The sequence below is a fragment of the Antedon bifida genome, chromosome 11 (genome assembly GCF_963402885.1).
Source record: "Antedon bifida chromosome 11, ecAntBifi1.1, whole genome shotgun sequence".
Lineage (NCBI taxonomy): Eukaryota > Metazoa > Echinodermata > Crinoidea > Comatulida > Antedonidae > Antedon > Antedon bifida.
Genome location: NC_136236.1, coordinates 17,691,804 through 17,972,836, shown reverse-complemented (window position 1 = coordinate 17,972,836; position 281,033 = coordinate 17,691,804). Strand labels below are relative to the sequence as shown.

General features: G+C 32.9%; 13 protein-coding genes across 15 annotated transcripts; 7 read left to right on the top strand and 6 right to left on the bottom strand.

The window, feature by feature from the left end:
- Positions 1–378: 378 nt before the first annotated feature.
- LOC144855242 (uncharacterized) lies at positions 379–2,846 on the bottom strand. The gene is made up of 4 exons (XM_078713048.1): positions 2,787–2,846; positions 2,530–2,688; positions 1,959–2,199; positions 379–953 (listed from the first exon to the last, which is right to left on the bottom strand). Exons 1-4 carry the CDS (start codon positions 2,844–2,846, stop codon positions 379–381), a joined length of 1,035 nt encoding a protein of 344 aa, XP_078569174.1.
- Positions 2,847–4,462: 1,616 nt separating this feature from the next.
- Positions 4,463–6,725, bottom strand: LOC144855850 (protein rolling stone-like). Its single transcript, XM_078713795.1, has 3 exons — positions 6,457–6,725; positions 5,756–5,975; positions 4,463–5,225 (listed from the first exon to the last, which is right to left on the bottom strand). Exons 1-3 carry the CDS (start codon positions 6,616–6,618, stop codon positions 4,696–4,698), a joined length of 912 nt encoding a protein of 303 aa, XP_078569921.1. The 5' UTR covers positions 6,619–6,725; the 3' UTR covers positions 4,463–4,695.
- Positions 6,726–7,208: 483 nt separating this feature from the next.
- Positions 7,209–12,858, bottom strand: LOC144855367 (protein rolling stone-like). Its single transcript, XM_078713204.1, has 3 exons — positions 12,659–12,858; positions 9,275–9,500; positions 7,209–8,732 (listed from the first exon to the last, which is right to left on the bottom strand). The coding sequence occupies exons 1-3, from the start codon at positions 12,737–12,739 to the stop codon at positions 8,167–8,169; spliced, it is 873 nt and encodes a 290-aa protein (XP_078569330.1). The 5' UTR covers positions 12,740–12,858; the 3' UTR covers positions 7,209–8,166.
- A 7,991-nt stretch (positions 12,859–20,849) lies between these two features.
- On the top strand, positions 20,850–23,651 carry LOC144855413 (spondin-1-like). The gene is made up of 2 exons (XM_078713262.1): positions 20,850–21,880; positions 22,585–23,651. The coding sequence occupies exons 1-2, from the start codon at positions 20,946–20,948 to the stop codon at positions 22,685–22,687; spliced, it is 1,038 nt and encodes a 345-aa protein (XP_078569388.1). The 5' UTR covers positions 20,850–20,945; the 3' UTR covers positions 22,688–23,651.
- Positions 23,652–29,354: 5,703 nt separating this feature from the next.
- Positions 29,355–33,823, top strand: LOC144855515 (spondin-1-like). Its single transcript, XM_078713401.1, has 2 exons — positions 29,355–30,585; positions 33,634–33,823. Exon 1 carries the CDS (start codon positions 29,458–29,460, stop codon positions 30,181–30,183), a length of 726 nt encoding a protein of 241 aa, XP_078569527.1. The 5' UTR covers positions 29,355–29,457; the 3' UTR covers positions 30,184–30,585; positions 33,634–33,823.
- Positions 33,824–35,307: 1,484 nt separating this feature from the next.
- Positions 35,308–37,399, top strand: LOC144855764 (spondin-1-like). The gene is made up of 2 exons (XM_078713687.1): positions 35,308–36,341; positions 36,429–37,399. Exons 1-2 carry the CDS (start codon positions 35,359–35,361, stop codon positions 36,460–36,462), a joined length of 1,017 nt encoding a protein of 338 aa, XP_078569813.1. The 5' UTR covers positions 35,308–35,358; the 3' UTR covers positions 36,463–37,399.
- Positions 37,400–37,568: 169 nt separating this feature from the next.
- LOC144855408 (protein FAM185A-like) lies at positions 37,569–49,855 on the top strand. Its single transcript, XM_078713257.1, has 7 exons — positions 37,569–38,312; positions 38,725–38,834; positions 39,657–39,749; positions 40,351–40,531; positions 41,290–41,385; positions 41,686–41,820; positions 48,770–49,855. The coding sequence occupies exons 1-7, from the start codon at positions 37,679–37,681 to the stop codon at positions 48,892–48,894; spliced, it is 1,374 nt and encodes a 457-aa protein (XP_078569383.1). The 5' UTR covers positions 37,569–37,678; the 3' UTR covers positions 48,895–49,855.
- A 47-nt stretch (positions 49,856–49,902) lies between these two features.
- On the bottom strand, positions 49,903–54,199 carry LOC144855423 (uncharacterized). 2 transcript variants are annotated; one of them, XM_078713277.1, is made up of 5 exons: positions 54,054–54,199; positions 53,507–53,627; positions 53,009–53,131; positions 52,360–52,441; positions 49,903–51,844 (listed from the first exon to the last, which is right to left on the bottom strand). In XM_078713277.1, the coding sequence occupies exons 1-5, from the start codon at positions 54,054–54,056 to the stop codon at positions 51,643–51,645; spliced, it is 531 nt and encodes a 176-aa protein (XP_078569403.1). In that variant the 5' UTR covers positions 54,057–54,199; the 3' UTR covers positions 49,903–51,642. The 2 variants fall into 2 exon arrangements, with proteins under 2 accessions (XP_078569403.1, XP_078569404.1); XM_078713278.1 differs by having other exon boundaries at positions 52,360–52,420.
- A 30,292-nt stretch (positions 54,200–84,491) lies between these two features.
- On the top strand, positions 84,492–90,042 carry LOC144855241 (uncharacterized). Its single transcript, XM_078713047.1, has 7 exons — positions 84,492–85,026; positions 85,381–85,488; positions 86,221–87,910; positions 88,154–88,271; positions 88,635–88,788; positions 89,275–89,789; positions 90,034–90,042. Exons 1-7 carry the CDS (start codon positions 84,492–84,494, stop codon positions 90,040–90,042), a joined length of 3,129 nt encoding a protein of 1,042 aa, XP_078569173.1.
- Positions 90,043–99,181: 9,139 nt separating this feature from the next.
- On the top strand, positions 99,182–105,697 carry LOC144856143 (uncharacterized). The gene is made up of 6 exons (XM_078714107.1): positions 99,182–99,264; positions 99,324–99,413; positions 100,212–100,744; positions 102,235–102,342; positions 102,898–105,564; positions 105,681–105,697. Exons 2-6 carry the CDS (start codon positions 99,379–99,381, stop codon positions 105,695–105,697), a joined length of 3,360 nt encoding a protein of 1,119 aa, XP_078570233.1. The 5' UTR covers positions 99,182–99,264; positions 99,324–99,378.
- A 7,184-nt stretch (positions 105,698–112,881) lies between these two features.
- LOC144855401 (E3 ubiquitin-protein ligase PDZRN3-like) lies at positions 112,882–256,340 on the bottom strand. 2 transcript variants are annotated; one of them, XM_078713249.1, is made up of 10 exons: positions 255,392–256,340; positions 250,676–250,759; positions 239,317–239,415; positions 149,611–149,855; positions 148,960–149,095; positions 147,301–147,393; positions 136,707–136,769; positions 133,693–133,791; positions 118,565–118,678; positions 112,882–117,103 (listed from the first exon to the last, which is right to left on the bottom strand). In XM_078713249.1, exons 1-10 carry the CDS (start codon positions 256,094–256,096, stop codon positions 115,481–115,483), a joined length of 3,261 nt encoding a protein of 1,086 aa, XP_078569375.1. In that variant the 5' UTR covers positions 256,097–256,340; the 3' UTR covers positions 112,882–115,480. The 2 variants fall into 2 exon arrangements, with proteins under 2 accessions (XP_078569375.1, XP_078569376.1); XM_078713250.1 differs by having other exon boundaries at positions 255,382–255,575.
- On the bottom strand, positions 215,291–218,222 carry LOC144856142 (uncharacterized). The gene is made up of 3 exons (XM_078714106.1): positions 218,160–218,222; positions 216,740–217,006; positions 215,291–216,709 (listed from the first exon to the last, which is right to left on the bottom strand). The coding sequence occupies exons 1-3, from the start codon at positions 218,220–218,222 to the stop codon at positions 216,530–216,532; spliced, it is 510 nt and encodes a 169-aa protein (XP_078570232.1). The 3' UTR covers positions 215,291–216,529.
- Positions 256,341–264,475: 8,135 nt separating the features above from the next.
- On the top strand, positions 264,476–280,237 carry LOC144855402 (contactin-4-like). The gene is made up of 20 exons (XM_078713251.1): positions 264,476–264,592; positions 265,200–265,259; positions 268,867–269,166; positions 269,801–269,899; positions 270,443–270,655; positions 270,877–270,979; positions 271,288–271,475; positions 271,798–272,070; positions 272,267–272,560; positions 272,984–273,180; positions 273,632–273,755; positions 274,331–274,495; positions 275,408–275,560; positions 276,114–276,184; positions 276,583–276,814; positions 277,127–277,242; positions 277,418–277,604; positions 277,882–278,000; positions 278,363–278,543; positions 278,756–280,237. The coding sequence occupies exons 2-20, from the start codon at positions 265,211–265,213 to the stop codon at positions 278,854–278,856; spliced, it is 3,165 nt and encodes a 1,054-aa protein (XP_078569377.1). The 5' UTR covers positions 264,476–264,592; positions 265,200–265,210; the 3' UTR covers positions 278,857–280,237.
- Positions 280,238–281,033: the final 796 nt, after the last annotated feature.

The following is a 281,033-nucleotide window of genomic DNA, read 5'->3' as shown; positions in this document are numbered from 1 at the left end:
CACACGACTGCACATGGTAAAGACATACATGGTAAAATGTATAATTTAATATTCTATAGATTAACGCAATTTTTAATTTCCGAAGGTTTCCGGAACAATATGGTAATTCAAATATAAAAGAGTAAGTGTACTTTTCGTAGTCCGATTTCGATGAAATTAAAACTAATTGTTAAGCAATATCTTGTTGAATAGAACAATCAGACTGCGCATACGATTTATACATGGCCACGTTTTGTTCTAAAAAATGTAACAGTTGATTCGCAGCGTTCTATAGAGGGCCGCGGTTAGAGATATGGTGTTCAAAGAACGTATTTGTTTGATTGGCAGAAGTGCTTAGTGTTGCAAAATCGTTTGATCACACCGTCGATACGTATCCATCTATTCATTAATCCATTGTTGAATAATGTTTTCCTTGATCTTGATCAACAGCCAGAAGAAACTATTTGAAATTGGTGCTATTATGAAAGTAATAAAAAACGTGAAAAGAAGAGAATCGCTAATGTTGTTTTCCCAATCGAGATGATTTTTATAGATGTATCTATACCCCTTATGATTTAGGCCTCCGAATGTCCAAAATATCACTGTAAATAAGATATAACTCAGGCAGAAAAGAGAGGCGTAGATGACGTGGCAAAACCTATACGGATTGGCAATAACTATGGCGTCTATGCTACAAAGAACGGTGTTGATGCCATGGACATGGGCTCCAAAGATGTGATTAGGACGTTCTTGAAGCCAATAGACAATGGTGGCCCCGATCGATGTACTGTAAGCTATCACTTGCAAGAACCACATGAATGAAAAGTAGTTTGGTAGTTCCCGTTTGTCTGTTAGTCCTTTTATCATATTGTTCTTATTTCGATCGCCTTTTTCAACAACATTCAGTGTTATAACTTCGTCTACTGTAATAGTTTTTTCAGACTCGTCTGGGGAAAAATTAGATAGTAAAGATCATTATGTCTAAACCATTGAACCTTACATTTAATATACATTTATTTACATTTACTTTATTGACTCTCATCGTAAGTTACAGTATTGTCATGTTAAAACACATAGAAAACAAATAAAACACAGAACAAAAGCGATTCAAATTTTGAATCTTGATACAGTAGACATAAATTTCAAAATTGACAATCTATGTATGTTCAAGTCTAATTTGATAAATTCCCACGTCCGCGTACAAGTAAGTTGACCAATCACAATCGGTAGTTCGGATGGTGACCGTCACTTTGATTTCTACGTCCGTTGCATAAGGCAGGGAAAGTTCCCATAAAATCGGCACAGGTTTAAGTGTCTTCTCGACCTTAGTTCTGATCGTAGAACAGGTTTTTATCGGATAAGTATGTATACAGTGTACACATCTGATTCGTCGTGTGCACTTTAAAGAACCCATCTTTCGGAAGAGTAGGGGTTACCTCGGTGTAATGCATTATTATAACCCCTGCCATTCATTAGGCGCTGTACTACTATGGCTGTCAGGCATTAAGGCCCATTTACACTAGGACGATAACGATCGACGATAAATAGATAAATGTGCATTTTTCATACATAACACAAAAGAAATATAAAAACTTTTCATTCTAGAACTATAGAAAATGATGAAAATGATATTTTCACACGTCCAATCAAATGACGTCATGATTAGTAAGACCAATAATATCGTGACAATACAACGATTTAATTGTTTTTATTTATCATGACGTCATTTGATTGGAATTTAAAAAATATTATTTTTATCAAAGACCGCATAGGGGCCTAAATGATTGCCCTATAGTTCTAGAACGAAAACCTTTCTAATTTATTTTGTTTTAGGCCTATGTAAACAAAATGCATGCTTATGTTATATTTATATCGTCCATCGTTATCGTCCTAGTGTAAATAGGCCTTTAGGCTTAATCCAAATTTCTTCAATTGAGGATGAATGCTATCATACAAATAAAACAAATGTGTAGGCCTACCTGCATTATGACGTGTATAGTGGTACACGGAGACGGCGATAGCTGCGAACATGAAGTAGCCTGTCAGTCCAAAATAACTCCAATATGAAAGAAAAAGAAGCATTTTCCATTTTTGATCAGAGGGAGTGTAGTGTGGTTCATTTCCCCATTCTCTGACAATTAATACTGTCCATACAAATTGGTACAACGCTATCATACACCGGTACAGAATGTATAGTCCAGGAAATCCGTCACAATTAAACTGTAAAATAAATTAAGATTGAATTGAAACCGTTGAAATGTGTTAATGAATCTAAAACATGAAATAACATCTTGATGATTGAGGATATCTTGAAATAATTTCAATTGGATCGTAATAATATAGGAGTGAATTTTTCCAATACATCGAAAAGTACGAAATATATACTTACTACGACGTTTCGCAAACGCTCAGTTTGCTTTTCGATCTAATGGAAAAACAAAAAAGACAATTCAGTCCTTTTCTTCTGAGGCAATAATTTATCTCGGCTTCCATGCATGGAAGCATCACTTCAAGCAAAAGAAAACACTCGTGTAGGTAGGTAATACTTACAGCTGAAAAAGCAAATCTTTCAGGTGTTACCCCTCCAAATCCACAAACCGATAGGAAGTACGTTCCGCATTCTGACCAATGTTTTTGACTAAAGCCAAATTTCTTGGCCGCACAACACCCATTCCTTCGAACTGTTCTGACTGTGTTTACAGCACTTATCTTCACCAAAAAATAGGAAGGAATTAAAATAACTTTAATACCAAGCCTATGTATTGAACTAGATGGAAGGTCGTCCATTGCATGGCCTTCCAACTCACTCGCAGTGTAACACTGTTTTTTTTATCTGGGATATAATTAACAGACAACACTATTGTCATTTTACAATGGAGGTGCAAATCCATCCATTCAAATTATGTTCTTCTACTGGTGTAGGCCTACTGTGTCGTTCATTGCGTGCCTTTCCAGTAGCGTAACACTTTTTTTTAATTAATCCGCTATTGTAGTTTTCAATAGAGGTTCAAACCTTACTTAATATTACCATGAACATATAGGTCCATGCTATTACAATTTGACTTATGCATTCAAATTGTGTTGAGTCAATAATTAAAAGTATTTTTCTAAATCTGATAAACAAATCATGTTTGCAACTGTTCACAATTACGCTGAGGCTGCATTATAGGAGTATGACATTTTCATTCGTGTTTGATGCAGTCATTCAGGCGAATTGCCTGACTTTATTAACTTTATAGGCCTCAGTGGCTTTATTCACCATTCACACTAAGGAACACGCTTTCCCTTAAAATTAAAAAAAATCTCCTATCCGTAAATGAATACAATTTAAGTGAAATACTTAATATTTAAGGGAAATATCTCGCTTTAGTATGATTGGTGAATACAGCCACTGGTCTCTAGTTTTTGATAAAACATTACATTACTTAATTTTGAAAAAATATTAATTAACAAAAAGCAAATTAATTAATGTCGTTCTCTAAGCAAAACATAAATCTGAAATTACAAGCATGATCATTTATTTGGATACATTATTAATGGTTCTCGGCCCCGTGACGACAACATTTTTAAGTATTATAGAATTAGGGTTTAGAGATTCAACAAGGCCATAATACATGGCTGTAGTCGCGTGCTCAAGTTAGTGTTTACCGACCAACCGACCGACATAGTGAGCTGTAGAGTCGCTAAAAATGACCTGAATAATAATGTGAAGCGCTTAGATGCTCTGTGCATGAAGCGTTATATAAAAATGACATTATTATTAGTAATGTAATCTAAAAACATCACAGGCACATAATAAATAAACCGCCCGGTGACATACCGAAATTAAGTTAATTAATTTGAAACGATAAAGATGAGGACATCAATCGAGATTCGAACCCGATCGGTCTGCATTTTGCACCCAGCAACGGAGATGGTCATGTGCTATATAAAAAGTTCGTAAACCATATATTTACTGAATTATGACTTGATTAAAATAATTTTAAAAATACCCCTGGATCAAAAGGCTATCAAATGTGGAATTTCCAGAGGGCGTCTTTCAAAATTATAAAAGTTGAAACCGTGAAAACGGCATCATTACCGTATGGAGAGATGAGTCGATAGATCGAAAAAAGTGTCGAATTTTCAGTCTTATGTTGTGGTGTTTTGTGTATCAAAGTAGACGCGATGTATTATAGTAATATGCGCCTACTACAAGGAAACATTTGTTGCACTGTGGTAATATTAATTTAATATAAAATATTTTATCTAATAATACCACCGTTTTCAGAACTATTTTCAATATGTTCTAGTAATACTTTAAAAAAGTTTTTAACTGTCGAATTCGTAAATAACAGTGGACTTGAGGTTACGGACGGTATACCTAACTTGCAAGTGTATATAAAAAATATAAAACTGTATAATGTTCGGTATTTATTTTTGTTTCCAAAAAAATGACATCATACATTGCATACATCATAAGCATTTAGCCTACCAGACGTATGTTACGTTCAACTTTCTTTCAATCCTTTGCGTATCAATGGATTTAAAACATAGAAAATTAAATTAAAATTGCAACTCTTACTTTACATGTTATTTTACAAGTTTTCTAGGTTCAAATCTGTTAATCAGCAGGTAATGCTAGTTAATGTATAAACGTCTTTAATTTTTGGAACAATAAATTTACATATAACGTATAAAAAAATGAAATGAATAAGTTTTGAGAAAGAAAATACTTCAATATGGTTTAAAGACGATCTCTTTCATTTTGAAGAGAATCCAAAATAAACAATGTAAAAACGGAGCGCCAACACAAACAGTGAGAGCAGCTATAGATAACGATGTTTGAGAGTTGTTCTCCCAGTCAAGATGACCTTTATAAATATATACATGTCCACTCGAATCAAGACCACCTTTTGCCCAGTAGATCACCGTAAATCCAAAATAAACTAAAGCATATAAAGATGGGTATATAAAATGAATAAATCTATATGGATTAGCAACGATTAAAGAATCGATAACAACAAGCAGTGCATTGACCCCGTGTACGTGAACTCCATAAACGTTAATGATATCTTCTGCAGGATCGTAGTCTAAAGTCCAGTAAAGAATTGTCACTGCGACGGCTGTACTGTAGGCTATAACTTGTAAAAACCACGATAGTGAAAAGTAAATTGGTAGGCGTTGTTTTCTTGTACCCCTTGTGTTGCATTGCCCATCTTCAATGCGTTCTACGTCACCCACTGTATCTGATGCATCTGTAGGCCCTATAAATGGAAACGCAACAGTATTGTTAAGTAGTGAGACCTAGTATAGGTTTTTATTTATGATAACCGATGACGAAAGGTGTGTCGTCGCCTGGAGCATAAACCGCCAAAAATAAGGCGAAGAGGCACGTCCCACTTTCCCCACATGACCTAACTTGTTCATAGGTCATCGGTCGTCGCAACGCAAAACAACGTAAGCACAAAGCAAGTGAGTTGACCAATCACAAGCGACAGTTTAATCGTGGTTCCCACTAGATACGCAACGCAAGGACGTACGAGTAACTCAAGCGAGTTGACCAATGACAAGACATCACTGTTCGAATACTCCGTCGCTTGTGATTGGTCAAATCACTTGCGCTGCGTTACGTCCTTGCGTTGCGTCGACAGGAAACCAGCCTTTAAACGACTATAACGCAGTCATTAGATGATCCATCGCGTACGTCGTTGATTGATTATTTACGGCGCGCTTAGTGTTGCTTAAGTGGGAACCAAGCAATAAACCCATTTTTAATCTTTATCTATTTGTTTACCTTTGTGATATGCAATTACTGCAAACGCAGCAACAATGAAATACACGGTTAGCCACAGGTAACTTAAGTTAGATACGTAGATGAACCATTTCCATCTGGTATCGAAATCTTCGTAACGAGGCTTGGTTACCCATTTTATTACGACCAACAACAACCAGAGCAGTTGGTAAAAAGCGATTGCACAACGATAAATAATATACGTTCGTGGCTGCCAATTGAACTGAAAAAGAGGGAAGAATTGGTTTATGTTTTAAAACTGAATAAGTGATGTGTCTAGATTAGTCTAGGTTCTAGATTAAGATTTTGGCACAGATTGCGTGTCACACATTTGGAGGGAGAGAGGCAGGGAGCGGAGAGAGAAGCAATAACTAGAACTTTTATCATATTTTATGTCTACTAAAGTCTAAAATTACAAGACGGATAGATGTGCACGGCTGCAGATGGTCAATTGTATTTATGGGAGAACAACAGCGATTAATATATAAATAATCGGAAACAAACGAGTTTCTTGAAAAAAAATCAGTTAATGCACCGATTGCCTTCCATAGCGAGCGCCCTCAATTGTTGATGACGCTGTAAACAACTAATCACACAACTACGTACTACAGTTTATTATTTTGTTTTTGATAGTTACTGTCTGTATATGCCAATTTATTTACAGCTACATGCTATAAAATCATGCAACAGGCCTGTATACTTACAATAGGGACTGCGAACCTTTTTGCAGACTCTGTACGAAATCCGATTGGCTGGAAAGCGTCTTCTGGCCAAGACTTAAACCTCCGGAAGATCGTACTTAATAGACCTACTACGATCCAGAATCGTCTCCGAACGATTTTTGTTGAAAACATTATACTGTACATTAGTTCTGTAGGCCTATATATCTTGCCAATGTTTTAATGAATTATAAGATAACAATAACATAACGATGGCCATTGTAGGCCCAAGTACAGGACGTGTTTTTATTACTGTAAAGCTCTTAATCGTCTGCAAAACAATGCGCGAGAGGGCGAGGCGGCGACTTACTCTCTATGGAAACTATGGCAAGCAAAAGTCGCATTTCAGAGAGTTTTTTTTTAATCATTGATCAAATATTATTATCAATTATTTTGCTCATTTATTTTATTGTTTTATTTTGGTTGCACAACTAACGACAATGTGTGCCACTGGTAAAAAAAAAGTGATGACCAATAAATAAATCAATAATAAATTAAGTTAGCAATTACACCTCTGGCTCTTGTGTATAATAACAATAGTATTAAGCATGTGTAGAATTACTGCAGGTACCGCTCACTACTAACATAGCGGGTAAATTCTACCGCGGTGTATTCGGTTATCGGTGGACAGGATTAATTTATTAAAATTGTAAAAAATGAACGAACATCAACAATCACCAATCTTACAATATAAAAGCATTTATTATTACACTACAAAACAGTTTTAACGTGTTTCCAATTTTATTTTACCCGTATAAAATTATTTTTCCTTTTTGTTTTAATTTTATATTAACAATAGAAAACACTTATTTGAGGAAATGAACATCGAAATTAAATTTAGAAAATGTCAACATTTTATTACAATTAACGATTAAAATGATTAGAGGGAAAAACACACCATTATAATTAAATTAAATACAATAATATAATAATAAGACAATAAGAAATACTGGCGACAGCAATAATGTATAGCAAATTAGCAACATTGCACCTTTAAATATACAATTTTATGGGTGGTTTCACAGGAAAAACAGAGAGCATTGTGTGATTATATTTCCGTCGAAGTATCTCCCATTTCCCTGGCTTGACGGATATCATTCATATCCATCATCATGGACAACAATATTAGATTAGAAATAATAATTAATACCAGATAAATAAGAAAAAAGTAGATGGCAAGATTTAAAAATAAACACATTGGGGCTCGATAATGGGCCAAGCGTAAGAAGTAGGCCTAGGCTAAAGATGTACGAACAGCTACAAATAGCGACGCTGGTCGAACAAGCTTTCATGTACTTAACTCATAATTAAATTAGCTTCCTTAAATTAAATTTGTAGGCCTACGTAAATGTTTATTGAGCTGCGCTCAAAGTTCAATTGATGCCCATTTGTATACTTACAATTCACTCTAAAAGCTTGCATGTTTACCCATACATTCAATCTTAAATCTATCTATGCAAAGATAGCTTTTTTTAATTTCATATAGGCCTTGTTTCCGACTATACTGTATTATGAATAACTTTGTGAGCGACGATAAAGTTTTAATCCCCCGTATATTTCCCCCCTGATTTCCACTTTTCATAGGCCTAGCTCTTACATTCGTTAATATTAAACCCACAATGCAACATTTTGAATGATGGAACTTCCTCGCTATTTCTCACTTATGACCCTGATTTTAATAATACGTATTATTTCCTAAACAAATTGAGAAGATCCACAACATCGGCTCAATACAGCTTCCCTAATCTTAAAAAGCAACCAAAACAGAAAATGTAAAACAGGGGCTCCTACAACAACCGTCAAGGCGGCGATAACAGCTGACAAGCCTGGTTCATTCTCCCAATCCAATGACCCCTTATAGATCCATGGGTTTCCTACGGGATTGAGACCACCAGCAGCCCAATAGATTGCCGTAAAAATGAAATAAACCAAAGCGTACAGAGCTGGGTAGATCATGTGAAGAAGTCGGTATGGGTTGGCAACGATCAAAGAGTCGATGACCACCAGTAGTACGTTGACGCCGTGGACATGCACGCCGTATGCGTGGATCGAGTCTGTGTCTGGTTCGTACTCTAATATCCAGTAGAGAATTGTTACTGCTACAGCGGCACTGTAAGAAGTCACTTGAAGGAACCACATCATCTTCAGGTACCACGGCATGGTTGCGTCACCTTGGGTGTTGACGTGACTGGATCCTTCTCCTCGTTCAGACATCTCTATGGTTGGATCTTTCGAATGCGAGTCATCATTGCTGCCACCACCTGATAAACACATTTAGGCCTAATTAGTTTAAGAATATGCCTACCCTAATCAGGATTGCAAGATTACACTTAAAGCTGTGTAAAGTCACATTGTTATTATCAGTAACATTATTCAACATTGTGTCAGAAATAATTAGATTCCACAATGAACCCGTTCAGGCTTATCTATTTACCAGCTTCATGACCCCCAAGTAACCACCCCAGTAATAGCACAACGCGCACTAGCTTACGTCAGACTGGCGTGTCAAAGTGTCAAATCGAAACATTAATAATTATACCTGTGGATGAACAAAGTCCACTCAAATCAACAAGTCCCTATATTAGCACAGTTTAAACGGGCTCGCGCCGACACATACGCAAGCTTAAATCCTGATTAGGCCTCTATAGAAACAAAACGCAAGGACGTACTGTAGATGAAACGCAAAGCGAATTAACCAACGACAAGCGACAGTTTGAATAATCCATCGCTTCTAAATTGCGCTTACGTCCTTGCGTTGCATCCTAAAAACCAAGTTTTAGATGTGATGGATAACCATACTTACACGTATAGTAAACAGTTACCGCGACAGCCGCAAAGATGAAATGAGCCGTCAACAACAGATAGCTCCAATTAGATATGTATATCAGCCATTTCCATTTAGTATCAACAAGAGAGTAGTGAGGTTCTGTTCCCCATTCCACTATCACTAGAACGCACCATACCGTCTGATATATAGCGATTAAATACCTGTACAACAAGTAGGAGGTAGGCTGCCATTTCCAATTAAGCTGTAAGGATGAATTCAAAGAAATGCTCAGACTAATAGATGGTCTTAATTGGTTAATATGGCTAGGCAATACTGTACCCCATCCCGTTACCCGTGTGTATCTACTGTATGGGCCATACGTAGGACTGTAACCCTATACGATATGAAACATGTACTACAACAACAACATATTAATCGTCAAATTATTTTATTTTAGGCACATTTGCTAAGCAAATGTATCCATTGTCACCGTGTGTGCAGTGGTGTAACGGCTATAGCGCTCACTGGCTAAACCAAAGGGCCCCAGAGCTAGCTCAAGATCATGAAACAGTCCAATACAACTACCCAGCATTGGCGGGCCACTTAGGAGTGTTACACCAAGGCATTTGCCCACTATGTTACACTTAATAATAGGCTTACTCAGTTTAACTATAACAAGTAGATTTGCTGCTTGTAGTTTCTTATAAATCATAATGTATCTAGACTATAAACTATTGAAAAGTATGGCACCACTACGTACACATGTCAGCCTATACACTCTGGATCCCACTAGGATTAGATACGCGAAACTCAAGCAATTAGACCAATGACAAGCGACAGTTCGGATAATCCATCGCTAGTGATTGGTCAAATTGCTTGAGTTTCGCGTATCGTCCTTGTGCATCCTAGTGGGAACCAAGCATCAATGATTGGTCAGCAACACGTATTTTTAACACATTTACAATAGCCACACCTATACTAAGTAAATGTGATTATATGAAAATTCATCTAACATCTGTGAGTAATAATAGCCTGTTAATGATTATTTTATTGAAATAAGTTTGTCGTTACTTTCCGGAACGTTTCGACCCGCGTTTTGATAGCATTATGTTGTGCTTTCTTGAAAAAAGTTTAAAGGGCGCGCCACTGTAGGTCTAGGCCTACGTCTGAATTAATGTCTGCGCCCATCGCTTCCGGCACTTCCTGTATTCGAGATGTATCTTTGATAGCACAGCCTACGATTTCTAACTTTTATGTTTCTCTTTTTCTTTGAAATGTACTCAACCTGTAGATTAACCTAGGAATGAATCACTGTGACTTGCTATTTTATGATTGTAAAATGAATATATTTTGGCCTTGAAAATACAAATGCTTATTCACATAGGAACTGGTTTTGTGTACGTAGTCATCAATACCCGAATAATATATAAAAATTATTAGAAATCCGTTGATTGACATTGTTTCCGGTTTCCGCAGGCAATCTCCCCCCCCCCCCCCCCGGCCCTGATGTCAAGAAAGTATATTTTCAAATAGTAAATGAAAGTGAAAATGACGTTTGGATAACATACATGACCAAATCTTTGGAAAACAATCAAGTTTAGCAATGACGTTTTGTTTCAGGAATAACTGAAAACTCACCAAAACTAGATCACCCGATTCTCTGTATTGTAGACATATTGTAGACATACAGTAATGGCGATCATATCATCATCATCATCATGTATCATATGTGGCATCTGTTAGGCCTATTACAGGGTTACTAATATGTGACACTGTATCGCAGACTTTGCCTATGATATTGTACAAAACATACAGGAACCGGATAACAATGTAATTTTAGAGACTAATGCAATCTAGAAAAGCAATTAAGGTTATAGAAGTTTCAATTTGTTTAGAAATATACCTCATCGAAATCTAGTTAAAATAATGGTAAATATTCCTCCAAGCTATTGTATACAGTATAACAGAAAAGTATTACAAGGTCATTATTCCTAATTGTATTATTATATTGTATAGTATACGTCTTTAGTTGAATTTATGAATTGAAATTACCTTGTCGATAATCTTGACATTGGAAAAGGATTAGCGGTTGTTGTATTGTTTGCCGCGTCGTTAATACTTTCATTTAAATGTAACGTCACGTCAGTTTTGCATTGTGTAACCACAACAAAGTAAAAACAGAATCTTCGTGTGGGGTTGAAATATAGAAGAGGCGAATGTGTATCATAAATAGTTCCGTTTCAGATAAATATCACATTCAATTCAATTATTGAAAACTTTACAATAAACAATATAAACAAATATGTCATTAATTTGGATCAAACTTAGACGCCAAGGCCTGTCTCAGAAAGACCCAACTGCAAAACATAAACACTAAATAACAAAATAAGATTTGATATAAACAGGTAAAGGTGGCAAGATATTAATACATTTATGAATGATAATACAGTAAAATGTTTTTCCCATCTCTGATGTAAATTAAATTACGTCAGAGTAGGGCAAACATCTGACCAATTATATGTACATATTCATTGTTCTACAATCACCATCACGGAGCTATGTATTGTTGAGTAAAATATGTGACGTAAGTTGTTATTGCGTCTTGGGAATGTGTATTGTGGGTCAACAATATACATTTGAATGGTTGTTGTAGGGGTGACAATTAATCTATTGTGGTTTGAAGCGTGACACTTTACCATTGTTATTGTACAATCTGCAGACCTACTTACTCGAGTTTGGCGAAATACCTGACCATTCTAAACTAATTTTCCTAGGCCAGACTGAAAATTGCTACCGAATTGATAATCACTCACTCGCCTAGTATTCCAGTTTTGTGATACTTTCATGAGTCGCGTTTATAGGCTTAGCTAATGATAGGTCCTCCTAAATACCAAAACTTGCCAATTTAAAGTGTTAATTTAACGAAATATGATATGATGATCGGTCCATGAAGCCAACATACACGCCGGGAACGCGACGTGGAGAATCGGTATAAAGTATTTATTTGAAGAAGTATGAAATATGATAACCGTTCTCAAGTTCATAAAATCGTTTGTTGATATTACTATCTACAACAACGCAACGTTTTCAGTACTGTACTGAATTTATATATGATCAATAAATCTTTTTCGTATAGGCCATGCCATGATAATAAATAATTCAATAAAGATTTATCGTTTGGTACTTATACAGGAACAAGAGAAAGTTGGACAGGAAATAGGCCTTCTTAACCATACCCATGTATATGCACACACATAAGCCTGGGCCTACATTATACATACGGTACATTATATAATACATTTATATAGGCCTACATATATTTCTTACAAAAAAAATATAACATCTTTATTGAGAGTGATAATATAGGCCTACATTATATTTATATTGATAAAATATTACATGGAATGATAGGCTACTTACAGAAGGTATTGTAAATCTTCTGGCCGACTCCCCTCCAAACCCTAACTGTGTGAAATGACATTCGGTGCCTGGACCACACATTGTAAACGATGCTATCCCCAATCTATCAGTTAGTCTATGACACAGGAGTTCTGTTCAAATTCTCAAGTAATAGCAATGCCTTTATCGCTGTCCTTTTATTATTCGCTTGAACAACCAGTTGTGACGTCAGGTGTGGCGTTTTCAATTACTCACACACTGACCTTGGCGATCGACGTCATCATTGACCGGTGCCTGCTGAAGTGAAACACACTGAAACAGTGTGAACGCGGATCTACTAAATATTGTCACGACATTTGGCGAATATTCTGTGATTTGAAAAATACTGAGCTAATTTAAACTCAATTAATTAGCGCAGGTGTGAACGTGATTTTTAATCAACTGGAACGCTTGCGTAGTTTTATAACAGTTTTGCCAACAGCGTACACCAGCGCAATTATACTTGCCCCAAGTCTGTATTGGCTTTTTTTATTTTATTTTTTTTATTTCGATTTTTGTCTGAAAATATCCAAGTATGAAACGCCATATTATGTGCAAAACTATTTATCTTTTTACTAATATTAAGACAAAACTCCGTCTGAAACCCAGACTACAGCGCAATGTATCAGTGTGGTGATTCTACGACGTCTGAACAGGCGTTAAATATAAAAACATCGCGTTTACGTTCTGAAGTACTCGTTCAGGTTTCGTTGTGCTGTTTATAATATTGCTGCGTTTATTTATAATTTCAGTTTTCATAGAATATATAATGGTGGCATAAAAAACATTTATAACGTAAATAATATGCAAAAACCTGAATCGATAATGGATTGTTTACAACATTAAGCTCTGTTTACACTATCAAAGTAGTTTGAAAAAAAAATGTAATGTTTCCAAATATGGTTGTGATATGCTCAAGTATGATTGATATGAAATATCATGTCCTTATATGGCACATCACATTGTTTTTGTCACACATAAAGTTTGATAGTGTAGACAGAGCATCTGTATCTGTATATAAAGTTTAAAATAAAATAATATTAATAATATATATAAATTAGGATGAACTAAAAAATAATTAGAGTAACAAATTTCAATATAAACTATAATTTATTAACTTAATTGGCTTTGCGTCTTGAAAAATGTAGGGGACAAAAATAGTACTGTATAATAAAAGAGGGCGTTATAACAATTTTCAAATTCATTAAGCATGCCACCAAATATTCTCCACCAACCACTAAATAGATAGAGGGCGATATGAAAATGAATCTCGCATATCAACCTTTAAAAAAAAATTGTACGCTCAGGCACTTGGGCTTGACATAGTTCTGGTTTACTATTGACAAAGCAGTTGGTTATTTTGAGGGAAAAAATACGAAGCAAAACAATGAAGCAACTCAACCGGGATAGGAAACTTGGTGAAGCCTGATCATCACTACCAGTGACATAATGTCATCGCTAACTGCGCATTGTTCTCGTTTTTATGTGCCACTTTACTCTTTCGCCTTTGTTATCGTCCCTATCATTATTGTCATCGTTGTCATTTTATATCGATCAGACCGTATTGTCTATTTCATTCTTTCCATTTATTTATCCAAATGGCCGAGCGGTTAAGGGAGGGGCGCCGTTTACCGTACCTAAAGAGCCAACAACATCAGCAAGGGTTCGAGGCCGACTCGCTCCTAGTTTTGGTGTAGGAACAAGTCTTCTCGGATAAGGACTATAAACCGTAGGTCCAGTGTACACAGTTATAACCTGTGTGCACTTTAAAGAACCCAGTTCATTATTCGAAAAGAGTAGGGGGTTACCCCGGTGAACTGGTTCACAAAATAGCCCCTGTATCAGGGGGATTACCACCTATCTGATAGGACAGTGATTAATTCACTATTGGTAATCCTTGGCCACATTGCCTAAAGACATAAAATAAAAATAAAATAAATAAAAATAAAATCTCATCGTCATTTTAATCTTCCTGTCAAACAAACAGTGATGCATCATTGATGAACCATGACGAGCTACTGGTACTAATGTGTTTATTTTCTTTGGCGCCCACGCGTAAATAATAAGTATAAGAAACTCGCTCTAATTTATCATATGTCGGTCTTACAAAAGAATAATTACCTTTACACGTGGACAAGGTTCCATAGCATAGTACAATACAAAACTAGACTTTTGAGTCAATATCTTAATACACCATATTACCATATTTGTTTTTTCTCATATTGATGTCATCGTGATAGATTGAACGAAATTAAGAGGTCTGGAATAGATGCCACCTTCTACAATATGTATAGTATTGGTACATTTTGAAAATGATTATTAAATACTGTAAAATCTCTCTTTATTCTATAGCAGTAAACGCCACTCTGCTTTAAAACACTGTAGGCCTACTGTGCATTTTAAAGTAAAATATATTAAGTTAATCTTTACTTTTTAAATTTTTAACGAAATAGAGGTATCACGTGTAAAAGCTTCTTTAACCGACAGAGGGCGTTCTATTAACTATTTCAACTTATAATAAAGATAGAGATAGCTCGAGATTTGAATAAGATTCTATGACGTCACCAAAATATCGATTTTCCTGAAAATCAATATTATTATCTCTTAGTATACATTTTTTTTTTAAAGGAGAATAACTTGAAAAAATGCGTGCAAACAAACGTTAATATCTTTTGAAACAATTCCCTTAATTTATACGTTGCGTATTATTTATTACGTCATTGAATTGCATCTTAAGTGGATTGGAAAATATTTATAATCAAAACTTAACTCTTTTTGCCAAAGTGCATGCTTATGCGTCACACACTGTGTGTGCCAGTCCTGAAATTCTTTCAGAAAAATAATTTATGCGTAAAAGGGAAACTATCAGTTACGGTACACGAATTTATCAGTGTTTTTGTATTATTATACTTCAAGTTTCATAAGACTTTCTGTAATGAAGACCAAAATAAATATTGAAATGCGAAGATATTTGTTACAATAGTGGGTTAAGAATGTTGTTGCAAAAGTCTCGGCATTGTAGTGCTAGCCTATGTTCACAGAATGTAGGATTGCTTCTTTTAATATTTTTTTAAGAAAATCGATATATGCCCTGGTGATATGTGTAGACTTAAATCAAGTGAAAATGTTTAGTCCTCAACGATTATAGCCAACGTATTATCAGTCAAAGTTGCTCTCCAGGCGGAGTAATATCCTCATGTCATGGAGGTATAAACATATTTGTATACCTCCCTGCTCAGATGAGAGCGCATCGTCTTCTAGTAATTAGTCAGTATATTTTTTTCAATTTATACGTAATTTTACTTTCTATGGACCAGAGATTGCGAAATAAAAGATTGAATGAATGTTACTATTATAAATGCTCATAGAACTAAACCCACAAAAATACCCCAGAAACCCTTCCTTTTCCAAGAAACTTGTAGACTTATCCGGTTTAAAATAATTGCAAACAGTAATTATAGCTACTTTCTGTCTATATAGTTATTGACAGACACGGGTAACCTTTGACCCGTGTTTAAAGTAGTTTGTTGTGTTCAGTCGCCTGTATATTGTACCGAAAACAACAATCGGACTAAAATCAGCAGACCATTTCACTGCAAAGAATTGTATTGTCCTTATTTCCAATTCAGTAAACATTCAATAAGCTGGAAACTGCCTTGCTATTTGTTATCATGATTTGGAAATTGAAGCCTGTTACCGTGCTTAGCATTATGCAGCTGATAATGCAACATAGGCCTGTGTAGTGACTTTCCCCAGTTAAAAACCTGATCGTTTATTATGGAATCCAGGCCTACATGTTTAGGCCTACACACGCTGACATTCTTTTTTGTAGTAGTAGGCCTACTATTTTCTGTTCCTCGGTGCTCTTCAAGTTCTTCAATACTCATTGGACCCCAGTCGTTGTCAGCTTTTGAGAAAAGTTTTGTTCCTCTGTATTGCCTAGCGTCTATAGATGACAGGTATACAGGGGAGATAGTCTGGTTGAAAGAGATTGAAGTTATAGCAGACGGCAATGGTGTCGTTAATGGAAGCTCTATCGATAATTATGTTGTTGAGTCAACGTTTAAGAACCAAATAATTGAAAGCGAGTTGAATATCACAGATGTAACACGGGAACACAATGGAAAATATGTTTGTCAGGTTAAAGTGTACGACGCAGGCCGGGTCATTGAAGCTCCGACTGCTGAATGTAATCTAAAAGTCTTCTATTTGCCAACACCTGTATGTCAGGAGGAATCGTCTTTCATCTTGGGAGACATGGTGAGTATACTATGCTCTTCTGATCCTGGAGAAAAGACAGCTGATCTGAAATGGGTGTCGAATGGACAAACTATTGCACGTCGAACGTTTAACCATTTAGAAACTATACATACGTTGTATTATCCGTTTACCGTCGAGGTCAATGACCATGGCAAATCATTGGAATGTAGAACCAGTAGCGAATCTTTCCGTAACACAGTAAGAACATGCACATTTGGACCTATGCACATAACATTAAAAATGTCTCTTGAAATTATATCTATTGTCGGCGACACTATTGTTCTAGAATGCACTACCAATGGAAACGGTGACATCCAATATACATTTTATCAGGAAGGAGTTCGTGCCACGGATTCAATTACTGGAAATCAATTTCAGATTAACATCAATGAAAATGATGTGAATGTTACGTGCCAAGCAGTCGACTCTGATTCCTTATCAGGTTCTATTAATATAACAATACCGGGGAAGACCGACTCAGGGTCTACTGTTGACATTGGAATTTCAACATCTGTTGTTACCGAGATCACCACACAAATGAGAACTACTCTAACACCTCTGCCAGTCATGCAAGATATGAATGATAGCGTGGTTGGCATTGCCATTGGTTCAGGAGTTGCATTACTTATCCTGATAGTCTGTTTACTGGTCATCGTTTGCTTGGTTCTGCGTAGAAAGAAACAGCGAACTCCTAAACCACAAGCTAATGACGATCTGTTTCTGGAAGAAGCGTTTGGACGAAAGAAATCTTTGAATGTTAGTTTTCGTAAAATCCAAAAACGTCAAAGCAAGGTAAATAACAACGAAGAAACAATCACAGAAGACAACGAAAATAATGGCATACAGTTTATTTCTGAGCGTAATCTTGGACCCGCTGGCGATGATAATGTTAGGCCCATGCCAGACGTTGTAATGTCTACAGATCAAGCCAACATGGCGTTTGATGATGAAGAAGAAGAAGCAAGAGAAGCAGTGAATGACAATCCAGTTAACGAAGGAGTATAAATGGTTCTGAAAACAGCTACACTTACATGGATTCTTTTTTGGAAAACCCTGCAGATCAGACGTCACAAATCACTGCATTAAAGGTAGCAACAGGCAAGGACAATGTGTTAATAGACAAACCTAGTGTTTCACCAGTAGAACAACGTAGTACGCGTGCATTAACTGTCGAGGATGGTGTTGGAAACGAAGATCCGACAGGCCCAGCTAAGCCTACAATATATCCGGAATATAAAGAGGCGAGGTCAGTGATTCACAGTGAAAATCCAAGCTCAAGTCACAAAATAAATACAATGAGAGATCAAATCCAGCCTAGAAAGAAAGGTGTTGATATGAATACTATTTCAATGCCGTCTGACAGCTTTGATGGAGTACAGTCCAACAAACCACAGAGACAAATTATAGACAGAAATTCTAAGGTACTTGATTCACAGGCCGTTTACTCTGGAAAGTCAGAACAGAACTATTATAGAAGATCAAATTCAATGCCCAGAAGGTCTGCACCTTCTCGACCTGTAGAAGCTAGACCAGTAACAAGGATCCATGATAAGCCAGTCAACAGAATTGATCATACGGCTAGAAGGTCTACCCAAGGTGTAGTTAACCCGGGACATAAACGAACGCCTCAGGGGCCACATTATTCGAATCGCCGAGGGGCTGAACAGAGTGTTATCCGGAATAAAGCTGCCAAATATCCAAATGATCCTAAAATTCAAGGCCAGCCCAAGGTGATTCGCAACGAGCATTCATCTTCCAAGCCATACCGGAATAATGAAAGGCAACCGACTAGGCCTCAAAATCCAAAAGCTCGTGCGATGGTGGATCACAGGAGCAGACCTCCTCCTGGAACTCAAACTCATCGAGAAGCAGAGTTGTATAGTTCTAAACAGTTACCTGGAATATCTGCAGGAGTAGTTGTACGAAACACAGGTGCAAAAAAGAAGCGTTAAACTAAGGAATTCATTGTTATTATTCTAAAGTCTATATAAATAAGCAAAATAGAAACATTACGTATATCACTACGATCGTAATATCATATATACAAATCGTCGAGGGCGTTAATTTTAAATTGGATCTTCTCTTGTGTTGTAAAGCTAGTAATTCCTACGTCATAACTTTAAAATAAGTTAAAATTTCCAAGTGTTTTGATAAATATTGTAACATTGACCACCTACTAATGACAGCTTTGATTTCGAGAAGAAGAAAGGAAACCTGTTGTAATATTTCTAGTACGAAAATGACAAACTCGCCTCTAACAACACTTGGTAGGCCATGTTCAAGTTCTATTACCACTTTGGACCGTTACTGTAGACCAGTAATGTATTTTGCGCACTTCTCTTTAGCTTACATACAACATGTTAAAAGTTTCCAAATGCTATATTTTATAATTAGTAGTAAATTATGAACTCTGTTACATGTCTCTTTTTTGGGACATATGAAAGATTCTTCTATTGATTTCCATTGCCGAACTCTACCCACACTATGAGTCTTAGGACTGTGAAAAAATTTGGAGATTTTGGTTTCACATCACTTCCATATCTAACTAGTCTGCTAAATGCTTAATTGATTCGTCTGCCATCTTTTGATTCTCTTGGATTTTCACCACCTTACGAACGTTTTCAATGTTGCTGCTTACATTTTTTTGTAGATCTTTTTGTATGAAATTGTTTGTTTTAATGTGTTTAATTAGAGTCCTTTTGTAAAAAAATCCTCAATCCAGCTTTTTTTGGCTGCTACGGATTTTTATTTGCCTTAGTGAATGGTTTTTGATGTTTTTTTAAAAAAGTGAAATAAAGAGATATTATATCTATTCAGTGGACATCCATATTAGGAGAAGATTTCTCGTGCAATAAGCAAGCCAAAATATATATTTTTACACTAGGGCCAATCCCTATACGAAGAACCCTCTATTAAGGGGATACTTTGTTGGGTCCTGAGGGTGTCCCTTAATAGGGTTTTACTGTATTTGTTAACCAAATGTCAGAGGGGAAACTCTTGTTAAATATAAAACGTTTTCCTTTCCTTTTCTTTTATTATGCGTAAATGGGTACTTACTGGCTCACAATTTTGAAGTACGTTGTCTAACATTTTAACTATTTGGAATTATATGAATTATATACGTATAGTAATTTATAATGATATAGCATTTTATATATAAAGAAATAAGCTTTGTTTTTAACTATTCATATATTTTGTTAAAAATTGTATTAAAAACTATAAAAGAACAAAATCTCGTTCTTTCTTTCTGCTACATTTCCTCTAAACTTGGTCATTATGACTGGTACCACCCTCTCATTTATGTGGTGTTCATAACTTGGGTTCAAAGGTCACATAGGGTCATTAGGATGAAAATTCCGAAAAATGAACAAAAAAGTACTCCTACAAATAAATTAGTACAGGTTTATCAATTGCACATATTGTTGTGATACAGGGTCTTAGTGGATTTAGGATCAAAGGTCATGAAGGAGTATTTTTGTTGTTGTAGTAGAAGGCGTAACACAAAAATAATGTACTTTTGTTGTTTTATCTAAAAGTTGTCAAAACTAAAAAAAGTAGTTCTTAGGTCAATGACCCATGGACCAATTGGTATATTATTATTTCAAGGTACAAGTGTAAGGGTGTAACTAAAGTAGTGGGATCACAAAAGAGAAAAGATTTTTATTTTATCTTAAAAAGTCTGGACCGATTTACATATAATTTCAGTTTATAACACAAAATGGCTGACTGGGTTCATGTTCTATGAAACATTATCTCTGTTTTCACCATTTCAATATTTCTACCTATACAGGGGGATTAAATATTTCCTATAACTTCATTTATTTACAATAGCAGGATTTTCGGAAATTCCCGAAAACGACGAACAATGAACCACTTTTCACCGATCAAAATGTGTGGGCCGAACTATTATGCTTGATTTACCTGGGCCTATTATGTGTAGTACCATAACTGGGTGTGTACATTTAATATTAAACTGAATGTTTCTTAATATTCCGTACTTCTTTATGCTATGGAGGGTAACACATTTTTAATAGCAGGCGTTGTTTTTTGCTTTGCTGCACTGGGAATTTTTTTTGGAGGAATGGTTTACGGAAATGAAAGAGCATTAAAAAGAGAAAATGACTGTGCATACAGTGAATGGAGTCTTTGGTCACCGTGTCACTCTGAAGAACGTAGAGAAAATGGAACTCGGTATAGAGTTAGGAACGTACTCGAGATAGATGGATGCGGGCCGTTAACATGCTTCCAACCTACCGCCGAAGAACAGTTATGTAATGAAACTTTTAACGACTGTGAGTACAGCAATTGGGGTTTTTGGTCAGCATGTTACTCCCCAGAATGTGGCGAGTCTGGTACACAATTTCGAGTTAGGAACGTACTTGAAGTAAGGGGAATATGTTTCAAGTCTACCACCGAGGAGCGGTCATGTAAGGAGAAATGCAGTGACTGCGAGTACAGTGACTGGGGCCTTTGGTCGGATTGTTCACACGAATGTGGCAACTCTGGAACTAAATTCAGGGCTAGGAACGTACTTAAAGTATGCGGCATATGTTCTGAACCGACCACTGAAGAACACCAGTGCAATCGTTTTTGTTACAATGAAGGGAAGCTCACAAACCAAGGCTTTTGTGAATGTCCAAAGTCCTTTAGTGGTCATTGCTGTGGTTACAAAGATATAGACTGTCACCTAAGTACTTGGACTGAATGGTCATCTTGCAAAAATGCAACGAGTCGTGTAAGATCACGTGATGTTTTACGAGAGTCGGAATGCGCAGGTGCACATTGCGAAGGACCTTATACGGAAGAACAGAATTGCGGTGTTGCTTTGAAGGGAAAGGTGTTAGTGTCGAAACCAGGATTTATAGCCCTTAACATTATTACTGCAATTGTGTTGATATGGTTGATTTGCGTTGCATCCTTAATGTGTAGGCATAGGCATGTGAGGTATGTACCATTTGCTTATTGGTTGACTGATGATCATTTTCATCACTCCCGGTCAAAGTTCATTGATAATGATATCCTAAAATAGGCCTATGGCATTATTATTTACATCTTATCATCATCACTTACCAAATCATCCTAATCATTATTACATCAATCATTATCTTTCTATCCTTGATCTTGATCAACAATATTTAGGCTAATGTAATATTCTCATGTTACGTTAAACAATGAATCTATTCAATTTTTTGGTAGTACCCACATATATAACAATGTTTGTAAGCCTGCACCCATCTTGGATGTTCTAGTAGTTGAGAGAGAGAGAGAGTATTTTAACGGTTAGGTTCAGTTATATTTAAGAAATAGGTCAGCTACCTTGTAATTCTTCAACATGCTCATGCATTATTCATGATTTCTGCCTTAGCATGCTAGGAAAAAAATAATGCAATCAGTCAACAGTCAATCGGGCTGACGTAGGCTCTATGCTATAATTTAGTTGGAAGTCTACTAAATTTATTATATCCATCTATTTTTTTCTATATCCTAAAGTGTACACGCATACATTTATTTTGGCGTGTACCTCCTGCAGGCCTGGCGGATGTTCGACAAATGTAAGCTACACATTCCATCCATAGTATTAATTTAATTGATCAATAAGCTAAAAATCAATTTCTCTCAGTTACAAACATTGTGCGGGTTTTTTTCAGAGTCCAGAAGAAGATCGATGATGGCGCTAGTCAAGAAAAAGAAAGCTTTAACAGTAGTAGTCCGGAATACAGACTGGAAGAACAATGTACTGTTGTTGGATAACTGATTGATGACAACATTATCGAATAAACATTTTCTATTTGTAGTAGAATTTACTGACTGCAAATGATCTACAATTTACAAAGAATTACACAATTTTTACTGTATTTTATTACGTCTTGATAAAATTACGTTTTTTGATAATTTATTTGATATATTATAGGCCTATCAACATTGGAAACAACTTTTAAAAATCTGACAAAGATGTATTTCAACATTCTCTACAAAATTGAAATCGGTATATGGAGTTATTTTCAACGTATTTATAAAATAATGCGGAACTTTTACTAGGCCCATTTAATTAGAGGGAAAAGAATTGGTGTCAAAGAAAAGATTAGTAGCTTATAAAGCGCGCGACTGTTGGAGTTTTTGGCGGGAATGTTAGACTTGCATTACATAAATATCATTACAGTTATCGTAATATAATGCACTACATTATCACTCATTTAAATCTTCATCAACATCGTCATCAGTGGAAAACATTACCGGTATATAAATACAAAAAAGAAAGACAAATTTGAAAAAATTACAGCAGAATCCCTTCCTTCAGACACCCTCTATGTAGGGGACACCATACCAGTGCTCTTAGTGTTTTGTATATGTTTTTCGCAGTTGTTTTAAAGTGTTGATAGAAGTAGGTCTACTAAAAATTAAATTGTTTACCAATGAGTTCCAGAGATTGACAGTTCGAATATTTAAAAAAGATGAACGAAGGGTAGTATTAAATCTTTTCCTGAAGTCTTATCAAAGGCCGCAACCAAGATTCTTCGGTCGTTATTTTCTCCTTTTTCATATTGTCTATAAATATAAGTAAGCCTAACAGGTTTTTCCACTTTTTGACTCAATAGTAAACAATTCATAGCGACAGTCACAGCAATGAGGCTTCTTAAATTAGAACAAATATCACCGCTGGTATTTATTTTTTGATGACGTAATTTGATGTTGCAATAAAGTATAGTAATACCTTTGTATTGTTGTATTAATATGTGGACTATATATGTTGAGGAAGTCCAATAAGTAGGCTTCTTGCTGAGCTGCCTCATCGTCATCATCAGCATTTTGTTATCATATCATCATTATTCACATCGTCATCATTGTCATAATAATTATAATCATCATCATTTCCATTGCCAGATTATTATCAATTCAATCATTACGCTTTCCACGATTTGTTTCTGTACTTTTCTGTTTTTTGCAGGATGGTTTGTTAGTAATTTAAAGCAGAAAATTGTCAAATTGGGTTTTCTTTGTTGATTTGTTTTTTGTGTATGTGCATGGCCCCAGGGAAGAATAACCATGTGTTGATCTGGGCCTCCGGTCTGTGGTTAACAAATTGAATTGAGACTGCCATGTGTATATCGCATGAAATCTGAGCGGGGTTGGTGAAATCTGTCCACAATAGGTTACTTTTCTGTCCATAATAGGTTACTTTCTGTCCACAATAGGGACTAGAGGGCGCTGTTGTTTGTCCATAATAGGTGACTTTCATAATTGGCTGTCCAAAATAGGTGACTTTTTGTCCACAATAGGGGATTTTATTGGAGTAGTGCGCCATCCATTATGTTGTCCATAATAGGTGATTTTTGTAATGTGTAGGAAACTCCATAGCATAGTAGACTAGTAATTAAGTAGCCTGGCCCTAGTATAGGCTAGATAGTGGCCAACCAAGTACTAACTAAACTAGGCCTAGCCTAGGCTAGGCCTATATCCTAGGCCTCCAAGTCTGAGTTAATAGTAGGAAAGTTGTATCGTAAATAATAATTTGCTTTCTGGGAAGAATTATGAATTGCCTTTTGAATTCCAACAAAACCAAAAAAACTATAGTATAACCCTTCAACACCTTAAATCCTAATAAAAGTTTAAATGTAATTCAAACAAGTTTTCAATAGAGTCTTCAAATAGGTTTTGAGAGAAAAAATCCTATTAAAGTGTGATTTTCGGGTTTTTTTTAATTGTTGTATGAAATTTTTATTCTGAAATAAAGTGATCAATCAACCAATAGGTAATATTTCTAGCACTTTCAAACTATAAAAATAAGGTAGGCCCTATGTCCCAAGTGTGTCTAAAATCACTTTCCTTGTTGTTTTCCTTTGTATACTTTTTATTCTCTAAACATAATATTTCTCAAATGGTGCCCACACTACAATCTAACCACTAGGAGTAATAGAGCTTTGTTCAACTTGACCAAGACATATTTTATATAATGCATAATGCAAGAATCAGACAATGTTCACTAAGTTACAGTGTGTATGTAAATAGTTTGAGAGAATATTATGGCACATTGTACAGGATTTAAGGTTTTAAGATTGTTGACATTTGCTCATTTAGCAATTAAATATAATCTATTTGAAGCATTATACAATCATTATTTTTATAGGACGTGATAAGGTGTGATCATCAGCAAATTAAAAAAGAAGAAATATTATTTACAATATCACCAACTTTGACTTGCGCTTTATTTGAAATAAAATCTGTAATCCATTGGTGTTTTCACCAACAGCTACTGAGTTATTAAGTTCTTTTTATTAGACACCGTCCAGTGCAGAAGAAAAGTCAAGAAAACAAAAATTAAAAATCTTTACAGCCTTTAACTGTGCCCATGAATGAAAACCTTAGAAAGTAAAAGTTCAATAATTATACATTTGTTTAATTCCAAACTGAAAAAATGTAATTAGTATATTATTATACTATTCTAGATACATCAAAGCAATTTCTCAACAATATTACAAATTATAGGAGTTAAAGACGCTTGCCAACAGCTTTTCATTTCATCTTTGGGTTTTCCATTCCTTTTGTAAATACTGTATGTAGGCTTACAACATTTGAATCTTCCTATTGTTTTAGTAAAATACGTTTTTATACCTTTATACCTTTAATTCCTGATGATAGTCCACATAGGTTATATAGATATATGATAATGTTTTCTCTTTACCGTTAATTTTTTGTTTTTTTTGTTTTGTTAACAGTAATAATAAAAATCAACTTTATCAATTTAATATTGCAAAAGACATCAGAGTTCAGCACTTCATTTCGTCATTTTAGGTCGTCCCTTGTTTCAAAATCCATGACAAATCATCCCAGTCAGTAGTCAATCAACAGCAGCAGTTCTCATCCATTTATTATATTGTTGTTTAATTAAATGAATCAATTTTAATGTTTAAAGATGTATTGTCCCCCTGAAAAAATAATTCTTAAAAAAAAATTTTCCATTCCATTTTATTGTAACATAATAGTTATCCACATTGACCAAAAATTAGATTGAAAAAAAATGTATTACCTGAAAAAATGTAATTTAAAGCAAAAAATGGTCAAATTGGCTGCTAGCCAATGGATTTTTGGTTGAATTTAACCATTTATTTTGTCATTTTACAAGTGAAAACATTATTTTTTTTTTCGGTTTTTTTTTTCGATTAACTTTATTAAAACTACAAAATAACATATTCAAAGTCTGATTGAATAAATTTTTCATGTTTTTGAGGGACAATACATCTTTAATAATGAAGCAAAATAAATATTATTTTGAATCATTAGGAATACGACAATAAATCCAGTTTACATACACGCAGTGTACAATCAACAATTTTGTTCTGTATTCTAAATTTATTCATAATCTAAATCACATTCAAAAATACTGAATTATATTAATTTTAAAAGTGTAAAAATATGGTTAAACTACAATTTAAAAAATAGCAAAGATAAAAAAAATACACCATAATTATTATGTTTATTACTATAAGTATTGACCGATGATGATATGATCAAAGATATTATGTTGAAATGATGTACCTTTTCATTTCAGCAGGATATATGGGCAGAATATCAAACATCTGTATGCCTATAATAAAAAAAGGAAATAGTTAAACACTATAATAATGTTTAGGTATTGTATAATAAAAGTAACTTCAATCTTAGTAATGCTGAGTCAAATTGTCATGTTGTATGGTGGGACACAGTTATGTTTAAATATTTTATTGCATTTAAAAAAAAGATATGTAGGATTGTTTTACTAAATTTATGTTTATGCCAGTTGTCAGAGTCAATTATTACCATACTCACTATATAAAAACTTATATTAAATGTTTAAAGATAAAGGCTTTATTGAATGAATGCTTTAATAATATAACATTTAATTAAATTTTGAAATATTTTCTGCATGAATTTGTCAGTGGATTTATCTATTCTTTGTATGGTGATTGTAATGTTTATAATGAATGGAAATAAACAAAGAAATATCTACTTTTATTTTCCTAGCAAAGCAAATGAATAGAACATTTCAAATGTATTGTCAGTAAGTTTTTCTACTACGGTACTGATAATATTCAGTTTGTCTCATTTGTATCCTCCTTTTCGAGATTACTTTTGCAAACAAATACTGTTTTGAAATAGGCTTCTTTTTGGGATTTCACAGTATCTTGATCATATTGAAAAATCTCCTAAAAGATGTAGTGGGTTATATGTAAAGTATTTTTCTTCAATTGTAGGTTGGGCCTATCTGTTACTTACCCTAGTTAATAGACATTTCCATGCTACTGTACTATAATATTGATCAGAAGATACACTGTACACAATCTGTAATACACGCAAAAAATATGGGAAAACAATTGTGAGATTTAAATAGATGACATAATTAATAACACAGTAACACTAGCTCTGGTTCTACTATACTGCCAACCTATTAACTGTCCGAACTGTCTGGATAAGACTCGTTCATTCACAAAATAATAAAAAAAACAAAAATTTTAATAGTTCAATCTAGATGTTTGTGATTTGAAGATTTCGGTCTTCAAAGTATAGTAGCGGTGGCAGTAGTAAAAGACCGTATTAAATAGTGACTAGGCCTCTAGTCACTTAGTCCGCCAGTGACCTGCAGAATAGGCAATATAGTTACAAGTAAAATAGTATGTTAGTCTGTATATATATTCATATTATATTAATAAATAATAAAAAAACAAACAAACAAGATAACTGAGGCTAGGCCTAGTTGTTTGTAGTAAAACATATCTACCTAATATGGAGCCCATGTCATTTGTATTCCTGTAAGCAGGGAGGTACCCTGCTGCTGTATCTAAGCTAGGCCTAGCCCTAGGCTAGTAGTAGGCCTAAGTAGGCCTATAGTATAGAGGTAGCCTAACTAACAGGACTAGGCCTAGGCTAGAGAGACCCCTAGGCTAGAGAGACTTAAATAATATACTAATTTATAGGCCTAGGTCGGTAGCCTCAACTCAAAGTCTGAAGAGAAAGCAAATTAGTATTACTTCTACTCGCGAAACAAACTACGTACGTACGTACGTACGAGAGTACGCCAAAAAAATCACCTATTATGGACAACACAATGGATGGCGCACTACTCCAATAAAATCCCCTATTGTGGACAAAAAGTCACCTATTTTGGACAGCCAATTATGAAAGTCACCTATTATGGACAAACAACAGCGCCCTCTAGTCCCTATTGTGGACAGAAAGTAACCTATTATGGACAAACAACAGCGCCCTCTAGTCCCTATTGTGGACAGAAAGTAACCTATTATGGACAGAAAAGTAACCTATTGTGGACAGATTTCACCAACCCTATTGTGAAATCTCGCGCTTATTTATTTTAAACGCATAATTGAAAAACATAGATGATGTACCTCTAGTAAATGTTAATAAAAAGTATTCAAACTGAACAAATATCACCAATCACGTTGTTGTATAGGGCCTATTAATGATGGTATATATTATGTACTGCTCGGTATACAGGTGTTTAGGTAAATTGTTTGAAATTGTTTTGAAATTCTCTGAAATTTATTTTTGTAAAAACCCTAGAGGTCTATTTTATTCCAGTATTATCAAACCATAAGAGAAAAAAATACCGTGACGTCATAGAAAAGTTGCAGAACCTATTTATAAAAAGGTCACGTGATAAAAATCCCAGTGCGATTTGAACAAAACATGCAATGAGTTATAACTCATTTGGGCTACCTTCTCTCTTAAAGATATATTGTTCCCCTGAAAAAAATAAAAATGTTGTGAAGATACGCAGCCATTTTAGTGTGACTAAGTAGTTTGGAAAAATTGGATGGGAAACAACATATTTTTACCTGAAAAAAACTGCAAAATATAGTCAAATTGCCTGTCAGCTAATGGGTTTTCGTTTGAATTTAACTCTTTTTATAAATGCAAACATTATTTTTTGGGTGTTTTATTTTTTACGGAAGTGATTATCTTTATTAAAACTACAAAATGACCTGATGAAAAATCTGATTTTATTAATGTTCATTTCATGTTTTGGGGAGATTATACATCTTTATTGTTTATATAATGTTTGTTGTAGTTGTTCTTGAATTGATATTGATAGAAGTACTAGCAATTAAATTGTTTGGCAGAGTTCAAAAGATTTAACTTAAAAAGGTGACCGAAGTGTATTGTTAAATCTTTTCCTTACGCTTTATCAAAGATAGTAACAAAGATGCTTTGGTCGTAACTTTCTCCTCTTCATTTTGTCTACAAATATGGGTTTTCCACTTTTTAACTTTATAACGGGAATCACAGCCAATGAGGCTTCTTTATTTTTCTTCTTTGTAAACATTTGTATAGCTGATATTTATTTTTTTGATGACTTAATTTGATGTTCCAATAAAGTATTGTAATACTTGTACTATCTTTGTCAAATTTGGAATTTCCACGTAACAATAAACCAGTTGCCACCGTATATTAATCGTTTACTGCTGCTTATGGTACTCGCACATTAATTACGTTACGCTTGAATTTTGTGAATCGAGCTTCTTTACGCCATGGAGGAGTGTAAGAAAAGTCATGTAACAATAACGAAAGCAGGAATATGTTTGTTATTTGTGGCAGGAGCTTTTGTTGGAGGATTTGTTGGAGGAATGTTTTGCGGGAAACCATGGGAAACAAAAGAGGAAAGTGATTGTACGTACAGTGATTGGGGTAACTGGAGCGCATGCCATTCACAAAAAAGTGGAGAAAATGGAACTCAATTTCGAGTTAGGAACATTGTTCAGGAGAATGGATGTAGTAAACATGTCACCGAAGTAGGTATACAGTCATGTAGTAATGAGTTCATTGATTGTCAATACACTGATTGGGGTCCTTGGTCAACGTGTCACTCACAAGAACGTGGAGAAAATGGAACTCAGTTTAGAGATAGGAAAATACTTGATAATGATATAGATGGATGCATATTGCAACCCACCTTCGAAGAACAGTCATGTGAGGTGGAATACAATGACTGTCAGTATAGTGATTGGGGTGATTGGTCTGTATGTACACAAGAATGTGGTCAATTCGGCGCTCAATTTAGGATCAGGAACGTCACAGAAGCCTGCGGATTATGCAAGGAACAAACCGCTGAAGAACGACCCTGTAATCGCCAAGGTACAACATGTAAAGTACCTACGAAGAAACCAGACTGCGATGGTGCATCATCGTCATCATCATTGTCATTTTCATCATGTTATCAGATTATCTTCATCATTATCTACATTATCATCATGTAGATTATTAACTTTTATTATCAGACTTATCTTCAATTCAGACAGGAGTCAGCTTAAATGGAATCTTAGCACTTAAACAAGATCTTTGTGTTAGAATATTCATACACATCACTGGTAGCAACATAGATTTATAATTTGCACTAAAATATGCAAAATCATAGTTTAAAAGACAAAAGAAAATTTAATGAAACACTGTTATTGATTTACAATGCGGTGGTGCATCATCATCATCATCGCCATTTTTATCAGTTTATTATCAGATTATACTCATCATTATACACATCATCATCATGTAGATTATCATCTTTTATTATCAGATGTATTCCCGATGGATTTGGCTGTGAACCAGTCTAGTTATAGAAGCATAACCTTTTACAAATTGGCAAGGCCTACCAAAAAATAAGTGTTTAAATGATAAAGACTTCATATAAACTATATGAAAATGTCTTGCTTAGAAATATATTTACCTTATTTAGATTGACAACTTTAAGTTTACTTACTTCACATCCAATACATTATTATTTTAGTTATAGAATGTGTTTTATGTTGAAATATAAAGGACAATGGTGTTTGAGTCGTTCTGATGCATTTATTGTCAACTAACAATGCTGTAAAGTGTACTGTACGTTGGAATAATAAAGGTTATCATAGAATTATAATTCTCTCTCTTCTCTCTTTTTATTGTAACAATATGCTCTGCCTACACTATCAAACTTTATGTGACAAAAATGTTTTGTGCTCATAATTATATGGACATGATGATGTCATATCACTACCATTTAATGATATCACTTCCATATTTAGGTACATCACACGTTTTTATCAAACTGGTTTGATAGTGCAGACAGAGATTTAAAACTGGAGGCTTTCAAAACACTTCCTCGGTGAGGTTGACGTGTTTGTTAACGTTGACAAGCGCATTTTATGCTCATTTTATGTACAAGTTATTCAAATGATCATGGCCTATAACCTTGTTATTATGGTAATACATCAAAAGAAAATAACAAGAAATTAGAACGTGTTTAGATATAATTATTGCGTAAGTACTGAAAATATGTTGTAAAAACCCAGTGTGTCTTGTATTATATTACACAAATGTCTATTTAATGTCTTTTGTATGCCAACATAATAGAAAAACAAATACCGGTACAGGTGCTGTTGTGCTTATGATAATACGAAACAATATCTTTGGTACCGTGTTCACTTTATTCGACTGTCGACTTTTTTTAACATATTATGATTGACTGACCTGTATAATAACACACTACATGTTATTTGCCACATGCATCTAGCCGATTCTTAGTATTGTAGACCTTTTATATTTGTTTCATGTATCATAAGCAAATTCTTATATATATATCACATGTGACTTTATCATTGGTCATAAACCTCATGATACAATATATGTGGCACTGTAATACAGAATCTACCTATATGGTAATTGACAATTTATAATGTCATATGTTGGAATTCAGTAGTATAGAAAATGGACCGCAGCGTCTTCGAAATTACCCGAACCGTTTACACCGGATTTTTCTTGAAATTTACCTTTAGTGTTGAATATGCCATTTTAATGTCACATAATAGTTATCCACAAAATTAGATCGAAAAAACGTTTTACATGAAAAAACTGTAATTTAAAGCAAAAAAATTTCAAATTGGCTGCTAGCCAATGGGTTTTTTTGTTGTTGAATTTAACAATTTATTTTGTTATTTTATAAGTGAAAACATTTGTTCATGTTTTACATATACATCTTATAAATATAAATAAATATGACTCCTTATTGAATATTCGCCATCAGTAGTAATTACATTAAGGAAGAGTGGAATTTCACTCGTTCAGGGAAGTCCATAATACTGTATGAAATATATTTCCTGTACGGTGATGTCATGTATGAAAAGAGATAAATTATTTTGTTTACAAAAACTGTACATTTAGTGTTGCCTCAGTTACTAAATATTCATCTGTTTTTTTGTCTGTAAGATTGAATAAAACCCCAAACTACCCTGACCAATTACCCCGCAATTTCCATGGATGTAGTTCACACCGAACCCATGTCAATTCGGGTGTCAACCCATTTATAAGTAGGTCGTAGGCTCTTCTCTCCTCTAGTTCAGTGACATTTTTATTACATTTTTCTATTAATAGTTATCAGGTTTTTCCATTTTTTGACTCATAAATAACAACAATTGATAAAGGCTAAATAATGTTCCTTATTGTAAACGTTTGTATAGAAAAAGAATTGCCGCTGACAGGTGATATGGTATTTATTTTTAGATGTTGTCATTTGATCTTGCTAATAATTGTGTAATATCTTTGTCAAACTGGGAATTTCCTTTTAACAATAAACCTGTATCAACCGTTTATATATAATGCTCGTTAATGTTCGTTTATTCGGCTTGTGTTACACACACATTATTAAACTTCATCATTACATTGTGAATTAACCTATACGCACTTCATTGCACCATGGCGATTAATAAAGACGTTGCTACGAAAGTAGGAATAGGAATTTTGTTGGTAATAGCTTTCGTTGTAGGATTTTTTCCGGGAAACCTTTATGGGAAAAAACAAAAAAAGAAAGTAAATGTACGTACAGCAATTGGGGTAAGTGGTCCGCTTGTCACTCACCAGAACGTGGAGAAAATGGAACTCAGTATAAAGTTAGGAACATACTTGAGAATGATATAGATGGATGCATAACATTTGAACCCACCTTCGAAGAACAGTCATGTAGGCAAGACATCAATGATTGCCAATACAGTATTTGGGGTCCTTGGTCACCGTGCTACTCACAAGAACGTGGAGACAATGGAACTCAGTATAGAGTTAGGAACATACTTGAGAATGATGTAGATGAATGCATATTCCAACCCACCTTCGAAGAGCAGTCATGTAGACAAGACATCAATGATTGCCAATACACTGATTGGGGTCCTTGGTCAACGTGTCACTCACCAAAACGTGGAGAAAATGGAACTCAGTTTAGAGATAGGATCATACTTGATAATGATATAAATGGATGCATATTGCAAACCCCTTTCGAAGAACAGTCATGCCAAGTGGAATACAGTGACTGTCAGTATAGTGATTGGGGTGATTGGTCTGTATGTACACAAGAATGTGGCCAAATCGGCGCTCAATTCAGGATCAGGAACGTCACAGAAGCCTGCGGATTATGCAATGAACAACCCGTTGAAGAACGACCCTGTAATCGCCAAGGTACAACATGTAACATACCTACGAAGAAACCAGACTGCGGTGGTACGTCATCATCACCATCATTTTCATCATTTTATTATCAGATTATCCTCATCATTATCTACATCATCATCATGTAGATTATCATCTTTTATTATCAGATTTATATTGAGACAGAGATCAGACAGGGATCAGCTTAACGAAAGTTCCGGATGGATTGCACTGTGAACCAGCCTAGCTATAGTTGGTAGGTTTAAATGATTAATAGATATAAAACAAAAGACTATACACTTTTTGTATAAAAGTGTATTGCTTAGAAATATATTTACCTTATTTAGATTGATAACTTTAAGTTTACTTACTTCAGATCCAATACATTATTATTTTAGTTATAGAATATGTTTTATGTTGAAATATAAAGGACAATGGTGTTTGAGTCGTTCTGATGCATTTATTGTCAGCTAACAATGCTGTAAAGTTGGAATAATAAAGGTTATCATAGAATTATAATTCTCTGTCTTCTCTCTTTTTATTGTAACAAAATGCTCTGCCTACACTATCAAACTTTATGTGACAAAAATGTTTTGTGCTCATAATTATATGGACATGATGATGTCATATCACTACCATTTAATCATATCACTTCCATATTTAGGCACATCACACGTTTTTGTCAAACTGGTTTGATAGTGCAGACGGAGATTTAAAACTTTGGGCTTTCAAAACACTTCCTCGGTGAGGTTGTCGTGTTTGTTAACGTTGACAAACCCATTTTATGCTCATTTTATGTACAAGTCATTCAAATGATCATGGCCTATAACCTTGTTATTATGGTAATACATCAAAAGAAAATAACAAGAAATTAGAACGTGTTTAGATAATCATTGCGTCAGTACTGAAAATATGTTGTAAAAACCCAGTGTGTCTTGTATTATATTTCACAAATGTCTATTTAATGTCTTTTGTATGCCAACATAATAGAAAAAACAAATACCGGTACAGGTGCTGTTGTGCTCATGATAATACGAAACAATATATTTGTACCGTGTTTGTTTATTCGACTGTTGACTTTTTTTAACATATTATGATTGACTGACCTGTATGAATATGGCATTTTAATGTCACATAATAGTTATCCACAAAATTAGATCGAAAAAAAAACGTTTTTACCTGAAAAAACTGTAAGCAAAAAAATGCCAAATTGGCTGATAGCAATGGGATTTTTTTGTGTTGAATATTTTGTCATTTTGTAAGTGAAAAAAATTTTGTTTTACATATACAGCTTTAAAATAAAATAAATATGACTCCATATTGTATAATCACCATCAGTATATTAAGGAAGAGTGGAATTTTACTCTTTCATGGAAGTCCAAAATTGTATGAAATTATTTTTGATGAGACCTGTGTGTGATGTCATGTATGAAAAGAGATCAATTACTTTTAGTGTTGCCTCAGTTACTAATTATTCATCTGTTTTTTTGTCTGTAAGATTGATTAAAACCCCCAACTACCCTGACCAATTATTACCCCGCAATTTCCATGGATGTAATTCACACCGAACCCATGTCAACCCGGGTGTCAACCCATGTATAAGTAGGTCGTAGGCTCCTCTCTCAGTGACATTTTATTACATTTTGTCTATTAATAGTTATCAGGTTTTTCCATTTTTTGACTCATGAATAACAACAATTGATAAAGGCTCCTTATAATATTCCTTAATTGTAAACGTTTGTATAGAAAAAGAATTGCCGCTGGTAGGTGATATGGTATTTATTTTTAGATGTTGTCATTTGATCTTGCTATAGCCTAATTGTGTAATATACTATCTTTGTCAAACTGGGAATTTCCTTTTAACAATAAACCTGTATCAACCGTATATATATAATACTCGTTAATGTTCGTTTACACACACATTATCATTACACCTCATCATTACATTGTGAATTAACCTGTAATTATACGCACTTCATTGCACCATGGCGGATAATAAACAAACCGATAGGCCTAATAAAGACGTTGACACTACTACGAAAGTAGGAATAGGAATTTTTTTGGTAATACTATTGTTAGGACTTGGTTTCCTTGGAGGATTTTTTGCAGGGAACGCTAAAGCATCAAAAACGGAAACTGATTGTACGTACATTGATTGGAGTAATTGGTCTGCGTGTCATTCACAAGAACGTGCAGAAAATGGAACTCGGAGTCGAGTAAGAAACGTTGATAGAAGAGAAAACGAACCGTCTGAATGCTGTCAACCTATCGTTGAATTTCAATCATGTATAGAACAATTCATTGACTGTACGTACACCGAATGGGGGGTTTGGTCCTCCTGTCACTCTGAAGAACTTGGTGAAAATGGAACTCGGTATAGGGTAAGGAACGTGCTTGAGATAGATATTGGATGCAGACCATTGGAACTCACCTTCGAAAACCAGTCATGTGAAGTGGAGTACAGTGACTGTCAGTATAGTGATTGGGGTGATTGGTCTGTATGTACACACGAATGTGGTCTATTCGGCACTCAATTCAGGATCAGGAACGTCACTGAAGCGTGCGGGTTATGCTTCGAAGGAACCAGTGATAAACGACCCTGCAACCGCGTTTGCTACAATGAAGGGACACTCACAGAACAAGGTTGTGAATGTCCAAAGTCCTTTAGTGGTCAGTGTTGTGATTGCAAGAATATTGATTGTCAACTAAGTACATGGACTGAATGGTCATCTTGTGAAAATGCAACTAATCGCGTAAGGTCACGTGATGTGGTACGGGAGTCTGAATGCGCAGGTACGAAATGTAAAGGAAATTATACGACTGAACAAGACTGCGATATCGCTTTGAAAGGAAAAGAACTGGTGTCCACACAAACATTAAAAGCCTATAAAGTGAGTGTCGGAGTTTTGGCGGGGATAACCTTCATTTGTATTGTTGTATTAATATGTGGACTATATATGTTGAGAAAGTCCGATGGAGTTAGGAAGTCCGATGGAGTTAGGAAGTCCGATGGAGTTAGGAAGTCCGATGGACTTAGGAAGTCCGATGGACTTAGGAAGTCCGATGGACTTAGGAAGTCCGATAAGTAGGCTACTTGCTGAGCTGTGCCTCATCGTCATCATCAGCATTTTGTTACCAGATTATCATATCATCATTATTCACATCGTCATCATTATCATAATATAATCATCATCATTTCCATTGTCAGATTATTATCAATTCAATAGTATCTCTCTCTTGAAAATTTCCCGTCATTCGGCATTACGCTTTCCACGATTTGTTTTCGTACTTTTCTGTTTTTGGCAGGATGGTTTATTAGTACAGTAATTAATTAAAGCAGACAATTGTCAAATCGGGTTTTCTTTGTTGAAATGTTTTGTGTGTATGTGAATATGAAAAATAACCATGTGTTGATCTGGGCCTCCGGTCCGTGGTTTTTTGATTGAGACTGCCATGTGTATATCGCATGAAATCTCGCGCTTTTATTTTAAACGCATAATTGAAAAACATAGATGATGTACCTTTAGTAAATGTTAATAAAAAGTATTCAATCTGTAAAAACATCACGTTGTTGTAAGGGCCTATTAATGATGGTAGGCCTACTGTATATATTATGTACGTAATTATGTAAGTAAATCGTTGTAAATTCTCTGAAATATATATTTTTTTGTAAAAACCCTAGAGGTCTATTTTATTCCACTATTATCAAACAACCAAAGAAAAAATACCCTTTCAATGTCTATCGTGACGTCATAGAAATGTGTTTGTAGAACATATTTATAAAAAGATCACGTGATAAAAATCCCAGTGCGATTTTTTATTGTTATTGATATAAGTAACTTCTTGTTACCTTATTGTTTTTCGACTAAAAAGGGTCTCGACTAAAAAGCTTTGTTTATTTTGAGTTCCCTTTTCCATAACTTTTTAATGACATTTGTGTACATATCCTTAGTTTTATGGAATAAATTGATTTTGATTGATTGATATTGGTTGAAATATGAATGTACTGTATTTATTCGAATAATCACCCACGCTTTGAATTAATTTTTTTTCCAATGTTTTAATAAATTGTAATATTTGTATATTCGTTGCCTTTTTCGTGATTTTTTGAATATTTTGCCTTGACACTTATGGGCTACCGTACTATACTGTACTTGCGTTGGATTTTAACCAATCAGATCCGTTAATCACAAATCACAACACTTGACACGTTTTAATTTTACATGCACCACATGTGTGGAAGCGATTGTCAACAATAATAATTATTTTTAACTGTTAATTATATATTTCGACCTAAGATCTATAATGCTTCGTTTGTATCCTGTACTTCGACAATTAAAGTCACCAATTTCGATGAGGAGGTATGTTTGTGATTATAATTCTACAAATACTAAGTGCTTTTTGGCTAGGCCTCGGTTAGACCTATGTACTCGGTCATTGTTTTCAGCCTCCCGCGGCAGGATGGTGGAGCAGCAGTTCCAGATGCCATATGTCAACCATATGCTACGGCCTAGCAGAGTACGTAGTGCGTACTTAGTTAGAACTAGTGTCCGGTCGTTCGCTAGCAGCACTAAATTAGCTAATAATGACCAACAAACTGCTAAAATTCGGTCTTGGGCATTTGAGCTGGATAATCCATTTGGTAAACTTATCAGCAATACAAGTTTTCCGATGCGAGTTGTTCCGCTCAACCCAATTGAGTTCCCGTCAGCAGATAGAATATTTGTACACTTACTTTTACGGTCACCAATAGCTGGTGATAGTCTGCCAGATTTTATCAATCATACATTTCGTGATTCATGTATAACTGATGTTGACTACAAGGGAGAGGATGAAGTTCTTGCGATTAAAGGCGACTTTTTGGACAATGAATGTGCTGAGAAATTTCAGAAACATTCACTTAATCTTGGCTGGTATGTTGAAGTTCCAATGAGCTTCGGTAAGTAATTCATTTTTAAATGTTGTAACATGCAGTTAGCACCCTATTTATTAACAAAACACCTTTGGAACCCAAAAAAGTGTCACCTTTATGTTAGGAGGTTCCCTGAATAGAGGTGGGGGATCGTAGTGTTTCACGAGAGAGTGTCCCCTTAATAGAGGTTTCCCTGAATAAGGGTTGGTAGTAGTGTTAAAACACTTATTTCATGCCCCTTAATAGGGGTTTCCTCTAAACAGGGGTTGATCATATTGTTAAAAAATACATTTCAGCTTGTACATTTCATAGGAAGTGTCACCTTAATAAAGGTGTCCCCTGAATAGACGGAATCTACTTTACAACATCTGATCATTCTTTGAACGATATAATTTCATACCGTAAATATTATATTTCATAATTAATATACTTTTTCAAGATCTCCATCTTCAGTCTACCGGACAAGGACATATTTATGTTGAAAAATTTGAGAACAAAAGTTGTGATTTTGAAACGGAACAGGGCGACTGCATCATGAGGTCACTGAAGGCAAGTATTACTACAATCACAATTTTACAGTTAGGCCTAAGGCTCTGTCTACACTATCAAAAAAAAGTGTGATGTGGCCAAATATGGTATTGATATGCCCAAATATGGTAGTGATATGACAACATCATGTCCATATATACATTTTTGTCACATAAAGTTTGATAGTGTAGACAGAGCTATATGTACTATAAGTACTGCGGAAATTCATTGTCAAAATAATTTTCGAAATAATTACATACTTTTCTATCAGTTTTATATAATAGGTAGTGACAAAAGAATTTTAAATAAAAACTTTTGATTTTCTAAAGTTGGCCATATAATACAGTAGAACTTTTACGGGGACACTTTTGTAACTCAAAAAGTGCCTCCTTAATTGTAGGGGTCTCTTGTTAAAAAACTCTTATTTCTTCTCATTCATTACATGAGAGAGTGTCCTATTAATAGGGGTTTCCCTGAATAAAGGTTGGTGTGTTAATATATATATTTCACCTCATTCCTTTCATGTGAAAATGTCCCTTAATAGGAGTGTTCTCAGAGGAGGTGTTCCACTGTATGTTCTTAGCTATAGACTTTTGACAAAACTAAACTTAAATATTTTTTAGAATGAGAGTGTATTCAATATACACCCCTCCCCAGGGAAGGGCCTGGATAATGAGTGGAGGGGGGGTTTCACTTATATTAATCTGCGATCATGTCACACAAATTAAACTTACTAAGAAAATTCTGTTATTATAACATTAAATTTTGAATGACATTTTTAACAGTATGTTTAGCATACAGTAGGCTTGTATAAATATTTGATTTATTGATTTGTTTTCACAGACAAGCCAGGCTACAGCTGTTAGTCAAGGTGGTAATATTAGCATTGTAAAGTCCCTTCTTGGAAATGTTTCACTGACTGCAAACAATAAGGGAGTAAGTATTGCTAGTACCTGTAGCATAACACAGAGACCTGGTTTATAGACTCTAAGTAGCCCTCCAACGCTGGAGGCCTCTGGCGTTTTTAGCCTGGCCCTTTTTCGTATTTTTATTATACGTATGTACATCCAGAAACTTCTCCACAAGCATTTTCTTAATAGAACACTCATCATAAGTTTGTAGATGATAATGACATTTTAAAACATTTCTTGTTAAAATTAACCAGGGGTGGATTGCTATAAATGGTCTATAAATAGTCTTAGCTGGCTATAATAAATAAAAAACCTAGAATATTATATTTTCTTGCGTAGAAATGTACGTACTGTTATGATTGTGAATTGAGCAAGCATGACGAACATTACCTTATTTGGTATTCTACTCAGAAATTACGCCCTTAATTTATTACTGTACGTGGTCTTAGCTAAGACTATTGCAATGGCAATAGTCTAACAGGTGTGTTTAGTAAGACCGTCTATCTGATAAAGCCGGCTTTTATCATGGAGTTATTAAGACCATCAGTTAAGACTGTTTTATAGCAATCCGCCCTGGTACTACAAATGTGAACAGTATAATTTTTTAGTCTAATTCATTTTTTCAGAATATTAAGACGGACAAGATTCAGGGTCATGTTGTAAAATTAACATCAAAAGAAGGAACAATTACGTGTAGTGATATTTATGGAAAAGCAACGACGATAGAATCACAGGAGGGCGACATAATGACCGGTAATCTGCACGGAGAGTGCAATATAAAGACTGAATCTGGAGACATTCATATTGGTATTTTTATTTTTTTAAACTATTTTCTGATTTATAGTGTGTAGGTGTGATACAGTGTCACATATTCATCACATGTTAGTACTATATCATAGAAATACTTTTTAGGTTAGATTAAAATCAATGTAACATGTGATACTGTATCTAAGAATTTGCCTAATGATTGAACATGTAAACATAGTATTTATTTGGATACTATACTTTTATTATAGTGGCACACCATACCACAAACATTTAAAAACCCTGATATAATTTAAAAGGTTATAGATATATTGTCCCCCTGAAAAAAATTGTTTTTTTGTTGAATATGCCATTTTAATGTCACATAGGCCAAAAGTGTAATAATAATAATATCCTGGATTTATATAGCGCCTAAATGTTGTGAACATTATTACCCCAGTCATTTTTTGGATCAAACACATATGGAAACATACTCCCATAATGCAGCTAGTAATCAGCGCAAGGTTGTGTCTTGATCTAACCGGGTACCCATTTGTACACCTGGGTGGAGTGAGGCAAACGTAAGTATCTTGCATAAAGATACAAGCAATGCGGCGAGAGTTGGATTCGAACTTCGGTCTCACGATCAGTAGTCAAACGTCCAACACACTGCACCATACGAAAAAAGAAATTATTTAGCTGAAAAAAATGTAATTTAAAGCAAAAAATAGTCAAATTAGCTGCCAGCTAAAGCAATAATAAAAATTCAATTTATATTGTCATAGTAAATATAATTTCATTGTCACTTTGTGTGTTGACAGGTAGCTTAGATGGTTCGTTATATTCAGAAGTAACAAGTGGACTCGTTGATGTTTACGCCATCCGACACAAAGATATCTACATTAACAATACCCAAGGTAGAAATAATAACAACAAAGTAAATGTATTGAATTAATCATCCTTGGTTTTACTGGAGACTGAAGACATTTTGATTGGATCGTCACACTTGCATTGTATAGAGGACCAACAGCTTTATGTCTCATCAGAAGGACGAGAGTAAAGTGTCTTGCTTAAAGTCAAAAGCAATATGCCGCAGACCGTTCTCGAACCCATGCCTTTCACATGCTACAGTAGTCTGATACACCTTTCCATTATACCATATAATTCTCAAAAAGATTTTATAGAATACTATATAATACTATGGTTTAACATTTTAGGAGATGTTGTAGTCAAAGTACCGACTGAGCTAAAAACACACCTGCATTTGAATGCAAATGAGGTTATTCTACCAGAAACACCCCAGTTTGCAGATTGTACTCAAGAACATGCTGGGGACATTAAGAAAGTAGAAGGTAAATTGCTCATAATTTTAACCATAAACTCAAAATGTGCAAAGAATATTTGTTTTATATTATGGCTCAGACATTTCCAGTTGTCGAAGGAGGCTAGGCTATGCACTGCAGAGCTCGAGTTTGATTTTGGATACAGGAGTTATAAAGTGGCGCACTCTAGTTGTCAAGTTGTTGAGTTATTTATTGGCAAATAGAATACAAATAATGAGTGCAATAGAACAAATAATTGCATGAGAATAGAAAATGTACAGTACCATTGCACAAATGTAAAACATACGTTTTTAACACACCCACTAGGCCAAGCAATCTAATTTTGAACGCTATTGTAGATGGCGCACACTACACATTGATTTTCGACAGTCGCACATTCTGGTTGTGCTGCACCATCATTGAACTCTGTAACGCTCGTAGCATCGTACGTTAATCGGTATACAAAAAAAAACTTCCAATCAGGTTTCGCATTTCACAATTGATTTATTGTGGTTCAAACTGAAAATGTAACAAAATAATACAATAAAGAACTAAAATGTATTCAGGTTAAATTAACAAAATGTACAAATATGGTATTAAGCCTAAACTAAACTAAAGAGAGTAATCAAAGAAACCAAATAACTTGCATCACTGGCCTGTCTGGTGTATTACAACGACAAGCGCAGCACAATAAAAGGGAATAGAAACAAAAGAACGGGAAATTTACATATTATGTCAGGTGCAGTTTAATATAGCAGAAAGAAAGCGTTGCGTTACTAACACCCTGGCCCAATACATTGTATACATAATGTATTCTTCCTATCAAGTAATAAATAATAAATAACCCAGTGCCATGTTTTTAGCACGAATTCGCAAAATAAAGGATTTATCAATACTATTAATTGTCTGATTTTCTGAATCTAACTACATTTAATTACATACATCATTCTAGTAAGCAAATTTTACCAATTGGCCTATCATATACACCCGTTTGGGTTTTAACTTCAACCGAACGAACCCGTTCGTCGGTGCCGGGGTAAATCTTGGTGATCAATCCTAAAGGCCATTGGTAACGAGGTGTGTTCTCTGCTTTCATTAGAACCAGGTCCCCTTGCCGTAGGTTTCTTCTTGGTTTTAACCATTTCTGACCCTGTTGAGGGCAGGAAGATATTCACTTAACCATCGTTTCCAAAAGATGTCCGCCATATACTGAAATTGACGCCAACGGCGCTTATACGTCTTGGTTAACGAACATGCCAGGAGGTAATGATGGTCCAGCACGCATAAGCAACAGGTGGTTAGGTGTAAGGGGTGAGGGATCATCTGGATCACTGGAAAGTTTAGTTATGGGACGACTGTCCACTATGCTTTCTACTATGCACATCAGTGTTGATAAATCCTTCATCATCTAGTTTCTTCTGACTCAATACGCCATGCAGCACAGAACGCACTGTACGAATTTGCCTCTCCCAGGCTCCACCCATATGTGACACAGTAGGAGTATTAAATATCCACTCGATTTCCTTTTGTTGCAAGAAGTCACCTATCTTATGTTGGTTCCATCCTTTAAGTGCTTGCTTTAATTGCAGTTGAGCACCTACTAAGTTTGTGCCGTTATCTGAGCGAATTTCGGCTGGCTCGCCCCGACGTGCAATAAAGCGTTGTAAGGTGTTAATGAACGAGTCGGTGTCCAAAGTGTGTGAAACCTCTAAGTGAGTGGCGAGGCAAGTGAAGATACATCCGTTTCTTTTCAATTCGCTATGGGCTCTTTTTATTATAAACGGTCCAAAGTAGTCGATACCTACTCTATTGGACGGCGTTTCATTTGATTTAACCCCGGGCTTCAGGAAGATTTCCCATCATTTGTGTTTCTGTTCTTGCTCTCAACGTCCTGCATGTTATACATTTGGACAAGATACCTTTCACAGTGGAGCGACCTCGGACAATCCAATATTTTAGTCTGGTTTTGGCCAAAGTGCGTTCAGCTCCAGCGTGACCCGTTCTCAAGTGGTGATGTTCGACAATTAACTTGGTAACATGGTGATTTGATGGTAGCAATACTTGATGCTTGGTTTGGTATGATACATTGGCCTTTTCTAATCTACCTCCCATACACCACAGACCGTCTTCTGTCAGGATAGGATTCAACCTTTTTAAGCGAATTAATCTGCACAGGGTTCAGGCTATTTGTTTGAATATACCGGATGATGGAATTTCTGCTTTCCTAAGCTCGTTTACCGTTAGTTTCCCAGTAATTGGGCATGCAGGTTTCAACATAGAGGTTTTGAAGCGCATAATCCATGCCACAGCACGCTTCAACCTTTAAGTTCTGCGCATTTGAAAGGTGGTTGAGGTGGCCATGTTTCTTTACCTTTCCATAGGAACGATGGTCCGCTAACCCATCTGCGGTTATTAACCAACTTGCTTGCAGTCAAACCTCGGGATGCTTCATCTCCAGGGTTACTCTTTGTGTCAATGTATCACCATTGGTGCGGGAAACTCTGTTCCCTGATTACTGAAACACGGTTTGCTACGTAAGTCTGGAAGCGAAGCTCATCATTTTGAATATACCATAAGACGATGCTGTCCGACCAAAAGGTGGATTCCAACAGCAGAATTTCTAGCTCACGCAGCAACAACTTGTCTAACTTGGTTGCTTCGACGGCTGCGGTCAGCTCCAACCTTGGGATGGTTGTGGTCTTCAAAGGCGCAAGTCTTGATTTGGACATCAGAATACTACAATGGCTTTAATCTATCATTCTAAGGTACGTTACTACTGGATTTGATGTGAAGCCCAATGGGCTTAAAACAACGTGGTACCTTCAGATCCCTTATAGTAGGGAGGTCAATGAGCCATCGATACGAATACGAATACGAATACGAATAGAACTTTATTGCAATCAAACGAAAGATTGAAGTTTAACAAAAGCGTTTCACTCAGAAAAATAAAATGCAATATACAAATATAAAAGACATTCAGAAATGTAGAACATACAATCAAAAAATTAAAACAAAATTACAATTAAAAATCACTTATTATAAAAACAATAAATATAAAATTCAAATTGTTAAAGACATAGGCCTGCAGGATAAAAATTTAAAAGTATTAAAAATGTTTACAAATTTAAAAAATGTTAAAAACTTCAAAAATTTTCAATAAAATTTACACACAAAGGTACGGAAGGTCGCGGAAACATAACACAAAATGTTTACCATTTTTGGAATAATCCGTGATTAATAATAAACGTTTTTGAACGGTTAGTTTTAACTCTCGGGATACAGAACTCACGGAGTCTTCTAAGATTATAAGCAGCAGAAGGAGCCTCCGGTAACAAATGGTTCAATCTGTGACTGGGGTCTTTGATTTTAACAAAAAAATCCTTGCACAGTCGAACACGGCGGTCTTCTAAGGTAGAAAAACCAAGGAAGCTGCGGGCATCGGAATAAGTAGCATGCGGAAAAATACATTTAAAGGCCCTTCTCTGAATTTGTTCAAGTTGTTGATTCTGTTGCTTCGTAATATTTGATCCCCAAACTGGGGCCGCATATTCTAATATTGGTCTAATGATACTAGTATAAAATTGGACAAGTGCGGGGGCATCCAGGCCTGCCCTCCGCACCTGTTAGAGAAAGTACATTCTAGAATTACATTTACTAATCATTTGATCAATATGAGGTTGCCATGACAAATTATGAGAAATAATTACACCAAGAAGTTTAAATTCGTCAACACGTTCCAGATTACAATCTCCAACATGGAGTGGCTCAAAAGCAGTCTTTGACCTTTTACAACTAATTCTCATCTCTTTCGTTTTCTTAATATTAAGGTACATATTGTTATCCTTAGCCCACTGGACAGTTTCGTCAAGAGTGGTTTGGAGTACAGTTGCCCCATCGTTGCCGACGCGTTCATGGATAGAGGTGTCGTCCATGTATTTCATGCACGGCACCCCATCCAGAAGATCGTCGACAAAGATGATAAACAACATGGGCCCCAACCAGGATCCTTGGGGGATACCACCCTTAACGACTGTCCAAGGGGACAATTCATCGCCTAGTTTAACACGTTGTTTTCTATCACATAGAAAAGCATAGATCCAAGAGATTAGATGGTCTTCGACCCCTAAATTATACAACTTATCAATTAATATATTATGGTCAATTAAATCATAAGCCTTTTTGAAATCAAGCAATAATAATCTCATTTCATCTCCTTGGTCAGTAGCATTAAAGCATTCGGTTAACAAAAGTATAAGAGCATCAGTGGTAGACACACCCTTAGAGCAACCAAATTGATTCAACTTGATTTTATCTTTAATTTGGACCCAAATCATTTCCCCTACGATCCCTTCAATAACTTTCATGGTGGTGGAAGTCAGCGAAATAGGACGCAAGTCATTCTCAAGAACCTTAGGTGGGTTAACCTTTGGAATGGGGATTATATCGGCTGACTTCCAAAGCATGGGGAGAACCCCTTCCCTTAAACTCGAGTTAACTATTGCACTTATTGGCTTGGAAAGGACATTGGCAAAATCACGTAGTACCCACGGAGGGATTCCGTCCGGGCCTGGGGCTTTATTACATTTCACAAGTTTAAGCTTAGACTCAATTGTCTCTGGCGTGATAATTAAATGGGGTGGTACTACAGTGTTACAATCATTGGTTTTTGGTTCAAGAGGTTTGAACTCAGAAGTCAGGGACTGGAAAAAACCACTAATTTTCGTGGTAAGATCGTATACGTTCCCGTTACATAATTCATTAGCCATAGTTTTAAAGTACTTAGTACCCTTTCCGAGATTAAGAAATTGTTTAATACCCCTCCACCAAGATTTAGAATCGGACGAGAATAACTGGGCAATACTATTACGATAAAAATCACCTCTCAAAGATTTAGCCATTCGGTTAGATAAGTTTCTAAGTTTCTTATATTCGGCAGACATGGGGTCAATTGCAAAAGCTGCTTGCCGTCTAGAAACGATACCTTTAAACGCATTATTTACCCATGGCTTATCTTTAAGAAGTCTTTTAATCGTTACTTGGGGGAAGTGTAAATTTAAGAGTTCAGAAATGTTCTTATGATACAGTTCAAACTGGTTACAGCATCCATCCATTCGATATAGATCTTGCCATCTAATGTTATTAATGTCGCGTTCGAAGTTTTCCTTGGCACCCGGTTTACAGCTACGTTTTGTATGGTAAGCGAAGACGTTAGGCGATTTAAATGTTCCTACGATTGGGGTGCATACGATGACGTTGTGATCAGACAGTCCTAAAGGTGATTCTTTAGTAGGTGCATTAAAAACATCGCTCATCGAAATCGATTCCACTGATTTGGTATGGGATCGTCCCAGTCGTATTTGCAGCGGCATAGTTGCTGAAATATCATCTTTGCTCGCAGTACATAGGGTCCTGCATAGAGTTGAGTATACTTAGCACTCCGCGATGTGTCATAGGTTTAACAGCAACTTAAATATCGTATTGAAACTTGTCTTGCTCAATATTCCAAAGCATTCCAAGGACTCTTTCACATGGTAAGCTGTCGAAACTGTTCTTTAATCCTGTGGCCCACTCATCTTGAGGTAGAGAATAGATAACATCCCTGCTATTCGACATCCACTTGTTGAGGTGAAACCCTCCACACTGCAATAGTCTTTTAACTTCATGTACGAGATATATGGCTTCGTCAACAGACGCTACAGATTTTAAGCAATCATCTACGTAAAAGTTACGCTTAATTGTCTGCCTTGCAGCATTGCTGTATTCACTTGCGTTATCCTCGACAGTCAGATGAACAGCATAATTGACGCAACTTGGGCTCCAAACTCCTCCAAATAAATGAACAGTCATTATATACTCTAGAGGCACGTTGTATGGGTCATCATTTTTCCACCATAAGAACCACAGTGCGTCACGATCGGCGGAATTTACAACAACTTGGTGAAACATGCCCTGGATATCGGTTATGAACAGCTTCTTGTCGGAAACGAAGAAGGATGCCGATTAATTTATGGGTAAAATCTGGTCCTTGGTGTGTACTTAACCAGGTGCCATTTGCCCTAGCAGCACAATCAAAGACGATTCTGCATTTGTCTGGCTTCTTGGGGTTAAACACCGGTGATGCAAGAGTATAATACACAACCGTCAGCTCTGCAGAGGTCCTCTTCTGGAACTGCATGCATGTCGATCAGCAAGTAGTTACTTATTAGTAGTAGCAATTTCAGTTACATATTTTTTCTTCAGAACTGGGTCTCGTGTCAATCATTTACCCAACAGGTACAATCTACGGTCTACCATCTGACGATTATCTGGTAGGTTTGGTGGTCTGTGCTTGAATGGAATATTCATGGAATAGTGGCCATCTTGTAGACTAATGGAGCCTTCCCATATGTGCAATACCCTCTGATCATTGATGGATAAGGTAGTTTCGGCGCTAGAACTACTTGTATTCAGCTTCCAACAGCTACCAGACTGTTCATAGGTTGCTTTAAGTTGCACATGGTGACTCGATCGAGGCTGATTAACATCTTTATTTATTGGGCCATTTATTGCCCAGCCCAAAGCTGTCCTTACTCCATACGGATCGCCAGACGACAATCGTTTAATAGTACTTTTTTTCGTGTACAGAAAAAAAAAATCTTTTCGCATTTGAAAATATTTTGTTTTATACTATTGCTTTTGAAATACAACAGCGCCACATATTTTGTACTTTCGTGGCGACTGTTTTTTTTTACGATGGAGTACATTTCTGGAGAGATATATACTAATTTCCATCAAAAAGGCATTTAAATTAGCTTTAGATCGTGTAGGATTTTGATTAATTAATGGGAACATCTCTACAAGACGTGGAATCGTTGGAAAAACCATGCCTCGTTGATATATATATCCTCTTATCATTCACTGCATGCCATTATTTGTACCATTACACTCATAAACATTCATTATTTGTATAATATTATATACCATGGTGCCAATTTTTCAGGTGTGATTGGTGATCATTCAAAAGATAACAAGATTCATGTTAAAGCAGACAATGGACGCATCAAAATAAAGACACTGTCGTGGTTTGATTCGTTATCCTTCAGAAAAATAATGAAAGAAGTCTGAATTATAATTTTAATTGAGAGTGGACATAAAGTTGAGGAAGCACTGTAAGCGTAAACGATTTTTTGAGTGTTGAATAAAGGTAATATTGATAATGCGGTGTAAACCACCGAGCGAGGTGTGTGAGCACTAAGCGGAAGAGCTGGACATTTTTGGACGTGCATGTGTTTATAGGTATAACTGTTTTATTTTACGATAATTTTCTACGTTTTAAGCAGAATTATGACAGTTTTGTCAAAAAAGCATAATCTTGACTTTCCATAATTTATTTTGATGGTGGCATCAATTGATAATTCTTTCCTTTTACAGCATTTCCGGCGCTTATGAGAGTGGGGAAAGAGGGTGTGCAATTTTGCTGGCTGTATCAGGAATACGAGAAAACGATTTATGAATGGGGGTCATGGTGGGTTATATGATAAAATTTGATACATATAGTTAATATCTTTGATACGCAGTAAAGCGTAGTTCTCACTAGAGATGAACGCAAACTGCGCAACATAATAAAATGCCCTTCCAATAATTGTGTTTCCCCGGCCTGCATGAAATCAAACCTGCTTAGTTGCGCGTCAACGTTAGTTGACCTGGTTTAGCCCGCATATTTGACTACGCGCTGTACTATGTTTTCCAGTTTTCTTGCGTTGTTGCGTGAAATCAAACTGATTTTAAATCCCGTAGCGATGTTTACTGCACTGTTGCGTCGTTGGTTCCTACGTCACTGCGCTGCATTCTTTCTATTTATTTAAATGCAAATATATGCTGCACTCCACTCGAAGTCAAAAGCAGAACATTTGAGAATTCTGCATTGAGCAGAACAAATATTTAGGAGCCAACTGCCGGTGTTGACCTTCCACAAGTTATTTTGGGTACTCAATTTACCCCTTGACCTTCGATTCCCGCTCCTGTGATACCAGAGAGGGTATGAAGGATTATATTATTATTACTGTGTAATTGTAATAAATTTTGCCATTTTTATATTGGCTAAACAATAAATAAAATATAAAACAATACATATACATTTCGGCTATTTTTTTTATTACTATATCCACAATAAATATTGTATCTATCAATAAACAAAGTAATATAATATGTTAGAGAAAAAATACTAAACTCAATCCAAATATGACAATGCAGTCACAGCATTGTTTTACAAAAAATCCTGCATTGTACAGGATTTGAACCTAGGGGTTTGGGATTGAAAGGCAAGTTTAATCGCAAGCCAAAAGTGCCATTAAAAAAGATGTGGCTATATAATAAAAAACGAATAATAATTCATCAAACATTGTAAGCATTCTGTTAAAGATGTATTGTCCACCTAAAAAACATGTTTTTGGAATGAAAAAAATATATATGTACCTTAACAAGGCCATATACATGTAGTTGCGTGCTCAAATTTGAGTTAGTGTTTACCGACCGACCGACCGACATAGTGAGCTGTAGAGTCGCGTTTGCACGTGACTAAAAACTGTAATTTAAAGCAAAAAAATATGTGAAAGTGGATGCTAATTGAATTTAAACGTTTATTTTGTCTTTTTAAAAGTACAAATATTTTTTTTCCTATGAAAGCTTTTATTAAAGCTGCAAAATGGACTATTAAAAATCATGTTTTGCGGGGACAATACATCTTTAACTTTAAAATAATTTGTGAAAAACTGAATTTCATATACAGTACAACTAATACCCCTTTTCACATCACCTAGCAAAACTCGGCAGTTTACGCACACAGACTGGGAAGCGCTCAATACAAAACACAGATGTGTGTAAATTCTGAAGTTTTGCTAGGAAATGTGAAAGAGGTATAAATAAATTCATTCGTTTTATAAAAAAACAGTAAAACTAACCTCGTTTTTTAGCCTATTAATATTTTTTTTTAAACAAATATTTTTTACTTGGTACAGTATACGATAAATCAAATACTTTAAAGTAAAGTACATTTTTTATTTATAAAAAAACATTTGCTGTGAAAAATTGGTCCTAAACATATTACATAGAGACTAGACACACAACAGAGTGACCCCTTTCAGGGTTGGTTGATAATGTGTAGTTGTTCCACAGTAAAGTGTCCCTGTATTGGGCGTCTCAAAGAAGGGTTTTCTACTTTCTTTAATAATAATAACAACAAACAAATAACAAACACAAATAAATTGACAAAAAACCTAAAATGTTTCATGCAAATACACACAAATGCTAAGTGTAAATGTTTAGTTTTAGTAGCTACAGTACAGTAAAAAATAATTTAAATTCAACGATGTTTTATAATAATTATTAAACAATATTATGTATTATTATTAATTTAGAATACTTAATTAATATCTTCTCATTGCTATGTAATATAAATTATTAAATGAAACAAGCAAAAATATAACATTACACCACGTTTTTGACTTTATTATTGTGGTATAAAATTATGAATGTAAAAAAAGTAAGTATTCAAAAGATTTGAATGAATAAGCAGTACTAATGGGTGTATTGTACAAATGGGCTAGCTAGTCCCATCATCATTAAGCTTGATTTACAATGCAAGAAATTTGACCAATCACAAGCAATTTGAATCATTCAAACTTTCACCGGATTGGTCAATTTGTGTGTAGGCCTAATGATCGTTTTGCACCCTAGTGGTAACCAAGCCTTAAAAAACTATGGAGCATAACAGGTTTGGCATAAGGGCTTATGCAATTGGTAAGGGTGTACCTGATCACCAAAATCTAGCAGGATTATATTTCAGAGCTTGCACCCATTAATGCAAAAAAACTTTTAGTTTGTAGTAATTTTGGGAGTTGAGCTACCGCTTTCTTCCATATTATACCATATTGCGAAAATTAAAAGCGATAGGATCAATAAGGCAAGACTCTGTACCCATATCGGTACCAATCCTTTGGCTTTACTTGTCTGTTGTGGTGGACTAGTTTGTTGTGGTTGGTTAGACGACTTTTGCGCACTGGGTCTTTGACGTGGCCTAAAAATAGGAATAAAAACATGATCGTTAATATTGAGAAATATACTGCGTTAAACACTACACTGAAAATATTTGTCCAAAGATGAGAATAATGTATGCTCGGTGGTCCAGAGTTATGAACGCCAGTCTAGTGATCTGGAGGTTGTAGGTTCGAATCACACCTGATTTTTTTCTAAATATGTAATTTAATAATTCATTAATAATAATTTTCATAAGGTAGCAATAAGGTATTTTAATTAATTTACAAACAATCACAACAAAAAAACGGCGTGAGGCATGACCACTACCCACTCAGGCATGACTACTAACTGCTGAGGCATGACCACTACCCACTGAAGCACGACTACTAACTACTGAGGCATGACCACTACCCACTGAAGCACGACTACTAACTACTGAGGCATGACCACTACCCACTCAAGGCATAAACATTACCCTCTCAGCATTGATTGCCATACTTCTGTGAAATGGTAAGTCTACAATTTTTACTTTTCATTGCATAAAAAAATATGTACCCTGAATCTCCTCCTGCTTGAACATGACTGTCTTGTTCATCCTCCTCTTGTTCATCCTCATCTTCTTCCTCTTCATCATCATCTAAATATAAAAATATACACAAATACAGTATAAACATTTATGTTTTGAAAGATACACCAACGGCAACCAAGGGCATGTTGCACGCAGTGTTTTATAAAACTTGGGCAAGACACTTTACTTGCGTTCACCCAGATGTACAAATGGGTAGCTGGTGAGGTAACCGCTGTGCAGAGGCTGCATTATGGGAGTATGTTTTCATTCGTGTTTGATTAAAAAATGACCGGAATAATAATGAGAAGCGCTATATAAGAATTCTTCAATTCAATAACCTTTAATTCAATAATCTTTAATTCAATAATCTTCAATTATTATTGAAGAACGTCCAAATATATATATATATTTTAATATTTTTTGCAATGTATCAAAGTAAAACACAGTTTTTATTTTGGTCAAGATAAAATCAAATTTGTATGGAGTGCGGCTAGATACGCTCGTAATCTTTATTGAGGTTCAAAGGATTTTTTTGGGTAAGTATATTCTTAAGATAACGATTTAAAATGCGACTACTATAATATCAATTGTAAATTAGAGAAAACGACCTTTAACCTCATAGTTATAAAAACTTACACCCTAAATCTGAATTGCTATATTGTTCTTCCTCCTCTTCTGCGTACTCCACGTTGCCTCCTAATCTTGTTTCTTCAGCTAACAATCTAGCAAGTTGTCGTTGGTAAACTATAATAGTTGAATCTATGATAACAACGATAATAAATAAAGGTGGTTTATAAATTAAATGTTGAAAGACGGAAGTAAACAGATAGTAAGATGACCCTGACAAAGTGATTAAAAAATATTTGTTATGGTTTGCGTAATTTCATATTTTAAAGGGACAATTTACCAAGAGTCTGACCAACTCTTATTTAATGGGGAGACGTTTCTGGTAAAACAATTGATGTGAAATATATATTTGAACACTACGGTAAACACCTATAGAGTGGACAATCCTATATAATTGAAGACATTTTTGGGGTCATGAAGGTGTCCTCTTAATAGGGGTTCAAATGAAATTGTTCTATTATGAAGGATGGATTGGAACTAGGCTACTTGCCTAGAAGAAAACTTTACCTAGAAGTGGTCCAACAGTTTTACTTCTGTCTTCAAGTTCTGTTCTAAGTTCCTCTAAACTTAGTTCTTCAACCATAATCAATTTGTTTTTAAACAGTTGTGTTTTCATAATTGGTGAACTCTGTGTTGAGAAACAGTAGTGTTTTCAATTACAAAAATTAACATAGGCCTAGGCCAGTAAATTAAAATGAGCAAGACAAATAATAAGATAAGATAAATGCTTGCTAGCCAGCTACAGTAGTCCCCCTGACTGCTGGGCCAGGAATTTAGAATACAAAAATAAGTCGTTAAAAGTCTAGCTAGCTTTCATTGACTGACAGTAGTAGTACGAAAGGCAACTACTAATCTAAGCCTAGCCGAACCTTCTGCCTAGCTAGGCCTTATTATCCGGTTAAGCCTGGCCTCTACGACGCAGGCCTGGCCCGAGCAGCTAGAATTTGTTAGGCTAGTAGAGTAGGCCTAGCCTCCTAGCTAGGCCTCGGATTAGTAGGTGTGCACGTATATTGCAGGCCTAAAAACAATTCCTAATTATAATAAAATTACAAACCATGATTCGATAGTTGTATTTAACTTCACTGAATGAATAATGAATTGAAGTAATAACAATTAAAACGAATTATGTTGGCCTCTAAATTAATAATAATGATGTTTATCAATATCAAATTTAATTTGGGGAAATTCCCTACAACGTTGAGGGCGGCCTGTATTATCGCTATACAGAGCCATATATGGCTCTGTCGCTATATGGCTGTCCGTCAAGGTAGTCGCTTATTGGTCAGATGTTTTGCCATTGTCTGACGTAATTTGTAAGTAGGAAGATCAGGAGCTTTTAAAACTATTATTATTCCTCATTGCAAAAGCAAAAAATAATTCGTTAACTTAATTATTTATTGGATGATACTTTTGTAATATCGAAATTATAAAAAAATAAATAATAAATTACAAGAAAACTACTTTGTTAAAAACGAAGAACTTAAAGTTGTGCCTTAAATTGTTTTTGTTGAATATAATATCAATCAATCGTTCGATTTATATAGCGTTAAAGGTGCTCAATAATGAATTATGCCATTTTATTGTCACGTAATAGTTATTCACTTTGACTAAAAACTGGATCGAAAAAAAAAAATGCTTCCAGACAACATGATTTTTTGGTTAAAATAAATAAAAAATTATAATAAATAAACAAAACAATGGAAAATCGTTTCGAATTGAACATCTGCCTTTCGTGAATGTGTAAAATGTATCTTGTAATATGTATCTTGTAAAGATGTATTGCCCCGGAAAAACATGAAAAATGAAGATCAATTAAATCCGACTTTGAATAGGTTATTTTGAAGTTTTAATCAAGTTAATCACTTCTATAGAAAAATTTAAAAAAAATATAAATAACATAATAAATTGTTAAATTCAACCAAAAATCCATTGGCTGGCTGCCAATTTGACAATTTTTCTCACGTCTGTAGAAAAACTTATTTTACAAAAAGACAAATAAATAAACAAAATTTGAACAAACAAACCCCGTGTCTGACACAATTTGACCATTTTTTTAATTGAATTTACAATTTTCAGTAAATAAAACAGAAATGTGTTAAAATACAATATTGTGTATTATTACGAGGAAATATACAAACGGTACGGGGCGTTATTCGAGGGGCTTTATTCCAATTGATGTTAGGAGGTAGGCATCTATTCGTATAACGGTATGTAGCTTGTAGAGGTCGATCCAGGTGGTGAGTCGCGGCATTGTTTTCGCTCCTTCCGGTATGATAAACAACACGTCACTCACACATACAGGTGGTGTGGTGAGGCGCGGTGTACTGATATCGCTCCTTTCGGTATGATACAACACACGCACGCACGCACGCATCATACAGGTGGTGTGGTGAGGCGCGGTGTGCTGATATCGCTCCTTCCGGTATGTTATACAACACACGCACACATACAGGTGGTGTGGTGAGGCGCGGTGTACTGATATCGCTCCTTTCGGTATGTTATACAACACACGCACGCACGCATACAGGTGGTGTGGTGAGGCGCGGCGTACTGATTTCGCTCCTTCCGGTATGTTATACAACACACGCACACATACAGGTGGTGTGGTGAGGCGCGGTGTACTGATATCGCGCCTTCCATATACAACACGCACACATACAGGTGGTGTGGTGAGGCGCGGTGTACTGATATCGCTCCTTCCGGTATGTTATACAACACACGCACACATACAGGTGGTGTGGTGAGGCGCGGTGTACTGATATCGCTCCTTCCGGTATGTTATACAACACACGCACATACAGGTGGTGTGGTGAGGCGCGGTGTACTGATATCGGTCCTTCCGGTATGTTATACAACACACGCACGCACGCATACAGGTGGTGTGGTGAGGCGCGGTGTACTGATATCGCTCCTTCTGGTATGTTATACAACACACGCACACATACAGGTGGTGTGGTGAGGCGCGGTGTACTGATATCGCGTCTTCCATATACAACACACGCACATACAGGTGGTTCGATTTACCGACCACATATGGACAGAAGACGATGGAAGTGGTGGCCTATATAATTTTGAACTGTAGCCTATAGTATCCTTGTGAGTAGCGCCTGAGAGTATGCCTAGCATCAGAGAGTATCGCCTATTCTGATGTGCATACATAAAGGCTAAACTAATATTACCTAGCAATAATTATATCACTCTGTGGTCTGAGCTCTCAGTGCAGGAGAGGCCTATGCTCACAGGTAGGAGCGCTTGTACTTGGAGAGGTAGGCTACGACGTAGAGGTAGGCTTACAGAAACATGCCTATAATATTGAACTGTGACCTACTAATAAGTAGCGCCGGAGAGTAGCGCCTAGCACCCGACAGTAGTTCGCAGATTATTTTGTTCCTGGCAATACCCCTCATCGATGATGTGGCAACGCAGTCCCATTATTTTCTCGTTCTTCTCGGAGGTGCACTTCAGAGGTAGCGCTTGACGGTACGCGCTCATGCGGTAGGTCCGACTTAGCGGTAGGCATACATCGCTCAGATGGTCACAATTCGTTGGACATCGCTCCAAAAGAAAATATTGCGCCGTGGGACATCGCTCCGAAAATTGCACTAAGGTACATTGCTCGCCATTTAGGCATAATCTTTAAATATACTTTAATTTACCACCTTCCCCTCCCTCCCCCCTTTAGCGTATTCTAATGCTGCTAATGGTTCTCATGTCCTTGCACAAGTATCTTATGCATTTTGTGAGGGTTGGGGACACTTTTGTGCTATGAAAACCCTTGACCTTTTCCTCTGCCAGCTCTTAGGTGGCAGTTATTCGTTTGGTCCACCTGTTGTCCTATCTTCTCGCTAGTTAATTTGCCCATTTTGCCATTGTCTCTTTGACTTGAATAAATTCCTTTCTCGAGCTTTGTCTTTTTGACACGAAGCATTTCTCTTTTTCTTCATGAATTAACAAGTTTTGTTATAAAAATGTGACCAAGCATTTGTCTTTCAATTGTTCTTTGTAAAGTAAAAAGTCTTTGTTCTTGAAAGAAAAGTTTTTAAATGTACTGTAAAACAATGATAATTTTGTTCTTTGTAAAGTAACAATTTTTAGTCTACAGCTCACTATGTCTAACTTGAGCATGCGACTGCAGCCAGGTATATGGCCTTTTTTGTTCTCGTTTTTTAAATGTACTATAAAACAGTTTTTGAATATTATACAAAAATTGATAAATAAATGATCCATACCATCCTGGCAACCATCATTTCCAAATTATGTCGCACAGTCACAAATAATATAGATAGATACTTGCAAAAACTAAAAAGTCAGTTTCTTCTCTCTACTCAACAGCAATCTGCACAATTAATGATCATGTTTACGTATGTACTTCTCCGAAACCTTGAAATACCATAATAGTTTTTACCAACGCCCCCGAAACCAGTTCTAGAAGTACCGGGATGGTGTCCGGCGGGGGATAGTTTCACCATGTAGTTTAAGTTCAATTTATTTGTTTTTAGCCGAAAAGCGTTCATTTACAAATGACAATAAATTTACTTACTTAAAATACAAGAGCAATCAGACAAACACAAAACAAATAAATATCGCAGAAATATCGTTGAAACAATGAAAATCTATAGGGGAAAACACCAATCTTTGATAGAAAATAGAGGTAATCATGTGAAAAACACATATTCAAGTTTGGTTAAAAAAATAAAATGAAAAGAATGATATTATTACTGCACACAGACGCCGTCAAACAAAAAATAAATTGCTCAAATATTCACTACAGCAAAACGTTTTTCTATTAAAACCATGCAATTGGTTTCAAATGTTGGATACATTTTGTCGACAAGGTTTATATGTCACAGTATTCAACTAGAAAGACACTCCAAGAGTGCATACCTCTGCCTACTGTAAAATTCTCTTACACAAGATTTCACTGAAAAAGAAAAAAGTGTTTTAAATTGTTGTCTTAAGGCTGTGTGTGATTTAGGCTATTTTCACTACAAGCATGTGTATCCGAATTTGGTGTAATGGTTATGTAACCAGCCTTTCAATTAACGGCAAAAACAAATGGGTGAATTTGAAAAGAAATAGGTTTTTTAAAACTACTCGTATAAGAAATGTTTTAAAATTACAAATTATAACTCTTGGTAAAGATCTTGCAATTACTTTTTGAGTAATCTTGCTAACAAACACACACAATCGATTACATATAGCTCTTTGGCAGAGGTAAATTAAATATAAACCTATAAAATGTCACAGTTATTAGTAGCCTAACCTACATCATTCGCTGTTGTGCTTTTTGCTTGTGCATTAGCCAATCACCACTTTTCTATGACTGTCCGTGCTTGTGTATTAGCCAATTGCCAATCACCAATATCATTTATTTTCTTAGCCTGTTGTTTATTACAAAGGTTTTAATCCAGTAAATTATTTTGATTCAGTCCTCTACTTTTTGGATTTAGCGCTTGATTTACTTCCCAGACGGTTGTCCATTCCTCCATCATTCTATGTTGGATGTACCCGTTCTTCTCTTCATAACTCTTCTGTAACTATGCTGCTCAAATAGTTATAGGTCTTTCTGTTTTCATATTTTACCTCTCTTTCTTCTTTTGCCGTTGTCATTAATTTTGCTGTTGTCATTAATTTTGCTGTTGTCATTAATTTTGCCTACCTTTTGTCCTCACTTCTTGCTAGGTGACCTGTACAAACATATCAGCATTTCATCTCCAATTTTTTTTTTTTTTTTCGCGTATGTTTTATTCCATGTGCAGTAACAAGTTGTTATCACTTGGAATTAATAAGTAGGGAAATAAATTTCAATGCTTTCTATATTTAGAGCTACATTAGTCGGACCATCAAAATGAATACAGGTGCATGGTCATGAAATGGTTCCTAACACTAACTTTATCACTTAATATACCTAGCTATGAGCATGCTCCTGTCTTTTTGACAATCCGAAAAAATGTCTCTGTCAGCATTGTTTATCTGTATAAATTATTATATAATTATGTAAACTATATAAGCAGAAGCATGTTCCAGATTTTATATATATAAACACCACAGGCATAGAACAAATTCTAAACAGCCTGGTGATATACTGAAATGTATTAATTAATTTGAAACGATAAGATAAGGAAATCTGTGAGAATGAGAAAAAGTCGACTTTTCTCATTCTCACAGATTTCGTCATTTCATCGTTGCAAATTATATATATATCATATACAGTATATTGTTTTATTTTAAGCCTCTTGCCTTCCGTTATAAGGTACATTTTCTTTTAGATAATATGGGAGAAAAAAATCCTGATAGCGTAAAAAGTACTGGCCCCTAGTATGTTAAATAAATTTAAAGAATACATTTTGTTTTCTGCCTTTGCCCTGTCTAGATACTACACCTATGCCAAACATTGTTTTTAATAGCATCATCTTTTAGTATGATGTGTTTTTTTTATAGCACCCTCTATTGTGTGGTTGCTTACAAAAATTATCCCACTAAGAGTAATAACTAATTTTAAAAAGTACTTAAAAAAAGTACTACCCTATGTTTGCTTTCTCAAGTAGTCTGACATCCCCTCAGTGAGGGCACTGTCTTTTACTCAACCAATGGCAACGGTTCCCTCCTGTTTTCATAATCTCTCTAATTTTTCTTATCCAATACTATCAATTATTTCACCCTTTAGTTACTGTATCGGTAACTAAAGTCCTCCAGTTTCCCCCTGGCCTTAATGCCATCATAATGTTCTTTCAATGTTCATTATATCTGTTTTTCTTATCCAATACAATCAATTCAATTGATGACAATGGTCCCTTCCAGTTTCATCATCATGTTCTTTAAATGTTCATTTGCCTTTTTAAAAAGTAACATTTGTCTCCGGTATTAAACTAAAACAAGTTGCTATAACATGTAAAATCAGAGTAGTAAATAGAAACATCAAAAACATTGTTTTTATAAAATAGTAAAATATTTTTGAAAAATGTCTGTGAAATGTTGACACTTTTTAAAGCTTTGAGTTAGTTTAGAAAGAAAGTATTTAATTTGAAAACAAAACATTTTTTGGAAGTTAGAAAAAATATTTGTTGCTCCTACAGTATTGTTATGCTTGAACTTTATTTTAAAAAACACTGCTTTAAAATTGTATTCAATGTTGTATTGAATTCATTAACATCAACACTTTATGAACTTAGAGGTTTGTAAGGAAATATATAAAAAATTAAAATTCAAAGGTAGTGTAATTTGCATTTTACTCAGGTAGTAAACTAAAAAAAGTTGATAGAAGATGCAAAATCATAGATATAAAGGAAAAGAACTTATAAATAAAATATTTTGGAATTTTGTTTTGTTTGTAGAAAAAAAATGCTATACTAAAATATGTTGTAAGAATTTGACTAAATTTGAATAAGGCATGCTTAAGTTATATGGTCCGAAAGTTGAAAGGTAACAATATTTAAATTGTTCAAATATACCAAAATCTAATTTTGTTTACAAATTAGGGAAAAAAATTTTCTTGACAGTAGAATGTGATGATTATTCATGAAATTGAATTTTACCGTTTAAACTCAAAATAAATCAAACTTGAAAACAAATTAAGAAATCTCAGTTAATTTTTTATGCAAAATATATTTGTGTTTATATCTGTAAACATTTAGAAAAACAAAATAATTGTTGGTAAAAGGTTGAATCACTTGCTTTTTATGGTTTAATAAAATTGAACAAATTTAAATTCAAAGGTTGTGTAATATACATTTTTTTCGGGTAATAAACTAAAAAAAGTTGGTAGAAGATGCAAAAAATTAGTTATAAATAAAATATTTTGGACATTTTAAAATTTTATTAGAAATAAAATGCTATACTAAAATATATGTAAACTTACTGTTGTAAGAATTTGAATAAGGCATGCTAATAAGTTATAAGATTTGAAAGATACAATATTTAAATTGTTCAAATGTATCAAAATCTAATTTTGAAAAAAAAATGGAATTTTTGACAGTAGAATGTGATTATTTATAAAAATGGAATTTTGCCTTTTAAACTCAAAATAAAGAAATGGAGATATTTCAGTCAATTGTATTATTTTTATGCAAAATATATTTGTGTTGAATATCTGTAAATGCAGGCATTCTAAGTTAATAGGGTTTGTGGTCAAAAAGTTAAAATATTTATAAAAACAAAAGAATTAATTTTTGGTAAATAGTTGAATATTATAACCTACAATTTACAGTACAGTTGAATTTTTCAAATATACCAAAGTTTTGTTTTTTTTTAATTAAGAAATGCATTTATAATCATTCATAATAACAAAATTCATTTTTAATTCATTTTTTTTACATTTAAAATTGTTTTCCAAGCAGGAAGTTTATTTAATTAATACAGTAGTTGAATATTATCATTTATATTTTAATTTGTAAAAATTTAATTTTCTTACATACAGTACTTTGTACTACTTTATCCAGGCAGTATAATAATTACATTTTTCAAATATACTGAGTACTAAAACTAATTTGTTTTTTTGCATTTCTATTGAATATTATTTCATTTAAAATAATTTTATCCTGCATAATAAACATTTCATTTTTTTACATTTACAATTGTCTCATGCAGGTAGTTTAATTGGTTAAATATACAGAAATCTAAATTTGTACAAATTTTTATATATTTATATTTTGACATTTTTTTTAATACATACTTATAAATCTTTTTCAGGCAGGTTTAATCATTTTGATTAATATAGCAAAATACCATTTAAATATTTTTGTTACATATTCTTTAGGCATGTACAGTAGTATTACATTTTTAAAATATCAAAATCTCTTTTTTTTTTTCTAAATATATAATTTTTTTTTCAGGTAAATTATTCATGATATACCAAAATCTTAATAACAAAAATGTGAATGTAAAAATTAAGGTAAAAGATTGAATATCATATCATTATTCAATTTAATTTATTTCCACAATATAATAATATACAGGATAATAAATACAATGAAGTAATCATGTGGGGAGTCATATATATAACAATTTTTACAAATATTGAAGAAACAATGTGCTATTCTATGAAATGTAGTTGAATATTTATATTCATTTTCTTAATGTTTTTCTTACATACTAACATTTTTTTTCAGGCATGCTAATAGTTTTATAGGCTAATGTTACATACTTAAAATGTTTACAATTTTTAAAAAAATACAATAGTTGAATATTATATTTATTTTTTTTAAACAGCTATGCATTATTTCTGTAGGCTTCTATTGAGTATTATATCATTTATATTCATTTTTTTCAGGCAGGCCAAGTAATTAAGTAGTTAAATCATTCAAATCTCATTTATTAACACATTTTGAAAACAAATACCAAAATCTTGCTTGAAATACATGCATTTTTATAAACTTTTGTGAATTTTATATCATTTATATTCATTTTTTTAAACATTTTTCCTACATATTACTTACAAGTGCTTATTCAGTATTGTTCAAACTTACTTTACCAAAATCTTTCCAATTTTAATCTGTTGTTTTTTATATTCTTATTTAATTCATTGTTGTTATAGCACTTGTATTTTTGTATGACTTACCTTTTTATTCTTACATAATTACATTTTCTTCAGACAGTATAACAGTTAAATTATTTTAATATACCAATATCTTAATATTTTGAAAAAAAATGCAATTCCATAAAATGTTATTAGTTAAATATTATATCATTTATTAATAATTTTTTTAATGTTTTTATAACATACTTACAACTTCTTTTTCAGGTAGGCTAAGTTAAATTTACTGTACCAAAATCTCATTTTATTTTACTTTTTTAGAAAAACAATATGCATTTCCATAGGCTTCTGTAGAATATTATATAATTTGTTCTTATTTTTAAAATGTTTTTCTAACATGCTTACATTTTTTCAGGCAGGTAGTATAATAGTTGAACAAAAATCTGACTTGTTTTACAAATTTTTTTATCATTTTGTTAAAAATGTTTTGCTAAACATTCTTATTCTTTTTTTAGCTAAAAATATTAATTAAATTTACTACCAAAATTTCAATTAATTTTCCAAATTTTTGTTTAGGGATCGTCTCCTGGTGTGCTAATCTGGTAGGTGTAGTGGAAGGCCTAATTCGAATTTTCTCAGTGGCCAGGATAAATACCTTTTACCTTTTGAAAACAAATATGCATTTCTATTCTATAGAAAAATATATTTATGTATTTCTAATATTCTTATTTCATTCGTATTTTAAATGTTATAACTTACTTTATTTTTTAACTGTTTTTTCAAGCAAACAAATTTCCTTCTTGGACCATACATAATAATAAAATAATATTTATAATAATAAATAGTATTATTTCCAGCAGGTTTCCAATTGTTCAAATATACCAAAATCTTAATATTTATAAAGAAATGTGCAATTCTTATTGAATATTGTATCATTTACTGTATATTAATTTTTTTCATGTTTTTCTTGCATACAAATTTTTTTCAGAAATGCTAAATTGTTCAAATATACTTAAATCTCATTTATTAACACATTTTGAATACTTTATGTATTTCTATAGGCTTCTTTTGAATATTTATATCATGTTTAATTTTTTTTAATGTTTTTCTTACAGAATTACTTTTGTTTTTTTTTGTTTTGTTTGTAGTACAATAGTTAAATTGTTCAAAATTTACTGTACCAAAATCTCACTTGTTTTACAAAGTATCCATTTCTATATTCATTTTTAAAAATATTTTCCACACATACTTATATTTTCTTTTTTCAGGCAAACTTAATTACTTTAATAGTTAAATTGTTCAAATTTACTGAACTAAAATCTCATTTTTTTACAAATTTCACTTGTATTTGTGTATACCAATGACTTATTTTATATTTTTCTAACTGTTCGTTCAAGCCTGTCAACAAACAAATTTCCTTGTTGGACCAATAAAGTTTCTGTATTTATATTCATTTTTAACATACATTTTTTTCAGGCAATTTAATTTTTCTAATATATTGTAAATCTTAATTTTGGAAACAAAAATGAATTTCTACAGAAATTGGTTAATTTTTGTTGTTTTTTAAATTTTTTTCTTACATAGTCACATTACAGAATTTTTTTTTCTTACATATTTTTAACTTGTTCAATTATACTGTACCAAAATCTCAATTTTCAAAACAAATACTCATTTCTAAAGAAATTGGTTATTTTTTTAATGTTTTTTTTTTTACATTTACACTTTTTTTCAGGTTAATAGTTAATATGTCCAAATATAATAAAATCATACAGATTTTTATTTTTTAACATACACTTTTTTCAGGTTTAATTGTTCATATACCAAAATCTTATTTTTTCACAAATTAAAAAATGCATTTTTCAGCTGTAGTTGAATAGTATATCATTTTCATTTTTTTTTATAATTAATATAAAGTCATTTCTAGGCGGTATAAACTAGCCTACAAAATAACACAAATGTTCGTGTAAAAGTTGTAGTAAAAGATTGACTATATATATACATTTTTTAATGTTTTTCTTACATACTTACAATTTTCTTTTATTAGTTTAATGAAATTTAAATATACCAAAATTTTATTTTTTTTAATTTTATGTACAAATGCATTTCTAGGAGGTAGAATCTAGCCTAAATAATAACACAAATTTGCATGTAAAAATTTATGAAAAAAATTTAATATTATGTTTTCTTAAATACTGTACTTATATTTTTCAGGTCAGTAGTATACAAATTAGGTAAAAATTGAAGATTATATTATTTATATTAATTTTCTGATGTAGAACAATCTAAACACAGTTGCCAAACAACCAAATCTGTAAAGATTCATGGAATAATAGTAGTTTGGATTGGAACAGTCCATAGTATTTGAAATTATAATTACATTCGCACCATTCATTTTTATGTAGTAGGCTGAAAAGGCAAATTTTTTTTTAACATTTGGTAACATAATTGTAGTATGCATCATATGAATGTGAAATGAATTAGCATCAAGTTTGATCACTTGAGCAAAACAATTAATTGTAGTAAACATGTAAAATAGAAATTTCTTTACAATTTGTAATTAATTTATGGTTTTGATCTTCTCTTTTAATAAATGTTATTGTTACATTTTATTAGCTTGTATTGAGTTTTACATATAATGACCGACCACATATTATAACAAAATTACAGCTAGCAACGTGATATAAAATTAAAAATGTAAAAGTGTACAATATATGTGGGAAAAAACCAAAATTGTAGAGTTCAGTATCTGTACTTACAAACAAATAGTACAACCAGGGAAGAGTAACATTACATGTATACAAAAAACAAACTTTAGGGAAAGTTACAAATATTCACACTGTCAGACTCGAAACTTTTTATTTTTAAGAAATTCCAAACCGCCCGGTGATATACTTAAAAGTAATTAAATAATTTTAAAACAATAAAGATGAGAAATCTGAAGTTTACAAAAAATATTGTAAGAGATACCTCATTAATTGCAATAAAATGTCTGCCTAAAATAAATATTAATTTATTATCAGTAGTATTATATAAAAATCCATCTGTCATAATGATTAATTATAAGATCATTTTGGAGACTAAGGGTTAATTCTTTTATTAGTATTCTTGTCCTATGTTTTACAATACAAACCAATTTAGATGAAAAACAAAATGTAAAAACTATTTTAATGATGAAAATATAGATTGGGTAACATGGAAAAGAAATATAAAAAATCATACATTTTTTCCAAATAGAAATCGTACATAATGGAAAGAAAAATATTTTCATAGAAGATTTGTAATGCGAATTAATTTTCTAGAGCATTAGTACAGTAATGCGAATCAATTCTTTTATAATTGTACTGCAGAAAATATTTTATGGGATCATGTAAAACAACATTATTTTTAACAAATATGGTATTGAAGATATTTATATTTATAGTGTTTATTATTGCCAGTGTTTATTATCGCCAGTGTTTATTATCGCCAGTGTTTATTATCGACAGTGTTTATTATCGCAAATGATTAATTTTTACAAGTGTTTATTATCGCCAGTGTTTAATTTGTACAAGTATTTATTATCGCAAGTATTTATTATCGCCAGTGCTTATTATACCCAGTATTTATTATCACAAGTGTTTATTATCGCAAGTGTTTATTATCGCAAGTGTTTATTAGGCAAGTGTTTAATTTTTACAAGTATTTATTATTGCCGGTGTTTATTATCACTGGTGTTTGTTATCGCAAGTGTTTATTGTTTATTTTTATTAAGTGTAATAATACTGTGAATGACATATTGTGGTCTTTCTATAAGAAAATTAAGTATAAATAATATTGGGTAACTTTAATTAGTTCGTTTATCAATATGTGTGGTTTAATGGAAAATTGCTTCACAATTAAGACAAATAAATAATCTACAGTAATAATCAACGCAGGATTTTCAAAAAATATTGAATTAATTTTTCATATCAAGGTTTACTACTTATTAGTGTTACTCATCAGAAATTTAAAAACATGATATATCTTTTACATTCTAAGAGTGTCTTTATCTTAGTTTGATTTTCAGACTGACTTTTGAGTAATAAAACTTTTTTGACAATTGAAAATTAAAATCCATTTCTTGTGCGCATCGATAAAAACTAGCCTTCATACAGTAATAACAAAAATGTGCATGTAAAATATTAATTTTTATTGTCGCAAATATTTATTATCGCAACTTTAATATAGCAAATGATTATTATTCAAAGTGTTTTTTATTTCAAGTGTTTATTGAAAGTGTTTGTTATTGCAAACATTTGTTATCGCAACTTTATTATAGCAAGTGATTATTATTCAAAGTGTTTTTTATTTCAAGCGTTTATTATATTTCAAGCGTTTAGTATATTACAAGCGTTTAGTATATTACAAGCGTTTAGTATATTACAAGCGTTTAGTATATTACAAGCGTTTAGTATATTACAAGCGTTTATTATATTACAAGCGTTTATTATATTACAAGCGTTTATTATATTACAAGCGTTTATTATATTACAAGCGTTTATTATATTACAAGCGTTTATTATATTACAAGCGTCTATATCACAAGTGTGATCGAAACAGTACTGTCTGCAGATTGGATAATGGGTGTGTATGTCCTGCATAACTGGCTCATCCTATATATTGTGCCAGTTCTACGGTACATATCATTTCAAAACCTGAGCTGCACTGATGAGATCTAATAAGATCGAAACAATACTGTCTGCAGATAGAATATATATATATATTTATTATATACTACAAAAAAAAAATCAGATAAAATTTGTTTTTAACAAGATCACTACTTTTGGTAAGAATGGGTTTAGACTGGTAACCGTATGTCGATGGGCTAAATAGTAGTATTTAATCTTTATCCTGAAGCAGCAGCAGTGATTATGATTGCATTCAATTATTTTTCAAATGATATTCAGTGATTGCAAAATAATGAATGTTTTAATAATACTGTTGACTCATCTCTTGGTTTGGTGTTAATGTTATAATGTCAGAAGAAATTGCTAAGTGGTGGTATATACTGCGTAATTATTTTTAAAAAGTAGTGTAAGCGTTTAAAGTAACGCGTACCAGTGTAAGCATTTCAATGTATTGCTTCTCAGGGGAAATGTATCCGTGGTAGCATCTTGGTCTGACTGGGTATTATTAGTCATTTTATGTGTTCCATATTTTTAAAATAGGCAGTGTTTATTATTGTAAATATATTTATTATTACAAGTGTTTATTATCGTGAGTGTCTGCTATCGTCTCCAGTGTCTGCTATCGTCGCCAGTGTCTGCTATCGTCGCCAGCACTTATCGCCGCCATTCTTTATTATCAGTGCTTATCGTCGCCAGTCTTTATTATCATCGCTTATAGTCGCCAGCACTGATCGTTGCCAGTGTTTATTATCAGCGCTTATCGTCGCCAGTCTTTATCGTCGCCATTCTTTATTATCAGTGCTTATCGTCGCCATTCTTTATTATCAGTGCTTATCGTCGCCAGTCTTTATTATCATCGCTTATAGTCGCCAGCACTGATCGTTGCCAGTGTTTATTATCAGCGCTTATCGTCGCCAGTCTTTATCGTCGCCAGTCTTTATTATCAGTGCTTATCGTCGCCAGTCTTTATTATCATCGCTTATCGTCGCCAGTCTTTATCATCACCAGTGTTTATTATCAACGCTTATCGTCGCCAGTCTTTATCGTCGCCATTCTTTATTATCAGTGCTTATCGTCACCAGTGTTTATTATCAGCGCTTATCGTCGCCAGCACTGATCGTTGCCAGTGTTTATTATCAGTGCTTATCGTCGCCAGTGTTTATTATCAGCGCTTATCGTCACCAGTGTTTATTATCAGCGCTTATCGTCGCCAGCACTTATCGTCACCAGTGTTTATTATCAGTGCTTATCGTCGCCAGTGTTTATTATCAGCGCTTATCGTCACCAGTGTTTATTATCAGCGCTTATCGTCGCCAGCACTTATCGTTGCCAGTGTTTATTATCAGCGCTTATCGTCGCCAGCACTTGTCGTCGCCAATGTTTATTATCAGCGCTTGTCGTCGGCACCACTTATCGTCGCCAGTCTTAATTATCATCGCTTATAGTCGCCAGCACTGATCGTTGCCAGTGTTTATTATCAGCGCTTATCGTCGCCATTCTTTATCGTCGCCATTCTTTATTATCAGTGCTTATCGTAACCAGTGTTTATTATCAGCGCTTATCGTCGCCAGCACTTATCGTTGCCAGTGTTTATTATCAGTGCTTATCGTCGCCAGTGTTTATTATCAGCGCTTATCGTCACCAGTGTTTATTATCAGCGCTTATCGTCGCCAGCACTTATCGTTGCCAGTGTTTATTATCAGCGCTTATCGTCGCCAGCACTGATCGTTGCCAGTGTTTATTATCAGTGCTTATTGTCGCCAGTGTTTATTATCAGCGCTTATCGTCACCAGTGTTTATTATCAGCGCTTATCGTCGCCAGCACTTATCGTCACCAGTGTTTATTATCAGTGCTTATCGTCGCCAGTGTTTATTATCAGCGCTTATCGTCACCAGTGTTTATTATCAGCGCTTATCGTCGCCAGCACTTATCGTTGCCAGTGTTTATTATCAGCGCTTATCGTCGCCAGCACTTGTCGTCGCCTATGTTTATTATCAGCGCTTGTCGTCGGCACCACTTATCGCCGCCAGTGTTTATTATCAGTGCTTATCGTCGCCAGTCTTTATTATCATCGCTTATAGTCGCCAGCACTGATCGTTGCCAGTGTTTATTATCAGCGCTTATCGTCGCCATTCTTTATCGTCGCCATTCTTTATTATCAGTGCTTATCGTAACCAGTGTTTATTATCAGCGCTTATCGTCGCCAGCACTTATCGTTGCCAGTGTTTATTATCAGTGCTTATCGTCGCCAGTGTTTATTATCAGCGCTTATCGTCACCAGTGTTTATTATCAGCGCTTATCGTCGCCAGCACTTATCGTTGCCAGTGTTTATTATCAGCGCTTGTCGTCGCCAGCACTTGTCATCGCCAATGTTTATTATCAGCGCTTGTCGTCGGCACCACTTATCGTCGCCAGTGTTTATTATCAGTGCTTATCGTCGGCAACATTTATCGTTGCCAGCACTTATTATTATTATACTTCAAGCGTTTATACTTCAAGCGTTTACTTATATACTTCAAGCGTTTACTTATATACTTCAAGCGTTTACTTATATACTTCAAGCGTTTACTTATATACTTCAAGCGTTTACTTATATACTTCAAGCGTTTACTTATATACTTCAAGCGTTTACTTATATACTTCAAGCGTTTACTTATATACTTCAAGCGTTTACTTATATACTTCAAGCGTTTACTTATATACTTCAAGCGTTTACTTATATACTTCAAGCGTTTACTTATATACTTCAAGCGTTTACTTATATACTTCAAGCGTTTACTTATATACTTCAAGCGTTTACTTATATACTTCAAGCGTTTACTTATATACTTCAAGCGTTTACTTATATACTTCAAGCGTTTACTTATATACTTCAAGCGTTTACTTATATACTTCAAGCGTTTACTTATATACTTCAAGCGTTTACTTATATACTTCAAGCGTTTACTTATATACTTCAAGCGTTTACTTATATACTTCAAGCGTTTACTTATATACTTCAAGCGTTTACTTATATACTTCAAGCGTTTACTTATATACTTCAAGCGTTTACTTATATACTTCAAGCGTTTACTTATATACTTCAAGCGTTTACTTATATACTTCAAGCGTTTACTTATATACTTCAAGCGTTTACTTATATACTTCAAGCGTTTACTTATATACTTCAAGCGTTTACTTATATACTTCAAGCGTTTACTTATATACTTCAAGCGTTTACTTATATACTTCAAGCGTTTACTTATATACTTCAAGCGTTTACTTATATACTTCAAGCGTTTACTTATATACTTCAAGCGTTTACTTATATACTTCAAGCGTTTACTTATATACTTCAAGCGTTTACTTATATACTTCAAGCGTTTACTTATATACTTCAAGCGTTTACTTATATACTTCAAGCGTTTACTTATATACTTCAAGCGTTTACTTATATACTTCAAGCGTTACTTATATACTTCAAGCGTTTACTTATATACTTCAAGCGTTTACTTATATACTTCAAGCGTTTACTTATATACTTCAAGCGTTTACTTATATACTTCAAGCGTTTACTTATATACTTCAAGCGTTTACTTATATACTTCAAGCGTTTACTTATATACTTCAAGCGTTTACTTATATACTTCAAGCGTTTACTTATATACTTCAAGCGTTTACTTATATACTTCAAGCGTTTACTTATATACTTCAAGCGTTTACTTATATACTTCAAGCGTTTACTTATATACTTCAAGCGTTTACTTATATACTTCAAGCGTTTACTTATATACTTCAAGCGTTTACTTATATACTTCAAGCGTTTACTTATATACTTCAAGCGTTTACTTATATACTTCAAGCGTTTACTTATATACTTCAAGCGTTTACTTATATACTTCAAGCGTTTACTTATATACTTCAAGCGTTTACTTATATACTTCAAGCGTTTACTTATATACTTCAAGCGTTTACTTATATACTTCAAGCGTTTACTTATATACTTCAAGCGTTTACTTATATACTTCAAGCGTTTACTTATATACTTCAAGCGTTTACTTATATACTTCAAGCGTTTACTTATATACTTCAAGCGTTTACTTATATACTTCAAGCGTTTACTTATATACTTCAAGCTTTAATTTACTTTTTGCTTTTCAAATGCTAAAAAATCCCAATTAAGTGGATTTCGATATAATATTAAGTGGATTAGGTTAATCCACTTAATTTTGATATAATATTAAGTGGATTAGGTTAATCCATTTAATTTTTTTTGCTTTTCAAATGCTAAAAAACTCACAATTAAGTGGATTAAGTTAATTTGGATATAATATTAAGTGAATTAAGTTAATCCACTTAATTTGATATAATATTACGTGGATTAAGTTAATCCACTTAATTTGATATAATATTACGTGGATTAAGTTAATCCACTTAATTTTTTTTGCTTTTCAAATGCTAAAAAATCACAATTAAGTGGATTAAGTTAATCCACTTAATTTTGATATAATATTAAGTGGATTAGGTTAATCCATTTAATTTTTTTTGCTTTTCAAATGCTAAAAAACTCACAATTAAGTGGATTAAGTTAATCCACTTAATTTGGATATAATATTAAGTGGATTAAGTTAATCCACTTAATTTTTTTGCTTTTCAAAAGCTAAAAAATCACAATTAAGTGGATTAAGTTAATCCACTTAATTTGGATATAATATTAAGTGGATTAAGTTAATCCACTTAATTTTTTTGCTTTTCAAAAGTTAAAAAATCACAATTAAGTGGATTAAGTTAATCCACTTAATTTGGATATATTATTAAGTGGATTAAGTTAATCCACTTAATTTGATATAATATTAAGTGGATTAAGTTAATCCACTTAATTTTTTTTGCTTTTTTTAAATGCTAAAAAATCACAATTAAGTGGATTAAGTTAATCCACTTAATTTGGATATAATATTAAGTGGATTAACTTAATCCACTTAATTTGATATAATATTACTTAATTCGATATAATATTAAGTGGATTAAGTTAATCCACTTAAATTTTTTTGCTTTTTTTAAATGCTAAAAAATCACAATTAAGTGGATTAAGTTAATCCACTTAATTTGGATATAATATTAAATGGATTAACTTAATCCACTTAATTTGATATAATATTACTTAATTTGATATAATATTAAGTGGATTAAGTTAATCCACTTAATTTTTTTGCTTTTCAAATGCTAAAAAATCACAATTACCACTTAATTTTAACATAAATTAAGTGGATTAAGTTAATCCACTTTATTTTGACATAATATTAATGTTATTTTTCTGTAGGTAGCGCAAGTCCGTCTTGAGGTAGCGCACGTCCAATTTTAAGTAGCGCAAGTCCACTTTTAGGTAGCGCAAGTCCAATTTTAGGTAGCGCAAGTCCACTTTTAGGTAGCGCAAGTCCACTTTTAGGTAGCGCACGTCCACTTTTAGGTAGCGCACATCCAGTTTTAGGTAGCGCACGTCCAATTGTAGACACTTGCGGCGAAATAATTACAATAACAGACACTTGCGACGTAATAATAACAATAAAAGACACTTGCGACGTAATAATAACATTAACAGACACTTGCGACGTAATAATAACAATAACAGACACTTGCGGCGAAATAATAACAACAGACACTTGCGGCGATATGATAATAGACACTTGCGGCGATATAATAATAGACACTTGCGGCGATATAATAATAGACACTTGCGGTGATATTAATAGACACTTGCGGCGATATAATAATAGAAACGTGCAATAATACTTGCGAGAATAAACACGGGTGACATAATAAACACAGGCGACATAACAGACACTGGCAACATAATAAGAAAATGCTTGTGATAATAAATGCTTGCGATAATAAACGCTTGCAGTAATAAACATGGGCGACAATAAACACTTGCGACAATAAACACTTGCGATAATAAACACTGGCGATAATAAACACTTGCAACAATAAACACTAGCTATTATAAACATATGCGATAATAAACAAATAAATATACAGTCAATATATTGTGATAATAAACACTTGCGATAATAAACACTTTTAATATTGAATACTTGCAATTATAAACATTTGCCATAATAGATAGATTGAAGAATAAACTCTTGGAACACATAAAATAACTAATAATACCCAGACAGTCATACCAAGAGGCTTACACGGATACATTTCCACTGAGAAGCAATACATTGAGAAACTTACACTGGTGTTACCTGAAACTCTTATACTACTCAACTTTAACTACATTAACCAATAACAGACACTTGCGACGTAATAATAATAATAACAGACACTTGCGACGTAATAATAATAATAACAGACACTTGCGACGTAATAATAACAATAACAGACACTTGCGGCGAAATAATAACAATAACAGACACTTGCGGCGAAATAATAACAATAACAGACACTTGCGGCGAAATAATAACAATAACAGACACTTGCGGCGAAGTAATAGCAATAGCAGACACTTGCGGCGAAATAATAACAATAGACACTTGCGGCGAAATAATAACAACAGACACTTGCGGCGATATGACAATAGACACTTGCAGCGATATGATAATAGACACTTGCAGCGATATGATAATAGACACTTGCGGCGATATAATAATAGACACTTGCGGCGATATAATAATAGACACTTGCGGCGATATAATAATAGAAACTTGCAATAATACTTGCGAGAATAAACACGGGTGACATAATAAACACGGGCGACATAACAGACACGGGCGACATAATAAGAAAATGCTTGTGATAATAAATGCTTGCGATAATAAACGCTTGCAGTAATAAACACTTGCAGTAATAAACATGGGCGACAATAAAAACTTGCGACAATAAACACTTGCGATAATAAACACTTGCAATAAAATAAACAGTTGTAATATAACAAACACTTGCAACAATAAACACTGGCTATTATAAACATATGCGATAATAAACAAATAAATATACAGTCAATATATTGTGATAATAAACACTTGCGATAATAAACACTTGCGATAATAAACACTTTCAATATTAAATACTTGCAATTATAAACATTTGCCATAATAGATAGATTGAAGAATAAACTCTTAGAACACATAAAATAACTAATAATACCCAGACAGTCATACCAAGAGGCTTACACGGATACATTTCCACTGAGAAGCAATACATTGAGAAACTTACACTGGTGTTACCTGAAACTCTTATACTACTGTTAACCATTGAGAACTAATTACGCAGCCGATTTCATTCTAGGAAAGTAAATTTTCACTTTCTATTAAACACAACATATTTTATTAAGTGAAAGATTTTTGTCGGCAATAATGATATCCTTTTTTTGTTTTGGTAACCACTTCTATAGCAATTTCTTTTGACATTTTAACATTAACACCAAACCATGAGATGATTCAACAGTATTATTAAAACATTCATCATTTTGCAATCACTGAATATCATTTGAAAAATAATTGAATGCAATCATAATCACTGCTGCTGCTTCATTACTGTAGCCCATCGACATATGGTTACCAGTCTAAACCCATTCTGACCAAATGTGGTGACCTGAAATTTAATCGGATTTTTTTTTTTGCAGACAGTACTGTTTCGATCTTATTAGATCTCGTCAGTGCAGCTCAGGTTTCCAAATGATATGTACCGCAGAACTGGCACAATATATAGGCTGAGCCAGTTATGCAGGACATACACCCATTATCCAATCTGCAGACAGTACTGTTTTGATCACACTTGCGATATAGACGCTTGTAATATAATAAACGCTTGTAATATAATAAACGCTTGTAATATAATAAACGCTTGTAATATAATAAACGCTTGTAATATAATAAACGCTTGTAATATAATAAACGCTTGTAATATAATAAACGCTTGTAATATAATAAACGCTTGTAATATAATAAACGCTTGTAATATAATAAACGCCTGTAATATAATAAACGCCTGTAATATAATAAACGCCTGTAATATAATAAACGCCTGTAATATAATAAACGCTTGTAATATAATAAACGCTTGTAATATAATAAACGCTTGTAATATAATAAACGCTTGTAATATTATAGACGCTTGTAATATAATAGACGCTTGAAATAACAATAGTAAATAAAAAATGGTAAAAATACTATCAATAATAAAACACCTTAAAATGGAAAATTACCAACAACAATAAAGTATCTCTAATGTATGCTTAAGGATAACGATTAAACCCATTATTATGAACTGGCTAAAAATGATGTTACCGTTTCGATAGAGATAATATAAAACATAATAAACACTTGCGACATAATAAACACTTGCGACATAATAAACACTTGCGACATAATAAACACTTGCGACATAATAAACACTTGCGACATAATAAACACTTGCGACATAATAAACACTTGCGACATAATAAACATTTGCGACATAATAAACACTTGCGACATAATAAACACTTGCGACATAATAAACACTTGCGACATAATAAACACTTGCGACATAATAAACACTTGCGACATAATAAACACTTAATATAGTAAACACTTTTAATATAGTAAACACTGGCAATAAATAAATACTTGCGACAATAAACACTTTTGCGATAATAGACACTTGCGATAATAGACACTTGCGATAATAGACACTTGCAATAATAATAATCATAAGTATCGTAAAATGGAAAAAAAATATCGACAGTTAAAAATTGTAAAATGAAAAAATTACCAACAATAGTAAAAAACCTTAAAATGGGAAAATTACCAACAATCACCTTAAAATAATAATAATAATAACAGGGATTGGAAAAATGACCAACACTAGTAAAATATAAAATGGACAAAAATATCATCAGTAAAATATTGTAAAATTACCTCTAGAGTGCTCCATTGTAACAAACAGCTACCTTCGGGTGCCACTTCATACAGGAGGGCAAGACTCTAATGGATGCAACATGGCGATACACTCGGGCGCTACTCTTGTTGACCAGATTGCTTCATCTTGACTAGATGGCTTCATCTTGTCGGGCGTTATTCCTAGAAATTGAAAACTTAAATCAAAATATTTATGCACATAAATATTAACATATAAAATTAATACATATTTTTTGATTTATTATAAACACCTTAAAATGGGAAAATTACCAACAATATTAAATCACCTTAAAATGGAAAAATGACCAACAATAGTAAAATATAAAATGGACAAAAATATCATCAGTAAAATATTGTAAAATTACCTCTAGAGTGCTCCATTGTAACAAACAGCTATAGGCCTACACGTGAGCGCTACCTCTGAGCTCTATACCATTCAGTTGGGTACCATAGAGTGCGTTACCACTGAGGAGCGCTCGCCTCTGGGTGCCTCTACCACTGACTTTTTTATTCCCCAAACTGAGTAACCTTCTCATCGTGACCTGGCCATGTGGCAGACACAGCCTCACCCAGATGGCGTAAGTACGGGGCGCTACCTTCGGGTGCCACTTCATACAGGAGGGCAAGACTCTAATGGATGCAACATGGCGATACTCTCGGGCGCTACTCTTGTTGACCAGATTGCTTCATCTTGACCAGATGGCTTCATCTTGACCAGATGGCTTCATCTTGTCGGGTGTTATTCCTAGAAATTGAAAACTTAAATCAAAATATTTATGCACATAAATATTAACATATAAAATTAATACATATTTTTTGATTTATTATAAACACCTTAAAATGGAAAAATTACCAACAATATTAAATCACCTTAAAATGGAAAAATGACCAACAATAGTAAAATATAAAATGGACAAAAATATCATCAGTAAAATATTGTAAAATTACCTCTAGAGTGCTCCATTGTAACAAACAGCTATAGGCCTACACGTGAGCGCTACCTCTGAGCTCTATACCATTCAGTTGGGTACCATAGAGTGCGTTACCACTGAGGAGCGCTCGCCTCTGGGTGCCTCTACCACTGACTTTTTTATTCCCCAAACTGAGTAACCTTCTCATCGTGACCTGGCCATGTGGCAGACACAGCCTCACCCAGATGGCGTAAGTACGGGGCGCTACCTTCGGGTGCCACTTCATACAGGAGGGCAAGACTCTAATGGATGCAACATGGCGATACTCTCGGGCGCTACTCTTGTTGACCAGATTGCTTCATCTTGACTAGATGGCTTCATCTTGTCAGGCATTATTCCTAGAAATTGAAAACTTAAATCAAAATATTTATGCACATAAATATTAACATATAAAATTAATACATATTTTTTGATTTATTATAAACACCTTAAAATGGGAAAATTACCAACAATATTAAATCACCTTAAAATGGAAAAATGACCAACACTAGTAAAATATAAAATGGACAAAAATATCATCAGTAAAATATTGTAAAATTACCTCTAGAGTGCTCCATTGTAACAAACAGCTATAGGCCTACACGTGAGCGCTACCTCTGAGCTCTATACCATTCAGTTGGGTACCATAGAGTGCGTTACCACTGAGGAGCGCTCGCCTCTGGGTGCCTCTACCACTGACTTTTTTATTCCCCAAACTGAGTAACCTTCTCATCGTGACCTGGCCATGTGGCAGACACAGCCTCACCCAGATGGCGTAAGTACGGGGCGCTACCTTCGGGTGCCACTTCATACAGGAGGGCAAGACTCTAATGGATGCAACATGGCGATACTCTCGGGCGCTACTCTTGTTGACCAGATTGCTTCATCTTGACTAGATGGCTTCATCTTGTCAGGCATTATTCCTAGAAATTGAAAACTTAAATCAAAATATTTATGCACATAAATATTAACATATAAAATTAATACATATTTTTTGATTTATTATAAACACCTTAAAATGGGAAAATTACCAACAATATTAAATCACCTTAAAATGGAAAAATGACCAACACTAGTAAAATATAAAATGGACAAAAATATCATCAGTAAAATATTGTAAAATTACCTCTAGAGTGCTCCATTGTAACAAACAGCTATAGGCCTACACGTGAGCGCTACCTCTGAGCTCTATACCATTCAGTTGGGTACCATAGAGTGCGTTACCACTGAGGAGCGCTCGCCTCTGGGTGCCTCTACCACTGACTTTTTTATTCCCCAAACTGAGTAACTTTCTCATCGTGACCTGGCCATGTGGCAGACACAGCCTCACCCAGATGGCGTAAGTACGGGGCGCTACCTTCGGGTGCCACTTCATACAGGAGGGCAAGACTCTAATGGATGCAACATGGCGATACTCTCGGGCGCTACTCTTGCTGACCAGATGGCTTCATCTTGACCAGATGACTTCATCTTGACCACATTGCTTCATCTTGACCAGATTGCTTTGTCGGACATGAACAACATACCTCCACTTCCCACGAAAGCACTCTACCTCCATGTTTTGGCAGATGTTTTCAGACAAAATGAAGAAGCATGCTCATATTTGGGTAAATTAAGTTTTAGGGTTTGGTTTAGGATTAGCGTTAAAGTTAGGGATAATGTTAAAGTTAGAAATATTGTTAAAGTTAGGATTAATGTTAAAGTTAGGGTAAGTGTTAAAGTTAAGAGAATTGTAAGTGTAAGTGAATTGTGTTAAGATAAGTGTTAGGATTAGTATTAGGAATAGCATTATTAGGATTAATAATTAAAATTAGATTAGTGTTAAGATTAGAGTTGGGTTCAAGGGTCGTTTTATGAGCATACTTCTTTCCAAATTGAGAATGTTGACAGGATTACTGAAAATTAAAAAAGTTTAAAATGTTTAAACATCTAATATTGGCCATATAAGATACTGGCCATGTGCTATTCAGGTCATTTTATACCCATTTCTACCCATGTATGTAGATGCATGGAAAAGCAAATACAAACAAAATTGTGGGGACAATGTTATTTCTCAGATAAGAACTTAAAAATTGGACATACAAAGTAGACGTATAGCGTGTGTCCACTTTATTTCGGAAGAGTACCAGTTTACTGGTTCATCTCACAGACCCAGACCCTCGATTTTATCAATAGAGGTCCCACTTTACAACTTTAAGCCAATCAGCACTCTGCATAAGTGATTCCTTTATCTGTGTCAATAGAGGGCTCACTCTAAAACTTTAATTGAATCAAAACTCAGCATAGATGATTCCTTTATCTTTGTCAATCAATACTGTATACAATCAACATTGGATTGATTAAAAGCTATTTTGACACAAACTGCACCGCCAACTTTTAAATTTCATGACTTGTTCATCATTTCATTTGTAATAATTTGCCTTTATTATTTTAATATTGTTCATACCCTTTTCAGATTATTAACAAATATATCCACGCCAGTTTATTTTATTAGTAAGCAAAGCATGCATTATGAATTTTAAAATATTCCATAATTGTTATTATAATACGTATTTATGAGATGTTTCATTCCAAAATCAATCAATCGAACTTTATAAAGTACTAGTGCACACTCGCGTAATTATTCTTTGCCGCAAGTACTTCTGTACGCTTTGCACATTGATAATTCACCATCTAGTGGTATCACATGACTTTAACCCAATGTCGTAACTCTTTATATATATGGCTTTGCTTTAAGCCAATCATCATTCTCTAGGCTCTTTTCATTTTCCTTTTCTGCACACACAGACATGTCACACAGAGTCTAAATCAGTCTGGGTTTCTCACAACCAGCTTTTCTCCATGGAAACACAAACAACTCATCTCTACTCACATGTTTGCCATACAGTAGGTTCTAGATTACTAGTGTAATCAAAATATTCTGCTCACAGGTAGGTAATTATTATTACCGTTACAGGATTTCTGATGAAGACATATGTTTCATGTAAAAAAAATACAAGATATGTGGAATTTTCTCCTAGTGCTGAAAGTTGATTTAAACTTTCTAATTACATCTTGTTTGAGACAATACACATGAAGTACTCAAGATTTATACCTTCATTTCATAATTTTCATGGATGATACGAAATACTAAAAAAAATATATATATATATATAATAAATATATTGTTTACTTATCGCACATTTTACTGTATAGGCGAGAATCAAATTTATTTCTCTCTATGTTGCCAGGAACTCATTATTTAGTATCAAAAATACATTACATTACAAAATCCTAATTTTTTTATGCATAGCTTTCATAGCTTCATAATATTCAAGGTAGACTACAGTAGAGGCTTTGAAATTGTGTGAGGCCCTAGGCTAGTGAATAATGCGTGATTGAAAAGCTACCTGTAGAGTGCGCTGTCTATAATTACATAGGCCTCATAACAATTTACTGTATTGCATATATGAATAGCATAGCTTGGTTTCTTTATACAATTGATTGAAACTGAATGTATTATAAGCCTATCAATTTTTTTATTAAATAGAATAATACGCAAGACTGATTTTGTAACTCACAGAACGCAGTAAAAAGGGAGTTGGCACTTTGCATAACAATAAACATAATTATAGGCAATGTAAGTCTATTGATGTACAGTAGCGTTATGTGCTAAACCAGGTAGAAAACAAGATGGCTAGATGCCAGGCAGAAAAACAAGATTGCTATGTAGAAAAATTCAGAAAAACAAGGTGGATTTTTAGACTAAAACTTACTTTTTAGGAAACCTATTGTATGAGGTGTTCCACAATTCCCTTCACAAAATCTTTGATATACTGTAGATTCAGTGCAGCACGTAAGTTTTGTTATTTTCACAATTATTTATAAACATATTTTCCTTACATTTTTGAAAACATAACCCGGAAATTCCTTGACTTAAATGTATATTGTATGGTTTAATTATGATCAAAATAGAAGTACTTTGCGTCTATGTTCTCTGTTTGTAGGCTCTAAATATACCCTATCTATAGATAGGCTAGCTTAGTGCGGTCTTAGATAGATTAAAGGTCAGCACAAGGTTGTATTAAAGGGTAAAATAGTGTTTCCGAGGACCTACAGTGTAGAGGTTCATATTTTTAAACATCTCCTGCCTAAAAGTACACACAATTTTTACCACATACAGAGACCAAATTTTGGTTATTCTTGGCCTAAATTACACAAACCAACAGTGGTGTTGGTAGTCTGTTAGTGAGTGCTGCTTACCTGGATAAACCGACAATATAGCCTCTCTCTCCGAAGAGAGGATACAATTTACGAAAAAGAAAAATCTGTATATACAAAATAGCACCCCTTCCGGAAAATGCACGCATCCGTAACCACGCCCTCAAGAGGGAGCCATCCAACGTAGTAGCATTATCATTTCATGTGTACACTTGTCAGTGGGGACGGCGGGAGGGCGTTTATCAAGGTAAGCAGCACTCATAGACTACCAACACCACTGTTGGTTTGTGTAGTCTATTTCGTGCCTGCTTACCAACAATATAGCCAGTCTAGCACCGGACTAAACATAGTCGGCGGCGGGCGACAAGTAAGTGAAGAATACGTACCTAAAGACGAGGCTTCAGAATTGAGGTCGCCACTGGTGCCTGGTTAGCGGATACATCCGATAGATAAAACGAAGTGAACGTTGATTGCGTCCGCCACCAAGCCGCCTTCAGAATGTCAGGGAGAGGGACTCCCGTGAACAACGCCCAAGATGTGGATACGCCACGCACCTGGTGCATATGCGCAGGAGGAGGAGTGTCCGAGGATTCGTATCCAGCGCGAATTGCTGCAACAATCCAATTTGCGATCGTTGACTTTGCTGCCGGACGGAATGGGGACACCGAAGCGATAAACAGGTGTGACACACCATCCCGCAAAGCTCTGGTTCTGTTGATGTAGATCTTAATCGCTCTAACAGGACACCAGAACCTGTCTTCCTCAACCCCTGAAATTGAGGCAATGGTGGGGACGAATACGGCGGGCGGCGAGAAATTCAACGTTTGCGTCTTAGCTAGGAAGTCCTTCCTGAAAACTAGCCGAACCTGATATGGCCTGGTTCTAAGGAGAGAGAGCGTGTAATTCGCCTCAGCGTTTGCATGACGCCACCGCCGGCAAGAATGCCGTCTTAAGCGAAAGGTTGTACAGAGTGGCCTTATGTAAATTACTGTAAGCCCGTCACAAGATCGATTTCTGCACCGGGGTAAACCGGAGTCTGTGTCGGCAGAAGGCACAACTTCTCTCGGTTTATGATAAATCCTGCCTGTTCCGTTAAGAGAAGGACCTGCGCAAGATGGTTTTGTAGCAGGTCCCGAAACTGGGCCACGATCAACCAATCATCTAGGTACATGAGGATGCGTATGCCGTTCTGATGGAAGAACGCCGCAAGCGTCCTGACTAGGCGTGTGAACACACGTGGGTCTGTAGACAGCCCGAACGGCAACGCAACAAATTGGTAAACACGATCGTGAATCCGGAAGCGCAACCAACGTTGGTCTTGCTCCGCAATAGGTACATGAAATCTTTCAAGTCTATTGACGCCGCCCAGTCGCCTCACCGCAGCCCCAGCAAGATGGATGGTATTGTCTCCATTCTGAACCTGCGGGGACGGATGAACCGTTTGTTCAGACTCCGCAGATTTAATATGGGTCGCCAGTCACCGGACTTCTTCTCGGCGAGAAAAACGGTGGACTCGTGTCCCGGGGACGCATAGAGTTTGTTTACCGGCACTACCGCTCCTTTGCGGAGAAGTGCAGAGAGGCCCTCCATGAGCGCCTGTCTTTTTACCGGTTCGGATGGAACCCTTGTTGGTCGAGGACCGCCGTACAGCGGCGGACTCGTGAACTCTATGGCGTACCCATTTGAGAACCCATTTGTCTGTAGTAAAGGTCCAAACCTGCGCATACTGAAGTAGGCGACCCCACCACCCCGTCCTCCGCCGTGAGGACGGGCACCTTGAGGGCGTCACCGGCGCCTCGCATTACCCGAGCGCCCACCGCCACCGCGGCGGCCGCTTTTTCTTCCACCACCACTGTGGGGATTGTTATTTTGTGGGTAGGAGGTTGAAGCCTGAAAGGCAGGCTGAGCCGGTGAAGGGGGAGGGGGAGGCGGCCGTGTCAACTTTGATCTAGAACGTTGTCGACTCGCCTGATGAATCCGAGCTCGAGTCTCGTGACGAGCTTCCCTCTCCCGGGCCCAATTGTCTTCTCTATGTGAGAATGACCCGAAGAATAGATCACGGGCGCCGAAGGAGTCGACAGACGTGAAGCGTCGGAAATCGGCCTGAAGGAAAGAAGATATCCCATCATCGACGTAGCTCGAATCGTCTCGCGGGCCGCTCTGTCAACAGTTGACAGAACCTCCTCAGACCTAGCGCGCTCCGCACTAAGAAAGTTTGACCTACTTGCGTCTAAGCCTTGGTCTTCGCGGACCCGTCCCGTCCGAAATGACGGGCGCCGTGATATATTGTTCAAACTGCTGAGTAGGCACTGGAAAGGCCGCTCCGAGAACAAAAGGCGCAGGCTTAGGAATCTTCGGTTCCTTAGCTATAAGCTCGATCCTATCTATAAGCTCAGGATCAAGCGGCACAATCGGGCATGTGGAGGTCTTCTTCAGCGGCGTGCGCAGACCGAACGTCGAAAAACGTTTCGTCAATGGCGCATAGTCGACTCCAAGAAACTTGAGTACCGCCAGGACAGTACAAAGCACTAATGCCTGCAGGCCCTCACCCTCCGGTCCCTCACGCTCTCTCGCGCGCTCCTCATCGGAGAGCGTGACCATTGTCAAATCGGACTCATACCCTCTGACGATGGACGGGCCCTCAGACACAGACGTCTGAGGCGGGGGCCGAAGTTCGATGTACGGAACTTGGGGAGGGCCGGTATGAGGAGAGGTTGCAGAGGGCATCTCCCTAGGCAACGCTCTCACCGCTGCCGAGATAGCTTGCATGACCGCCGGGGAGAGTACATCCGGATCGGCCGCAGCTGCAGCGGATGCATGCATCGCGGGAGGAGCATTCTCGTGTGCAGGTGTAGGCTGACTAACAACTGTTTCCTGAGTTACACACGGTGTGGGGTCAGTGACCTCCACACGATTCCGAGGCTTAGGTAGCGACGCAAACTTCGCAGGCGTCCATCGGACACAGATATCGCACGGAGCCTCCTCGCTACAAGAACAGCAATCAACGTGCCGATCCCACTTGGTCGTACTGTAGCACGGGGACCCTTGCACTGTATGCACTATGATTTTGGCATAGTGCCAACTAACAATTGTATTGTTACACAACGTACACCTAACGGAGTAAACTACCTACGGCGTGTGTACTTGTTTTTATCCTAGCACGCTAGGATAACGATTTGCAACATGTCACTATTTCTATTCTAGGCCTAAAATAACGTTTCTTAAACATAACTAGAATCCTCTAGATAAGCCTAAAATAACGGATTTCAACGTATCCACACACAACAAGGAATGACTATAATAGTATTAGTATTTTTGTATTTGCAGATTTGTTTGTAAAATGACTGACATTGACAGTAAAAAGAAAGCATTTTCGGAATTGAAAGCTGATCTCAGTAAATACTATAAAGGAGAAAAATACACTTGGTTGCAAATCTTACTACTTGAACATTTACCTGTAGGAGACATCACCAGAAAAGACTTCAACTCACATAATTTATTTAATGCTCTAGAAAATAAAGGTGATATCACTCCTATTAAAGCTCAACTTTTATTAGAGATTTCTAAAATATCAGAATTTAAAGATGCTGAAATTCTTGTCAGTCGATATATGAAAGATAGTGAACAAAGAACTGATGATTATAAACAGTTGTCACCTTATAGGAGAACACTGTTTAAGGCATTGAGACAAGTTGACCAAGAAGGGTTTGATGCTGTTATTGCTAACTATCAACTTGAAAATGTTAATTTTGACAATATTTGGAAAGCAGTACTTTACCTAGAGGTTAATGAACATTTAGTCAATAAACCAGACAAAATAAAAAGGTTTGCTTGTTGCCTTGGACCACGTGCAAGAAACATATTACTAGAAAGAGGTACGTATATAATATATATTCTTTAAAAAGAAATTCCTTTATATAAAATAAAAATGTTGTTACATTTCTTTGAAAGATGCAACTGTTTCTGTCAATTTAAATTCTAATTTTACCCACCAAATGAAGCTGTAAAATCTATTCATCAACAGGGCAAATAACAAAGTATATCATTATTGTTAAATATCAATTGGGAAAACTATTTTTTTGTCTTCATACAAATAAACATAAAACGAATTTCTGGAAACACATAATTTATTGGTAACATTTATAGTAAAAAAAAAACCTCTTGTTTCATCAGGTAAGATTGAAGAATATACGGTGATTCATATTTTACAAATTATCTTCTTACTTTAGGTGTAGAATTTGAAGGTAAATCAAACAAGCACAAATTGGACCAAAGTTCCTCTGATTGTGAAGATCATCCACCACAGAAAAAGGCTTTCCAATCACAAGAAACAAGAAGTGAGTTATGACAATGAAGAATTCTATTTGTTGTTTTTCGTATGAATAGCTGTAGTCATGATTTTTAATATAATAGTATTTGAGGTACATAGTATGACATTTGGAGTTTTACCATGAATTCTGTAATTGCATTGTATTTCTTTCATTCCTTGTGGAAGAACACATTTTGTTTGTGAATGAGCCTTCGTTACAAAATACCAATTTTATTATTATTCTTAAAAAAAATTATTTGTTTTGTTCTTTTGTTTATTTCCGTTTAATTATTTTCGAACTAGAATACATTTCACTGCTAAAAAATGAATTCACTGAATAAAATATTCTCTCCATTCAACAAAAACAAAACATTAATTTTTGTTTAATAAACACACCTACTATCATTCAATTGATTCCTCATAAAATCATTCAAGAATGCTAGGCCAGGAAGCTAGGCCATTAAAAAGGCAGTGCTCCAACTTTGGATGCTGAATAGAACAGTTATAGACTGCGCACACAACAAGTTGATTTCGAAACACGCAAAAATCCTCAAAATGTTTAAAGAAAGCTGAAGGTGCATTAGAGTGTGTTAATTATTACCATAGGTATCACTTTTCAGATAGGTAGGGTTAATTCCAAATGACATGTGATGTGTAATTAACCAATCAAATTGCAAGAATACAAGCAGGTGTGCAAATAATCTTTGTACCATTCAGTTTTTAGTAAGGAACACAATTTTATGTATCTTCTTTTTAACAGTTAAACAATACCTGAAAAAAAAGCAACAAGAATTATATAAAGATTTTAACAAATTGGAAACAGCAGTTCTTGAGGACCTCGATATTAAAGAGTTATTCACTGATCTCAAGTTAGTACAATCAAGTAAGAAAGAGAATCAAGCAGAAGCTACAAAACAGAACAGAAGCCAATATGACCAGAAAGAAAAAATACCTAAAACATTGGAAGAGATATTGGTGATGATAAAAGATAAAAATGCTCATAAAATCATATTTACAGGTAAAGGGGGGATGGGAAAAACAACCCTTCTTAGATACATTACTTATAACTGGGCTACTGGTAAAGATAAAACATTTTCTGATAAAATAGTGTTTCTAGTAAATATCAGAGACTTACAGGCTGGAAAGAAAATCTTAGATGCCATTATTATTAATATAGATTATCTTGAAACATTTACTATTTGTATCGGTACTAGAAGCGATGAAGAGTCTGTACAGTTAATTAAAACATTCATAATCAACCATGGGGATGAAATAATGTTACTGTTAGATGGATTAGATGAGTTGCAGCAAGGTGCTGGTGATCCTTTAGTCCTGTTTACAAATACAGATTTTAAAAACACCACAATAATAACATCCCGACCTGAAAACACTGCAAAATTTATTGATAAATGTGATGTGCATGTGGAGGTAAATGGATTCAGTGTAACAAGTATAGAGACCTACATTAATAGATATTTTGCAAATAATAAGGATTTAGGGGAAAGGCTATTTAGGAAATTATGTTATAATCGACACAGACAAGAGCATTCAGTATTTGAATTGTGTTCATCTCCTTTGTTATTACTTATGATATGCAAAATATGGGAAGACTCCGGAAACCTTTCGGATGACTTATCAGATCTTTTCAAAGAACTAATTTGTTGTACTTTAAATCAATATTTATCCAAGGTAAATAGTGACGAAAATAAATCTGAAATTGCCAGTTTTGAAAGAATTCCAGTTGAATATAAAACTGCAATAATAGCATTAGGTCAATGGATCTATGAAGGACTAAAGACAAATAAACTGATCATTGACAAGTATGAGTTCACAACTATGTTTGATAAATCAATAGTGGACTTGGCACTCAAAATTGGATTTGTTTACAAAAATCCACCTCTTAGTAAAAGTGATAAAAATGAGATGTTTGCCCCACCACACAAGTTAGTTTCAGAGGCATTAGCAGGGTTTTATCTCGCTGAAAAGTGTCAGGAATTAAACGAGGAGGAATGTGACTTGATAATATCTAATAAATATCTACATATGACAATCATATTCACTATAGGATTTCTAGGTGCTGATGCTGGTAAATTTATGAAACATTGGTTGAAAGTGAAAGCTTCAAATTTGCATTCACTAGCAAAATATTTCACATATGTAAAGGCAGAAGATAATCATTCTGTAATAGAAGAATTAGATACAAAAACATCAAGTGATGAAGAACTGAAAGAAACATGTGCAGAAATGTCAGAGTCATTTAGATATATTTTATCTTTTGACCCTGAGAGTAATATGGACGAGGAAAGAGCAACTCAAATAGAAGAAAATGAACATTTGATACAACTTATGAGCAGATGCCTTAAAAACTATAACTTTGATGCACATGTTAAGTCTTGGCTTTCAGATATTAAGGAGTCAGAAGCCAATAAACGAACCAATTGTTGTGCTATGTTAGTTCATTTATTTATAATCACACATGGGAAATGGTACGATTATCCATATAAATATAATATATCATCCTTGGATTTTTTTGAAGACAAGATTGATATCCTCTTAACTGAAATGGACAAATTTCAACTTCAATACACTGGCTTCACAAATTTAACAGTTGACAAGTCAGTGAGTCCTGAATTCTTGTTTCATTTGTTGAAATATTCACCTAACCTTAAAATGCTGTGTTTTTTACCTTACAGTGTAACTGGTGTGACATTGAACCAGGTTTTGGGTGAAAATATCTTACCAGTTAATATAAACATTCAACTTGAACAAAATGATTTAAGTGATATAAATGGGGTTTCACTTTTTAAGTTGGTAAATCTAATGGATGATTATGATGATTATGATGATTATGATGATTATGATGATTATGATGATTATGATGATGAATTAGCATTCACATTTAGTAACTTTAGTCTATCAGTTAATAACCTAAAAGATCTTGTAGATGCCTGTCATGATCGTGGTACAAATTTGAATTGGAAAAAGTTGAATTTAAGTAAGATTAACCTATCTTCAATTGAAGTATCAAAATTAGCTTGTTTATTAAAATTCTCTCCACAACTATGTTGTCTTAATATGAGTAATTGCAATCTCTCAGGTAGTATAATAAAAGATTTGTTAAATGAATGTGATAAAGAAAATGTGGTATTGAAACCTGGCTTGCTTGTTCTAAAGGGAAACAATCTTTCAGATATAAGTGGGGTTTTACTTTCCAAGTTGGTGAATGTAATGAATGTCGATACATCGCATGATGATGAATTCACATTTACTGAGTATAGTCTATCAGTTAATAACCTAAGAGGTCTTGTAGATGCCTGTTATGAACATGGTAGGATATTGACATGGAAAAAGTTGAATTTAAGTAGGATTAATCTATCTTCAATTGAAGGATCAAAATTGGCTTGTTTATTAAAATTCTCTCCACAACTACAATGTCTTAATATGAGTAATTGCAATCTTTCAGGTAGTATTATAAAAGAATTATTTAATGAATGTGATAAAAACAATGTGGTATTGAAACCTGATATTCTTGTTCTAATGAGAAACAATCTTTCAGATATAAGTGGGGTTTTACTTTCCAAGTTGATGAATCTAAAGAATTGCATGTATGTCATATTTACTGAGTATAGTCTATCGGTTGATAACATAAGAGGTCTTGTAGATGCCTGTTATGAACATGGTAGGATATTGACATGTAAAAAGTTGAATTTAAGTGGGATTAACCTATCTTCAATTGAAGTATCAAAATTGGCTTTATTATTTAAATTCTCTCCACAACTACAACATCTTAATATGAGTAATTGCAATCTCTCAGGTAGTATTATAAAAGATTTATTGGATGAATGTGATAAAGAAAATGTGGTATTGAAAAGTGACATGCTTGTTTTAAAGGGAAACAATCTTTCAGATATTGATAGTGTTACACTTTCTAAGTTGGTGAATCTACTTGAACATAATAGATATAATTTGTATCGCAATGAATGTGGATTGAAGCCTACTGATTACAGCCTGTCAGTTGATAACATAAGAGGTCTTGCAGATGCCTGTTATGAACATGATAGGATATTGACATGGAAAAGTTTGGATTTAAGTGGGATTAACCTATCTTCAATTGAAGGATCAAAATTAGCTTGGTTATTAAAATTCTCTCCACAACTAGAACATCTTAATATGAGTAACTGCCATCTTTCAGGTAGTATAATAAAGGATTTATTGAATGAATGTGATACAAGCAAAGAGGTATTGAAACCTTGCATACTTGATATAAAAGGAAACAACTTGAATCTTTCAGATATTGATGGGGTTTCACTTTCTAAATTTGTGAATCTAGTAATTAAGAAAAAAAATATTTTTGATACACAGTACAAATTCACATTTACTGATTATAGCCTGTCACTTAGTAACTTAAAAGATCTTTCAGATGCCTGTCATAAAGATATTACAAATTTAAATTGGAAATATGTGAATTTAAGTGAGATTAACCTATCTTCAATTGAAGTATCAAAATTGGCTTGTTTAGTAAAATTCTCTCCACAACTACAACATCTTAATATGAGCAATTGCCATCTTTCAGGTAGTATAATAAAAGATTTATTGAATGAATGTGATAAAAACAAGGTGGTTTTGAAAAGTAACATGCTTATTTTAGGGGGAAACAATCTTTCAGATATTGATGGTGTTACACTTTCTAAGTTGGTGAATCTACTTTGGAATGAGACTCTTTTATCATACTTCCCATTAATGCTTATTGATTACAGTCTGTCAGTTGATAACATAAGAGGTCTTGTAGATGCCTGTTATGAACATGGTACGATATTGACATGGAGAAAGTTTATTTTAAGTGGGATTAACCTATCTTCAATTGAAGTATCAAAATTAGCTTCATTATTAAAATTCTCTCCACAACTAGAAAATCTTAATATGAGCAATTGCCATCTTTCAGGTAGTATTATAAAAGATTTATTGAATGAATGTGATAAAGAAAATGTGGTATTGAAAAGTGAAATGCTTGGTTTGAATGGAAACAATCTTTCAGATATTGATGGTGTTACACTTTCTAAGTTGGTGAATGTACTTTGCATTGATTATGGATATTCATTCTTCCCATTAATGCCTACTGATTACAGCCTGTCAGTTGATAACATAAGAGGTCTTGTAGATGCCTGTTATGAACATGGTAGGATATTGACCTGTAAAAAGTTGAATTTAAGTGGAATTAACCTATCTTCAATTGAAGTATCAAAATTAGCTTCATTATTAAAATTCTCTCGAAAACTACAACATCTTAATATGAGCAACTGCCATCTTTCAGGTAGTATTATAAAAGATTTATTGAATGAATGTGATAAAGAAAATGTGGTATTGAAAAGTGACATGCTTGTTTTAAAGGGAAACAATCTTTCAGATATTGATGGTGTTACACTTTCTAAGTTGGTGAATCTACTTAAACATAATTTGTATAGGCTTACTGATTACAGCCTGTCAGTTGATAACATAAGAAATCTTGCAAGTGCCTGTTATGAACATGATAGGATATTGACATGGACAAGTTTGAATTTAAGTGGGATTAACCTATCTTTAATTGAAGTATCAAAATTAGCTTTGTTATTAAAATTCTCTCCACAACTACAACATCTTAATATGAGCAATTGCCATCTTTCAGGTAGTATTATAAAAGATTTATTGGATGAATGTGATAAAGAAAATGTGGTATTGAAAAGTGACATGCTTGTTTTAAAGGGAAACAATCTTTCAGATATTGATAGTGTTACACTTTCTAAGTTGGTGAATCTACTTGAACATAATGGATATAATTTGTATCGCAATGAATGTGGATTGAAGCCTACTGATTACAGCCTGTCAGTTGATAACATAAGAGGTCTTGCAGATGCCTGTTATGAACATGATAGGATATTGACATGGACAAGTTTGGATTTAAGTGGGATTAACCTATCTTCAATTGAAGGATCAAAATTAGCTTGGTTATTAAAATTCTCTCCACAACTACAACATCTTAATATGAGCAATTGCCATCTTTCAGGTAGTATTATAAAAGATTTATTGAATGAATGTGATAAAGAAAATGTGGAATTGAAAAGTCACATGCTTGTTTTAAAGAGAAACAATCTTTCAGATATTGATAGTGTTACACTTTCTAAGTTGGTGAATCTACTTGAACACAATAGACATCCATTCTATTGCAATGAAGACGAATTTAGGCTTACTGATTACAGCCTGTCAGTTGATAACATAAGAGGTCTTGTAGATGCCTGTTATGAACATGATAGGATATTGACATGTACAAGGTTGAATTTAAGTGGGATTAACCTATCTTCAATTGAAGGATCAAAATTAGCTTGTTTATTAAAATTCTCTCCACAACTTGAAAATCTTGATATGAGCAATTGCCATCTTTCAGGTAGTATAATAAAAGATTTATTGAATGAATGTGATAAAGAAAATGTGGTATTGAAAATTGACATGCTTGTTTTAAAGGGAAACAATATTTCAGATATTGATAGTGTTACACTTTCTAAGTTGGTGTATAGGATATTGAAATGGAGATGGTTGAATTTAAGTGGGCTTAATCTAGACGCTAGTTTATTACACAATTCTCCAAGAGTAGAAAATGTAAACTTAGCAGATTGCAATCTTTCAGGTGGTATCATTTTGTATGTACTGAATGAATGTGAAAGAAATGGAATAGTATTAGAAAGAGGTATGCTGAATCTGATGGGCAATGACCTTTCAGATGTCACAGATGAAACATTAGTTGCTAAATTGAAATGGATCAGTATAGGATAAAAATCTAGAAAGTATATTTCTTAAAAAGCTCAAAATAAATATACCTGACCATACCAGACTATGAAATTAATATTCATCATAATATGAGATATTATATATTCAGTAATTTATTCTTGTAACTAGATAGATACATATTTAGATACCAAAAATAAACTAGACAACAAATGTGACTTTAGTATAAAATCAAAAAATCATTGAATTAGGTCTTTAATGTTAGTACCAGGACAGTGATTGCAATTTCACCTTTTTAATCTTATAGTTTACTTGTGTATTAAACTGTTGTTAAATGTTTAAAAGAATTTTGAGATTTAATTTCTACAACCATACAGATAGTTTTTTCCCACTACTGTACTATTGTTAGTTTTTTATGATATTTTGTAATTGTTTTTTTTCTTCCTAACCGTTTTGGAACAGCATCTCAAAACTAACATAGGTTATCAATCTATCTATACCTAGAATATACCATTTTGCATTTATAACAATCTACCCTTTATTATTTATCATCATTTGCTTTACATTGTTAACTCATTATGAGACTATTGAGATATCTTCTTTCCCAATCTTACAATAGTTGAGTGCTGGTGCATTGAATAAGTCTTTCTGTAATTGTAGATTCTATGTATAAGATGTGCGTAATTCTGGTTTTAATTGTATTATCCTTCTTCCAGCCATAGAATAGAGTAAATTAAATAAACCATGAGCATATCTTGTGGTATTGCTAATTTAGCATATGTTATATTGTATGCACATGTAAATTTGCAATATTAGAGAGCTTTCAATTTGCGACACTACCGGCGGTCAAACTACATCATGTTAGTTCATTGTGTGCATGCGAAAATATTGGGATGTGTGTCCTCACTCCTCACCTAGACAAACGGCGGTCAAACTACATCATGTTAGTTCATTGTGCGCATGCGAGAATATTTAGGATGTGTGTCCTCACTCCTCACCTAGACAAACGGCGGTCAAACTACATCATGTTAGTTCATTGTGCGCATGCGAGAATATTTAGGATGTGTGTCCTCACTCCTCACCTAGACAAACGGCGGTCAAACTACATCATGTTAGTTCATTGTGTGCATGCGAAAATATTGGGATGTGTGTCCTCACTCCTCACCTAGACAAACGGCGGTCAAACTACATCATGTTAGTTCATTGTGCGCATGCGAGAATATTTAGGATGTGTGTCCTCACTCCTCACCTAGACAAACGGCGGTCAAACTACATCATGTTAGTTCATTGTGTGCATGCGAAAATATTGGGATGTGTGTCCTCACTCCTCACCTAGACAAACGGTGGTCAAACTACATCATGTTAGTTCATTGTGCGCATGCGAGAATATTTAGGATGTGTGTCCTCACTCCTCACCTAGACAAACGGCGGTCAAACTACATCATGTTAGTTCATTGTGCGCATGCGAAAATATTGGGATGTGTGTCCTTACTCCTCACCTAGACAAACGGCGGTCAAACTACATCATGTTAGTTCATTGTGCGCATGCGAGAATATTGGGATATGTGTCCTCACTCCTCACCTAGACAAACGGCGGTCAAACTACATCATGTTAGTTCATTGTGCACATGCGAGAATATTGGGATGTGTGTCCTCACTCCTCACCTAGACAAACGGCGGTCAAACTACATCATGTTAGTTCATTGTGCGCATGCGAGAATATTGGGATATGTGTCCTCACTCCTCACCTAGACAAACGGCGGTCAAACTACATCATGTTAGTTCATTGTGCGCATGCGAGAATATTGGGATGTGTGTCCTTACTCCTCACCTAGACAAACGGCGGTCAAACTACATCATGTTAGTTCATTGTGCGCATGCGAGAATATTTAGGATGTGTGTCCTCACTCCTCACCTAGACACAGATGATGGTTTCTAGGTCCAGGTGACAACTGACGACACATCAATTTACCTGACCCGGTTGATGGTCGGTCGTTGCAAATAGAATGCTCCCTAATGTCAGAATGAAAGTTTTTACATATGTTTATATTTTGTCCTAATAAAAACTAATTAGGATGAAATACGAAATCTTTAAAAAAAATTATTTTAGTACTGTCAATTACAAATATTTATATACAAATGATATGTATTCAAGATTTAATTTTTCCTTATTTTTATTCGCGTGCAACGCGACTCTACAGATCACTATGTCGGTCGGTTGGTCGGTAAACACTACTTGAGCATGCGACTGCAGCCATGTATATGGCCTTGTTATATAGTGAGCTGTAGAGTTGCATTGCACGCGAATAAAAATTCTTTTTATGCAAACCCGTTTCTGCTGGAAAGAAAGAGGCCCTTTATAAACCTGCTTGTATAATGTTATTATTATTGTTATAAAATGGTTAACTTACTGTATTATTTGTAAATATGCTATATTTAAAATCAGTTATATATTATAAATTGTATATATTATAATATATTATGTTGGATGAATCCCATCTCTACATAGTTAATATTTATTTTTGCGTCCCATTCATCACATAATAGACACAATTTTTAAGATTATATAATCAGAGTGCAATAAGATGTCAGTATTTATTATTATATATTTGTAAATGTTAATATGTATTTTTGTATGTACGTCGTTTGTAAAATGAATTATTTAGAACATATTTTATGATGGACCAATAAATATATCTTAACTTATATTATACAGTATTATATTTTTGAGTTATATATTGAAATTAATTTGTGTAGTATTCTTTTGTTGGTATTTTCAACATTGTCTAAAGAACAATGTTATGGATGGGCATGTGGCTCAAATAGGCCTACTCAGTGTCTACAGCCTGGACTCATTGGGCAACCCCATTAAAATAGTCCTGCGACCACCCCTGACAATGATACCGAATTGTGATTGGCCACCTGTAGGGCTTTGTCAGTTGCATTACTAGTTTGACAGAACTTGCCCAGTCTAATAGGCTGGGTAACTTCAAAATATAGCTATGGGGATATTTTTAGCTTTGAATTGCCTTACAAGTGACGTTAACTTGAAACGACCTACATTAGCAGCACCGTCGGTACTGTACACTGCACGACGGTCAGCCCTTGACCATCATTATCACCACTACCATCATCAGCATTATCACCACCACCATCATCAGCATTATCACACCATCATCATCATTATCACCACCACCACCACCATCATCATTATTCACCACCATCATCATCATTATTTACCACCACCATCATTACAGTATCACCACCACCACCATCATTATTCACCACCATCATTATCATCATTCACCACCATCATCATCATCATTATTCACCACCATCATCATCATTATCACCACCACCATCATCATTATCACACCATCATCATCATCATTATTCACCACCATCATCATCATCATTATCACCACCACCACCATCATCATTATCACCACCACCATCATCATCATCATTATCACCACCATCATCATCATCATCATTATCACCAGCATCCTCATCATTATCACCACCATCATCATCATTCACCACCACCATCATCAACATTCACCACCAACATCATCATCATTCACCACCATCATCATCATTACATTACATTACATGGCATATTACAAAATCCTAATTTGTTTATGCATAGCTTTCATAGCTTCATAATATTCAAGGTAGACTACAGTAGATGCTTTGAAATTGTGTGAGGCCCTAGGCTAGTGAACAATGCGTGATTGAAAAGCTACCTGTAGAGTGCGCTGTCTATAATTACATAGGCCTCATAACAATTTACTGCATTGCGTATATGAATAGCATAGCTTGGTTTCTTTATACAATTGATTGAAAATGAATGTATTATAAGCCTATCAATTTATTATTAAATAGAATAATACGCAAGACTGAATTTGTAACTCACAGAACGCAGTAAGAATGGAGTTGGCACTTTGCATAACAATAAACATATTTATAGGCAATGTAAGTCTATTGATGTACAATAGCGTTATGTACTAAACCAGGTAGAAAAACAAGATGGCTAGATGCCAGGCAGAAAAACAAGATTGCTATGTAGAAAAATTCTGAAAAACAAGGTGGCTTTTTAGACTAAAACTTACTTTTTAGGAAATGAGGTGTTCTACAATTCCCTTCAGAAAATCTTTGATATACTGTAGATTCAGTGCAGCATGTAAGTTTTGTTATATTCACAATTATTTATAAACTGGTTAAAGACATATTTTCCTGAAATTTTTGAAAACATAAACAGGAAATTCTTAGAGGTTCATGTTTTCAAATATCTCCTGCCATGACAAACGGAGACCAAACTTTGGTTATTCTTGGCCTAAATTTGTTTTCAATAAGCTTTTTTATCAAAACCGTCAAAAATAAAAAAATAATATCAATGTATCATGAAAAAAGTAAGACAATAAATTAAACAAACTCAGTTAACCTAAAAATTTGCTTTAAAAAAATGTTTGCTTGGCGAAGTTTTATAATTATCCCCCGGAATGAGTTTGAAAGTTTGGTGGTGAGCCTATCAAACTGGGAATGTGTTAAACTACATTTGAAAACTGCCACTTAGGGGTTATCGGAGTGATGGCTCAACATAACCGGAAATTTGTACTGGGAAGGCTTTAAACACATCAAGTGCGGAAGGGAGGAAGGGAGGGGAGGAGATATTGCCGTTTAGGTGTAATGAAGTACAACATTGTAGTGGGGACATTTACTACATTTCAACCGTATTAAGGTTTGTTGATTGTGACGGGGATGGGGAGAGGGGAAAGAAGGCTGGGGCAGAGGTAATCACAATTAATATTTTATTTATTAGCCAATATGACACCTATTCATACAGACTTACCAAAGTACCATATCATAGCTCTGCATCGCCCTGGGGCTCCAACATTGTCTCATTATGAAGCTAAAGTTTGTACTGGGAAGGATTTATCACCAGCATGTGAATGAAGCGGTTGGTAATTATAGGGAGATACTGGCATCTGGGGGTAAATTGATCGGAATTGTACTAGGAATGTTTTAAACTAAATTTGAAATCCACCCGGGTATAATTTGCTAGTATTGAACCCTTAAACTTAATGTAGTAATTTATAATACTATTAGTATTTTATATTTGCAGATTTGTTTGTAAAATGACTGACATTGACGGTAAAAAGAAAATCTTTTCGAAATTGAAAGCTGATCTCAGTAAATACTATGAAGGAGAAAAATACACTTGGTTGCAAAGACTTCAACTCATATAATTTATTTAATGCTCTAGAAAATAAAGGTGATATCACTCCTATTAAAGCTCAACTTTTATTAAAGATTTCTAAAATATCAGAATTTAAAGATGCTGAAATTCTTGTCAGTCGATATATGAAAGACAGTGAACAAAGAACTGATGATTATAAACAGTTGTCACCTTATAGGAGAACACTGTTTAAGGCATTGAGACAAGTTGACCAAGAAGGGTTTGATGCTGTTATTGCTAACTATCAACTTGAACATTTTAATTTTGACAATATTTGGAAAGCAGTACTTTACCTAGAGGTTAATGAACATTTAGTCAATAAACCAGACAAGATAAAAAGGTTTGCTTGTTGCCTTGGACCACATGCAAAAAACATATTACTAGAAAGAGGTACGTATATAGTATATATTCTTTACAAAGAAATTCCTTTATATAAAATAAAAATGTTGTTACATTTCTTTGAAAGATGCAAGTGTTTGTGTCGATTTAAATTCTAATTTAATGAAGCTGTAAAATCTATTCATCAACAGGGCAAATAACAAAGTATATCATTATTGTTAAATATCAATTGGGAAAACTTTTTTTTTTTCTGGATGACAAGCTTTTCAAGATTTTTGTGGAAATCTTGGTACCAGGCAGACATAGACAGAATTTTGGTAAAGATTGCAAAATAAAAAAACATTTTGAAAATAGTATATCTTGCTGCTATAAATTTTCATAAGGGCAAAATTTTATAAATCAACTTCTAGAATCTTAGATTAAGTTAGGTTTTACATTGTCTCTTTTTACGGTTTGGATATATATACTGTCTCTTTGTACTATTATGAATAGACGGTCCTATTGCCAAACATCTTTTTATTAAATTGCATTGGAGCATAACGTATGTAATACAAATCAGGAAGTTGTTAGATATGCTATACAAATATTACAGTATGTGTACTGTGAGAAATAGTAGGACACAAATCTGCTTAGTGTTGCTGTAAAAATGAATTTGGATTAGGCTAAACGGTACCAGGTAAGTTTTTCAATTTATAAAAGGCACAGGTCAGTTTTTTAATTGAATCAGAATTTCATCGAAGTTGGTATGATACTATTTAACTTGTTTACTGAGTTAAGTTAGGCTGTTTAATTTGTATGGTATAATCTTTAAGCGAATGTAAAATATTATATGCGCGATTTGAAATAGCGCAAACATTTTTCCGTTGCGCGAATCTGCACAACATTGTGTAATTTGAAATTGTGCAAGAAAATCTCAATTTTAATAACTTGTTAATCTTTTACTTTATCTTCTCAAATCGAGCATATACAAACACATTTTAAATATAATGTAAAAAATCTAATGAACTCAGTAATATTTTGTACATTTATTTTCATTTCATCTAAGGAACTTCAATTTCAACAAAAACATAATTGCTGATCATTACCAAATTTGTATGGCTATTCATTTCCTTGTACCATTTTATTTTACCTTATTTACTGCTTATTTGCATTTGGTATACATTCAAATGGTAAACGTCGTTAATATACGACCGTGTAGATTTGAATATATTTAATTTCAATCAAACATGAAATAGGCCTACATCAAAGATAATGAGAACAGTTCATTCTAATCTCGATTGGTTCTCAGTGTGATGTGATTATGATTTAGGCCTTTAAGGAAAACGGATTCAAACTATTTTAGACCATAGCAAATGAAATATTATTTCATTTTCTATAGCACCCGCTTATGCCTACAGGCATTAAATACTTTCAACTATAGGGTCCCATTATTCCATTATTATAAATCGCAGTTAAGTTGATTTTGACCTTGTAATAATAATACACATTGGATTTTTAGAAACTCTAAAATTCAATAAACAACGTTACAGAATTGTGACTCTGATAGACCTACATGATCTTTTTTAACAGTGACTATTTTGGACGATGGAAAGAGGCAAGAACAAAATGAAAGATAAAAGGTAAGAATAATAACATAACATTAATGCAAACAACAAATTATTTGTTACCCAAGGCCGTAGCGAGAGGTTACTTTTTTTAAGTACTGCATAATTATTAACTATAAAATAATAATATTATTATGACGATCTGTGCTGGGGAATTGGGGTGTGTGGTAACAATTTCAGGCGTGGTGAGCGCCTCCAAAAGTATCAATTTGCACCAAGGCTGATGCACAGGTTGGATTGTGGAAATTACATTGACTTAATTTTTAAGTTTAATTAAACTATTACAACTGCCATGAATTCTGTTCTTAAAACCATACCATACCATGAATATTCATATATATTGTTATAAGTTGAAAAATTTACCCAGAGAAGCCAAGTTGTAGGCTTGCAGCGAATGGAATTATTCTTTCCGAATAAACACCACTTATTGTTTCGTTTTATATTATAACACATCTATTTTTGTAGATTAAATTAACTTTTTTTATATAATCATTCTCTCCGCGGTTTTACGGTATATTAAAAAAGAATACCCACTTTCATTTTTCGAGTCAAAGGTTAAAGGATTTAATGACTCGGTTCTAAAACGTATTCCACTAGTGATTTACTTATTATTTTACGGAGATACACCTTGAGACAACATAACCTCAGCTCGATTCAGAATATGCATACTCCCGCGGCATTACAAGATATATTATGTTTGCAATATAATAATAATCGTAAATATAGTACCTTGCTTATTATATGAAAGAGTAAAATGCAAAACGAAAGTATTTATTCCGATGAGTTAAATAAGATTAATATTTTTTTTTACAGTAACACAACGGTTGATGCTGATGATAGGCTTAGAGACTTTTGTCAAGAATTCAGTAACGCTTATCCAGGAGTTAAACGACGGGAGTTAAGATTTCTTCTACATGATCATCTACCGGTTGGTGTATTGGAAAATGAACACTACACAGGAATGGCTTTATTTAATGAACTTAAGGATCAAGGCAAAATCGCTTACAATGATGTCGAAATAATGTCAGAAATTGCAGGCGTGTCAGAAAATGCCAAAGCAAAAGCCAGTGTAAAGAAATATCGAGACGTATGTAAACAATATGACGACACCGGTCCGTGTGAGGCAAGCCTGTCTTCAAATCGTAAAAACCTTTATCAAGCTATGATTGAAATTACGGAGGGTGACTTGCACAACTTGATTGCGTTCTATGGATTGGTTCCATATGAATTTAAAAATAAATGGGATTTAGTATTTTATCTGGAGAAAGAACTTAAATTAAACACACAGATGAAATTGGAAACATTTGCCAATCAGTTGAATGCAAGTGCAAAAAGGATATTGATGGGTACGTTCAAACCAATAATAATATTCCTATTTAATAACATTCCAAATTCAAGAAGTGTGATTTAACACTGCATCATTTTCCATATGTTGCTTAGAATGAACGAAAACAGATACTACGTCGTTCGATATTTAAGGGTTTTGTTTTTTATTTTGCAGATCCAGAACCTGATAACCTAGTAAAATCAACTAGTTAGTTGTATTTAGATTTGTTTATATAATAATATAATATTTGTTAAATACCGTAATATTATAAAAATAACATAATTTGGACTAATTAGCAATCAAAAGTTGATCCTAAATAAAAGTCTGCATTAACAGTTGTTTGATAATATAAAGTAAAATTAATTTCTAATCAATTTTCTACACTGATCATGACATATTGAGCATGTCAAAAATTCCCATGCGCGCAAAAAAAATTACGCGTAGGGTGCACACGGAGCATGAAAATCATGTACAATTCAGCACTGTAAACATATTTAATTCATGTCATAGGATGGCATAATAATTTTTCGGCGTTCATATATTTTAAACGTATGTGCATGTTGCGTTTGCGCGGATAACCCGTTTCTGTAAAACGTGTAAACAGAACATATCGTAACTTTGTCAACATATCGACATTCACGTGAACTTGTGCACCTCCTATTTTTGAATGATGTCAGAGTTGCGCAACGTGACGTGATTTTATGAATTTCAATGATTGATCATAGATTATAAACCAAAAGTCATTTTGTATTGACACTTACTGAAAATTTAAGTCAAATCAAGGGCAAACTTTCTATGGATTAAAAATGGCATGTTTTACAAGAAGTTACGCGCGCACGCACATTTAAAATTTTAAAATGCGCAAAATTAATTTCTAATCAACTTTCTACGCTGATCATGACATTTTGAGCATGTCAAAAATTCCCGCATGCGCGAAAAAATTTACGCGTATGGTGTGCACGGAGCATGAAAATCATGTTTTTTTCTCTTGAATTATGATTTTCCAGCCTTTTCTAGTCATTTTAAAAAAGATTTACATTATTTCAAATTAAAATGACGTCATACGAACACGTTGATTTATACCATTTGCGCGCGTTTTAGTTGAAAAAGTTAAAAATATTGTCAAAATAATGCCAATTTTGAATCTATTATAGCTCCTCAGTTTTCTGGAAGCATGTCATAGGATGGCATAATAATTGTCGACGTTCATAATAGTTTAACGTATGTGCATGTTGCATTTCCGCGGATAACCCGAACTCGTCACAGTGACGAGTTCAAATCTAGTTTTCTATTGAGGTTAAATTATAGAGTGAAATGTGAGATTATCTACCCAACTCACCCACTTTAGATTGATGTTGTGTTGTGAGATTATGTGTGTCATTTTTTTTGTTGCTTGAAACACATAATTTATTGGTAACATTTATATATTAGTAAAAAAAACTTCTTTCTTCAGGTAAGATTGAAGAATATACGGTGATTCATATTTTACAAATTATCTTCTTACTTTAGGTGTAGAATTTGAAGGTAAATCAAACAAGCACAAATTGGACCAAAGTTCCTCTGATTGTGAAGATCATCCACCACAGAAAAAGGCTTTCCAATCACAAGAAACAAGAAGTGAGTTATGACAATGAAGAATTCTATTTATTGTTTTTCGTATAAATAGCTGTAGTCTGATTTTCAATATACAGTAATCGTATTTGAGGTACACAGTATGACATTTAGTTTTACCATAAATTCTGTAATTGCATTGTATTTCTTTCATACCGCCTTGTGGAAGAACACATTTTGTTTGTGAATTAGCTTCCGGCTGTTACAAAATACCATATCATTCAAGAATGCTAGGCCGGGAAGCTAGGCCATTAAAAAGGCAGTGCTCCAACTTTGGATGCTGAGTAGAACAGTTATAGACTGCGCACACAACAAGTTGATTTCCAAACACGCAAAAATCTTCAAAATGTTTACAGAAAGCTGAAGGTGCATTAGAGTGTGTTAATTATTACCATAGGTATCACTTTTCCGCTAGGTAGGGTTAATTCTTAATGACATGTGATGTGTAATTAACCAATCAAATTGCAAGAATACAAGCAGGTGTGTTATAATATACAAATAATCTTTGTACCATTCAGTTTTTTGTAATAAACACAACTTTATGTATCTTCTTTTTAACAGTTAAAAAATACCTGAAAAAAAAGCAACAAGAATTATATAAAGATTTTAACAAATTGGAAACTGCAGTTCTTGAGGACCTCGATATTAAAGAGTTATTTACTGATCTCAAGTTAGTACAATCAAGTAAAAAAGAGAATCAAGCAGAAGCTACAAAACAGAACAGAAGCCAACATGACCAGAAAGAAAAAATACCTAAAACATTGGAAGAGATATTGGTGATGATAAAAGATACAAATGCTCATAAAATCATATTTACAGGTAAAGGGGGGATGGGAAAAACAACCCTTCTTAGATACATTACTTATAACTGGGCTACTGGTAAAGATAAAACATTTTCTGATAAAATAGTGTTTCTAGTAAATATCAGAGACTTACAGGCTGGAAAGAAAATCTTAGATGCCATTATTATTAATATAGATTATCTTGAAACATTTACTATTTGTATTGGTACTAGAAACGATGAAGAGTCTGTACAGTTAATTAAAACATTCATAATCAACCATGGGGATGAAATAATGTTACTGTTAGATGGATTAGATGAGTTGCAGCAAGGTGCTGGTGATCCTTTAGTCCTGTTTACAAATACAGATTTTAAAAACACCACAATAATAACATCCCGACCTGAAAACACTGCAAAATTTATTGATAAATGTGATGTGCATGTGGAGGTAAATGGATTCAGTGTAACAAGTATAGAGAACTACATTAATAGATATTTTGCAAATAATAAGGATTTAGGGAAAAGGCTATTTTGGAAATTATTTTATAATCGACACAGACAAGAGCATTCAGTATTTGAATTGTGTTCATCTCCTTTGTTATTACTTATGATATGCAAAATATGGGAAGAATCCGGAAACCTTTCGGATGACTTATCAGATCTTTTCAAAGAACTAATTTGTTGTACTTTAAATCAATATTTATCCAAGGTAAATAGTGACGAAAATAAATCTGAAATTGCCAGTTTTGAAAGAATTCCAGTTGAATATAAAACTGCAATAATAGCATTAGGTCAATGGATCTATGAAGGACTAAAGACAAATAAACTGATCATTGACAAGTATGAGTTCACAACTATGTTTGATAAATCAATAGTGGACTTGGCACTCAAAATTGGATTTGTTTACAAAAATCCACCTCTTAGTAAAAGTGATAAAAATGAAATGTTTGCCCCACCACACAAGTTAGTTTCAGAGGCATTAGCAGGGTTTTATCTTGCTGAAAAGTGTCAGGAATTAAACGAGGAGGAATGTGACTTGATAATATCTAATGAATATCTACATATGACAATCATATTCACTATAGGATTTCTAGGTGCTGATGCTGGTAAATTTATGAAACATTGGTTGAAAGTGAAAGCTTCAAATTTGTATTCACTAGCAAAGTATTTCACATATGTAAAGGCAGAAGATAATCATTCTGTAATAGAAGAATTAAATACAAAAACATCAAGTGATGAAGAACTGAAAGAAACATGTGCAGACATGTCAGAGTCATTTAGATATATTTTATCTTTAGACCCTGAGAGTAATATGGATGAGGAAAGAGCAACTCCAATAGAAGAAAAGGAACATTTGATACAACTTATGAGCAGATGCCTTCAAAATGATAACTTTGTTGAACATGTTGATTCTTGGCTTTCATATATTAAGGAATCAGAAGCCAATAAACAAACCAATTTTTGTGCTATGTTAGTTCATTTATTTATAATCACACATGGGAAATGGTACAATTATGCAGATAGATATAATATATCATCCTTGGATTTTTTTGAAGACAAGATTGATATCCTCTTAACTGAAATGGACAAATTTCAATTTCAATACACTAGCTTCATAGATTTAAACGTTGACAAGTCAGTGAGTTCTGAATTCTTGTTTCATTTGTTGAAATATTCACCTAACCTTGAAATGCTGTATTTTGAATCTTACAGTGTAACTGGTGTGACATTGAACCAGCTTTTGAGTGAAAATATCTTACCAGTTAATATAAACATTCAACTTGAACAAAATGATTTAAGTGATATAAATGTGGTTTCACTTTCTAAGTTGGTAAATCTAATGGATGATGATTATTATGATTATGATGCAGTCACATTTACTAAGTATAGTCTATCAGTTAATAACCTAAAAGATCTTGTAGATACCTGTCTTGATCGTGGTATAAATTTGAATTGGAAAAAGTTGAAATTAAGTGAGATTAACCTATCTTCAATTGAAGGATCAAAATTAGCTTGTTTATTAAAATTCTCTCCACACCTACAACGTCTTAATATGAGTAATTGTAATCTCTCAGGTAGTATTATAAAAGATTTATTGAATGAATGTGATAAAAACAAGGTGGTATTGAAACCTGGCATGCTTGCTCTAAAGGGAAACAATCTTGCAGATATAAATGGGGTTTTACTTTCTAAGTTGGTAAATCTAATGGATGATTATGATTGTGTTTATGATGAATTAACAGTCACATTTACTAAGTATAGTCTATCAGTTAATAACCTAAAAGATCTTATTGATGCCTGTCTTGATCGTGGTACAAATTTGATTTGGAAAAAGTTGAATTTAAGTACGATTAACCTATCTTCAATTGAAGGATCAAAATTAGCTTGTTTATTAAAATTCTCTCCACACCTACAACGTCTTAATATGAGTAATTGTAATCTCACAGGTAGTATAATAAAAGATTTATTTAATGAATGTGATAAAGAAAATGTGGTATTGAAAAGTGGTATTGTTTTGAATGGAAACAATCTTTCAGATATTGATGGTGTTACACTTTCTAAGTTAGTGAATCTACTTAAATATAATAGATATCCATTGTATTGCAATGAAGACGAATTTAGGTCTACTGATTACAGCCTGTCAGTTGATAACATAAGAGGTCTTGTAGATGCTTGTTATGAACATGGTAGGATATTGACATGGAAAAAGATGAATTTAAGTGGGATTAACCTATCTTTAATTGAAGTATCAACATTAGCTTGTTTATTAAAATTCTCTCCACAACTACAACATCTTAATATGAGCAATTGCCATCTTTCAGGTAGTATAATAAAAGATTTATTGAAAGAATGTGATAAAGAAAATGTGGTATTGAAAAGTGACATGCTTGTTTTAAAGGGAAACAATCTTTCAGATATTGATAGTGTTACACTTTTTAAGTTGGTGAATCTACTTAAAAATAATATATATAATTTGTATAGGCTTACTGATTACTGCCTGTCAGTTGATAACATAAGAGGTCTTGCAGATGCCTGTTATGAACATGATATGATATTGACATGGAAAAGTTTGGATTTAAGTGGGATTAACCTATCTTCAATTGAAGGATCAAAATTAGCTTGTTTATTAAAATTCTCTCCACAACTAGTAATGAGTAACTGCCATCTTTCAGGTAGTATAATAAAGGATTTATTGAATGAATGTGATAAAGAAAATGTGGTATTGAAACCTAGTATGCTTGATCTAAGAGGAAACAACCTTTCAGATATTGATGGTGTTTCACTCTCTAAATTTGTGAATCTAGTAATTAAGGAAAAAAATAGATTTTTTTATAGCCATTGCAAATTCACATTTACTGATTATAGCCTGTCCCTTAGTAACTTAAAAGATCTTTCAGATACCTGTCATACAGATATTACAAATTTAAATTGGAATTATGTGAATTTAAGTGAGATTAACCTATCTTCAATTGAAGTATCAAAATTGGCTTGTTTAGTAAAATTCTCTCCACAACTACAGCATCTTAATATGAGCAATTGCCATCTTTCAGGTAGTATAATAAAAGATTTATTGAATGAATGTGATAAAGAAAATGTGGTATTGAAAAGTGACATGCTTGTTTTAGGGGGAAACAATCTTTCAGATATTGATTGTGTTACACTTTTTAAGTTGGTGAATCTACTTAATTATGAATATTCATCAAATTGTGAATTTATGCCTATTGATTACAGCCTGTCAGTTGATAACATAAGAGGTCTTGCAGATGCCTGTTATGAACATGGTAGGATATTGACATGGAAAAAGTTAAATTTAAGTGGGGTTAACCTATCTTCAATTGAAGTATCAAAATTAGCTAGTTTATTAAAATTCTCTCCAGAACTAGAAAATGTAAATTTAGCAGATTGCAATCTTTCAGGTGGTATCATTTTGCATATACTGAATGAATGTAAAAGAAATGGAATAGTATTGAAACAAGGTATGCTGAATCTGATGGGCAATGACCTTTCAGATATCACAGATGAAACATCAGTTGCTAAATTGAAATGGATCAGTAGTTGTCATAGTTAAAAATCTAGAAAGTACATTTCTTAAAAAGCTCCAAATAATTATACCTGACCATAAAATGCAGACAGTAGCTCAGCAGACTAAGAAATTAATATTCATCATAATATGAGAAATCATATATTCTTCAGTAATTTATTTTTGTAACTAGATAGATACATATTTAGATACCAAAAATAAACTAGACAACAAATGTGACTTTAGTATAAAATCAAAACATCATTGAATTAGGTCTTTAATGTTAGTACCATGACAGTGATTGCAATTTCACCTTTTTAATCTTATAGTTTATTTGTGTATTAAACTGTTATTAAATTTAATTTCTACAACCATACAGATAGTTTTTTCCTACTACTGTACTATTGTTAGTTTTTTATGATATTTTTAAATTGTTTTTTTTCTTCCGAACCGTTTTGGAACAGCATCTCAAAACTAACATAGGTTATCAATCTATCTATACCTAGAATATACCATTTTGCATTTATAACAATCTACCCTTTATTGTTCATCATCATTGGCTTTACATTGTTAACTCATTATGAGACCATTCAGATATCTTCTTTCTCAATCTTACAATAATTGGGTGCTGGTGCATTGAATAAGTCTTTAGACATAAGATGTGCGTAATTCTGGTTTTAATTGTATTCCAGCCATAGAATAGAGTAATTAAAATAAACCATAAGCATATCTTGTGGTATTGCTGTATTGTATGCACATGTAAACTTGCAATATTAGAGAGTTTTCAATTTGCAGCAACTGACCACCAAACACCTCATGTTAGTTCATTCAGAATATTTGGGATGCATGCCCTCGCTCCTCACCTAGACAAACGGCGGTCAAACTACATCATGTTAGTTCATTGTGCGCATGCAAGAATATTGGGATGTGTGTCCTCACTCCTCACCTAGACAAACGGCGGTCAAACTACATCATGTTAGTTCATTGTGCGCATGCAAGAATATTGGGATGTGTGTCCTCACTCCTCACCTAGACAAACGGCGGTCAAACTACAACATGTTAGTTCATTGTGTGCATGCAAGAATATTGGGATGGGTGTCCTTACTCCTCACCTAGACAAACGGCGGTCAAACTACATCATGTTAGTTCATTGTGCACATGCGAGAATATTTAGGATGTGTGTCCTTATACTCCTCACCTAGACACAGGTTTGATGGTTTCTAGGTCCAGGTGACAACTGACGACACATCAATTTACCTGACCCGGTTGATGGTCGGTCGTTGCAAATAGAATGCTCTCTATTGTCAGAATGAAAGTTTTTACATATGTTTATATTTTGTCCTAATAAAAACTAATTAGGATGAAATATGAAATCTTTTAAAAACATTATCATTTTAGTACTGTCAATTACAAATATTTATATACAAATGATATGTATTCAATATTTAATTGTTCCTTATTTTTAGTTGTGTACAACGCGACTCTACACTAGCTCACTATGTCGGTCGGTTGGTCGGTAAACACTACTTCAGCATGCGACTGCAGCCATGTATATGGCCTTGTTATATAGTGAGCTGTAGAGTTGAAAAAAAAATTCCTTTTATGCAAACCCGTTTCTGCTGGAAAGAAAATTCATATTATCTTACTATCAGAAACAGGCCCTTTATAAACCTGCTTGTATAATGTTATTATTATTGTTATGAAATGGTTAACTTGCTGTATTATTTGTAAATATGCTATATTTAAAATCAGTTATATACTATAATATATTATGTTGGATGAATCCCATCTCTACATAGTTAATATTTATTTTTGCGTCCCATTCATCACATAATAGACACAATTTTTAAGATTATATAATCAGAGTGCAATAAGATGTCAGTATTTATTATTATATATTTGTAAATGTTAATATGTATTTTTGTATGTACGTCGTTTGTAAAATGAATTATTTAGAACATATTTTATGATGGACCAATAAATATATCTTAACTTATATTATACAGTATTATATTTTTGAGTTATATATTGAAATTAATTTGTGTAGTATTCTTTTGTTGGTATTTTCAACATTGTCTAAAGAACAATGTTATGGATGGGCCTGTGGCTCAAATAGGCCTACTCAGTGTCTACAGCCTGGATTCATTGGGCAACCCCATTAAAATAGTCCTGCGACCACCCCTGACAAATACCGAATTGTGATTGGCCACCTGTAGGGCTTTGTCAGTTGCATTACTAGTTTGACAGAACTTGCCCAGTCTAATAGGCTGGGTAACTTCAAAATATAGCTATGGGGATATTTTTAGCTTTGAATTGCCTTACATGTGACGTTAACTTGAAACGACCTACATTAGCAGCACCGTCGGTACTGTACACTGCACGACGGTCAGCCCTTGACCATCATTATCACTACCACCACCATCATCAGCATTATCACACCATCATCATCATTATCACCACCATCATCATCATTATCACCACCATCATCATCATTATCACCACAATCATCATCATCACCACCATCATCATCATTATCACCACAATCATCAGCATTATTATCACCACCACCATCATCATCATCATTATCACCACCACCATCATCATCATTATCACCACCATCATCATCATTATCACCACAATCATCAGCATTATTATCACCACCACCATCATCATCATCATTATCACCACCACCATCATCATCATTATCACCACCATCATCATCATTATCACCACAATCATCCTCATTATCACCATCATCATCGCTATCACCACCATCATCATCGCTATCACCACCACCATCATCATCAGTATCACCACCACCATCATCATCAGTATCACCACCATCATCATCATCATCACCACCATCATCATCATTATCACCACCACCATCATCATCATTATCACCACATCACATGGAATTTGTTCAGTATTATAAATATCTTTTCATGAAATCCACATAAATAATTACACAAATTTTCAAATACAATTATCTATATATAAATTTACGTAAAGGCGAAATTCGCTAGAATTTTTACTCAATGGTATATAAAGTTGGTTCATACGTTCGGTACTGATTTTAACCACCTAACATAACCTTGTTTATAAGTTGAGTTAGATAATTCCGATTGTGGTATACACTGTCTAATAGATGTCCATCTTGAAAACATACCCGCGAGAACCATCAAGAACCATCTGTGGGCACGACCTAGATGGTACGTGAGCGAAGCGTACCATCTAGTAATTTAAATTCATTCTATTGCCTACACTATACAAAACAAAAAACAAAGCACTAAATATGCCTACTAATACAGTATTTAACATTGATTCTAAATTAATATTCATTAAAATAGCGAGAGGTTTACAAAATCATGTCCAAACTTTAGAGGGTGCTATAACATTTTGAAATATATACATAAATCCATGGAGGGCGCTATTGAAGTTTTTGGCATTATGATAGTAAACAGTGTATGCCATACATGCCAAAGACAGGAAATTTACTTATTAAACATCTTGCGGACCGATATTAGCATAGTTTCTTTCTTTTTCTTTATGTCTAAAAAAGGGAGACCCGCGCCATTATCGGGAGAGTTGGGAGGTTTGTAATATCAGAGCCATATAAAGAGTTACGGCATTGCGTTCACAGATTTTAGGAAGTCACGTGGGGTGCACACCGGCCATCTTTGTGTCCAACTATGCTTATGTAGAGTATGTAATCGAGTCATTTGCTTAAAAAATGTGTAACATTCACAAGGCTTTACCTATCGAATTTAATATCAAAACAATTTGTTTAAAGGTTTTTGTTAAGATAATAACAAAATCATAAAGTTACTGCGAACATGATTGTAAACAACAAAATGTAAAAATGATGCATTAACTATAGAGAATTGCTGTACACACTAAATGTGCACACGTAGAGCGTGCATGGAGCGCACAGCCAGAGCCGTTCCGGAATTTCTATTTCTATTACTTTGAATGGAGTAGAAGCCATTTTTGTGTCCAACTCTTTATGGCTCTGTGTAATATTAATAAATACTGCCCTCAAATTTTGGGGTTTTTTTTCGATGTTGAAGTTTATTAGTTTGTTATTTTGACTATTATGGCCATATTGGCTGCCCATACAGAAGCGCCATAATATGTCCAGTAGTGTAGTGGCCGGGTTTTCCCCTTTTATACGCATATAGTGTGTACAGTTACGTGCAAAATTACAGTAAATACAACTGTGTGGTTTTGCGTCGTAATGCGAGGGGATGGGGATTTCCCTTTTAGAATCATAACGGGTTCGTACGCAACGTAAGGACGTACGTAATCACGCAAGTAATTTCACCATCTGGCAATAGATCATCCATCGCGTCGTGATTAGTCAAGCATTGCGTTTCGTTTACGCATACGTATTTGCGTTGCGTCATCCAATTAGTGAAATCTATGCAAGCCTTGCTTTTACGGGACCCATCGTATAACCCCTCACCCGCCTCACAAAGGACCACTACCAGCCGTAGTAGCAGGCACATAATTATATTAAAACGTTTTTATTTAATGGTATGCCTAAAACGAGTGACATATAGTATTGTTGTCACTATGTACAAGAAACATTACAAACAATACTATCACTAGCATATAAAATAAATACATTGAAAGCAATAGTGACGTACCTCAGAGTGCTTACTGTTCAGATCGTCTTGTCTTCATCATCAAGATACCAACAACAACAGCGTAGGAACAATAGCAGGTTCATTTGCATAGAATGTCTTTTGTGTCTGAGAACAGCTGGAAACAAGACGTCGAATTTCAAAACAAAAACAGGTTGAAACCGCATTCGACACAGCGGCGGGTAACAGTGAACGCGCGTATTTTTTAAATAATGAATGTCCGGTACTTTTCAGACGACAAACTCCTAAACTTGGCAATCGTTCGCATTTTAATGAAACGATTTAGTGATACACAGACAACTAAGAAGATAAGAAGTCTAATTTAAGAATTGGTATGGTAGCTAAGAAATGCCATTTTTCAATGCTTCGGGAAAAAGGAATGAGTAGCGGTCGACAGAGACGAATTCAATGACGGTAAGACTATTATATGAACAACGGAAATTTTAACTAATAAAAATTTGTTTGAATAAATTATGTGTACATGAGTATTATGTAATAAAAAGAAAAACGCCTGGTAAATAGTTGTAAATACATAGGCCTACAAACTAATTAAAAACCATTAAACCTATTACATTTAGATCTATTTAGTATAATATGCTAACATTATTATTATTTTTTCTAACATTTGAAGTTAAACAATAAATTGAAAACTCATCAAAACCCAAATAGGCAAACCGAAATTTTCGCGACATTTTATTTTTAGAGTTATTACCAACTTGGGAATGCGCGCGCTTCACGTAAGTACGTATCGAATCAACTAGCGACTTTCGAGCATGATTTAAAGTCAGTCGGGAGTACGGACTCGGAAAACCAATGCTCTTTATTATTTGAAACCATATAGGCCTACATCGCAAGAGATCTAGGGAAATTGACGTTCGCTGAAATATAGGTAAGTTGGAGACATTTAAGTAAGCTAATTGGGGAGCTGAAAAGTTGCTCGAGAAATAACAAAGAAAAGGGAAATGTTTTAAAGGCATTCTTTTTTCTAAAATTCATTTAACAATACATTAATTTGAAAAACGTAAAATACACATAGAATTGTATTTAAATGACTTGCGATAGTCAGTTAAGATGTACCTAATGACAGCTGCACAGTCCCGATTCATGACAGTTACGTCTCGCCTCGTCGTCGTAACGCTGTTTGAGTTGGGCTATAGAAAACAAAGAAACACACTAAATAAAGTTTTTTGAAGTGAGATCATTTATTTATGTGCTTTTCTTCAATAAACTTTCAAATTACACTCAAGACAAGAAAGCATTCAAGAGGTTAACTCTCTGACGTTTCACTACCGAAAATAGTATTATACTTTGCAGATAAAGTTTTCTTAGAATGTGTACATTGCAGCTCTTCTAGTTATCGTCTTTTTCATGTTAGTATTCCATTTACGAGCGGCGGCACATGTTTATCAAAAACTGCCAAACACCAGTTGCCTGGACGGTGATTCCAGCTAAGTATACGTATGACACGCCATGTGTGCCAAAATGCTTATATTTTTTACTAATAATTAAACCTAGAACCTAGATACATGTGGAAGAAGAGTTTCTGTTTGGTGTGCAATTATTGTGAGATTTCCTATTGGTAGAAGTGCTGCATTTCTGATAGCAACCATGGCCTGCAGATAATATAAATAATAATATCTCGATGTTCTCTACACAAAAATCTTTTACTGAGAAAAAAAGAAACATCAAGTACTTCTAAAAATCAGTCATGGAAGCATGCCATCTTTTGGTATAAAATTGCCATACCATCGAAAACAATTAGCTTCTTCTTGGTATAAGAAATTTCCATAACCAGTGAATATATGTTAAAATCAACACTAATTCCCAAGTAGAATGGAGCAGAATACTGTTGAAAACACTCCTTAGCTCATAAGCTGTAAGAGTGAAATTTCACAATTAATATAAAGGGCACCAGATCTAGATCACAAACCACTGAACCACCCATGGAGGAGGTATCAATTATACCCCCATGCAGTACCATACTTATTATTTCCATACCAATACGAATATTTTTGATAAGTTTAAAAATGTAAATAATAAACAAGAAACCCTGTGTATTGGGTAGAGAATAATCCTGGGTGCTGCACCAAAAATACCATTTTGTAACAAAATATTAAAAGTTCAATAAATATGAACACAGAAGGTTTGACTCATAAATGATAGGTATGTTTATCAGAAAATGAGGCAAAAAAAATTTTCTACTGCAGTTACTACATTTTACTAACTGTTTATCAACTCTTTATTAAAACTGTTGTAATTATTCAGTAACCTGTTTATTGCAGTGACTGCCTCATAAACTTAAATTAAATGTCATTGCAGTTTAAAAAAAAAATTGTAGTTACTGCAGTAACTGCAGTAGAGTAATTTTGACATGATTCCTTATTGACAACACAAACATGTTAATTCACATACAAAATACAAAATATTTGAAGACTTTAAATTAATGTAAGAAATGGAACTGCTTAATAAATGTTATTCAAACAATAGAGGGCGCTATAACATTATGGAATTATAATATCTCATATCTCTCAATATTATGTAGGCCTACCATATATAGATATTACAGTGTGTTTGAACTCAACTTCACAAATAAACTTCAACTTCACAATTTCTGTTTGTATCTTATTGTGCTTTATTTAAAATATTTACTAAAACAAAACGTTTCCAAATGTGAAGTTTAATTTGCTCTCATTTTGTGACGAAATAAATGCTTTTAAAAAATGTGTTTATTGAAGAAAAAAATGTCTACACTTCTCAACAAATCTCTGCTATTCGTTCCTACTGTTCATTCAACATATATATCTGTACATAGAATAGAATTTAATTTAAATGCAAAATAATCATTATATACATTTGCAGTTTTAAAACATTTACAAATTACAAGTTTACTGCCCTTTTAATTTTTTTTTATTTACTGTTTCCGGTAAAGTGTTTTTTTTTTTTACCTTTTTTGTGTATTTTCTAAAAACAAATGCAAAAATAATGCTTTTGAGTGTAAGCTAGTATTTAATAAGATTACTTTAATGTTTTTAAAAAATTCTTGAATAAATAATGTTTACAAAAAGAGAAAATTATTGTTAGAAGTATCCTACAGACTTAATAGTCACTTACTTTAGGTGAAGCACTGTATAAATTAATTGTAAACAATTTCAAGCCAATTAACATACAAAACCCCCAAAATAACCATAAATAAAACAAAGTAAACAAATGTTTAATTTCACTTGAAATTACTGTACCGTGATTCCAGTATTGCAAAATTTAAGAATCACAATCGAAAAGTAAAAGTATCCCTGTTAAAAGTAATTGCATAGGTCAAAAAAAGATTCACTTTTTGTGACAAAACAAAAATGACATTTTCTTCTAGGTAAAAGAGGTGAAATTATGTTAAAATCGTAATTCCTAGTAATAGTACTAATCACTGGCTAACGGCTGTACTAAACAAATTCCAATAACATTAAAATATGTCTATTGGTTGGGTGACCATTTTACCACTAAAAAATACAGATTGTGCTAAAAAACATTTACATAAGTTTTATCCTTTGCAAAAATACTTTTAAATTTTTAAAATTATGTTTACAGTATGAGATGAGTGCGTGAATTTGTGAACCAACATTCTTAGATATAACGTTACACATACAATTGTATACGGACACTTAGTACCCATTTTTACAAAAATAAAGATGAGATGTACAGATTTTAAACAGTGGTTACATTAAGAAGAGGGTTGAATTCTTTTGAATTGCTAGGGCTAATGCGAATACCATGAGCTAGCATTTCTTCGACAGTCATAAAGTCATCCCAGCCACCTTTGGCTTTTTTCTTATTCATTTTCTTACGACTTAAATCGAAAATATCCTGCTTTTTATTTTCTTCATTACCCTGTTCCTTCAAGGCTTCCATTCGAGCCTGCACCATGAATTCTCTGCGTCGTCTCTGATCCTTTGCGCGTTCCACATGCCGTTTACGGTCTTCTCTATTCCAATACCGTCCTAATTTCATTTCACTCATTGCTTCGTCATCAGTCGTTAAGCTGGCTCTCTCATCTTGTAATTTATTTTCACGTTCTTTTAAGATTTTATCTCTTACTGGTCTTCTAGCAATATATCGTGTTCCGTCGCTACGGATTTTCACCTTCCATTTCATTTCAGGTTGCGATTCTTGTTTGCTATCCTTTTCTTTATCCTCCAAATACGCTTTCTCTTCGTTCTTTTTGACTAGGTGCATGTAACTACGGTAATGCTTAGCGTAATTTGGAATCGATGTAATACTACTAAGAGATTCTAAACTTCTGCGAAGTTGAATATTCTCTTTTTGCAAGAAACTGTTTTTAGTGTGTAAATATTGCGCTTGCTCCTGGATTCGTGCAAAGTAAGGTGTACGTTGAGACAATTGTGCCCTCAATCGAGGATTAGTTGCGGGCATTCGTTGATGATGAGATTTTTGTTGACTAGTAGTTTTAACTTTTTCTTTTGCTGGGCTAGCTGTTGATTTTTCTTTGCTACTAGAACGGTCACGTGAACTAGATGAGGATGATTTACGCGGACTTGAAGGATTTGTTTTAGGTAAGCGACTTCGATGTCGCCCACTCAGTAACGGTTTCTTCGCAGATTTATCAACAAGACTCATGTGAGCTGTAGTGTCAGCTTTACCATTCTGAAGTGTTTTTAATTTTAATGATAGTTCAACTGGGCCATCGGGCTTTATTTCAGTCTCATCACCACTCCCAGTAGCTACCGGGGGTTCAGGTGTTGATTTATCTTTAGAATTTCCCGCACTATCAACAGATTCCATGCTTTGAGTGTTAGAACTATCCTGTTTGGCCCAGATACTATCCTGAACATCTTGTGATATCACCGATACTTGACTATCATGCGCCATTCCCATCCATTGACCGTTACGATTTAACGTATCCTCTCCGCTAACACTAGTCGTTTCCATAGAATCGGACCCTAATCTCATAACCTTTGACTCCTTACCACGCAAACTTTCACTGTCTGTGTCACTCCGCATGTGTTTATCACATTTATTTGATAATTGTTCACGGAATTTTAAACATTCACTTAATGAAATTTCATGGACTATGTCCTGCTCATTAGACATAAAACTATCGGTAGAACAACGTAATTCGCCATTACGAATTCTATCTGCAAATTGATTAGATAGTCCATCACCTGCACCTTCTTGTTCAGAATCGTTACGGACACTCTCATCAGTTGCGTGTCCAACTCCACTGTCTTTATGTGTTGATGCGTTTCCTGTTGAAGTATTTTCAGTTGTTCCCGTATCAGTTGTTCGAGCGTCATCGTCTTGATGGCATTCCTATAAGAGCAATTAATCTCATTTTTACTTTTAAATGTCAATTTTTTTTTTTTATTTAACTTAAAATTCCTAATTGGTTAATTGTTAACTATTGTTAACTTGTTGCGACATTTTTATATACAGTGTTTGCATCATTTATGAACTGTCAAATGTTTATTATTTTCAGTGGATTTTCTCTTTAAGTATCAAACATTTCAGAGGCTTTAAAAATAAAAAATACAGCATTTATTAATGACACGAAATGACTCATCGTGAATGAGCATTAAACTAAATTACTCTGCTATTTTTCTTGAATAAGGAGCTCTCACAGTGTTTATTCATTCCCATGGCAACTGCCTATACATGAAAGCGGCTAATATCCGCAGGTCTTAATATAGAGTCTTGAAGGAACTTGTAATTTCCATAAGATACAAATTGATGACTCAATCAATATCTTCATTTCCATATCTTGTCATCTGATGTTTATAAAATGTTCATTAAATTGCATTTTTATGACAAACACAAGCTCTATTTTTTAATTCATTAAGAGAAAAGGATCTACGGAAAGCTTAAGAGGGTATATTGATTATGAGATGAAATTAATTTTGAAAACCAATGACAGAAGCAAACAATCTTATATTTGCATTTTCACACTTCTTTTTTTGAAAATGTGGAATATCCGATTCTCAGTGCTGTATCTTGACAATAATTTCCCAGTATCATAGGACAATTCTGTAATACTTATGTATCATGTAAGGTTAAGTTATGGTTTATTTGTTCAAACCTGTAAGTGGTGGTAATTATCACTATTGGCTTTTTGATTGAATAAAATAAAATTTTCCATACAAAACGCTGTATAGTAGGTGTGAACAGGCCCTAAGAAAAGTCTCTACTAAAATGTCCACGCTTTAATGAATTATGAGATTGTGATAAGCATATTATCACATAGTTTTGTAAAATTTGAAAAAAAATTTAAATAATTTAATTCAATTCGACATTTAATAAAAATGATACGGTAGCTTTTCAAAACATTTTGCTAAAAACAGGACAAATTGTTTTCAATTTAGATGTAACCACAATTTCAAATTGCCGTTTCAAATGGTAATGAGAAAATAGAGAATGTATTACTCATTGAAATAAATTCTATGCAATGAGCATAAAAGATTAATTTTAGTGTATTACATTACCATGGAAAATGTGTTGGGTCACATTTAAGACAATATCTATTAATTGATAATCGTATTGCAGGTATGGATAAGACGGTAAAGATATCACGCACCATTATTTGTAAAAATAAATTATAAAGATTATAAAATCATGTGTTCAAACTTGTTTTGTTTTTTTGTCAGTTATTAAATGAACAAAAAGTCCTCTTTTCCCCCTTCTATTTCCCCTTCAGTATTAAAATGTGTAAGGTCAAATTTGCAGCATACAATTTTCTGCCTCTATCCTTTGAAGGACACCCCCTAGATTAATACTTACAGCATCTAATAGACAGGCTGTGAATTGCATCGCCTCCTGATGTGTTCGCTCTAACATGTCTAGTTGTAAGTCATCTAGTAATGAGTTATTATCATCAAAGAGAAACTCGTCATACTGAAAAGAACAATTGAAAAAAAAAACTTTTTGTTATTTATATAAGTTAACAGTCGATCCTGACATTATTATAACATACCTAAGTAGATTCTTGTCATTTGATTGGAGGATTGTGAGTCACATGATATTCAATAACTACTCCATTGAACATTTCATCAACTCTGCAATTATTATGTTATATTCCTCTTGAATTTTGTTATGTGCATTCTTGTTACACAATGTTGACCGATTGCTTTCGAAAATCAACATGCTGTGAGGCTGTTAATTAATCTACACCGCGTCCAAAACTTCGAATGATTTAGCCTAGCCTCTTGTTAAAAGTAGAAGAATAATGATTTTATATTTGTGTAACAAGGCAAATTGGAAAAAAAATAGAACATTTCATCTCATAAATTATAATTTATTATATTTAAAAACAAACTGTAATACATATGGCATTACAGGATACTCAAGGTGAAAATGATAAGATTTATCTGACTGTATAGAACATAAATAACATTCTTCATAGAATATTTATACATGTCAAATCAATCCATTATGATTACACACAATATTTTAAATAAATTTTGATGATGGTCAAAAGGACAACGTTATTTTGAAACCTATTGAAATACACCAAATATATTCCTCGGCAATTTGTCTGCAGAAGAATTTAGAGTAGTATACAAATACAATTTAATTGGTAAACTATTAGATTTCAAGTATAATGACAAAAACTAATGAATACAAATATGCAGGTATAGTCTATTAGTCTAATTTTTGTCTGCAAAGTGCAAATACTGATGATGAATGATACTTAATAATGTTTGATCAAATATTAGTAAAGGGACCATGTCAACATTATTATAGTTACTGCAGTAACTACATTTTGTTGTTATTTATTTATGAACACCAAATAAGTGGGAAAGAAAGAACTGCCTGAAAAAAGAACACAGTCAGCTTATGCCGACTGGGTAATCATACGTAATATTGTCTGAAATACCTAAAGTGAACCAGTGAAAATCAAACCTTTAATAAAATAGTGAAAGATTTAGAAAATATAGATGTGACAATTGTTGGAAAAATAGGAACATGACATCAATAAAATAATTTAAAATGTTTAAAGAACAATGCAGTTGAGTCATAAAAAGATGTGATAGAAAATAAAACAACTGCAAACCCTGACGCTACCTAATGGTAATATTTATTATCGCTGTCAAAAATGGCTGCCATGCATGACAACCCAAAAGTCATCTTAATTTGCTGACTGCTGAGCTAGTCAGAGGATAACTGAAATAAATTAAGTCTCCGGAGAGTGAATCACACGCCCGTAATCAGCATCAGCGTAAATGCTGTAAACTTCGCAACAACATGCACTCAATAAAGCTAGGCTACGAGTTGCCAGAACGGTGCTCAATTCAAAAGGTTTGCATGAGTATATAATGACTCATCTTGCTCTAATTGTCTTTTCTGCATACTTGTGGACACATTATTAAACCGAATAGAGTGTTATTACTCGAAATGTATTAAAACAACTACAATTTGACGTGCCGTTTCGAGTATTCTGATTAGCGAGCGACGGTCGAAGTGCGCTTGGACAGGTTTTGACGGATGACTTCTCACTTTGTTTTCGTTCTAATGCAAAAGCTTGCTTGATTCATCCTCCGTTACCATATCGCAATCATAAAAAAACAGACTTGAATAATTTTCCATAACAGATAACGTCAACGATTGTGTTTTTTTTCATACTCATTTATTAACAATCGCTTACGGGATGTACGTGGTTAAGAAACCATCATTTGACATTCATCCAACCTTCAACTTATATTAACATTTAAATCTTGCATTGAGATTTTAAATATCATTTATTTTACTTTCAGTTTGGAACATTTTCAACGGATTTACTGTTATGCCTTTAAGTAAAACAACTTCACAAAAATGTCACACTTTTATTAAAAAAATTATATTTAATAAATCATATACACTGAGTAATATACTTGAGTCCAATCTGTCAACTTCTAAAAAGCTACTGTAGCGCCCTCTATAATAAGCAAAGTCTATATTGATGCTAGAAAATTGTGCTAAAACGCATAGAATATCTAGTGTAGGCCTACAACACAAATGTCCAATCAAAAGCAGTCTACCATACTTTTAAAGAAAATAATCTGTAATTGGCAGAAAACTTTTCTCTTGATTGGACAGAATTTGTATTGAGAAGTCTACTTTCAGGTTGTTAGTACTATCCCACTGTACTGTAATTGGAGAAAAGATTTTCCCTGAAACTAGAACTGTGGTCTCTTGCGTGACAAGCAGACTCCCTTAAATCTTACAGTTATCTATTCTGGGTAAAGTCAAACTAAATCTAAATAAAAGAAATGAATGGAATTTAGTAATCAGTGGTTTTATCCAGGCATCCCAAATTAATTAAAGTATGTGCAGCCATTTCGTCTAGCGTACTATTTACATGAGTCGACAGCAGAAGTCATACCATGTTAGTGATTGATCAATCAACGAGATGCAGACCTATTCTAAAAGGAAATGAAAACACTCCATCTTGCCATTAGCGTAAAGTACGCATCAATTTATGTAAACATGACTACGGGACGAATAGTAGGTACGACAACATCATTGGATCACATTATTATATATCACATGATCACCAGGTTTAGCCTAAGAGATTGAGTTCCAACAAAACAATAAGTCAATGGATTTTGATATGAACATTAAGACTGACAAATCCTGCCTTGAACACCGGCGTGGGTTTATTTATGCGTAATGGCGTTTTATAGAATCAATATACGTCAAACCAAATACAGTAGACAATGTTACTCCATATTCAACAAGCCTTTATAAATACGATAGTAAACTAAATTAGCATAAATTTATCAAAACATGTCAATGCTTACAGTATTCAATATTTATATAATGTAATTATAAATTAAAGGCACAGAACAAATTCTAAACTCAGTGATATACTGACTATTAATTTAGGAATGATAAAAATGAGAATGAGAAAAAGTCGGCCCAACCGAGATTGGAACTTTCTGCTTAATATGTAGATGTCCTAACAATTAGACCACAGGGCTGTCATTGTTCAAATTCGATTTGAAAGCAACCCCTATCAACCCGAAGATAGTTTTAATAGGCCAAATTGGCATTGTTTGACATTATACAGTAGTAGTTATCTTAGAATACTAAGAAAGTGCAGCTGTCATACCCTAGGCTAGCAAAGGTCTATACATAACTACCTCAAAGCATCAAAGATTAATAGGGCCTATATTATGACTTCTGTAGCCCACAGCAGCAAGTGAATATGGTACTAGGCCTAACTGTAAACATATATATTACAAGCCTACAAATAACTTGCCATAAGCAGATTAGCATGTTTATCTTCTGGTGCTATAACATAAGAATCGTTCACTGGATCAAGTGTTAAAATTCTTAACAATCTTGCAATTAGGAACAAGATTGATATCTGAAAGTTGCATCAAATTTTAAATCGCTTTACTGTATTGATTTCAATACATTCGTAAAGTAAAGTACAATTATCAATAGATGTCTCAAACGTGATCAACTGAAGGAAAATGAATATTGTTTTGTTATTAAGTGTAAAAACTTATTCTGCATTTTTTTCAAAACATATAGTGCACGTACCATGTACAACCAACCAATCAAATGGCAAGAATACACTTTGGCATTTTCTTTTTTTATTTGACTGATAAATTATTAAAAACATTTTGTAGAGCTATTAACTTCATCTATTTTTTCTTTGCCTGTATGGAATTGGATAGAGAAAAAATGGACAAAAAAGATAGTTTTGTACAAAACTGAAGTATTCCAAACTCTTATCCAATTAAAATGCAATGTAATCATTCTTAAGAAAACATTGAACTTGGAAATAATCTGGAAAAGCATCAGGAATACAATAGAAGGAAGGAAAAGATGCACTAGACATTGGGAATAAATATTGTTATTTTAATATAAAAAGAAACCGAAAATGTTTCCAACCAAATCCAAGTTCAACTGATGTCAAGTAACTATTTACCAGGAAACACTGAACTTAAAAAAATCTGGAAACAAATCGGTAAAACAATGGAAGGAAACACTGAAAAGGAAGATAAAAATCTTTAAAGCGGACATTGCTTCTACAAAAACAAAAGATCAAAATAAAAATAGCTTTAAGAAGAATAAGACTGTCAACTTAAATTAAGTTTAAAATAACAGCTGATTTTACATCTACGTCATTCAACCAATCCACTTCAGAAACGAAGAAAAAAGAACAAGTTCACAACATGACCTAATAAAATCTTTCTTTCCGAAATCAACCTTCAATTTTCTCAACAAATAACGCATCAATGGTCACGTCAAGCTTTGATAACATAACCATGTTAAAACAAGGCCTAATAACGACGATAATATCATCTTTCAAATTTGCGTTCAAATATCCATGTTCATAATTATTGTATCCCTGAACACTCACATTGGTCAAACTTCATAAGATCATGTGTAGTATATTTTGTTTCATTACAAGGTAATGGCAAAGCAGAATAACAACTCAATTATGGCCTCTTCAGTAAGCAGCATACTCACAATGGGATTGACAATTCGGTCATATATTGATTCATTTTGACATGACATAATTCTATATTCACCACTAATTGTTTGCTATTAAATTACTATATTAGCATTATGTAAATAATAAGTTATAGATTATAAGTATGTCAAAATATGAAGGTAGGTCATGAACAATACAGTTTAATTTAGAACAGAAATGAACATGAAATGAAAATTAATATTTATATAATTTTTATGACTCTACAGCTTACTATGTCGGTCGGTCGGTAAACACTAACTTGAGCACGCGACTGCAGCCATGTATATGGCCTTGTTAATGAAGGATCCAAACATGTTTATATTTAATTATACAATTTACACATAGTATGTGTATGTGCCTAATATAATAATACAGTAGGACCCTATTAAGGGGACACTTTTGAGACCCAACAAAGTGCCCCATTAATATGGGTGTCCCTGAGTATGGGTTGGCCATTCATTTCACTGGAAAATGTCCCATTAATAGGGGCGTCCTAAAAGAGCGGTTTTTACTGTAATAATACATCCTTTATAATTTCAAATTGTGGCATATACTGTGCATAACACCAAATCAATTTTTTATACTACCGAGTGTAGATCCAAGGTTACAAAATTAAGAAAAATATATAAAGAAAATTATGCTTGGATTGCCATAACAATGAGACGATATTTCTCAATTCGCTTCGCTCGCAAAGCTACGCCACCCCTATTTCAATATCCTGGATCCGCACCTGGTATGTGTATGTACCTAATATAATAATATAGTAGGACCCTATTAAGGGGACACTTTTGAGACCCAACAAAGTGCCCCATTAATATGGGTGTCCCTGAGTATGGGTTGGCCATTCGTTTCACTGGAAAATGTCCCATTAATAGGGGCGTCCTAAAAGAGCGGTTTTTACTGTAATAATACATCATTTATAATAATTGTGGCATATACTGTGCACCAAATCAATTTTTTATATGACCGAATGTAAATCCAGGGGTACACAATTAAGAAAAAATAAATAAAGAAAATTATGCTTGGATTGCAATAACAATGAGATGAAAATTGAGTTTAAATTAGTGGACCTGTGATTCTACTAGAGCATGTGATAATACCTGATTATATTTACATACGCTAATTTGTTAAACAAGTTCACATTTCCGCTTAGATCATAAATGTTTAATTTGCCATTAATTCATTAAAAATATCTCAATTTTTTTTGCTAACAAATAAAACCACTTAAGATCAGATTGTTGATAAATATTAAATAAATCCTACTTAACGTGATTAGAGAACAAATATTGATACATTCAATTAGTATTGTGTTATGTTTATGGCGACATAATGTTTTACCTAAAAGTAATTTCTAATTAAGAAATGCATTTCAATGCGGTTTGTGATGCTAAGTGATCCACGACTGCACTTCCTGACATCATTTTTTTACGATTATTGTTTCATTTTTGACAACTGATTATTCACTATGTCATAAAATATCAATTCCATACATGAAAAGCCGCTTTTGATGTTTGAATTAACAATTGTTAAAGAAAATGTAATTTGTTCAGTTTGACTACGACTTCAATATGCACTGCCTTCACCTGCTAGGCCCTGTATTTCATCACTCAGCTCACAAAGCTCTCAAGTCACAGAGCTTTTGATTACCTCAACCATGTGGCTAAGCCTCTGGGACCTCATGCTAGGTCTAGAGCGGCATGACCACTAATTGGTTAATTAAACCCCTGGTTTGTCTCAGGCCTTTCTCAAAGGCTACTAAACGCATGGCAGTTGGTAAGGTGCAATGACTAATGGACAATTGGCCCAAAAGATCCCATCTGGGTATTTCTAATTCCCTTTCCAATTACATCAATTGATCCTGCAATCACACCCTAATCTTTTGAGATCAACTTTGAGACAAGCCCTCTCAATTATAGTTACAAAGAATCTAATCTTGTATCTAAGTATATCTTCTTTGGAATTCCATATTACGTTTTATCAAAAACATAATCTGGTTAAATTAATTAGTAAGCAAATTGGTTCCCTTCGGAGATCAAAGCAACATAATATTATACAAGTTATGGAGAAATATTTGAAATTGATATAGATTAAAAAGAAATATTGTACAACTATATAATGCCAGTTGATTCCAGTGTACAGATCTAGTACAGTAGCCAATCTATTTTCCTGCATGACCGGTTCGTTAAACAACATAAGACATGTCCCTAGATAATAGACTATCTTCTAAACTCGTAGATTTGTAATGACAGTGTAGGCTTGTAATGTGGTATGCGAGCTAGTAGTGGTTAATACCAGTACATCAATGACACAAATTTTGAGAAAAAACATTTAGAACTAGTAGATGTGGTAGATAGAAAATTTAGTGTAGGATTTGATTAGAATTTAGGTAGATGGACTGAGCATTTAGTATTATTTGATTAGAACTAAGTTGATGGATTGAAAGTTTAGTGTATGATTTGAGAACTAAATTGATGGATTGAAAGTTTAGTGTATGATTTGAGAACTAAGTTGAAGGATTGAAAGTTCAGTGTATGATTTGAGAACTAAGTTGAAGGATTGAAAGTTTACTAAGTTGATGGATTGAAAGTTTAGTGTATGATTTGAGAACTAAATTGATGGATTGAAAGTTTAGTGTATGATTTGAGAACTAAGTTGAAGGATTGAAAGTTCAGTGTATGATTTGAGAACTAAGTTAATGGATTGAAAGTTTAGTGTATGATTTGAGAACTAAGTTGAAGGATTGAAAGTTTACTAAGTTAATGGATTGAAAGTTTAGTTTATGATTTGAGAACTAAGTTGAAGGATTGAAAGTTTACTAAGTTAATGGATTGAGAACTAAGTTGAAGGATTGAAAGTTTACTAAGTTAATGGATTGAAAGTTTAGTGTATGATTTGAGAACTAAGTTGAAGGATTGAAAGTTTACTAAGTTAATGGATTGAAAGTTTAGTGTATGATTTGAGAACTAAGTTGAAGGATTGCAAACCTGATTAGGTTATGTTTACCTAACTAGATTATGATTTGAAATAATTTTAAGATTGAAAAAGTCACAAACAGATGTATACAAATGAAACAAAGAACATTCTCATGAGTAACAAATATTTTTTGTTTCGTAATGCTCGTAAAACCCACTGAAAAAATCTGTAATTGAAACGAGCATTGGTCAACGTTGTTATCAGACATTTTTTGATGTACGATAAATAATGACGACAGTATAACAGCGGATGGCAAGATATCGTAACGACGGTCTTAACTTCCTGGCTATTACTATCAATATTAGTTTTCTATCAAAATGATTATTTTTATGAATATGTCAAACTAGAGAAAGTCATCAAAATCTGCATTTAAACATGATATATGAAGCGATATAAAAAATGGAATTGTATCCCACCGGCTTTTACAAAATGAGTACATTTACCGATGTTAATTACACTTTTGCTCCGGCGTAAGAATATCATGACTCCAGATGTGATTACCGAGTCATACTAATATGATATATCGGATAAAAATCCTTGGATAACATTCCGAAAAGAAAAAAAATTCTGATAATCTAATCATGTGTTTTGTTCACTGAAAACTTATTACAGTCTACTGCTATCAAAATTGCAATAAGTGTTGTTTCTGGAACAAGGTACAGGTAATTATATATTGAAAGATATCAGGCTCGCTCCTGAGAGGTAGTTGTGGAAAGTGACTGGTCAAAATTAGTTCAGTCTAAAAAGTTAGATTTCAATTAAAAATATAAAGAAAATTAATTTTAAATTTTATTTGTGTCTTGCATATTATACCTACAAGTTAGTCAATTTTCTTTTATAATTTCAACTGCAGTATCACCTACTTTTCAACTGAGGAAATCTGGATTAGGCCCTCCACAAAAAGTCTACAAGATCAGCACACCGGGAGACAATCCCCATCTCTTTTCGAATAGTGTACCTCAGTATATTTACATGGGACCAACGACTTTACGTCCCATCTGAATGATGAGGCAATGAGAGTAGTCCTATATTATCATTACACCATCACTCTCTTTAAACATTCATTTTTTTATCATCTAGTTATTCAATTACCTTCCTAATTTGTAATTTCCAGTTACTCTTAGATCATAAAAAGAAAAACATAATTAAATCTTTCAGTCAATTAATGAGTTATTATTTTACATTAATCACTTAATAAATTCAGCAGATCACATTGAATAAATTCCACCAAATCCTTTGTGGTTGTTTACCTCGTTTATTAGCGTAAAGAATGTTCTTAGCGTGTTGAATTGGGTCGCTAATTGCTTTACTCGTTTTATTTTGCAATGCCTAACACGTAATGTGAACGTTGCTCGTTTTCTTGTGTTTAACTAGTGGGTTATGAGACTTCCGTGCGCTTTTTTGTCATCAATTAACTTTATAAAATGTCATGACAATTTATGTGACATTAGAGGCATTTTTAAGATCCCTTGTCTACGATGAGATGTTCTTTTTCTCACCAATTTGCCAGGAATAGCTAAAAGCCACCGTTTTCAACGTCAATCAAGTATATTTTTTGCACGAAGTATAACTATAGGTATTAGCAATGTGCCATTTATAATACAATGACAGATATTAACGTCTTATCGTGCCAATATGTTCCTATTTACAGGGTTTTTTTTAAAGCAAATTAGCAAATTATTTAATTTCATTCATTGTACCAAAATTAGATTCTATATTTTGTTTTAATATAATAATCTCAAGGAATTACAATAATAACCAATTCTACCAAAATGTTCTTTTGGAAAGTCATCACCAATACAGGATTTTTGAGAGAGTTACTTGGTATTTTAGTCACATTTTGGGAAAGTACAACTACTATATTACTGAATGCTTTGCTTACTTTGGTTGGCCGAAATTAAATATCTGGTATTGAAAAAGTTCATGACAATAGGAAAATTCTATTTTTGAGAAAGTTATACTAAATTATATTGCTAAAACAGTACCGTACAAAAAGTAAAGTTTAACTTTCATGAAGGGCATCAGAAACTAGACGATTTCAAACTGTACTAAAATTTAATATCTTTTATCAGCTGCATTGGCAATCTAATAATCTTGCAAGCATTTTTTAATGTATTGGCTCTATTACATCATATCAGCACAGAACACATGGCAGTGACTATTTAAAGCATTTAAATTGCCAATTATCTATTCGATATCTCGACTCAATTTAAACATCCAAGATCATCTATGCAGGTGAGATGGGAGAATACTAAAGTTACCTTAGATGAGCACGCAAATATTTCCACGTTGTTTTTACTGGATAATTCTCAGCTAACACAGATCGAGGGGTGGTAAATTCCTTGCCTTTGAAGTCGCGGCACTCCAACTTTCATCCCTAATTACCCGAGATAGTATACATCAAAGGAACTTACCCTTATCAGTTTGAGAACTAATTAAGCCTAATTGACATCGGAGGGCAGGCAATGGATCTTTCACCCAAATATAACTGTTTGTGATACCACACTTATCTACTGGTATTGCTGCTGACAGTGATGTGTATCGGCCTCTGGGCTTTTATAAAAAGGTAGATGTAAAATAACTTAAGCATATGTAGCACTACTCATGAAGACTAGACACGATTATAGACTACAATTACTTTTATTTCATCAATGCAAAACACCACAGGCAAAATTAAAATCATATAAAAAAATCTCATAATTTTCAATGTCATAATTTTCAATCTTATGAATTCAATCTCATAATTTCAATCTAATAAGTTTCAATCTTATCAATTTCAATCTTTGAAATTAATTCTTTTGATTTCAATCTTTTAATTTCAATCTTATAATTCTAATCCTGAATATCACTTTCAAAATTGATTTATTTTTTCTTTTACAGATACAATTAAGTTAATACAAAGTTTAGAATGTTGTCTCCGCTATTATACAATCTGAATATTCTATAAATCGTTTCCTTTTAACATTCTTTTAGCATTCACGCTAACCTATTAACACAATATTTATTTTTGAAAACTATATAAAAGTAAACCTTTGAGCTAGTACATCATGGTTTAAGAACATTAAATATGCAGTGCTAAAATCTCCACCTTTAATTCAAACTGACCACTTGCGCAATCCCTCTAAATTGATGTTGTAGTGGACACGGTCAGCAGGATTAACAAGGGTATCACAAGGGGTTTTAATATTAACACATCCTCTGATATATAAGCGGCTGTTAATTTTGCTTTTATGCTTTTTAATTCGGTTAGCATATATTTAAGTATTTAAACAAAAAATATTGTTAATATATTTATTTATTCACAGCTACTAAATTTTTGCTTGCACACTATTACATGAAGCAACTGTCGTTAGTTAATTTCTTAATGGGGTGGATGTGTGTTTATGGATATAACACGTAAATGCACAGTGTGAAAACCTCTCTGGGATAACAGAACAAAGTCCACACTTCACACTATCAAAGACCATGTTGATCTTTAGCACGACTTCTCACAGCTGAAGTCAAAGCAAAATTACTATGAGCATTAAATCTAGCCTCACCAGGCCTAGGCTTGAGTAATGCCTTCTCCGTAGGCCTACAATACCTCATTAAACCTGGCTAATTGATGCGATGTCACGTTGAGGTTTTTTAATTGTTTGGAATTTGCCTTTGAGTTTAATCCAATATCTAGTTATACTAACTGACGTAAAAAGCACCCTAAGCGTTAGATTTCTCTCACAACATATTAAGCGTAGACCCCTGTAGCTGCTGAACACAGATCTCTTCTAACGGATTACAAGCAGACAGCAAGCCTAGCAATGATTACAATATGCTGAAATATTTTATGGCAACAATTTATCAAGTTTAAAAGTAAACAATAAACATAGTAATAACATCTGCCTATCTTAATTCAAACCAAAGCAGCAAATACTGTACCGTTAAAAACAACAATGTTGTCGTAACCAAAATGCATTGAAAATGTGAAGGAATTTTAACTGTACTTGATTGAGCAAAAGCAGAGAATTTTACATTTTAAATTTTGATTGTTAGCAATCTAAACTAAATCCCAAAGATTTCAGTATTATAAATAATACTTTGTTTAACTTGAATGTTCAGTCTAATACTTTTCAGTCTATTTCTTTTTACACTAAAAAGTAGTCTTTTAGGACTATAAACGATACTTTTCTATCTTGAATGTCCAGTCTAATAATTTTCAAATTTCTTTTTACACTAAAAGTCTGTTAAATACTTGATATAAAGTAGCCTATACATCTTAACAGCAAAACAACTTCAAAATTGAGTTTCACAGAAATTAACGACAACATAAAAGTGAACTAGGGCTGAAATAATCTCCTGCGAAGATTCATGTTGAATTTATATCCGCAATTACAGCAAAATTGAAATGAGAAAAACGTCAAACTGTAACTAAAGCCGGAGATGTCAGAAAATGTAAGCATATATCATTGTAAATGAAATATAACGTTGGGGCATTCAATGGGGTTTAAAAAAAATAAACCTTCTGTGGTTTTTATGGGTAGTGTATTCGAACGTACTGTAGCATTAAATCTGCTGTTGATTTGATATACAACTAACATCATCTTTGGCCTTCGTAGAAAGAGGTTGTAGGTTCGAGCATAGGTAGACACCATTTTCTAGGGATTTTTATATGGAACTCTCTCTTTGAAAAATATTGAATTTCCTTTTACCTGTAAGTAATTATACAGATGGAAAAACGCCTTTCAGATTTGATAATTTCTATGACATTTTCATTCATGTTTGATTAGAAAAATGTACTCTTTAGAATTGCTGGGGTTTGTTTTAACCCTCCAGCTTTTAAGATCGCCGACAATGTTGGCAGATAAATTATGTATAATTTTTATTAAAATTTTTTTATTAAAAAACAGATTAATAATTTTTAAGTTTTGTTGATTAAATGCATATGAGATTACAACAATGTAAAATGCAATATCCTGTGTAATTTCAATTACATTTTAATAATATTAAAAAATGTAAGGTCAAACCGGTTAGTCTTTTTCTATCTCTCCAAAAATATAACTACCATTAATGGTATCATGATGATATCCAAGGATAGCTTTGTTTGTCATGGCAACGAAAACGTCCTCAATAGTACGGTGCGGTATGATCAAAGATAATGGCCATTTCCAGTCCATACATATTCATAAGGGATTGTATATTTGGTTATCAAGGGAGTCTCCAAGGGTGAATTTAAAATAATAATCATATTCTTTAATTAATTAAACACGTTTCTTTTCTTAATTATTTAAAGATGTATTGTCCCCCAAAAACATGAAAATGTTATTTTGTAGTTTTAATCAAGTTAATCACTTCCGTAGAAAAAAAAACTGAAAAAAAGTGGATAAATATTATGAGACATTAAAATTGTATATTCAACAAAAAAATGTTTTCAGAATTATTTTTTCAGGGGGACCATACATCTTTAAGATTTTAGTAGTAAAACACCATGCTCTTTTCGCATCAACCACTTTGATCTCATATTATATTTATCACAAAAAATAACATCTTTTTAAGTGGAAATTTTGAGGAATTGAGGACTCTTTTATCATATTTGAGATATAATATTTTCAAAATTTCTTATATTATTGGCAAGCAACATCACCTGCTACTTTTATTGTATATAACACATTAGCCATTATTTCTCCTATTCTTCTTGTTTTTTTCCTTTTATAGCTAAATCATGTACAATACAGTTTTTTTTTATTTGGGAAATGATCTCATAAAAGAGTGAAAATGAACAAAAGAAGGGAAGAGTTTGTGATTGATTCACAGAGTTAAAGTGATATTTTTATACAATGCTATATTTAACTCTTTGTTGTAAAGAACTTACCATTCTTTCTCTATTTAGAAGAGACATACTCATATACATTCAATTTTTTTTTAAAGTTTATTTTCAGAAAAATAAACTTGTTTGCTTTATATGCTCTGATTGATTTATTCCATGTTTATACAAAATTGTTCTATTATTGTTTATTTTGTACACAAAATTGTTTATTTTTCAATAACGTTGTTTATTCAATTGCGTATAAATGATAATCCATAGAATCTATTATTATCACAAAACTATGGACTATATAATCCATGTGTCGCCATTAGTGACAGCATATACATCACCATGGTAACATACGCATTATGACAACAAGCAACTCAGTTTAATCAGCAATTAGCATAGTTTGTTTGTCATTATTAATTCTAATGAACTAATAAAAATTAGTGCATAGAAGTGACATCATTGTTGGCAGTTTAATACTACTTTTTACCTTCGGTGTGTATTGACTTATATATGTGATTAGAAAGGTATCTAAAAATAGCAGTGCTTTGTTTTTTACTAGCCCAGGACTAGTGAAGATCACTGTAGACTATTCAAATTTTCTTTATGTTGTTTGGAAAGCCGGGAAACAACATCATCGTAGTCATTAGTATTGTGACGTGTGGGCAAGTAAAATGACATGTATTGTGTGCTAGTAAAATAACATGTGGGCTAGTAAAATGACACATAGGCAAGTGAGATGACATGTGGGCTAGTAAAATGACACATAGGCAAGTGAGATGACATGTGGGCTAGTATAATGACATGTGGGCTAGTATAATGACATAGGGATTGTTAAATGACACATGATCAAATGTAGTTTTCAAACTAACTATGGATTTAGATACGACTTGTAATATAAATTTGGGCTATCAAAATCAACGACAAACATAGCCAACTTGTGACAGTTCGGTTATTGAGTTCATCACAATGTGCAACTTTAAATTACAAAAACAAATGAACAGAATAAGAAAAATCAACATGGAATAATGCATTGGCAAATACCTTAATACATTATTAAATTTTCTATCAATAAATTAACGTCTTTCATCATTAACGTATTCGTAAAGTTACGAACAATTCCCAAATCATCTAAAAATAGATAAGTGAGTGACTGTGAACGGTCAAGAATGCTTTGTCCGAGAAGAAAGTGATTAATCCGATGATGAGAAGGGTAGATTAGCGCGTGATTGCACACCAAACGTGTGAGGAGAGGATGATAAACCCAAACCATACATTCTTTGTTTGAAATGTACGTGAAAATTGAAATTTATTAAATTTTGTCATCGGACCATAAAATCTTTCAATTGAATTTATGTAAATATTCCTTAATTTTCACTGAGGAAGGATTATTGGTTTCCAAAAGCTCTGCAACTTCTATCTGGTTGTTTTACTTCATCGTTTTGAAAATTTAAATTTAATAAATATTGTCGTCAGACCATAAAATATTGTCATTGAATTTATGTAAATATTTCTTATTTGCACTGAGGAAGGATTAGTGTCATCAGAAAGCTCTGCCACTTTTTCTGACTGTTTTACTTTATCATTTTTTATTTAGGAATTTTTAAATATTTCCATAGAATGCACAATCTAATATTTAATTTTCATTTTTTAATAAATGAACGCAATGATTTTTAGACATACCTGTAATTGTGGCCTGCACACTAACAGCGTTAACTCTTCGGCTGGCTTAGCAAATAATGACAAGGCCTGATCTTTATTTAATACATCTTCTCCATTTATCTGTAAGAATGAAAGAGATTGACAAACAATGTGAAAACCAATCAACATCTGCCTATAAAAGGATGTTTAATTTTCCTTAGTACTTATTTTAATTATCCTGTAGAGACGGTTAATGATGTTAGACAGTTTAAAGATGCTTTTGCTAACTATACAATTCATTGTGTAACATCTCATTAAACAGTTATTGTACATGCTTTAATTTGAACAGCTTACAGCCAAGGAAATACCTTAGAAGCAATGATGTTTGTATTTACAAACAATTATTCAAGCAATTCCAACAGTAGAGAGACAAACCGTTAGTACCTAACCATTTTGGGGCGTCTTCTAAATAGGGATTGGTTGTAATATATTTCTTTGGCCATGTAATTTGTAGTCTGCCCTTTGTGACTAACATACTTTTTACAGTGATTTTTCCATTTGATTTATATATATTAAATTCATTACACATACAATTTTTTTAAGTATCCACTTTAAATCATTTACAGCATTAAAAAAATTACTGCTAAGTGAATATGACATACCCGTAGGAAAAAAAAAACAACCAAGCGAGTGAACAACATTCACAATGGGGCAATAAAAAAATCATAGATATTGTTAAAGAAATACGAGGACAGAAGGAGCTTAATCAAGTATACGTTTAAACAAAGCGAAAAACACAAAGACAAACGGTTTCTAATTTCCGTCGTAGATCTCACCTCCCCGTGGCACAATACGCAATCGTCAACAAACAATGTCAACATATCGGGTTACGCCATAATGTAAAACTGTCTACGATTTCTTAATTTCTAGTACTTATGATCTATGTCACCTGACCTGCCATTGTTTTGCAGGCTCATGTGAAAAGCGTTGTAATTGAGTTTGTGAATTAACAGAAGAATAATGACGACGCGATACGTACAAACTTGTTATGCGCACTTTCAGAAATTGGTAGACAAAAGGAGATTTTCTGCGTATATGTATTTATTAATTAGCAAAGGCAGAGATTGTATGAAATGATAGCATTCAACAAAGTGTTTTTAAGAGACACAGATTTGAGTAAACCTATTCATTGGACATCTCTATCAAGGGGAAACTTTGCTGTGAAACGAAATGTTATGTTGCAACACTATGACCAATCTCTATTTAGGTATCAAAGGTCTCCACTTCTACTGTTTAAATTGCTTGAATAATATCAAAATCAACGAACACTTTAAAAATAATAGATTTCTCTACAATATTTGAGAACAAAATCATGGATACTGGTTTATAAGTCGGCCTAGGTCATGTTATATAAAATTGTTTTTTATTTTTATTATTGTATCTAGATTTTAGGAGCCATTTGTGGTGTTTGAAAGGTTAGATTTGCTTGGCTGACTTTTATGTTATTCTATAATATTAAAAACAAGAATCAGAAGAGAAATGTAATATTTCTGACATACATTTTGTAATTAAATAAGAGAAAATATCAAATCAAAATATTTTCTAGTATTTGACACTTTCCAAGAAACTGTCACTTGATGACACTTGTCTCTGCTGTCACGTATTATGTTTGGAAAAAAATTGAACATAAATAAAAAAAATGTAATAGCCTTCAAATTAATATGCATAACTTTAATCATTTCAAAAGGAAATAAAATTATGAGATGTTTATCAAACTGAAAGTGATTTGTTTTTTTGTAATAAATCCATGTTTGCAGTTTGCAGAATAAAATGTAAAGACAGTATTTGATTTTAGATTTTTAATATATTTATTTATTAAAGAAGTAAGGAATTTATTTATCAAAAGAGGAAGGAAGAAGAAGAAAACGAAGATGGATGGGAGAGGAGTAAGAGGGATGGGAAAGGAGTGAAAGGAATGGGAGAGGAGGAAGAGGGATGGAAGAGGAGTAAGAGGTAAGAGGGATGGGAGAGGAGGAAGAGGATGTAATGACACGAGAGAAGAGGAAGTGATAGCCAATTAGGGTACAGAACACTTTTCAACTGACTAAAAAGGGAAACTATTTTTCTTTAAAAATATAAGATGTGGACTCTTATTACATAATTTTTATTTTATTATTAAAAAACTTTCTGGAAGATTTCTTCTAGAAGTTACTTTTCCACAATTTTGACATTGACATTAGAATGGCAACTGTGTTTAAATTACAAATCAATAAAGCAACGAAAAAAAGAACATCTCATCAATAATTTGAAAGCATGACTGACAAACGGAACTCATCTTGGACAGTTAATCTCACGACTGCAATAAATAATTTCAACTAAATATTGATCGTGCTGATGGATTTTTAAGACCTCGTCCGGGTTCATGCAAGATTTAATCCATGTTGCTGTCTTAACATGTAACTGCGATGGCCAGGGAATAATAAAATAAAAATGAACATCTAGATTTTAATAACATAATACACACGCACGTTTTAATTGTCGTTAAACTATAAATATTTTTATGATCTTTGACAATAAGAAACTGTGACATTAATATTTCACATAAATATAATTTATGTTTTCAAACATGTGCAAAAGTAATTAATAAAAAAAAGTTTATCATCAAGTAAAAGAAACTGTGATATGATGAGATAAGTGTCTGCATGGAAGCAAGAGTATGAATAAAGCCTGATATGAATAAACAGCAAAATTATATTGATGGTCGTTTTAACGATAGTAGAGTTGATGAACAACAGCAATGACAGTCATGAAAACTCTGGAAGACTTTTAGGTTCCAACTTAAAATGGCATGTTATTATATGACATCGACAACCGAGCTTGGAATGTTATCATATTGATATTGACAACAGAGCTTGGCTGATTTTCAGTTAGTCTGAAAATCGAAATGTAGAACAGTGGCCACAACCTAATAAACAAGATATACAATCTCCAATAGTTTTAACAAGTTTGATAGAATTAGCAACATAGTATTTAGCAAGACTCTTTGTCAGATTTACCTGTAAAATTTGATCACCAATTCTTATGCTTCCTTCTTTAGCTGCTACACCATTGGAATCAACCTGCAAAAATATAAAATAACGTATAACATGAAACATTTATTACATATTTTATTCAATTTTGCTAATTTAAAACTCGTCAATTGATCCAAATCTGAAATGTTGGACAAATTTTACACACAGAGATATATAATATGATTTATTTTAAATGATATATTATGATATGATGTAAATTTGCAAGATGTTTAACACTTAACTAAAATGGCAAGTACAAATATTGAAGAAAAGGTGAATTATTCTGACAAAAATTCATAATTTAATCGTTCTAAAGCATATAAGACACCTTATAGTCACCACTCTCAATCCACTGGTTAATAATACATTAACATCAACCATTTGCACTGCATAGGTAATCCACTTGACATAAATATTTCCGATACATGTTTCAATTAAGAGAATTCTAAAAGCAAACGCTTCCTTTTTCTTTCATCCCAACAGACCAACAAAAATAGTTTCGCACCTTCCTACCATTATGGCAACCAATTACGCACTGGGAAATATTGAACTGTTGAGGTCAATAGTGCAATGAACCTCTTCTGTTATTTTCAACAAATCATATAGAGTATTTAGGAAAAGAGCTAAACTGAAGAAAATTATTTGTTTCTCTCATTGCTATACTCTTATACTTGTGCTCGGTGGTCTTCTTTTGTATATCAAAAGTCTATCTATCTCTCCACTCTACTCTGGTCACATACTCTGATATAAACCATTCTGATACTTTTTGTGATTTTCTCTCTTCCTTTTATTTATATCTCTCCACTCTATTCTGGTCACATAATCTCAGATCAACCATTCTGCTACTTCTTGTGATTTTCTCTCTTCCTCTTATATATTTTTTCTCCACTCTACTCTGGCCTCATACTGTCAGATCAACCATTCTGCCACTTTTTCTGATTTTCTTTCTAATATCTCTCTACTCTGATCAACTATTCTGCCACACAATCCATCAAAAACTCCTTGTCTTCTTTTCCTTCTGCTGTCCATATATTTTTCCTAATGTCTTTGTAGTCATTCTCCCTTTCTATTTGTCCATCTCTTTGTTTCTTAAGAACATGTACATACTTCACTCAGTATCCAAAAGAATTTCTCTTTTAATTTTTCAAACATTAACTCTTGAATATCCAGTAAACAGTATATCAAATATTTTCTCAATTAGATATGTGCAAATAATTGTCTGCAGTTTATATTTTAACTAATCTTTATTTTTGGAGTAACTTGATGTGTCTCGTTAAAGAGTCATTAAGTATATCCACAGGCAATTAGACTTAAATCTGTCTAATTAATTCCATGATTTTCTGCATAAATTACTGATATCAGGCACAATGAGATAAATTAATTTTGATTAGAGTTGCCGTCATGCTATAAGTTAAAGGGTACCTTCGGGTTTAATATTTTATTAAATTCGATATTTGATTTTGAACAAACAAATGAATAAAATATGATTTTCGACATAAATTATTATTATTATTATTTCTATATATTTTTTTCTTTCTTATGGAAATGGCAACATTGAATAAGTTTTAATTTTTAAAAGTACCGTATTTTAAATATGTATTCTGGAAAAATATTCAGAAAATAAGCCTCTTTACATTTAAATGACAGTTTCAATAATTCAAAATGCCTTACGTTAAAAAATTGCTTCAAAAAATACCTTATGAGTAATAAAAGTATTGTTATTATAATATGCAGAAAATCATTAATTTCAAATGTCTCGATGATTAAAAAAATATGACTAACAATATTACCATAGTTACCAAAGTTTCCTTGGCAACAGCTGTAAACACTTCAGAAATTTCAAATTATTGACAATGTTTCTGTTAGATTGTCAATGCTTTCAAAAACCACTCAATTTTGGAAATGCACTATGGAGTGTTACCGCATGGTATCGCAGACAGATACGTAAACATCATCGTAAAAATCGTAATGTGGACGAGCATTATGGACAACAAATGCCAGTGTTGTCATATTTAAGAATCAATCACCTATAACATAATTGATGGAGACTACTTGAAAATTAATAACGTCATTAGCACTGATGAAATAATCATAGCCAAACGCATTCATTGTCTTGACAGTTTGCTAGCCACTCTAGTCGGGCTAATAGACTCCCTATAGAATCTACCGTTTTTATACAGTTAAATAGATTGTATGTTCATTCTATTGTTCCCAAATGACATTTAGACTAAAGAATGAATTATGTTCTAGATATCTCAAATTAGTTTACGCATTCTTCTTAATCAATGCGTCAGTATATATACTAGTAAGTCATAATGAAGCACCAGTCTAGTATAGTGTTTACCAGAAATATCTTTGTCATTATTTATTTCTTAAAATGATAGCAGTGACCATGCAACGCACAATGGGTAGTTGAAAAAGATAAAAAACAATTTCTGCATTTAGAAAATCGAAAGAAAATGAATATTAAGAAACTCTATCCATCACATGTTTGAAAGCCTTTTGATCATACACTTTTTTAGTACTGTGCATTATATTGTATAGGTAATGTTATTTACATGGCAAAGAACAGTTTTTAGTTAGTCAATACATGCTTTATTTCTTTTTCTTTCTTCACAAATTTGTAATTAGCTAGACAGGTTTGAGTAACCAACAAAAAAAATAGTTTCAGTAAAAAATGTTCCTAAAATGTCAAATACCAGTAATTTCAAGAAAACTGTCAGGAACTGGGCAAAAAATTACCATAAAAGACCTTGTCAATTGCCATTATAAATGTCAGAAACTAATGCACTAACTATATGAATATCAGCATAAAATTTAACGAGCATTTTCACATTATGCCTGTTACAATACTTTCATAATAAACTCTAACACTAAATGCGCAATTGCTGACACTTGTGATATGAAGAATGCGATATGGTAATGAATGAAGTAAAGCAATGTGTATACTGAGTAGTCCTACATAATAAGTTTCTCAATATCGGAAAATATCGACTTTTTAAAATTCAATTATTTTGAGATAATATGGCTATATATGCACATATATTGCTTTGTCTAATGCATAGTCATTTCATGGGTATAATTTTGCTGACACGCACTTCCAAAGTCCTAAGCACCCATCCTAAAGCTTATTCAACATAGTACCCACTTAAGAATATCTGGATGCCTGAAAATATTTGTTCAAATCCAACTTCACTTTTTGACATTCACCCTCATATTTCTCTAGATATATCCCTATCATTTCAGCATTTTGCCCAATAGCTATGAAGTTTAATAGCTCATTACCTTACTAATAAAAAGTATCCTTTTATAAAATATTGTCTAGGAGCATAAATTATTTTATGTAGTTGTTGTTAGTTTAGTTTCTACACTATCATTTTATGTGACAAAAAAATGTGATGTGCCCATATATGCACATGATGATGTCATATCACTACCATATTTGGGCATATCAACCATATTTGCACACATCACACTTTTTTTTGTCAAACTAGTTTGATAGTGTAGACAAAGCTTAAAGGATGCCAATTAATTTTTTTATATCCACAATCAAAGTAACAGTTTTATGACTGATTTTATTTGCTGGTAAAACACCTTACTTTTAGTTGCTACCAATACAAGTAGAACTAATGCATTAATGATCAAGCATTTACCGACAGACAGCATACATCAACAGATTACTCGTTAACTAAGGGGTTACACCGATATTCTCTAAACATATTTTAATGTCCTCGGGTCAATAGAAGGAAATCAGCGTAACTCTTGCGAGAATAACGTCTATTGATTACCTAAGATCCGAGCCGAGTTTCTTGACCTGCGTATCGGCATTCTGAAATTGCCTTGATTCGCAATCAACACCATGTTGGACAAGCGTAATGACTCGTTTTGTTGCCATTTAAAATAGGTAATTGAGTTAGAATGAACATATCGAGAAGTTGAGCATTTACTGATTGGATTTTAAACGTATTAACAGCCTATCTGGGGAAATTTGAAGATGAGATCACCTTCTCCATTAGTAATTTACTCCTACTGTTTTTCTCCCACACATTCTTATAAACACTCTTTTTTTTTCTCACCAACTGTTGTAAAAAATCAACAAAGGTAATAATAAAGATATTGATATAAGTTACAGTTTCTATGCATAATTAGAAATTTTATTTTTACTATTTTTTAAGTAGTTTATATCAGCTGCTGCTTTTACAGATTTTTTTCGAGAGCTTTTCCAACTTTCTTAAGTCTTTAATTGACACAGAAGTGTTCAAGGTGATATCGTGAATAATTTTGCCGAACTCCCGACAATATATTTTAAATGTTGATAGTTCAGCTAATTCTAATACATGAATACCAGACTCCCCAAAATGTAGGTAGTTTGAAAATTTGATAATGATCAGTAAATTTTCGAGGGTTACGAGACCTTCCTTGATATTATGACAGTGACATGCCAATACAGAATATTTTCCCACGACCAATTTTCGTAAACTATTATTTGTCTTTTAAATCGACCTGCTTGCTCTTGGCCTTTTCATCTTCAATAAATAAATAATAACAATATAGTACATATCTTTATGTAATGTCTAGGGTGGCGGTAGCATCAATTGTGACACCAGCCAGTAGGGGTTGAAGCGATTTTTCCTAACCTAGTCACGTATGAACCCCAATAGTTTGAAACTTAAGCCTGGCAAAGGAAGAACAGCGCAAAAGATCACAACCCACAAAAATCAAACACTACTTAGCATCATGTAGGTCCAACAGTCAAACCAGGTTCAATATCTCTTAGGCTAAGACCACACCTGAGTGTACAAAGATAATGTTACCTGGGAGATACCAAAGACAACTAACCACTGGATTGGAGTCTAGCTGTCGGCAAACATGAAACACTGCTACCTGCTTGGAACAGCAAATTGATACGACTCATCTTTTACATTCCAAAATATCGACTTCTCATGTTCATAATGGATCTCAACACAATTACATTATAACATGCAAGAGATTGATTATCACGTTTGTAGTATATTTTGGGTATACTATGTGTAATATATATCTAACACTGTATATTTGGACATAACCGGAAAGTTTAGTCATAAATGTTGACCAAAATGTATCTACTTTTACGCAATATAAAATCTATGTAATATAATAAAGCAGAATTTCAATGTTAATTCCAATACATTTATATTATTATTTAATTTCTTAAACAAAAAAAAATTCATTTTTAACGATATTAACTTTGAATGTACAGTTTTAATGTGAAGTTTCTTTTGATACTGAATATCCAATATTAAAAAAAATAATGTATTTCTATAACTTAAATAAGTATTTTGTAGTTATTTATTATCATTAATAGTTGGGTGGTTTAGAGTTACCATTTTTTATCTATTCTAACTGTGTCTTATTAGTCTAAAGCTAAAATTAGAATTCTAAATTAACTTTTATGCGGCGCTCTGAATGTAATTATTTCTATTTTGAAGGCAGATCATAATTATTGAATTACCACAGCGCCATGTTGATCTCTCGGCTTAAATGCACAATTAACTATTATAAAACATTACCTTAAGAAATCAATGCCATAATAATTATACCACAGACTCATCAAAAGAACTTAATGCATTTTTTAAGTGTTCCTTCAATGACTCGGGACGTAAATGGACAAGGAAGAATGGCCGGTGGGATATGCCGTCTTTGTGTGCCATCTGCTCCGGTTGAGTGTGAAACATACCCCAAACAATTAAGCAAAGAATGTGTTGGATTTGCCGTAATATTCTGTCAAATCCCGTAGGAATACAATTAATATTTACAGACAGATTTATTTTTTTATAATAAACCTAGTAGACAATTACTGAGAGGAAAAGACTGAATCTAATGATTGTACAATTATTCATTGTCTGTCAACTGGACATTAAATAATTGTTAAATCTATAACAATGCTGCCATATCGCACTATGAAATAATTTGTATTGTTTGTTATCTAACTTTTAATTGCATTATTCGTATAACAATGGTACCACACAGCATAGACAGAACCAAATAATAGTGTTTAAAATTTCAATAACTCATTAATACCAGAAGAAAAAACAAATCAAGTTGGTCGTAAGACTATTAAGAATACACATGACTGCGAGTTTGCCTCATGGCAACGCCTCAACATTTACCTTTAAAATCCACAGAAACTACAAGGAGAATTTGGAATTCACGTCTCAGTCAAAACAACAATTTTATAGCCTTCTTGTTAATATGTGGTGATTTATCGGTAGTAAAGTGAAACTGTATTCCCTAAGGGCAAGAATCTAGTCTTGACTGCTGCACTACCAAACATTGTATTGTTATACTGGTGTACATGATTCTCATACTAAATATGAGATTGCGTACAATACTTAGTGAGTTTAAGTTTACTTGGAAATAAGTCAGGGCCATTACGCACATTAATACAAAAACTACATGTCATGTTATTTTATAAACATTTTTAAAACGAGTAGATTGTCAGAAAAATTGCAGCCAGTCTTCGGATATTTATTTTATTTTATTATATTATTATATTTTGAAAAATTTTATTCGGGAATATTAAATTCTAGTCTTTCAATTTTATAGTAATTTCTCAACAAACTTTAATATTTTATTTTCGATTTTATATTTATAGAAAACCTAAGTATCTTAATAATAATATAACACTAAACAGTGAAATTAACTTTTGAAAATACAACTTTTGCTATTTCCTGCATACTCTGTATAATGTAAGTACTATATAAGAATTAACTATTGTTAATATTAGTTATAATTGTGTTTATTTAACACACCTTTAGTGTGCAACACTGCAGATGAAGCATAATAAATATACTAATTATTTCCTCAAAGTACTTTTATAATAAACTCAATAAAGATCAAGTTAAAATATTTTAAAAACTCCATTAATACATTCCTGACAGATGAATAACTTTCAAAAATCTCACCACAAACCTGTTTTTCTTAGATTTCATATTGTTCTCTTCCAGAGAAAATAATTGTCCCTGGTAAAATACACATTTATTCTATCATTATCTATGCCTCCTTGCCTAATATCTAAACTGCCAATGACCCTAGCAAAAATGTTAGAATGTTTTGATAGTACATAGCCAACATGGTTCATTGGCATCTTTGAATATACTTAAAATTGGTCAAGGAAAATTGATACTTTAAACAGCATTTGGAGGAAAAAGTAATTTGCATTTAAATACAAATATATTGTATTGTACATAAATATTAAGTACATTGCATAAATAATATTAAGTATTTGCATAAGTTATAAAACTATTTTATTGGACAAACTTTGTGCTATTTATGTCCAAAAAATTGATACTTTAAATAGCATTTTGACATTTAAATGTAATTTGCATAAATAATACATAATTTGCATAAATAATAAGTATTTGCATAAATTGTAAAATCGTTTATTGTAGTAAAATATTTATCATATTAATTGGGTAATTATTATATTCTACCAAGTATTTGTATGCTACGAAATTTGATATTTTAATGCTACCTCTAAAAAATGAATTTATTGTAAAAGTTTAAAGTATTGTAATAAATCTTGGCATACATATAATCTGCAACATATATTAATTACCTGTAATTATACCTATAAACTAAGTTGAAATCTTTCAAGCATATAAATCAATTAAAATGTGAATTTTATTATTCTGATTTATAAGCATTATTTTTATTTATTAATAGTTTGAAAGGGTGATATTATGGATTGATGGTTTATGGGTCTGACATTTAATATTCATTGTTAGTGTTTATGGTTTTAAAAGGCACTAAGGTAAATCAATGTGACTATATTTACAACTTTAGATTGTTTATGGGATTAGGAAAAAATGGAAAACTTCTAGCTAAGTGATCACAGTAGAACCTTTCCTCTGGGATACCCCTAAGGGCACAGACAAGAGGAATTTCCAATCCCCTGTTAACTTAAGGGACACTTGGATAGGGCCTAAATATGGTAAAATTAGGAGCTGAACACAACCAAATAATTCTATATTTTGAATTATATATGCCTCTGTTGTGTACAGCAAGAACTTTACCAATTTTTGTTGACTATAGTTACTTACAGCTAAAAAAGTTGCAAGAAATATTTTGATTCCAAAATTAAAGTTAATAAATTAATTTAGAAATTGGCATGTAAGGTGTAAACAAATCTGTATCTCATCATCAGAATCTCATCATCAGACAACCTACTGAGGATGTGGGTTATATGAAAAGACAATGTATCAATTAAAAAGTGAAACTTCATCACCACAACCTAAACCTCAACTGTGTCAAAGGTAATGCACAACATAAGTGATCATTGTTCACCTATGTATATGGCAATGTCGCACATAAATGATTTAAGTTGAAATTTAGCAGGAATCAATTACGATACACAATAAATCTGAGCAACACTACAACAGAATACTATATCTTAAAGGTTCCCTTACACTTGTTAATTGTCTATAAACATCTGTTTGTCTATGTTTCTTAATTTGAACACAAAAGAATAATAATATCTACAACAACATAGGTAAGCTCTAAGAAGATAAATCAATAACGAACACTCTCTAGTTCCTCTACCTGTCAATATCGTGAATATATTTTATGAGGTGCTAAGAATGTTTGATTCAAGTATACAATTATGTAAAATTAGAAAATCATATTAATTTGTTTTCATAATTGTTATAATAATGTTATAAATTTAAGAATATTTTAGCACATTTATTTTGGAAAAGTTAAATTAAAATTGAAACATTCTACATTTCACAAAATCTAAAAATGTTGGACCGATTTCTTCAGTAGGAATTGGACGATAAACAGTTTCATTTGTAATATGGCCTTATAGAATACACCTAGCATGCCCAGCCCTGCAATAGTGTTATTCTGTTAAAACTGCAACTTCTTTTTGTATACATTTGACATATACCTAACAATGCAAAAGCTGCTGTATTCTACCTTTGGGAATAATTCAAAATACCTTTAAATTGCACATTCTTTCTAATTAGCGATATTCTCATGTTTTATTTATGTCACACGGGTCAGCCATGTTTCCCAATACCCATAAGGCTTATCAATCGAATCACATTATTTTCTTACGAGATTTGAAGTGAATATACGTCAAATTTATACATGAATAGAATTATGAATCTGATAATTGTATGAACTTATGAACTTAAATCATGTTTCAGTAGAGTTGTCATTTTTGTTGAGTTGATTATAATTTAGTGACAAAAAATTCCTTCATTCAAACACGAAACTAGAGTTTGAAGAAAACTGTAAATTGAAAATAATTTAAAATACAAAATTGTGAAAATAAAATCATATTGTTATATTCTGGAGTAATAATGTTTTTTCTTTATTTATTTAAATCTTTATTTATATGTGTTTCTTATACACATTGTTGCCATTGCACATATGTATAATTTGTTTATATTATTAGAACGTGTTCCTAATTTACACAATTTTCATATCTTTCATGGACATTCAATGGCGAATCCAGGATTTTTAAATAGGGAAAGGCAGGTTAGCTTACTCTACTGGGGCAGGTATTTTCCTAGTAAATATATTGTAAATATATAATATCTTATTACATTTATGTACACAATTTGTCATTTTCATTTATATATTATAATGTATTGACCCTATTTTGTGAGTACATTTTACAAATATTAACCATTTCCGTACATAAGATAATAAATTTACTTTTCAAAGTTCACACACAAACAACATGTTTTGACATTAACAATTGTAAAACAATTCTATTTCATATATTCATTGCAATTCCCACGTGGTCACATGCTGTGAACTGGCCAATAGCCTTACATAAAAAGCTGCTATACCAGTCTGTCAGGCAGTGGTTCTACAATGCATATGGCACCTCTTAAGGGCAAACCAAAATGTCTCCACACATGAACTTTACCATACAAAACACGCAAAGTACACATGGCCTCAAAATTCAACACACTTTCATAAACATCTGTTAAATTGGTTTAAGATTAGAAAAAAAAACTGGCTTGTTGTCAGCATGATCTATTGCCGTCCCCTCCTGAATAGGACAAGCAGATTGGAAATTATCAAATCCCCCACTTGTATTCAAACGGAAGTTCATGTGCACTTTCCAAGAAAACACTTCTACTGTAGCATGTGAAATAAGCCAAAACAATCGTGCGACGGACGCATAAAATAAATGTTATTACAGTAATACCTTAATCCATTTAACACTTTTTAAAATTTCAATTGATACTTATGTGGTATCTTCCTCTTTATTTTTAAACACTTTGAATTAAAATCTACTAGGTGACAGGGGATTTAAAAGGACCTGAATAAATTGCTACTTTATGAGAATTTAAAGGTAGTATTTAGGAAGATTTTAAATAAAGCAACTACATTTAAAAATCAATGAAATGTTATAAACATCTGTATTTTGAAAGCTTCTGCAACTACCCCAAATTACAAAAATGATTTAGTTGCCTAATTTATCACAGTATTACTGGCCTATGAAGGGTGTTACTAGTCTGTAATGGGTTTTACTGGCTTTTACTAAATCTAACGCTATGCAAGATTAAAAACACTAATTTACCTCATTAATAAAAATACCAGTATCATCTTCTTCACCATAGCACAATGTTAACCCAAGCTTCTCTGTGGTATTACTTCTCTTTAAAACAACATCCTAAAAAAAAATGTAATCATTTTAGTTTCAAAATATACATGTCTCAAAAACAGCTGGCTACTAAAATAAAATTTTTTTTATTTAGAGACCTATACCTTTTGACAGAATCAATGTGTAAATATGTATACAGTACATTATTTAAAAATACCGAAAATAATATGTTATTTTATTTCATTCTGGTATATATAAAAACATCTTGAAAAAAGTCAAGAACTGAATTGCATCAAAATTTACAATTGAATAATTTATAATTTGACTTTTAATGACAATTATTACATTAATTTTAATAACAACAATTTTTTATTATATTATTATTATATGATTCTTTATATATCGTTAGTTTTAATCGTTTCCACTATATTAGGAAGCCTGATAAATGGAATACTCCTGCACGGAATGTAGGACATCACAATCTTGGAGTCCATTATGTTGGAACATATATGTCATAATAAATCATCTTTATCTTTAAGTTAATATAAATCATCATGCTTAACATTATTTCAATGCCACTCCTAAATATTTTATGTCCGAACGAAAATAATTTGAAATTTAATATAAATCCGAAGTATCACCACTTCAACGTAGAAGCTTGTAATTTTAAGGTTTCTGTGTATTCGGTTACCGTTCGTACGAACGAATCGACAAATTTCACAAAATTAGATTACAAGATTTTCAACATAGGCTTTCAGCTCCGAGAATTGATTCTGTCGAGCGAATCACAACCAATTTAATGTTGAAATACGAGTATTATTAAGGTGTTCTGTGATTGAGTACAATTCTAATAATATTGGACGCAATTTCAAAACTTAAGTATCTATATTAATTCATTATTGTTTGTAAAAACAAAAAAGCGTTGTCAAATTACACAAAATCGCATTACCATCTGTGCTATGTAAATGTTTCGTTAAAGAATTAAGTCTGAAACGCATCAATTAGCCACATTTTGATGAAACAATTGCTAGTCTTACGACAGCTTATAAAAACATACACCTATATATATATTACACTGGCTTGGCTTAGAACAACAAGAATCTGCTGACTAACACAGTAACGGCCTAAAAACAACATCGACTCGTGTAAGTAAAACTACCCTTGATGTTCTGTAGCCTGGCAGTGAGATATCCAGTGCTATTAGAATCAATATCTCAGTCTTTAATGACAAACTGTATTACAAGATGTGCAGATGAGGATTAAACTGAATTCAATACTTAAGTCAACATTATTGATACAGTCAACAAAAACATGCATATATTAAACAACTTCACAATATCACTTATATTATTAAATACCATTACAATACATTGGCTTTTACCATTCTTATCCAATGCATCAAAACAAGATGCATGCGGGGGCTGGGGTTCCAGTAATATCTTCAATGCTTAAGTCAACATCACTGACAAAGTCCACAAAAACGTGCAAATATTAAACAACTTCACGCAATTAAATAATATTAGAATACAGTAGGTTTCATTCAATAATCAAAACCAGAGCCCAGATGGGGCTGAGGTTCTCGTAATAACTTCTAATTTTAAAGGAAAGTTTCTTTGACAAATTAAAAAATAATACCTCATATTCCATCTCAAATGTCTTTTCCATACTATCATCAATAATAGGCATATCAAGGTTGTCCATTGCGTACAGATCATTCATCAAATCGCCATCGAAAGAGGTCAAAGGTTCAGGAGAGGGGAGGTCACATAATCTGGGTGAAACGAAAAAAATAATATCCAGATTGCTAGCCATCAATAATTAATTTGTACGAGATGGGTTATCTCTTTTCTACCTCTAAATCTAGAAACATTAAACGATGAATGCCTAAGGAAGGAATTACATACAGAATAATCATATAAAAAATAATCATATAAAAAATAATCATATTTAATAAATAAATCTAAATATATAATGCAGCATAATTGAACTGACTAGATTTTATTAAAAAATATTTTCACTTAATTTAAAATTTTCGAAAGAATATTTTAGATATATAAATATTTTACTTTCATAATTCAATGTTTTGTTGTCAACTTTGACCTGGTCAGGTTGTACTATCAACAGAAGTAGTAATATTACATACCTGTTATGAATTTGAACTATGACCTAAACTTACCATGATCTTATATGGTAAGTATCACCTAAGAGAAACTTTTGGGTTCAATTCTCTTTAAGTGAAAAGATAGGTAAATATCTACAATATACAAATAAATGTTAATAACTTACCCTTCTAATGATACATCTGATGGGGCTGGGGGTGGTGTAGGACATCGCTGAAGCACCCTCCACAGTAAATCTTCACTCTGTAAGTCTGTCTGTGTGCCCGCATTGCAATGTAAAGGTTCTTTATCGTCCTTTCCCTTCGTTCTTGATGTACGTCGAAGAACTTGCACGACAATAGGTTCCGACGCATTTTTAAAAGCTTCTACTGCTTCTTCGTGAGATGATTTAGTTAAATCTTGCCCATTGACCTGGAATAGTAACAGATAAATATTTAGTTTTTGGTGATGACAGCTACTACAACGATTAATGGTTTATAAGCATGTGCAAATGATAATCATTACACTACATCATGGAACGAAGATACCTAGGACTATCAGAATGTCACTCTGCTAGGCAGAGATGGGCATCTTCCACCCACCCTGAAGCTTATTTTAAGCACATGCATCAGGATCAACACAGCACCCGCATACAAAATCTCTGGGTACTATTCTGTTATTTTTCTGACCTACTCTTAAATTTGTTGACACCCATATGATCAAACAGACTTTCCTAGCTAATATATCATTATATATTGTTACACATCTACCCATCGATTTACTCGACAATCATAATCACAATCTGTTGCTATGGTTATCTATTTATTAAGCATTAATTACAAATCAAAAGTCAACAGCATATACCATCATAAAAATATTGTGTGAAAGTATATTTTCAAATTGTTATTAGAAAATGGAAAATAATATTGACTATATGTAGACAGCAGAATTGTCAAAAACATCTAAATAAACATACTAAAAATTCCATATAATACAATCAATAAACAATTTTTTAATAAGGCATATGTTTATACCATATGTAATCTGAAAATTTGAATACAAATGTCAATACATAAGAATATCATTAAAATCATGGAACACCATATTTTGGTAGATTGTATTATGTACATATCAAGTGATATTGTACAATCTGTCAGTGAATATATTTTTAAAATTGTGTATTTGAATCATTTCCGTTTGAGCGTAATTTTTGAATTTCTGAAGTTGAAAAAAACAACAATTTTTTTTTGTTATTTATTTAAAATTTCATTCATTTTAATCTGCTTGGCTCGGTATTGAAAGAGTCGCAAACTTGTTTACTAAAGGTGAACCGAAGGACGCAACACAAAGACTAGACAGCGACATCACAAAACTAAAAATATCCCAAATCCAAAACATCAGAGAAACCGATAAAAGCCAGAGACAATATTACATTCAACTGGCAATTCCTAAGTAGTGAGTCAGCCTGTAGGTAGAATAAGCAACTTAAACCCACAGATGTATTTAGGTTGGTGGCCCTTACATGCCACCTAGAAAACAAAGGGCCTACCCAACACAAGTTCACCATTACTCTGGTATATACAGCAGAAGTACTCAAGCTTGAAAAGAGAATAACACTTTATTATGTGTCGCCCATTAAGAGCCTAAAGGAATATTTCTCTAGGTCATTATCACCTTTTCAGGGCCTAGGTTTAGGAATGACAATAGGCTTGGGTTAAAAGCCTATCAAGTCTTTACCCAATGACAACGACAGCCGCAAGCCTATCATGTTTCATGACAGAAGCGGCATTAAACAAACTGCGGCACTATTTGTGATATTGTTAGGTAAACGGGAAAATATTAACTGATTTGGGTTCAGTGGACAAGTAGTGCATTCACTTTGTGAATAAATATTGTAAATTAAAAGCCGGTAACCTTGATATTATGTACCTTACTAAATAATCAATGCACTGTATCATCTTTACTGAAGTAAGAAGAACCAACTTTCGATATTTGTTTTATCTACTGTTACAAAATTAATATAAACACCAAATATACATCCAGTCACTTGTGTTTGCGCTAAAGCTTTTCGGTAATTATTTGAGAACCAAGAAAACTCTTTTCTCAAGTTTTGTCATAGTTCCGTCACCTAAAGGGTACTTTGTTACAGGGAGGTTGAATCAACAATAGAATATAAAAGCATCAAATTGCTTGATAATCTTTTAAACTGTTTAGTCACATTAAATAGCGGTAATGAATTTAAGAGCAGGTGATGGTAATCTTATTTCAGAAATTGAACTTGCTAAGTTTGTTCTACTAAAGGAATAAGGATACTACATTGTATTATCAAAAATAAAAACTTCAAAGATACTAAACTCAACAATTTATCATGCTCTTCCTAGAGTTACATCAATCTGGAGTTTCAAACTAAATTATTTTAGCAAGAATTGTAGTTTGATAAACATTCTAAAATAGCACTAAAGCAATGTACTTATGGATCATATTCTAATGGACAGTTACTGAAATAACTGTATGATTTTAGTTTGTTTTAATGTAGAGGTTAAATATGAAGCAGTCTTTGCAATAAACAGTGTGTATGGATATCTCAAAATAGAGCTTGCTATTATTTGCATAATGGTTTAGGAGCAAAAATGTAAATACTGCAGTGGAATAATTTTGACATGGTCCCTATGACATCTCGTATCATACACTAAAGTATGGTCCTGCTATATATTGTACTACTTTATATATACTATACTGTAGTGTTTTTCAAATGACCTTTGAACCTTAGTTTTTTCTATCAATGTCTACCTTCTAGAAAAAAAAAAGGTCATTTCAAAGGCTTGCAAATGGCATGTTTTAAGATGATCTCTGCATTTCATTACTTTAACCTATGCTATATTATTCGCTACCTTTTGCAAGGGACATAGACCTCTCATGACTTGACTTAGTAGCAACTAATGATGTACGTAATTCGATGCACAAATAATTCCCACATCAATTTCAAGATTTAATGAAGATGTTTATAAACACTGACATTCTATAATGAAGACGGTAGAATGCTATAGCACGCGTTATTGGCATTCTTGTCATCCTGCTCTGAACAAACGTCAAGATTGTACTCGTGTAATGAGTTTTAAAACCTAGTCAACAATCATACGAGACTCAAAAATTAAAATGAGAAAAACCGAATAGTTAATGAAATAAAATGTGTTTTCCCGGCTCAAAGTAATTAAAATTTTATTGATTTTTATAAAAGTATGTATCAATTTAATATACAAAATTATTCATAAAATGAAAAAAAAATCTATTATTTATATTAATTATTGTGTAAAATTGTATTACACATTATTTCGATCTGGTTTGATTACGTCAGCAGACAGTTTTAATTTCCAAATAGCTAGATATTAGAATTCTATTTCCTCCGCTTAATTCCCCAGCCCGAAAATCAATTTGTAGGTAACGTCTTTGATTGAGAAGATGTGAGCAAAGTTACACCATGAATCACCTGGATGAATATTATTTCATCAGGTTAAATATCGGCAACAAAGCGAAATAGGTATGAGGCGATAATAAATTTATCTTCGCCAAGGTTCCAATAAACTCGTCTGATACAAAAATGGTTCTAATCAAGCGATTTTCATCACCTTTTTATGGAAACCCTTAAATGTGGCCTTCGGTAATGATGTATTTTGTGTCTTATAATTTATGGAGTATCTGATACAATATAGCTTTACAGTTACCGATTTATCATGGTTGCTTTGCAGTAAATAATTGTAAATTATCAGTTCTTCCTGTCTAATATTTCAAATGTAAAGAATTATCTTCTGAACTTCTAATCATTTCAAATTACTTTATAATTTTTCAATTCAATATCTTCTTTTTATTTATCTTATTATTAAAATATTGTTATACATTTACAGTATACATATAAATGTTAATTTATAACCTGTTCCTCGCTTTCTTTTCACCTCCCTTTTTGCTATTTTTATGCAGTGGTGAAAAAAACAAAATATTAGGTTCAAACTATTTTTATAGTTGACATTTTTATTGAATAAAATATTATTTTTTAGTCAATAAAACAGTAAGTTATATATTAATTATATAGTGTATATAAATATATGAAGAAAACAATTTCGTAAAAACTGTTGATCAATGTGTGTGGTCACTATGGACACTAGTTTAAGTCGTTAAGATTACCAATGATTGCCTAAATGCAATCAGTTAATGAGATTGTGATCTTTGGATATCGGATTTCAGATTTCTATTTAAAAAACCTACCACTAAATATAGGTAAGTCTGTACCAACATTTTATAGATGCATTTCAAAATGCAGACAGTATTGTATACATATGATATATATTTTTATATTATTCATTTAAATATAATTTATATAAAATAATACAACGAAAGAATGTGCTTTCTGTCAGAAGCTTAGCCCTTTTTTTCTGACTTTATCGTTTTGATTTAGCTTATTTTATTCATAATCGCCATTGAGATCCAGCCAGTCATTTTCCAGAAATTTTCTTTCTTAATAATGTTATTGTTAATATCATTTTGAATTAAAATAAAATAATAAGTTGTATATAAACATGGTTTTTACTACACCTACTATAGAAAAGTAAATGGAAGCACAAAAAGAAAGTAGTGTAAATGCATTTTCCTTCTATTATCTACAAAACTAGAGATAGTACAGTAAGATGAGCTTAACCAATGAACGATGTCTCTTTCCAGGTGATATAGTCAGTGGATTGTATAAATATCGCACACCAATGAATTGGAAATGAAGGCTTATTGGCATAATTGGCGACTTACTGATGACAAACATACTATTCAATTTCCAAATTCCTGCATCCATTAACTGATATTGTTATTAATCGTAGTAACATTTACAAATTACCAACAGGCGTATCCTGTTTACTCGCTCACGTCATTCGCTTTAAACGAGCACATGGTTCTCTCCCAGGTGCGTGCGAAGTGTCAAAGTGGGTTCGTCGATATGCAAGAGTACTCAACGTAGAATTAAACCGATGAACTCAACTATGTCTTGAACAGGTGACATAGGCAATTCCCCCGAGAGCGGTACTATGTATTTCTCAGCAAGCAGTAATAGGATTTTGCACTTGGAACATATATCATGGAAGATTTACACTCTATAACCCTTTCGGCAAATTAATTAGTTAACTTTGAGCTAAGGTTTTTGAACCATGATGTTAATAACATTAGTTAAATTTCATTTAAATTAAAAAAATTGGAGATCAAATATGAAATAGGTTCATTTACCTAGGCATTAAAATTCTAAATGGCAAAGTCTCCTGAGCCTCAGACGAATAAATTAAATTAAATGATCTTACAGTATATCATATATCATCTTAAGGTTAAATTTAGTATGTTCTTAGTAAAGCTTAAAGGCAAAAATTAATGTTTTACATTTATTATATTGAAATCATAAGTATCCTTGGTATTTAGCCTCAACTTCCTTTAAATATTATATATTTTTTCACATTATCTTTTTTCACAAAGAGAACAGTTGGTATAAATTGAACCACTTCTTGGAAAGGAAGTTTGGCACATTAACCAATCAAACAATCTCCAAGACCAAATCTTACAAAAACTAATATTTATCTCAATTTTAAAAAGTAGGAAGTATCATATTTTGTTGGGAACCAACCACATATTTTTGTACATAGTTAAATGGACGGGTGTCGATTAATCTCTTGGTGTGTTTGGGTCAACAGAGCTGATAAGACTGTGACAACAAGCGGTTTACATAAAGTACAGCCTTGGATTAGTGGCAGCATCCAAATGAATTTGCCATTTAATTTCCAGAAGCCCATCTGTTTATCACAATCTGTAAGACAATACTCTTGAAGCTGGTTTGTTTGTTGAGATTGTGTAGTTCTGCTAAATCTGATAAAGGTAGAAGCAGAATTGAATGATGCAAATTACCAAATGGAAAAAAGTAAATCTCAAAAGTTGAAGAAGATAAAATGGAAAAGGATGCAAATTACTAATGGAAAGACACGATTTTCCAGTTCTGTTGAAGAAAATACAAAATGGAAAAGATGGAAATTAACAAGTGAATCCCCAGTTCTGTTGGAAGATAAAATAGAATGGGATGAGAATACCAATGGAAACAAGAAAGAATCAACTCTCCAATTATGTTGAAGAAGATAAAATGGAAAGGGATAAGAATTACCAATGGGAACAAGAAAGAAGCAACTTTCCAATTATGTTGAAGAAGATAAAATGGAAAGGGATAAGAATTACCAATGGGAACAAGAAAGAAGCAACTCTAAAATTATGCTGAAGAAGATAAAATGGAATGGGATGAGAATTACCAATGGAAACAAGAAAGAAGCAACTTTCCAATTATGGAATGTCAATGTAAACAAGAAAAAACCAACTCTCCAGTTCTGTTTGAAGAAGTTCAAATAGATGGATGAGATGAAAGAAACATGTTATTCTTAGAAATTTTGGTTATAAACCAATCTGAATTCCTTAATGAAAACCTTATGCCATTTAAACACGGCTCAGTTTCCAAGCATGTAGTTTTAATTACTCATTCAGGCTAGAAACAAGTCATAGGTAAATGACATTTATAGCTAACTTACATAGCAAGCTTTGAGGACAAAAAATTAATTGAACTATGTACCCTATAATAAGAAAACCAGGCCATATTTCTACAAACACATTACAAACATTATATTACTATTGCAGAGTTGATATCGACTTTGATTTGTCTAAAAACAGTAACTCCATTAGATCTACTCTACTTGTTATAAACTCCATCTCTAATGATGGGTAGAAAGGTGAACATGAAATAGGTTGCTCCTCGTTTCTACTTTAAGTAATAACAAACTAACGTAGTTATAAACTAAACTAAAGCATGAAACACATGTTTATTCTCATGTCCATTTTTGACATCTGATGTAATTTATGCTATCAACATTAAAATGTCAAACTAGTATTCCAAATGTGAACAAAAAATGGACAAGATTAAGTGTCAGTATGTCACATGATCGACAGATATAGATATAATATAACTTATTTAAATATCAATACAAAATGGTAATTTATGACAATGACAATGTTAGTTTGTGTTTTCACAAGATAACATTTGATCTGAATATCTTAAATATTGATTTGCATATCATATTCAATTATTAAACTGTATTATTATTTAAAAATATATAATTTATTCCATTAATTGTTAAAGTAGGATCCCTGTACTCCTCTATTAAGGGGAAACTTTCCTGTTAAACGAACACCAGGAAATATACTCTTTTTCAAGGGACTCCTCTAAGGAGACACTTTGTTTGGTCCTGAAGTTGTCCCCTTAATAGGGGTTCAACTGTGTTACATACTGTAGATATACTTTTTAAATATAGGCAGTAAAAACCACACATTTTGAGACAATCACCAATTTTAGATTGGTTAGAAAGTATCAATAGTATATTGTACGTGTTACGTATTCACATGAAGTAACTGTGTACAACCAGTATATATATTGAGTATAGCAAGCTATCCATCATATGTGACACGTGCATGTGGAGCTTTATATGTCAAACTGATTTACCTGTCTAATGAGTTATCGCAGGAAGAAATTACTGCGTGAAACCACTGATGATTTCAAAACAAAATCGAAAATGGATTATGCAAAATAGCACAGTTGATTAATTAGTTACAATTCGTTAAACTTCTCTGTAAAGTTATGTATGTAAGAGCTTGTTATCTTTTATATAAATGCATGTGCAGTATGTCTACAGTATGTGAAACATACATTCATGTGCAGTATAATATTTAATAATAGGTACCGTCTCTAAATGCCAGTCTTCTTTAGGGTCAAAAGGTCACCTTTAGCTGAACATATATTATTTAATTGTATTCAAAATACTATAAATATTTGCTTTTATAGCATTGATGTGAATAGGACATCTTGATCATATTTCTTAGTCAATGTGAATGGTACATCAAGATACGTGTACTCCAGAGTTTAATATTAATGTGAAATGGGTATAGGTTACGTGCCATGATAATTCTATTCTCTGGTGCCAGTAGCGTGTTCCGAGTTGCTAACAATTTCAATCAAAGACACCAGACATCGGCCAGTACTATCTAAAACATCCAGCTTTAGAATTTATTAGTCTGTACCAGGATGACTGTTTATTATGTTATGCCAAAAGTGATGTTGAGTTTGAAAGATCTTTATTCTTCAACATGAAACATGCAAAGATAATAATGTGCACTGCATTAAATGATGATAAAACATCCTTTTTCAATGCATATTTAAGTATATAATATAAACAGCAAATGCTTGATGGACTTGTAACAGGCTGAAAAGGTTATAAACCGCTAGAGTAATGCTTTTAGTATAAGAGACAGATTACATATAACTACATAAAGCGATATATAATTTAGCTTTGAAAAGCTCTGGCAAATAGCACAGTAATCTGTGCGTTTAGTAAGCCTATTTTGGCACATAATTTGAAGATTTGTTGTCACACAGGTATGGAAGGAAGTGATCATTCCAGTTATAAAGGTGGAACTAACGATAGATTGTGATTGGTAATATTCATACATGGACTAAGAACTAACATAGCGCATTTACTTTTTGTTGATATATTCAAAACCACAGATCCAGTGAGGAACGATACAGGTACATGGATTTGAATTGAAAACCAAAAACATTTACCTGACCATTTTTATATATCCATTATCATGGTATAACCATTTTTTAACTGGGTATTGTTAAACTGCGCTAACCTATTGCAAACCTCACAAAACCTCATTCAAAGCACTTAATATTGATTGTATCACTACTAGAACAATTTATTAAGTGGTTTGCACAGTTTAGCAATACCCCATGTTTAAAAATCTTTTTTTCAATTGAATGGAAAACTGATATTTTAGTTATAATGTGGTATGTGGAAGAACCCAAATACTTTTTGCAGCCAAACAACTAGTGGGTTCTATATATTCACACTTTGTAATAGATAAGTATAAATATTTCATTTCTTTCAAGTTTCCGAAACCAATTATTTTACTCTTGCTTTGTAAGGGTCACGTAATACAGTAGGTACAATTTGATAATTCAAGGACTCCGCAAATAAATAAAATATTATATTTTGCACTTGCAATCGCTCTTAAATGATTAAATATGTATGATATATAAATCCATAAATAATATTGTGCTATTTATAGTCAGATATACCTGGTGAGTGAGAATAATCAATTGATACTCATTTACAATTCTAAAATAATAAATTAATATTTAATTAGGAAGTACTGAAACAAGTTATAAATCATAAATGAAATAAAAATATGAAACTACATCATTTAACATTAAATATTTAAGTTTTAAAAGCCAAACCTGTGTTGTAAAAAGCTATTAGTAGAAAAAACAAGCTAGGCCTAGGTTGTAAGGATATTTCGTAGGTTGTAACAGTAGGGGTTATAAAACCATATAATTTGTTATACTGTGTCAGGAAATAAAACAGTAAAACCTCATTGGGAACATCCCACTTTTCAGAGAAATACATGTTAATAACACTATATCCAGCCCTACTCAGGAGACACTTTTGAGGGTCCTGAAGGTGTCCACTTAAAAGGGTTTTTATTGCACTCTCATGCGATCTATTTGATAGATGCACAGCCATGGTCAGTAACTAATGGGAGTAGTTAAGTAATATATACTGTCTGCCTAAGTTGTATATTCATGTGTACAGAAAATGTAAATAAAACTTCTCTTAAACGCATTACCATGGTAACTAATGATAATAATCACCGTAATATATAATTTAATGTCTACAAATACTATATACTGATAGAGCAAGATGGACGACCGTAACATAATTTAGAAACGTATAATTATCCATATATTCATGTGTCCAGAAATCTAAATAACACTTCTCTTATAAAGCTCATTTAGCATGCGAAACCATAGTTACTAATGATAATTGCTTTAATATATAATATAACGCGTCCGAATACTATATACTGTGAGAGAGTATGATGAACGACCTATAAATCATTTTCACACGATGCACTCATTTCTCTAGCGTTATCTTGTGCCAATTGGATTTTAACATTAACAGCTTTTGTGCTATCAAAGTTATTGCTATAAACAGCTGCAATTTAATTTGAAAAACAATTAAATAATATTTTTTTTTATAGTAACTAGGTCATGTGCTGGTTAGGTCCTCGTATATCAATAACTTTCTTATAAATGATTAGTCAAATTTAATATAATTTATATTTCATATCATGCAATGATAACTGTGCTAGGCTAGATGCTTTACTCTCATAGCATCATCCTTCATTTAGGATGTTTAGCTGTTGGTCTGGTGTACAGTAAATGTACATAAATAACTATAGTACTATATCCAAAGGTCCATAGAGTCATAGGTTCATAGAATCATACAGTAGGTCCATAGAATCATAGGTCCATAGAATCATAGGTCCATAGTACAGTAGAGTGCAATTATATAAATGGTAATTCATGTTGGGAAACCATTTATGCAAAGCCACCACAAAAGTATCCATGGATTGTCAAATTTGGTAAATGTGGTAATACTCAATGCACTACCAGTTATGTTTATGGCTTACGTCTTGCAACATGTGACTTTTAACATAATAACCACAACATTAGCAATTATGATTAAACTGATAAACAGCTGTGAAACAACACACTAAACATCAGCTATCTCTCTTCATCAAATCAACATTCTCCAGCCTAACATTACCCTGATGTCTAACATTACCCTGATGTTAACTGTACACCATTAGAAACAACACAGCAGGCCTCCAGCACATGTGTCGATCAGATTGTGACCCATATCAAGGGTTTCGTCAAGTATTACCGTTTAAAACACCCGTAATTATCGACCTAATCCAGCAGGGTACATCAAAACGGTTTGTAAATATCTAGGCCGAAATTAAGCTATTAGCGAAACGTTGATTTCTGCTTTCAAACAGCCTATAGCAACAGATTCACTGACCTTTTTCTGTAGGCTAGAATATAGTATAAATATCAGAACACTGACTTACTGTTACAGCTGGAAAATTAGGCTTTAAATAACATTCATTCATTCGTATGACAATTCGGTGAGAGAAAATTTAAAATAGATTGTCATAGATGAAGAGATTAGAATTGTAATAGACTGATGCCAGATAAAATGGATAAATTAAGATGTTTAGGACGAAGAACGGTTTTGTCTGTCCCAACAAATTACAGAGGGTAGAAAGGGTAATTATTAGGCATTTGTAGATGTCATATTCCATTACTGTTATAAGAACGGAAATATGAAGAGAAAAAGCTTTGCTACAGTAACACTTTCCAAATACAATTGCTCGATGTACAAACACGATTTGTGGTACCAACATTTATAACATACAATACGATTTATACAACATCTGCAATTAATATGTTTATGAACAATACAGTCCTAGAGGGTAGTTGGGTTAGTTAAGACTTTCCCCAAGATCCAAATGATCTGGTTGCATCGGTGATGGATTAAAGATTTTAAAATATGAAAGGGAGAAGTAGACGAGGCCTAAAAATTGTAAAAAAAACTGTCAAACTGCCAAATGTTCTATCTTTTCCATGCATTTTCCAAAACTTTGAATTTAATATACAAAGTTGTTTAATCAGGGAAAATCACTCTTCTATGGTGTAACTTTACACTTGCTGTTGGGTCAGGTGTACATTATATACACACTGTACAGTAGTTCCTATTAAACTACCAGAGTACATAGTACATTTGATAGTAGTCTATCGAGATTCGCATCGGAAGTCAAATTTCCTGATCAGTACTCCAGAGAACGTCGTCGTTACGTCAATCTCGACATTAAAACGATAAAAGCGTTATCTTTTAATTACGACTATTCAATCATAAATTAATAGCGGATAAAAGGTATCCGTATGGGAAAATAATGCGGGCACCCAACTGAGCTGTTAGATTTAGTAAAATCCATTGATATAACCATCAACTACTAATATTTTGTACACGACATAAAGTAATCCAGCATAAAATTAACATGAATTGATGTACATAACACACATGGAAAACATACTGTTAAATTTAAGAAAAATGTCTGGACAAAGGTAGGAAAAATGATGATGTTACCAATAAATGTGTTTAATGTAGCCACTACTAACAAATTAGAAAGTATTTTCTCAGTTGAAAGTACTGGACAATCAAACAAATGTTGTAAAATTACTAATGAACTATAAACAAAAAAATATACATTGTGTTGATAATGTGTTCAAAATGTTCAATAATATCACGTCTGCATTCTTTCTCAATTAAGAACTATATATAAATTGAAGTAAGCTTTTTTTAAATATCTAATTTTTTTTTATACAAACTTTATTCTCAGTTACAATTTCATGAAATGTAAGCAACAGTAACTGCTGATCAATTTGAATTTGGAGCAGAAAACTGTATTTATGCGGATAACCGAAAATTATCATTTACTTGAAAGTTTAACACATTTCTATTAGCGTGTTATTTCTTAAATTTGGTTACAATTCATCTTGGCGATAAAAAATAGATTTAACATAAAAGTTGCTGAATACAAGCTCTTTCTATATCTGCTGAATTATGTGACTGTCTTTTTTTAAAGATATCAATGTCGTCTTTCTTTGAGAAGAATAAGTTTTTATTGTCTAAAATATATTTTCTAAACGATTTTATTCCAGATCTGCCAAAATGTGTACAAATCTAATCAATCATAGACAATTTTAGTAGCGATTGTCCTAATTTAATTGTGGAGTTCAACACAATAAATGCTGGCGGTTATTATATTGCAGTATTTTATAGATAACTAATGATCATAAAGATATGAACCATTGACTTGATATCTTCAAAGCAGGTGCTAACCTTTTAAACCACATTAAACATTTTATAGTGAGCATAGATATTGATCTTGAATTTTTCCTCAAAGCAATTTCAAGATTTGCAGAAATCGATAGTTCACATGATGCTGTAAATTTGTACTGAAATAGTGGAATTTAAGCTGAGTTGAGATACCTGTCTAGCTATCTTTTGTGGTTTAAAAAGAATTAATGTATCATGTATTTCTGATGCAACTGAAAATAATTTAACATCATGGCATTAGTTAACTTATTGAGTTACATACTCAAACAATTTGCAATTTCTTTCAAGTAATTTCAAACATACAGAGACTTCAGTATGATTGTGTCAACCTTAGTTCAGAAAAAACATAGAATCATTTTCAATTAAAATATATTTTCATTTTCTTAAAAGGTTAACTAACCATTTTCTTATCTAAATATTTTCCTTAATTATCCCTAAATAGTAAAAAACTGGAAAGACAAGTAGATTAAAAAACAAGTTATGATCAAAATTCAACTCTGTTCTTTAGTTAATAATCAAAACTCATCTGAGTAGCACACGCATTGACCTTTGATATACGCCACCTGAATGCTATAGTATAATTGATAGCGAGCTAAGCAAACGTATTGCCTGTAGCCTTAGTAACGCTGCAAAGCTAATCTGTTGCGTTTGACATTGAATAGGTTCTGACAACTGCTACGCGTAATCAATGAGACTTCTGAAGACTGCCAAAACGTTAATGGAATCAATGGTTTATCATAAGTCCTATTTTTATCGTTTAACTTGGTGTTGCTTTTTTTCTTCAAAATTATACTTTGAAAACTTAAGACAATGTTTTCTTTTTCAAATCATCCAATGCTTCAACAACAACCATCCAGGCAGGCTTAGTTAGTCTATGAACCATGCAACGCAAATAGAGCTGTAGGGGAGTAAAAGGGGTGGGTGGGTGTCAACAAACGGGGTGGGTGGGTGTCAACAAACAGGGTGGGTGGGTGTCAAAAAACTGAAGGGTGGGTGCTATGTTGAAAATGAGCTGAATCACCTTGATAGTTTTATACTAGACAAATCTGTTAAAAACTGTGTTATAAGAGCAAGACCTACTTCTTAAGCTAGGCTAATGCCAGGTCAACCAGATAGGCTTTGATTTCTACTGGAAAAGCAATTAAAGATCCAAACAGGTTAATTAATATTTAGATATAAACATTTCTCACAGTAATTGATCTTAAACTTTGATCTTCAAGTTTAAAATCAAAATTAAAAAAAAACAATTTAAACTAAAAAGTATTGGACTTTAATGAATGGTGTCAAATATAAGCTTATCAAGGATAAGCCTTAATCTCAGTAACCTAAATATTAACAATTGAGCGAATGATTTCTTTTTTAATATGCTTTGTACCAAATACGTTCACAAAAAAAAATTCTTTAGATTATCTGACAAGGTAATTAATCACATCAGTTCTAAACTAGTGAATGCAGGTTTACAATTTAAAGTGATTTAGCAAAATAAAATGAAAAGAATGAAGACAATTAAGAACAATGAGGCGTTTAGATCTATGTTGCACTTGAAATGACAATGGAAAAATAGATTTAAACAGGTTGTATCAACAGAGAAACAAGAAGTAGTATAGAAAAACAGTTTGATCAGCTTTATTTGATACCAACAACCGGTTAATACTGAAGGTGTCAAAATAGAGCAACATATTACCAGAATAGCTATAAACCGGTTGAGGAATTAATTTGACACATTTTCTTTTCTGCACTTTGGTTTTTTTTTCACAATACCTTAAACATATTATTCACGGTACAGAATAGTAACGCAGACATGTAAACCAATCAGACAAGACGAAAGTGTCGATGACTAAATGTCTGCAGTTTAAATCAAACGCTGAGGCAATTCAACGAATTAAGCCCTCTACAGAGCCATGGTAGCCACAATGCAATGTACTACATGATTAGCATAGATAAAGACAATACTATATGTTTTTGAATACACAAAATATAGTACAAATGTACATAGACAGCTTAACACCCAGTCTAAAGGGCGAGGCAATTTATCTTTACCTTGCAAACAAGTTTCCACAAGAAAGGGTTAATGAATACTATTTCTAAAAATAAAACACATTCCCATTGAAAATAATAACAGCTAGGTAAGTACTAACAGTGGTTGAATAATCATATAAATTGTCGTTTAAGATTGATCAGGGGAAACAGAACTATTCAACTTGTTGCAAAGTTGGCCTCCGCTACTTCTGTTAGAAATTAATCAATGTCGGTTTTCAGTTCAATTTAACGAGAAAATTCGTCAAGATATTGTACAGAAAATTAATGAACATTCAAGCACTAATAGAAGCATAATATAGTTTGATCCATACAGTTAATTTAAGCATAGTTAGCCATTTTCTTGAAGGACGTTTTAATGAAATACCGGCTATTGTCCTTATTCAGCCTTACATCTAAATGAAAAATATACTCCAAGAAACAAAAGGTAATTTGTCAAATTTTGCCAAAGATCTTGAAGACGTAAGACTGACGCCAGTAGTTTGAAGGACACGGTACAGAACTGGTTTGATTTGCAAAGCATGACAAAGGTTAATTCTGAAGATTAAATTAACTTGTTTCAAAGAAAATGTATCTATCTCTAATAAAGTTTATTCTTTGAACAAGTTTAAGGAAAGTAATCAGTCTAGGTGATTTGTCAAATTTTACTAAAAGATATTGAAGGGATAAGACAGACGCCAGTATCTTCGAGGAACATGGACTGATTCGTAAGGTTCTTTCTAAAGATTACTATGTTATAAAAAATCAATTATCTTTGTTGGTGTTGTCAAAGAATATCTATATTTCTATACTTTATTTTGCAAATTTATGAAAAGTAAAATGTCAGTCTAACAGCATATTAACAGTGAAAGCGTTGAAGGAATACAGCCCACAATACTATGTTCTTTCTATCATATTTAAAAAAAAAATTGTTTTGGTAAAGTTATTTGAGATGCACTCAATTAAGATCAGTGATAGAAAAGGACAATCAAGTGATTATAACCTCTCATTTTTGTTTCAGTTGATATAGAATGCACTTTAGAAGGGAATAAGGAAGCCAGTATAAATAGTTTCAACCTAATGCACTTTTAAATATCACCAAGCTTCCTTAAATGTTGGTTTTTCTCTTGTTCTCTATCACAATCACCCACTGTCCTTCAATCTTCCAGCCGAACAAACACAAAAAACACCACTTAAATTATCAACTATTCTGGGCTTGGTATTCCATTCTGACTTTCTAAATCGATTGACGATACACAAATCAAATAAACACCTTTTGTGGGCTGGTAAAACATGTATCTTGCTCATCGGAGGGCAATGTCTTGGTAGATTGTTTTTTATCTTTGTTAAATGGACTAGGAGGGTGTAAATTAGCTAACCGTTGAGGTATGACTAAACAATGAGAACGTGAGCTCTGATTCGTGGTATGCACATGTGTTCAGAGTACCAGCAAAATAACAACCTAACATTTCTATTGTGTTACAGGAAGGATACAAGATATGAAAGTCTATAAGAAATAACAGTTGACAATCAAATTGATTAGATAGTTTCTAAGCTGTACTACCACATGGATTTAATTGTGGTGGGAGGAAATGGGCGGGAACGACACCCACCTTTAAATTCTTCCACCCAGCTTGAAAGCTATTTAAAGGTCTTCTGCCCAGCCTCCAAACAAAGCACCACCCACATTCCTATTACAATGGTGTTTGTAATTACTCTAGTATTAAAAGGACTACTGCTTGTTTTTATTCTTTCTGATATAAAAATAGTATGCATACATGTTTGATGTACTAGTGGAAACTGGAATGTTTGCTAATTAAAGAAAAATAATAGTAAACTTAAGATATGATGGTACTCAATACAGTAAAACTCCTTCTTTTGGAAACCCCTATTCTGGGGACACTTTCTGTGAAACAAACATGGGGAAATATATGTTTTAACACTACAGCCAACCTCTATTCAGGGGACACCCATATTAAGGGGACACTTTGTTGAGTCTTGAAGGTTTCCAATTAATAGGGATTCTACTGAAGTCAGATTAATCTCATGTTCAAAAATTTTTAATTGATAATATACAGAAACCATTGCAAATTTTATTTTAAAAAACTAGAAAACAAATAGACAGAAAAGCTATTTAAGGAGTGAAACCTATCTGAAAAACAAAATGACCAAATAAAAAACAAAAAACAACATTAAAAACTATATATATTTGAAGATAATAAGCTTGTTTGTTGCTGTGACGTTGATTGAGGCAAAAACGATAACAACGATACTTATGTGAAGTAATTTCAAGTACATCACGACATCATTATCCCGTGCAAGTCTCATAAGAATGCTCATTCCACCATCTTATGAAATTTCATAACCAATTACGTCGTAACCGTAAATCCTCGTATAAGTAAATAACGAGCGTGTGCTGTGCGGTTGACTAATAGCAGATGAGAAAATGATCCATAACGCACAACCGAAAAACATTCAACTTCTTTTTATATGTCCTTGTTAAGTGCTTAAGGATAATTTTAATTTATGCAAAATATCAATTATGCAATGTATTGTGTTATGTAAGAGATGAATTGGTCTCTTGGGTCATGTGTAAACGGTTGCCACGGAAACGTGGTTTCTCAAAACTGTTTGCTTTATACTCTGCCGGATGATTGGCATATATTTACCCGAGGGATTATGACAGCTAATGTTGACATTAAAGGTGAAAGGTCAAGCAAAGACTAGTATATATATTTCTGTATTAATGGCTTACGATTGCTAATTCATTATGTTGTAAACAGAATTTAATATAATTCAATATCGTAAACACTGGTTAATGTATACATAAACTTGACATTTGTGGTAATTGATTCCTAAGTACGCAAAGATACTGTTTTGAGTTTGTTGTTTTTCGTTATTTTGCTTCTACATACGTAAATTGATTACTATTCAATAGTCCATCTAATAACATAAATGTGTTTGTTGGTTTACATTTTCTGAAGTAGGTGGATTCAAAAAAATTAATATTTAAAACATTTTAAATACATATATAACAAACAAAAAAACATATATAACCCTTATTAATGGGATATTATGTGGTCCGAACAAAGTGTCCCCTGGCAGTAGTTTTTAACCTTCTTTGTCCCTTCATGGAAAAGCATCCCAAAAGAAGGGTTCTCTGTATAATATGCAATTAATTAATGTAATTTTAATAATTAAAGCATGGACTTATTTATCGCAAAATGTGGTTGTTTTTTTACAATGCAACATTGATGATAGCCAATACACTAGAATCAGCCTATACAACCAGAGACTAAATAAATATGGATCAACTTCAATATTCTATGCAATGAAAAATATTAATAAAAATCTATAATAATCAGCGGTTTGGAAACCACTTGGCCATGCTCAGCAGATGGATTTAATTGATAAGCTTATGCAACATTAGAAAAATTTACATTAATCGAAAGACTATAAATAATGGCAAGCATTAAAACCAAACGTCAAGCAAAACTACTCTCATAGTAAAAATATATTAGAGTATAATCTAAAAAGGAAGCAATATTCTTGGTGAAATATTAATAATCATAACAAAAAGAAATTATGGCTAGGCTGATTGCCTGTCATAAAAAAATAATCAGGCATTGTGTACATGTAGAAATATGCAAAAACATCCATTAGGTTTGACAGTAACGATAGTTCCAAGTCCCAGATGAACATGGCTGTTGTGTGACATGTAACTGTCAAAATATAGAAAAAATAGCCAGTATTCTCTTATAATGCGTACAGTTTCTTAGGTAAGATCCTAAAAACAGTAGTACATGTGACATTGTTTTTAACTTTAATATAATTTTTTTTTTAAATAGCATTGTGTACATGTAGAAATATGTAAAAACATCCATTAGGTTTGACAGTAACGATAGTTGTAAGTCCCAGATGAACATGGCTGTTGTGTGACATGTAACTGTCAAAATATATAGAAAAAATAGCCAATATTCTCTTATATATAAACAAAATGTTGCTGTCATATATTAACTGATGCTAATAAAACTAGCCTATTGGATGTGTATACGGTGTACATAACACAATACAAGTTTGCCTACATATTATTGGCAAGGCAGATCAATAACGTGTAAGCTGCCTGTGTAAAGACCGAATAATATGGTTGAAATCATCAGGCAAGTTAAAAATGACAGTTTGGAAAGAAAACAAACCTAGTTATACCTCCTTAATCCTAATCTAACTACAAAACGATTTATTATACCAATAAAAATTAAACTGTATAGTTATATAGAAGAAAATATATACGACTCCATACTATTTATTTAGGATCAACGCTACTAATATGTACATAGTAGAGTATTCCATTTTATTGATTAATATATTACTATATGCTATATATAGAGACAATCTTAAGGTTATTCCCTAAAAGAAAATCATTCATGTTATAAGCAAATAAAGAGTGGAACAATTGTGCTACATTATATAAATTAATTTACACAGAGTTTATCTCAACTCACAGATCATTGACTACAGCCAATTAAACATCAGCTTTTCCAGCTATCTTTAACATTATAGCTCCATTCAATTTAACTCTCTATAACTGAAGCTGTTAGAATACCACTTAGTGTTATCATCATATCATGGTTCTAGATCTTGCAGGAAGATCATCAGAGAAAAATAAACTTGATTGCTTTATACTTACATTTAGAATAATAAAATCCATACCATCCATATTGAATCGAGATCTTGTTAATTTCTTCTTGTATATAAAAAAAATCCGTCTTAGATTAAGCAAATATTCAATAGAATTATATACACACACTGCAGCAAATCTTGTGATTAAAAATCATTAATTTGTACAAATATGATTTTGTCGTTTTGCAATTGACCATGAGAAGTTCATGGGATGTTTACAACAAATGTGATAACCCAATCATTTCCTTTGTGGCCTGCAGCAAAAAGTTACTCAATGACAGAGTGACAAAATGTTCATGTTGAATCTATCATAACAAGTGGTTAAAATAGTATAAGAGTCGATACAACAGTCTTTACCAATCACTAGTATACTATGAATGGGTTTAAATTGGTCACCAGACAGTATAGTCACACTCACAAGCACCATGGGAGTTATGCAAAATCACTCAACTTGGCTTCAAGCCATTCAGCCAATCAAAAGTGAGGATTTCTTTTGGACTGCTCCATTATTGCCAGGTGTTAACAATAGTGAATGAGACATTATTATAAAGGTAATCTATTGGTTTAGCATAACACCTATTGTGGGACTAATGTTCCAGATGTGTAGGCCCCTAATTAGCCTCTCCTTTGAACTACAAACACAGCCGACTGGATTGAACTAAAGGGAGTGAAACAATAGCCAAATAATCTTAGAATTAGAAATAGTAACAAACAAACTGTTAGGCTGATTACCCTTGGATAGAGCCGACCCACGCGCCAATGTTATCCCCTTTCAAACACTTAACCTAAGACGGCTAGCTCTTTTGCAACATGGTTCAAAATTTAGACACCTGCTTACAAATAGACTACAAAATATGTCCTAATCACACCAAAGACAATAACAACAACGCAGTGCTTAAAATCTAGCGTAAACGTAAACAAAAGACATGAACTCTAGGCTGGGGTCAAACTGTACTGTTAGCAGGAAGCAACTGGCGCAGGACTTCAAAGAAATAAACAGGTCTGGAGGGCAGGACAAACATTGTAGGCTAAACATATTGATCTCTGCTTATACAACTATTATGGTTAACCCATTTCAACACTAGCTACCTTTGTCTCTGTACTCTAAACTGAATAAACGAAAAACAGATGACTAAAATACAATACTTTCTTCTCAGTCAATGAACATTAAACTACGAAGCACCAAAGTCTTACATCTCTACAATTTGGTTACTGTCTTACAAACATAACAAAACAAATCAATTTAATTCTAAATACATTTGTTTCAAACTAACTATAAACAAACCTACCAGTTTCTAGTACCAAATAAATATTGTAAATTTGATTAACCCTATATTAATTTAAATGCAAATTTCAAAGAGAAACAACAAATAAAACTGTACCAATAAAGACATAGAAATAAACCAGCAGAAAAAATTCCAAGCTTTTAAACATTATTTATTGTCAGTTATGCTTTTCATTTAGGTAAGAAAATATTTCTGTTGAGTTAATTAAATTAACTGTACATTTGATACTTGTTTTGCTCTGTCTTGTTGAGTTTCATATTTGTATCTTTACAAATGACACAAATTTATTATTCCAAGTCAAAGTGTTTCATAATGATATTCAAAATGTATGTATTGCTAAGTCAATAAATTATGAAAGTTAATACATATTTATATATCAAGTATATGGAAGGTTTAATCACTAAGATGAAGAAGATTAAAGAGATGAAGATGAAATGGATTATTCAATAATTATTAATCAATATTTTTAATTGTTGATAGATAAATGTTTAAAAACAACATTTCTAATGTGATGTGCCCAAATATGGTAGTGATATGCCCAAATATAGTACAGTGATATAACATCATCATGTCCATATATGGGCACATAAAGTTTGATAGTGTAGACAGAGCTTTATAACTAAAATCATAAATATATACTGAGAATAAGAATAAGTGTTGTACTATTTTTGCTGTAATCAGTTTTTAAAATAAAATTAGATTACTATTAATGTAATTTTATATAAATCATTTTTATATTATCCTTGTTCACAGAAGGTAATTTAGTTTTAAATTGTGAGTACATTTCAAATAAATGAAAATTTAATTAAAAAATCATCAATCAAATTAAAATATTTCCACTGTCAAAACTATATTTGGGTCAATGAATGTTTTACGGACTGAATACCAAACATTTAATGGACAGAAGCTGAATTCCTTTATGGTTGCTTGCCAACGTTCCTCTCAACTGAATATGTTAATAAATTTTTACATTTAAATACTTAATTTGGAGATTATCAGTTGCTTATAAAAACTTTTATTTTATAAGAGAATGTAAAGATAATATTGACGTCGAATAGAAGAAATAAATGAAATACTTATGTCTTAGGTATGCTTAATTATACGGATAATATGAACTTACCTGGCATGCATGTATATTACAATTCTAAACATAAGATTGAATGTACGCAGTTGTCGTATATTCATGTACATTATAAACTACTATAAGACTAGCCTCGGGGCAAATAGCATTGCATTCAATGCAAAAAAACAGCGAGATAAAGTAACAGAAAATGGATTCAACTGTTTGATTTATCTACTATGCTATCCTTTCCATATTGGCGTTTGCGACATAAACCAGGATTAAAACCTCATAAAAGGTTTGATTCGGCCATTCGTAAGTCGTTTAGTCGACCTACTTCAGCATTTTCATATACACCGGTACTGACGATATTATGATGTAAGAAAACAGGGCAAGATGTGAATGTCATAGGAAAATGAAAACCATAAATGAATTTGAAAAATATTATGTTTCTAAATATATATATTAATTCACATTACATAAGCTTTGGGCCAGAATGTTTAATAGAGTTGTTTAATAGAAAGAAAAAGAAATGTTTTTTAGGTTTTAATATTTTGTAAAAATTTTCCATAAAACTCTTCAGTAAAATTCTTATTTATTTATATTTGTTGGTAGGTAGCGAAATAGCACTTGTATACAGAAGTTAAATAAAACATTAGAAATGGAAAAAAAAAAAAAAAAATCATCAAAAAATCAAAAACCAGATCCTTGCGGGGACTGTGGATTCTATCTACATTACAGACATATAAAAATGATATTATGATGTTTATTAAACTTATTTTCATTTTAATAAACAATAAACTTTTACAACCATTACTAATGTCTGGCTACTTTATGACTTTATTATTCAAAACAAGGTCGGCTGTAAGCCCAGTTTATAAATAGCAAATGATGTCATTGACAAAGCAATGACATCATAGTTCTAATTGTATTTAGTACATAATCTAATGATTTTCACTAATCACCTGATTCTGTTAATTAAAATATATTCAATCAACCTAATTAATTAGCAAAGCCTTCACACAAATGTTGAATCAAATTATTACTGCAATGAATAAGGGTTTGTCATAAGATATACAGCAGTATTTTTAGATTGAGTAAGGACATACATAATTTATGTAATGTCTTTACATAAATGTATGTAATGTCTTTACATAAATTGATGTAGTCTTTACATAAGTTGGATAATGCATAGACAAAACAAGCTTTTAATGATTGATTAAAATATGAAGTCATTCTAAATCATTTCGTATCGTTTTATTTTTATTTATGTTTCAATTTTTTTCTGTATAGGATATAATACTTTTTACCCGGCAATGTCTTAATTTATAAATAAATACATTTCCAATGTAATTAGATTTTTGTATTTGCAATAAAGATTTTCAATTTGGCCTTGTAACATTAGAATTGTATTTTAGAATGTTTTTCTCATTGCCAAGGTCAAATATTTCTGAATAAATTGAAGATAGTCAATTTACTCCGCCTAATTCTTTGTATCGTTTTCACTTTTAAAAGCTTTTCAATTACCTGATATATTTGTGAAAGGAATTTAATTTAGACTATAATAAATGTATGTAGTCAAATTGAAATGAGTACAAGAGTTTCAACATATTACCTATTGTTAGAATTCAATCCTATGAATTAAATTACAAGTAGTCGATTAGTAATAATTATTTTTATTTTTTCCCCTCCAGGATATATTTTTCCTAATATGAAACCTACTATCAACAAACCTGATCCTAAATTGTGATATTGTTGTAACAATTTATATTTGATTAATGAAATTCAAGTTCTTTTGAAAAAAATCTTCATTTTAAGTTAAACAAAAATACAACATTCAAGAAACATTAAGAATGTCTTTAACACAAGAAAACCATGCATTTATTTATAGATTTTTATAGTAATTAAATTTTCCTTTACTATGCAACATTTTATTAAATGTTAAAACCACAATGTAAGTGAAAGTCATCATTAAGGGAACAACTTTGCGACACAGCAAAATGTCCCTTTATATAGGAGTATCACCTCAATAGAATTAAGACAATCTTCTGTATATGTTTTAACACTACAGCTAGCCTACTAGAACTACTATTCAAGGGAAAAACATATTATGGGGACACGATGATGTTTAATATAGGCCTACGTCATTAAGACATGCCAATGTTAAACCTACTGTACTAGAAAAATCAAGGCCATAATGGCAATGTTCTCTTGAAAGCAGGTTTTGCCAGCAAGATTTGTCGGACTAAATTGGTCCCAACCAGTATTAAAAATGGTGTATGAACAGTAGTGGTAGATTAGGCCTAGCCATTAAAAACATAGACCAACAGCAATCGAAAGATATATTTAGTCAATTAGATAGACAAAGTACAATATCATTTGACTTCTTTGTACTTGGTAGATTAGTTACACATTATATAATATCAATAATAATTCAGTACTTCATTTAATTTGCCGGACTTGATTTCTATATTGGGAGAACACTGCCATTTACCTACTTGGTAGCCAGATCTAACATTACTAAACATGACAAAAATAAGTATGTCTACAATATGTGGATAATATCCTTACTAAACGCTTCATTTTGACATTAGTAAGCGTTATTGACAACTAATATAAGCCGATATGAGTCATACAGCATTCTGGGTTTTTGCTACAAGACTCATTGAAGTCGCCGCTCAACATCCACTTCTACAACCGCAACGATTTGAATAATTTGCTCGACAGCGAGTTTTCGACTTAAAGAATTCATTAAGATTCATGATCAGATTGAGCGTCAACAACCAGCTCTAAGATCGCCGGCTTATAAACATCTTCATAAGAACATTGTATTTATCTTAGTTTAGTAGTATATTATGATCATTCAAAACCAAATATGGCTTGTTTGAATATTAAGATAGAGCTAAACTAAAATGAGAACCAGGAGAGTTTGTATTGGCAAGCTATCGCTATTGCATGTTTATATAAAATGTATTTATTGGTAACTGCATGTTTGATTCACAGAAGTTCATTATCATTGTCATAACCTTTTCATGAGGTAAGATTCCTGGAATCGAATTCATCAAACATGCTTAGAAAAAAAACATTCAAACTTTATTTTAATTTGATGGTTTTGCTATAAAGTTAATTTAAAAAATACCCTAAACAAATATTTTTACCTGGTTACACTTAAAATTCCTTTAATTAAGCAATCGCAAGAATAGATAGAGTTTCTAGCTGCACTTCTAATGATGGATGGAGCTATAACCCAATGATGTCATCATATGACCCATTCTAAGGTCAAGTGACCTGTAAAATAGGTCAACTGTATAATTAATTGTTACCTACTTTAAAGTCTTGAAAATTAATCTTTGAAAGCACTCAAATTAATGTAATTAATAGTAAGCTGTATACACAGTAATTAAGAATGTCACATGGTCTGCTTCAAGCTTCCAATATCAATCATATATTGATGTTGAGTAAATATTATATGACAAGATGGAAATAGACAGAGATGGATGCAGTCCCAAGCAAATTCCTTGTAAGAACACTCCTTATCAATCAAATGATTATTCAATTATTTTGTTCAATGATAATCAAACAGTTAATCATAAAGGGAGAAATTCTATAAGCAAAGAAACGAAACATATTTTAGTTAAACATAAACATTTCTATCAAAAAACGCTGCTCATCTCACGATAACTACCGTCTACATGCACTCAATATTTATTGTTAAATGTTTTCATAGACTCTATCTTCACAGATATGCTTTGGGCTATGCGCATGCCCAGTCCGAGATTCTAAATACCTATTTTTCAGCCGTAGTAACCTATAAGTTACCATATAGTAACTGTTTCCTAATGCTTTCGTTCTCTTGAATATAACTGCCTAGCAATTAAATAGTTAAAAAATAAACTTTAAAACAGGATAACAACAGAGAACACGAAAAAGGTAGGACAACGAGAATAGATGAAGACAAACAAGAAGACACAAGCAACAGAAGTATGCTCAGAATATCATAAAATATGTTTATATAAAAGAGATAAACTTCTTTAGTTGCAATGATCAAGTTTTCTTTGAATTTTGGCCTTTCCATTAAAAAGTCCAACAACATTGTGGAAATGCCAACTAGTAAAGATGTCTAGAAGCAACATGCTAAGGCATGGACTATGGCTGACTCATTATGTGATCCTATATACTTACTTGCCAGTATCAATGTGTGTAGGAAGAGACCTAGGATCCCTAATAAATGTTTTTTTTTAACCCCTGTTAATGTTTAGGCTCCATTCAACAACATTGAATTTGCCAACTAATATCAGAGATCTAGGCTTCTGGAAGAAACATGCTAAGGGAATGTACAGACCTGAGGATTATGTATCAATGTGTGGAGGAAAGATATAGGTAGAGTCCCAAGCAAATGTCTTTATTACATTGTTAATTTTTAGGCTTTCCATACATCAATCCTTTAACATTGGGTATACGCTAAGCCTTTCATCCAGATAAGATAATTATATCTAAATTGAACTTGCCTAGTAATATATGTGGTAAAAGTACTTTAGCTTTTCTCTAGTTTATTTTTAGGCTAGAACAAAACATGCTAGGCCTTTCATCCAGCAATGTACCAATCATGGTATATTGCTGTATCCAAGATACACTGAACTTGTCTAGCAATAATATGTGGTAAAAGTACATTAGCTTTCTCTAGTTTTCTCAAGCTATATTCTCATTAATTTGTTTTAAGGCAACAATATCCATATGTACCTAAAAAAATGCTTTATGAGCAAGATCAACAAATGTAAAAAGTGCAATACCAACTTATTATAAGCAATCGATACAAAAGTGCAGATAGTATATGACCTATATTTAAAAATTAAACCGCATATTTGCCACAAATGCTCCTATATTAAACATTCAAAATCAATAATTCTAAGTGCTTTACCAATAACATTATATTTCCATGGTAACTATAATGACCAATGATGATTGAGTAAACTAAATGAATTATAGGAATACAGCAATATAATCAGTTGTAATACTTTTTAGCTTTTATTACTTTAATCAATGTTATTACTAAAATTTATAGTTAATTCACTGAGTGAATGAATTAAAAACGAACAAATGTTGCTTATACGTTGGAATTATGTTATGTTATTTAAAGGAAATAGTATGTAGGCATTGGTAATAGTATACGATTATAAGAACTATTTAAACAAATGAATATAAAAAAGTTTGGCTTAGGTTAAATTCAATAAATGCTATTACTAATTGTTTTAATTATTACAGATTCCAAACACATTTCTATTATTAGACAAACAAATAAAGTTTACTATGATTATGAGAATTAAAAACATTATGAAAAAAAAGAACCAAATGCAATTTAACAGACATACTACAGTAAATATAAAAGGACAACATATAACAGAATTAAAAATCTATCAAATACTTTATATCTTTAAGAGAGGCAAATTTAAAATTCCTATTAAAATGTAGGCTATATTTTGGGCTGAAAAGGATGATTCACTATATATTTATCTATATTTTCATGATGATAGATAGATCCCTTCCAGCGATCTCTTCCTCCTACAATATATGTCCTAAAGGTGAACATAGATCGCATTGCTTAAAAGTTATGAGACAATAAAAAGGAAGACAAATACCAGATCATCAATTCACCCAATTCTCATCTCTTGTTCCTACAATTTTGCAGATGTTTTTTCAACCGAACCTATTATTATCTGATGTAATTGATGAAAGAAGCGGTAAATACTGAATTATCTAATGTGACATGTTCCGCCTTTCGTAATATGTTTCGTGCCAAGACAGCTGCAAAAACTGAAATTTTAAAATAAAAACAACAAAAATAGTTTTTATCTCTCAAAATTAGGAGAATATACTGATTCACAATGGTGCGTTTACATCTAGTTATCTTTCCACACAGTTTTCTCTAAACTCACAAATTATCCTACTGCAATTACTGCAGTAACTACTTTTTGTTCAGTCTTTCACCAGTTTATGCAATTATTTAGTAAACATTTTCTGGGTAATCAGATCAATTTAATTAATCATACACACTGTTTATTTCAATGGTTATCCCTCCATCACACATACTCTAAAGCTTTGTCTACACTATCAAACTTTATGTGACAAAAAAATATGATGTGCCCATATCACTACCATACTTGGGTATATCACTACCATATTTGGGCACATCATTTTTTGTCAAACTAAGTTAAATAGTGTAGAAAGTCTTTTAGCCAAAACGTAGGAATTGCTCTTTGTAGTTTTACTAACTTTAGTTTCAAATCAGTGAAATATCTGCATCTAAACTACCAATTCAACAAGACTCATCTGTTTCTATAGTACTTGGCAAAACATTCTCCTTTCATCTTTTAATTATCTTAATTAGTTTTATAGTTGGGAGACCTTCAATTCAAATTTAAAAAAAAGCTAATAGCTTCTCTTTTACGTTGATAATTATAACTCTTCTCTTCTCACAACTAATGATCTCTAAATTGTTTGTGACCACAAAGGAATTGTCTCAATCCAAATATATAATCATAAGCAAAGTTATTAAATTATAAGTAATTGCGCTTAATATCACGCGAAAATGATGATAATGAACTTTTAAACATTAATAAAAGTATGAATGATAATCAGAAGTATAAAGAAAATCATTGACAACTAATCCAAAATATTAGATATAATATTTGATGAGAAAATTAAACAAATTTTACACACAAAAGGTTGTGTTGATGGGCTTCTTTTTAATACCTGAAAACATAACAATATCTGAAGAAGTGACTGTAATTATTAGTATGCACTTTACACGTCATACCACACAATAGACTTTTTAATATATAAATTAATGCAATAATAACTAAAAACGCAATACTGTACTAGAATTCTGATGAATACAATGAAATTGTGACCTACATTTGTAATGCTTTTTTAATCAAGTTCTATTCCAAATAAGGAAATTATATGGAAAATTATGTCCATGTTTACAGTCGTGGAAATGAATGTGATTTATTCATTCTTTTGAAATGAACAAAGGTGCTGCCCCACCTCAAGGTCGTCAAATATGGTATATCACATCGTAAAAAAATAATAAATAAAACAAGCACCTGTACTAGGAGGAAACAAAGCAAAAAAACTACTGTATTTAGAAAGAGGAAATGAGGGAACTATATTTAATGTAAACAATCCTATTTTAAGATCATCTGCCTAGGGAGGAGGGAGGGAGGAAAGTAGATGGGGAGGAGGAATTGAGGGTTGGTCAACAAATTGGAAAATGAAGTGTTTAACTTCACATTCTATCTTTAGCAACATATTTTTCAAAATGTATGAAACTTGAATCTGCATAATGTCCGATGTCTATAAACTTTTTATATTCTATAAAGTTTTCATAGAAGAAAAATAATGTGAAGTTTAATTAACACAGTTTTGTTTTTATTTTTGTGGCCATGTTCTTTTATGTATTAGTGAGTGGGTTTTGGCAAATTATAAGTTATATGGCTGGTGTTTATTATTAAGTACATTAATTATTTTTACTACTAAATAATTTTATTTTAAAAAATTCAAGCATTAAAGGAGGATGAAACATAAACATTAATGTTGTACTGGATACATTATATCATTTAAATTTCTAGGTCAAATCCGGTCTGACAAGAAAATTAAAATGCCGCATAGGGTTAGCAAACTCGGTAGCAAAAATTAGATTAATTAGTAAATCTAGTTAATGAATTAATTGGATTGCTGTAAGTCTATTCAACTATGAATGTGAAATTGTTTTATTGAAACTCTGAGCGTTTATTATTATCTATCATGTAATATTATGGTTACCGTAAAGTTCACTAACCGCTGATATTCAGAATCTGCCGGATAAATAATCACAAATAGTTATATGTTAATCTACTCAAATGCAAATTAGGAAAAATCTTTACTTATGAAATAATCGCAAGGAAAACTTAAATTGGAAAGGATGGTTTGTGAGCGTTTATTGTTTTGTAATCTTTCAATACAACTTTGTTTACTCGGACATTGGCCCTAACATGACCTTCGTCTACCTACTTGGTTATTTCGCATGAGAAAGTTCTGCAAATTTAGATAAGAAGAGAACAATTCAAGCAAATGGATGGAGCTAACGAAGCGTAGACTGGTAGACGGTTTCAACACCTCAAAAGCAATAATAAATTAAAAAATTATTAATGTTGTTTTTAGATCAAAATAAATACAATCTCACTTTATAAGAAATGAAAAATGATGATGTTAATTTAGTCTTAAGAGTTTGCTGCACTATTATAAGAGTGAATCATAGGTAATATAGTGCAAAGAAATAATTAAAGACGACAATGTAATTAATTATGCAAATACAGCCAAATGACTAAATGTCGGAGAGAAAGCCGAAGAGATTTTGTAATAAGACGGCATCATCATAAGAAAACCTATAACTCGCAAAAAGATCAAAAGATAATAAAGAGATCTTCTATTTCAATGATTGAATTAAAATTCACTAATAATTGTAAGGTAAAGGTAAGGTATATGATTTTAAAACTGTTATGGTACTGTAACTTGGTGGTTATCATGCTTCTAGGTTGAATCCTAGTGAAAACCATTTTTTTTACAACCTCTTGCCCTTGGTGACTTAAATAATATTTTTGACAGAAATTCTTGAATTTTCCACAAAATCAATAATTTTCATTCTTAATAAATTAGAAAAAAAAATGTCTTCATTCATCCCATTCAGTTGCCTACAATTACATTGTATTCATCACCATGACAACTGGTTATCAACAAGCAGCTTTATGAAATTAACAATGTATTAAAAATTCCATTTCCTTCATAATTGCAATAAAAAACTGATGCAAATTTCTTTGACAGCCAAACACCGGAAGATTTCAAGTAAACATTCAAATTATAAATTAATTTAGGAGCTCACAATATAGAACCCACTGAATAATTTCAGATTATAAGATTAGAAACAGACATTTTAAAGGAACAATAAGAATTCAACTAATTCAGAAAATAAAAATAATTATTGCATAATATAACTATTGAATCTTTATGCCATCAATATGAAGATGACAGCACTCAGAAACTGAGTGAAGTACTTGGCAAAACATACTGTACTGTACTGGGTGCACACTGGACTTTATGTCATTATCCAAGACTTGTTCTACCACCAGAACTGGTCGAGGAGTGTCTTGAACCTGTGCTGATTGTATAGCTATTGTTTGCGGTGCCCTTGCATTAACTGCTCGCCCACTCGACTGATGTTTTGGTCCATGTCAAAGAATATATGTTAAAAGAATACAGAGAAATATTGTATAATTATAGCTATAATAACTGTAATGCTGAAGTATTGTATTTTATCTCCTAAACCACAGAGCAGATAATCACACACTGGGGCACAGTGTTTAGGCAGTGATTTCCAACACGAATGATGTGTTCTCCATCCATCATAGTATTCTACTATTCTTCTGTTAAGATGTACCTTATGCTTTATCGCTTCATAGTCTTTGATACCATATTGTGTAAGCCTAAAAGTCATTAAAAATTTTAACTGACTGTGTATTTTATAGGCATTAATAATTAATAGGTATACATTACTTTTCATATTTGTAACCAATAAAAACAACATATTACATTGTCTTCAAATAGTTCACATTGGCGGCAAAACATAGCAATTGTAAATGCTATAAAAATATGTTTTCCGTTTTGCTGGGTATCATTGTATCATTGATGATATTGAGAGAAAAGGACATTACCCTATCAAAAAAAATCATAGACAATGGCTATAAACAAACTATACAAAACATAAGCTGGTGATACAGTTAACTTTAATACCGGAAACTGGCCTAATGTCTGGTTTTCTTGAAAGTCTTGTATTCCAAATGGTAAAAAAAGAATTAAGGACTATCTGGACCCCAAGAAAAGTCTTGTTTTCAAAAAGTTCTGTATTCAGGAGTTGACTGTAAAAAAAAATCATAGCTAATGATTATAAACAAACTATACAAACAAATAAGCTGGTGATACAGTTAAGTATCCTAATAACGGACACCCTTGGGCTGGCCCAAATGTCTGGTTTTCTGGAAAGTCTGGTATTCCAAATGGTAAAAAAAAATTTAGGACTTTCTGGACCCCAAGAAAAGTCTTATTTTGGGAGAGTTTCTGATTATCAGAAAGTTGTGTATTAGGAGTTGACTGTAGGCTTATAAAAAATATAACCTAATACTACATTCAAATATGTTTTGTCTTTTGAATAAAAATCAAATGCCAAGAAGCGTTGAAATAATAAACAACATAATTTGGCTAAATTATGCTAAATTATAGCGCAACACCAAATCCAATCGCAAATGCTCAGAAACATTTCTATGTTGCGGTGTTTATTTAATCATTTACGATAATGTTAAAACAATTTCAGAAACACATGTCAAGAAGTACATAATGCAATTGAACAGTTATAATAATATTGTTCAGTATGCAATAACCTACAGTAACGCTGAACAAAACTATTATTCAAAACGCTATGTTTAACTTGTTTCTAAATGAAGTCTTAATATTTCATGTATTTAAATTGAATTGCGATTTACATTTCAATGACAACGGTAATAGCAATATGCATGTTTTTTATATCAAGTTTTATGCGAGTGTAAAAAAATGTGAACAAGGTTGAGAGAGTGATTACAGAGTGTGATTGAAAATTTTTTGCAATAATAAAGATAATGAAACATACTAAAAATAATAAGAAAAATGCAGATTGAAAAATCATTATGTATAGTGTTGTTTTTTGATCTTGCGAAACATTTATTACTTAATACAATATTGCAAAATATAATGTTGATCTTCAAATGGAAAAGGTGATAATAGATTTGTTATATGTCGAAAATAACATGTTTCTATTGATGCAAAGAGAGGGTTAAATAGGGACACGCATAACAGAAACAAATAGAGGACTAAGTAATAAGTTAAGCTAATAGTAAAAAGTAAAAGGCTAAAGACAAAGCTATTGTCTCTAAAGATACTGCTGGATTAGAGCTTGATACAATAGCTTTTTGTAATAACTCATTGTATTCAACAATTTCAGGAGTAAGTTCAAGTTCCTTATGGTCTCATGGTTCCTACTACAAAAATTAAAATACTCTTATGGTCTTTTTTTATATAGACCAGAAGTTCCTTATGGTCTAATGGTTCCTACTACAAAAATTAAAATACTCTTATGGTCCTTTGATTATTTCTACAAACTTTCCTATGGCTCCATGGTCATTTCTACAAAGACCAACATTTCCTTATGGTCCCATGGTCATTTCTACAAAGACCAGAAATTCCTTATGGTTCCATGGTTATTCTTATTGTTTTATTATATTATTTACATTTACAAGAATGCATTTTGCAAAAAGTTGCCAGTATACAATTGTATATTTACTTGTTTCTTGTTTATTCTAGAATTGCCTCTCTATACACAAATTTATTTTCTATTCTCTAAAATTCAATTGGGATATCAGAAATTGGACATATAATTTAAGACTATACATTTACTATGTTTCAAATGAAAAATCTTAAAATGTCGATTTCACCTTGATATAGTTCTAAGGTTACTGTAAAGGCTTCTGGGTAAACATAAAGAATTACTATTTTAAATATCAAGACATTTATTCTCCTGCAAGCTTGGGGGCATCATTTGTTTCGATGGCAACCAAGACAGCATTGATTACAGAATACAGAAATATATATTTGCTTTACTATGCTGTAGTAATAATCAAGCAACTAAACTATCCATTTCAAATGAAATCACATACATAAACCATATATATTACAAGGTTTAGTGTGTTTGCTGGAAAATGTCATAAATTAACTTTATAAAAAAAAAACCAATAAGACTAGTTTATAATAAATTAGAAAGATAATCATAACATACTCTTTATATAAGACAAAATGCAACATAGTATATAATAGGATGATGTTAAAAATTGAGAAATTGCCAATATTGAGATAGAAAGAAGAGATTTCCAACAAGATAAAAAGAAGAAATTGCCAACAAGATTGAAAGAAGAAATTGCCAACAAGATAAAAAGAAAAAAATTGCCAACAAGATAAAAAGAAAAAATTGCCAAAAAGATAGAAAGAAGGAAGAAATTGGCAACAAGATAGAAAGAAAAGTGAAATTGTTAAAAAAATAGAAAGAAGGAAAGGTGAAATTGCCAAAAAGATAAAAAGAAGGAAAGAATTGGCAACAAGATAGAAAGACAGGAGAAATTGCCAAACAGATAGAAAGAAGGAAGAAATTGGCCACAATATAGAAAGAAAAGAGAAATTGGCAACAAGATAGGAAGAAGGAAGAAAGAAATTGCCAAAGGATAGAAAGAAGGAAGGAATCGGCAACAAGATGGAAAGAAAAGAGAAATTGCCAACAAGATAGGAAGGAAGAAATTGTCAAAAGATAGAAAGAAGGAAGGAATCGGCAACAAGATGGAAAGAAAAGAGAAATTGCCAACAAGATAGGAAGAAGGAAGAAAGAAATTGCCAAAAGAGAGAAAGAAGGAAGGAATCGGCAACAAGATGGAAAGAAAAGAGAAATTGCCAACAAGATAGGAAGGAAGAAATTGTCAAAAGATAGAAAGAAGGAAGGAATCGGCAACAAGATGGAAAGAAAAGAGAAATTGCCAACAAGATAGGAAGAAGGAAGAAAGAAATTGTCAAAAGATAGAAAGGAAGAGAGATAATAATGAGTATCTTCTGGTGTGCTATTATCTATCAATGCAATATCTTATATTACACACGTCATTTCATCTCCATCTAACTTCTAATTTCTCATGATTTCCATTATATATAATCTTCTATACATCTTCAAATGAATTATGTTTACAGGTTACCGTGGTAACAAATGATTACAGCTTTTTTACGTGGCATTTACAGGAAGTCGCAAATTTAAGTAATTCATTGAGATGAGTAACAAGCTCATTAGGGCTTCATCAATATTTGTTTGACTTGACATATAATATTATACATGCATTATAAAAATCTTCATTTTGCAAAATAACAAATTAAATCATTAAAATTTTGACTACATTATTCTTTTGCAGATTACCATATAAGATTATGTATTTACTGGTAATGCACAAATTGAGGATATAATATTATTTATTCATGCTTTTAATCATTCTTAACAGATTAACAGCAATTTGAAAAAAAATTATAGGGATATCTGACTATGACATGTGAGAGGCATGGCTTTGAAACCTGTCTATACTATCACTTTTATCCTCAGCTAAGGTACTTTACTCTCATTGCCTCATCCTTTGAATTGGATGTAAAGCCATTGGTCAAGTGTACATACAATCATCTCTATGCTGTTGATCTATGTTCTCTAATCCAAATTTTCTCCGTTTCTGTGAATGATTTGCACAATACACTTACTTATACTCAAATAAATAATTAATAAGAGAGTGAAAAAGGGGTTCATGCTTCACCGTTTCACAAAAATTAGAATAGTTGGTCTTTGTTTCAAGTTTAACGCCACATGCAGAGCTTCCCAAGGTTAATTAAAACAGAAAAATGATATGAACATCTTTAATAATTAAAACTTAATCCTAGAAGAATAGTAACCCTTTCACCAGCTGTTAGATGCATATTGTAAAAGCAACCAATGAGAGACTTACATTTATCTATATTTACTAAATTGTTATATACCCGATTAATGTTAAAAAACAAATATTATATGGGAAAGCGATTGTGCCACGCAGAAATACAATTAGCATTATTCTTAATTTTGATATATCAAGGTCAAGCGTAATATTAATCTAATTTTAATTATTCATATTTACATTTTAAGTATGCCTTGTCCATCTAAACATAAACCTGATTCAGAAGACATTAGTTATTTATTTGAGAGTGAATTACCATCCTGATGCCTGCCAAGGTTGTTAAAGTGGCACAACGGCCTAAATAGACAATATCACAATCTTTTGGGAAAGAAGATTGGAAACAAAATATCTCGTCAACCCTTCAGCCAATCGAGTCTTACAAAGAAATTACAATTTCATACAGCCTGCACCAGTATCAAATACCTTTGCAAGTTCCCGAGAGAACGACACTTAAGACGTTGCGTCGTTGTTAGATTGCCTCGCAAAGTAGTCCTAAGAACATGAGTAAACATTCTATGTTAATGATGGACCGCAGAAACCAATCTTATGCTTCGGAGCGAGCAATTATCGAGTACACCCAAACAAAAAATTATTTCACAAAATGATTTTAAATATAAAGGATACAAACAGCTCTTGAAGTGCATGGAAGTAAGGTGAAACTGTTCAAATAATGGTTAACAGCTCAACCAACACTTGTAGGACTACTCATCAGACCCCAGGGATTGATAGCCACAGAAAGACCTCTTTCTGCTGTGAGGAAATAATTCTGTATCTATAATTCTATAATACAGTATCACATATGTGTTCAACAATCATTACACAACCAAACACGATTAAATAGTAGTTATTTTGGAATCCAAAATGCAGTAGAAAGGCAATCTTGTGTTTACATTAAATATCTAACTTTAAAGTAAAATATATTTTTAGCTTGTATTATTTAGCAGAAATAACGGATTATAACTACCTATTAAAATTAAGTTACATATCAAATTTGATTTCTGAAATTTTAGAACAAGTATCAAATTTCTTAATAATAGTATAATCAGAAACAAAGAATTAAAAAATCATCCTTATTGCAGCTAGTACTAATATTAAAAATTTAAAAAGCATCAATTACATAAGTTTATACTCAAATTTTCTTAACCTAATGGAAATCTCAGCACAAATTCTATTTCGAATTCCTTCAAATCCTTAATTTGAAACTTAATACAAACTTGAGCAAAGAAAAAATAATGAATTCTTTTGAAATCTGACACACGTTGTTTTTTCATTAACTTCTTTCTTGCGTATTCATCAAGAAAAATTCAGCGTGCATTCGTAAGAGGCAACTGTTGCAAATTAAAACACTACTAGTTTATTCGGCGCAACACAAGTGTGAAAAGAGAAAAGAAACTTCATGTTTTGACCACCGACGACCTAATTTAAAAATTGAAAAATCAACTAATTCTTTCGGGTGTTTGAGCATGTACCAAGTACGAAACAATTAGAACAATGCGTAGTTGTTAACTAACGGCTTTCATGTATTCTTCTCGGTTAACACCCATACATTTCTTTTTTGTATAATCTATACAAACTATTGTAAAGAGTATTGCAACTGTATATTTTCTCACAATTAAGACATTTCAGAGTTAAGATTCGTCTATAGTCTAGCACGGGTTACATTACGTCTTACAAACAATAGCGGCTTAGCTAAGCGGACCAGGTGATGATTTAAACCGTTTGAAATATGCCGCAAAGGAGAGAAAGAGGAAATATGCGCTGTTAATTGGAGCGTAAAAACACGCAATAAGTCAGCCACACGTTCATTTATAAAAGAAAGTAATTAACAAACTCGCAGGGAGTCCTAAATATATCTAAAAACTTATTTTGTATCAAAATATTATGAATGCAAAAAATCTAGTAAACATTACAATAAAAACATCTTTAATCAAATATAGTTATTGTTAGTTGAAGGACAAAGCCATAATGAACAGTATAAATTACAGATAAAACAAATATAGAACAACAACTTTTATACCACATTCATTTCATAAAAGTCGTAAAATTTATATCTTGCTACTAACAATGCCTCTGTTTTGAAAATCCATTGTGATAAAAATGTCAAATAAATGCCAATAAGGTTTATAATTCTACAGTATATTGAAAACTATATTTCTGAAAGATGCCATAGTTTTTTTGAATAATAATGTACTGTAATCCAGGTATGGAACACTACAACATTGCATTATTCATTGATTCCATTGAAAGTGGTATGTGATACAAAATACTCTTTGTGAAGAAGATATTCTAATCTAAAACTAGACTTATTAAATCTCCAAAAATGTCATACAAAAATATTTTGTAAGGGTTTGAAATTTGAATGCTACGCATGTCGCATTTCTTGTTTCCTTTAGGAAAGACAATTACATTTGCTTCTCTCAACCCAGGTGTACAAAATCTCCTTCCTCCCTTCCCTTTGATAGGTACACCCCTATCTCTGATAGGTATGAAGTATAGTATGAAGTTTTAATCATATAAAGATACTTTTTCTAGAAGCCATCAAAATATTCAATCAATATTCCATCAAATTTCACTTTTCTCTTAAATATCTAGTAGAAACAGACCATAAGAAAATCTGTATAAACTGACCAATCAGCACGAGACGCTTACATACCCTGAAATTGGTCACTAGTGGTCAAGAAAACAATTATGCATGCCTATGGGAAAACGAGAACAACTCCTGCGGCTAAACAGCAATGTACACATGCAATGTGTCGGACTGCTTTGATGTGACTACAAAAACACATCATTAAAACCATATAATAATTTATGGCACACTTTCTTCGCCAACAACATAGTTTTATAGACAAATTAGTTTTTCATATACAATAACGCTATTAATAATTCTTTATAATATGGTAATCTAAGTATAGAACATATTGTTTGATATGAAGATTAATGTTAATATTTTGTGTTTTGTGGGTTAATGCTTCTTAATAATATATTAGAATTTAAAATCTGGTTCCAACTGAGAATCAATAAGTAATGAACCATGGAAGTGACCTGCTTTTTAATAATACTTTTGATTTAAAACCACTTACCTACTTTTTTTTTACATAATTAGAATTAAGGTTAGTTTGGTATTGGCAAAGATTGTACAGGCCTTGTTTTAGGATATATCGCTTTTGCCTAATCGTTTTAACCTAAAACCCAGTACATCTATTCGAAGAGTAGCCCGGTGTACTGGTCCACCTCAGTCCCTGTCGTTCTTGTGGACAAACGAATGAGCGCCGTTTAATGGCAGCTGTACGATATGAATATTATTGTACATCATCCATACCTGTGCGCAATTCAGCCCAAATAGGCTGCGTGACACATTTTGTTTTAAAAATTATGTTCTCCCCTCAATCGAAGGGGAAAGGCCTATGTCGGTTTATCCAGGTAAGCTAGGCATGAAATAGACTATTGCTACACATTTACATTTATTTTACAGAAACTGGCAGATCAATTATGGCTTAAGATGTTGAATCAAGTGGCCAAGCAGTTAATATAGAGACACTACAAACCCCAGCCATACCAATTTGACATGTTTAGATTAAAGTATTATAGCTTATAAATCCAAATATAGATTGCTATTATATTGCGTTAATCTCGCTGACCTGGCCAACCATGTACAGCAGGTGAACCTTCCGATTTCTGTACCTACATTATGTTCTCTAACAAAGGCTATAAATAATTCTTCAGTAATATATATATATTTAGTACTCTTTTTGATTTTTTAAACTATGCCTGAATTTACAGCACTATTTATATAGCCTTGTAACGGTTGTTATTATGAAAGGAACAAATATACATGGTTTCCATAATACAAAACATGATTTGTTAATGATGTCTTAAAAAGTATAAAATTATAAATATGAGCATATTAAGTCTACATTGAGTATAATTAGCTATTTAAATAAGATTCACTCCACCACCTTCCTACTTCAATGAACTATAGCTGTACACATCTCTGCCAACAAAATTAAATAATCATGAAAATAAATAAATCTTAAATCTTGAGTTAAGTATCAATTCCCTAGGCTCCAGTGTGCACTTTTACAGGGTACACACACAGCTTTCACTGGCCTTGGAAAGTGCTTGCCCAAGGGGGAGGAGTCTGAATAAATACTTATAAGTGCCAATGGACTTTTTCTTGCACACTTTTGTTTTGTAGTGGGCTGTTGATTGATAATAGGTAAAACATTTAACAACAATCTAAACACTGCATTTAAATTTCCTACCAGATGCAGATGAGTTGAACATATGATTATTTTGTCAACATCATACTAATATTTTATTTGCCAATAATTGCTTTAAAAGCGACTAAAGTACACATATTACAATAAAATACTATAAAACACCCAAACTTATGAATGAAAATAATGTTTATGCATTGATTTATACTGTCGATTTTAAATTTACCTACATTAAAATGGTATCACCCACATATGATGATGTCATCACTTGATATTGTATTTGTAGTATTTTGATATTGCAAAGTTTTAAACTAAATAATGTTACTATAAAATGAAATAAAACAACCAAACTTATGAATGAAAATAATATTTCTGCATAAATTGTATATATTTTCCATTTTAAATTTACCTACATTAAAATAGTATCACCCACGGATGATGATGTTTATTCTTTTCTACTGTATGTTGTTTTATAATAAATACATTATTATTATTACACTACAATTCAGGACTTTAATACCCCGTACTATCCAGCGATGTAGTCAGAAGAAATAAAGTGGTCCAATTTTCACAAGAAAAGGGAACAATCTCTGTTCAAGCCATTGGAACCTTACCAACCATGGCTATTGCCTTTAAAACTTTAATTACTTCAATTATAAATTACTTGTTTTAGCACCACACTATTTACTGCGACTGTTTAAAAAATTATCTAACAGACAATTATCTCATTATAAACTCTTTATTTCCCTAATTGTTTCATGAGGTACTAAACTACACCTATTACATATAAAGTAGGACCCACACAACATCCATTTTATGTATACAAAGTGCTATAAAGTGAAGTTTCATTCAATCTTTAATTTTTTTTTTTTGCTTTAAACCTTTTTTAAAACTTTTAACTGGATCACTTTGAAAAGCAGTACTATGTTACGAAAATGCATTCCAGTCAAAAGAAAGAATAAATAAAATTAATAAAATAAATTCATACTGGAATTCAAACCTTCATTCACATTTAATTGTCAAAGTTTTTACATTTCAAACAAATTGGATCTTAAAATTAACTAGTAAGAATTCTATGTCTACATTGTTTGCAGTGAAATTTCTAGTTCGGTTAAACTTAGTCATTTTGAACGAATTTTGCTCGGTAAAATTTTAGCCACGAGAGGAAGTTATAAAAAGCGTTTGCACTGGACTTATTTTCAGTCAAAACGACCGGCCACTCAGCCAGGCAGTGAGTTTGTCCAAAAATAAGTCTGTACATACTACTGTGACTTATTTAATTTGCCTACACATAATATTATTGCAGGATTTAAGAACTATAATTTTGTTATATTTTATATTTTAATAACCATTTGAGATATGTATTTGAGTATGGTTTGTAAAAAATGAATTCAAAAGAATATTATTTTATCAACAAAATTATATTATTGTGAATATTGATCAATGGTATACTTATACCTGTATAATCAATTCCTATCAATAATATATAAAACGAAGCTCGATGATACTAATATATTTATAGCAAATGTAATATAATTCTTTTCTAAATTACTCAAGGTCGTATACATCTCATTCTATATTAAATCATTTCTACATATCATGTATAAAACATATTTCAATCAATATTGAAATGCTGTATATTATAGTCATACAAATATTACTGTAGTAAATTATATTAATTCACCAATATTAGTAATTTGAATATAATCCGATTAACTTGGATTAATAAATTATATTAATTTAAATTAATGATTCAAACATAACATTTTATCTTACCTATCCAATATTACATATTCATGTATATTATTAAAATATATATAAATAATATTTCTGAAGGATTTTTTATGTCTTGTTATCTATGACATTCCTTGCTGTTGGATGTAATTGAAAATTTAAGTAAACGTTATATTAAATTATTTCTAATTTTCAAAGCATTAAATATATTCATTTCTATATTGTGTATAAAGTTAAACATTCAAATATATTTTGGAGAGATTGACAGTTGATCTAAATTAATAATTTGAGCATAAGACATGGTAAAGGTACAAGAAAGTAATGTTAAATTACATGATATCTCCATGGTATACCAATGACGTCATATACCAATCTATTTTATTGATTAAACATATTAAAAATAAATAACAAAATCAATTTGTTATTGGCTATTTTATGTATAGAAAATATAATTAAATTGCTGTTTATGATAGTAATAAAAGTATGATATTAAATTAAACTAATTCAGTTTATGGAAGTTTTAAATGTAAAATTGATTCCACTGTCAGTTGTGTGTAAATGTTATATTTTGCATATAACACTAAATCCTATCCCTAATGTCACATACAAGAAAAACTAAAGCTCTGTCTACACTATCAAATTTTATGTGACAAAAAAATGTGATGTGCCCATATATGACGATGTCATATAACTACCATATTTAAGCATATCACTACCATATTTGGTCACTAGTTTGATAGTGTAGACAGAGCTTAAGTAACACAAATAATGTATATATCTTTCAAAGTTGCTTTCAATGAGTATTTTATGAAAAAAACAGTAAAATCTTCAAGCTACAAACCAATTAGATTCTTTTAAGGACATTTTTCTATTAAGAAATACCTTTTAAAAATGCGGTATAACATTCTAATGAATATCTCAACCTTGTGGATGGTAAGTGCTCAATGTAATTATAATAAGGACATAAATGTGATGTTATTACATCAAGTAGTAGAGTATAGCATACTGAAGCTTTTTAACTTCTGCAAGTTAAACTATAAAATAGACAATTTTCTTTTATATTATAAAACAATATAGTCGACCTCTTATTAAGGGGAAAACTTTTCGGACACAAAACTTTGTCCCTTTAATAGGAGTGTCACCTGAATAGAGGTTAAAAGATTAGTGTTAAAATATATATTTCTTCATTAATTTCAAGGGAGAGTGTCCCTTTAATAGGAGTGTCACCTGAATAGAGGTTAAAAGATTAGTGTTAAGATATATATTTCTTCATTAATTTCATGGAAGAGTGTCCCTTTAATAGGAATGTCCCCTGAATAGAGGTTGGAAGATTAGCATTAAAATACATATTTGTTCATTAATTTCATGGGAAAGTGTCTGTTAATAGGGATGTCCCCTGAATAAAGGTTAAGAGATTAACATAACATAAACATTAATACCAGTTTCATGGAAAAGTGTCCCTTTAATAGGTGTTCTACTATAGTATATAATTTTACCAAGGCACTAGACAAATAGTGCCCTTCAATAAGCCATTAAATATGAGTAGACTACAGTGGCAGTGACTGAAATATTCAGTCTGTAGTATATAGTAAAATCAATAAATATATGAAAATTATAATGTGATGTTTTCTTGAATATTATGACAACGCAAGCCATGTGTTGAACGTTGAATTGAAAGAAACTATCATATTTAATATGAAAAAAAAGGAAACAATTGATTTTATATATTAATATTTATGCAATTTGGAAAAAAATACAATAATGAAGAATAAATTTAAATAATACTGTAAATTGTAGAGAAAACATTTTCCTCTGGTTTCGATTAGTGTATTGATATGTAGTTCATTGATAGTAAATATAAAATTTAACTTTACGTTTCCAGACAGTTTCGTCTGTCAGTTATATTTTATACTGGTTAGTAGCAAAATACTATTGTATATGTTATATAAATTATTATTTTTTGGTCAATACACAATACAAATAAATATATGATAAATATACAAATATTAGCAATTTGTAAATAAAGTAATTATGTCTATAAGAAACAATAGTATATAACTAATAGAATATAAATAATTGTTTATTGTTAGCCATTATATATATATACTTAAGTTTAGAGTTTACGATTTTTCTGTTTATAAGTTTATTAATATGGATGATATTTCCGTCATAAAAAGAAATTGAATTGAATTGATTTGAATTATGGGATACCAATTTTATATCAATCAATTCCAACAATCCATTAGAGAAGATATTTTAATATGGTGTTAAATCTTTACCAATAACTAGATAGGTGTGCGTTAAGATCAAGTATGTTTTGATCCTTCAAGTATATTAGCATAAAGATGAACCCGGACTTCGTGATTCAGCGTGTAAAATATCACAATACAAACCGAGCCGCGTGATTCAACGCTTAAATTGCCGTGCTCTCTCGGTATGTATCACATTATATTAGCAACTTCAAAGAAAATCAGACAGACCGAGAATGGTTAGTGCGAATCGTTGATTCATTTATAAACCAATTAACTGCTTAATATTAGATTTTCAGGCTATCTAATACTTCCTCACAAGCCACCAAAGTGGGCCTTAATTCAATTGTTTTTCACTACCGAGTAGAACGAGACAAATTCATTAGCTAAACTTGACTCACTCCCCCGAGAGCTCTTAGGTAACAAACAGAAGAATTCACTACACGCTTTATTAGCTCCAGTGAAAATGCATTTCTGTATCTTTATTTTAACAAGATACAGAAATTATAAGAAATGTAAGATAAATGGTCGTATTAAATCGACCTTGATATTTCTAGCTCGTTTGTGATTAATTTTATGTCAAAACACAGAAAAACCATTAAACTTTCTACTAATAATTCATATGGTCTCGGAGTAAACAAGATATAATTCTCAGTTTCAGAAAAAAACAAATGAAAAATCGAGGATTTAAATAACATTTTCATTCCTCTAGGCTTTAGATATCTCAGAATGACAGCCAAATAATATTTTTTTCAGGCGATAATAATAGAATGTTGGATTTAAGATACAATAACAAATTCACTATATAGAAACTAAATTACAATATTTGTCAGGCTGTGCTTACAAAATTGTTAAGCATTCAAAACATACTGCATGTATATGCTGGTACCAAAAAAACGAAAACATCCTTGAATCTAGTCAGACATTCACGAAAAAAGAACGGCACCGGATAACAATTTAAATGTGTGCACGAAAGTAGTATGATTTGCATAGATTTTTTATAAAATCCTTTGTTTATATCCAAGAAACAAGGGACCGGCTCACCTGCAAATTTGCCAGGTCAAATTCAGCCTCCAAAGCCCCGATAAATCCAAACAGACAGCCATCACAAACTTGTTAATGAAGAATTATTATACGTATCAGGGGTAAGCGCATCCTATAGAAAATATTTAGCCTTAACCCTATAGTACCTTATTTATCATATTGCCCCTGTTCTAAAAAATGTTGTGCCCAAAAGGCTGTCAAAATTGGCCATGGATTGGATTATTATAACATATCATATATTAATATATCAGTGATTGGTATGTTTTTTTTTCTCCAACTGGATTTCATTATTAAAATAAAACTAGTCACCAGAATTCATGTGCTGTATTGAATGTGGAATAATGGCATGGAATGTGTAAACAATAAAGGCAACAACAAGCTAGTGGAATACTAATTTATACTTAGAATAAGATCACATGGATAGCGGTCTGACAGCTGTCATTGCTATGTATTGTAGAGGGCGCTGTCTATATTCTTTAACACTGAATTATGGAGGAAATAGTACTAAAAGAGTATTTTCTAAAATTATATATTAACTATTCAACAACTTCATCTAATTATTTGAAATAAAAAACAATTTTTAAACTACAAAAACCTACATACATACAATTTTTTTATGGTTTTAGTTATCTAAATGTAGTCTTTTATTTTAGACCTTTTACTTACTATTTAAAAACAAAATGCGAGTTCTACACAAACATTTAGATATCTATTTTAATAATTCCTTTAAAATATTAATATAGTTGTAGAACTTCTCCTACAGGACTCGCACCCCTATTCAGGTCTCACTTTCCCATGAAAGGGGCAATATGTTTTAAGGCTATGGCTAATTTCATGGGACACTTCTATTAAGTTAACACTACTACTGTAGCAACATAATGTGGGTAAAGACGATTGTTTGAGAAGATTAGTAGAAAGTTTCAGCAGGAGATGGACATGAATGACGATTAGATCATGCATTTCCATCTACCGTGACAAATGATTTACACATACACTAATTTAAAAGACCGGAATAAGTGTGCAAAAGAGTTTCAAATTCGGAAGTAGAACGATCTAACCCCAGTTTTAATCTTGAATCAAGGTATAGAGCTAAGATAAACTAACTCGGTATAAATTTAAACTTGTAAGCATACCACCATCCACATATAGCATAAATCAATGCAACTAAACACAGGACAAATCTAAATTTGACTGTTTGGAATGTATAAAATTATGTAAGCCCCATGTGGCCGGCGGGTTCATGCTCCACAACAACCCGCAACAGCTCGGCACGAATGTTTCCAGCTCAAGCTGGAACTGTTGCGAATCACGGCTGGACAGCCTAGGCCTGTTGATGTACCAGTAGCCTGAACAAATAGATAACGGTCGGATAATTCAGTGTTTCGTTACTTACCTGCCGTGAGGTAATTAAGCAATATCGACAGACGCGTGTATTGCAACAGTGATCAGGATGAGGCATGGTGGGTAATCAGCCAACAAGACAAAGCAATGACATGTAAAAAAGAAGAAAAAAATGTTTGATTAGCGTCATGAAAATCAATCTAAAAATATTATTGTTTTTATAATCTCCTCAACTAAACTCCTTTGTGCAATCATTTTCCTATCAACATGAGATTAGGAAAAAGATTGATGAGAATCTTTACACATAAAGTTGTTAGAACCTGAGGATGGTTGTAAAAAATCATATTTTATTTTAATGCTTATTGTGAAATAGAACTATTTTAAGAAACTTTTTGAATGAAAAAAAAAATTGCACTCAATTAATACTTTTAGTTGGATAAAAAAAAAGAATAGAGTACAGAAATTTCATAGCGATAGAATATCTGGACAAAATATATAGTTTAAAGTTTTATTTCTATTTCAAGGATGTGATATTTTAGTTGTACAGTAAAACATCTATTAAGGGGACATGTTTGATGTGCCCTTAATAGTGTAGTGTACTGTAGTGTACTTTACACATGAGAATAACCATTCAACCATGTTTAATTTGAGATGCATTTTCGGGTGACAAGGACTCATTTTTCTTCCTTCACAGCAGAAATAGCCTCTTACAAGAGAGTATTGTACCCTTCCACAATGATGCACCCACAATAAAAAATGTACATGACAATTATTTCTTGTATTGATTTTTTCCTGTGAGTACACCCATGCTAACATCAATGGCACTTAAGAACAAGTATAAATCAGCAGCCTAAATTCTGATTTGGTACTTCCGATAATTTGTTTAGTTTCCCGAAAGAATAACACCAATTCTTTGGACATCAACTTGGACAATGGGATTTCAGAGTGCTTGACAAATTTTATAAACCACTTAACATTTTGAAGAGCCCAAAAACAGGTTGTGAGGTTTTTGTTAGCAGCAATATAAAAACACTTGAGCCTATTCCTAGGTTAAATACTTATCTAGGGTGTATATTGGGTATAATGCAATCAAAAATAATTGTTGTAGCCTTAAGCTCTGTCTACACTATCCAAAATGTGATGTGCCCATATATGTACATGATGATGTCATATCACTACCAAATGGGGCATATCACCACCATATTTGGCCATATCACATTTTTGTCAAACTAGTTTGATAGTGTAGACATAACTTATAGCAAACTCTAAACTGACTAGTTAAAAACTAGAAATTGTCGCACTTAATTAATTTGAAATTTAGTGGAAATGAGGAAATCTATGAGGCTATCTGGGGCTTTCATGGTATGGTTCAAATCTGATTGCATAACGACAATTTAGTGCCCTCAACGAATAAGTCAATGTGAGATCTAATTTTTAAAAATAATACAGCTCCAAAATTTAGATGTTAAACTTCGTATTGGTGGTATGTTGAGATAGGCGATAGGGATACTTCTTAAAATATCGCCTTAGATATTGAACTAAAAATTGCTTTGAGAAGAATGAGTATGGCAATAAGTTCGATAAAGATGAGATCTTCACAAAATATCCACCGCACACGACCATAAACAGCTGATCAAAAATCATATCGCATTCATTTATACAGCTGAATTATCTTGCGTGCAGAGCTTAAGTTTAATTATTAAGTTCAAGCAAAGTTTTTTTAAGACTTTGACATTTGACCATTATGTATTTATAAAATTTGTAAAATTTGTCAAAATAACAAAACTTAATAACACGCTTAGACTCACACTTTGTCTTGATTTATTAATATGTTGCAACAAAGTAATGATGCTGTAGAACATGCAGTTTTAATCAACTTTAAAACTTCAATGTAAACAATCATAAAACAGGTGTACAACTCCCTAAGTTGGTGTAAAATAACCAGGTTTTTATTTGCCTAGGGATATTATGTTATCCTAAATAGGATTGAAGTACAGGTATATAAAAGTTTAGCAACATTGGTAGTATGAAAGTTTCTACAACTTATAATCTATAATGCTTGTTTTCCACGTAAATTCATTCGTGCAAATTGAAAGCTAATTCACATACGTATTCATATTTCTATTTTTGTGACACATAAAAAAATGATAATTATTCAAAGGAAAAATACCCGAAATGGATCATTATTAAGGCAATAAAAATAATTATGATTTAATTTTAATTAAGTGGATTATTGGACTTTTATATTGTATACTGATATCAATAATACATGTTATAGTTTTAGCCCACAATAAATAGTAGTCGCCAATAGATGGGTAACTTTACATGGATGTTCCTTTATGAGCAAAGCAACAAATTTTTGTTATTTTTGCCCTGTGCGACAGAATTATAGCTTTAGTAACAATGCTTCCAGTATGAACATATTTAATCAAACACGTACAAAACTACAAAACAGAACTGATCCATAGACTTATCGTACAAGGATTAAATGCATTGCTTTTAATAATATTTAATTATCATTACAAAGGATATAGCCTGGAGTTAATCAACATTCACATCAAAGGAATAAGGCCTACATGAACAACCAAGGGCCATAACCATATCAAGTAAGGCACAGTATAAACAATATTTCACTACAGCGTTGGCTAGACCCAATGCTGTAATGCTAGGCAAACTTTAAAAGCTGACAAGCCTAGCTTCTGTGCATGTGTGATCTGTTGATTCAGGCTACCTAGTCTGAACATCAAAGACCTCTGTCGGTTGAAGTTGCCGGCCTAGAATGACAGCCGCACGGAAAGGATTTCTAACTATTTATGCCAGTGGATGAATATACACAGATCATAATATTAAAATGTTATAATATAAAGCTACAAGTTACATAATTAAGCAAAAGTAACTTAAATGAATGGCTGAGAAGTGAAAGGTAGATGAATGACCTATACCCTCTGACCTAACATTCTGATATTACATGTTCTGGGAGAGAGACATTTCATAAATTTTTTATACAATAAAAAAAATCTAAAATGCCAATGGCCAACATATACCCTTCTGCCTTTTGACATGTTAACTAACATACTTCCTACAGAATCTGTAGAAGAACAGGAGGTCTAATGTATGTATGTAATGTCAAAATTAGTCTACTGCAGTTACTGCAGTAACAACCTTTTCTGCAACATCATTCTTAGTATGTTTAAATGTAGAAGTTTATAAGGTAGTATATGAAATGTATGTATTTACCAAAAAAACTTTGGTAAATAATTAAATTTAGTTACTGCAGTAGCACAATTTTGACATGGTTCCTAATGATCTTCCGTCAGTCGCAGTACAAATGGTCAATATACAGACAGCCACAACTTACTACTGTATTTCAGTTGCTATTATTAGAAAGTGAAAAGACAGAGAGCAAAGAACAAATACAAAATTAAGCGATCTTTACAGACTGTATGTTGGGCTAGCGGTAAATCGAGCTGTAATTATGATTGAATCATTGTCAACATCAAGATATTGAAACAGAAGATAAAATCAAATAATCTGACAGAATTCAGACTGCTTAACCAGACAGCAATGATCGATGCGATGGTACATCAGAGCTAAAAGCAATACCGTATCAAATCAATCTGATTGACTTTGACTATGGAAATGAGGCTGATATTTGACTCAGCTGTGTTTTGTAAACACTGCTAAAATATTAATAACTATTAATTAATACTTCTACTAGATATTATCTCGTCTACAATGTATGCTAATAAAAGGACTTCTTGATCACGCTGCAACCTGGCCAGCAAACTGCGAGTACTGATATATTTAGATTGTAATCCCATTATTGTGACCAGAACATATCATGGATTGTCTTCTTGGAAGTCCAGTGTATGCATCTGGGTTGTGTGCACTAGAAGAATAACACAAGAGGCAGGAGGAAAGGGCAACATTATGATCTAAACTTCATAAAATCGGGATATTCACTGTATCAGCTGTTCATTCAATCTCATTATTAAGGGGACACCTTTGGAACACAACGACTTCACTTAACAGAAATGTTCCCTGAATAGGGGTTTGTCGTAGTGTCCCATCCGTTTCCATCAAGGAAGTGTCTGTCCCCTAGAGGTGTTCCTTGAATAGAGTTCCACTGCATATCATTATAAAGCCATAATATCTCTCTAGTATGTGATTCTTTAGCTTTGGTATAGCTGTGTATAGGTATATAACTACATAAATCACTTGAGATATGACAAAAGAATTATAGGGTGAATAATTTACAATGTTCTTAAAAATTAGGACACCATGAAAAGTTGGTCAGGAAGCTATGCCAGATATCATCTGTACTATACAGCATCATTTGTTGGCGTCGTCTCACAGTATTGATTTTGAGAAAGTGACTTTACGATTCTTCAATTGCGACATAAATGTTCGATATTGTTTTGCGACTATTTGAGTAGTTAACTAGAACATGAATGACCGGAGGCAACTTTTATGTGTAAACTGGATTATCAAACACACAAATGATGTACAAATGTCAAAAATAACAGATTGCAACAACTAAATATGATACTTTAATTATTAATGTACACAAATGTTACACATGCAATACATTAACTGTCAATTCAACCTCAATTTTAATATTAACTAATTTGTTTTTAAATTTAAAAATTTAAATTTGCCTCCTGAAGAAATTTTATTCATCTTCATAAAAGTTTACAGTAGAGAAATTTGGAATGTACAATAATTTTTATTTAAAAGATAATAATGATAATATTTATTCAGCATAAAGCACAATCTTGCAAGGAACAAGCAATAGGCAGATTTACTGATCTTCTTCCAATGCATACTTCAACTAACAAATAATGACAAAAAGTCTAACAGTAACAATAAAAGGAATTAGAAATTCTTAGTACTATATGATTTTATAATCGTTCAGGAATTTAAAAATACAATCTCTACAATTACAACCTATTTAATTGAAATTAGAAATTTAATACGCTAAAGGTAAAACAGCATATATCTTCTAACTACTTTTAACAGTAGGTTCAACCCGCTTTGGTCTTACCTGAACTGGGCAAAGAATTCAACTAAATATCTAGTAATTGAAGAAAATTAACCGTTTCATTTTATTGCGATTAGATTTCTTTCTTTTAATTCATTCTCAGTTGAAACACAATTATATAGCAATTTATCATGTAAAGATTCAAAATCACCAACTTATAAATATTTTTTAACAGCTCTTTTCGGTAACTTGAAAGATAGATTGATCATGGGAAAGAAGATCTTGTAATTGTTTCTCGGATGGATGCTCCTTTTTTCTCCACAGTCGTCCATTTGTATCACTGTTCCATATATTTCAGCAACGATTACAACAAACTGTCGCAAACAGAGTTCCGGACTGATCAACAAGTAAAAACCACTTGCAGAAATAATTTGTCCAAATTTGTCTTATAACTTCAACACAGTAGGGGCAGAAGTATCACATACTGTTACTAACTACTTTCCATTGATGAATTATCCTTAACATTTTACCACACTAAACAAAACACTAAATTAAATGTTATTTCAACTCTTTTTTTTAATTTGTAAGAATTTTAGAGTACTATTTTGGAATACAGTAACTATCAAATTTGTCTCCAAATCTGGAATTGTGAAACAGAACACCAACTGAGACAAACGACCAAACTAGCATCTTTTAGAAATGTGCGGACCAACTGTGCATTGAAAAATGTTCCAATTTTCCCATCACTACTTTGTAATAGATGCCAACAAGTATTTTATGGAAGCAAATTAAAGTATTTAGTATCAATTTATATTTAGGTAAATCAGCGGCCCCATATATGGTCATATGATGCAATATAATACAGATATATAATTTCAGCCTTTATAAACTTAAGTGTAACTTTTCAAAAATAAAGTTTCTGTTACTTTATATAGTAAATTAGATTACTTGGTATAATTCTTATTGAGATAAAACAATTTAAGGAACAACCAACCTCCATATTTGGTCAAAAGATACATACCGATATATAATTTCAGCCTATATTGACTATATTATATTGGCTATGCCCAAAACATGCCGTTTTAATAAATTTCTATTGGGGCAGTTTAACTTTAAACATATTTGCCTATGAAGCTCTTTGAATTATATAAAAATTCTATATATTTTTGCATACTACTGAGAGTATAAAAACAGGCAGTCTACAATTGGACTGCGCTCAAAATATTTAATATATAATTACATCAAATAAAAACATTTTAAACAAATACAATGCATTTAGAACTCTTCACGCGTGGACAGATTTTTTGTCAGAAAAATGACATACTGTAAATTAACCATAATGCAAAGACAATTATTCAATGTAATTCAAATTAAAAGCAGATATGGCACATTATTATTATCAAATAATGTTACATGTGGCTAGCTAAACACTAGAATTCTCAATAACCATTCAACAACAGATGGCTCAGCAGAAATTCACACTTCAAAAACACATTATTCTGTCGAATGAAAGCAAATTAAAAACAAATCTGAATCAATCTCTGATTTCACAACTTATCTTCTTAACTTTAAGGATACCATCATGGTTTTATAGCTATGGATAATGTTTTGAATTATTGCAAACATGAACTCAGAGCACCTACTTGGATAAACCAACATATCCCTATTTCTTTTATAGAAAATTAATTAACTGAACATCCCTGTATTCAAATGGTATAAACCACAAAACATACATGATGAAGTGGAGCAACGATTATTTGTGCAACAGTAGGTAAATACACAAACTAAAAGGTGGATAAACCAAAATATGCCTATCCCTTTTATAGAATTAATCTAATTGAACATCCTTCTATTTAAATGGTACAATCAACAACACATACACCAAGTAGGAGATCCACCATTTGGGTAACAGCAGAGAATAAATACACAAACCAAAAGGTGGCAACCACTCACTTGGGAAAACCAACATGTCTCTTTCATCTTGAAAATTATATTACTCAAACATCCCTATACTTAAATGGTATTATCCCAATTTGTTTTTTTTTTAAACCGATATTTACATTAATGCAAACAAAAAAATCCCAATAAAATGGGATATATATGTTATTTTTTTTAAATTATAAGACCAAATGTCTACGCATCTCTACCTCTAGGGTAGATAATACACAGATTCATTCGATTGTTAAACATTTAAGAGACTTTATACCGCCCATGGGCAGTTACTCTAATGTAAATGTAGGCCATGACATAAGATAGATATGTGCGCTCCGAAAAGCTGAGCATTAAGTACTAGTCCCAGAGGGCTTTGGCAGACTTACTAAGTTGGCATGCGGTATCAGTGGATTTATGAGCAAAATTGTTATTGCTTTTTTGTTGTTTTTTTAGTTAGGCGTTAAAATGCAGATTCTCATAAATATCACTTTCATAATTATCTAAATTCTCTTTTGTATTCCCAAATTTGGTCATCATTTTCCATTATAGTAAATTGATTTTCATTTCTATTTTTTCCCTTTTTTTGACATTTAACAAATGTATGTTCATACAAATGTGTTTTTATTATCTGAATGTTTTCTCCATGAATAAAATCAGTTAATTTTATATCATATACAAGTCTCCATCCAATAGCGTTCCCTCTAATTTTAAAACAAAACTGTAGCCTGGACGATCACATGAAAAAAAATTCAAATGATGAAATTAAATTCTACTTTTATATAATAATAATTTGATTTATCATTGTTTTAAATTATTTCTTTCACATTTTAATGAACTAACTTTATCCATGAGCGATTACGGTTCTGCAGGCTTAGTTTTTATCAGAGTTGAACGACTCACTACAACCTAAGCATCATCACTATCATTGTATAGACATCACTGTCATACAAAGGTAAACAAACATACTGACGCTTTTAATATCTTTTTGCAATATTTTGTGCGTCCTTATAAGGAAATTGTCTAAGAAGACATCTCTTTACAAGTAATGTAATGTTTACATGTTTTTTTTTCCTATAAGACAGTCAATATTGCAGTTCTGTGTGGTCTAAATTTTTTTTTAATTCATACACATTCAACTACAAGTAATTTGCCAATTACAGGATGGATAAACTTTATCATGCTTTTAAACTCATTTGATGCTTAGGGAGTAAAGTGGAAACATCAGTGAGTTATAACCCTTGCACTAGATCAGATATAGCTATCAGTGATATATAGTTTATATAGAGTTATGTCAGTTAATGACATAGAGGTACAGTATAAGAGAGTTACCTGATCACATTAATTACATTGATGTTAACTTGATGATTTGAATGAGCTTAGCTTCTAGGCATGATGAGTGTGTGTGTGTGAACACATCACATAGCATTGCTTATTCAAGATTCAAGAAATTTTATTGGTCCACTTTAAAATGGAAATTTGTTTTGCTTGGTATAAAAGACAATAAAACAACAAAGCAAAAATACATTATTATTACAAATCATTACAATATTATGACACTCTTCCTAAGGTGTGTAGCTTTATTAATACATTGGCATACAGACCACTTGAAAGCACACACAGGAGTCAATCCACTTTCTTTCTTACCACTTTCTAACTGCGGTAATACTATGATGAATGCTCACAAAAGACATCTAAAGACAGAGCTAAATAATTAGTGCAGATATACATAAATTAGAAATTACTAAATTGAAACAAATCTGAAAATAGTTTATCAACTTAATTGGGAAAGGTCATTAAGTCTTTAATTTTAAGTAATTTTAATTAAAGATTTTCAGTAATAGGTAGACAATGGGTTTATTTCATCACACAATCTCTCACATAATTATATGTCCACATAACAGCTTAATCAATTAATGGAACACAATACAAACTGTAGACAGACAATAGTAAATACAGATGATTAAAAACTGTCATGCCTGGCCAGACGGTCTCCTGGTCAATGTCCAAACAATCGCTCTTAATCCACTAACTCCTGACCGTTGAAGTATCATAATGTGTCATATTATTGAAAAGTATTATTCATTAATAATATCATATATTATAAATTTATCCCAGTTACTATAAACATAAGTTTGAATAGTATAGGTTGGTGGTGGAACAGATCAATAGAACCATTACTAAGGAGACATTACATCATTGGGACCCAAGAAAGGGTCACCTTATTAGGGGCGTCCTTTGAATCTAGGGGTTGGCTGTAATGTTAAAACATATATGTCAACTTGTTCACTTGTATACCAAATCAGGAGTTCTAATAACTAAATAAATAAGTACTAAATTTGGACTATGATGTCATAACATCATCAAGATAAAGTCTTGATGATACATGACAACATGTACCAACATTTCTACAATTTTTTTATGATTTATATAACATTTAGTAAACTAATTTGAATATTGGATTATTAATCTTGAATGTAAGCTTGACAATTTTAGGGTAGACCTATTTGTTTTCAATTTCAAAATCTAGATATGAATACTGCCATCAATATCATATCTATCAATCAATCATCCCCAATCTCATCAATGAAGTATGTAATACATCCAGCAAAGTAGGTCACAGATGTGGGTCACCGGGTTCATAGCAACCAATGTGTTAAAAGTCTTAAAAGCATCAATCAAAACTTAACACCAAGCTAATGTACAGTCCCTTAATCAACTCTTTCAGCACTTTTGTTATTCTATCACTTAATTTCTACCCTTCTTATTAGTAATGGTGTTTATGACTATCCTACAGATATTAATTACCATAAAATATAGTAGCTTAACAGTATCTACATACAACCTAAAATGTATAGAGGTAGATGCTCCTAATTTTAGTAGGGAGTAGACAAAACCTTATATAGAGAAATGTAGTAACAATTTAAAACCATTATAAATTTACAGTGTTATACTGCATGTTAATTAATTTAGGAATTAAAGGATAAGGAAATCTGCGAGAATGCGAAAAAGTCGCACAAACTGGGAATCGAACTCGGAACCTTCTGCTTGACATGCAGATGTCCTGACCATTAGAGCACAATTTAAACCATGATATGCCATGATGGTAATGTGCGAGACATCTGTACCATAGTGCTTGTGATATTATACTGTCATTGCCTCATCCTTCGGATGGGACATATGTCTATTGGTTTTGTGTAAGTGTCATAATGCACAATAAAGAACATGGAATAATATTCGAAAAGAGTAGGAGATCGTCACCAGTTGTGCTGTTCTTGGTAAGCACTGAGCTGCTGCCTTCTGTGGGTCCATAGAGGGCGTAATCCAAAATTCATCAGTGTTCAGTTAAACTGATTATGTCATCATCATAGCTACATTTTAAATGTATTTATGTACAGTACCAATAAACATATGCCATTATGAAGTTCTGTTTTGTACTATTCTTATTCTTATCTACTCAACATTCTCAATGTCTCCTTACATTATCTTCAATGTGTTGCTCTTTTCTATAATGACTGATGAATCATCCTAGTCATTCATATACTAATCTATCATAGAAGCACAGATGTTAAAAAGAAATACATTCTCTGATGCTTAATCAGTCAAGTATTAAGGGGGCTAGGCTGGGTAATTTACTCATTTTTTGTTATTGGGATGGGGGAGGTCCTTTCATTTGGGGGCTTACCTAACTCATTCTCTAAGGTTAATCAGTCACTTGTGAGGCTAGGTACAACAAAACTGTACTTAGTGCCTCAAATGCAAACTCTTCTCAATTTCCCTTTTCCTTACTCATTTCAGCTAAAATCTATTAAGTTCCCATCCTAAATTTCTAGTACAGTAGATAAGATATCCAGATTAAGTATAAGTACTCTAATTAGAACCTATTGGCAACAATCATGGAGCAACAATGAAATCAATGTATTTTAATAGCAAATAATCTAAAGCTCTGTTTAAACTATTAATAAATAATTAGTGAACATCTGCTGTTGTTTTTTTCTTTTTAAGTATTATTAAAATGTGTTCCCTAATACCCTTAATTAAAGCAAGCAAAACAATTGCTCTATTAATGCCAGAATTGTAAATCTATAATTATCACACTAAATACTAATTGCTAATTAAAATTTGTATCTTTTTATTAATCATTCATATTTAAATGTAATCCCATGGGACAAATTAATAATATATGGCTCGTCTAGCAAGGTTATGATTATATTATGTATTCTTTTGCGTCCTTAGAAGCTTGTCCCAGATTTTTTTTCAAAATCTATTTCAGTCTAAACTTGGCGAATATATATATATGTTTCTGTGTTTTATGAAAAAAAAAAAGAATTTTGATCTTGATGTATCCAATGACCTATTTCTTCTGCCAACTTGTTTATTAGTGCGTGATTAAAATAATTATTTTCTTGACAGCAAAAATGAGGCCAAAATAATCATGACATTCCAAGAGCTAAAACACCAATGATTGGATGTTGAAACACTGATTTTAGTACATAAGGCTACATGAAATATAATTTGTTTAATCCCAGATATAATATAATTATAAGTGGCAATCATGCTCTCACATGTTCCCATCGTACCATCATTTTGTTGACTAGTACATTATGGTAGAGGGGTACTCTAGGAATTTTGTATCAAAGCCCTCCTCTGGAGCATGGGCTATTTTCGGTTTATCCTGTTAAGAATGGCAAAAATAGACTAAACTTTTTAATTTTTTTATAGACCAAGATGGTTTAACTAAGGATGTGTTCACACCTATCGAGTTATGCTACAACGCATACAGCAAATTATATCCCGCAAAGAGAAAAGAAAGTGATCAGACATGGAGCAACGCATAGGCATATTGATACAATGGAAGTTTTTTCATTCTTCTTCTATCATACTAGGAAATGTTATGATTGGATAGAACGCTGAATTTACATTACCATCTTAAAGTGGTACAATCAACCGTTTTTTTTACTAACATGGTTCAGCAATGTAAAACGTGGCATGTCCATCGGTATGAACTTGGCCAAAAGTTGTTGTTAATATTGAGGACGAACACACCCCTAACGTGCGCAAGAGATCACGAACATGACCTACAATTCCTAACAGACTCTACCTTGGAATTCAGAGGTGTTGGCTTTCCAATTAAAGTTTTCTTTTTAAACTTTATACTTGCTGGGGGTTTTGCTCCAGCTAGCCTTGCTCTTGGCGTTACTGTACAATTAGTTTAACTTGTGTAAAATTACACTGAAGAATTGCGATTATAAGGTCACCCATCCCCAACAGTCATTCATGTATTTAGTCATGGATAATATAAGTTGTCTTGAAAGTGCAACCAAAAGACAACAATGGCAACCTTGTTATTCTATATTATGGTTTATTTATAGATTTTATAGTAAACTAAACATCAAAAATAAAACTGAGGGTTAAACTAAAGGCTGACCTACATAAATACAACATTGACGATTGAATAGGTTGTATTAGAACACAGAAGATTTTGTGCTTTCAGCTAAATATAGCAATTCACTATTTTCATTAAGAATCTACAAAACAGTAACTTTCGATTTGACAACAAAGACAGGAGAAGCGGAGAAATTATCTGACCAGAATGATGTTGCCTCTCAGTCAACAACAAATTGACCATTCACGGAAATCCTTTTGTACATTATACACCGGTTTGAAATTCGTACCCGTTTTCACATCGTATAGCCCATCTCTTTTTTATTTAGAAACCTCACAAAAGCAATAAAAGGCAAATCTGCGTCTTAGTGCGAAAAGCCTCTTTTTTTAAAACTTTTTCTTGCAATAAATTCCAACTAAAACAAATCTAATCAACAGACTTTCACCAACACTACTTATTTATTCAGTAGAAGTTTTGGAAAATACTTGGAATTAATGAATTATTCATGAGACAACCTTGAGAATGTTGACCTTAGTTGTAAAACTATTGCAAATATTTAGATAAATGTTGTTCTTATTTATAAGTTGGGATTAAATTACTATTACATATAAACTCCACTCATAAGACCTGTTTAATTTATTTCATGTTCATGAATCACATACAGATTTTAAAATTAACCAGAAAAACGCTCATTCGGATTCTACCTTAAAATAAACTAACTAATGATGGTATGCTCAGACTTGCAGCTTAAAGCCTATTTAAGAAACATGCCTATTCAGGGTCATTCTTTTTAAGGGGACTTCCCTATTCAGGGGAACATACGTATGTAGGGGACATCACTATTCAGGGGACATACCTATGTAGGGGACATCACTATTCAGGGGACATCACCATTCAGGGGACATCACCATTCAGGGGACATCACTATTTAGGGGAACATCACTATTTAGGGGAACATCACCATTCAGGGGACATCACCATTCAGGGGACATCACTATTCAGGGGACATCGCCATTCAGGGGACATCGCCATTCAGGGGACATCACCATTCAGGGAACATCACCATTCAGGGGACATCACCATTCAGGGGACATCACCATTCAGGGGACATCACCATTCAGGGAACATCACCATTCAGGGAACATCACCATTCAGGAGAGCAGGAGAGATCACTATAAGGAGTTCGCCACTTAATTTAAGTAATAATTTAATAATTTTATTGATCTTTTTATCAATGTGCAAGATGACTTTTCTTGAAAAATTCAACAATATGTTCTTTATTTGAGAGCGCCACCCATTGGCTTAAAAGCAACAACAATCCCTATAACGATAACATAAGAATTAGGTTATCAAATTACAGAAACACGATGAAACACTGCAGGCACACTACGAATGTTCAATGAAATCCTGCTACGGATTCTAATTATAACCAATTACATTCCGATTCACAATTTCTACTTCTTGTTTAAAATTATGCAATATCAGAATTTCATTTTTACTTTTTATAATGAAAAAAAAAGAAAAAAAAAAGATATGCTAGAAAAAAATAGTTAAAATAATCATGAATGAAACTAGACGTTATTCAAATTTTAAAAGAATGTGTAAATCTATTTAGATGTAATAATCTTTAAAAGCAGACTGTGTATTAATAGATACCGGTAAATAATTAATATCAGATAAAGAAACTAAAATTGTATTCAATAGAATAGAGAAATTCATTTGGTGCATTTGGACAAGTAATTAATAAAAAGTAATTAATATAAAACACTGAATGATAAAACACCATTAGAGAATACAAATCACCATAAATTATTTTAAAATATTGAATAAAACATAAGGTAAAGTAATAATATTAATTTCCTTTTAATTTGCTTCTCAGTAAAATATAGGACATCATTTAAACTTGATACAATATTATATTGCCTATTAAGGGCACACCTTGGGACCCCACAAAGTGTTCCTTTTATAGGGTGTCCACTTAATAATTTTGCCTTTAGTGTGACAAATACATTTGTTTAATGGGAAAATGTCCTCCTAATAGGGGTGGTATCCAATGAATAGGAGTTAACTACATTGCTCTGTGTTTTATGGGAAAGTGTTCCTGAATGAGTGTTCCCTGAATAGGAGTGTCCCCTGAATAGGAGTGTTCCCTGAATAGGAGTGTTCCCTGAATAGGAGTGTACTCGGAGAAGTGTCCCCTGAACAGGAGTATCCCCAGAATAGTGGTTGGCCTTAGCATATAAATATTGCTTCTGGTTTGTTTTAATGGAAAGTGTCCCCTGAATAGGAATGTCTCCTGACTAGGTGTGTCCCAAAGAAGGTGTTCTCTAATGTGGATAAAAGATATTAGAATATTTTTTCAAATGTGAATTTAATTTTAAAATTATTATATATACATTGATGAGAGTAATTTGTTTTTTAGAGTAAGGCTAAATTTAATTAAAGTGTCTGGTTCATGAATCGGACAACTTAGCTTAAACTTACTATCATAACTGAACAAATAATCCATGTAATCAATCACCTTATTCAATTTGTCAAAATATTATAATACTAATAAACAAGATATTTGAGCTAGGCTATCCCCGCCTGAAGGCAGGTCACAGCATAGGCTGGAATTCCATTCAAGCAGCATCACCTCAGCCAGGGGGTGGTCCACTCAACGAACCACGTTCAACGTGGTATTACTCATTCAAAATTAAAACGGCCTGTTTCTAACCGTCCTAATGGCACCATTTAATTTTTCCACTACACATTGATTCTAAGCTGATGGGAAATTATGCATTAATAATTAGAATATCATTTTCAGTTATGATTTATGAGCGTCTAGGGACAACCAAAAATGTATGGTAATGAGCAAATTCAATTCAATGGATAAAACTCTAAAGCTTTTATGTAAAAATTTAATACGATATAAAACAATTTAAAAGCAAGTTTGTAAATCGTATAGTAAGCTTTTTAAACAAAAAACAATCAGAATCTAATAATAATTTTTTATTCTGTGATTAATATTTGAAGTTAAAGGGAAAAGGACAAAAAAATAGAATTTAAATTTGTTTTGTTAAACATCTTTCTGCCTTGTGTGAAAAAGATTTTTTTTTTTTAAACTAAGATTTGAAGTGGTCATTCCAAAAATATTTCTAGCTTTAAAAAAAAATATATATCCCTGTAGATACATAACTTGTCATTGTCAATCATTCCCATTTCCCAATACAAAATATTCTCAGTAAATTGAAGTAGGAATATTTGTTAGCCAAGTACTTCCTATGGGAAGTTAGTATGACTTTAAGCACCATTCCACCCTAACTATAATACAGTACTAGCTACCACCATGAAGTGTATTCTTGCCATTTGATTGGTTGATTACATATCACATGTCATGCTGCATGCATTATTTCGATCCATCTTCACGATTAGGTGATATATTGCACTTTCAGGTTTTTGTCAAACTGTTGAGAATTTGTGCAAATTAAGGCTGGTCAATGCTGCATGTTCGAAAAAGCAACCACCAGAATACTTCATTTATAACGCGTCATGGGTTAAGCTGTGGTCAAATTGAGACCGGGGTTGCATTGCAACTAAAATTTGTTCCATAAAGACTGTTTAAAGACGGTTCTTGGTGAACAAGACATGAATCAAGACTCAATAGAAACATTAAATAGAACAACATTCTGAAGCTGTAACGCAAATTCACCACATAGACTTCTTGTCTTTACATGTCATAGGAGAATCTTTCTTATTAGAGAGCTTTCGCTTTGCGATGGTCGAAGACCAAACTACGCCATGTAAATTTATTTTGTGCCTGTGAGGATATGGGGACGCGATTCCTCCCAACTCTCCACCTCGACAGTTTTAATGATTTCTACGTCCAGACGATGACCAACAACACATTGATTAACCGGACCTAGGTAGGACACATTCTCCTAAGGATATGATAAAAAATAAAACTTTCAAGCCTAATACAATGCAAGAACTATTGCACCTAGATCAACATTGAAACAAGTCCATTAAACATTTAAACAATATGAAACTCTAAGACCACTTTACAACTAAAGTACCTTTTCAATGAGCTGGTGTTTGAATCGAGTAATAAAATATCTCTACATTGAGTCAATTGTTAACCTTCAGTAAATAAACCATTATGAATTATTTGGCAAACATATCCAATTGCCTACCACCTTTAAACATAATCTTTTCTGTTGAACCGCATTATAAAAACTTCATTGTATTTTCAATGTAAATAGTAACCGAAACATAAATAACACAATATTTAAAAATGTTGCAAACAATAACGTACTATGATGTGTTTAATGGGATCAATTTGATCAAATGCACAACAGACAATTTAAACATGTCAATATGAACTTATACAACAGTGTAGTAGAAATAAGGCTATGTGCACACTGTTTTTATGATTTGTGTAACTAACGCAAGGTGTGCTGTAATCCATTTGAAAATGTAACGTGTTCAGACACAATGCTTAAACTTTCCTAACCCAGTATTTAAAATCTTGTTTTTAGAGTCCCAATGATCAGCGTTAGTTGGATGGCACACCGTAAAGCGTAAATATTTTTGAAAAAATGAAATCATCACTTATTACCTGATATATTTAACCATCTATACAGGCCTTGTCTTTTGAGGCAAGCGAGTGCGATCACTCACCTAACACACTCCTAAACTGCCCTTGAGGAGTGCGATTTACAACACGCTTAAATTTGGTAAACTTCTACACACCAAAATACAAACAGCACACTTGAATGTATTAAGTAGTGCAATTTGTAGCACACCTATAATTTTCAAAACACAAGGCCTGTCTATATATTAAAAAACAGTATCTGAAATGGTCAGCCGAATTGCGATTGAGAGTTAATTTCCTATTAAATAGGGTACACGTTGTGAAGTGTCATTGCAGTTCCAATAGAAATGGATTGGATATGCAAGAAATTCTTTTACAGAAATCAGGCTTGTAATCTGAATTGTAGAAAGATTACCATACCTCCCAACTCTCCTGATGGTGGTAGTCCTCTCTATTTTCTATCATCTCCCGCTCTCCCGATATTTCCTTTGTCCAAGTTGCGAGGTCTGGGTTAGTTTCAGACAAGGAGCACGGGATATCAATAAATTAAAATATAATAACCATGCCTATGATACTTAACGAACAGTGTTGTAGGCTGATATCACAAAAGTATATTAGAATAGAAAGGATGCTTATTTCATTGAACTATTATATAAAATATCCATATAAGGTATGTAATACTTTATTTCCTTTAATGTTCTTGGGTTCAACAGACAATAGGCAATTAATGTGAGGACATGACACCATCACAGTACAGTCACATCACTGTTCAAACAAAGGAGAAAAATTAACAAACCAATTGAAAATATTAACTGTGGTTTGAAGTAGATACTTGATAATGATGAGTGGATCAACATACAGTCAAGATAACATTCTTCAAATGGTTCGTGATGAAATTAATATTTCATTACAAGTCCATAGCCAGGATTTTTTTCCAGTTTTTTTCTACAAAAAAGACTGTCATGAACTAGCCTATTCACTAGCACTTCCAGTGTTGCAATTTACAATGCAAGAAATAGTCACTAATTTAGGTTCAGCACTTAATTTTGTCATTTTTAGGCCCTCTCACATCACTTTGTTGAATGTTGATGAAAGCTGAAAAATTAAAGTACGAACAAGGCATGCAAAACATTAATATCTGAGTGATCGTTTAATTATAACACCAAAGAAAAAAACAAACAAAAACCTAGTGATAGCAATAAAAACTTCCGGAGAAAACAATTTATTTCCTGGAGTTTAACAAAAAAAAGTTCTTTAACCCTGTTTGATAAAGATTTATTACTGTTACACTCATTAAACATAGGCCTACATGTAAAAAAACAGGGTTGTTTGAAAACAAAGAAACATATAATAGAAACAATTCACAGTTTTTCATATAGAAGAATTGCTTGGAAATGGCATCCTGAGACACCCAAGAATCTAGCTATCCAAAAGGCGATATTCATAACAAACATTTTGTGTGACAAACTAAAGCTCTGTCCACACTATCAATGACAAAAAAATGTGATGTGCCCATATATGGATATGATGATGTCATATAACCACCATATTTAAGCATATCACTATCCTATTTGGGCACATCACACTTTTAGTAGTTTGATGTGTAGAAGAAGCTTGTGGAAAGAGCTTTAAATTAAAGGTGTTATTTTCTGAGGACAAAGACAAAAAGATCAAAGTAATGATGTTTATAACCGCAAGTCAAAGCACTCACTGGTGTTTGTGTACCTAATCATGACCCATTGTATGCACACCGGCAACATGAAAGAGTTCTATGGTCAGTATCTCACTGAACAAATTGACCTTTCCATATTATAAGAACTAAAGTGATGATGAGTGAAGGTTAGGTCACCTGATCAACCATTGTCAAAATCACCATACATCATACTTCACCAAAATTATCTTGGATTTGAAATTACTTTGGATGTATAACTTTGTGCTTTATATCCAAAGTGAAATAATAGACAACCTATTATCAAACAATGTTTTTAAATGTTAAATGAAAAGAAATTAAATTTCCTTTTGATGTTTGTGTCTGTTTTGCCCCTTTTTTGTTAACATTTTAAGCTACAGTAGAATCTCTTATATAACTATTAAGGTGACACTTTCCTGTGTGAAATACATGTTTTAACACTATGGCCAACCTCTATTCAGGGGACACATTTATTAAGGAACACATTATTGGTTCCCAAAGGTGCCCCTTAAAGTTACTTCTTTCGTATGTACAGTGTGAGCAAAGAAGGATAAACAACGTTTGAAATTCAATTTAAATATACTTTTTTTTCAACATTTTTTTCATCAACATCAGCTTTAAAATGTTCTTATTTATTTATTTAAACATAAAAAATGTTGTCATATTTACATAACTATCTAAGAAACATATATTCTTTCTATTCAAACACCCACAATCTAATAAAATACTTTAACATTAAAATATTCTTGAAAAGCTCTATAAAGTGTAGTGACATGTGCGGTAATGGGTTTGGCAAACAACCAGCAGTTTGCCACACTTTAACAAACTGACCAAACCAACAATAGCTAAAGTAAACCAGTAAAAATCTTAACGAGAAAGCATTATAAACAGATAGCCTAGTACTTAATATGGCCAATAAATTCATACTATGTTGAAAACAATTAAAAGGTATCAAAAAGTAGGGCACTCTATCAAGGTCTCGTAGTGTGGGATGATTTCAGGGCCTTCATGCTTTGTTATTAGGGTGTTTTCGATTTGCGACGACCGACGATCATATTAGTTCATTGCACATGCACTCGCTCCTCACCTCGACACAGGTTTGATGGTTTCTAGGTTGAAAATGACCAAGGACACGTCGTTTGACATAAACTAGGTTGGTCCTCGGTCCTGCTACATCGAAAGCTACCTTACCCAGGTAAGTTGGCTTCATAAACAAATTATTGCTAACTTTGGTCCAAGAAAATCACCAACTTACCCGGGTAAACTAAGCTGGAACGTGCCAATGTTGAGATGAAATCATGTATCAAGAAAATGTGAAGATTTATATACATTAATTCTGTGACATGATTTTACAAATGTCAACAGCATAAAAATGTACCCATAAAAGTAAGCCTTAATATGACATACTAATGAGATTGTCTATTTTCATATGGCAAGATTACTAGCAGTTGGTATTTCTTGACATCGTTCTGCAAATAACACAAAGTCAATGACACAACATTAAATGTGCTACCATATGTTTTAAGCATAGCTACCAGTACTGAAGATTAATTGTTCTTGATGAAAAAGACTTACGATAACATTGTGTAAAAATCACAAGTTATCTTCCTATTGCACTACTGAACATAAACATAAAATGGCACATGGGCTTCTGCTAAAATCTCATTATACTCCTGCTAAAATCCCATTTATACTCCTGCTAAAATCCCATTTATACTCCTGCTAAAATCCCATTTATACTCCTGATAAAATCCTATTTATACTCCTGCTAAAATCCCATTTCTAGTCATGACTGATGATTTGGTGCTGGCCCAAGTTCTACTTTAGGTGTAAACAACTCAATATTCTCGGAAAAACCACTCACTTTTTTTTTCTTTGCCTGATATGGATGACTTCTGGAACATCGAAATAAATCTGCCAAGTAACCTTCTTTAACGTTTAATTTATTTCCTAGTTCAAGTAATATCTTTTTATTCATATTTCAAGTATTGTAGCCTAACATGATTGTAACTTTAATGCACCAACTTACAAACTTGTTGTTTCTTTACAAAACATACATTTTTACAAACACCAACATAAAAGTTCAATCAAGTAATATTTCAGACATACCCAAACTTTACATTAATCATTCTCTGTCCAATTACATATAATGAGAGAACCTTCTCCAGAGACTGGCAAAAGATTAAGAATACATTTATTCAAATTAAATCAAATAGCAGGGATTTCCTGGCAATTTTCTATATTTGACTCCCAGCTTGTTTTTGGCAATTAGGATAAATTGGCAATTTATGTTGAGATTTGTTTAAAAGAAATGAAAACATTTCTATGCTATTTATTTTGAAAATCCTATAGTTTTAATGCTCCTTCTTTCCTTTTCTTACTTCTACTTTCTGTACCTTATCTACTACCGTTTATCTTTATTTTACAGAATGTTCCGATTAATTCTCCCTGCCTTTTCTATTTCTCCTCTGACCTTTCTTTTTTACCTCTGACCTTCTGTTTTTCTTCTCTGTCCTTTCTCGTTCTCTTCTCTTCTGACCTTTCTCTATTTTTGTTCTGTGTCCTTTCTCTTTCTCTTCTCTTCTGACCTTTCTCTGTTTTTCTTCTCTGTCCTTTCTCTTTCATCTCTGACCTTTCTGTTTTTGTTTTCTGTCATTTCTTTTTCCTTTGAACTTTCTGTTTTTCTTCTCTGTCCTTTCTGTTTTTGCCTTCTGTTCTTTCTCTTTCACCTCTGACCTTTCTGTTTTTCTTCTCTGTCCTTTTTCTTTATACATTTCTGTTTTTGTCCTGTGTTTTCTCTTTTGCTTTTGAACTTGTTTTGTTCCACCGATCCTTTCTATTTTCTTTCTGCTTTCGTTCCTTCTTTGTCTTTTACTTTCCTCTTTTTCCTCATCTATATCTTCTTGATTTGTATTCTATCATTCACCATGTCACTGCACTTTTTTCAGATATAAAACCATTATTTCTGGACAAAGGTTAACATTAAACCTGTTATTGTAGGCCTTATAAAGTCTCTCTTGAGACTTGAGTGGAGGTATTTTGCATAGTTAGGCTGAAGTCAAGTAAGAGATTTATGATAGATGGGACCAGTTGGTCTAATCCACTAATGAAAAATGAAACAAAACTAGACATTGCCAAAAATGTAAATAATGTTTGATTCAATATTGTTGTCAATGTTTTGTCCTTTTTCACAAAAGAGACAAACAATGTCATGAGCATGCTAGTTTCACTGCTGATCTCTAGTTTGAAAAGGGCACTTCAGGAAAGGCTTGGTTGTATACGTTACGTCGGATATATATCTGAAACCTATTAAGAATATTGGAAGTTCAACAGAGCACCTGATGCAACTAATTTGATCAGCTTAAATATCATATTTTAATCCTCGACAAACATTGACAGCGAGACTTTAAACTCAATTAATATTGACCATTGCTCCAACATTTTGAGTCAAAATGTTGAAGAACTATACTATAGAGTAGCAAGAGTTCTTTTACCTTTCAAGTTACTATCTATGCCAATACCTAGAAATACTGTGGGTTGAAAAAAAACTTGGTTATCTAAAATAATTTCTGATATGATAAATCACCACAACTTTACAGTGACCCTGAAAATTATTGTAAGTGATCATAAGGGGATTAACCAGCTTAGGGCAATGACCACTATGTGTAAATATTGTATGATCAATCTTAGCTATTGGCATAATATTCTATCTATTATTCTATGATGATCTGTGGCTGTCATTGATGGGCATATCAATTTTAAATGGTAGAAAAGGGTTGAATAAACCTGACTTGAAAACTTGGCAAGGAATAAGATATAGTTCAGATCATTGGAGGGAAATAATTCATATCTTTTTTTTTAAATCTAAAAACAAAAATGTAAACAAATCTCCATGGGTAAACTTTTCAAGTTTACGAGTCAGCATGTTGTCAAGATTCAAGATTGACATGTATGGATTTTTTTTCCAAATTTGATACTGATAGTGCCATGTTTTTCTCTAAAAAGTAATGTTTTTATATCATAATTTAAACATTTTTGTGGTAAACTAAAAATTTAAAATTGATATACTTCAACTTTCTCTTTTGGTTTCATTCTCCTTGGATTGGAAACTGTGCTAGCTTGGGATAGCATTCCTCCACTGTGAGAATACATACAGTGTTTACACACACACCAACCCCTCCTCGTCCACCAGGGGTGGTATAAGTGAAGTCAAAGACCTAATCCTTTCAGAGCACCGCTTTGTACACACGTATGTTTGGCATGTAAACATTAAAATACAACACGTTCACCTGTGTGTTGAATCTATTCAAGTTTATACGCATGTTTGCAGTTCTAATCGATCTGTCGATTTATTAAACATACAATACCGGTGTGAAAACAGTAGGAGATCTCAGTCTGAGAAATCTATGACGAGGAACAACTTGTTCGACAAGAGAGGTAAGAGAAACAAGGCATGCGGTGTCATTTAACCCCTCTGGGTTAGGAACACCTAAAAACCTGGGCATTACCTTTCACTTGACATCATACACTGGACAGGTTACTGATGCTTGTCACGTTTTGATGGCAAAGTAGTTTTGACATCACAAAAAAGGAAAGAGACTTTTGTAAGCTATGTGGCTTGCACAGGTAAATAGCTTTCATGTGGGCCTGTCAAATTGCACTTGTATAGTTCAATCAACATCAAAAACACCAGTGAAGCAAATTCAAAACCACCAACTGTTCAAAAAGATAATGTTCGGTTTTCGCTTCTAAAAATACAAAAAGAAACAGACAGGCCCACCATGCATCTAGTAACTTACTCATCTTAATAAACACTTGATAGATCATGAGAAAAAATTGCCATAATATACAGCTATACTTAATTATAACTTTTTTATTTTAACCTACCACAGTAACGAAAGTATTGATATAAATAAAAACGAAGACTCTAAACCAGTCAGCAATGTAATGACTCGAACTCATGATATTCCTGATGCATATATGGAGACAAACCAATATGCCACTGGGTATATCATGGTATGTTCACGTTAGATAGCACCATCCCCTCATCAAACCTACAGTATGTTTTCTGTATTGAGAAATCATCAAGTTTACAGTAGTTATTACTAAGTAGTTTACTTAGTTAAGTTAACTCGGTTTAGTAAATGTTTTAATAGTCTAATCAGTAGTTAGTCGTAGTTAGCTTTAAGTTCACAAGTTCCAAACACAGTCTGTCCTACTAATTAGTCAGATTCAATTCAGATTCCCTATTCAATTCAAATACTGAACATGTATTAATTTTAGAGGGAAGTAATCAGGTAATATTAATATTCATACACCTGTAACTACTTGGCAACCTGTTTGCATTAATTGCTTAAATTAAAACTGTGCCCATGTAGATATTACTTTGTAGTATGTTTATATACAACCATTGTATACAATCACAGAGGTCATGTTATTCTCATGGATACAAACATTCCAAATGTTTCCAAGTGATTAAACTAATTGCTACAGAAATTAGTGAATATTTAGGAACAAACCAAGCTGTTTTAATAGATAAGGGCTTATCCCCTCCAGCTAGCATCCTCAAGAGTGAAACAAACGTGTCGGGAAAGTGACCGAAAAACTGTCAAAGCTACTGATATCTCCTCAGGCTTAGAGTTCATATCTTGTAAAATAACATCTAAATTTGTTTATCCTTTAGGGATTAATTCGGTACACATGCTTACATTCTACATACAATGTCAAACTATAGTTTATTATGAAAGATGCTTTTTTTCCCCATCCCTTCCTCCCACCCCTCCCCCCCCCCCCCCCTCCACCTTAACCAAGGACAAAACTAGATGTAGACCTCTGTAATACAACAGAAACAGGCTAGACATTTCTTTATAAGAGTGAGCTATTTTGGGATAAGAAAGAGATTTCTTCCCAGAATTCTCAGGGGCAGGTATTTTTGGAGGAGCGGCGACCATCGTTGGACAAAAGGCAAAGCTGCCAGTCAAAGCTTCACTGAATCTGAGATTAGCTTTGAGAATATACTGTAAAGTGATTTTAATCTGGTAAAATTAAATAGTATATTTTTTGCCCTGAATCCATGGGTCCACCAAAGGGCTGCCGGGGAAAGCGCTCCTCTTACCCAGTTCTATAAGTATTGACAGGCGAGCTGTATTGTTATTGGCATCCACCAAGTGCACAATGTCAGTCTATTTGGCACGACTTAAACGGCACGACTTAAACAGAACTATGTAAGTGCAAGTATTTCAGTTTAGTAATGAAGGTTAAGTGAGGCATTTATTCACAAATTTCAAATCTGCATTGGAAACTATTATCTTCTATTAGCGATAATTGCTTTTGATTGTTCTTTGTTAATCTACGCTAAACTATTCAATCAATTGAATATTGTCTTTGTCAATAATTGTGTCTAATTATTATCATCATTTACGTTTATTACTATTTACGTTTAGGTAAACTAGTTCACCTCTCCAAGTACAAAGAGAAATCAAGGTTATCCAGCAATTAAATCAAAATAAGAATATATTTCTAATTACAGTTGTTATGTCTTGATTTGTATTCTTTGTTACTTTTAATCATGAATATCAAATGGTACTTAGGTTTGACCAAACATTTCCAGTGCATCATCCATACTCGAATTAAAGAAGGTATGGCAACTATAAGACAAAGATCATGCCAACATTCAACTTTATGTTCCTTATTACGTTTTTTATTTCTACTTTAAGAATAGGAGCCTTTTTCTTTATTTGTTAGTAGAGAAACATTCTACAATTTTCATAATCTACAGAGGATGGCCAATTTAAACTTATCATTAACAAAGGCCTATCACATCAGGTGTTCCAACAATTATCAGCTATGGAAAGCAATTAGCCAGCATTCTTATTTAATGGACGCCAGTGACAAATCCATTTAATACCTAATCACTGAATACCTACAAGATTGTACACTTTATATATGTAATTTCAAAGATTGTAAAAAAGTAAAAGGTAAGTAATAATAAATTAAAGCTAGAAATAATAAAGTATCACAATAAGTTTGGAGATCTTCATGAAAGTGGAATTTTTTTCTATAATTATAGGAATTTCGGGCTAGAATATGAAACCACAAAGTTTTTTATTTGTAGGTTTAGACATAGCAGAATTTAATACTAATGACTGGAAACTTTTTAAAATATTTAATCCTAATGACATTTTTATTTAGCATTGTTGCGCTAGTGCTAGAAAACCAGACCAAACATGGTATTAAGTGTTTAGCAAAGAGCTATTAAAGTTCTAGGCCTGCTCAAGATGGTTTGATGGCTTGCGTGTAGAATTACCTAGATAAAATAAGCAATGTTCACCCTAAAGTCTATTAAACGGTAAGAGGATAAAGCAGTCTAGGCTGTTGACTTTTAATTCATAGATTGATATCATAGAATTTTGGTATTTATAACATATCAGAGTAAATGAATGAATAACACTCAGCCAGAATAGTTTTGCCTATGGGTAGCACTATCAATCAATAAGGCCAAAAGGGCTAGCTATCTATAGATTTAACTACTGAAGCCTAAATTTTGCCAACCTAAACTAGAATTTCATAGCCAGGTAAACTTATGAAATACCAAAATAGGAAATGGTGTTGAATTATTATTAGCATATTAGGAAGGTAGACTTCACAGTAAAACTTATTCAAAGACACTTTTCTGTGAAACAGGAAAAATAAGGAAAAATATAAGTTTTTACTTTTACAGCCAATCTTTATCCATGGGAAATCTCTATTACTGTATGTGACTCCCTAAAATTAAGTGAACACTTTGCTGCCGTGAGGTCTCAAGGGTGTCCCCTTGATAGGATGTTGCCTTGATAGGGTTCTACTGTAATTAGACCAAAGCATCATTTTCTACATTATATAATGACCACATCTCCTTTTCAGTTATTTATTTAAACGTTAAGAAGTTGAAAATACTTTGTTAAGAAATTTTTCGAGAAATATCCTGTTTGGCGTTGAACCAAAGAACAATGAAGATCATTTTTTAACTTCAAAAGAAAAGAACCTGCTGAGAAACAACTGTGTACTCTCAACAGATCATATGTCAGAAACATACTGACAAATCTACGACCCCATAGGTAGCAATACACATGAGATGTGAAAATTGTGAAAATACTGAGAAATTGACAAAAATCTGTTGCAAAAACAATGGAATGACCTTGATGTATAACAATGAACTTGTTCAAATAAAATATAACTGATGAAACTGAGATAAAAATACTAAGAAAAATATTTTGCAAAAACAATGAAATGGCCTTGATGTACAACAATTAACTTCTTCAAATAAAACAGAAGTGAAGAAATTTGAAAGTACAGTAGAATGTCCTTGAGTGGATCAATCAACTTTTATCTAACTTGGAAAACTGTAACCTGCTGGTCTCAATATTATACTCCAAAGTCACAATCATTTGGTCAATAAACAAACCACATAGCACAACCGTACATTATGACATAATAACTATATAGAAAGGGATATCAGGTTGTATATGAGAGGCATGGGTTCGAGACCTCTCTGTGCTATCTTTGGGCAAGATAACCTTGTCCTTCAAATGGGACATAAAGCTGTTGGTCCTGTATACATACATTGCACGATAAAGAACATGGTACACTAATCGAAAAAGAATAGGATATCCCCGGTGTGCAGATTGCGTGATCTGTAGGTGCTGCAGTAGGTCTTATTTGAGGCTTAGAGCGTGCCAGAGTATAGGGGATTGAATCCTGGACTTTGGGGTTGGAAGGCAATCATGTTAACCACCAAGCCACAGCTCCATTTTAACGAAGGTGCTACTATCTATAATTCACACATAAGATTTTTTCAATCAATATTTTTATATTAGATGCTTAAAAGTAGGATTTATATTAATTGTTTTTAAATCCTCTCTTAGTCTCAAGTTGATTACAATAAATTAAAAAATTATTCCGGATTTATAGATAATACTTTAAGTAGTATTACTAGTAGGGAAATTGGATTTTAAATGCCTTTACACAAAGTGTTAAAATCTCACAGCAGTAGACGCTACTGTAGTGCAAGTACTGTAGTTAAACGGGTATCAAATTTCATAATGCCTGCAACAAAATGTGACAAGCTTTGTTGTTCTAAAATGATTCTAATCTTGCATATTACGTCTAATCAGGTGACTAATCATGTGATTTACTATATATTACATAAATAGTTTTTCATTAAACGCCTCGTTGACTACAATCACCTTTTTACGAAACAATAAGATTTATCATCACGATAAGGGAACGGATCACCGGCATCTCTCAAGGTCAGTAAAGAATAACATTGTATTGCTTGGTTTGAGACGATTCACTGGAGCGCGACATTTGCGTTCAAAGTCACATCGCAAAGTGTCTGGTCTCACACTTGACGTGAATCTGGTTATATTTTTGTGCGTGATTCAGTCAATTTAAAATTCATTGAAGATGAGTCAAACAATATTTAAATTCATTTATTGCTTTTTTCTGATATTTTAAAAGCACCAAACAAAGATAAGTGATCTCAGATTATTTTGATAATTTTTAAAAAGATATTATCTTAATTGATTAATGGGTAATAACACGAAACAGGAAAGTAGAAATATAATAAATTCTTGTAGTTTTTAAAATAATAATAATTAAATCAAACCAAAAAAAGTTGTCATATATTACTAACCCCAAAGGGTGTGTCTCTCCAACCAAAGGATGTGTCTCTCCAACCAAAGGGTGTGTCTCTCCAACCAAAGGGTGTGTCTTTCCAACCAAAAGGTGTGTCTCTCCAACCAAAGGGCGTATCTCTCCAATCAAAGGGCATGTCTCTCCAACCAAAGGGTGTGTCTCTCCCACCAAAGGGTGTGTCTCTCCAACCAAAGGGTGTATCTCTCCAACCAAAAGGTTGTTTCTCCAACCAAAGGGCGTATCTCTTTAACCAAAGGGCGTATCTCATCAATCAAAGGGCTTGTCTCTCCAACCAAAGGGTGTGTCTCTTAGGGCGTGTCTCTCAAACCAAAGGGTGTGTCTCTTAGGGCGTGTCTCTCCAACCAAAGGGCGTTTCTCTCCAACCAAAGGACGTACAGTATCTTTCCAACCAAAGGACGTACAGTATCTCTCCAACCAAAGGACGTACAGTATACCTCCAACTTAAAGGGCGTGTCTCTTCAACCAAAGGGCGTGTCTCTTCAACCAAAGGGCGTTTCTCTCTAACCAAAGGGCGTGTCTCTCTAACCAAAGCGCGTGTCTCTCCAACCAAAGGGTGTGTGCAAACAAAGGATGCTTTTGTGTACCTTTCACTCTGAAGTAATTTCAAAGTAACATTTTGTTAATAAATCTTGCAGTAATAGCAGTCTTTAGAATTTTTTTTTTCTTTGTGACATTTACAATCTTCTGGGAGGTGGCCTATGTTAACCAATAAACCTTTATGTTTCTTAACATGAAAGTGAAAGGGAAATTAACAGACAGCTTACGGCATTAATAATTAGCTGCGAATGTTAAGTTTATCACTACTAATAAATTATAGCTGTGCATCGTGCCTCTGGGATATACCAATTAAGATCCATATTCTCAAATTTAATTGTTCCGCCAACGGACGAGTCAAATTATTGGTTATTATCCGTAAACGTTTAGTTCACTACATTGATTCATGCCCTCAATCCGAATGATCCTGCGATCGTTTTTACGACGATGATTCATAGAATGAAATTACGCGACATCTGTTTGCTGAATGAGTATCGGAATGATTTGCAACGCGGCTGATTGAAACATTTCTAGGCCATTCATAAACGGAGATGAGCATGGCTATCAACTTGGAGATGTAGTACACACAAAAATTGTGAGCTAATTACTACGTCGATCGACACAGAATTGCAAAATTCGGTTAAGATAAGCAAGAATAATTACCATCTATTCCATAGGTGAATTAAGAATTTGCTATTAATGTAAACAAGACAGTGAAAGCCAAGAGCTAATGAATTCTCTTTGTCCTGGTCATGGCCTGTATTTTGTATATAAAGATATTCTTCATCTTTTATATAAACATTTATATTTAAACAATCAGGTGTTATATTAATCAAAAAAACCATATTTTGTTTATTTTAACTGAAATAAAAATAGATAAATCTTATCAAAATGACAATGAGGTTATTGTAGATCTGCCAGAATGGCAATCAAAGCAACACTGTAATATCTATAACAAAGCTAATGTTACAACCCACACCCATTCACTCAATTAGATATAGCCTGGGGGTAAGACAGAGACGTGATGGGCCGTAACAACAGCTAATGATGCATCGTTTCAATCATTAGTACTGTAGTAATTAATCATATGAAGCTTTTGATCGCCGTTAAATACAATTATTTGACTTGCAAGTACTGTATGATGGAAGAGATGATAAAATAAAAGAAAATCTGAAAATGAATGTCAAACCTTTTTTATAAATTAATCTACTGACATTTCTACGCACAAAAGGCAAACTAAATTAATTATGCTACATTCCTTTATTAGGCGGATAGAAGTTGTTGATTTATTTATTAGGAAAAAAGACATAATGCCATCTAATGCACGATGTATAGATTGTAAATGACTGAGGTAACCACTCAGATAATGTCTGCTTTCCATGAATTAAAACCCTGGTTCGAAACACATTCAATACACTCTTTGTATTCCTTCTACATTCAAGATTGCCACCAAAATGGCCCCAAAAAGACCCCATAGGACAATATTTCATCTTGAGAACATCAAAATTGATATTCAGGATTACAAAAATCCATGTTAAAAAATAATAAATCATGGTAGTGCAAGGTAACATACTTTCCTACCATACTATAACATCAGTATAAATGTTGGTTATATAGTGAATGCGTGTGTGAACAGACAGCTAAATTTGACAACTGTAATGGTTAGCGGCCATTCGCATTACTGTACAAGTAAAGATTATAAATTAGAACCCAATAGTAAAAGGACACTTTTAGGAGTCCTTATAAGGTGTCCCCTTAATATGGTAAAGTAATGTTAATTGTGCTCTGGAAAGAAATGTCCTCTGAAAAGGGTGTCCCAAAAGAAGGGTTTAACTGTATTTATACTCTGTAATTCAAAAAGGTTATCAAACATGGAAAGTTGGTCAACAATATACACTCATTGTTTAAAGTGTCTTAAATCCACCTCAAATAGGCGGCCTTTGAAGCCTAAAAGAGCCTTTGAATAGAAGCAAACATTTAAATTGCAAACAAAACAATTTTGCCACAGTAAGCCTGATTTTCCAAGCTGTGACTTTGGAACAATCGCGGTAAAGCAACACAAACAAGGTGTACATGTTTTGCATGTAGAAAAACAGTATGCGTCAAAGGTAACGCACAATACAGGCGGTATTCCTGCTTTCTTGAAAAACACCCGCTTGCTTTCATATCCCTCGTAACCATATAATTAATGTTTTTCTTTGTGTTATCTAAATAGGGCTTTTAGGGTAACACAAGAATTCTCTTGTACTTGTTATATCGTGTCATTTAAGTGTGGGTAAGTTAGTAAGCTCACCAATTCACATCTTTGATAATGCCGCTCACTGAATATAATTTTTCAGTGAAGCATAACATCATTTTTGTAGAGGTATAAAAGTATGAATACATATAAAATGCATTGATGATAGAAGCTGATAACAATTTCATTTCTACATACAAACCAATGCATCACAATATTGAACTTCAATTTTACTATAAAACTACAGTAGACATGTCCCTATACTTGGTCTCATTAGAGACGCAACGCAAGTACAACCTAAGCGATTTGACCAATCACAAATGATAGATTATTCAAACGGTCACTTGTCATTGTTGATCAACTATAGTGTTCTGTGGGAACCAAGCTTATAGAGGTGTCCTCTGAACATATTTTAATATGGTGAGTCCTGAAGATGTTCCCTTAATTATAGGTGTTCTATAATCTACAATGTACAATATAGTAGAACTCCTCTGAAGGGGAAATATGTACCTCTAAGGTCAACCCATAAGAGGATACTTTTAGGATTCCAAATGACGAACGTGTCCCTTTAATAGAAGATCTATTATTGAACATTAATATGTATATTGACAATTTAATTTGTTTAAATTTTACATAAAAAATACATCATATAATTCAATATGGATGGAAATATTTTTTTTTTTTTTTTTTTTTTTAACCATATTTGTTTAGTTAAGTTTGTGAATTTGTAACTTTTACTAAAGAACGCACCAATTGTCATTGATTGAGTGCCACCGATTTAAAGGTGTAAGTTCAAATAAATAAATAAATAAATAAATGTCTAATGGAATATAATAGACCTATCAAACAGTAATAACTATTTTCACATTAATAGTTCATGCAACGACCGATTAATAAACCTCCCTCTGGGAGACAACCTCACTGACACTCATTAATTAACTGTTTTTTCTGCCTGCTTTACAGATTTAGATTCGGCTTTGCACAGCTGCGCTTCAGCAACTTAAAAAAGCAGACTTTCCTTGAGAGGTTGCGAAAACAAACAGTAACAATGTTGCATAAATTAAACGATTCAAGCATAAAATATTAAATCATAATCGCGGCCACTACAAAAGATCTCCGACTTGTACCATTTTTACGCTTGGGAAATCCACAGTCTGCTTGAGATGGTATGTAGAAAAGAGATTTTATTCTTCACGGTTCCTGCCAATTTCATAGCGGCTTCCTTGATCAAAAGACAATACCGAAGAATAACAGGGGCGGGCAATTCTCATAAAGCGTGTAAAGACAGATCATCATTTCATCTCGCAAATACCGATTATTGTTTTCAATCTTTTACTTGAATAACAATTTTGAAAAAGCGTCTATTTAATGATCACTTTGTAACTTTTCAGCATCGATTATGAATTGGCGATTTAACCGTAAGAACAACTCCTCCCCTATGTTGTCCCTCGTAACATAAAACCTGTACATAGAAACTGGATACCTTTGATCAATTTTTCGGTTTTTGATCAGAGCCGACAGAGTGAAGTGAATTATAGATTAGGTTACAGAATTATTAATGCTTGATAATTTGAGGTAGTTTAAATTTATTTAGAAATCATATAGCAAGCAGTCAGTCTAATTAAAGTCTTTAGCGGCAAGTTCACAAGTTGACTGTTTTAACTCATAATAGTTAATATTAAGTCTATTGATCAATATTTTATTGGATCACAATTGTGGCAATAGATGCCTTAACTAAAGCTTTGTTCCCACTAGGATCAACACAAGGACCTAGGTAGGAATCGCAAGTGATGGAATGTCCAAACTCTTGCTTGCATTGTGCGGACGTCCTTTAGTTGCGTCATAGTGGGAACCAAGCTTGAATTTAGCTTCAGAAGCTTAGAGGGAATGGCAAATCTTAAAACAGTAAGCTGGGTAAAAGAAAACTTCACACTGAGAGACATCTGCAAATATTAAAGATGTCTTTATATTGTACTCACTAGTACTGGGTTCAAAGTTCTAACTACTCTAAATATGAGACTCGGCCAACTCTATTGATTGATACGTTGATTCTGGATCCTGTCACAATCCAGACTGCTGCATGCGTTTGTGTTTATCGTTGTAAACATGTTGTTTTCTGTACTACTGGTGAGGGGGATGTGGCAAATTCATTTCGAAGAACAAACAATTTCTCCACTCCACTCCTCCCCTCTAGCCTTCATGTAAATAGTCACTCCTCCCCTAGCCTTCAAAGGAAAAAAGCTCTTGTATACACTCACAAATTTAGTATGATCACTACTTTGCCCATCTTATTCAGATAATTGTGACTAAAGACATGTCCAATGTCAAATCTAATTATTGCATAACAATTTTACAAACTTCTCAATGAACTCAGTTTAGTTGTTTTAGTGGATTAAAACAACACTACATTGAAAAAAGTGAAGAGACAGTATTTACTAAAGAATTTAAGCAAATTTCTGAAGCTGTCATTAAACAGATACAAAGTGGTAAGTGGAGTGATTATAATACATTGCGTGCAGACAGTAATAAAAAGAGCGGTAATGACAAAGACTCAAGTATTGTGTACATGGTATTAAGGTTACTAAATCAGTAATTTAAACAAGACATTGAAGAAACTTTGGCTACCTTTTAAAATCTTACTCGATAGATAGATATTCGTTACTAAATATACTACAATGTAGGCCTCATATACTTAAGTCAGCCTTCTAGGATTTAGGGGAAGGGGATATGGAGTCTGGTTGCCTCTTCTCCTTTATACCTCCCCCTTTCCAACCCTCTATTCACATAATCTACAGTTAATGCTATTTTAGCATGGTTGTCAAGGAAATCACAAATTGCCCTTCATGGTTGACATAAATTTAGACATTTGATTCTATTTTAGTAACTGTAACTTTGTCATCTAAATTAATACCACTTTAAAGTTAAGTCAATTAAATTGTTTTACTTTGTTGTTTTATTATACACAGTACACTACATTAATTAAATAAAGACCAATTTAAAACTAAAAACTCTTTCCCCCTCCTCCTCCTTAAACTTAAAATTGGTTCTTGTTTGATATGGACTAAATAATGTAAAGGCCAGTCCATTCAACTGAAAGCATTTTAGAATTATTTTTTTACAAAGTTGAATGTGGGATATTCTATCTATACACACACAAAAATAACAACTGAATCTTGGTAGACCTACAGCAATAGGCCTACAGGGAGTATCTCACTAATACCTTGACCTCCAGGCATTTAACTAACCCCAACCAAACTTTTCAGCTGTTTCAAACCAATCATGAAGAAATCAGCCATCTCATTATTAACATAATTTTTTATATTGAAAAACACACAATTTCTAATAGATTTTTAAGACTAAAACTTTATAGAAAGAACTACATTAGACGCCTGAAATGCTAATAGTAAACGAACATCTTTGAGTTCGCATTCTTTTTAACACTTAATTTCCAGTGCAGACAGTTCAAGTGTCCCATGAGGTCGTGTATTATAATTTAATAGTAAAAATCTCATTATAACACAGTTCATCATAACTGCTATCTCAGACTGCTTTAAATTTGATTTATGACTAGGGTATTTTTTTTTTCAATAGACACATTTGCAAGTTTGTTATATTTAGGGATCATGTTAAAATTATTCTACTGCAATTACTGCAGTAACTACATTTGTTTACTGCAAGATTGTACTATGCTTTACTTTGTTTCATGAGGCAGTCACGAAAATAAACTGAAAAGTGTTGGAAACATGTTTTAATGAGTATAAAACAAATGTAGTTTACTGCAGTAACTATCACACATATTCTTGCAAATTCATTGGTTAATTTCTATCAAGTGCCATACATTATTTTTCACATGATTGAAGGTACTATTGCACAGCTTTTTTCCCCTTCACTTTGTGAATTTTGTAGAGTGTGTTAGGCTGATAAATAATTTATGTACAATCACAAACTGTACTGCGAACCATTTATAACTGCTCTGGTCTGGCCATAATCCAAGAGCTCCCATTTGAATGGCCTAAGCTTTCAACATTCACATCAAGACAGAAAATGTATTTTATGTATGTATACTTGGTTCCCCTTTCAACTCACAATCAAGATCTTGCATGTTGCAAGATCTGTTCATGCCACTGGGTTGTAATGTCAAATGCCTCTGTGAAAAAGTGTTGAAACCTTACTGGTGGCTATGGCCCTGCTGTATAAGATTTTCAAGACGACTCAACCCAATCTTAATTACAATTTCGACTGTCACTCACCAAAATAGAAAGTCTGTGGACATCCACAAGAGCCTACAAAAGTTGGCTTTAAATACTATGAGCTGCTAAAATAACTGATGTGGAATTTCTGTTCAGCTGCAGAACCAGCAAGAATTTCTGCAATGACCTGATTCAAATAAACTAAGAACATTCTTGCATTGCTAACATGTTTTCTATTCTAATCTTCTGGTATAAATTTAGAAAGACACTGAAAATAATTTCCTACCGAGGAAAAAGTATTTATACCATTAATAATTCAACTAAATAAAGAATATAATTTATATATCATCAGTTTTCTATTCTATTAGTAAGCGATTTCTGAGACTACAAACAAGATTTTTTTTTTATATTTGATTTTAACACTTTCCAATTTTAGGAAATGAGCTAACCAGCTATGCCATCCTGCACGCAAGTTAGAACCCATTAGAAAATGACATCGGGATCCCGATCGGGATGCGGTGGAATCCCGATGGGATAGGCTCATCCCACCGGGATTAGCTTATCCCGATGGGATGAAATCGGGATTTTTTACCCAATATCGGGATGGACAGGATTTTTTCCCCGAAATAACGGGATCGTATCGGGACGATCGGGATGAAATATCATCCCGCTAAAATCCCGTTCCATTACCGGGATTTGTATTACAACTTCGGGATAATAAAATCCCAGTGGGATTTTATCGGGATGGACGATTGATCGGGATCCCGTTGATTCATCCCGATCGTCGTTTTTTTTAGTTTTAAGATTTACTAGTTTTCAAAATGAATAACTTTTCTAATCAATATTTTAGAAATAACAATCTTTCGAAAACGGATTTGTTAGTCATGGTTGTTTTTAGTTTTTATACGTAAAAGTTATTTTTACTAACACTTTTCAATTATGGGATAATTGTCGATGGGATTAGACACTTTAAAATCTTTATAGTATCTCGTTTTTATAGTAAGGATGGTGTTCACCTTTTAATAAAAAAAAACCGGATACGTGTATCATGTGTTTTCAGTTTTAAAGGTAAGAGACAATGACTTCATTTATTGTTCATTCATTTTATTAACCATTTCATTGTTGAGTTTTGTTATATCACTACTACTATAATATAACATTTTCATATGTTGGTATTGGTTTATTTTTTCCCCAATACTATTGATTAAAAATGTTGAGTTGTTTTTGTTCAATATACGATATGTTTACGACCAAGTTCAATTGTTGTTTTAATGAGATAACCAAGTTGAGTTTATTTAATATGTTGAGGGTATTACGCTATTGGTTTCCTAGCTGAAGAGTGCAAATATGCACTCCTGCATAGACAATGCATGTTTCGTTTTATGCAGGAGATCCGATCAATAGCCACCTCCCTAACTCTTAGGATCGAAACAGCCAATATATCATCAATAATAAAATAATAGTTAGTCTCGAATTTAGATAATATAAACTGGTTTAATTTTTTTTTCAATATTTTTCTTTTCAATTTCCAAAGGCTGTGTAAAAACATCAAGCCAAATGATTTTGGAAGTTTACGTACGGTATAATAAGATAATTATATAGGGTATTACAAAAAAAATATAATAATGATGATTGATGATTTTGGCTGTCCTAGGATAAAATCCTAGTTATAAATTTTTTGAATTTATTTTTTAACGTTTTTTTACGGTGGCTGATTTCCGCCAAAGAAAACAATTATTGTATAATAATACGGCGTTATAACGCCCTAATTAGGGCGTTCACCCTAATTAGGGCGTTATAACGCCGTATTATTATACAATAATTGTGTTTTTTTTGGCGGAAATCAGCCACCGTAAAAAAACGTTAAAAAATAAATTCAAAAAATTTATAACTAGGATTTTATCAGCCACCGTAACGCCGTATTAGGGCGTTATAACGCCGTATTATTATAAAATAATTGTTTTCTTTTGCGGAAATCAGCCACCGTATTTTTTACACTGTGTAAATGATCAATAACGGAATGCGCCAAAGAAATATACAGGTATGCACATTTTTGTTATCCTTACCTTGCTTTTACCTAGGTCCAATTATTAGTTATCCGCTTGGTATACCAAGCGGATAACTCATTGTTGGTTATCCGCAACTTAGTTGCGGATAACCCATGTGATTGTAAATATCTTTTTTTTCATCTTCTTCTTTGTTATTCTTCTTTCTTTCCCGGATTTTTGTGCGTCGCATATCCCCTATTGCTTGTGAATATATCTTTTGTATAACTTTGTCATTATATGGACATTTACCTGAAGTTGTGCACCTCCATATTTTTAATGACGTTAGAGTCGCGCAGCGTAAGTTACGCGCAATTTTATGAATTTCAATGATTGGTCATAGATTATAAACCAAAAGTCATTTTGTATTGACACTTGGTAAAAATTTAAGTCATATCAAGGGCAAACTTTCTATGGATTAAAAATAACATGTTTCACAAGAAGTTACGCGCGCACGTGCATTTAAAATTTCAAAATGCGCAAAATTAATTTCTAATCAACTTTCTACGCTGATCATGACATTTTGAGCATGTCAAAAATTCCCACGCGCGCGAAAAAATTTACGCGTAAGGTGCGCACGGAGCATGAAAATCATGTGTTTTTTTCTTGAATTATGATTTTACAGCCTTTGTCATTTTAAAAAAGATTTACATCATTTCAAATTAAAATGACGTCATACGAACACGTTGATTTAGACCATTTGCGCGCGTTTTAGTTGCAAAAGTGACAACATATTGTCAAAATTAAGCCTATTTTTAATCTATTATAGCTCCTCAGGATCATCCACGACCCCCAATTTTTTTAATTTAATATGTAAGCAGATATGTTGTAGATATGAATTCATGCAGAACCTTTACCACTCGGATGTTATGACGTCATCGTATGGCCACACGAATGTAAAATATAGGATTTTTTACTCTTTCCTTATTGCTCATCAAATTCAATAAAGCGCTTCTCGCTTATACGTATTCCATTTCCCCCGAAATTTTAATATTGTCTACGTTAATCAACTATCTTTCGCATGAATTAAAAATACTTTAATTTTTATAACGTCATCATGTCTAAAAACGTAAATAACGTGGGTCACTTATTTTCATCTTTACAGTAAATTTCAATCTGTTATAACTCGTCAGAATAAAAAGTGATAATCATGATTAAAACGTTTTCTGGAAGCTATTGGATTGTAGATACGAATTGATGTGATTTTTTTGCCAATCAGATGTTGTGACGTCATCATATGGCCAGTTGAATTCAAAAAGTCATATTTTCATCTCTTGCGTAAAAGTTCATTGCGTTTAAACGAGGATGCATCTCACTTTTACGTGCCCAAAATTCTTCAAATTTGTTTTAATGTAATTTTTTAGATAATTATCTTCTAAAATTGTTATCTTTATATTTCAATTTGATGACGTCATCCTGTTAAAAATTGGATTTAAAAGATGGGTCTCGTAATTTTGTCTATGCTACACTGTATATAACATATACAGTTTATTCTGTAAAATACTGTAATATGGTGTATGCTACATAATAGGTACAATTCAGCACTGTAAACATATTTATTTCATGTCATAGGATGGCATAATAATTGTCGAGGTTCATATAGTTAAGTATGTGCATGTTGCGTTTGCGCGGATAACCCGAACTCGTCAAAGTGACGAGTTCAAATCTAGTTATTGTATGGGATCAATAGTTTTTTTCTGTATTATTCTTGGATCCTTCCTTCCTTTTTGTGAGTCGCGTTTCTCTAAAATGTGTAAACATAACATTTTATAACTTTGACAACATATGGGCATTTACGTGAAGTTGTGCACCTCCTATTTTTGAATGACGTCATAGTTGCGCAACGTGACTTACGCGCAATTATATGAATTTCAATGATTGATTATAGATTAAAAACCAAAAGTCATTTAGTATTGACACTTTGACAAAATTTAAGTCATATCAGGGGCAAACTTTCTACGGATTAAAAATGGCATGTTTCACAAGAAGTTACGCGCGCACGCGCATTTAAAATTTCAAAATGCGCAAAATTAATTTCTAATCAACTTTTTATGCGTTTCTTGTCATTTTGAGCATGTCAAAAATTCCCACGGGCGCGCAATTTTTTACGCACGCGGTGCGCACGTAGCGTTAAAAACATATTTTTTTCTCTTGAATTATATTTTTCAAGTCTTTCCTAGTAATTTTGAAAACAATTTAGACCTTTTCCAGTTTAAATAACGCCATACGAACACGTTGAATTAGACAATTCGTGCGCGTTTTTTATGAAAAAGCTTAAAAAATCGTCAAAATTATGTCTTTTTTTAAACAGTCATAGTTTCTAAAGTAAACCGTGAACCGTTTATTTTTATTACAAAATCTAGAAGTTGATGAGTTGTAGATATCGGATCATGCATCGATAAGGCTAAAAAAACATTGTGACGTCATCGTATGGCCACACGAATGTAAAATATAGGATTTTTGTCTCTTTCGTTATTGCTCATCACATTCAATGGAGCGCATCACGCTTATCTGTATTCCTTTTTCTCCTAAATTTATATATTGTGTAGGTCAATCAACTTTCTTTAGCATGAGATAAAAATATTTTAATTTTTATGACGTCATCATGCCTAAAAATTTTAATTACGTGGGTCATTAATTTCATCTTTACAGTAAATTTTAATCTGTAATAGCTCGTAAGAATAAAATGTGATAATCACGATTAAAACGTTTTCTGGAAGCTATTGGATTGTAGATACGAATTCATGTAAACATTTTGCCAATCGGATGTTGTGACGTCATCATATGGCCAGTTGAATAAAAAAAGTCGTATTTTCATATTTTGCGTAATAGTTCATCACATTTAAAAGGGTGCGCATCTATATTTTACGTATTCAAATTTCTTCTACACGTTAATATGTTGTTCCTGAGATAATTTCCTCCAGAAATTGCTATTTAAGTGTTTCATTTTGATACCGTCGCCATGTTAAAAATTGGAATAAATGGCGGGTCCCGTAATTTCACCTATTCTACACTGTATGTAATATGTATACAGATTATACTCTTTGCATGTATATACTATATGACACAAATTGACAGAATTCAGCACTAACAGCATATCATATTCTTCAGTTCTTGTCATAATGCCATAATCTTTATCTGTGTGCAATATTCCAACGTATGACGTGCACGTGGCGTTTGTCGTTGTGCGGATAACTAACTCGTCAAAGTGACGAGTTTCATGTCTAGTTATTAATTGTTTTTTAAAATGTAGCTTAACATTATTACTCTAAAGGTACCTCTTGTTCATCATCGACAGTGACGTCGTTCTCGCATCACCGTACAATTCAGCCAAATAATGTATTCAATGAACTAAAATAGTAGTGTGCTTTTTTATTTCGGAAATGAACGTTTTAAAAACACAAATTTGTGATGGCTGTCCTGGAATATAATAATATATACCCACTTTTTGTTTGTTTTTGTACTATTGAACTTTTTTGTGTATAAACGGCATACAATGGCAAATCCATTAACACCTTAGACTGAAGTCATGCTCCTCCTTGTTTAGCGATGGTGCTAGTCTATACCCTGCCAAAAAATCCAGATCCTGCGTATGCTCAACAGCAATCCAGCAATTAATAGGCGTCACCTCGTTTTGATCTTTTCCCGGACACCGACACATACACCGATTGGATGGGTCAACATACGGAGAAGAGAATTTAGTTCATCGCAATGTCACGTGATCGAATTGGAATGCCTTTGTGTAAGCCGCACATAGAGCAGCGGCTGTTTTACCTGGGCCAGACATGGGCTTGCCTGGGAAATGTATAGCGTGGGAATTTTTTTTACTAGGTAAAGCCGTTGTCTTGACAACATAGAGGCTATACGTACAACAATAAATTGTGCTGTTGTTAACGGGATTTCCTCATTTTAAAAGCTTTAAATTTCAACATTACGACTGGATTTTTATTATTTTGATATTTTGAATAATACTGTATTTATAATACTAATAATTATTTATTAATTCTTATTTTCAACGTTTCACCTAGCTAGATAGTATACTGCAGTAGCACCCCCCCCCCCCCAGACGTAGAGAGCGCGCTGAAAATAAAAACCTGCGTGCGCGTGAAATGTTGCGCTATTTTCCCGCCTTCATTTTGAAATACATCGACAAACGGACGTCCCCCCAGCCCTCTCCTCTCTACACACCTCCGTAGGCCTACCTCTCTTTTGAAATCGTAAGTTGCTAAATAGACTAGGCTAGGCTATATTTGTTAATTTATTACAATTATGATTAGGCCCTATAATATATAGGCTAGGCCCTAGCCTAGGCCTACATCTCTTGGCACTTACTTACTAGGCTATAGCCTAGGCCTACCCATCCATGAGCAGCCTAAACTAGCCTGTGTGTGCGTCACGTTTCTGCTGGGTGGTGACGTGTGCGCGACAGCGGTCGGGTGGGTGCCCAGCTGTAAAATAGAATTATCCTAGGCCTAGCCTAGTTCACCTTAGGATTAAATAATAATAATATTTTAAATTGCCAGGGAGTTGTAATTTATAGTATTGTTAATAAGGGCCTACCTATATAATAATATTAATAAAAAATAGGCTATATACTCAATAGTCCTAATTAATAATAATGATACGTATAGCCTAGGCTAGGATCTAGGGCGCGGCCAATCCAAGCAAGGTTATACCGGTAATATTAACTTCATATTATTATTTTGTCTTTCTTTATATTATATTGAGCATATTTTAATTCTATAGCCTTTATTAGTTATTATTTAATTAAATCTAGCCTAGCCTATATAGCTACAGAAAAACTAGACCTCAATTGTATTGTATGGTATGGGACAGCGGAAACGTAGTAGGGGGTGGAGCAAACAAAGATTAAGAAAGAAGAAACTGATTACTAATTACATCATGATGGTGGTGGGTTGTTACGGCATTATACCTCCATGGTTACGGTAAGTCTAGGCTATATTTCCTCCATGATGATATTAAGAAACGTAAAATAAAAGGTTAAAGAAATAGACATAGATCTAAACAAGAGGTACCTATATAATATAGAGTAATGTTAAGCTACATTTTAATAATAATTGGACACAGGTAAAAGCAAGGTAAGGATAACAAAAGTGTGCATACCTGTATATTTCTTTGGCGCATTCCGTTATTGATCATTTACACAGTGTAAAAAATACGGTGGCTGATTTCCGCAAAAGAAAACAATTATTTTATAATAATACGGCGTTATAACGCCCTAATACGGCGTTATGGTGGCTGATTTCGGCCAAAGAAAACAATTATTGTATAATACTAATTAATAATACGGCGTTACAACACCCTAATTAGGGCGTTATAACGCCGTATTATTATACAATAATTGTGTTTTTTTGGCAGAAATCAACCACCGTAAAAAAAAGTTAAAAAATAAATTCAAAAAATTTATAACTAGGATTTTATCCTAGGACAGCCAAAATCATCAATCATCATTATTATATTTTTTTTGTAATACCCTATATAATTATCTTATTATACCGTACGTACCGCAAAATCATTTGGCTTGATGTTTTTACACAGCCTTTGGAAATTGAAAAAAAACTTAAACCAATTTATTTTATCTAAATTCGAGACTAACTATTATTTTATTATTGATGATATATTGACTGTTTCGATCCTAAGAGTTAGGGAGGTGGCTATTGATCGGATCTCCTGCATAAAACGAAACATGCATTGTCTATGCAGGAGTGCATCTTTGCACTCTTCAGCTAGGAAACCAATAGCGTAATACCCTCAACATATTAAATAAACTCAACTTGGTTATCTCATTAAAACAACAATTGAACTTGGTCGTAAACATATCGTATATTGAACAAAAACAACTCAACATTTTTAATCAATAGTATTGGGGTAAAAAGTAAACCAATACCAACATATGAAAATGTTATATTATAGTAGTAGTGAAATAACAAAACTCAACAATGTTTGAAATGAATAAATATGCAATGGTTAATAAAATGAATGAATGAACATTAAATGAAGTCATTGTCTCTTACCTTAATCATCAATATGACACCGTATCATTTTTTAAACAGGAAACACATTTACGTATCCGCCGTTTTTTAAACTCTTGTTCTTATTAAAACTGTTTTGATTATTATTAAAATCTGGAATCCCGATCCCGATAAAAAAAAAATTCCAAGCGGGATCGTTTTCGGGATTTTCGATATATAACGGGAATCCCGATCGGGATTTATAGTACGGATTCTTGTTATTTCGGGATTCCCGAAAACGAACCCGCTCGGGATTTTTCATATGAAAATCGGGATTTTTATCGGGATATCGTTTTCGGGATTCCCGAAATATCGGGAATCCCGACTATAAATCCCGATCCCGGCCGGGATCCCGATCGGGATCGGGATTTATAGTCGGGATTCCCGTTATTTCGGGAATCCCGAAAACGATCCTGTTTGGGATTTTTGATATGGTAATCGGGATTTTTATCATTATTAACATACGCAGCGCAGACATCCACCAAAACTAACCTTAATGATCCTATCATGTATTTTCAGTTCTGCTTGTTCTGCCGGTCCACTTTCCGTGACCCTTGACACAATAATTCCATCTGTGATTCCACCTTCAGCCTACAAAATAACAGGAATACAAAAATGAAATAAAGCAACATAGGACAGCTCTATTAAGGGGACACTTTATTGGGTCCGGAAGATGTCCACGTAATAGGGCTTCTATTGTATCTGTGCTTTATTTTAACTCTCAATCAATCGGTAGTCTTCAATCATAAAGGGCTTTAGGTAGTTTAAAGTAAAACTCTGAAAAGCGGTTTTCTTCTTTACATTTAAAATAAACCTGTTCCTCATTTGTTGAAGTAGTTGTTTTGGTGATAAGTGACCTTATGAGGTGAGGTCAGATTTTGACCAAATGAAATTTGCTCCACATAAACCTTCTTTTTTTTTTTTATTTGCTTTTTCCTAAAAGCAAAAAATAATATTCTTCCAAAATGCATTAATAAATCTGTTATATATTCTGATCATATAGCAATATAAAACAATCGTACAGTGCCTCTTTCTACTATCCTAGAAAATAAATCAAGTAAACATACACAATAAAACATTGCATTAAATTTGTTTTCCACAAAATAACATTATTTATTATATGTTCTTTTATATATTATGACATGACTATTTTGAGAATGACATTTGGTACATTCCACCACATAGACAAGGTTTAATGTCATGGTAAAAACTTCAACATAAAAATGATCTATGGTGACCACAAAATACCAACACATGAAGGTGCCAACATGTATAAAGCCAGACTGTATAGAATAAACATACACTTAAATCCGTCTCAATGGATGTATCAATGGAACATGAATGTAGACGTTGTTAAACCCACACCGGAATTAAAAGTCAATATAATTTAGATTTAAACCATAAATAAATAAATTTAATTCTATGACATTGTTACATGGGACTGTGTAATTGAGGGCCAAAGTGGGTCACCGCTCTGTCATAAATAGTACAAACAACATTGAGTATAGAAAGTTGAATTTAACATTTTAGAATTTTATCTTTTTAAACCAGAAAATGAAGAGGTCAGTCTATACCAGAGGTAGTTAGCAAAGCTATGTTGACATGCTATTTTTTCTATCAGTATCAGAGTTATATTCTATCGGAGTTGGCTTATTTCTGCATTCAAACACAACAAATACTCCAGTAAGTAGAATAAGATGATTATTTAATCATAATGCAATGATCCTTTATGTCCAAATTTAAACAGTATCTTTGTAAGTCTTTATCCAACGGCATCGAGCTTTGTATAAGCTTAAAACTAAATCTAGGCCCTAATCTTCAAAAATGCCGGCAAGAAGCCGGTGTTTGTCACAGGTGTAAAGACATTATTGACCCACAGAGTGGCTAATGATTCACGCCTATTGTTACACAAGTCTTGATCATACTTAAACATTGCGTCACCACCTCTGATCCCCTATTCCCTGGCATAGGGTAGAGAATTCCTCAATGATTAGGGGGAATTACTAAGCTTACGGCATCATCAAAGAAAATCACAGAATGTGTAACTACCAAAGTATACATAGAAGCTGGTACAACAATGAGGATTAGTGATAATCAGTGTGAATACACCTTACAGTAATTGGATGCTCTTTTGCTTCCAAGCATTGTCATCGAATGTGAATAGGGGTTTATTCCAATTTAATTGGCAAAACATGATCTTAATTGGGGATACAACTAAGAAGGGTTTAATGCAATATTAGCAAACCAATTAACTATTGGAAATCTATTTGCAGTTTTACAGAAAATTGTCAACGATTGAATGAGAAGAGGGAGACAAACATCATTGTTTTTAAATAAAATTACTGTCTGAAATCATCTTCTTTTAATACTGTATTAAGATACCATTCACACCTGAATTTACAATGCAAAAGATAGGACATTTAATTCAGTTAAGAAGTTCATTTTTAGGTATAGGTCCCCACCCACCTCCTATATTAAAAACCTGGCTCCACCATCAATTTCTAGATACATATGTGTGGCCAGAAGAAAATAACACCCTGGAAATTAAACCACAACCAAGCAATTCAAGAGTCCGGCAATGTCAAAGTTCAAATGAAATCAAGTGATGTCATAGGTTTCACTTTTCAGTCTCAGTAGGGTCTATTTATCAAAATCAAGTTACAACATTTGGGTTGGACTTTGTTTTACAAAATTGGGCTAGCTCGTAATGTTTACCACATGACTTTTATTGTGCTAAAAATGATTAATTATAAATGGCAAGATAATTAAATTATTATAAAAATCATTAGTAAAATGTGTTAAATTAATTGAATCAATAATGACTGCTGAGCTGAATAAACGCAAAGTAATTAGCAAGAATAATGGTAATTGGTGAATAGCAATGATTCCTATATATAGCCACAAGGTTCATTGGACTTTTGAAGTCAAGCACAAATAGATTCCCATATTCAAGTTCATTCACATTAACACTAAAACAATCAATATCTTTTAACTATAGTAATTAATAGAGCAGAGGTCCTACATTAATTACTAAGCCTGTATTAAATATTAGTGGAGATAAAGGATTATTAAGAAATCATATACATTATTGATTAATCATCATTGGGAGCTTTAGGTGACCACTACTTTCTAGTAATTGTGTTTTCATATCATATTACTTAATTTTTATTTTAAATACTTGCTTAAGGGATCATTTTAATGCTTTGTGTTGGTAGATTTGATTGGATCAATTTAGCACATTAGGTTTATGGTAAGTAAATCTACTAATGTTAGTAATAATGGTAGCATCTGTCAAAAATAAACTGCAAAGGTGAAAAGTTCTTTCATTATCTTAAATTAAGAACAGTTAATTCTCTCTGAAAACTGGAAACTCTCTAAAAACCAGACTATTCTCAAAGTCCAAAGGGTCACAAATTCATTTTTATCATTAAAAACAAATTCTGAATACTAGGCATATTTGGCCAGCCCAAAGGTGTCCGTATTGGGAGAGTTGACTGTATTATCATAGGCTATAAATAAGGGTACGTCCCTTGATATAACGATGGAACTATAATAGTACCATGATAGAACTTTGTTTTGCGATGAACGACAACCAAACTATGCCATATTAGTTTATTGCGCGCATGTGAAAATATCGGGGGTGTCCTCGCTCCTCACCTCGACGCAGGTTTGACGGTTTCTAGGTTCAGACGACAACCAACGAAACATCAATTGACCTGACCTAGGTTGGCATCGGTCATTTCAAAATGAAAGATCCTTAATTTCTTATTAAGAAGTTTTAATATGGCTATATGTCTAGATTTAGAAGGGACTTTAGGGCACAAGTTGCAGGGTACAAACTTGTCCTTTGGGACTGTGTATTCAGATATTTTAAAATGATTTTATAACAATTAGGTCTATTGCAAATTATGCTTGTTGGCGGCATTCCGTTTTCATAAATGGATATTTTCCGGCCTCCTTGCGCCTCAAATTCCGTAGAAATAGCCCGTGTTTCAATTTAAATTTAGAATTCTGTACAGTAATTAAAATCTTAGTGAAAAATAAACTTAAGTACTGTAAATTCTTGTTGCTATTAACATACCCCAACATGAAGTATGCCAGTAAACTATTGAGTTTATAAGGTTGTTAAAGGTCTGTGTGATAACATCGCATTAGTTCAGAGACTGAGCACACTGGTAATAGAAAAATCAAAAGACCTTGTCACTGACAGAGGTTAATATAAACATTCCTATGCCAGCCTGTAAAATACTTATGTAGCCTGTTAAAAGGCTTGGTGATGGATGATTATGGTATTGTAGTGCCATTAGGAAATTGAAATCTTTATTTAGCTGTGACTGCCGATGTGAAGAAATGCATAGAGCTTCAACCTCTGCCCTTACTTCCTGACATTAGGACATTAAAAGACTCTGTTTTGCTGTGCTGCTATGTGAAGAAATGTATAGCGCTGCAAATACATAGATTACAGTCACAAGAAATAAAGTGGTGGATTGATCGCAAGTAAAGGGCCACAGTGTTATCAAGGCCTCTGTGAAAAAGTGGTCAGGTTGAAACCTTACCAACCGTACTGGTGGCTACATCCCTGGTTTATCACTGCCCTTGCTTCTTGACACCAAGATACAAGATTTTTAGCTGTGCATTTTGCTTCAAATAAATACCACTTTTACAAAAAAGTAAATGACCACAAAGGTGAAACCTACACTGTATGATAAACTAAATTTATAAGAAATTGTTTAGATGTTGTATACATTATTTTATGATTTTTTCATAGCATTTCGACTATAACAGTGGAGTGTAATTCATATGGAATATACAGTACTTTCTACTGCCTTCCATTTTTTAGTCACTAAATGAGTTCTTTATTTTATGTTTTTCAATGGTTCTTCCAGTTAATTTACTTTAATTTATCAGGGGAAGCTTTTAACAACCACATGAACTAACAATGGTTCAGTATACAATTGTGTTGAACAATTACTTTTACAAAATTACTTTTTTCAAAGTTATTCTTGCATAACAAATAACTTTTAAAAGTTTCTCAGAGTTAATATGCAATAAATTGTGCCATAGTTTTCTTTTCAGTTACAAATTTCGACAAACAATTAAATTTAAAACATCAAGTACTTCAAATAAAGACTAAATTGTGGCAATTTTTGTAATAAAGAAATTTGACAATGTACATTCTTTTTATTTGTTGGTGTGTGAAACCATTAAATATTTAAATTGACGTTGCTAAAATGTACTCAAATAACATCAATTTTAATACAACCTTAATACAAGTCTCTAATTAAATACTTCCTCAGAAAAATAGCTTTTATTATGAACAAATTTAAACAATAATATATTATTTTTATTTTGACAGAATGCAGTGGGTTGATTTATTAAAAGTATTAAATTAATGGATTTTCTCATGTTAATAATTTGATAAAACAAATAAGAAATTACTATATAACAACCACTAATAAATCACCTTCAAAAAGATCCAAAACATTGGATACACCTTTAACATTTTATTACGATAATAACAATTTAATTTTCACCAATTTGAACTAAGTATATTTATAACTCTCCAAGGTATTTAGAAAATAAGAAGTTATGAACAAAATGAATATTCTAATAAGATTTTTAATATAATAACTTAAATAATAAATTTTACATGTGTAAAGAATTTTAATTCAAACTTTGATAAGTTTATAGGCAGGTTAGATCATACTAACAGGAAGCAATGAATTGGTTTAAATTGTTTCCGATTAAGCACATTAGCCTCAATTGAGACCCTGTGTAGTTTAGGGATGTAGTAACCCAAACTACTCTAGCTCTGTGATGTTGAAAAAATACTGGTTCTAAGATTCTAACACTGAGTGCAAATGAATGGAGGAAAAGGAAAATGTAAATGCAGCCCCATTTGAATGATATAGCACATATATACACAAGATGCTCTACATAAACAAAGTCTTATTACAAGTCTTTGGGAGTGTAGTAATTTGGTCCTTAGAAAAAATCCTGACATGTGACGGGACTTGAACCCAGGACCTTTGGAGTGGCAGTCAAGCATCATAACCACCAAGCCACAACTCCACTCAAAACTCGTAATTACAGTATACGACAACATTCTAAAATGTTTGAAAAAGGAAAAAACAGTAAAATATCCTATGCCATTAAAAAGGAGAACCAATACAAAAGTATGAATATAAGACATACAACAATGAATGTCCATGGTTATCTTAACTAGCCAAACAGACCAGTTTTTACTGGCCTAAATTAAATGCACAAAGTTTGAAATAAAATATTCTTTCTGTTAAAGTAAGATCTGTTATGAATTTTAATATACTACTGTAAATTAATGACAAATATTGAATCCTCAAAGTGATTCCATATGTGTCCTGATTCTTAAAATGAATTTTCTATCTTTTTATGAACTGGAGTGTCACATTAAAAATAATAGCCCTGTTGTACAGGTCAAAGTTTAAAAACCAGGCATTTTTTTAAGAACCAGATTCTGAGAAAATTTACAAAATCTCTTTACAATTTTTTAAGGCATTTTTTAAGAACAAAATTCTGAGAAAATTAACAAAATCTATTTACAAATTTGACTTTACTTATTTAAAAATACATTCAAGTTTTTGAAGGTTTGCAGGTTTTAGAAATACTGTACCCAATTAGACAGTCAGATTTCTAGGGTAGCACTAACATTTCATTTTGTTTAGCCATTTGGCGAAAGTCAAAATATTTTTTTTAGTCAAATCAGTTTATCTATAGCCAAAATGGCTAAAGTCCAATTTTTTTATTTAGCCAAATGAATCGGTCATTAGCCAAAATTAAAAATTGTAGAAATATAATGGTAAAAACGTTTTAGTTAATTTATCTATGTCAATAGGTCTATACACTGTTCCCTGAACGTTTTTGTAAGGCATTTGGGGAAAGAGAGCCATGCCTAAATCACTGTATATTTGATTAAAAAAAATAATTGTTGTTGTATTTTATATGATCAAAACAATTGTTCAAATTGTTTTTAATCATACAGCATTCATACAGTTAACAAATGTAATAAGAAACATTTTACAGTTTTCTGAAATCCCCTGAACGCTATGTTATTTTTGTTTTTTACGCTTGGCTGGTGGCTTCCGTAACACGCGAAAATCCTAAGACTTTCACGGTCACCCACCGTCACCGCCGGGTGAATGTTTTTAAATTGGGTATGCTCAAGAGGTGCGAAAGTGCAGTAGCGCAGGCCTAGCCTAGGCCTACAAAATTATGTACGACGGTACGTCGTAGGCCTATATGCTAAAAATATTTCTAGCAAACGAACACTCGTATCGTTGTTCAACGTGCAGATAATATAGGCCAAAGCACAGGGAAAAGGCGTTTCTGTCGGGGGAGAAATTTATACCATCCCGGCTCGATTATTTATTTATTACCCAACAACATAGAAGCCGGCGGCCGGCCTTGCTGTTTATATAGTCCGCAATAAATGCACGTGTGTGTTTAGCTAAATCCCTGTTAGACTCTACCATTTCCCGAATGTTGTTTTGTTTACTCTACTGACGCACTGCACGCACGAGGAAACTTTATTAAGGGTAAAATATGAAACTACATTATTGGAGCCTAAAATGCATAACGCATAAATATTGATTTCGATAAGATCATTCATTGAAGATACTATGTTTTTTTTAATCTGAAAAGAACACCCTTATCGAAAAATAGACAATCCCGGTAAATAGCCGACCGTCGGCTGTCGAGTCGTCGATCGTTGTGCAGCGCAACACGTGATAGTTTGGGTAGACTCCATCATCCATGTGTCGTGTAACGTCTGTCTCTCTGTGCAGTCTACCTCTGCTATCTCCATCATATTGAAATAACAAAGAGACGCCTGGTACAACGAAACAAGTTGACGAAAATGGAGCTTGAAGTAAACAACATGATAACGAACAAAATAAATGCTTGAAGATCGACAAATGGACCTTTTAGTTGGACTTTATGCTTTCGCCAAAATGATTATTTTATTATCTATTTTATCATATGTCATAGCCAAAATGGCTAAAGTAGCCGTTTTATTTTTCGCCAATCTGAAAACGTTTTCGCCCATGGCGACTTGGCGATCGGCCAGTGCGAGCCCAGGATTTTATCTATATTCTCCGACGTTCTACAAATATTTTCCACAAAGCATCAAGCAAATGTCCCTTGGTGCTAACTGTTACAAAACATAGTTCGGCTCTATCTCGCTCAATCATTTAGCATTTGACATATTTATAACATCAGTGAATTGGTAAAGCATTCGCAAGACAACTTGATATTATTAAAGAAATAGAAAGTTAGATTGGAATCTGAGACCAGTCTGTAGTGAACCATGAAATTACAGTGTAAATGGTATTTGAGGAAGCTATTCTTGTGTCTACAATGTACAGTAATACGACATAAATCAATTTTAATATATTATGTTACAAAGAAAATATAACAAGATGAAAAACATGAAGGTACCATTGTAAGTATTCTGAAGTTTATACATACACTGTATGGCAATACTCAATATAACTTTATTGACAGATATAGCCAAATAAAAAAAAAAAAATTAAGTTTCATGTCCAGAATTTGAATACAATCCATAGCAATAAGCACAAAAGTACCTAGAAATTCTTCCTTGTAACGATACAAGATGACGATGCAACCATTAATACAATACTTTTTTTGTGCACGCTGAGAAAGAGATACAAAAGATTTGAGACACACCATGGACTAATGGTACAAACTCTACATATCAAGCAGAAGATCCAAGTTCGAATCTCGGTTGAGGTGGATTTTTCTCACAGATTTCCTTATCTTTATCGTTCATATATTAATAAATTAATTTGCAGTAATTAATATTAATTAATATTATCACTGGGAGGGTTAGAATTTCTGTATGCCTATCAATAGAAATTTACAGATACAGTAGCCTATGTATTTATCAAATCAAAATTGATTATTATTACTATGAGTGACAGTTAAAAACATAATGACAAACATATTATATGTAAAAAATTGACCAAAATAAAAAGGATGAACAGACAAACTGACTACTAATCAACGCTGTCATAAAACTATTTTTAACTAAAGTGCATTTATTCACACTATAAAACTACTCTTTAACATTAACCATGTGTTCAACGATGACCTCAGCATCCATCAGATTACAGTGCACAGAATGTTTCCACGATATCACATCATTAACGAACCATTAGCTGGCATTATCATGCTTAGTAAAGTAACTGTAATATTTGAGGCACTGATCCTGTGTGATTATCTGAGTGGCTTTACAACCTTTATGGCAAGTGCTGGTAATATTTCAACATTCAACAAATTTGTAAAGCTACAGTACACTAGGCTATATGAAATACTGTTGTAACATTCATAGTTAACATGCAAGTCATGACATAAAGATATTTCCCTCCTGAAAACAATTTTTGGTACAAAATGGCCTATTCAAATTATTTTATTCATCTTTATTTTTCATGTTTTGGAGGACAATATTTATTTAGGATCAACAAAACTGTTAAGCATTGAAACTTTGCAAGGATCATTCACTATTGACTGTCTGATTTTAGCAAATCAAGATGCTAAAGTTTTACCTCAAACGTTCCCACCCATCGACAAAGGAATCATTTAAAAAAAAAGGATGAATTCTTTTCGCACCCTCGTACATCATTAAATTTGAAGATTAATTTTCCCTAGTGTACTGTAGCTTTACAAATTTGTAAAACCTTTTAATTTGTTTAGGTGTGATTCTAACCATCTAAACATCTATCATACAGAAAAGAAAAAAAATAACTTGATTTGTTTACATTGTTTAAGATTCTATTCAGTCTAAACAACAACTACTACTAAACAGTTTACAGAAAGAAACCAACGATGTTCAGAGAGAAATTTCGAGTAAAATTAAAGAGATCTCAGGGAAATAACTTGGTAAAACAGTACAGTACCTTTACCTAGACTACTAAAGGTATATCAAACAAGAAATTGATGAAAACATGAGTGATATGCCAATCCAAAGTTATCTAAAAACCAGATGCCAAACTATTCACAAATTAACAATTACTGTATATAAAGGCAATTCACTCCAGACAAAAGTTGTTTAAATAGTAATTCACATTCTGTTGAAATTTGTTTTCATTATTAAAAATGCAATGTGTATTTTACCAACAATTTTAACAATACATAGAACACAGCTATTATTTAAAAGTAGAACACTATCAAACTAGTTTGACAAAAAAAGTGTGATGTTTCCAAATATGGTAGTGATATGACATCATCATGTCCATATATGGGCACATAACATTTTGTTATCACATAAATTTTGATAGTGTAGACAGAGCTTAAGAAATAAAGGCAACAGGTCAATAATCTAATTTTTTTACAACTTATTTATTAGTTCACAAATCTGGATTTTATTTATTTCTTGGTTAATAGTTATTCCACTGAGGGCCACACATTAGGATGGGATAATAATTTATGTTTAATTTACACATTTTTTAAGCCACAAAGTAGGTCTGTGGCCAATATCGTCACCTCATTCATGCCAAATATTAGCAAGGTGTTTATTCATCAAGTTTGAAAGGGGAATAACCGACCTCATTACTCATGCATGGAATAGCCTATGTGAAACCAACATATTGTTTATAAATAGGTTATTTTGATAGAATTTTTTTATTCCCTTCAAATTGAATAGGACCTATAGACAAACTAACATGACATTCATACTGTTATTACAAGTAGTGTAAATTACTCAGTAATTGTAAATGTTATTTGAGTTTTTGTGTAAAGATAATTGATGAAAATGAAAAGGAACAAAAAATGGTCATTGTATTAGCCTCTAAAGGAACTGGTTTCATTCACCCCATTTACACTGCGTTCTTATTTAGGACAGAATTGGTTCATTTAATCAAAGTTTGTTATATTCCACAGTCAAATGTGTTCAATGTTTGGTTGATAACTAGTCCAATGTACTGTATTAGCCACTGGATTTTCCTATTGATTCTACCTCGTCCTCTGGATGGGACGTAAAGCTGTTGCTCCCGTGTATATAGTGCACATTAAAGAAATTGGTACACAATTTGGGGATTGTCTCCCAGTGTGCTGATCTGGTAGGCGCTGGAGTACTGGCTGCTGTGGGTCCGTAGAGAACCTAATCCGAATTTCCTCAGTTTTCAGTTTAAGCTTGATAATAAATACATTTACCTTTACCTACTTTGTAATTAGAAAGAGATGATAGATATATAATAGGGTTTAATTGTGAATAACAATAACAGTATTGTAATCCTCTGTTCTTATATAATGCTGATCCCCAAGGCTACTGTTTAAGGTGTAACCTTACCTAAATACATCAGAAGGTTAAAACATGAAAGAATAATTGATCAGAGGGATTACCTACAGGTGTAGTTTATGATCAAGTTAAAAATCAGTGTTCAAAGAACTTATTTTAAAACAGGGAAGAGAGACAGACTTTTATAGTTTTGTCAAGTCGAGTGACGAACGATTGAGCCGCAATAGCCATAAAATCAGCACAGGTTTGCGACTTTTCTAGCTCGTGTGCACTTTTAAAGAACACAGTTGTATCTTTTGGAAGACAACAAAAGAGCGCCATTTGGTGGAAGCTGTATGACAAATTTTTTAAATTTTGTGCATTTTACATTTTCTGTTAATTGTTTGCCCTGCATTTTGCGCTATATAAATTGAACATATTATTTAATTATTAGGGGGGTGATGACAGCCATGTGCAATTGTACTGTACGTATCGTCGTACACATTCAAGCGCATTTCAAGAGAAGACACAGGTTATTCTGCCTTCATCATGAATTGGTATACAGTAAAACTGTTAACCTACCCCATTGCCTCCAATGATGTTGAATCCCAGACTACCATCATCTCTTTCCAATATTAAATTAATTTCCTTTTCTTCAGTACATGGCTGTAAGAGAAACAAAATTAGATTTGATAAAGTAAACTAATATAGGCCTAAAACTTAAGTTCTTCAACGCTGATATCTGAAAAAAAAATTAAAAAGTGAATACAGTAGAACCCTCTATTAAGGGGACACTAAAGTTCAGGATCCAACAAAGTATCACCTCAGTAAGAGTTGTTCAGTGTTAAAACATATGTTGAACATACGTTTGTTTCACAATTAAAGTGTACTCCTAATAGGGTGTACTCCTAATAGGGTGTACTCCTAATAGGGTGTACTCCTAATAGGGTGTACTCCTAATAGGGTGTACTCCTAATAGGGTGTACTCCTAATAGGGTGTACTCCTAATAGGGTGTACTCCTAATAGGGTGTACTCCTAATACTGTAGGGTATCCTTCTAATAGGGTGTCCCTTTAATAGAGGTGTCCTTTGAATAGAGGTGTCCCTTTAATAGAGGTGTCCTTTGAATAGAGGTGTCCTTTGAATAGAGGTGTCCCCTTAATAGAGGTGTCCCCTTAATAGAGGTGTCCCAAATGAGGAGGTTCTACTGTACATTAAGTGAGAACATAGGCAATTAGGAGAAACCAGGACGAACAATTTGAATCAACCTATAAAGGTTGTCAGCCTGTATGTTTTCACTCAGAAAATTTGATTTGGCCTGTAGGTTATAAGTTTACTTGTGTTATCACTCAAAAGGCACCGGTATGGTGTATGACAAATACCTCCTCCTTACTAAACGCATTAACGCATACATACCACACTAATTCTTTAAAATTGACATAATTTTCACCTAACTACCTAGCTGTTAAAAATATCTGAATGAGAAACAGACGAGTTATAGCATGTTTCATTACAGGTAGTATTCCAACAGTGTCAAGTTCCCAAAAGCTGACAAATTATGCCTAATTTGGACAATAAAATTTTCCAATGTTAATACAATGCGATCTGACAGAATGTAATAGGTTAACCATTTTGTTGACCAAGTTTCAGAACAATAGCATATGTCGATAGTAAAGTGAATTTTGAAAATAATTAAATGTGTCCGATTTCAATATAAATGTATCTCGGACTTCCTGCTACCCTAACCTTGATCATTAAGTTCTCAAAATTGCAACTATTATCTGTAAATTTAACTAACTATTTATTACGTTTGAATTCTTCCTGTTTACCATAAAATAGTTTACACATTTTTCACTTTTTTAAAGAACAAAATATCAAATTTAACGGAATACCGAATTGTAATGATATACTACATAAGATAAAAACTAATCTACTAAATATAAAGAAGTCAAATACTATTGTACTTTCCCTATCCAATTGAAAAAAAATATACAGTAGCTTTCGATTTCTCTTGGTCTATGTTTTTAATGGCTAGCCCATGCCTACCACTAATAGATAAGTGTTTATGTTATGCAATAATTTTCTTTACACAATTTTGAATACCGGCTAAACCGGAAAATCTTGCTGGTAAAACCTGCTTGGTGAGCAATAGTAAAAATTATAAGCAAGAATTAAAAACATATAAACTGAAAATTACAAATTCTTAATATAAAATAACTGTATTTAATTTTTGCCTTGTTCATTTAACAAGAAATATACAGTAAGTCATTTATATACTGTACTGTTTACACTATATACTGTATTGTACTGAAGTAGTCTAAACAAGACTCCAGAAATAACTATCACTACTGTACAGTAGACAATTCAATTTTGTTGCACACTCTTGCACTGGTGAAATCCTCAAATAGGGATGCCATTAGAATTCCTACATGCAGAACTTGTGGCATTTTGGAAACCTAAAAAAGCATGATTTACTTGGCTACAGACAGCTGTCTGGACAGAAACCAGCACAAGAGAAATAAACAAGGTTATTAACCTTTTGACCTTCTAAACAAACCAACAAAAACATTATATACAAGTTTTTTTTCTATGGAAGAAGCAAATAACTTTATTAAAATTGTAAAATTGCCTATTTAAAGTCTGAAATAATTAATCTTCATTTTTTCCAGGTTTTTGGAAGGACAATACATATTTGTATTTTTTATTTGAGCCATGTTTATAAACGAAGTTATTAACCTTTTGACCTTCTAAACAAACCAACCAAAACATTATATTTTGAAAGGTTTTTTTTTCTATGGAAATAGGAAACAAACTATATTACACTTTTATGGCCAGAATAAAATGCTAATATCAAAACCATACCTCAATATATTAAATTTCAACGAACTCCACTTTTAATATTTTTAAAATTGGAGTAATTACTAGTTTCTAGATCATGTAACATATGTATATTATGAGGATTTAATTTAATGATTTGTCATTGTAAAATGTAACTAGGCAAATGCATTAAAATACTATATATTGTAGAACACTATAAATGGATTAAATTGACATACCATATTGCAGTGACACACCACATACAACAATATGGAATACTTCCTTTATGCAATGAACAGTAAACTCTATTAAAGGGACAGCTTCCAGAACAAACAAAGTGTCCCCTTAACGGTGACCCCTGAATAAGGGTTCAGCAAAATATTGCACATCGCTTGTTCCACAGGACAGTGTCATTTTAATTTAGGAGTGTCCCTTTAATAAAGGAGTGTCCCTTTAATATAGGAGTGTCCCTTTAATATAGCAGTGTCCCTTTAATACAGGGCATGTCCAAAATGAGGGTTTCTACGGTTTTAGAGTGTTGGAGAGCAAGATCAAATTGGCATGTCCTTCGGATGGGACATTAAGTAACCTAGTACACCAAATGCACATTCAAATCGGTACAGTACAAGAAGTCAATGATATCTTTTACCATAGTTACTTGTGCATAAAATTATCTTATTTAAATTTTTTATTTTAATTAATTTAATTATTTAAAAAGCATTTTTCACAGCTTTTACTTTAAATTATAAAATCGATTTTGGATTTGTTGAATTCTAAACCAGTGCTATTTTAATTATCACCTCATCACATGCAACTTGTTTCCCATTTGGCTACCTTAACAATATTCCCATTTGGCTACCTTAACAATATTCCCAATTGGTTCCAATATAGATTTTTAAATGAATACCATTGATTTTACAAATTCCAGCAATATTGTCAAATTCCATTCATATGCAATAACCTTCATATCTATAGTAATCCAGCCAAGTAAAATGGTACAGTACCATAGCAAGAGAAAATATTATATTTAATCAATTTCTGACTGAAAACAACAATTGTGGTATCAATTTTTGAGGATTAATTTGCATGGTGAAAGTCATGAGCTCCTGGAGTTGTCCAGAGTCAAGCGTTTGGATTGGACTTTTGGGGCAGCGTAGTTAGTTTTACCAACAGGATGCTGAGCTCCAGAGATCGAAGTGTTTATCTGTGGCAGTTCCACATTCCCTAAACTTTCCAATTGCCTTCCTTAAATGTTTGGTAAATAGACACTACACTACAGAGAATGTACAGTACTATACATAGTACAGTACTGTTAGTATTTGTTGCAGCCAGACATAAGATAAAAGGACTGTTACATGTTTCTATCTTGGCAAGGCAAGCTCAGCCTCCGATTAGATTGAGTTGGTTCTACTGGGCAGGCAGTGGTTGTTATAAATAACTGTTGGTCCTAGTTAATTTAAATCTGAATAAACTAGCCAGCATTCAGATTGGACTTTTCTTGGTTAATATAGCTGGCGACTCAGTTAATTTGACCAAATTAAATCCAATATGATCAAGGCATTGGTTAATTTAACTATAAAGAAATTGTAACCAGCATTCAGATTGGACTTTTCTTGGTCAATTTAGCTGGCGACTGAGTTAATTAGAGTCCAAATTAAGTCCAATACGATCAAGACTTTAGGAAAAGAATAGGAAAAATTAAAGTTGTCAAATTATGTAGTAGAAATAATATTCAATTCAACTCTCATCAGAGGGAGACTTTATGTACTGTAGTTCAAAATTTGTACCTTTTTTATTGCTAAGTTGTAACAATGCTCTGATACCAAAAGAGCCTTGGATGAGCAAATAATTTTCAAGACCAGAAGTGGGCTTTATTGTCCGTATGTTTACAATGCTGTTCAAACTTTCAAGTGATAATCATTCAAAGAAACATTCATTGGTTGTTTTTATTAAGAATACAGTAGCTCAGCATTAAGATTCGCATACTCTGTTAGTATGACATATCATCATACACACATTTATTCAGTTATTTGACAACAACTGGGGCCCGCACTAGAAGCAATAGCTTGTCTCATGAGAACCCCTACAATACAAATATGCAGAAATACATAAAAAGAACTGTCTAAAACAATAAAATAAGTCAAAAAATATACACTTATCAATACTTACAGTACCATATCATGAACTATCCAGAATTCAACATAAAATATACAAATCAGGATAGCTACACCTTATGCTGTATGTGTAGGAGGTGGATTTCCAAAAGTTATGGGGGTTAAAAAAAAATAAAACAATAAACAATCAGGTATGCAGAGGGTCTTCTTGTACTTTACTTTCACTACTACCATGACACATCTTTAGTTATCAGGTAGTTATCATTGGTAGGGATGTAAAACAATATTTTAAAAACATTTTTAGGAGAGAAAGTACAATAGCACATATTTAAATCATCAATTTAAACCCATAATTACCATATCATACCTTTTGAAATGACATAACTTTTGTAAGGTAGTCAATTTCAGCTTTATATTCATTTAACTTCTTTTGAAATTTTAATGCTTGCATCTGAATTTCATTTTGCATGGAGGCAATTCGTGACAATAAAGATTTCTCGCGTTTTGTAGCTCTTCCAACCATTTTCTTCATATCGTGTTCTGAGTTCGCTAACTTAACTTGTTGTACAGAGACATGCGTCTGTAAGGCTTTGAGACAGTTGTGATCATTAAGTGTATTAAACTGTAGGGTAAGGCCACAGCCATTTTTACAAGGCCCAACAGGCCTAAACTCACATACCACTGTCTCATGGTTAGCCTGCTCTTTGATGTTTACAATTTCTCGACATCCTTTATTCGTGCATTGTACAGGAGCAAAATCACAATCCTCAGAATGACAGCTCATATTTTGAACTTTTACCTTTTCTTCACATCCGCGATCCCAATATTCACAACGAATTTCGAGCTTAAGAATAATATTCCGTAACGGAAGAACGTTGTTTAATTCCTTGACAGTAAATTTCTCACATTTCAAAGGGCAACATCCGTTCTGCACGACCCACGGCAGGGCGCAATTCGAACAGAACACATGGCCACATGGAGTGGCTAGAGGGTTTTCCAAAACTCCTAAACAAACGCTACATTTTAAATCCTCGTCCACTTCACTGGTAAAACGATCAAGGTCAAAACCCATTTTCCTCCTTCACTAGTAGTATTATCCAAGAATATATAAATCAGCCTAAGACTTAGGCTAAGTACGTAAAACCCAGGCTAACAGGCGAAAACTGGTAGGCTAGGCTAGTAAACACGCTCTTCCAAGCATCGCTACAGCAAACAACTGAGAACCCACTGTGCTGTGGTGGCGTGCGATGACTGGGTAAGTAGGCGGTACTTTCTTTCAAAGTCAAGAAGTTCTGCCTTCTGATTGGTTGAGTCCAACAGTTGTACTAACTTAGCGGTACTTTGATGTTTAGCCTCTATTCTAAATGCACTTCTTTCCATACCAAAATAAACAAAGTCCTGCTGCAAAAACACGGTCGATAGGAAATTTGGCGTATAAAGCATATAAATAACGATTTCTTAATACAATTATTACAAAAACAATGCAAATTGACTCATTTTATATCCTAAGACGTGTAGGCCTAAATTGTATTATCTCGTATATACACGTGCCGATGGGCGCGGCCTATGGTATTTCTACATGAAACAACGTCACATACAAATAATGTAACTGTTATATAACAGTTTATTCATTTAAATTATTTATATGTACTAATATACGATTTTTTACCATGTTCATGAATAAAATCACCGATCCATTCCGGTAACTTTAGTAGGGGAGAGAAGCCAGTTGACATACCATTTTGGAAATATAATTTATAGGCCTATCCCTCCAGGCCTATGTATTTTATATTTATGGACGAACCTCTGTGCATAAAACTGACTGAATTTATATTCAGTACTAAATTTGGAAATACGTCACAGTTTTTTTAATAGAAACAAAACTTCTCTGGTGGTCGCCTCGCACGTCATTTTGGTGTAGGCCGATCTAATGAACACACCGTTTGAGTAGGCCTACTGCTCATCTACAATCTGCCATTTTTAACTACCCAATCGGACCATACTGTGCATTTTTTATGTCATAAACTGTACATAAATTGTCATACCCTTATTATGCATCACCCACGTGACTAATCATGTCTGCGCTCTTTTTATTAGGTAAAATGGGTCATAAAACTACAAACATCCACATTTTCAGACACAATATCGGAAATGATTTAGCAATGTAGACATATTGAGAACATGAACGGTAATGGATTGTGTCCTTTTAAAGCCACTTCCTTCGTGTTTTATCCATCATCGAGCAATTTCCACGATAAATGCTCTGACTATAACGTAATGTTGAAAGTGCACAACATGCTGATAGCTTATAATCGATCGATAAGATCAGCCAGGCGCTAAAATCACAGATAAATTAACAACAAAATAATTATTAATAGTTTGGTGTTTTTTTTAAAGAATAAACGTTGAACCGGTGTGTGTGGAGATTATAATGTACGGACGAACGAACATCTCTATATTGTGATTCTAGCTATTATATGCATTTTTTACTTTTACTTATGTTTTAACGAAACATCTAGTTAATATGTATTTGTAATATGATGAACGAATAAAACTTAAAAGTGAAAACAACAAAAGAGAAAACAAAATCTAACTATCAATAAAAATGTTCATTTTGAGTGAGAATGGTGAAACAACTCTCAGAAAAACATCGACATAAATGTACATTTACTGTATATATTTTACGAAATGAATGTTTGCCAAAATACAAGCAGAAACGAAAGATAGTGACTTCGTGAGCATTTGTAAGTGGAATGTGAATTCGAAGGAAAAAATGTTTCGAAATGTCTAAAACTGATATGGCCTATTTGACATTAGGCATTATTTGTATATTTCAAAACAGTGTTACATAAGTAAATTCTCGGTGAATATTTCGATTTTGATGACGTTTTAGCGTCAACTTTACCCCAGACAACATGCCACGTCTACTAGCTAATCGTCCGGAACTGATCCCTCTCCAATAATCTAACATTTACAACTTTATACTGTACAAGTCTTTAGGAACGCGATAAGAATAAACATACTAACACACTGCAGGCCTTATAGTCAAAACTGCAAAAAAAGAGAGAAGATTTCTGCAGACTTAAACAAACAATTGTATTATCATCCGGGTCGCTAACATAACTATACAACCATTAAACGTCGAATATACCACCGGTAATCCTTCAATCTACCGATGAATGTTTCCAGGAGACTTCACAAACAGCGAGGAATTAGTAGAAGTTGTCAGAATGTAGGCCTAACTATTGCCCTGGTTTGTGTTTCGACCCATCACCCCCGAGTACCCTTATAGGCCTAATTGGTGTCCTCTAAATTGACGGTCGTAACATAGTACCGTAGTAGATATGTCATAAATTCGTTACAGGATTCGTTTCCTACAGTTATAGTCCCAAGTAAAAGAAGGAGTTCTACTTATAATTTTTTTTTGCATTAAATAATTAGAGGCCTTTTTCGTTCGATCTATTTTAAACCTATTTCATTTAAGTTGGTTTTACTCAAAAACTTCATATAGGTAGTATATATTAGGTTATGGGGGTCAGTTAGAAATTGGTTTAAGGTCACGGTTCTGAGATACGCACATGTAGAATACGATAACCCATCAAGTGAATGTATCAGTATTTACATTGTGTATAAGCGCATTCCACCAGATTCTGACTGTCGATAGCCAGTTAGACACTATCTAGTGACAGATGCAGAATCGGGTGCACATCACAATCTTACATAGAATGTGGTGTTCTATATTCTGGTGTGGTATATGTAGTAGTACAGCATGTTGCATATTAAATTGTCATTCCATAGTCTACCTTTAAAGCTCTGTCTACACTCACTTTTTTGACACATACAGTTTGATGATAAAACTGTATGTGTCAAAAAATGTGATGTGCCCCTATATAGACATGATGGTGTCATATCACTACCACATTCCATATTTGGGCACATCACACTTTTGTAGACATAGCTTAAGATGAGAATACTAGAAACGAATCTGGCTATTGGACCAGAAATGCGACAATTCAAAGCAGACTTAGCAGAAACACGCGTTCAAACGATGTCCCAATTATATTACACTTTCATGGATAGGTGGCCAACCCGTATTTCATTTATTTTAGCGTCGTCCAACCGATTGTTGGCGAAATACTACTGTACCTCTAGGACAATCAGCGCATTGATCAATGTACATCATGTGTGGTATAAATTAGGCCTATACGACGGGAATGTCCCAAGTAAACCGATAGAATACCGATGTTTGGAATATCCATCGAGCCAGCACTCGCGCAAGTACGCCAGTCACGAACTTAACTTTATTTTACGAGTTATGCACGAGTTCGAAATAATAATGGATGACTGTTTATTAGACAACAGTGTTATCAAATTTACTTTCCCGATTAAGGTGTGATTATCCGGCATTGTGCGTGTGATTCCTAAACGAATCACACAAAACGAACTCGTCAATAAACATACTTTCTACGGCGGTCTAGAATTACAGATCATGACGGCGGCAACATCAAAGCAAATCATTGACACACACCTTTGTAATGGGGACTAAAAGCGCACACATTGTGAAATAATATACCCTGTAGATTGGCCCTCATTAAGGGTCTGTTCACACATAAGCTTGTTTTTGAATTTCTTACTTCAGATGCGGTGAAAAATATTTATTTTTGCGGGTTTGAAAAGTAAATGTTGAGTGTGTTTGAAAGGTTAAACCCGATGTAAACTAAATAAATCCAAAACTTATTTAGATATGCCTATTATTTCGTGTAGGGTGAGGCGGATACATACATACTACCCGTAGCCCCTTTTATGGGACACCATATTATCACTTCTATTAACCAGGAGACCTTTTCCCGTAAAATAATTTTGAGGAGAAATACAGTACGACCTCAACCCCTATTGATCGAAGGGAACACTTTTTTGGGCCCTGAAGGCGTTCTCAATCGATTTGTAATGAACTATACTAATACATTAACAAATCCATTGCACTTATTTTTTTACTTATTCAATTTTCTGCCATACACGGATATAAGGAAACGGCACCTCCACTCGACTCGACATTTGTCGAAAGAAAAAAAGGAAACAAGGGCTGCCCCGGGGCTCAATAGACCCCATTTATCTTTCCCATGCCAATATCCTGATAGTCTTTTAAATACATGGATCATTCCCAGGTCAATGACCGACATGAAGTCACTTTAAATTCTATCAACACGCATTTCAAATTCAGATAAATATGGTAACATGTTCACTAAATGAAAACGATATTTCCCATTACAGATGCAACACAATATAAATAACGGCATCAGGTTGTATACAGTATGATGGCAACAGGGATACATTTACACACACAAATAAACACGTAGATTGAGAATAATAAACAGATTAACTGGACATGTAGCATAACAATAAACAAAACATTAACGAATGCTATAGTATACGATTGTGTACGAAAAAGTAGAACATGATGTTGTAAAGTATCTCTCTCCTCCTTGAGGGCGGTATTGATCTTAAGAAAAGCAAACGTTTTACACTGCAAACTGAGCATAAACTTAAAGATGTATTGTCCCCCAAGAACATGAAAAGTGAAAATTAATAAAATCATACTTTGAATGGGTCATTTTGTAGTTTTAATAAAGTTAATCGCCTCCGTATAATCCCCCTTCCCCCAAAAGTAATGTGTTCAGTTGATAAGACAAAAAAAACCAATTGGCTGGCTGGCAGCCAATTTGACTATTTTTTTCTTTAAATTACAGTTTTTTCAGGTACATAATTTTTTTTTCCGATCCAATTTTTCGTATAAGAGAATAACTATACTATGTGACATTAAAATGGCATAATTAAAAAAATGTAAAAAAATATTTTCAGGAGGACAATACATCTTTAACAATCAGGTACAAAGTTCGACAAAGTTTTCGCTTATTAACGTCCTTTTTCTTTTGTGGATTTCTTGACGGTTTTCTCTTAATACTTTATTTCAGGGACATCTTTGAATAAATTTAAGAACACTACAGTATAAAAATACTTACTGACCTTGGCTATATATATAGGCATATTTTTACATATTATTGTATTATATCATCAATATCTACTGTTTAACATGTCATTGGTTTTTTTCAATAACCGTCTTAAACACATAACAAATTACTCTTAACACATGGTTAATTTTAATAAGATGACATAGTACTGCGATTCGAAGAAACTGGTAGAGGTGACAGTAAGGCTGGTTTGTTTATCAATCTCACATCTTGAAGTCCACTGCGGTGTCTCTTGATATCAGGGGCACAATAGAGACTAATAGAGCGAATTACTAATGAAGATGAGTAATTATATTAGTCAGTATCACATCAAAGGGTTAAGCCGCTTCATTAACTGCAATACCTTTGATAATTCTCGCCATGCTACATCATGACGTTTTGACATTTCTTTTCACCGACAAAGATGGTGTCGTCAAATATCATCCGTCGGTGACTTTGAATAAACAGGGTTGTATGGTAAATATTTGATTATGTAATTATTAAATAAAAATTAGAATTGGCGCCAGGAATTTTACCAAGGCGCGGTAATGGATGGTAGTCTTCATTTCTTAAGGAGATTTAACCGCAATTCCAGGGGGAATGGGATTTCAAGTAGGCCTACCGTCCCTTATTATTTACTACATGAGTATTTAGTTATTGTCTGGGGAATTTTAGGACATCATTCAATACCTCTTGTAATTTAGCGTGCGAATGTATCTGTCATTCTGGCTAACTAAGAGCTTAAGAACTTGTTTCATTTTTTCGGCATTAAAATTTGAAAATATTTACTAAAAACTTAAATTTAAGGCCTTTAATAGACCAAAGATCATCCTTTCTTCTTTTTTTTTAAAGTATTGGTTGATTTCTGCCAAAAAAAAAACATACATCCCGACAAACAGTGTTGTATGGTGGATTAGAATGTGCAAAATAGTATGGTGTTTTACCTTTCCTTGTCTTTTATATAATTCCTATATACGCATAGCGCACGCAAATCAAATGCCTATCGGATTGCACATTGTTCGGCATGCTTTGTCAAAGACACCGTGGATCATCCCGCAGTATTAATAACACAGCTAGCCGTGTAAGCAAAATAAACTGATTTGACACGAATAAACATTCGCATGTTATCTCGGGAGAAGGATGAATTAGGGATTTAATAAGACGACGATAAAATAAACAAAATACGATCATCTTGTCATATGGGATTATAATGTACCAAATTACACCATTTTGAAGTTGTTTGAATTTTGTGAAAGTAATCATCGGTGACATCATCACAAAGAGACACTATTAATTTGTGTCCAAACGTTTAAACGTAGATATTTGTATTAATTTGGCCTATAGAACCCAATATAATCATGTATCTCCACATAATACGACGTCATTTTTTCAGCATAGCAAATTATGTACAGAGTACAGTGCCACATATATCACATATAGCGCATCATACGTAATGTATTATGTTAATTTATTAATTTTGTTGGGTCTATTGGAAACATTATAGAGTACCGCATGCTTTCCTCGTCTATATACATTACCGTATGTATGTGATTATGTTCTCTCCTTATGTTACAACATGGTTTTACATTTATGTCTTATGTATAATGTGAATGTGTTGTGGTGAAATTTTGTTATATTTTAGTGGAAGTTTATATATACCAATATGCCATAGAGAAGAAATACTTTTATTGTACGCCCTCTTGCGATTTTGCGCTTGGGATTATTCCATTTTTAAGTGAAATTATTTACGTCACAAACATTTAAAAGAATGTATATTTTGATATACGGCAAATATTTAAATTGAAAGTATGAAAGTGTTCAACTAATAAATAATAATAGTTCTCGTCTAATATAATGAATAGAATGCTACACTGCTGACCAATAGAAATGGTATTGGTATGACATAGGGGGCAGCAGATTTATTTGATTTAAATCGTATTGGCCCCGCACTTAAAAGTATATTGTCCCCCTGAAAAAATAATTCTTAACAACATTTTTGTTGAATATGCCATTTAATGGTATTTAATAATAATAGTTATCCACTTTGACCAAAAATTGGATCGAAAAAAAATGTATTTACCTGAAAAAACTTAAAGCAAAAAAATTGTCAAATTAGCTGCCAACCAATGGGTTTTTGGTTGAATTTAACCATTTATTTTTTTCATTTTATAAGTGAAAAACTTTTTTTTTCGATTTTTTTCTACTGAAGTGAATAACTTTATTAAAACTACAACATAACATATTCAAAGTCTGATTTAATTAATCGTCATTTTTCATGTTTTTGGAGGACACTACATGTTTAATTATAAGTCATAGAGATAAGATCTTTTATATAAAATATAGCATTTCGATAAATTCTACTGTACCAGTCAAACCGTGTGCGGCATGGTCACTGGTTAGCTGACTGTTTGCTAGGCAGGAGTGGGCGGGGTTTAAATACCAGGGTAAAACTTTTTGGTAAGATAATTTTAATATTTTAGTAATTGACAGGCGTAAATAAAGTCGAACGACTGGTAGAAATATACTGTTATGTGTTCCTATACTTTTTTCAGGTGATCCAGTTTTTACAATATCTGGAATATGGGTCATAAATAGATAGATACGTAGCCATATATCCTGCAAAGTTTTGTTTACATTTATTATATTACTGTCCACTGTAAAAGTGATCACAAAATACACGAGAAACATTGTGGTGGCCGTCAGAATTGGCGGTAAAGTAAAAATAATATTGATTGATAAACAAGTAAATTGGAAACTTAATAACAGAAAACGAAAATTAGAATGTCGAAAAATTATCCGAAAATCCTCTCTGAGGTAATCATTCTTGATGGGTGTGGTATTATCTTTGTCCAATATTTATGAAAAGGAAATAAATTAATAAATACTAATTTTACTCTACTACTAAATAGTCATGATACTTTATTAAGTATTGTGAGAAAATGATGTAGAAAATAATTTAGTGTTACCTCTTACATGACAAGACGCTTGTAAAATTACACATTTTCTAATAATATTTTTTAAACTACAAGTTGCAACAGTCGACTAATTCATTGCGCTGGAAGGCCTTGTTAGAACGTACCACGAGAAGTCAGAGAATAGAAGAAAAATATAATTACATTTATTGAGAGGTCAGCGAGTCCACTAATAAGTTTGATGTGCATATTTCAGCAAACAAATACAGTTATGTATGACTTGTTTGTTTTTATATTATCTTAATAATATGATTTTTATACAATTAGCAACATTTGGGTGATATTCACGAAGAGGAAATTCTTCTCTGTCTTAATTGTTTGATTCCAATACTGTCTGTATTAATAAATAATAGGCTCGTAAATATTTTATTAATGAAATAATTATGATATGACATAAGAAAAAATGGTAGTTCGCCCTCTATATTCATTTAAAAATGTTGGTACCAAACAGAGAACGCAATCATGCGAGACAAAAGAGGAAGTAACAAGATGCGTCTGTTTTGTTGCACTTTTTCCGAATAAAATTTCTATTTATATATTTTCCTGTCGGTTTTTTAAACATTCATAGGTGTATTAGTGTGTATTTAGGTATGTAAGCTTTGTTATTAATAGTCGCTATAATGTTTTTTTTCGCCTTGTGTGTGTAATTATTCGGCGAGTTAGCTAGGCTAGAGAAATGGTTTAGTTTAGGCTACCTCAACTAGGGTGCCAAGGGCTATATAGGCCTAGGCCTAGAGCCTACTTATACTGATTTAGCTAGGTTAGGTATAATCTATCCTACAGCGAGTACTGTAGGATTATGTAGCTACTTACTTAATTACTACTAGCCTTACCTGCTCAGATTCCTCTACCTAAGCCCTGGCTGGCCCGTTTTATTTTTAGATATGTATAGGCCTAGGCCTATAGGCCTGCCTAGGCTAGTATTACTATTAGTATTACTTATTAGACCTATTATTAGGCTAGTAGTATAGGCTACCTAATAGGCCTAGCCTACTAGGCCCTAGGCCTAGTACTACTAGGTTAGCCTAAAAGGCAGGGCCTAGGCTAGGATATAGCCCTACAAGCCTAGGCCTAGACCTACTTCTTAGTTAGCATAGGCCTAGATTTAGTGGCCTAAACTTAAATGAATGGTACCTTATTTTGCATGGGCCATGGTCTGTAATTTATACAATAAATTAATTTGATTTTTTTCCAGGTACTGTCAGAATGAAGACAACAATAATCTATTTGTTTTTGTTTGCTGTGGCTTCAGCTCGTAAGTACTGTATTTATTTGAACAACATTTGAATATTTAATAATATATTATTTTACACTGTACACAAATAAATGTATTCGCGTAGAATATACACTAATATACCATTAAAATTTCTGTTCTTTTTGTGGATACAATATCCAGAGCTGTAGCCAGGATCGGACATAGGACATTAAATATTTGAGATACAGCAAAATGATCATACTATAAAACGATAACATTTTTTGCAAACGTTACTGTAGGTGCCCATGTTCTGTGGGGTATCTAATTAAATTTCTTAATTACTCACTGTGGTCAGTGCTGAAGACAATCTTGGTCTTTAATTATAGGTACTGGTAAATCAAAACATGCCTGTCTAAAATTGATAGGTAGAAAAACACTATCATAAATCATGGGCTTAGTATTACAATGGTCTTTAATTGGAGGTATTAGGCCTATAATTTATAGTATCAAGTTAGAAGTTTAGTAGAAATAACAAATATCTTATAAACCTATTTTCCCCTACACAATATATAGTCCAAGAGGTAGAAAAACACTGGGCCAAAATGGTCTTTAATTGGAGGAGAAACTTGTTTGTATTAATTAGGACTATAAATTAGTTATGCTATACTCCCAACTTAGTGTACATAAAACAAATATCTTAAAGCTACTTTCCCTATACAATGTATTACCTAAGACAGCCTGCAGTACAACAAAATGTGAATTCTTAATAAACTATTACCTTCAGCATTTTGCCTGATTTTGTTTATGAATTCAGTATGAAACTTAACTTTACATTAGATTGGTTTCCTTGAATAAATATGGTTATTATTAGCTGTTGTTAGTTCCATCATGGTTCCATAGTGTTTGTAGTATATTACACATGGGCCTAATTAGCTTGTCACAGTCAATGGCCTCATGCATGCCTCAAACCTCCCTTGTTCTGTCTACTAACATCATGTAGTTGTAGCTTAACTCATTAGCATAATAATACAAGTGGATTACATCATAGCCTGAATAATTAGCCTGAATAATTAGCCTTCCCCATGTCATTCCTTGGAGTACTTAGACTTTATGATCCAGACTATATAATAATTAAACATGCTTTCTTAGCTAATTTGCATAAAACAACACCTGTAATTATGGAATAATAATTATTATTGTTAATTACTCCATGCTGTAGTAATCAAATGCAAGATTTGATGTAATTTTGTCAAAATATTAAAAATAGAAAATAGAATGAGTACATAACATTTAATTTTGAAATAAGTGCTGATTAAAGAAAAAGAAAGTAATTAAAACAAATATTTAAATAATAATTTGATTTTAATTTATACAGCTAACACACAGTCATATTGTGTCTGTTACTATAAAATAATATATAAAATATTAATGTATTGATAATGGTTGAAAAAAAAATGCAAATCCTCGTCAGAATTCTACTTAAGAAATATTATTTTAGAATTTAAAAGAATATGATTTTTTTATATTTCTGTGATATATAAAAATATGATATTGGCAATGAAAATGATTAAAAACATAATAAATAAGAATTATGTTTCAGTTAAGATTTATTCACATTTATGATTTGAATGACTTTTTAAATGTTATGTACACTTGCATAAAGTACAGTATAGATAAAAAAAAAATGGTTTGATAATAATTTTTAAGAGAAGAAGCTACAAACAATAAAAGTAAATTTATTCATACTGGTTTGATGAAGATTTATTTACATTTTAAAATTAAGATTACATTTACAGTAAAATGCTTTATGGTAGATAATGTAATAAAATTATATCGCAAATTGTTCTTAAAAAATGGTAGTCAATGAGTGCCGCTTCCCACTGTCCCACATTGAAATAATTCATTTGTATACTACTATATTTATTTGTGAAATGTAATTTTAACTTTTAACATAATTATTTGATATTTATTCATGTTTTGAATGTTTTAAGTAAAAGGTATTAATTTTTTATTTTTTGGAAAATGGAAATATTATAAGCGCATTGATTGTAGAGGGATTTTCAATAACTTATCTTTTTATATCATGGCTATCCCTTGACAAAACACAGGCTATTGTCGTTTTATCCGAGTATGCTAGGCACAACATACCGTAGTCCGAATTATTGAGATAAAGATGTTACATTGGAAATTGGTTTTTGCATGATAATATGCAATATGTGTTGTCATTTCCCAAGTGTGATACGCTGCTTGATGTTGTGATAGTGTGTTATATCATTGATTTCACGGCGTCTATCGATTATTCATAGTACAGATTGTAATTTTGAATGTCTATGTAGTACAGTGATTTTGTTTATTCTGCGAAATATACTAACAATAACGTGTTTAATGAGAAGGTTTTAATCTTTTTAACATTGGATGTATTTTTACTAGATTTTATAGTTATAGTACCAGAGATTAATATATTTATTAAATTTGTGAATGGGTGTATACTATACTGAGTAACTTAAAAATGGGCTTACTTTGGAAGATCAAAATGCTGCGTGAAAATTACACTTATTTATTATCTACAAATTTGAGGGCAGTTTTATACCCCTAGGTGGGCTAAAAGGTGATGATGTCATGTTTCCCATTGACCATTTAGTGGGCCAAACAAACCTTGGTTGGCCTTTTGATCTAATCTGAAATTTACGTAGCTGTATTCGTTTTGTTTCTGATGATTGTTTCTTCCATAATTTGTCATCATTTTGATAATATTTAAATAAATATTATTTTACGCTGGTACTGGTTATATAATCTGTTGATATCGTAGTTTTAGCATCATTTATTATCATAAATTCGAAAAATAGCCTCATTTAATAATTTTCATTCTAAAAACAATGAGTAGGCCCCATTTCATCAGTTTATACATGTTTAAAAAAATCAACAACTAGGGCAGACAAAACTGTATGGTGTGATCTTGTCAATAGTGTACAACAAGCCTAGGCTTTCCATTGTACTGCTCACAAAGGTGACTACGTACAGGGAACTATTGATGCATAAAAACTGAACAATGACAATTGCACATTTATAGTGTCTCAGCTCTGAAAAATACAATAGAACACTAGATGACCTAACGGACAAACTATTGTGAAAGGTTCTAGTAGTTTTATAAAATGAAATTTGAGTAATTCACTTTCAAATATTTAAAAGGCAATTTTAATACTATACAGCTTTTATAACACTTAACAGGTGTAATTTAGCATCAATATTTTTATGGAATTCAATCACCAAGCAAGAATGATCATACAGTGTATTTTATTGTCATAAATATAAATAAATCAGTGATAATCTGTACATTATGTTGTCCTAGCCAATAATTATAAAACAGGCAATTAAATAATCGTAATCAGAAAGTTGCAACCTCCGCCAGGTTTTGACGTGTGGCCTAAAATTATTAAAATAATAATAAAAATTGGTCTAGAATTGTGATCCTGGTCCGAATTGCCTCTAAAGTTGAAAGGCATCTTCCGTGACCACATATCTATCCATAAAAACTAGTTTGTAAGTAAAACCTAAGTAAAACCCAAGTATAGAATATGAATAAAAGTTAAATTAAATTCAGTTTAATTCAAATTTTACATCTTGCAACCAAAAATAAAATTGATAAATTATTTGTTGTCTTTTTAAGAAATGGATGAGATGAAAGGACCAAAGATTGTCATTGAGCCCAGAGATCAAATAGTGGACGCGGACATTGGTATGGACACGGCCAACTTTGGATGTACCGCTGAAGGGGATGGAGAATTAGTGTACGAGTGGCGTTTCAACGGTGCCGTTATTACAGACAGTAACTCTGATATCTCCATAAGTGGTGGCCAACTGCGCATTACCAATGCAGAGAGAACGAGAGATGCAGGGATGTACCAGTGTTGGGTATCAAATGCGGTTGGCACAGTGTTCAGTAGGCCTGCTGAACTAACATTTACATGTAAGTAGGCTTATTACCGTACATGCACACTATAATTGCTCTATGTTTATGAACTTATAGGCCTTCAAAGGGGCACTTATTCAACCAAGGCATTTTTTTTTTTAGAATGAGCATCAGCAAAATATCGTACACTAGCTTACTAAATAAAAATATTCTGTGTATCTACTGTAAAGTATATGACCAAAATGTTTTTTTGTTTAACAAAATGACGACATTATAAAAGAGTATACTGATTGGTTCATTTGAACTAAATCAACCAATCAGAGTGGAATGTGCTTGGATATGTTGCGATAATATTCCATAGGAGCATAGAGGAAGTATATAGCATCTCCTTCTGTATATTTCCTCCATAGTAGGAGTGATATGAAGACATACTGTATACACAATTAATTGTATTACACAATCGTAATGAGTGAAAATTGCGATATCAATTACTTAACGATGAATTTTCCACACTAGACTGGACGCAATTACGTGCAGCATTAGCTGTAATCTGTATACAGGTTTAATGTTCCTTTGTACAATGTTCTGTTAAGTGTATATCTTGTCAGTATATAAATATTCTAGTGTATAGCAATAACAAATATTGATTAAATGTAAATGAATTTGTTTTGTTTCTTTTTTTATTAAATAGTTGTGGACCTTTTTCCAAGTCTGAATGATCAACCAACAGTAACAGTAAATGAATTCAGAAGCACATCATTAAATTGTGATGCTCCTGATAACTATCCTGGTAATGATAAATCATTTATTTCTTAATTTTTCTTTCTTGATTTTTTTATTATTATATTTTTGTTTTAAGTGACAGTGTAGTCGGTTAAACTGGTGGTAGTCACTGTGTTGTGTGCTGAACTGTAAAAGACCATAGGTTTCCTTTGGTACACAGTTCGAATCACATCATCGCTCTCTGTGTGTTCCAACTGGCGGGTTAGAATACATGTAGATCGCGCACCATCTTTCGGATGAGACGTTAACCCGTTGGTCCCGTGTGCAACGTGGCTTATGTGAATGTTAAAAAATGCAGTACACTCTTTGAAAAGTCTCCCGGTGTACTTCCCAATTCACTACCAGAAGGACCCCACCTGAAAAAAGTCTTAAGGACTTCCTGGTTATCCTTAGTGTGAAAATATTCTAACCACTGATATTTAAATTGATTTTTTTAGACAAATATGTTATTAGACTGGCACGCCAGGAAGAGCATTCCTCCTCAGTGATAATAGTCTATCCATAAGTCCATCAGAACTCTATCTAATTGAGAATGACATTTTGTGTACAGGTCTTGAATACAGCTGGATGAAAGACGACCGGTATATATCTGGAGATCGTCGCATACGAGTGGGTAAAGATGGATATCTTTACTTTGCCAACACATTGACAGGGGCTAATGGTGATACAGGAGATTACGTTTGCGAAATTCGCAATTCATACGAAAATCCTAGTGGGGCATCAAACAAGTATGGTGGGCCTAAAAGGCCACTACAAGTTTCAGGTAAGGGCCTAGAAAAAATAAACAATACATTTTATTATTTCTACAGCAAATTAGCAGTAATGACACTGTGATATGATACTGTACTGTGACGATGTTGAGAGAGAGAGAGAAAGAGGGAGATGGGGGGTATAGTCAATATGCAGATATGCCATAATGGCCAGTAGAGAACCCCAGTTTATTTCATGCTGTAGTAAATAATTAAAAACTCTTTTTACAATCAGCATCTAGGGACCTAAATTACGCCCCACAGGTGGAACAACTTATTGGTACCCAAGATGTACTGGTGGGGGATACGGTGACCTTACAGTGTTTCTTCAGTGGCAGGTTAGTACAACTTCAAAAACCAAAAGAACTGCATATATACAGTAGTATATATATGTTTTAACACTAAAACCAACCCCCATTCAGGGGAGGTTTCCCATAACACAAAGGAAAAATATATATGTTAGCACTAAATTAAAACCAACCCCCATTCAGGGGACATTCCTATTAACATTTTACTATGAAGCAGAGGGGAAATATATGTTTCAGCACTACGACCAACTTTTCTATTCAGGGGACACTTTAATGGGTCCTGAAGGTGTCCCCTTAATAGGGGTTCTACTATAATAGCAAAACATGTTTGTTTTTAGGCCCACTCCAGCACTGTCATGGACAAGGACTGATGGAGGAAGTCTGCCTAGTGGATCCTTCCAGACGGATTACAGCCAGGAGCTTGTCATCCCGAATATTGCAATAGAAGATGCAGGAACATATAGATGTACTGCCTCTAACTCAGTGCAGAGTGGCATCAGTAATGAAGGCACAGTTAATGTCAGATGTAAGTTCTTGCTGAAATAATTACTGGTGTTCTGAGGCTAAAACTGGCTTTATCAGAAAGACCGTCTAAAAGAAGTTACCCATTAATACCTTACCAAATTTAAGTGTGATTTAAATTGCACACCTCAAAGCTATTTTAGGAGTGTTATGCGAGTAATCACACTCCCACGCCTCAAAAGACTAGGCCTGGCATATAATAAGTTAGTTACACCAACATTTATCCCATCTACATCTTCTCTTATTGTGCCACAAACATGGAAGCTAATCCTCAACAAAGTTTCCATTGTAAAAAATCTAATAATATATTTTTCTCTGTCACGCAGCTAAGCCAGAGTGGGTCGACGAAATTGAAGACAAGAATGGCGATATTGGTGGAGAGGTGATTTGGACGTGTGTAGCAGAATCTACAGAGCCTATTGTATACACTTGGTATCGGAATGGTGTGCAAGTTCAAAGTAGTGCAAAGTACCTGGTCAGTAATGGTCAGAAGACATTGACCATCAGTGACCTTCAGGAGGAAGATGATGCTATGTTTCAATGCGAGGCTAGCAATGAGTTTGGAATGATTATTTCAACAGCCCAACTCAATGTTAGGGGTGAGTACTTATTTTATATATTTGTTTTTTCTTTAGTTATTTAAAACCACATTCTTCATTGCCTAGATGATGGTATTATAAACACAGTATGTGGGCTAGAAAAATATACAGATACAGTAGCCCAGTGGGCCAGTACAGTGAGAATTGAAAATTGATTGATTTCTTCATATAAAGTTTTTTCTTCATTTAATTACAGCTTTTGCTCCGATTTTCTACATTTCTGTAAATGTTGCACAACCAGCTGCTCTCGGACAGAACGCCACTTTGAGTTGCCGGCCCGAGGCTGCACCAAAGGCAAGGATTGTTTGGCAACGAGAGGGCGCCACAAATCAGTGGGACGACATTACAACGAATAATAAATTCTTTGTGGATGATAACTCTGGTGACCTGATGATTATGGATGTGCATTCTGGTGACGGTGGCAGGTATCGTTGTGTAGCTACCAATGACCTTGGAACCAACACCAGTACCGGCTCCATTGAGGTCAAAGGTAACATCACCATGCTTGGTGCTCAACTTCTTCTATAAAGTAACTTTTGCAAAATAAATATATACAGTATGTAATTTGGGGAGTAAATAAAACAACACATTTTTCTCTCAACACAAGCACATTCATGGCAATAAATATTTCTTTTTATTGTATCGAACTGTTAATACATATAAAATAGAACTTCCCCTTCCCCCGCCCCTTCTTAGGACACCAATCCTATAAAGGGGACACTTTCCTGTGAAACAAACAAGGGACAATATATGTGCTAACACTAGAAACAACCCTATTAAGGGACAATTGTTTGGTCTTGAATGTATCTCCTTAATTGGTGTTCTACTATATTTTATATAAACTATAAACAATTTATTCAATTAACTACATTAGTTAAGGTTTGTTGATGGAATTATAAACCTGCTTTTTTAGAGGGGGTCAAGTTTTTCATGAAACCGACAGACCAGACGATACGTGCTGGCAGAGACAACACCATCAAGTGTGAAGCTAGAGTTGATGACCCGTTAGAACTGGCATATACATGGCTGTTTAATGGTAATCAATTGCATCTTGATGGGGAAGAGGACCATGATGAACTGGATCTTAAACATTATAACATGGATGTAGAGGTAACACACAAATTGATATACTTTAAATTACACAAACCAATAGTGGTGTTGGTAGTCTATGAGTGCCGCTTACCTGGATAAACTGACAATAGCCCATGTTCTTTAGAGGGAGGGCTTAGATACGAAAAGTTCCTAGAACATCTCTGTATCATATTGGACTAGTCTGCAATGTAGAATTATAACGTGCTACTATAAATTGACAAAAATGGGCCTGTGCTGATAAAGCTAAAATATTGGCATCATCATTTGGCCGTCCTGCAATTTCCATTTTCTTCTGTCATAATGCCATTCTCTTCCAGGTTCCATGTATTTTCATCTCTTCATCTTTTTGTCTTCCTGTCCTTCTTTTACTATTTCTTGGTTGCCATTTCCTGAGCCTCTTTTCTATATTGGCAAACCAGGGCAGGGCAGGACTATTTACAATAGTTGATGTGTTGTCTTTGTTTTATAGATGATTGATGTGCATGGTAACCTGGTAATTAAAGATACCACAATGTACCAGCAAGGTGAATATACCTGTGTAGTGACATCACCCATCAACCAGGTGTCTGCCTCTGCCATCATCACAGTTCAAGGTGGGTAGCAATCAGTGCCAAGATTGTGAAGCTTTTTTATCCTGTTTACAGTATAAAGGGACACCTTTGGGATCCAACAGATTTTCACCTATTTGGTTTTACCCTAAATAGGGGTTGGCAATAGCGTTTGAAATACAGTAAAATACTTCATTTCATGGGAAAGAGTCCCTTAATAGGGGTTTTCCCATGAATAGAGGTCGGCCGTAGTTTTAAAATGTATTACTCATATGTGTCCCCTTAATAGAAATGTCACAAAGGAGAGTTCTACTGTATTTACAATGATTGTTGGGTGGGCTTATCCTGTATTATAATTACTCCCAAGTTTGAGGTGGGCTTTTGTAATATGTAATAATCTAGTCCTATAAAATATGAATATTAGCAATGATTTAAATACTAGTAATTAATAATAATAATAATAATTCAACATTTATTAGTTTCTATCAATGGTAAAACAATACAATAAAAAAAAATGATAATTTATAATGAGACAATACAAAAATACCATTAATAGAGGATCTTGCAAGAAGAGATTACTTGTCACGCACCCTGAATATTATCTATAACTTTCATCACAGGACCACCGGGGGCGCCATATGGTGTGCGTATTCAAGATGGCAGTGCTACAGCAACAAGCGTCTCACTAATCTGGTCTAGCGGTAGAGAGGGCGGTAGTCCCATTACATCATACAGAGTCGAAGCTATGACGAATCACATACAAGAATGGATGGAGATTCAAAGAGGTAAACTAGGATTTGTTTTCTTTTTTTTCTATTTTATTATTTTACAAAACTATTTTTATGTTTTTATAAAAGGAAACTTTCCCTTTAAAAACAAACAAAGGGCAATATATTTGTTTACCAATATGGCCAACTACTATAGGGACATCCTTATTATGGGAACAGCTTCCTGTAAAACAAGGGAAAATGTATATTTATCACTACACCCCATATTTAGTGATAAGGAGACACTTTGTTGGGGTTCCACTGTATAACAAGAAAGTGTATCTACTCCATACTCCTTTTAATGCGTTTCCTTAAAGATGTATTGTCCCTTGAAACACAAAAAAATGAAGGTCAAAATATTCTAAATTTAAATTGGCCATATCAAAGTAATATTAAAGTTATTCACTTTAAGTCAAAAATTCGAGCCAAAAGCAACATGTTTACGTAATTAACAGGTAAATTAGTTTGATTACATTTCGTCTGGAAAATCGTGGTGAGCGAAAGTAAACAAAGATTTCAAACCACGAATACGCATTATGCATGATGCTAATTGGGATTGTTTACAACTCGTCACGGTTGAGAAGGTATTTTCACACAGATCGTGAGGAAGTTTTATGATTATGCATACAGAGTAGTAGCGTTTCATTATGGGGTATGTTTTGATCGAAAACTTTGACTGGAAGTCAGAGTTATTTTTTTAACAAAAAAACGTCTGTATTTCAGTTAAATGATTTTTTTTTCGAAAATTTTTTGCTGATAGTTAATAACTATTATGATACTTCAAAATGACCCACCTTTTTTCGAAATCTGTTTTTTTTAATTTTTTTGGAATTAGTCAAAGGGACAATACATCTTTAAGAAATACTGATGGAATGTTGGTCCATGAAAGATTGTTTACATAAATCATGATTAAATCATATCTATTTATAGATATAGCACCTACTGCTGATGTCAACAAAGACTCAGTGACCTTGATTAACCTTTCACCTTGGAGTGTGTACATGTTCCGTGTACTAGCTGTCAATAAGTTTGGTGCTGGTGAGCCGAGTGACTCGTCACCAGAATTCACAACTCAGCCGGCAGGTAAGAATGCTCTAAAAACTATGTTCCGCAACCCATATGTTATCTTTGAATTGGTGTTAACATTAAATAAGTGTTAACATTTTTAATCTGGTAGTTGTACTATGCTGTATTACTATTAAATGATGTACGTGTGAATCCTACAAAGTACAATCAAACACAATATACTATTATTACATTTGGGAACGCAACTAATTGCCAAGCGTTGCACATGGTAGAGTTTATGACACCATAGTAATCACTCTAAAATCAGAGTTCTCTAAATTAACCTAATAAATATGCAACATCTTCTCATCATAAACTGAGAAATGTTAGTGGCATAATATTCCATCTGAACACATACAAAATTAGCAAGTTATTAATTTTTTTAGAATTGATTTGACCGAAAGTATTTTAAAAAATGATTACGAATATATTATTAAAATGTGGATTTGATAATTAATTGATAATTTTGATTAATTAAGTCCAATTTGAAAAATTTGTTAGATTTTGTAGAATATTCATGTATAATTAAATAATTGTTCTCTTTAGTAAACATTAAACTTATTTGTTACAGTGCCCACAAAAGCTCCTAGTAACCTAGGTGGTGGAGGCGGGAGAGAAGGTCAGCTTCGTATTACATGGCAGGTAAAGCAGTAATACTTATTCTATGCAATAACATTTGAACAAATGTTAGGTATAGTTAGTATGACTAAAAAATCATCCAACATATTGAACTTCACCGGCTTCTGGCAAATAAATGTTTTGTTTTCACGACGCTCCACAAGGCTATGCGCCACGTAGCGCATCGTGAAAACGAGAAGTCCCTAATGGTATACACGCAATCTGGCGTGAAGCCAAACTGGCTTCGCCCAGAGCAGGTGTGAAAGACCCTTAAAGTTCGAAAGACTGACTAGTGATCTAAAATTCTTCAAACCCAAGTTTTTCTTATGGTATTCCTCCTGCAAAAATCAGTTAATATTTTTTAGTAATCAAATTTACTTCCATTACTTTATGAAAAATATAATGTATTATTCTGTCATCAGCCCCTCGGTATGGAAGACTGGAACGCCCCAAGTATATATTATAAAGTATACTGGGCTCGGGTTGGATCTGAAGGCCTACAGCAAACTGCTAATGTCAACAATGGTACAGTGGGTGTATTTGAAGTAGAGGGTGTTGAAACATTCATAGAATACACTGTACAGATACAGGCTGTTAATGAACCTGGCCCAGGACCAATGAGTACTCCCATTAATATATTCTCATATGAAGAAGGTAAGAAGGTTTGTTAGGAAAACAAGAGGGGGTGCTATATACAATATAGGGCGGTATATTTACTAGAGAGTGTGGTATATTTACAATATAGGGCTGTATATATACAATATAGGGCTGTATATTTACGATACAGGATGGCATATTCACAATATAGGGTGGTATATTTACTAGAGAGGGTGGTATATTCACAATATAGGGTGGTATATTTACTAGAGAGGGTGGTATATTCACAATATAGGGTGGTATATTCACAATATAGGGTGGTATATTCACAATATTGATTCTATCTAATGATAAACATTTGTATTCCAGCACCGTCTACTGCACCTGGTAGAGTGCGACTGAGCGTCCAATCGGCAATGAATATCAGGGTGTCATGGAATGCAATCAACACACAGGCAGTCCAGGGACAGTTCAAAGGTTACAAAGTATGTTATTTAATGCTATTGCTACTATGAGTATGCATTGTAACTGTCATAACCAACTCAATTTTATTATACAAAGAGTAACTGATTGATACTTGTCTCGACCAAACAAATTTCCCAGTTTGAGATAATACAATTTTAGTGAATTGAATTAAATGTCTTTGTTTTGTATTATTAGATAGCATACTGGACAGATGACATACCAGAATCAAGCGCTAGTATATACACTACATCTGGATCAGGAACTGTCAGCATTATTGATAAATTGGAGGCTTATACGCAGTACCAATTTAGAGTGTATGCATACACCGCTGGTGGTAAAGGGCCTGGCAGCACAATTGCAACAGCTAGGACATATAGGTCAGGTAAGTAGTGTAGTTATAGTAGCTGGGAAGGAGTTTGTAATTACCTACTGTACTATTAGAATTGAAGATTGGTTGGCTATTAATAACAGAATAATAAATCACAATGAAAAGCTAGAAAGATACTAAAGCTCTGTCTACACTATCAAAGGGTGATGTGCCCAAATATGGTAACAATATGCCCAAATATGGTAGTGATATGACATCATTGTGTCCATATATGGCCAAATTACATTTTTTGTCTTTTCAAACTATTATTCTATTTTCTATAAACGAATAGCTCCACAAACAGTGCCTGATAATGTAAGAGTAACATTTGGAAAACAGTACAACCAACTGAACATCAATTGGGACAAGATTACAACATCATCAAATGAGGAAAAACTTCAAGGATATAGGGTAAATATGTGAACTGAAAATACTCTAGATAAGGAGGCTTTAATAATGATGTTTAAAATAGCACAAGGCAAACACATACACTGTCGTAGACAGATGAGAGGGTGCTCAATTGGTAGCATTAACATGACATAGGAGAGAAGAATCTAGTTAAAAGATGTAGCATCTAAGTCCACAGCGCCATGAGCAATGGCGCTATACAAATGGCTCAAACTCCAAAACTTAAAGAGAAAGATGACAATTGGATCTTTATGCAAATCAACCACCTGCTTGTAAATGTAAAATAGAATTTGATGACAACTATGCTTACCTTAAAATAAATGTCTTTAAATTATTCTACTAAATTATTATTGTTTATACTACAGGTTTGCTACTGGCCATTAGGTACGTTTGAGGATGATGCCTATTATGAAGATGTAGAGGTACCAACCACAGAGGTCATGCTTGACCGACTTTATCCAGACCATGTGTACCTTATAAAGGTCAAGGGTTACAGCAAAGGTGGGATTGGTGTTGGACAGGACGAGCCAATCAGAGTTGAAAACAGTAAGTTAAATTTAATGATACAATATTTGGTGGAAAATTGTTTTAATTGTTCTTCGAAGAATATGTAAGGAATGTGGAATGTTTTGCCAGTAAATTTTAATTACCTTAAATTATAAATGAATTGACTGATAAATTCAATGTATGTTTCATTTGTATAAAATTGGTATTAAAATGAATAATAATTTTAATCTTACGTGATTGTATTTTTATAGATTCACAGGCTGCTAGACAATCAACGAATTCAGCAACCACCATGTTCTATTCATCATTCCTGGTAGCATGTGTGTTACAGCTTGCCTACCTCTTATTATAATGATGGTTTGGTTGGGCTATGCTCTTAGAGCCTAGGCCTAAGAAACACCATGCCTCAGTGGGCATTTACCTTCTCTAGACACTCATAAAAGAGAACCACAAGGCCTGGCATTTACTATTAAATTCTAGCCTAATAAAAATACAGTATTTTTAAAATCACATACCTTGTTATTCTGGCTTGAGTAGGGCTAAGTAGCCTGTATATATAATCCATAAGCTGCAGACCAGTGGTTTAGTCTGCTTATAGAATACAATCCAACACAGCAAGGCTAAATTCTTCAGACCACCATGAAACTAAGATGTCTGAAATAATTTGCATAACCACACATGGGAAGCTGGTAACAGCCAATCACAATATAGAATCTCAATACATCATCAGAGAAAACAAAACTGTTTTTAGGGTGAAATATTTTTGCATATCATTTGGCTGTAATAAAACAAAGCAATCCTAATCAGAAATATCAAAATTAAATATATCTTTTTGTTCCAGAACATATAGTATTAAATAACATTACAATTTATCTTGCATTATTTAATATCATGATTATAATTCCATTAAATTCACTACAATTTAAAGATCCCCCAGAGATGGACTCTTCATTGTACAGGTAATTGTATATTGAAGATTTGAATACTGTATAGTGTTCCTTTATAATATGGATTATTACATTTTAAAATTAAATTGTTCATGATTTTAAAAGCCATATCAGGTATCAAACAATATTTATTTAAGAATAAATTCCATATCAAATATGATTATTGTTTAAATTATCTGAACAATTTAATAACCATTTTAAACAAGATATTTGCAATATTTTATTATTCTTATGCAATATATAATGAGGCTTTTGATTTTTTAAAGGATGACCTATATAGCAGGGTACACTCAACACATGCAGAATTATTGAAATATGAACTTCTTACAAATAATGAAAGACAAGTTTTAAGTTACTGCAGCTGTTTTTTAAAAACAATATTGTATTTATATAGAATTATAATTTAGTAACTGAAAAAGTGTTAAACCTTGGTATTTTAATTTTTGATAATAAGATTTTTTTTCCAAGCCTATCTACAGGGAAGAGGATTTTTTTTAAATTGCAGTAGTGTGTATGTATTTATTTGTTATTGGAAGTTGTTTGTTAAATGCCTTGTTTTGTATTGAAAAATATATGCTGAAAGTAATTTGTTAAATTATTTTATTTTGCTTTTCATATCAATCTTTATACAGTATTTTGTAGATTTAGTTATTTATTACAATTTATTTTAAGATTAAGATAAATTTGTATGTGGGTTTAGTGGCAAAGGAATATTTTCTTGTAGTAATTATATTTATAGATTGATTATAGATTGTAAAGCTCTGTCTACACTATTAAACTAGTTTGGACAAAAAATACATGATGTGTCCAAATATGGCAGTGATATCACATCATCATGTCCATATATGGGTACATCACATTTTGTTGTCACATTATTAGACAGAGCTTAATCCTAGTGTAAAGTATAGATAATTTGACATACTATTTTTTACAAAAAAAAAGCTTTAACAAAGATCAAAAATCACTTTTTATACATTTTCAGAATTAGTAATAATGTGTACATATGGGTTGTTAGATATTGTTGTAAAATGAATAGTACATTGAAATATAAACGTTTTTTAAAAACATGGACTGTAAAAATAATTGAATGTTTTTTCCTTGTAAAATATCATTGAAAGCCTTGTTTTAATAAAACTATTTGAATATTTTATCTACCGATATACTTTCATTTTTTTAAATTGGTTGAACCAATTATCAAACATTCACAGACAGTGGCGTATTAACTGCTATGAGCGCTCACTGGCTAAACCCAGAGACCCTGGAGCTTACAAGGGCCCTGAGAGCAACTTTGAGAGGGAAAAACAGACATTAAAATATGTCAAAAAAGGCTAAAAATGTCCGAGGCCTTGAGCATGGGAGGGCCACTTAGGGCCTATGTGTTGCACCCCTGTTTATGGACCATCATTTAACTCATAAACCACCATCACATTTTAACATTACTAGCCTACCTTCAAGATAATATCTCCTACTACATAAAATCCATAGGCCTACATTATCAGTATGAGTTTGTAGTATACCATGGCCTAGCTAAGTAGGCCTAAGCCTAATACTACCTAGGCCTAAGCCTAATACTACCTAGGCA

What these genes read in the sequence shown, in the direction of transcription:
- LOC144855401 (XM_078713249.1), bottom strand. Translation starts at nt 256,096, where the DNA reads ATGGGTTTTGACCTTGATCGTTTTACCAGTGAAGTGGACGAGGATTTA. An exon ending in TACATGATAGGATCATTAAG is followed by an intron (nt 149,856 to 239,316) that starts GTTAGTTTTGGT and finishes TTACTATTCCAG; the next exon opens with GTCAATGGGCAAGATTTAAC. An exon ending in TTGGTGATCAAATTTTACAG is followed by an intron (nt 133,792 to 136,706) that starts GTAAATCTGACA and finishes TCATTCTTACAG; the next exon opens with ATAAATGGAGAAGATGTATT.
- LOC144855402 (XM_078713251.1), top strand. Translation starts at nt 265,211, where the DNA reads ATGAAGACAACAATAATCTATTTGTTTTTGTTTGCTGTGGCTTCAGCT. An exon ending in AAGGCCACTACAAGTTTCAG is followed by an intron (nt 270,656 to 270,876) that starts GTAAGGGCCTAG and finishes TTTTACAATCAG; the next exon opens with CATCTAGGGACCTAAATTAC. An exon ending in ATTATAACATGGATGTAGAG is followed by an intron (nt 273,181 to 273,631) that starts GTAACACACAAA and finishes TTTGTTTTATAG; the next exon opens with ATGATTGATGTGCATGGTAA.
- LOC144855423 (XM_078713277.1), bottom strand. An exon ending in AACTGTTGGACCACTTCTAG is followed by an intron (nt 53,132 to 53,506) that starts GTAAAGTTTTCT and finishes TTGTTATCATAG; the next exon opens with ATTCAACTATTATAGTTTAC. An exon ending in CAAGCAGGAGGAGATTCAGG is followed by an intron (nt 51,845 to 52,359) that starts GTACATATTTTT and finishes TCCTATTTTTAG; the next exon opens with GCCACGTCAAAGACCCAGTG.
- LOC144855764 (XM_078713687.1), top strand. Translation starts at nt 35,359, where the DNA reads ATGGCGGATAATAAACAAACCGATAGGCCTAATAAAGACGTTGACACT. An exon ending in GGACTATATATGTTGAGAAA is followed by an intron (nt 36,342 to 36,428) that starts GTCCGATGGAGT and finishes CGATGGACTTAG; the next exon opens with GAAGTCCGATGGACTTAGGA.
- LOC144856142 (XM_078714106.1), bottom strand. Translation starts at nt 218,222, where the DNA reads ATGCTATCCCAAGCTAGCACAGTTTCCAATCCAAGGAGAATGAAACCA. An exon ending in AACCAAAAGAGAAAGTTGAA is followed by an intron (nt 217,007 to 218,159) that starts GTATATCAATTT and finishes GGTGAATGATAG; the next exon opens with AATACAAATCAAGAAGATAT. An exon ending in AAGGAAAAAGAAATGACAGA is followed by an intron (nt 216,710 to 216,739) that starts AAACAAAAACAG and finishes CAGAGATGAAAG; the next exon opens with AGAAAGGACAGAGAAGAAAA.
- LOC144855515 (XM_078713401.1), top strand. Translation starts at nt 29,458, where the DNA reads ATGGAGGAGTGTAAGAAAAGTCATGTAACAATAACGAAAGCAGGAATA.
- LOC144855408 (XM_078713257.1), top strand. Translation starts at nt 37,679, where the DNA reads ATGCTTCGTTTGTATCCTGTACTTCGACAATTAAAGTCACCAATTTCG. An exon ending in TGAAGTTCCAATGAGCTTCG is followed by an intron (nt 38,313 to 38,724) that starts GTAAGTAATTCA and finishes TACTTTTTCAAG; the next exon opens with ATCTCCATCTTCAGTCTACC. An exon ending in GCATCATGAGGTCACTGAAG is followed by an intron (nt 38,835 to 39,656) that starts GCAAGTATTACT and finishes TTGTTTTCACAG; the next exon opens with ACAAGCCAGGCTACAGCTGT.
- LOC144855413 (XM_078713262.1), top strand. Translation starts at nt 20,946, where the DNA reads ATGGAGGGTAACACATTTTTAATAGCAGGCGTTGTTTTTTGCTTTGCT. An exon ending in TGTAGGCATAGGCATGTGAG is followed by an intron (nt 21,881 to 22,584) that starts GTATGTACCATT and finishes GGTTTTTTTCAG; the next exon opens with AGTCCAGAAGAAGATCGATG.
- LOC144856143 (XM_078714107.1), top strand. Translation starts at nt 99,379, where the DNA reads ATGGAAAGAGGCAAGAACAAAATGAAAGATAAAAG. An exon ending in AACAAAATGAAAGATAAAAG is followed by an intron (nt 99,414 to 100,211) that starts GTAAGAATAATA and finishes TTTTTTTTACAG; the next exon opens with TAACACAACGGTTGATGCTG. An exon ending in TGCAAAAAGGATATTGATGG is followed by an intron (nt 100,745 to 102,234) that starts GTACGTTCAAAC and finishes TTCTTACTTTAG; the next exon opens with GTGTAGAATTTGAAGGTAAA.
- LOC144855241 (XM_078713047.1), top strand. Translation starts at nt 84,492, where the DNA reads ATGACTGACATTGACAGTAAAAAGAAAGCATTTTCGGAATTGAAAGCT. An exon ending in CGAACCAATTGTTGTGCTAT is followed by an intron (nt 87,911 to 88,153) that starts GTTAGTTCATTT and finishes TTTACCTTACAG; the next exon opens with TGTAACTGGTGTGACATTGA. An exon ending in GGGTTTCACTTTTTAAGTTG is followed by an intron (nt 88,272 to 88,634) that starts GTAAATCTAATG and finishes CTTGTTCTAAAG; the next exon opens with GGAAACAATCTTTCAGATAT.
- LOC144855367 (XM_078713204.1), bottom strand. Translation starts at nt 12,739, where the DNA reads ATGTGTGGTCCAGGCACCGAATGTCATTTCACACAGTTAGGGTTTGGA. An exon ending in GAAGATTTACAATACCTTCT is followed by an intron (nt 9,501 to 12,658) that starts GTAAGTAGCCTA and finishes TCATCCTTACAG; the next exon opens with CTTAATTGGAAATGGCAGCC. An exon ending in GGTAACTGTTTACTATACGT is followed by an intron (nt 8,733 to 9,274) that starts GTAAGTATGGTT and finishes TGTGTTTATCAG; the next exon opens with GTGGTGGCAGCAATGATGAC.
- LOC144855242 (XM_078713048.1), bottom strand. Translation starts at nt 2,846, where the DNA reads ATGACAATAGTGTTGTCTGTTAATTATATCCCAGATAAAAAAAACAGT. An exon ending in AAAGATTTGCTTTTTCAGCT is followed by an intron (nt 2,200 to 2,529) that starts GTAAGTATTACC and finishes TTTATTTTACAG; the next exon opens with TTTAATTGTGACGGATTTCC. An exon ending in CTATACACGTCATAATGCAG is followed by an intron (nt 954 to 1,958) that starts GTAGGCCTACAC and finishes TTTAGACATAAT; the next exon opens with GATCTTTACTATCTAATTTT.
- LOC144855850 (XM_078713795.1), bottom strand. Translation starts at nt 6,618, where the DNA reads ATGTACAGTATAATGTTTTCAACAAAAATCGTTCGGAGACGATTCTGG. An exon ending in AAAGGTTCGCAGTCCCTATT is followed by an intron (nt 5,976 to 6,456) that starts GTAAGTATACAG and finishes CCTCTTTTTCAG; the next exon opens with TTCAATTGGCAGCCACGAAC. An exon ending in AGTAATTGCATATCACAAAG is followed by an intron (nt 5,226 to 5,755) that starts GTAAACAAATAG and finishes TTCCATTTATAG; the next exon opens with GGCCTACAGATGCATCAGAT.